The 288,358-nt window shown below is 40.4% G+C and overlaps 1 protein-coding gene, 1 non-coding gene and 1 pseudogene across 2 annotated transcripts; 1 reads left to right on the top strand and 2 right to left on the bottom strand.

Moving 5' to 3' along the window:
* The first annotated feature begins 54,916 nt into the window (after positions 1-54,916).
* Positions 54,917-55,343, top strand: LOC142440662 (large ribosomal subunit protein uL15 pseudogene; annotated as a pseudogene).
* Positions 55,344-58,494: 3,151 nt separating this feature from the next.
* On the bottom strand, positions 58,495-282,662 carry MORC1 (MORC family CW-type zinc finger 1). The gene is made up of 27 exons (XM_075542961.1): positions 282,493-282,662; positions 266,599-266,633; positions 260,528-260,596; positions 257,101-257,191; positions 256,078-256,186; positions 248,405-248,564; positions 246,590-246,695; positions 229,367-229,492; positions 212,026-212,105; positions 211,308-211,381; positions 206,961-207,025; positions 203,875-204,018; positions 196,676-196,830; positions 167,588-167,716; positions 156,039-156,144; positions 142,537-142,675; positions 134,338-134,357; positions 117,935-118,226; positions 95,503-95,683; positions 93,582-93,645; positions 90,881-90,994; positions 86,793-86,939; positions 83,034-83,084; positions 79,266-79,353; positions 77,858-77,911; positions 63,752-63,946; positions 58,495-58,632 (listed from the first exon to the last, which is right to left on the bottom strand). The coding sequence occupies exons 1-27, from the start codon at positions 282,660-282,662 to the stop codon at positions 58,495-58,497; spliced, it is 3,102 nt and encodes a 1,033-aa protein (XP_075399076.1).
* LOC142441830 (U2 spliceosomal RNA) lies at positions 152,024-152,214 on the bottom strand. The gene has a single exon (XR_012783149.1). It is a non-coding gene; the product is annotated as a U2 spliceosomal RNA (small nuclear RNA).
* Positions 282,663-288,358: the final 5,696 nt, after the last annotated feature.

Below are 288,358 nucleotides of genomic sequence, written 5' to 3'. Positions count from 1 at the left end.
CGTTTTCAAAGGTTATTCTGCTATCGATGGGGAGAAAGAAAGTCTCTGTCTGGCACATATTATTCCTTTAATACACTAGCCCTTCCTTTAGGAGTCTGCATTTGCCTCGTGGTCTACTCAATCTTAAACAAAAACCAGGTTTTCTGATTTGTTCCCCCATTTGATTTATGTCTACACATCTTGGAAAGGGAAAGACGGGAAACACTTGCCCCACCTAAACCAAATGCCCACTCCTTCAGCCTACTTTCTATGGAACACCAGCGCTGTGTGAACAGACTCTTTTCTCCATCGAATGTGCTTGGTCCATGGCAGAAAGGACAACTGCTACTTTAAAAGAGCAGCTGGTCATAGCCACGGGCTTCTCGAGAAGGGAGAGTGATCGTGTTAGAGAGCCCATTCTCATCCCGGTTCTGCAGCCAATCATCCTTTTCCTCTTATTTCTTTGTTCGTTTCTTTCTCCAGATTTCAGTCCAAACTTTCAGGATGTCTGCTTTGAATAGAGAGAGAGATTTAGTATAATTGTGGTGAGTTTTTGTTTGTTTCAAGTCCGTTTTGTTTTTTGTCCCAAAGGGTAGAAATCAGTAGGCCCATGAATGTCTTCCATTGTACCTTTCTCTCTTCGAAAGCCAAGAGGCAGCACCCAGGGGAAAACGGAAGCTAAGCCTGGGCAAAACTACATCTACTCGTTAGAATTCCCAAGGGGATAGACCAGGTATAAGGCAATAGCTTGCTTAGAGCCTGGAGAAGTCAGATGAGAACTACAGGGGAAAATTGGAAGGTCAAGGAAGACAAGAAGCAGAGCTTGGATGATGCTCTTGATAATACTTCTACGAATGATAATACACCTATTTTAATGTTTCCATTTGGCTCACCTGCTCATTGGCCAGCTGGCTTCCTGTTAGACTAAACCAATAGGGGCTGCTAGAAGGATCTGCCAGGCTTCTTTCTGCTTCTGTCATGCTCATTTCTAGAATGTCCCTTCTCTGGTTGAGAGAGTTGGCTCCTCCCATCTCCACCGCCAATAGGCCTATACTCAACATCATCATTCTTTCCCCTTCCACAGAAACAGAGCCCCAGTGCCCTTTTCCAAGCTCCTGCGTTCTCATAGCCCCAGCCTGTCTCCTTTGTTTCCCAGCCCAGGGGAGTCAGCTGCCAAATACCAGGACTCTTTCAAGGTTGCTTCAACGTCCCTGTTTACTTTCTCAGTTCTCCAGTGGTTTGGGGGTTTGCTTACACTAAAATTTGGTTCCTTACATTAAAATTGTTCCGATTACAATGACTCGTGTAATTTCTATGTTCCTCGACCCTGACTGATACTGGCTCCTGGTTTATGATGGGGACCCCGCTCTGTTAACATGCACTGACTGCTGACTCCTGTTGTGTGATGGGTCAGATCCTTAATCTCCACGGCTCACTGACATAGCCAGGACCTTCATTTCACTGCCAGGAGCTGAGACCTTTGGAAGTCATGCCATTCTACTAAACCCAAGTTTGCCTGATGACCAAGTCCTTTTCTTTGCACGTCCATTAACTGTTGGCTGTTTTTGTCTATATTGCTGTTTTCTAACACCCCACTTCTCACGTTTTGGGAGAGTGTGGAGTGGCTGAGTGCTGAGTCAGAGGCAAAGAAGAGTACTCTGATGGATGGGCTCTAAGTCCCGGTGAAAGGTGCATCCAGGCTAGGATGCTGAGGTCCCCAAATCAGAAATCTCTAAGGAGGTACGGGCCAAGGATGGGTGTATAAAACCTAGGGTGAACATGGTCCCGTTGGTAGTGAAAATAGCCAGGCCAGAGGAGAAAGCACTGAAACTGGCAATGTTGTAGGTAAAGGTTTAGGTGGGAAATTTCAGCCATACCTGGACAACACCATGAGCAGAAGATAATGCTATTTGCTCACGTCAATATTTCAGTCTCAGAGACCCACAGGGCACGTCTACTTTGTTCTACAGGGCTGCTGTGAGTCTGAATGGACTTGACAGTGGGTTGGACTTTGCTTTTTTGGGTTGAGCAAGAGCAGCTACTGCTTTGAATTTGTTGCCTCTTCCCTACAGAATTTCAGACACACTATAAAAGGTCAGAGCAGAAGAAAAATCAGTCAGCTTCAGCTTTCTCCTAATACCACTGTTTGTAAATGCTTCCCAATGCATCACAGTTTAAGCACACTGCGTCATCTGACAGCAGAAAATTGTGGGTTCCTAACTTGCTGCTACTTTGGCTCTTTGCAGTCATAGTTCCACCTTCATTTACAGGGCTAGGATGTCCCAGGTCTAATGAATGGCTCACTTTAGCAATGGAACAGAGCTCTGTGCCATCGTAGCCAAAATGCCTTCCTTCACCTTTATTTGTGATTATTCTACATAAACATCTTTTATCTTACAATATGTCTACTTTTCCTATGGTTGCCACAAAACAATGCCACAAACTGGGCAGCTTATGAAAAAACAGGGATTTATTTTCTCACAATTCTGGGGTCTGAGATCAGGGCTTCAGTTAGCTTCATTTCTTCTGAGTTTTTGAGAGAAAAATATCCATGCCGTGTCTCTCTCCTGGCTGGCGGCAGCCCCAGGTGCTCCTCAGCATGAATCTGCAGAGTCGCTACCTCCACGTCTCCACCGAGATTGGAGTATGGCCCACCCTTCTCCATTATGACATCATGTTAACTGATAACAAATTTAAAAACCTGCTTCCAGATAATGCCATATTCCCAGGCACTGGGCTGGAACTTCAGCATCACTGTTTGAGGTACAACTTTCAATATATTGCATCATTTTAAAAACGCTCCTGAAAACCTTTTTGAGCATATAATATCTGTACTTCCATGTATATGTTAGACTATACGTTCACGTACGCCTTCTGTCTCCCTTCAATTGTACCTCAGTGATACCTCACTCTCTATTTTCACCATACCTGGAACTGGTGAGAGAAAGGGACAGTCCAACTCTGTAGCTTTTAGGTTGAGGGATTTGAGCCCACATTTAAATATGGAAACATATTTAGGAAGCTTTGAACATAAAGACCGTTCACATCTGCTCCTCGGCCATCACTACGTTTCCAAGAGAAAGTCTTGCATTGACAGACGTACTAATGGGCCTGTGATAGAGAACCCCAAACTTAAAAAAGTTCCAACCCATCAAGAAATCCCATTCAGTATTTCACTTTTTTGCAAAGGATGTAAAAAATGAAATGTCAGAACTCTAATGTCAGGACCGTTTAAAATGTCAAGTGCTTGTTGGTGCATAGCCTGGCTGTCTGCCTCTCTGATCAAGCTTCTAACTGGCATAACAATTACCGATGATGCATCACAGTTTCCTGCACAACTGGACCCAGATTTATAACAAATCAGATGGAAACATTCTCATTGCCCAGCCTGCAGTTTGCTCTGCCTACATCGTTTGGAAGCAGATGGTTATTATTAATTCATGACAATCGGCAAGGTAAAGAATGAGAACACAAGGACAAAGAAAGTTTCTCAAATAGACCCGAGCAGAGTCATTTACAATCTACACCAGCCACAAGAGCAAAAAGGCAGCAGCACATTTACCAAAGGCTTTCTTAAGAGGAATGCAAAATGATGAAGATTCTTCCCAGATAATTCCCTTCTTCTTCGAGATGTTGAGGAATTTATGCAGGCAGGGAAACCTACAGAGAAGCACGATTCTCAACGGATAGATCTGGAAGTGGATTTCTGGGTTTCATCACTTGGCTCTCATCTGTAGAGGGAGCACTAGGGCACAACCAAAGAGCAATAACCCATCTGTCTTGGGTCCAGGTAGAAGTTTCTGCTGGTTATAAGAATAACATTTTTTTCATAAGCCAATATAAATTAAGTGATATGAAATCAGTAGCAGACTTATAAGGACAATTTCATTTTTTTATTGAAAGTCGTATGCGCATCACAACCTGGGGAAGGCATCTCATAACTATTCCATTTTCACCTTTTTTTATTGTCATCAAACATGAATACTTAATTTTTTTAATCTTTTTATTGGGGCTCATAAAGCTCTTATCACAATCTGTACATATATCAATTGAGCAAAGCACCCTTATACATTCGTTGCACTCGTCATTCTCATAATTCACCTTCCACTTGGGTTCCTGGAATCATCTCGGTTTCCCTCCCCCCCCCTTCCCCTCCCTCCCCGATCCCACCTCTGGTCCCTTGATAGTTTATAAATAATTATTATATCTTATCTTACACTCCCCGGCGTCTCCCCTCACCCGCCTCCCCATTGCCCATCTCCCAGAGAGGAGGTTACACATAGATCTCTGAGATCGGTTCTCCCTTTCTACACCCCCTTCCCTCCTGGTGTCGCCACTCCCACCGCTGGTGTTGAGGGGTTTGTAGTCCTAGATTCCCTGTGTTTCCAGATCCCTACTGCACCGCTGTACATCTGGATCCACCATGTCAGAAAGTTTGGAGGAGGCCTATATCCTGGGTCTGGCTATTTCCCATTATGGATTATTCAGTACATTGGAAACCATCTCCAGAAAATCATGATCTTCTTTCTTCATTGACAAATTTTTCTAAAGTCAGTTTTCCTGGAAAATAAACAATTGGCCATAGCCTTTGACGCAATAAGGCCCTGGTATATGCAATATATGCCTTGCATTTTCATTGATATCCTTCTTTTCATATTCTTGGATATCAACCATATTCTTAGATGATCTTTATATGAAAAAAAGCACTTAATGACGGCAGGTGTGTTTGCCAGTGACAGTGGAAATTAAGATGATGAGTGCAATCTTTTACATTTAGTAGAGAATTATGGTTTCCCTAAGGTAAAACAACTGAGGTTCCATTTATATCTCTAAAGCAGTGGTTCTCAAGCTGTGGGTCGTGACCCCTTTAAAGCATGGAACGACTCTTTCACAGGGATCACCTGATTCATAGCAGTCGCAAAATTACAGTGATGAAGTAGCAATGAAAATACTTTCATGGTTGGAGGTCACCACACATGAGGGATTGTATTAAAGGGTCGCAGCATTATGAAGGTTGAGAATCACTTCTCTAAATAGAGCTGGTCATTTGAATTTTAATCTTGATGATATGACCAAGTCATAGGACTGAAGGAAGTAACACATTTCAAGTATCAACAGGAAATAACTACTATTTAGAAGGCTGTTTTCAATATCATTCTTTCTGTAGAAGTAATTCCAGGGACTGGCCAATTTTGTGAGGAAGATTAACATTGCCTTATTTTACATATATTTATTGGTTACTAGCTCTCCACTCAGGAGACCTCTTGGCAAAGTGAATTATGAGTTGGCCTTCAAACCACCAGCTTGGCCGTTTGAAACCACCAGAAGCCCCACAGGAGAATTGGGTCTCTCTAGGTTGCTGTGAGCCAGAATTGACTCAATGGCAGTGAATTTTGTTGTTGGTTGGTTGGTTGGTTGGTTGGCTGGCTGGTTGGTTGGTTGGTTTATGGGCGCTCCTCTCTTTTCTGGGAGTATGATGAGGCTTTCTACTTCTGTAACCAGTTACAGTCTTGGAAATCCACAGGGGCATTTTTTACCCTGCCCTGTAGATGCACAGTGTGTCAGAATTGACTCAATGGCAGTGAATTTTGTTGTTGGTTGGTTGGTTGGTTTGTGGGCTCTCCTCTCTTTTCTGGGAGTGTGATGAGGCTTTCTACTTCTGTAACGAGTTACCGTATTGGAAATCCACAGGGGCAATTTTACGCGGCCCTGTAGACACACAGTGTGTCAGAATTGACTCAATGGCAGTGAATTTTGTTGTTGGTTGGCTGGTTGGTTGGTTAGTTGGTATGTGGGCTCTCCTCTCTTTTCTGGGAGTATGATGAGGCTTTCTACTTCTATAAAGAGTTACAGTCTTGGAAACCCACAGGGGCAATTTTACCCTGCCCTGTAGACACAGTGTGTCAGAAGTGACTCAATGGCAGTGAGTTGCCACCAGCAGTCCCTGTTTGTCATGGTCACCACTACTCTCAAAATGCCATGAGCCAGCGTTTTAGCATTTGCAATGTTTCAAATAAATATATTTTCCTTACTGTTGAATTTGGGGTGGGATGTTTCTCTGCTGATTTAACTCAATTAGATTGTAATCAGAGAGGATCTGATTTCAAACAGATTTTTACCAGATACCAAATGTTACTGGGTTGAAGGTTGGCCAAAGCGAAGTCAAATGTTTTCAGTAACTAGAAAAAGTGTGCTTGAGGCAGACTCTCAGAAGTGACTGATATCAGATATTAGACTGTAACTATTTTTTCTAAAAGTTAAAGATATGAAAAGCAACAAAGCCCACATGACAGAAGCACACCAGCCTGTGTGATCACAATGTGTCAAAGGGATCAGGTATCAGGCATCAAAGAACAAAAAATCAGATCATTGAGAATGTGGAGCAGTGTGGAGTGGAGACCCATAGTCCATCTGTAGGCAACTGGACATCCCCTTACAGAAGGGTCACGGAAGGAGACGAGCCAATCAGGGTGCAGTGTAGCAATCATGACACATACAACTTCCTCTAGTTCTTAAATGCTTCCTCTCTTCCACCAACTATCATGATCCCAATTGTACCTTATAAATCCAGCTAGACCAGAGGATATATACTGGCACAGATAGGAACTGGAAACACAGGGAATCAGGATAGATGATCCCTTCAGGACCAATGGTGAGAGTGGCAATACTGGAAGGGTGGAAGGAAGGTGGATAGAAAGGGGGAACTGATGACAGGGATCTACATATAACCTCCTCCCTGAGTGATGGACAAGAGAAAAGTGGGGGAAGGGAGACGTCAGACAGTGTAAGACATGGCAAAATAATAATAATTTATAAATTATCAATGGTTCATGAGGGAGAGGAGAGTGGGAAGGAAGAGGCAAAAAGGAGGAGCTGATACCAAGGGCTCAAGCAGAAAGCAAATGTTTTGGGAATGATGATGGCAACACATGTACAAATGTGATTGACACAATGGATAGATGTGTGAATTGTGATAAGAATTCTATGGGCCCCAATAAAATGATTTTTTAAAAGATACCATAATAATGATGAAAATTCAAATAGCACCATTCATCACGTATTCATAGGAAACATTTTTTAATACTAAAATACATTATTTACAGGGGAATGTCATTTCTGTTGCTTATATTTTCCTATGTCAAAATGTCTGCAAAACTCCGGCTAACAGCATATTAGGAATATAATCCACTATGTGCTACAGGGGAAGTACATCAAGGAATAAACTAATTATGATGTTTCTGATAGCTGCTTTAAGTTGGCCCCTGACTCCGGGTTCCTCTCTACATGAGGCAACAAAATCCTGCCCAGTCCTGGGCCATCTCCACGGTCAGTTGTGGATCAGATTTTGGGGATCTCGTCGCTGAATTTAGAAATGGATGCTCAAATCATTCTGCCTAGTCTATCTTAATATTGGAGAATCATTGACATCTATTTAGTATCATAACAGCACATAAATTTCCACTAACAAATGAGTGGTCAGTGTACATGAGGGGCAATGCCAAGAATCAAACCCTGGACTTCCACATGGAAAGAAAGGAGTTTTGACTGAAGTACCACTACCGGCAACATGAAGAAATACTTGTTGCTATCAAATGCCCTTCAGTCCAGTCTAAGCCATGGTTACCCCACGTATGCAGAATAGAGCTGCTCCATAGGGCTTTCAAGACATCATGGAATCAATTCACCGGGCCTGTCTGCTAAGAAGTCTCAGGATGAATTCGAAGTGCCAACCGTTCAGTTGTTGTCTGCAAACCAAACAGTTTTCAAGATCTACCAAAGAGAAAAGAGTGATAGAAGAAGAAGAAGAAGGAGGAGGAGGAGGAGGAGGAGGAGAAGGAGGAGGAGGAGGAAGAGGAGAAGAAGGTGGTTTCATGGATGCAACCATGGATGTCCTTGAATCACAAGTGAAATTGAAGCCATTGTCTTACTTATATAGTGTGGCAAGAAGAGAAACACGACAAGTGGGTAGCTTTACCAAACAGACATCACATGAGGTGCAATGCCAAGGAATTAAACCCTCACAATTTAGGAGGCTGGAAGTATGAACTCAGTGCGCCGGCTCTAGGTAAAGCTGTTCTTCGCTGTCTATTATGCTGGGGAAAGGTCTTTGTTTCCTTTTAACATTTGTAGGCCTAGCATCCCCTTGGCCTTGGCGGCAATCTTCTCCCAGCCTCTAAGGCTGTCAGCACAGGGAACTCTGGTCTAAAACACATTCCTTCTTCTCCATTAAAAAAAATTATTTTATTGGGAGCTTGTGCAACTCTTATCACAATCCATACATACATCCACTGTGTCAAGCACATTTGTACATTTGTTGCCATCATCATTCTCAAAACATTTGTTTTCTGCTTGAGCCCTTGTATCAGCTCCTCGTTATTCCCACTACCTCCCCACTTCCCCCTCTCTACTGAAACTTTGGAAATTTAAAAATTATTATTATTTTGTCATATTTTACCCTGTCCGATGTCTCCCTTCACCCACGTTTCTGTTGCCCGTTCCCCAGGGAGGAGGTTATATGTAGAACCTTGTAATTGGTTCCCCCTTTCCACCCTACCTTCCCTCTACCCTCCTGGTATGACCACTCTCACCACTAGTTCTGAAGGGATCATCCATTCAGGATTCCCTGTGTTTCCAGTTCCTATCTGTACCAGTGTACATCCTCTGGTCCAGCCAGATTTTTGCAGCCACCCTTTGTCTGGTACCTTCCTTTCTATCTCTTATAAAATCAAACATGATACAAGCCACAACCAGGAAACAACCCCGTATGTGGATGGCTTTGACAGAAGTAATGGTATTGTCTCCCACCCTAATCCCTGGTGAGCTTATCACATCACACCACTAAGATGATTACATCAGTCCATAACTGCCTAAGGCACTGAGAATGAGGACCACATTGACATGTGAATTTGGAGGGTTTGATTCAATAGATGATAGTCACCAAGTCTATTCTGATCCCATAGGTTAGAGAACAATTACCCAAGCTGGTAAACTTTTGTAGAAGCAGTACTACCACATGTTTTTCTTGTGGAGCAGCTAGTGTGTTAAAATGATCAGATTTCTCAGTTATCAGCCAAGCATTTTCACCACTGTGCCACTAGGACTCCTACAAATGAAATCCCAGCTATCAAATTTCTAGTCCAAAGGGATTAAAAAATGTCTATGGGCTTAGCATGACCCAAAGAGAGGTATGCATGGAGATGGGAGAGCTGAAGTTTGTTTTGACTGCTTAGTTATAAAGGCACAGTGGCTCCATGATCAATGCAGGTGATGAAAGAAGCCACTGGGTGTAGCCAGCACGTCATTTGAAAAGCAATGCAGGATGCTGCCATTTAAAATGGGAAGTGGATGGCATGCTTTATTGTTATTTTTGCACGGTCTTCTAAATATATTTGAATGCCTTTCCCCCCATGTTTCTCAACCATTTACTAAGAAAGCATCTCTTTCATAAATCATCAGCATCTACCTATTGTGACTTAAAACATTGACTATTTCTACCTAAGTTATCTCTTTGAAAAGTTCCTCTCATTTCTCCCTTGGAGCACTTAGATACGTGTCCAAACAAGTTAAACGTTTTCCGAGTCTCCCTAGAAAAGATTGCCAGAAGGTTTCAGTAAAGAGCCAAATCTCATAAGAGATGTCAGAGCTTGGATTCATGGGATTCAGCAAAGCCAGAAATGATTAATGAATTTTTATTATTTTATTTTATATTTGAAGACATTTTAGTTTTTGTAATCCATCATTCAGCAACAGCACTATTTATAGGTTACACATACATGTATATGTATTGTGTTGGTATGGGTACTTTAGAGAAACAAATTCACAGAAACTCATATGTATAAGAGAGAGTTCCATATAAAGGCTAAGTGAACATCAAGAAAACATCCCAACCCAGTGCTTCCTAAGCCCACAAGTCCAAAATTAACCCATATGTCTGACACCAATCCACAAAGTCCTCCTCCATCTCACCAATCACATGCAATGATGCCGACTGCAAGAGGAAAGCCAAGTCAGTGAATGTGTAAGCAGCTCAGTGCTGGTAGGAGTCTCCACACAGGTGCTCCAGCACCCAGGGCTGTATTTAGGTAGGTCCATGCGGCTTCTCCTTGGGGATATCTTCCAGGAAATAAGCCTTGCCAGCTGACGCAGGGAACTGGCTAAGGCAGCTGCACCCTGGTCCGACCATCACAAAGCAAGAGACCTGAGAACTCGAAAGGTGAGGCTTACTGAGCCATTTATCCCTCCACCCTTCAATTAAACCCACATGTGTTTATCAACCAGGTTGGCACAATAAATACTTTAACTCATGTACATATATGTATAGGAGGCCTGAGGGCATAGTATGTTACATGTTGGGTTGCTAACCTCAGGTCAGAAGTTTGAAATCACCTGCTGCTCCTGGAGCGAAAGATGAGGCTTTCAACTCTTGTACAGATCTAAAATCTTGGAGACCGTACTGGTCTGTGCTATAGGATTGAGAGGAGTCAGAGTTGACTTGATAGAAATGAGGATATATGTGTGTGTATCTATATATCTGCGTGTGTTGTTGACCCTGTAGTGTTAGAGGACAGACTAGAATTGTCCCAAAGTGTTTCCTAACTTGAAATCTTTTTTTTCCAAAACATTTTATTAGGGACTCATACAACTCTTATCACAATCCATACATACATCGATTGTGTAAAGCACATCTGTACATTCTTTGCTCTCATCATTTTCAAAGCATTTGCTCCCCACTTAAGCCCTTGGCATCAGGTACTCTTTTTCCCCCTCCATCCCCGCTCCCCCCTCCCTCATGAGCCCTTGATAATTTATAAATCATTATTTTGTCATATCTTGCACTATCTGGCATCTCTCTTCACCTCTTGTTCTGTTGTCCTCCCCCCAGGGAGGAGGTCACATGTAGATCCTTGAAATCAGTTCCCTCTTTCAAACCCACTCTCTCTTTATTCTCCCAGTATCTCCCCTCACACCCCTGGACCTAAAGGGATCATCCGCCCTGGATTCCCTGTGCCTCCAGTGCCTATCTGCACCAGTGTACATCCTCTGTTCAATCTAGACTTGCAAGGTAGAATTCAGATCATGGTAGTGGGGGAGGGGGCGTGGAGGAAGCATTTAGGAACTGGAGGCAAGCTGTATTCTTCATCGGTGCTACATCACACCCTGACTGACTCATCCCTAAACCCCTCTGTGAGGGGATCTCCAGTGGCCGACAAATGGGCTTTGGGTCTCCACTCTGCACTTCCCCTTCATTCACTATGGTCTAAGATTTTTTTTTTGATGATGCCTTATACCTGATCCCTTCGACACCTCGTGATCACACAGGCTGGTGTGCTTCTTCCATGTGGGCTTTGTTTCTTCTGAGCTAGATGGCCGCTTGTTTGCCTTCAAGCCTTTAAGACCCCAGACACTATCTCTTTTGATAGCCAGGCACCATCAGCTTTCTTCGCCACATTTGCTTATGTACCCGTTTGTCCTCAGTGATCGTATCATGGAGGTGTGCACCCAATGATATGATTTTTGTTCTTTGATGCCTGATAACTGATCCCTTTGGCACCTCGTGATCACATAGGGTGGTGTGTTCTTCCATATGTGCTTTGTTGCTTCTGAGCTAGATGGCCACTTGTTTATCTTCAAGACTTTAAGACCCCAGACACTATATCTTTTGATAGCCGGGCACCATCAGCTTTCTTCACCACATTTGCTTGTTCACCTGCTTTTTCTTCAGTGCTTGTGTTGGGAGGGTGAGCATCATAGAATGCCAATTTAATAGAAGAAAGTATTCATGCATTGAGGGAGTGCTTGAGTAGAGGCCCAAGGTCCTTCCGCCACCTTAATACTAAACCTATAAATATAGGCACATAGATCTATTTCCCCATCCTCATATATATTTTCATATGTGCATGTTTTTGTCTAGATCTATAAATGTCCTTTGCCTCCTAGCTCTTTCCTCTATTTCTCTTGACTTGAAAGTTTAATGGGAGAAGATAACCAGACCTACTTTTCTTGGAATCTCTTGATTCAAAAGGCCAATTTCCTCACTTAGCAGCAAGTTTAATCATTGCTTAATCATTACACCACAAGGATGCTGTGGTTTAGCAATGCTGTTGTTGTCAAGTGCTGATGAATTGATTCTCAGCTCAGAGTGAAAGAATGTGAGGAAGTAGAATTTGTCCAGAGTCCTTTGTGCTGTGATCTCTGCTGGAGCAGATCGACACAGCTTTTTTCTCAGTCTCTGGTAGGTTAAAATCACGGACCTTTTGATCAGCAGGGCTGTTTACTGTACTGGGGGAAACAGGCTCACCTTTACTCCGAAACACTCCGAAGTCAGTGTTCTAAGAACTCTGTCGTCAGTCATGTCCAATTTCAGCACTTTTTTTGACCAACTCTGTATGAATATGTTCTCTAATCTTGTGTTTGCAATTTGGTTATCCTGTGAATATTTCTGCATCACCTATCATGCCTATGTATATATTTCAGCACAAAGCCTCCTTATTCACTTCACCCTCCAATAAACTCTCAAAGTTTATTGTGCATGTACATATTAGTAGTTTTACTCTGAAAATACAAGTTTGGTTTTAAAAGAAACCAGCCTGTGTAAAGGAATTTTTTCCTCCAACACTTACAATCTCTGAATTAAAGCTTAATGAGAAATTGTTCAGAAACTAGGAACTAAGCAAAGATGGGGTGTGGAGACTTGAGAGATGAAAGTGAGTAGTCTTGCAAGGCAGAATGGCTACCAAAGTCGAAGATTTTCAATCAGTTTAATACTCATTCAGAAGGTGTCACTAGAGATGTTTAGCAGAGTTTTAAGATACTACAATTTTTTTACTTACATGGGGAAATGTGTCTTCTTCTTCTTCCTATTAATTCCAAGTCTTATCCAGTGTGACCCTCTTGCTTTCCATAAGGGTGCCATCTAAAATATGGGACTTTCTGGTTATTGAGTCAAGAACACATTTTTCTTTCAGTTTTGCCCTCTTTTCTTTTACCCAGAATATCTTCTTGATAGCCACGCTTTTTCATTCCTTTTTTGGTCCTTGTTCTGTCCCTTTTAACTTCGTAGCTTATTAATATGAGCCCCTACGTCTCCCTTGTCCCTGTGCTAGTTGCTCCAAGTTAAAGTTGCTTTGGCACTCCCTGCGCTCGGTTTTCTGAAGAGGATCTATAAATCTTACCAAATGGTGTCAGGAGCTACTCTTAGGCACTGTGTGGAACAATGTAGTTGCTCTTCTTCTGATAGAAAAGACTATAGACCCCAAGCTTGATCATCTCTCCTGACATGTCTCTTGTCCTCTGTGTTCTTATTGTTCAATAATAATGAATGTTTGGCTTCAATTAAAAAAATTTTTGGTTCTTTTTAATCTCAGCTTCCTGGATGTTCTTATTCATAACATTAAAAACATTAAATTATATATTATGTAGTACAAAGACATACAAACAGTACAGAAATGTATAAAACAAGGGAAAGAATTCTCACCTTAAAGATCCCTTTGGCTTTTCAGTCTCATAGATAATTAATTACTGTTAACTGCTCCATGAGGTTTCAGCAGTTGCTTCCTCCAAATGAGGCGGCCTGACCATTCTTCATCTTCTGTTCTTAGTCTGGAAGATCCACTGAAAGCTGGTTACTTTGGATGATGGTGCTGACATTTGAAATATCAGTGGGATAATGTCCAGCATCCCAGCAACCACCACAGTAAGACAAACTGACAGACAAGGAAAAGAGGAAGACTTTCAATTAGATGGATTGTCACCATGGCTACAACAATGAGCTCAAGCATAAGAACGATTGTGAGGATGACACTGGACTGGGCAGGATATAGTTCTGTTGTGTTTAGGGGCACTATGGGTCAGAAGAAACTCAAGAGCACCTGTCAATAACAACTGATCTATGTTCATATTCGGCGATGTCTCCAGTGCATGCTTTGATAGATGTATACACATGATGGACATGGGTTGTGCAGTGGTAAAATTGCCACTGTCCATGCAGGAGACTTGAGTTAACTTTTTGGCCTATGTATCCAGACGGAGACAGACTAGAAAAGACCTGCAGATGAACTTCTGAAAGCCAATGAAAGCTTTATGGATTGTAAGGGTCCAATGCGCAATCAATCAGGGAGATGGCACAAGACTGGGCAGTGGTTTCTCCTGTTGTGTATGAGGTCACTATGAGTAAAGGCCACTCAATGGTGATCAATAGCAAAAACAATGTTTGTGGGCATATACACATGTATATGTTAAAATTAAAATATTATAAAGGCCATTATAACTACAGGTAATATGACATACTGTTCTTGCTTCTTAGTTATGTTTTACTTTGTGTTTAATATGACACCTTGTCAGATACATATTAATTTTACAACTATTCATGGAGTACTTATTGTGGTCAAGATATACCAAAGCACACAAAGCAGAAACACTTTTTCCCTCATAGAGTTTATCTAGCAAGATACATAGATGCACAGCGCTTTCCAATATTGTGTATCTTCTTACCCTAACAAAGTGTATGTCTATCATTCTTTTTCAAATAATTTACAATCACATTAAAATGTTTATATAATTTCCTGAGCTTTTTGTTATATCTTTGTTTGCTACTACAACCTTCTTTATCTTGATTTTAACCTTCATTTGGTGGTCACATATAAGTGGTGTCTTTGCCTTCTACATGTTGCTTCATGTGTACTTGCTGATGAACATCTAAGATTGCATAATTCAGTGTAGATTTCAATTAAATGTAAAGAAAACCAACATCCTCACAACTGGAACAATAAGTAATATTATGACAAATGGAGGGAAGTTTCAAGCTGTTTAAGATTTCATCTTGCTTGGAGTCATGATCAATGCTCATAGAAGCAACAATCAAGAAATCAAAGAGTGCATTGCATTGGGCAATACCTGCTGCACAAGGCTTCTTTAAAGGATTGGAAGGCAAAGAGGTTGCTCTGAGGACTGAGGTACGCCTACCCAAGTCATGGTATTTTCAATCTCCACAAAAGCGTGTTGGGCATTGAATAAGGAAGACTGAAGAAGAATCGATGGATTTGAATTGTGTAGCTGGGTAAAGAATAGTGAAAGTAATACAAAAGAACAAACATCTCTTTTGGAAGTGGTACAGCCAGCGTGCTCCTGCGAGACAAAGATGGCAGGACTTCATCCCAAGTACTTTGGACATGTAAGGAGAGACCAATTCCTAGAGAAAGACATCATGCTTGGTAAATTAAAGGCACCGCAAACAAGCTGAAGACCTTGGATGAAACCGATTGATACTGTGGCTGTGATAATGAACTCAAACATAAGAGCATCTATGGGAGGTTGAGGTGTTCCATTCTATTGTATGTGAGGTCACTGTGAGTTGGAACCAACTCAACAGCACCTGAACAAAAGCAATGATTACCTTGATCTCTTCTCTACCACTCATCTGTCAGTGCGGCATAATGTGGTGGCTTCCATTCTACCAAGATAATGGGAGGTAGGCCTCCATGTTTCAAATAGTAACAGTCACTCATGGTGGACAGATTTCCGTTGAACTTCCAGACTAAGACTGGGAAGAAGTACCTGGCAACCTTTTCCTGAAAATATTGATCAATGAAAACCTTATAAATAGCAGAGGGCATCATGTGATGTAGTCCTATGAGATGAACCCTTCACGCTGGAAAATAATAAAAATGTGACTGCAGAAGACTTGTCTCTTCTCGGTAGTGTCAACATTAATGTGCACACAAAAAGGCTGTTCAAACCTTCCTGTGCTGATGTGTGTGGCACGACTCTAAATGAGAAGAAGCCGTCGCGACCATCTATTAGAACTTAGAATGTGGGCTGTACAACGTATGCATGTAAGAAAAGCAGAGGTTGTTAAGATGAAATTAAACAACCATATGTAGGCCAAGGAGCAGATGTTCAATCAGAACAAGGGGATAATGTTGTTGTGGTTGTTAGCTTCCTACACACGTAGACCCTTGAACAACAGAATGACACACCACCCGGTCCTGTGTTCCCCTCCCAGTAGTTGTGTTTGAGCTCATTGTTGTAGTCAGTGTGCCAATCTGGCTTGTTGAAGGACTTCCTCTTTTGGAAGGAATAATAAATACATGCTTTAAACTAAGACACAGTGTGTCTGAAGGTTGTATCCTTTCACCACGTTTATGCAATTTGTATGCTAAGCAAATAATCAGAAAAGCTAGATTGTGACTAGAAAAAAAAAGAAAGTGTACTGGAGGAAAATACAGTAACAGCCTGACATACACAGGGGTACAATCTGACATGCACAGGGATACAAGCTAACATAAAGAAGGGTACAACTTGACATACACAAGGGTACAACCTGACATACACAGGGGTACAACCTGAAGTAAAGAGGGGTACAACCTGACATGTGCAAGGGGTACAACCTGACATGTGCAGGGGGTACAACCTGACATACACAGGGGTACAGCCTGACATACACATGGGTACAACCTGATATGCACAGGGGTACAACCTGACATAAAGAGGGGTACAACCTGGTATACACGGGTATGACCTGACATGCAGAGGAGTACAACCTGACAAGAGCAAGCATGTCAATCTTCAGTGTGGATTATACCTCAACATAAAGGAAACAAAATCTCAAAATCGGATCAACAAGCAACATCATGGTAAATGGATAAAAGATTGAGTTAAAAGATTTGGTTTACTTCCACAATCAATTATCTTGGAAATAGCAGTCAAGTAATCACACAAAGTATAACACTGCAAACACCTGTTCCAAGAGACGGTTTTAAAGTGTTATAAAGAGGGATATCACCTCAAGAGAAGCCTACTTTTAGCATCCCACTAACATAAGTGGCGGCATCTCATTTGAAGGATTTTAGAAACTAGTTCAAGGAAATACAGGGCACACGGGCTATAATCTATATGGTATCTGGCCCAAGCCTTCCTTGATTTCATGACAACCGTGGTTGATGGTTAGTGGCTTCGGTGCCCTATTTCACTTCTCCAATAACACACTATGTGGTGTGAGCATTCCCCATCCACCTTCATCCGACTCCCTGATCATCTGGTGACCAAGAGAGAGCCTAGGGCCCAGGTCGCCTGCCATATACCCTAGACCACCACCCCACCCACCAAGCCAGCAGCAGAGAGCTCCCACACCCCCAGTCACACCCTCACTTACCAACTTTTCACAACATAACCCCTTACAGTCTGAAACTACAATAATGAGATGGCACCCAGCTCTCACTCCCAACCACTATGAGCAGAGACATCGAAGGAGATCCTGGTTAGAATGGGAAGAAAGTGTACAACAAAACTGAAATTCATAAAAAAAAAGACTAGGCCTACCATATGGATTAAGAATTGGAAAAACACCCACAGCTCTTGCTTTAAGACACCTTTTCAACCTTGACCTTTCCTTTGAGCCAAATAATAGATTGGCCAATAGAATAAGTAATAAGACCCATGAAGGATATGCTACTTAGAATAAAACAGCTATACAAGAGCAAATGGGGAAGTTAGAGGAGGAAGAGACGGTGAGAGGGTGGACACCGGGCAGTCAGGGTGGAAATGGGGAGAGGGCTGAACAGGATTAGCAACTAGTATTATAGAACAATTTATATTGGAATTGTTCAGTGGAAAACAAATTTTCTGTGTACATTTTTTAAAAAAGACACAATATAATGTTAATAAATAAATGGAGTAAATTGTGTTAGTCTGGGGACTTTAGAGAAACAAATCCACAGAAACTGATATACATAAGAGAGAGTTTTAAATAAAGTGTAAGTGCACATCAAGAAAATAGTCCAACCCAGTGCTGCCCAAGCCCACAAGTCCAACATTAGCCCATATGTCCGACACCAATCCACAAAGTCCTCCTCCATCTCACAGATCACACGCAATGATGCCAACTGCAGGGAGAACACCGAATGAGTGAATGTGTAAGCATCTCAGCACTGGCAGGGGTCTCCACATGGTTTCTCCAGCACCCAGGGCTACAACAAGGTAGGTCCATGTGGCTTCTCCTCAGAGACGTCTTGCAGGAAGTGAGCCTTGTCAGCTGAAGCAGGGAACTGGCTAAGGCACCTGCACCCTGGGCCGACCATCACAAAGCAAAAGACCCGAGAACTAGAAAGGCGAGGCTCACCAAGCCATTCATCTCTCCGCCCTTCAATTAGCCCCACATGTGTTTATCGTCCAGGTTGGCACAATAAACTAACTGGCTCATAAATGTTCACCCAAACACAATAAAGTATCACTTTACAAACAAGTGGGGAATGGTGTATGTCATTTTGGCATAATGAGGCTTGGACATTAACTGAATATTGTCTGAAATCTTATTGTATTTAGCATTACGGAATCCCCAAGATAACAAGCAGACAAGTGAGAAAAGGTTTTCGTGGTCATAGTCATAACATCCTGCACTTTATTCCAATGATTTGGATTATGGATACTCTTAAAGGACTCTTGTAGTCACATCTGCTAGTCTTGCTCTGGCTTCTGCCACTGGGACCTCTGGTTCTTTGTGCCCTTTTGTAAAATGGTTAACTGGAAAGAAAGATAATTGTGCTTAGAAAAGTACTAAGTTTCTTTCTCACTCTGCCAGCATCTTTTCATGTAAAAGCTGTCAGGGACCCGGGGAAAATGGTATGTTCTGAGTTCCTAGAGGGAAGACTTAGTCACCACCTCCCTAAGATTATTAACTTAAGTGACCCGGGTTTGACATAGAATTTCACAATAATATGAGAGCGGGGGTGAGAACGAGTCATCTGGGAATTTGAACATAACTATCTTGCTTTAACATGAAGGGAATTTTTGCAAAACTGCCGGTGACATATTTCAATTAGAGGGCATGCCTTCAATATAAGGATTTGGCTATTTCTCTCGCTGCTTCCCAAGCATGACTAATCCAGAATCCAATTATACTCATAACAAACAATGGTAACACATTCTTGGCCTTAGTAAGCTCAGAACTCACAGTTAAAAATATAGGATGATACTCACAGCAATTGTTACACACGTATAGCATAATACTAGAGAAAACTGTTCAGGATCTTTCAGTGTATGGACAGAGCCCTCAAAGACCTAGAGAAATTGGAGATACATGTCCATTATCTCCACATCATAATGTGTGTGACTGTTAGTTCGGTGAAGTCAATTTCACGTCAGAGTGATAGCATGTGACAGAGTAAAAACTGCCCCAAGGCTTTTCTAGTTTGACATCTGTAAGGATGACCTCTCTGTGACCATTTTGTTTTATACTCCAGCAGCTTACATGTTCCTGTGATGCCAGAAGCTATGCCAATGGTGTTTTAACTATGAGCAGGTTCACACTTGGAAAGACATGTATAAGGAGCTTCCGGACAAAGATGGACTAGGAAGAATGACCTGGATACCGTCTTCTAAAGGAGTGGCTAGTTAAAACACTATGAATGCAAGAGGAGCATTGTCCAAAATGGCGCCAGGAGATGAGCCCTGCAGGTAGGATGGCTCTCAAAATACAACTGAGAAAAAGAAGTTCGCTCAATGAAGAGTCAACCTACAGATTGAGATGGAGTAAAGCTTTGGGGAACTTCGTTTGCCGATGAGACATGACCTGAAATGAGAAAGAATCACTGCAAGTACCCGTTAGTAACAAAAACATGAACTATATTAAGTAAGAATCTAGGAAAAGTGGATATCATCAAAAATGAATCTGAACCTTTGAAGGTCAATATCCTCAGTATTGATAAGCAGAAATGACTGTAATTTGCCATTTTATTGGAGCATCATATGACCTATATGCCAGGAATTACAAATTAAAGTGGAATGATGGAAACCTTATTGTCAAAAAGAACATTTCAGGATTTATTCTAAAGTGCAATATGTTGCCAAAAAATAGGATAATATTCACGCACCTACAAGGAAGATGAGTTAATATGCCTATTAGTCAGATTTATGCACCACACACAAATGTCAAAGATGAAGAAACCAAAGATTCATAGCAATTTCTTTAGTTTGAATTTAATCAAACCTGTAATCATGATGCATTGATAATAGCTGGTGAATGGAATGTGAACTGGAAAAGAAGAAATATTACTAGTTGGAAAATATAGCCGATTGAATAAAACAATGCTGGAGAGTGAGTTAGCATTTTGCGAATACAATGACCTATTGATTGGCTGTACCTTTTCTCCACAACATAAATGGTGAGTATACTCGTGGACCTTAATAAATGAAATATACAGGAATGAAACCAATTATACCAGTGGAAAAGGAACATAGAGAAGCTCAATCTCATTGATCAGAACAAGTTCTGGGGCCTGTTTTGGTAAAGACCATCAATTCCTTGTATGCACATTGAAAATGAATCTGAAGAAAATGAGAAAAGAGCCCAAGTACAATCTTGAATATATCTAACCTCAGTTTAGGAACCATCTGAAAAATAGAGTTGACGCATTGAACAGTAATGGCCAAAGATTAGACAAGTTGTGGAATAAAATCAGACAGCAAGAAAGCAAAATTGTATTTTCAAAAGTTACTTAAAATACAATAAAACAACTAAATTAAATATCAAAAAGACTTTGAAACTTGTTTAACAAAGCAAAAGTATTAAGTTAAAGAGAGGAATAGAATTTTTAAAGGGCAATTTGACAAGATGAAGTTATGAAATGTGCAGAGATTAGCTAGAAAACCAATGAGGAAGAGCATACTTAGTGTTTCTCAACTTGAAAAGAACAAAAGGAAAAATCCGAGCCTGGAATGACACTACTTAAAGATTCCATGGGCAAAATATGGAATGATGTGAGAAGTATAAAAAAAAAGATAGAAAGACTACAGTCACGCTTCCCAGGGGAAATGGTCAGTGTTCAACTATTTCAGGAGCATGTGATAAAGAACCAATGGTATTGAAGGAAGAAGTTCAAGCTACCCTGGAAGCATTGTTGAAAACAAAAATCCAGAAATGCCTGAAATTCCAATGGAAATATTTCAACAAACAGATGCAATGCTGGAAGTGCCCACTTTTCTGTGCCAAGGAATTAAGACTTGGCCAACTAACTGGAAGAGAGGTATATTTGTGCCTCTTTATTTCTTTCTTTCTTTTCCTGGGAGTGGGGGTGGGGGCACTCCACGGGAAGGGTCTGGGCTCGTGTGTGGTGCTGTGATCTGCTGGTGGTAGTGGTGTGTGTCTGTGTGTGTGCGTGCGCGCGCACATGCTGAGAATGGTGCATTCGAGACGATTCTTGTGGTCGGCTGGAGGGGATGCAGAGGACCGGGCTGTGTTGTGATGTGTCTATTTGTGGCCATTTCAAAGAAGTTACCATTTCTTTGAAAAATGAAAATCATGTAACACTATCATTAGTATAACACATGAATGCATTTTTTTCTGGTGATAATTAAAAATATGGTTTCATCAGCACTAGAAAAGGGAGTTCTGGAAATCCAATCCAGATTCAGGAGAGAGTTTGGAATGAAGGATACATATGGTAATGACACACGAAATTAAGCTGAAGCAGAGAACACCAGAAAAGATGTTTACCTGGAGCACTGGTGACAGATTATGGGGGGGCGGTTGCTAACCCAAATCAGCAGTTTGAAACTACTGGAGAAAGATGAGACTTCCTACAACCAGAAAGATTACCGTCTTGGAAATCCACAGATGCAATTCTGTCCAGCAGGGTGTCTATGCTTCAGAATTAACTTGATGGCAGTGAGAGAGTTTAAAAGCCATTCACCTCTGGGTCAAATATCAATAACAAATTGTGGATACCACTCTAAGGTACGGTAATTCCAGAACACTTGATTGTACTGAAGTGGAATCTATACACAGATTAAAATGTACTAAGACTTAATTGTCCTCATGGAATCTATGCGTAGACTACATGGTCATTCAAACAACAACAAAACCCAACTACAACAATGGCAGCAAAGCAAAGCAGGGAGGAGGATACTATGTTGCTTAAAATCAGGAAAGGTGTACACTAACGTTGTATCCTTTCATCATCTTTATTCAATCTCTAAACTGAGCATGAATCTAAGAGACTAGACTATATGCAACATGAAAATGAGAGGAAGACTCAGAATTTGTTCTCTTGAGCTTGACTAATTTCACTCAGCATAATGACTGCCAGCTTCCTTCATGTGTTGAGGTATATTTCTTGAATTCACTGCGGTTTTATAGGGATGAATATTCCATTTTTTGTATGTATAATTGTTTCTTTACCCAAACAGCTATTTATGGAAATTTATGTTGTTTTCAGCTTCTTGCTATGGTGAATCGGATTGTGATGGTCACAGTGGTGCAAACATTTGTTCGTGATCTGCTTCTTATTTCCTTTAGGTGTATTCCCAGTAATGGTATTGCTGGCTCATATAGTATTTCAATTGTCATTTGTTTTAGGTATCACCATATCGCCCTCTATACTGGTTGTCTACAAGACAACAAGCAGTGAACAAGAGTTCTAATCCCATCACACCCTCTCCAGAATTTGTTATTCTCAGTTTTTTCCCCCCTAATTTGGCTACAGTTATGGGTGTTTGGTAGGATCTCCTGGTTGTTTTGACTAGCATTTCCTGGATGACTAGTGAACGGGAGCTTTTCCTCGTGTGTTTAAAAGCAATTCAAATGTCATCCTTCATGAGTTGTCTGTTCAGGTTCTTTGCTCACCTTCTCAGGGAATTATTAGGTTTTTATATTTTTTTTTTGGTTACAGTCTTGTAAACTACTGTAGATTTTAGTAATTACTAAATATCCTTTCTTAATCCTTGGACTCTCTTTTTACTCTCTTAATACATCCTTCTATATACACAAGTGCATTATTTTTAATAGGTCCCACTCATCTATTTTGTCTTCCATGGAGTGTGTTTCTTTTGTTATCTCTTTTAGCCTGGGAAGTCTCTGCACTAGAGCACTAAGATTTGTCCCAATTTTCTCATCCATGATATTTATAAGGCATCCAGGCTATTGTGGAGTCAGACAGCCTGACCTATGCCAAGGAACTATATACCACACAAGCCAGGTAAGCATTTTGAGTAGGTAAGTCTTTAAAAATACACTAGGCTAAAGGGCACCTCATGTTGTCAGGGATGACATGGTCAAGGGAGGGGAAAGGGGTGTGTATAACATGAGGCTGACATGTATTCCTGTGATGAGCCCCACCCCACCCCATCCCACACAGGTAGACAGCCCTATTAGAGGGAGGAAGGATACGGATGGGAAGAATAACACAGGAGAGGGGAAACAGAGCAAATATGTCGGGGGGCTCTCAATGGCATATCAGTTGGTAGGAAAAGGAGGGGGTAGGTGGGCACTGACTTCCAGGTTTTGGGGAAAATAACTGAAAATGCTTTTGGGGACACTAGACAGGGAAGACCTTCAGGGGCATACACTGGATGGGCCACATTGACCTGGGCATCCTTTTTGCATCCTGGGGACACAGGTCGGATGCTATGGTGAACTGGGACACTGAATCCTGGATCTTCAAGGCACATAGCATGCTCCTGAGGCTGCACCAATGAGATCTTATGTGGGAACTCCACTAGATGAATTGGACTACACCTCAGCTGCACCTAGAACTTGACCACTTAAGGCAGAAAATATAAGGTGTCTGGGGAAGCAGAAGACAGCTATGCCAATTTTGGAGAGCAGTTGGTAGACGGACAACTAGGTCTTGTTACAACAGTGCCCTATATGTTGTGTCAAGGTAGATATTATTCCAAAAAAATAGTGACAAGCTTTCTGATGTATTTGGTTTTTGTTTATTCATATCAGGGTATATCTCAGAGGTGCTATGGAGCAGGGAATTACCCTTGTGAATTTGTGAAATAAGTTTTTCTGTTTTTCGGTTAATGAAACCTAGGATTGATGAAGCTATAGGGATAGCAAGTAGAACAAAGGGGTCAGGGAGTGGGTGTAAGGGGAAGGAAGTGATGAAAGGGAGATGATGTCGAGGTATCCTGAAAGGAATAGGATGTGTGGAAACTAGTTATGGAAGCAATGGTACAAATCTGCTTGGCAAATGAATGATGCAATGAGAAGACAATTGAGTTAATTCCAAGCAAGAATAAATTGAAAGACCAAACATAGATCCAGGAATAGTTTTGGAGGCTCACAGTAAATCCCAGTTCCATCTTAAGAACAATTAGTTCTTACATCATGGCCCTGCTCAATACTTGCCTCTAGGAAGAGAACACGGAGGAGATGAGTACTATAGCACAAGGTGGTGAAGAAATTAGATGGAGCCCACCTGTCAGATAAAATAGCATTTGGGGTCTTAAAGGCTTATCGCTGAACAAGCAGCCACTCAAGTGAGATGCCAACTAAGTCCACATGGACGAAGCACACCAACATCAGTAACCGAAGGTTTGTAAAGCATGTAATCCAAAATTGAAGGAAAGGATTAGTATCAAGGTCTAAAATCTGAGAAGTTGGCTTTCAGAAGGCTATGGATGACAGTGGGAGCCCAAGCTTCACTGGTGGAACTGTATAGGAACTAAACCTCCAGTGAACTCCCTCCAAGCTTCACTGGTGGAACTTGTACAGGACCTAAACCTCCAGTGAACTCCCTCCAAGCTTCACTGGTGGAACTTGTACAGGAAATAAACCTCCAGTGAACTCCCTCCAAGTTTCACTGGTGGAACTTGTACAGGAAATAAATATCCAGTGAACTCCCTCCAAGCTTCACTGGTGGAACTTGTACAGGACCTAAACCTCCAGTGAACTCCCTCCAAGCTTCACTGGTGGAACTTGTACAGGACCTAAACCTCCAGTGAACTCCCTCCAAGCTTCACTGGTGGAACTTGTACAGGAAATAAACCTCCAGTGAACTCCCTCCAAGCTTCACTGGTGGAACTTGTACAGGACCTAAGCCTCCAGTGAACTCCCTCCAAGCTTCACTGGTGGAATTGCACAGGACCTAAACCTCCAGTGAACTCCCTCTGTCCACCATGGAGGGATAGGTGGAAAGTGGTCACTACACGGAGGACATGAGTGAGTTGAGTATAGAAGGTCAAGGGCAGAAGCCTGACTTGAACAGTTAAAACATGTCAGCAGATTCCCCCTAGAATGCATGCTAGACCTGATCTGGCTTCTAAAATCGAATGTATTGGGGGGTTGTATTTTTGTTGGGTTTTTAGTTGTACATATTAGGTGGTATCTCGGGAGTGTTATGTCATTGGGGGGGTGGTCACCCTCTTGAATTTTTGGTGTATATTTTTTTCATTTTTCACAGTATGAAAACCAGGACTGGTGAACCTATAGAGTCAACAGTGAAACAAAGGTTTTAGGGGAGGGGGATCCAGAAGGTATGTGTGAGTGAGTGAGTGAGAGAGAGAGAGAGAGAGAGAGAGAGAGAGAGAGAGAGAGAGAGAGAGAGAAGGTGTGATGACGTCAAGGGGTCCATATAGAAAAAATGTTTGGAAAATGATTGTGGTAGCAAATGTACAATTCTGCTGAATGTGATTCAAGTATACAATGATTTTATATATGTACTAATTCCAACAATGTACCATATGCAAAGGTGCAATCTTGTTTGCTAAAAGCAAAGAAAACATGAAGCACTTACTAACGAAGATCAAAGAATACAAGTTTCAGTATGAATTATACCTCAACATAAACAAAAATCCTTACAAGTGGAGTAATGAGAATCCTTATTTAAAAAAATACATCTACTGTTACCAAGCAGACTCTGATATAGAGCAACCCTATAGAACAGAGTAGAATTTGCCCACTATGGTATCTTAGGATATAAAACTTAAATGGATGAAGATGACTTTATTTTCCTCCCAAGGAGCAACTGTTGGATTCCAACCATGGATTTTTAAGCTAGCAGTTCAATGCATAACTCACTGTACCATCAGATCTTTTTAAGGCCACGATAAACAGAAATTATTGACATTGCCAATGAGTTCATTCAATGACTGTGGAGCCACAATCATTGTTCATGGAAGTAGCAATCAAGAAATCAAATGACATATTGTACTGGGCAAATCTGTTGCAAAAGACATCTCTAATGTGTTACAAGACAAGTATGTCACTCTGAGACTGAGTGCACCTGACTCAAGCCCTGTTTTTTCCCCCCCTTGAGGGTTAGCAGATGAGTGGTTGTTGTTTTTTTTTTGGGGGGGGGGTTCTGTTTTGTTTTTTTAAACATTTTAGGGGCTCGTCCGACTCTTATCACAAACCATACATACATCAATTGTGTAAAGCACATTTGTACATTCAATGCCCCCAAAACATCTACTCTCCCCCCAAGCCCCTGGCATCAGCTCCTCATTTTTTCCCTTCCCTTCCCTCTCCCCACTCCCTCATGAACCCTTGATAATTTACAAGTTATTATTTTGTCATATCTTGCATTGTCCGACATCTCCCTTCACCATTTCTGTTGTCCATCCCTCAGGGAGGAGGTTGTATGTAGATTCTTATAATCCGTTCCCCCTTTCCACCCTACCCTCCCTCCACCCTCCCAGTATTGCCACTCGTACCACTGGTCCTGAAGGGGTCATCCGCCCTATATTCCCCGTGTTTCCAGTTCCTATGTGTACCAGTGCGTTCTCTGGTCTAGCCAGATTTGTAAGGTAGAATTGGATCATGATAGTGGGGGAGGAGGAAGCATCTAGGAACTAGAGGAAAGTTGTATGTTTCATCATTGCTACGCTGCACCCTGACTGGCTCGTCTCCTCCCTGAGACCCTTCTGTAAGGGGGTGCCCTGATCTTTTCATTAATCTCTTAGAATAGGGAAGGTTTTAGAAGAATTGGTGTATTTTGATTATGGTATTTGTGAAGAATCTTGAAAACATGGTATACTGCAAGAAGAACCAATAAGTACATTTTGAAAAAAGTACAGAGGCAGTTTTACCCTGTCCTATAGGGTAGTTTTAAGTCAACATTGACTCGATGGCCCTGGAAGTGATTGATTCTTTAAGGGAAGGATTGATAATATTTGCAAACATAAAATGATAATTATGTCTCTAAGGTGAACCAGAGACATCTACAAACAATCGATGCATGAATGAATTTTCAAAATGCACTTAATTCTAATCCCTATTGAAGAACAATTAGTTCTTATGATGTGGCCCTGCTTGATGCTCAACCTGCTTGATGAAGCGATCACTGAAGATATAGACATTATGGAAAACTGTGATGAAGAAACTAGATGGTGGTAAGATTTTAGGAATAATAGTTTCTGAGGTCATAAAGGATTCTTTTCAAGCAAGCAGGCATCTAAGTGAGGCAGGCATCAATTAAATCCACATGGCAAAAACACACCAGTTTGTATGATCCAAATCTAAGAGAGGGAATGACATCAGAGTTGAAATTGTGAACACCTGGTTTGCAGAAGGTTGTGGATGACAGTGGAAGTCCAAAATCCATTTTCAGGAGTCACATATGGGTTTAGCCTTCAGTGAATCCCCTCCAATAACAGTCAAGGGATGCAAATAGTCCTGCTATCAGCTATAGAGCCTCAGAAAATTGATTATGGCAGATGTCGTTAGGTCAAAATGTAATACCTTATCATTTGATCTCCCTTAAGACCAATTTTAAAGCTGTTTCAATACTTTAAAAAGTGAAGGGGAAATACACGTGGGAATCCCCTCTGCCTTGCTAACCAGAACACATTGGAAAGCAGATTGTGGCAGATGCTAAGCCTCTGGTGATTTCCCTCTATCCATAATAGAGGAATGGGGAGAAATTGATTACCAAGCAGAGTGCCCTGGAGCGATGAGTATAGAAGGTCCAAATAGTAAACCTGACTTGACCTGTTAAAACCCTGTCAGTTGATCCCCACTTTGATGCATGTTGGGCCTGATCTGGTTGTCACCATTGTGTGTGTTTTTTTGTTTGTTCACTTTGAGGCTTATTTAAGATGTATTTATTTGGTCATTGGGGATGACCCGCTTTAATTTTTGTTGTATGTTTTCTGTTTTTCAGTATATGAAACCCTGGAATGATGAAGCTACAGGGACATCAAGTAGAGTGTTGCTGGGGCGTAGTGTAAGATGGGGTGCGTAACAGGGAGCTGATGTCAAGAAGTTTATGAAGGAAAAGAATGCTTTGGACCTAATTGTGGTGGCAGTTGTTCAATACTGCTGGATGCGATTGAACTATGGAATGATATGATATCTGCTTCAACTCCCAATAAATGGTTTTGAAAAAATAGTGCCCTATCATTTGACCTTCCTTATGATCCATTTAAAAATATATTTTTGATTTCTTTTTGAGTGAAAATTTTATCTGTTTTATTCTGTTATTCTTGTTTTGCTGTGGTTGTTTTGGCTTTTGTTTGTTTTTTTAAATGATTTTCTGCCTATGATACTCAGGATTGGTAAATCTATAGATACAGTGGCTAGATTAACGGTTCTTTGGAGTTGTGGCAGGGGAGCTTGGAGGGAAAGGTAGAAGGGAGCTAATAATGAGTAAAAGATTGAAGAAAGTATTTTCAAATAGATTGTAGTGATAATTGTACAACTCTTCTTGATGTGACTGAAGCTAATGAATTGTAATATATGTGAACTCTATGCCAATAAAAATTTTTGGGCAAACAAGCACAGGTATAATGACTCTTAGAGGCAAGGGTGAGGAGAACCCATCTCGTGGACTTTGGCTGTCTCTGATCAGGTGGGAAAGAACGTAAAGCACAGTTAGTGTTCTTACTGTGCAAGGAAGGAAGCTTATGGTTATCTAGTTTCACAGATTGAATGGGAGTGACATGTTTAAAGTCAACTCTTTTCTGAGCTCCAGCTCTCTGTCATTGGGACTCTCCTGTTATTCTGTAGACATGGATGAATGTGACCTTTCTCAGCTGGTCTCCTAAGACTCCTTTTGTAAATTCCAATTCAGGGTTTCTCAGCAGGAGCACTGATAACATTTGGGGTCAGACAATTCTTTGTTCAAGTGGGTGGATTGTGTGTTATAAACCATAGAGTACATTCAATGGCCTCTATCCACTAAAGCCCACAATTGGGTATGAGATGAGAACCACTGCTCTAGGTCCACCTCCAGCCTTCTTCTCCCAAGGCTTATTCATACCTTCTGTTCACAAGATCGATGATAATCTTCTGCCAGCTTTCTCTCACACGGCGCCTAAATCTGACCAATGGTAAACACCTTGGGACTTCTGATATTTCTATTCATTTATTGACTATCTTATTCTCTGAAATTTGAGTTTAGGACAATAGTAAAATGTCTATCCTACTATTTTCCCCACTTACAGCCGTAATGAACAGCAATGAACACCAAAATGCAAGATGAGCAAAATGCTAAGCTGTTCTGGTTAAAGGTAGGTGTCAATGTAGCTGAACCATGATTTTTAGTGGTTTGACAGTTATGTAGTGATGTTTTTAGACAGTTATGTAATGATGCTCTTTTTTTTTCTGGTCAGTCAGAACCTGAGACTCAAATTTCACAGCACCCTTCTCAGTACCAAATCTTCCCTTACAATTCGCTGAACCAAGCTCAAAGACAGTCCAGACAACTTCCCCATCTCTTCAATGGTCCATCGTCAGTCTTCGAGCACAAGTGCATGAATTTTGTTGACATTTTTGTCCATTCAGGAAGTTGATGCATGTCCAGAATGAGGTTTGTCATCCATCGACATTTCACCTCTTTTGAAATGAGAGAATCACTCATCCACTTGAGTTTTTCCCATAGCGCTGTCCTTTGTAAGCTATGTTCAACATCACAACAGTTTCGGTGGCATTTTTCCTGAGCAGGAAACAAAATTTCAAAGTTGCATGCTGTTCTCTTAAATCGGCCATCACACACACAAAAAAAAGTGAAAATGTTTTTACGAAAAAATTCACTGTGACCAGGGAAAACCATTCCAGGTGACACCACAGGGCACACTAGAGGGAAAAATGCATACTACGAAAGCTCTGTACAGCGTACCCTCTCATATTTATATATATTTCTGAATTTTGATTCTTAAAAAGTTTTTTAAAGTACTAAACTGTATTTTAGTACATTGTTTTTTTTGTGAATGACCTACGTGTGATTCCACTGTATTATTTTCCCCTTAAATTTCACCGTTGTTCTACAAGCTCAGCATGCCAGGAAGGAAGCTGCCCACAGTGTGGGCGCTGTTGCTGCTGCTGCCTCTTAGACAAGGAGATTCAGAAGCCAAATAGCCCCTCCTGGATTTCAGCTCAAGTGTGAAGACTCCTTAACTTGGCCTGTGCACCTCAACATTAAGAACCACAAATTGCGAATTAATGAGTTATATGGTATCTAAAGCTCAATTATGAAGCACCTAGAATTTCTTTCAATTATACAAAGATATTCTCTGGGTTCAATCATAGCCCAGATAATGTTGATTTTTTTTCTTATTGTGGGTTTTGTTTCCCCCCCTCCAAAATTTTTTTTGGTTTTATTTGATGTATCTAAGTTTCTCAATAAAGGGGGAAAAACCCTCCATAAAAAATAATTCCACATTTGTTAATTCTACATTTATTTTCTTCACGTTTGGTCATTCATCAAGATGCTTAATTTTCTCCCTATACTTTCTCTTTATTGCATTGCATTATTAATGAAATTGGTACTATGATTTTCATTTTCAAGTTGGCTCCTCTGTATATAAAAATATGAATTTAGACTAAATTATCTCTAAAACACTCATTGATTCTCTCATTGATTTTGTATTGCAAATGCATAGTAATGCATCCATACTACTTCAGTGTCTTCTACAATCATAGAAGTACAGTGTTCTATAATCATTTGTTTTCCCTCTGCACTCTATTTTATCACATGCCACAATAATAACTACTTCCTACGATACGATCTTTTGGGGGTTTAATAATAACGTGGAGTCCTGATGGTGCAAGGGCTAAGTGACTGGCTGCTAACGAAAAGGTCAGCAGTTTGAAGCCATCAACCTCTCTTTGGAAGATGTGCTAGTCACTTCTATAAAGATTGCCGCCGCTACAACCTGATGAGGCACTAAATGTCTATTGTGTCCCATATGGTCACTATGCATTGGAATCAACTCAGCGGCAATGGGTTTAGTTTGGGGCCAATTAGAAAGGCATTTATTGAAGTTTAAAGAAGGCAACAGTACGAGACAACATAGTTATTCATTAGAAATGCCTTAATTAAGCCTCCAGAAAGATTAGTCCTTAGGACTCTTCATTCTTAGCCCAAGTATCTTTCAATAGAAATCCATCTTATGTGTTAGCTCTGCCCACAGATTTTTTTGCACCAAGTTAGAGAAAAATGATAGCAACGTCATGCTTATTTTGTTTTCATCTCAAAGTTTTGCTTAATTTCTGAACTTTTGAATGGACCACACCAAGAAGGGAAATGTCCACTTGCAGTTGCATACTCAACGTTCTACAGTATCAGTGAAGCTTACACGGTTTAAGCAACAAGTATCCACCAGGCATACGAGGAGCTGTCACCACCTCCACAAGGAGGCATAAGCAGATTAGCCACATAATGTTCTGCAAGCGATGTTTTACTTCCCCACTCACCGTGGAGCTGTGCAGGGGTTCCTTTGCGGCATTAGAACCATTTCCATCATCATTCAGCTTAAGATACCATTTGAATTTTTGCTCCACCTTTCCTCGTACAACCAGATTTATAGCAGCAATAAACTCTAAAACGTCAATAAATCCATCTTGTGGAAAGCAAGGTGAAAGGGAAATAAATATTTAAGAAGAACAATTGTTTTTTATTATTATGTGTGCATGCATCACTCATTGGCAAGACCTTCAGTGCCATGTAATGTAGCCCACATGATTTCAGCATAAAGTTGTTTCCTCTGGTGTGTGCTTATGTATAACATTAATATCATAGCTGAGTCCTTGCTTATGAGCCCCGTGGGTAATTATATTCTTCAGAGCATCTTCAGCTGTTGTCTGCTTCACAGGGAGACAAAATAATACATGTTTAAACCACAAAGCAAAACGCCCATTGACAATGAGTTGATTTCTTTGCATGGCTGCCCATGTTGCAGCGTGGAAACTGCCCCATGGGGTTTTCTTGGCTACAGCCACGTCTTTATGGAAGTAGATAGCAGCATTTTCTTCTATGGCACCACTGACCACCCCACCCGCCCAAATCCAGTGCCACTGAGGTGATTTCGACTCATAGAGACAGTAGAAAGGGGTTCTAAGGTTGTATCTTCTTTCTCCTGAGGAGCAGCTCATGGGTTTGCTATTAACAGTCCAGCTCTTACTAGATGGAGCCACCAGGGCTCCTTATGGTCCCATTATGTGGGTTCAAGCCACCAGTCTTTGTGTTAAAAGCCGAATGGAAACCACTTGTGCTACCTAGGGACCGTCTCAAGATGGTCAAATGTTGTTGTTAAGTGTCACTGAATTGGTTCTAAGCCATAGTTACCCTATGCGCTGGAGATCACTACCCTGTCCTGCATCCACCTCACAAATGCACTGTCAGAGGAAATGTTGTGGTTAGGTACCACAGAGTCAGTTCTGATGCATAATGGCCCTATGTTCAACAGAATGAAATGTCACTCAGTCCTGCACCAAACTGTTTGAACCCTTCAATGCCGTCACTATGTCAATTCTTTTTTTTTGTATCCCTATACTTTATCTAGCATAATGTTTTTCTCAAAGGACTGATCTCTCTTGGTAACATGTCTAAAGTATGAGAGATAAAGTCTCACTATCTGTGCCTCTAGGCACGGATATGTTTCTGGCTGTTCTTCTTCTAAGATAAATTAGTTTGTTACTTTAGTGGTATTTTCAATATTCTTTGCCAGCACCATAATTCTTCAGATGCATCCATTCTTGCTTGATCGTCCTTATTTGAAGGATCAATTTTTAATAGATGTGAAATATATCAAGTTTATGCATTTTGGGTTTTTTTTTCACACCACCCGATTCATTTATTTGATAAGCTAAATTCCAAGACTCCTTTTGTGTACATTATTTTAAGTGAATTAAGATTTTGAGCCTCTTCTTCTATAAATAGTTTGTCCTATTTGCGCATCTTGTTTGAGGGTTACAAACTCAGAGGGTACCCACTCCCCCTGCTTTAAGTTGGCAAAGCATTTCCAGTTCAAGCAAAACAAGTCTATGCCATGCCTACCTTTGGAACCTTGCACAACTAAATGCTATCTTAAAAGGCATGGCCACGACCAAGGAGGTGCATTACCCACTCTGTTTTTCCGCGAGTTAGAATGCTATTGAAAACATATCCGTGCCACACACACACACACACACAAAGTACTGTTAACTGCATTTTCTTTGGAATACTTGGGTCGTCAAGGTGTTTTATAAATCTGGGTTTGACATAGGTTTCCCTCTTACTTAGTGACAAAGGCCTTTATATTTATCAGTATGTAACGCGATGTGTGATTGCCTTGCACCTCAGATTTTGGCATCTTGTTTCTCCAAGTCAATTAAAAACAACAACACCCAAAAAATCATCAGTAGTACTAGGGTTTGATGCAAAATCTGGCTGATGGTTTTTTTTAAAGTGCTTTGTAAAGTAGCCGTAACTTCTCTGATGCTGGACGTCAATGTGCTAATCCTTGTGGCCTTGGCTTCAAAAGGTTTTAGAAGAATTACCGCCATATTTTACGTTCTAAAATACTATTTTATTTTTAAATGACCATTTGACTACATTTGAGTATTAGACTTTTGTTCTGTAACTTGGGCATCTTTACTCCAATGGTAAGTTAAATATTTCTTAGAAGACATAAAACTGCTAACAAGATAAGAATCTATAGGAAGCTTGCCCAATGTAGAATGTAACCGGCCTTCCTTTTTTTCCCATCTGTCTTTTCAATGTTTCCTGACCATTCACTTGATTAATCTCTGCCAGAGCTATACCAGAGGCAAGGGAACTCTGCTATTAGAAATAATAATTGTGTTAAATTTGTGCAGACATTTGAATGTATGCAACACTTTCAGAGAAAAATTAGAAAAATTATGACATTGTTCAGTCTCGGGGGAATGACACAGATGCATGGATATGGTCCATCCAAAACCACTGTCATCAAATGGGTTCCAACTCATAGCAATGCTACAGGTTAGAGTAGACATGCTCCACGTGGTTTCTGAGGCTGTCAATCTCTACAGGAGCGGGCAGCCTCATCTTTCTCCCTTGGAGCTGCTGACAGACTCTAATTAGTGATCTTGCTGTTAGCAGCTAAACCGTTGGGACATCTTCTCATAAAATTATAACCATGGAAACAAAAATTGTCATGATTGCAACTAGAAAATTCCTTTTTTCTATATATAATTTTATTCCAGAAAAACAAACCAAATATCCTAGTTTCAGTAAAAATTCACTAAACTATATTCCCAGATTAAAAAAAATTTCCCTTGACAGCACTAACATTGGAAGGCTTGTCAGTGAACAATTCATGAATCTGAGTAAATAATTCAAGAAGCTGAACTATATGAAGAAGAACAGAGCATAAAGATTGCAGGAAGGCTCATTAATGACCTGTGATATGCAGATGACACAACCTGGCTTGCTGAAATCCAAGAGGACCTGAAACACTCTCTAATGAAGGTCAAAGACTATGGCCTTTAGGGTGGATTGCACAGCAGCATAAAGAAAACAAACTTCATAACCTGACCAATAAGCAACATCATGATAAATGGAGAGGAGATTGGAATTATCAAGGATTGCATTTAACTTGGATCCTCAAGCACACGCAGTCAAGAAATCAAGCAACTTATTATAATGGCTGAATCTGCTGCAAAATATTTCTTTAAAGTGTGAGAAAGCAAAGGGGTCACCTTAAGGCGTGCCTGTGTCAGACCATGGTATTTTCAGGGTATCATATTTGTGTAAAAGCTGGACAATGAATAAGGAAGACTTTGAATCACAAGGTTGATGAAAAATATCGACTATATCACAGGGACTGCCAGAAGAGCGAAGAAATCTGTCTTGTGAAAAGTACATTCAGAGTACACCTTAGAAGAAAGGATGCCAAGATTTCATCTTGCATACTCTGGACAGGTTTTTAGGAGGAATTGGCCCCCTGGTGAAGGATATAATTCTTGGCAAAGTAGAGGGTCAGCAAAAAATAGGAAGACTCACTCTCAGTAAGATGAACTGATGCAGGGCTGCGAAAAACACACTCACACCTAGCATTGATTGTGAGCCTGGCACAGGGCCATGGCAGTGCTTCATTCAGTTATGCAGGAGGTCACTATGAGTCCTAATCGACCCCCCACACCTAACAGAAAGAATGACCAAACCTGAAGACATTTCGGGGTTTTCACTTTTTTTACCTGTGACATTGTTCAATAGCATGCAGTCAGCTATGTTGGGTCATGACCAAAACGTGAATTAATATACTTGCCTGAAAATGGTGTGAAGAAATGTAAACTAGAGAACTAGTATAAACACATTATATGATTGACTGAAAATTGTTGGCGATGTTTAACTTACATTTTAGAAACGAAAAAGAAGGCAGGCAATATGAGGGAAATATATTGTGGTAGTTAGGGATTGGGTCAACTAGACTCTCCCAACTAGCTAGGGGTGGAGTCAAACTTGTCAATCAAGTGGCAGCTTGATGACACCTCCTTTGGAGTGTGGCCTTTTGTATGAGAATGAAGGACTCTGGGAACTGTTTCTTTGCCATTTCTCCTTTCTCCTCACTGAGGCATCAGTAGGAATGTGTCTTCCTCTAGGGGTGACCCTAGGGGGGCATCTGATCCTGAAAGCTGTCAGCATCTGGCTTGAGTTTACTGATCTTGGATACATGAGGCTCTGCAGCAAACTGCCTATCATCTCCCTGCTTCCTGCACTTTCCTCCATCAGTGACTATGTGAGTCTGAAGAGGGACTAGCATCGAACTTAGGGACTTGAGTTGAACTGAACTGGAGTGCCTTCTTGACATATAATTTCTTCTTGTAAAGCTTTTTCTTGTACATAGATGAGTGTCACTGAATTTGTTTCTTTAGACATCCTGCCCAACACATGCATGCATATTAGATGCTTTGGGTATGTTCTTAAAATCTATAATAGAAACATTATTTCCAGGATTTATCAGCTAGCCCCTTTTCATTTATATTAATAGAAAAAATGGCCTCTTATCAAGCATGGACTTCGTGGAACATCCTAAGGAGAGTTTCATCTCTGTGTGATTAAAAATGTGTTGCTTGTTTGGTAAATTGGTTCTATAATGTGATTACAGATCAGACAGTGATATTCTTGCCCATGGCTGCACAAAAGTCAGAGTATAAGACAAAATGCTTCTCATATTTACAAAGCACAATCTTGGTTACTAAAATATTTCTTAGATATCAAGAAGCGCTAACTCTCAGAATGTAGTTAGAATGGACGGTGCCCAGACCACTATGAATTAGGACAAATCTGAGGTGATTTGCGGTAAGGTAAGATAATTGTTCACATTAAATAGTTTTTTTAGAAGCTAACTGCTAAGCACCCAGGACAATAGCAGTGACAGTTTCAGCCATTATGTGCGTTCTTTTACAAGCATCTGTCTCCCCAAACTAATACTGCAATGGATAAAATAAAACCCAGCCTCACCTTAATTCTATACACCTTTCATATAAAGATCTCTGATCCCCAGTAGAAGCCCGAGATGCAGTTTCTTAATGGATGAAAGGGCTAACTCAGATAGGCAAACATTGGCTGAATTGGTGGAAGGCATGTATATAACTATAAAACTTGCTTCAAGGTGATATCTCTTTATTTGGGTTGTAACTAAAACAAGAATCAAAGGAAGTTCATTCTGCATGAGTGCTTTTGAACTCAGAATTCCTTTGGATTTGAGACTTTGGTGGCAGAAACAAACCTAGAATCCAGTTTCGAGACACTTAGACCCTGGTGATTCTAGTGTGGTAGTGATGTTCAAACCTATTTTTTGAATTGGAATCACCTGGCATCTGTAAGAAAAAGAAAATGTATTAGGTTTGTTGGAGGTAGACACTCCCTCTGCCCACTGGTGTTTTTAATAATACCCCCTCCAGAGCTACCACTGTAGAACCATAATAGAGGACCACAGCACACAGATTTTATTAAAATGTATGTGATTTAATTGCTTATATTTAAATCTATGACAGGTAAAGTTGATATGTATTTCACGGTAATTTTGGAGGCTCAAGCATCCAAAAAAAGATGATGGAATGTATGAAAATAAGTTTGTCGATTATGAAGTGCTAAACAAATAGGGAATATTTTAATTATCACTAATAAATGGTTGGTGACACCTTTCATTATGCAAGTACTGATGTCAGTAGCCTTGGTCTTTACCCTGAAAAGCTTACGGCCTAATGGTTTACAATCCAATAAATCACCATTGGCTTCTAGTAAATGCATCTTATAAATAGCAACAGTAATAGCGGTCACCTTGTAGGCCAGAAAGCCCGACATAGTGTTATAGACTACAGGGGACTACTGGGGTTAATGAACAGCAGCTATTAAGACACAAGTTAAAAGCCAGGCTGCCTGCAAAAAAATGGAAGGCCTCTCATACAAAGAGAAGTGAAGGAAACAGCAGAAGGTCACCTCTTTATTTCAGAGTTGGGGCTCCCGTCTATCGGTTCCGGGCTAGACTCAGATGACAGCCAGAACTCGAAGATGACTCCCATTTAAGTAATTTGATTCTCTGATTGTGAGCCATGGCAAAGGGAAGATACTGCTCAGACAGCAAAAGTGAATCTCTAAAGTGCTAGGATAAGTTACAGATGCGAAATAGCAGGAAAGCAATCTCCACACCTGTGGGCAGACCTAGTATTTGCAAATAAAATTAAAGCATGATTAAAAAGTACAGGCAATTGTCGCTGCTATCAACTTGTGGGGGCTCAGGTCAGAGGTATCTGCATTTTACGGTTAATATATTACCCTTTGGTGGGCTGCATTGAACATGTTTTCAAAAGTTTTCTACCTACATGCATTTATGTGAGTTGAATGAGAAGATAGGCAGCATAAAGCCTGTTGTCCGCCTTTGAAGAATGAAGAATTTGAGACAAGGAGAAGTTAAAGGCCTTGCCCGAGATTACACAGAACAAATAGAGTCCAGTCCTCCTGCTTCCTGATGAGGAGCATCTTCCTTTATCCCCATGGTGGACCTTGATGCTTACTGTGTGATTTACCAGGGGGCTGCCTTAAAAACAGTAAGGATTTGGGCATGCTAGAATTGAGATCGGATGTATGAGCAAGCTCATAGGCAAACCACTTTCTGTGCAAATCCTCGGTCCTTCTCCCGTTAACTGAATAAACACCAGTGTGTCGTTGAATTCACATTCCCTTACTCCTGGTTTCTAGAATGTGCTAGAGGCTGCTAGTTTAAATAGAAACCTGAGAGTTTTCCTTGGCTGTATTATTTTAACCTAGTTTTAGAGGCACCCCAGAACTTAAATGACAGCTGCTCTTATGGCTTTGGATGCCAATTCATCTGTGGTTTCAGTGCTAAAGCCACAAGTTCAGAAAAAAAGAATTGTGCTGCTGACATCTATAAGATGTTGGGTGGGGCCAGCACTCAAGGACAAGCTGAACAGTTGGCAGCTGGAACTGCCAAGTGCTTCAGAAGAAGGCCTAGTGGTCTGCTTCTGAAAGCTCGCAGCCTTCAAGCCCCTACAGAGTAGTCCTACTCGGCCCACAAGGGGTCACTGTGAGTTAGTATCACCTCAGTGGCAATTCCAACAACAACATAAGGCCTCTAGTATGAAATTCTTTTTTCTTCGTTCCTTCTGCGACCAGTCACCAGGCTTCTATTGTCCCATTTCTGCCCGTTAGATATGGCCCCATCCCTGCCTTCCTGCATGCATGTCTCGGGCCAATGATTACTCTTAGATCAGTTGGATCCAGTTAAAGAATTTACAAAGTATTTGCATGAAATGCAAATGCTGGGCATAGCCATGAAGGTCATTCATTTGCCTCCACATCTAGCAAGAATGTGAATCAACACTCTAAGGGCCTGAGGGCCGGCTTTCTGCTCTGAGCCCCTCCAGGCAGCACCAGGCTCTGAACACCTTGTCTCAGCTGTGACAGGAAGCAGAGATGGTCCCAAGAACAGGCTTGTTACCCACATGGAACAAAACAATAAGAGGGGGGCACTCAGAGTGTGCTGCTTTCAGTTAGTTACACTCTGTTTTAATGAGGTCAGCTCCCCTCGTCTCCACAGACCCTCTCTTTTCTACCTCACACTTTTGAGATTCGTTCTTCTTGGCAAAGTTAAACTCCTTTGTTAAAGCTGGAGCCCCATGCAAGTTTAAGGTGCGTGTCTTAGAGTCAGGTAGCTTGAGTTTCAGTCCTGTTGGGAAAGTCATTGGTAAGATTGTGCCTCAGTTTTCTCACCTGTTAAATGGCCTTAATAAAAAGAGTACTGACACGCTAATGTTGTTTATGGAAATTCTATGAGATAATCAAAGCAACATGCTGAAAACAGTGACTGTCACAGGATGCTCAATGAATGTTAGTTTTTACTAGCAATAATCCCGGCCATTCACTACTTTTAGTTTTTAAATGTATTTTTATTTAACCATTTTATTGACATATAGTTCACATACCATACAACTCAATGTTTTAAATATATTAAAAATCATTGTGAAATCATCACAATCAATTGTAGGTAATTTTCTTCATTCTTATATCTATTATTATTATTAGCTCCCCATTTCCCTATACTCTCCCCTGTCAAAATCTTAAGGAGATATTAATCTATTTCTCCCTCTACGAATTTACCTATCCTAGATTCCATATGAAAAAATAATATATTTTTAAAACTTAACAAAAGAATTAAACAGCAAACCTCAATAATTAAACAGAAAACCTCAATATCAGAAAGTAATAAAAACAAGAACAATTTACAAATGAATCAAAAAGGAAAAGAGAGAGCAACACATTGCATTTTGACCTAACTATAGCTGCATTCCCCAAGGTCTGAAGTTCTAAACCACCAGCTGCTCCCCTGGAGAAAGATGGGGCTTTCTACTCCGGTAAAGAGTTTACTCTCAGAAAGTCACAGGTACAGTTCTACCCTGTGCTATGGGGTTGCTATGAGTCGGCATTGACTCAATGGCAGTGAATGAGTGTATCTTCAGTAATCTGCTTTCCAATGAGCTCTCAAGACAAGACTATTCACCTCCCTGGTCCATGGTTCGGCTTTCACTGTCATTCAAAGCCTTCTGCAAACTTGTCTTCAGAATTTAAGCTCTAATAAAATTCCCTCTTCTAGTTTTGAATTGTATTATTTGCCATCCTGAGATCACATGGCCGGTGTGCTCCTTTCATGTGGACTTAGCTGGTACCTCACTCAGACATGGTTCCTTTTCATAGCCAGGCACCGTCAGCTTTCTTTACACTGTGATGTAACGCTTATTACTCCTCTTCAGCGATCACTCACTGAGGGAAAATATCATAATCAGGGCCATATCATAAGAAAAAAATGTTCTTAGATTAAGGCTCATAGTTAGATGTGAGCTCTAAATCCATTCAGATGTCAAGTATCTCTATCTATCTTTGGTCCACATTATCAATTTCTTGACAAACAAAATACGTAACCTGCAGGGGGCATTTGATAATTCTAATAATACTATCATGAACTTGGCAATTGCTCAGAATTTAAAACAGTGGTTTGTGTCTTTTAAGATCCCAGATATCTCAGCTCTCCAGGAAATTTCCTAATAACTTGACTATTTAGGGTTCTTTGCATCTTTTGACCCTAGTAAATGTTCCTTGTATTCCATAATCTTGCCAAAACTAGTTATTTTCACTGCTTTGTATTGTTGTTATTTAATGTGACCTAAATTTTCACTTTGATTGCATTTTAACTACTCGGGGCTCACCGAGATTTTTATAATTACCCATATCCATATCCACCCAGGCCTAAAGTTTGAGTACGAGCTGGCTTCAACTAACACTCTCCTGTCCTTCCATCCAAACCAGTCTGTCTAAGAGGTTGAGGGATTCATAACATGACTAGGACAGGGTTGGGAAGCAGTCCTATAATACCAGTGCCCCAATTGGGAACTCGAGGCTAAAAAGTTAACACAATGCATTACTTTCTCTTGATGTTTGATCAATCATTTATTATCTTTTATTTAAAGTATGTATTCCTCTTCAGCATTAAAGTGCAAACACCTTTGAGGACAGGAACCAGTTCTTTTCATCTTTGTAAACTACTGTGGTGCTCTGGATCCAGATGCTCAATAAATATTTGTAAATGCTGTAGGATAATTAATATGGTGCATTCAGGATGTGACTTTACACCTGGTAATCCCTTTTATCTTTCAGCCCTCCCACATTCAGCAATGACATTCACTGGCTGAGAGATAAGTCATTGGAACAAAACAGCAGGAATCAAGAGTACATTCTTAGCTCTTGAATTTGGATTGTTTAAGCCATTTAGGTCTCCGAGCATAAAATTTATGCCATCAATAGAAAGTTTTGAAGAATACATAATTAGAGGCAGTTTCGCCCGTTTCCTCCGGCTACTCTCAAACGAGTTAAAGTTCCCATTGGTGGGAAGTTGTGAAATAGAGGAAGAGGAAGAGAATTGGCAGATTTAAGGATTTAGGGAAATGCTTTGTGAGGGACAACAATCATTTGAAGGTGGACAGTAGAAGTGACAGGTGTATGCAAAGAAACGCTTCATTTCTCCAGTAGAAACTGAACTCTCCCGACAACTATAGGAAAGTCTTTTTTGGGAATATCTGGCTAGATAAGTGTGAGCGAGACTAGGACCCAGCAAACCGGAGCCATAGTGAGAATGTAATTTAGCTAAGAGAGAGTCCTCCACACAGCTCAACTGAGGGGAGGCTGAGTGGGCCAGAATAAGAGAGCGCATGTGAACAGATGTCCTCCCAACCCCATTAATAGTTCAATGTCCCAACTTATGCAATTCTGGAAAGAGAAGGCAGAATTCCCACTGAGAGGATGGTCCTCTCAGTTGTTGGGCTCCATGGTCAGCCGTGTGGCAATCGAGCCCCACTCAGGGTTCTATAGGGGCCCATTCGCAGCTTTGAAAGCCATTAGAAGCTGTGAAGGCCACAATCCAAATGTAAGTGCTGGCCTGGGAGCAAGAGTATGAAACTCAGGGTGTGGGTGTGGAGTGGAGGTGATCTGTTCCCTGCTAGAGGCACTGCAGATGGTTGGGGCAAAGACTCCAGCCACATCTGTCAGTTTACCATAAAGCTTCAATTCCACAGTTCTGAGCACAGGAGGTGAGAGAGAGCTGGGCAGAGCAGGTAAAGGACATGAAGAAGAATGCTGGTCTCGGAGGAGAGATCAACCAGTGGGAGATGGGATGGACCAGGCCATTTGAGGTGTCAAATCATGGCTGCAAGAGCCTCCGCTGAGTGGCTGGCAAGCTTGGGGAGCAGCATCTAGGGAACAGGAGGATGACCAGGTGTAATAACTTCGATGGGTCTGCTGCAACATCGACAGCACTTGCTGGATCAGTCCCTGCACTAGGCCATGGTCCCAGGATACTGCAATAGGTGCAGGAGAGGAGGTGGAAGCTAGCTCTCATTTCATGGAAGCACTCTGAGATCTTTGGGGTATAAACAAAAGCCTCCGATTCCCTAATAGATCCCCAAATTTTCCCAATCACCGATCTCCACAGAGTTCCCAGTGCCAGTTGCCTACCTGCTCGCCATCTTCCCAGAAGTCTGTTTTATTAATTTTATTAACCCCAAGTGCAAACATTTTATTTGGAGAAAGGTCTGTATGAAGAGAAATAAAGGAGTCAGAAGAGGATAAGTGAGGTGTAAGGTCAAGATGCAAATCTGGCCCAGATGACGAGACAGGGAAAGAATGGTGGATGAAGCACCTAGATTTTCTTACACTCTAAGGAAGGTATAGTAGTGTGGCCAGAGAATTCTTGAGCTAATATGGCTGGAAAAGAATCAACTATCTTTTAAGAACTGGTCTGTTTTAATATTTCTGCTATACTCAGTCACTGGTGGGCAGATGAGTGTGTTAGTCTGTGTCGAATAGAGAAACTAATTCACAGACACTCATATAGGTGGAAGAAAGAGCTATATATAAAGAATAAATGTACATTAAGAAAATATCCCAGCCCAGTCCAGATCAAGTCCATAAGCACGATATTAGCCCATATGTTGAATACCAATCTATAAAGTTCTCTTCAGACTCACAAAACACATGCAATGATGCCAAATTCAGGAAGATCACATGCCAGTGGTGGAAAGTCTTATGGATCCAGTGACATTCTAAGAAGCTCAGTGCTGGCAGGGTCTCCACATAGTTCTTTCAACTTAGGTCGCTAGCCTAGCTCTATGTCTCTTGTCAGCTGCAATATCTCCCAGTGAGTGAGCAAAGAGAGAGAATGTCTCCTGACTCCAAGGAGGAATACCAGAGCTCCCAGAATCCCCAGGAGAAGGCAATGCCCACCCAGAAGCCTCATTGGCTATGACCTGATTGACAACCTAGATTCCACCCCTTCATTCTTAATCATCTCAAATTGACATGATTATAAAACTGCCACAATGAGCCTAGACTGAGCATGGATTCAGCGCCGCCATAGTGAAGATTTATAAAGGGAAGAAGGTTGGCCCTAGTCAATTATGTCTGCCTTCATCCTAAGTCTAAGTTGTGCATCACTATAGCCATTATTGCAATAAGAGTAGTTTTATTATATTATGATGATTGATATGACTGTGTTCCTCTGTGAAATATATCTAGAACTGTATCAGACACACTACATGCCCATAGAAAGCATTCACTGTTGTTATTGAGTGCCAATACAACAGATGTGAGATTAAGCAGTGGAATTGCTTTCAGTTTTGTGATATAAACTTCAGTTCTATTTTTATTTTAAGTGCTGTTTGAGCAGCCATTGAAAACACCGTGTAACATAGTTATATTCTAAAACACATGGAGTTCCCATAAGTGAGAAGCAAGTAGATGATGATTGGTTTGGTAATAGACTTGGTTAACTTGAACACAAGTCAAAGCTAGGTTGGAAATGGCAGGTTAAAAAGAAGTTGAAAGATTACTAGTATTTTAAAAATCATAAAGCTCTGCAATGCGAGTTTGACAGCAGGGAAAGAGACAGGAAAATAATAAAAAGTACACACCACTACAAAAACACATATTTCTAGGGTTCTTAACATTAGAAAGTTGCTACTTCCATAGGCTGCCTCCTGGTATTGCATAATACATTACAACTGATGTTCATAGTTATAATTCTAATATATAAAGAACATTGTATACTGGTATTTTGAGGAGGCAGAAAATTAGGAAATGCATTTTAAAACATTTTTACCCAGGATAGTTAAAAGAAAGTTGCAATGGGGCCCTACAGAAATATTATTTCTTCAGAGGTTCATGCAGCTGGTCGTTTTATTGATATAGCTAGTTAAATATTTGAATAGTTTTGTTTCATTATTCTGTGCTTAATTGAATACCAATCTTTAGTATTATTGTTAATAAGCCATCCTTACTCTTCTCATCTTATATTGAGATCACCACACATGGCATGAGGCTAGTCATTCACTTGCTTTCTAAATAAATATTAAGTAACAGTTACACATTGGGCTACTAACTACAAGGTCAGTAGTTTGAAACCACCAGCTGCTCGACAGGAGAAAGACAGAGCTTTCTACTTCCATGAAGAACTACAGTCTCAGAAACACACGGGGGTAGTTCTGTCCTGTCTTTTAGGGTCATTGTGAGTTGGAATTGACTCAATGGGAGTGCGTTTGATTTTGGTATTTGAATGAAGCTCTAGGTATTTAAGTGAAGCTCTTAAAGATGGGCCTGGCCATTCCCACCACTGATATTGAGAGAGATGTCACACTAATGGCATCGACCCAAGATGCCTCTTTGGACATTGTCTGCTCATGTTTCTTCATTCGGCAGATCCTTATTTCCACCCCCAATGCCCTTTCACACATTCCCCTTGTTGCATATGAGCCAATGATAAACACAATGAGATCGCCAACAGTGGGCTGAAAAACAGAATCATTGGCTTAAAATATGACATCCATACATTTGGAGACTGAAAACAGAAAATGGTGATAGCTCATCTTCTAACCTCTCAGGAGTGTTGCCAACATTCTGGTGAAAGCAGTCACTTTCCATCCTGAAATTGAGATGCCATAAGAAGGCTTTGTGGGACCATAGGGACATGAAACATGAGACACAGACTGGCTGAACAATGGAGTAAAGGGGTGTAGAATAGAACAAATACTAAGAAATACACACAAAAAATAAGAGACAACATGCCAATAGTTTCTTACACACTTCACGATGAAGGAAAACTGCAGAATTTGCCTCCGTTCCCCATTGATTTGTGGGCTCCTCGGAGGCAGAACTCTCTTTGTTTATATCTAAACTAAGTAAAATCCATGAGTAGAACGATATTGCCATGATACCTAGGCATTGTTGCTAACAACTAACAAATGAGATCAACATCCTACCAAAAATGTGTTCTCTACGTTGCTAAGAAGGTTAAAATATCTGTCAAGTTTTTCCCGTTTCTGGATGTTACCTCCCTTTAAGGCAACTGTTCTTTTGGCTCTGGAATAGGGCTTATAGGGCAGTGCTAAGTTACATATACCTTAATGGACATCCAGTTATTGAGTTTTTTTGTTCAATCTTCTCTTTCCCTTTTGTATAGTCTGCCAAAGTCTGCTACTTTTCTTTCAGTAGAGTTTGCACTTCTGATCAGAGTTTGCACATTTTGAAACATCCAAAGCACAGATTAAATAAGTTCTAGACACTAGGGAATATCAGGCAGAACTTGAGCATGACATTTCAGGTATCTTTTCTAAAGTTTTTCTATACTCTATATTTTCTCAAGTAATGAAATTCAATGTACTTCAGATCCTCAGAAATAAGTAAATTCAAGACAATAGTTAAGTCACAATCTTTAGAAACCAACATTTACCTGAATTTAAAGCTGTACATTCTTTGCTTTTCCTCAATCTAAACTGGTCAGATATAAAGGAAAAAAGTATTATGAATAATTTTTAATTTTAAGATGAATTTAACAGACATCATGTTGACTAATTTGTAGTGATTCTACCTGGCACTTTAGCTCCAATCATAATTTAAAAAGAAGACTCCTATGATTTGCTTTTACAGAAAATATCATCAATTCATTAAATACTAAAAAAAATTCATTAAATACTTTGAAAACGGTCTTTGTAAATCAATCTGCACATATTAGATTTAATTAAATTATAGCATTAGACTTCAATGCTGAAATTTAATTTGGTTTTAAAACAAGTTCCTACATGCAGAATATTTTCAAAAGCCGAGGCTCGTTCCCAATTATTGCCATGCTGTTTGTGCTGAATGTGTTTAATGACTCACTTATCAACAGACTGTAGGTCCTCTGAAGATCTTCCAATTCAGTAGCATGCACACATTTACCACCGGCTATTTTATAAAGGGGGAAATGCTGAGCCACAGTTTTACCTTGTTCGTGTCAAAAGTGTTATAAACTTGATCAACATGTTGGTTGGCCTTTTGATTCAGATCTTACAAATTAAAGTGTCCTGATTCGTGCAATGACTGGATATTCCATGATGAATTTTCTATACACCACATAGGGCTCTTTTGCAGGATTTCAGTTGGAGTACCAGCTCTAGACTCGGTATTCCCCATCGTAATTCACACTCTACAGCTTTTCTGCCAGGTGTTTTCACTCTTCACTAAGACTAGAGGCCAATCTGTGCCCAGAGAAAGTCATAATATACATCTTATAGCCATAGGCTGAATAAGAACAAAAAGCCAGTAAGACAAATTCACATGTTCAGTTTTTTAGTATGCTGGCTGTCCTGTGATTATTGTCATCCAAAGATACACTTTACTGTGAAGAGTTCAGGTAATATTTGAGAGAAGGTAATCTTTGGCATATTATTAGCAGTAACATGCCTACATAATTAAGTGGTGCCTTAGGGTCTAATGAAAGGAAATTTGATTTGTGATCAGAAATCTGCATTTCTGAACACTGTTTCAGTACTCACTAGCTATGTAGAACCATTGCTTGTAGTTTCAAGGATCAGTTTTCTGCAAAATGGTATGAGTTAACTGCCTTTTTTATACCTAGATATTGTGAAAATAATTTGGATAATGAATATTTTTAAAAAGTAAAGTCCTAGAATTATACATTGTGAATTTTGATAAAAATGGATTCTAGGTATAAGAAAGGAAAATGGTTAGAGACAATTAGCTAATTAGTGATAAGAACAGTTGTAGATGTTCTAGGACGTTAAGTGTGGTCTGATTATGGAGGAAAATATTACACTGTGTCTTCTGGGTTTCTTTTCTCTTTTTACTTTTTCCTCTCTCTACTGTTCATCTTTCTCCTATCTCTCAAATCTGTATGTATCCATACATGCCCTCTGCCTGTTAGCTCACTTTCTTTCTGAGATTTATTTTGTTTTAGCCAACTGCCACCCCCACTCCCACCCCCAACCAATGCCAAACAGATCCAAGAACTGAGTTATAGGGTCTAAGAACTGCAACCATGGTCTAGTAGTTGTACATGCATTTTCCAGTGTTGTCCTTAAGCCATATTTCTTTCAACTATGTCTAGGACCAAATGATTCTAGGTGAAAGTATAGTGATTTTATTAATTTAAAATCTAGCTCTCTTCTCTTTCTTTCTTACCCCATGTGGGCTTTGTCTATAAATCTGAACTCTTCTTTAGTCCTTACTAAGCACCTGTTTTATCTATCTCTCTAGTTACTTATAATTTTACCATCACATATCATAAAATTCAATGGTTTAGCCCATTAAAAATTACACAACTACCAATCATAGAATATTTTTATAATATTCTAGATCAAATTTAGAATCAATTTTAGAATATTTTCTTCATTATTGTACTCATTATCTCTACATTCCTCCCATCCCCAATCTCCCTTGTCATTCCCTAAGAAATTATTAATCCAGTTATTGTCCCTATATATCAACCTATTCTGGAATTCATATAAAGAAAAACATGGAGGAAAGCCTCAATTGAAAAGAAAGCAAAAAATAATAACAACCAGAGAAAATTTTAAATGGGTAAAAAAGTAAAGGAAGAGGTCAGGAAAGAGAGTGGAACACATCCTGGCCCACCAAGCACAAAGGATGACATTCCCGATCAGAGCATAGAGGTAGGGCTCGCCCCACCATAAGACACAGCATCCCTCACTGACCCATAGTGCTATGGGGGACAACAATAGAGACACACTGAGAGAATAGAGCCCCGTCTGACCTTACCATGCCGGGGTGAAATGCTAAGGGCATGCAAGAGAGCAGCAAGGAGGGCAAAGCAACGATTCCCCAGGGAATACCAAAAATAGACTTGTGACACCCCATCAGATTCGTCAAGATAAACACTTGTGAAGGTGACTAAACAGACCTGGAACTCTTTATAGTCTTTTCTGTTGTTGGTTTTCTTTCTCTGCCTTGTTTTTGTGTTTATTGTTGTCTCTGCATGCCTATCTGGATAAGATAGTTGGGATCAACAATCCAGAGGAGGAAACAACAGGACTGGTGGTTCCAGGGGGGACACAGGAGAGAGGGAGGTGGGGGAAAGGAAGTGGGGTTCAACCAACCCAGACACAAGGGAACAACAAGTGATCTAAAATCGATAGGGAGGAGGGTATAGGATGCCTGGTGAAGCTTGATCAAGGACAATGTAGCCGAGAGGAATTACTGAAACTTGAAAGAAGGCAGAACATGATAGTGGGACAAGAGGAAAGTAAAAGGAAATAGAGGAAAGAACTAGGAGGCAAAGGACATTTATAGAGGTCTAAATACAGGAATCTACATATGTAAATATATTTAAATGTAATGATAGGGAAATAGATATATGTTAAGTATTAGGTAGCAATGGGCACTGGGCCGATTCCTCAATACAAGACCACTTTTTTCTAATACCTTGGCATTCTGTGATACTCACCTTCCTGAAATGATCCCTAATGACAAAATGGGTGTATAAGTAATTGTCTTGAAGAAATCTGATGGTGTCCAGCTATTGAAAGATATAGCATCTAGGGTCTTAAAGGCTTGAAGATTAACAAGCAGCCATCTGGTTAAGAAGCAACAAAGTCCACATGGAGGAAGCACACTCACCTGTGTGATCATTAGGTGTTGATGGGATCAGGTACCAGGCATCAAAGACCCAGAACAAAAAATCATATCAAGGAGAATGAGGGGGAGTGCACAGTGGAGACCCAAAGTTCATCTGTAGACAATTGGACATTCCCTTACAGAAGGGACGCGTAGAAAAGACAAGCCAGTCAGGGTGCATGTTAGCACCAATGAAATATATCTTTCCTCTAGTTCTTTAATGTTTTTTCCCACAATACCCCCCGACTACCATGACCCCAAATCTACATTACAAATCCGGCTAGACAAGAGCATGTATAGGGGCACAGATAAGAGTTGGGAACACAGGGAATCCATAAAAGATGAACCCCTCAGGACCAATACTGAGAGTAGTGATGCCAGGAGGGTAAGGGTAAGGTGGGGGGAGAAAGGGGAAATTGATCACAAGGATCTATATATAACCCCATCGCTGGGAGAACAAAAGAAAAGTGGGTGAAGACAGACATCAGTGTAAGACATAAAAAATGTATAAATTTTCAAGGGTTCATGAGGGAGGTAGGGTGAGGGAGGAAGGGGAAAATGACTAGCTGATACCAAGGGCTTAAGTAGAAAGAAAATGTTTTGAAAATGATGATGTCAACATATGTACAAATGTGCTTGACACAATGGATGGATGTATGGATTGTGATAAGAGCTGTATGAGCCCACAATAAAATGATAAAAAATGAAAAACACTTTAATAAAATAGGTCAAAAGAGGAGAGTACATGATAAAGTGTTAGTTTTTAATTGAATTGACTTTTGCAACAACCCACTTTTCACTGCACTCTGCACGATAACAGGCTATTTACATCTATCGCCTATGGTCAGAGGGGTTTCACTGGAGGCTTAATTCTTGTGCGGACCTGCAAATGAATTTAGGGCTTCCACTGTCATTTAGAATGTTCTGCAAACTGAGCGTCTTACTTTAGTTTTGTTGTTGGATTTTGTTGTTGTTTGTATGTTTTTATTTATATGAAATTTGGTATAGGTAAAGCTATGGAAACTGACTGTATTGATTTCTTATGGCAGGAAGGCTGGGCTAATTGAGGAGCTAACCACAGTGAGTATAAGAAAGCAGAAAATGTTCAAAATTACTTGTGGTTATGATTGTACAATTCTTTTTAATATGATTGAGGACATTATTGAATTGAATGATATATGAATTATATATAAAAATACTGTTAAAAATAAAAATAGTAAACCCCCACCCAAACAACGATAAAACAAAATACAGAAAAAGAAAGCAGAATGCAAGAATACGCTCTTCTATTAAATTGGCATTCTATGACGCTCACCTTCCCAAAACAAAGCGGGTGAATAAGCAAATGTGGTGAAGAAAACCGATGTGGCCGGCTATAAAAAGATATAGCATCTGGGGTCTTAAAAGATTGAAGATAACCAAGCGACCATCTAGCTTAGAAACAACAAGGCCCACATGGAAGAACACACCAGCCTGTGTTATCAGGCATTAAAGAACAAAAAGTCATATCATTGGGTGCACACCTCCATGATACGATCGCTGAGGACAAATGGGTGCATAAGTAAATGTGGCAAAGAAAGCTGATTGTGCCCGGCTATCAAAAGGTATAGCATCTGAGCTCTTAAAAGGCTTGAAGGTAAACAAGCGGCCATCTAACTCAGAAGCAACAAAGCCCACATGGAAGAAGCACACCAGCCTGTGCAATCACGAGGTGTCGAAGGGATCAGGTATAAGGCATCAGCAGAACAAAAAAGTCTTACGTAGTGAATGGGGGTGGGGGGGATGCAGAGTGGAGACCCAAAGCCCATTTGTCGGCCACTGGAGATCCCATTGTGGAGAGGTCTAGGGGAGGAGACCAGCGAGTCAAGGTGCGATGTAGCACTGATGAAAGATACAACTTTCCTCTAGCTCCTAAATGTTTCCCCACCCCCACTATCATGATCTGAATTCTACCTTGCAAGTCTGGATAGAGCAGAGGATGTACACTGATACAGATAAGAACTGGAAACTCAAAGAATCCAGGCCAGATGATACCTTCAGGATTAGCGGTGTGAGTGGCAATACTCAGAGGGTAGAGGGAGAATGGGTTGGAAAGAGGGAACCGATTACAAGGATCTACATGTGACCTCCTCCCTGGGGGATGGACAACAGAAAAGGGGGTGAAGGAAGACATTGGGCAGGGTAAGATATGACCAAATAATAACTTATAAATTGTCAAGGGCTCATGGGGAGGGAGGGGAAAATGATGCCAAGGCAAATGTTTTGAGAATGAGGAGGGCAATGAATGTACAGATGTGCTTTACACAATTGATGTATGGATTGTGATGAGTTGTATGAGCCCCTAATAAAACAATTAAAACAAAAAAGAAATAGAAAATAATAAAAACTGTCACAAGTTTAAAATGGGTAAAAAGGGAGAACAAATGCTAAACTCATAAACTTTACTACATCTGCAGTTCCTGATTTTCAACCATCAGTATTCTCCTGTTCTGGAAAGGTGTGCGTCCGGGTTGCATCCTCTCACTGTACTCATTCAATCTGTATGCTGAGCGGGTTACATGAAGAATGTGGCATCAGTATTGAAGGGAGGCTGATCAATATTGAAGGCTTATCAGTATTGAAGGGAGGCTGTATGCAGATGGCAGAACCTTGCTTGCTGAAACTATGAAGGACTTAGAACTCTTGTTTATGAAGATCAAGGGTTGCAGCCTTCAGTATGGGTTACAAATCAATGTGAATAAGACCACAATCCTCACACTGGAACAATAGGTAACATCATGATAAATGGAGAAAAGGTTGAAATTGTCAAGGCTTGTGACTTGCTTGGATCCCCAATCCATGCTCATGGAAGCAAAACTGTGCATTGTATTTGGCACAACAGCTGCACAAGACATCTATAGTATTGAAAAGCCAGGAGGCTACTTTAAAGAATAAAGTTGCCTCTGACACAAGTCATGGTTTTTTCAATCGTCTCCTATGTATGTGAAAGCTGGACATTGAATAAAGAGGACCGATGAAGAATTCATGCGTTTGAGTTGTTGTGCTGGCAAAGAGTATTGAAAGCACCATGAACTATCAAAAGAAATCTATCTTTGAAGAAGTAAGGACTTAGTGCTCCTTAGAAGCAAGGATGGTAAAGCGTGGTCTTCCATGATTTGGACATGTTGTCAGTATGAATGGAGAAGGGCATCATGCCTGGCAAAATAGAGGGGCAGGAAAACAGAGCGAGGCCCTCAAGGAGATGGACTGAAACAGTGCCTGCAACAATGGGAGCAAGCATGACGATAATTGTGAGCACAGTGCAAGACCATGCAGTGTTTCACTCTTTTGTTCACAGGGTTGCTGTGGGTAGGAATTGACTTGATGGGACCTAACAACAACAATTTCATAAAATATTGACTGTGGATCAAAGTAAAACGAAATCCTTGATGATTTTTATCTTTCCTGCCTATCGGTCAGAATGGACTCGATGGGACCTATGATAACAGCATCTACATCATCCACTTCCCAGGGCACTCGGTTTGATAGCGAGACTATTCAAATGCCTGGTCAATGGTCAGAGGGGATGCTCCTGAGGCTTAATCCACATGGCGGTCCTGCAAGTGGATTTTGGGTTTCACTGCCTTCCATACCCTCTGCAAACCTAGTGCTCCGAATTTAAGCTCTAATAGAGTCCCTGCTCTGGTCTTAGATTTTATTACTTATCATCTTTGTATCACCACACTAGTGTGCATCTCCTATGTGGACTCACCTGATGCCTTGCTTAGATGGCTGCCTGCTTAAAGGCAAACCTTTAAGACCTTATACATTATTCTTTCTGATAGCCAGGCAGCATCTGATTTCTTCAACATTGTTTTCAATAGCACCCATATTGTCAGTGATATTTTCATGCAGACAAATATCGAGTAAGATCACAGCATAATAATTAATTATTCTTAGGTTATGGCTACGAGCAATGCAAGGTCAAATTTCATTCCTATACCTATGGTTGTATATATATATATATATATATATATATATATATATATATATCCCCAGTGCACTTCGGAAACATCATTATCATTTTATTGGGGAACAGTATACATTATCTCCATGGGTTATATGGTAATTGTAGTGACAGTATCATTAATTTAGTCAATTATATTGAATTTAATATACTGTCAAGAAGGGAATGTATACATGTATAGGACAGTTTTTTAGATTAAAATACATGGATTGCTGACTTGTACAGATTAAGTTATCTATTTATAAAAACATGGTTGGAGATTGGCCAAACTTTCAATAATGCCAATTCACTAGGGCAGAACTATGCCTGCTGGATTAAGATGTCACAAAAAAGCAAAGAAAGTAGAAAATAGCAAATAATTGTTAAATCGTCATTTATTGAGTGCCCTCAAAGCAAGAGATTTGAAGCAATGTCCAGTGACTTTCAAATCCATTACCTTTGAATAGTGATCTCCTCACAGTAGTGCATTTCAGCCTGAAGTTCAAGGGAAAGCTTTAGTTCCCTTAATGTGCTATAAGTATGTTTAAGGTAAAGTCAAGTTGTCTTGATAGGGTTTCCAAATTGGATTCTTCTAAGGGCTCTGAAGGATGGTGTGTACCTTGAAAGGACAAAGCCTTAAGTCCCAGTTCTCTATAGCTTAAGGTCTGGGTTATCAATGGCTGGACAGAAACATGGTCATTAGTGCCTGATTAGGAACATAGTGCCAATGTATCCTCCCCTTGCGAGTTCATATAAGTAATGTTCAGTGCTTTTCCCAATGCAAATTGCCCCACCCAGTTTACTCAGAAAAGAAATAATCTCTTCTGAAATACACATGGCTCCTTAATTTCCATTGAGGTACACTAAGCACCCATGTAGGATTGTCTGTTGATTTGGGTTGAATATGGAACAATGTTATAAAGAAGAAACTGATGAGTCTTCTCCCTCTCCCAGCACGATGAGAAGCTGATTCCAGCTGAGGCTAACTACTACGGAGAGGTTTTGAAGATGCTGAATACTTGTTTTAACCCCTTGATTCCTAAGGAGCTAGAGCCACTGGAACTTAGGTGAACTTCCTTGATGGGAAGTGACAGTATTTATGGCGAACAAAATTAATTATATTTCTAACATGAGTGTTTTTCAGTAGAAATTTGTTACATAATTAAATGATAAATGTCCACTGCTTTCAGTCCACTTTGACTCACGGTGGCTCTACAGAGGTTTTCTGAGACTGTAACTCTTTAGAGGAGCATGTGGTCTTATCTTTCTCCTGCAGAGGAGCTGGTGGGTTGAAACCACCGATCTCGCAAGAACAGCAGCTCAATGCCTAACCCCCAGTGTCACCAAGGCACCTGAGGGAAATGGTAGAAATCATTTGAGTAGATGAGATCTCTTATGCAGAGGTGAAAGTGTGAGGGCTCAGCACTGCGGAATATTCTTTTGAGAAAATATGTAGGGTATCCTATTAGAATCTTCTCTGGGGTGGTCTTGCTTCAAACTCTTTCTAAATTGTCTGCCAGAGATTATTCAGAGGCACTGACTTATTAACATCAATATTCATTAATAACCAACTTCTAGATTGAAGAAAGAATGCACTCGGATGATGGCAACGAATACGAATGAAAATTGTCCAGGGTGTTAGAAAATCCCCGTGTGAGGACAACATTGGGTAGATCAGGTGTATAAAAATAAGTGATTCAGAAACTGTCTTCACATAAAATGTTTTTTCTAATCTACATAATTATTACTTGCTGCTGAAAAAGAAAATTATAAAACTATTGGAAATATTAAGATAATTCTTATATTTGATACACTATTGAAGTTTTAAAAATAAGGAACCTGATGGCTATCATAAATCATTAACCAATCTTAAAAATGTGAAAGTCTTCATTTATCATATATCATTAATTGTAATAAATACGTGTACCATCTTTATTTGAAGAAAACTTTAAAATACTGGAGGACACAAAAGAAAATGCACAGATGAAAATGTAGCTCTTTTGTCTCAGCAGCCGACATGCCCTCCAGACTGAGGAAGACCCGCAAACTTAGGGGCCACGTGAGCCACGGCCATGGCCGCATTGGGAAGCACAGGAAGCACCCAGGAGGCCGGGGTAATGCTGGTGGCTTGCATCATCACAGGATCGACTTCGACAAATACCATCCAGGTTACTTTGGAAAAGTCAGTATGTGACATTACCAGTTGAAGAGGATCCAGAACTTCTGCCCAACTGTGAACCTTGATAAATTGTGGACCTTGGTCAGTGAGCAGACCAGGGTAAATGCTGCCAAAAATAAGACTGGAGCTACTCCCATCATGGATGGGCTACTACAAAGTTCTGGGGAAGGGTAAGCTTCCAAAGCAACCTGTTATCGTGAAAGTCAAATTCTTCAGCAGAAGAGCTGAGGAGAAGATTAAGGGTGTTGGGGGGCCTGTGTCCTGATGGCTTGAAGCTACGTGGAGGTTTAATTAAAAGTTAAAAATGGCAACAACAACAAAAAGAAAATGTATGTCTTGGTCTTGGAAAGACTTCCTATCAAACTGTATCAATTCTGGATGGGAGATTGCTCCCCCGTTTGCCCCCCACCCCACAAATGTGATCGCCTTCTCCAAGACAGATATGCCTTCCTTCTGCCATCCTGTCTTGAATGTCCAGTAGGATCTGTTTATCACACTTATAAGAGTACCTGTCGATTTGGCGTGATCCCAGCACAGTGTTGTGCAGCAGCAACTGAATGGCTCTCTCCTCACATCCTGAAAATTGACCTCAGCCGAGGTGCAGTCTGTGTGTCTAGTGTTTCAGGTGCACAGGTAGAGGGATGATCTATATAAGTCATGGATTCTCTACCTTGCTGTTTGGGAGACAGGATGAGTGGAGTACATGCCCTCAGGGCAGAAGGCTATCTTTTTATTATTATTATAGCAGTGTACTCATAGAATATCTGTCCTTTTGTGATTGACTGGTTTCATTTAGCATAATTGTTTCTAGTGCCTTTTATATCATGAAGTGATTCATGGCTTCTAATTTTCATGGATGGATAGTATTCCATTATGTCTATATACACCAGAATTTCCTTATTATTTTACTGATGGGAATTTCGATTGTTTCCAGGTTTTTGCTGTTGTAGATTGTGATGCTATAGACATAGGGGAGCACATGTCAGCTCATGTTTTTTCTCTTGCTTTCTTGGGGCATATGCCCAACAGGAGTAGTGCTGGGTCATCTGGTACTTCTATTACCTGTTGTATCAGATAGCCCTAGATAGCTTTCGACAACAATTGTCTATGTTTGCAATCCAAGCAGCCACAAAGAGGTGTCAACTAAGCCCACTCAGAAGAAGCACACCAGCCTCAGTGATCCCAGGATTATAAATAATAAAATCCAAATCTGGAGGGAATGGTATTAGAGCTTAAGTTGTGACACATGGTTTGCAGAAGGCTCTGGGATCCCCAAATCCATGCATAGGGTCCAACCAGGGATCCTCTAATGAACCCCCTCTGACCACAGACCAGGGGGATGACTAGCTTTGCTATCATGTGAAATACAGTGGGTTTTGTTGTGTTTTCTGCGTATAAAATCCAGATTAGGTCAAACTGTAGAGACGGTGACTACATTGATGGTTTTTTGGGGGGACATGATAGGAGAAAAGAAATTGGGCAAAAATGGGAGCTGATAACTCTGAGTACAAGAAAGGAGAAAATGTTCTAAAATTGATTGTACAACTCTTTTTAATAAGATTGTACTACTGTATTGTATGTTATGTGAGTTATATGCCAATGACACTGTTTTTAAAGTATCAGCTTCTTCTGTTAATCTATATTGTTATTAAAAACTCAATAAAATACGAATAAAATTGGGGGGGCAGCAGGGACTTGGGAAGGTTGATCTTAAGATTGAATGAGCATTAAATTTATTAGGATAAACAGAAAAATATTGATCTATAAAGTTATTAGTCAACCTTATAAAAATGAGCCTATCATAAAAAGAATGGAAATAATTAAACAAGGTATTTTCTTTATAAAAATGAAAATAAGAATTTAACATATAATAAAGGTGGCAATATAGATAAGTAGAAAAACTTAGTTAATTGACGATGCCATGACCATGCATAGGAATGATAACTAATATGTACTAACTTGGCTGGCCTAGGATGCCCAGTTTCTTGGCAAGTGCTCTTAGATAATGTACTGGCCCTTCCTTTGTGGTACAGTGAGAGTAGCAAATCAATCGAAAGAAGTTTCTTTGGTATTGACTCCAATATGTATGACTTTGGTGCTGTGACTCACCTCCAATATGTAAATAGATGTTCTGGTAAAGCTTTCTCTTTATTTATTGATTCTCCCTCCTCCCCTCTGGTTTTTCAGAAGCCTCCAGTCCACCTCCTGACCTATACATTGTGGATTCACCAGCCTCCTTCCACCTGCCCCCACTGCAGCTCTCGGCCCTAGCTCATCTCCTCATTCCTGCCTGGATTTTACCATCATCCTGCTGTCTGTCACCTTGTACCTTCCATGGTTAAACTGAAAAAAAAAATCACAGACGAGTTGGAGAAAGGATCCTGTGCCCAGTTAGCTACCATCCTTCCCATGAGCAGTCACCCTCAGGGCCTCCGGAATATGGTTCTGGGTGGAGTCCAGGCACTTCAGGCTTAGCTGGAGATCCATGTGAGACTGACATTGCCAAGGGGAACAGGTGATAATTTTACAAAGTTGTCTTAAATGTAAAATGCTATATAATTAGATAGTTGGATAGTAAGGAATGGTATATATTGACAAATATGTTTTTATATACACTGATTATTTTTAGATGAATTCACAAGTAACAATTAAAACGGTGCATTCTGTCAAGAATGATGTGCAAAAGACAAAGATAGAATGAAAACTTTTCACCATATCCTATTTTATATGTTCTGACCTTTGTACTGTGTGCATATATATACATACATAAAATTAAAATGATACAATTCTTCAAACAAACACTGAGTGATTTATTGTTTTTTGGTCAAAAGTTGCAGATACTTCTAAACAAAACAGTTATCAAGAACATTGTGAAAACAAAATTCCTTATACAGACAGTATATAAAGATGTATATATACACTTACACAGACACATGATGTCTAAGAGGCTTCTTCTTTTACTGTAACTAAACAATAAAACTATCATATAGCCTTATCTTGAACGGTTCTTTGGGGATTTATATTTTGAAAAATGGCATAATTTCTAGATATTGTTTCCAAATATTTTGAGAGAAAATGATTCAACAATCCCTTGCATATTAATTTTTATGACCACTATTTTCACTATTTTACAATCTTTTAAGTAAAGAAAAAATTGAAACATAAATAAAATTTTACTTTTTGTTGGTATCTCGCATGAGAATTACAGAATCACAGAGTTTCAGAGAAAACAAAAGAGAATATAAGATTATGAAGTAAGTTATGATCTGTCACAATTTTTTAAACATTAACTTTTCTTAGTGTTAAATAGGACAACCTTTATAATAACAGTAACAAAGAGAGATGTTTTGGAAAATTCTCTTATTAACATTTTCTAGTAGGAAATGTCTTTTGAGTTTTAATTTTGAGAAGCACTTTTATTTTTTCCCAAAAGGGAAATTATGCCCTGACTCTATAATCACTTTATTTAAAGGATTTTGAAAAGGGAGATTATCTTCTTTAAGCAAAGCTTCTAAATAACTGTCAATGTGTTCTGGATCAGCTGACGGATCACCCTGGAAAAGAGAAATAAGAATTATGGGAGGGGAAGATGCTACAGGCTGACTCCTGAAATCCAAGAAGCCTCTGAAAGGGCTTCCTGGTGATTTATGTAGCAACAAAATCCACTTTGCATTTGAATAATGCTTTTAACCTTTCAAAATGTTTTTGCATTTAATCTCATTTCATGGTCACACTTCATGCTTCTGTCCTTTTTCCCCCTCTAGTAGAGGTTAGTCCAACTATTTTTTGTTTTTCCTTCTCTGTTTTATAATATTTATTAGATTCCCAAACCACCCCCAACCCCACCAAAAAAAAAGTCTTAATCTTTTTAATTACAGGTTCGCATCTCCTTTTTAAAAACTAAGAATCTTTAGTTTTATTTACAAAAATAGAAATATAGGCCAAATTTGACTTCTCTGTGTCTCCTCTTTCCACATAAGCATTGTGGTAATAACTTCTTTTATAAGAAGCAATAAACTAGTCTCTAGAAGATGGAAATTTTAAAAAGTTTCAAAAGCCCAACTCTTGTAAAATGATAGTCTGCTCCACGTGTCTCCCACAACTCCCTTGAGGATCTTCCCTGAGGGCTCTGGGTTCTGGGAGTCTCTACAGAGCTCATGAAAGGTCGAAGAAACGTTGCATGCCGTGGGGAGTGCAGTTCAGTCCAAAGTCCAAAAGTCCAGCAGGGGTAGTCCAGATGCTAAAGACAGTGGATGTACCCACTCACCTCCCGGCCCTTGCCAATGATGAGACCACACCTCTTGCTTCTCAGTGAACTCGTTTTCTATGCAGCAGGTTGGCCCTGCAGAAATGCTCTTCACAGTTATTCACAGGTGACTCCTACCTGTACTTTCCCTTACCTTCTTACCAGTCCCATGAAGGGAAAGGTCATTTAGAGGACATTCTATGGTGCAATCAAATTTAACCCCAAAGAATTAATCTATTCTCCCCCCACCCCACTTGACTATACCTTATTTATACACACATGACCTGGGGCCTCTGGAAAGATGTTTTCCGTGGGCACTGGCCTCCTACTACTCTTAATCAGCCAGGCTTTTCCCCAGGCTACTCCAAAACCGTTTTCTTTCTCCTCTCAGCTGTAGCATCTAATTCCTCACAGGCACTGTGAGCAACGGTCACTAAAATCACCATTAAGCAAACAGCGTGATCCAATGAACAGCCTCTCCTAAGGTCAGAACTCGATCGTCTCATCATAGTCCTGTTTGTTAGAAGACCATGCCCTCCAAAAATGGAACCATGGCCACAGGCATATGAAATCCCGAATGACTATATATTACACATTACCTAAGGGATTATGGCTCGACGTACCATGTTAACTGAGTATAACTCCAGTATCTTTTCCCCCAACCCTTGAATTGCTGCTTCTTTCCCGACCTACTCCCCCCTAGCTCCCTACTGGAGTAATTCAACTCCTTTCTTGGGCTTGTTAATTCATGGGTGGGATAGATAGGCTTCCTTTTTACTAGACTTTCTCCTAATACTTCAAGTTAATTCCTTCTCCAGCTTCTTCGAATGCCAGTCCCACCCCATCTGCCTTTGGTGCACCTCATTCTGCTTTTCTGTCCTGTTCCACTACAGTTGCTCAAGCAATGAGGGATGTAAACCAGAGACCTTCTAAGCTAAGGATGAGAGTAAATGTGATTGGGTGGGATTCTTTGAGTACTTCTCCAGTGACACGAGGTAAATATACCAAAACCTTTCATCTCCATACCAAACTTGTGAATAAGTAAATTATACTAGCAAAATTACCCTGACTTATCTGGGAAAGCCCGGGTGTTTTGCACAGAAGGAACAGCAAACTCTGATTTCACTTTTCCTCCAGGCATTTATAGATCTGCTACAGAGAAAGCCCATCATATTTACCATCGTAAATTGATGCACAATATTTCATTTCTATGACAAATAATTTTTTGTCTTCTTGATATTTCTTAATAGTGAAGGAACCACCATCAGTGAAATGGACCAAGTGCCAGGTTTCACAGTAGATCATTTATACACAAAACCATCTGACACCCTTTGCAGTCACAGAACCCCAAAGAGCTCCATTCACCTAGCATTCAAGGAGTTCTACTCTGAGAGCAACTGTACACAGCAAGGATTGGCTCAAATACTATTGTTGATGGAAGCATAAATGAAACTACCATGATTGGAAAACTCTTAGCACTAACCATCTTTTAAACATTTTCATACATGTAAGATCTTAATTATTGCCTAGCCTATTGATGGGGTGTGGGACTTCCCTTTTTACTATATCCTCAAATTAAGCACCAAAAAAGTAAAAAGGAGGATAGAAATTATGCCCTTCATTTTTCACACAATGTAAAAAAAATCCCAGATAAATCCAAAAGACATTAAAGAAGTGATAGTCTTTGCAGGGGCAGTACATTATTTAATGTGTCTTTTCTAGCTCAAATCTCCAATTCTATTAAATTACCTTTTCCTGCTTGGGTCTGGTTAAAGCAGTGGTTCTGAATCTTCCTAATGCTGTGACCCTTTAATACAGCTTCTCATGTTGTGGTGACCCCAGATGTGGGCATATCTGCATGTGGGCGGACCTGCCTGGAGACTAGTAGAGGAGCCATGTCTCAGTACATAAAATCATCGTAAATATGGTCTTAGGTGACCCCTGTGAAAGGGTCGTTCGACTCCCAAGGGGTCTTGACCCCCAGGTTGAGAACCGCTTGATTAGAGGGTAGAGGAATACTGATAGGATTCACTTGTACTTTTGAACAGGATTCCCTGGAATGCCACCCTGCTTGGTATAAAGGGGGTCTTCTGAGAAGCAGGAGAAAGGGTGTCCTTAGCAATAAAAGTCAGGAGTGGAGGATATCCTTTGGACCCGAGGTCCCTGCATAATGGACCTCTTGGGCCCAGAAGACAGCTGTGAGGAGGAGCAGCAGTACCATGAGCCAAAGCATGGAACAGATGTTGGGAAGTGATGGAGTTTTGAATCCAGGGAGAAAATGAACAGTGTGTCATTGTTCAGGAAACTGGCTTTTGGAGTGGCATGCCTCTGGGCACTTAATTGGGGAGTTGAGCTTGCTGGCCCATGGGAGTGGAGCCTGTTCCTTTAGCCTGAGGTTTACTGGAATTGGGTGCCTCTGGCCACTTATTTCAGGGAGCTAGGTTTGCTGACCCACAGAGCTTGAGCTGTATGCTTTCAGGTTGAGGCTTCCAGTGGAGTGTTATGTCCTTTTGAGTGGTTATCAGCAGACCTAAAAGAATTTTGTAACATGTTCTGATAATTCAACCCTGATCATTTCTCACTGGCATTGCAAATTGGTGACTTCCTTAATTAATTCTTCAACCATGAATTTTGTCTCTTGAGTCCCGTGTAGTCATTGAAATGGATTTCAGAACCCAGGGAAGTAAAAGAGAGATCATTAATTAAAACAGCACAGTCTTCTACCTAGAATTAATGTTTGCAGCCAGGACTGATGAAACCCAGGTAGCCTGGCTCTGAAGTCCGCACTCCTCATTCAGGATTGGGATAGATAATGTACAGTGAGGTGCCTTGACTCTCACCCCTAAAAGGAATGGCAATCCTCCAGGTAAGGATTTCTATAGGGAACTCACTTCTGGTTCTTTTCGCTTTCATGGCTAGGAAGGAACCTACCTGGAAGAGTAAACCATAATCTAGATCGCAGGGCCTATTTCTCTGCTCAAAATGCCACATCCTCTGACTTTGACTTCTAATTTTATTTCTAGTGTGCACAGAAAGACATCTGAAACTTGGTTATACTCACTCACTCGGCTCATTCACGTACTCACTCACTCACTCTTTCACCCTCTCATCCCAAACATAAACCCAAACCACACTCACTAACATCAAGTTGATGCCAGCTCACAGAGAGTCTATAGTACAGGGTAAAACTGTCCCTGTGGGTTTCTGATACCATAACTCAGTGGGTCTCAACCTGTGGGTCGTACATGGCCCCTTTGGGGGGTGGAATGACCCTTTCACAGGGGTCACCCAATTTGTAACAGTAGCAAAATTACAGCTATGAAGTAGCAATGAAAATACTTTTATGAACTGGGGGTCGCCCTGAGGTAAAAAATATAGAGAGTTACAGGTCCGATGCTTACTAATTCAAGATTCCTGGTTCGATTCCAAGAACGCATGTAGTACCTGAGGCACTCACAAAATAGAAAGAGGCAATGGAGAGGTCAAATACATTTATCTGAAAGTGACATTAATTGCTTGTATCAACATGTTTCTGGGATGATGGGGCTTTTCTTGAAGAAATATATCAATATTTAAATGATTTAAATATTGATGTGATAAAGAAATGTGGATGCGATAAGAAGTCTTTTAATATGGCTGTTTCCAGGCTTCGCTTGCCATTTGGACCCACTCTGCCCGCTTCGGCTCCTCCGTATTAAAGGGTTGCAGCACTAGGAAGGTGGGAACCACTGCTGTAATGCATCATCGGTATAGAAAGCTCTGTTTTTCTCCCTCAGAGTGGTTTCGAATTGCTGACCTTGTGGTTAACAGCCCAATGAGTAGCCACTGCACCAAGATTCCTCACTCACTCAAAGGTGTTTTAAAAAGTTCATGGGAAAATGGAATTTTCCATGAGATTATTGAAGACCTTTCATTTTATCTACCTATTATTTTTGCCACATTCCAGCTAACACTTCTAAGTGCTATAGTAGAAGGCAGGCTATTTCTCATGAGTTCAGTATATTATAAACTAATTTTTTGTATTGACGTATACCAACAAAACTGGGAATCAAACACATTTACAGTGTTTTTCCAGCCTCTACAACCTCTCTTCTAAGATTAAAATGGTCTGTTTTTGTTTATGTATTAGTATAAAAAAATAAAAGGCATTATTATTTGTAAAAAAAATTTTAAACATATTTCTGCTAGAAAGCAATTGAAGAGATTATTTTTACAATGGATATAGAACAACAAAAACTCCCAATTTTAAGGGAAAATACTATTTTTAGGATGCTCTTTTACATAGTTTCGAGGTTCATTTTATTATTTTAAGCAGTGAGCATAAGTTGCACTCAGTGACTTGTCCAAGGTCAATAATGAGAGTTAGGACTAGAAGCTACTTGATGCTTTCTCTATCCCGACTATTCAAACGCACCTGCATTACTCACCAGGTGAAGTTTCTGTAGCAAAGCTGCCAGCTTTACACGAAGGTTCATCAGCTTGTCTTCTGTGAGTTTTCTTTTCTCTTCACATTGTCTCAGAGAGACTTCATCAATCGCTTCCCTTCTGACTGCATCAGAGATAATGGACTGCATTTTGCTCTTTAGTTTTTTCTCATATTGAACCATAAACACATTTTGGATCTGAGGACATTTTGAAAAGCAGTTTTAGTGAATTTCTAGACTATTATTTTCCACACCTAATACACAAAGTAATGTCATTTCCCAATTCTACGTGTACATCCCAAGTGTCACCTCTGTGTAGAAATGTTACAGACAGTATATATTGATGCCCTAAGGAAATTACAACCTAATTGAGATGGGACAGGAGAAAAACATGCAATAGTCTAGTAACTCTGAGGAGGTTTTGATGGAAAAATGTAATGAAATTAAGGAATTTTCCACAATGTTTGAAGTCCTCCCTGTATAATAAGGGAGACAAAGACCAAGGCCGATTGGAGACCTTTCCTTTGGAATGAAGAAAAGTAATCTAGTAAGTGTTGGATTTGTTCTCCCACTAGTGACGTCAGATGAGTCCAAGCACAAAGCAGCAGTTGCTTGTGACCTGCTTTCAAAAGCACCAACTAGCCACGGATAAGGACTGGCTTTGGGAGGCGCGGGCAGATAGTGTCACTTATCACCCAAGCCTGAAGCAGTTGGAAGGACGCACAGACACTACAGTGAGAGTGATTCCCTTTCCCGTTACCTCTTCCAGTTCCCTGTCTGATGTAAAGATTACAGAGAGTTACATGTACGATGCTTGCTAATTCAAGATTCCTGGTTCGATTCCAAGAACTCATGCAGTACCTGAGGCACTCACAAAATAGAAAGAGGCAATGGAGAGGTCAAATGCATTTATCTGAAGGTGACATTAATTGCTTGTATCAACATGTTTCTGGGATCATGGGATTTTTCTGAAAAATATATCACTGTGGCAAACGTTTAAATATGGATGTGAAAAAGAAATGTTGATGTGATAAGGAGATGTCTTTTAATAGCTGAGTTTCCAAGCCTTGCTTGCCAATTTGGACCCAGTCCTTCCATACATTGCCCACATCATCTTGAGGCATGTATTAACCTTATCTATTTCTCTTCTTTCTACGAAATCCATTAAATAAGCAAATCGATCATATACATAATAAGTGCTCTTTGCTCTTTAATAAATACAACGTATATGGCAAACTCAAAGCATTGAACCTAATTATAGGTAAACAAAGATACACCCGGCTACTTCAAAAAGTTCATGGAAATTTTAGATGAAAAGTTAATGGAATTTTCCCACCAACACTTGGAAGCCCCCTTGTATAAAGCTATGGTTTTTGTCTTCAGACAGTTCTAGTCTTTAGGAGGAGAAAGTGCCAGGTGCGCAATATTACATGTTGCTGTAGAAAGTTCTATGTGTACCTATGAAAGGCACAGAGGCAATGAGAACTGAGAGAAGGGTGTATATTCTCCACAAAAACAAAGAGACTTATTGCCTTGAGGTAATGTAGTTGACTTGAATTTATTTATTCTTTCAGTGCTCATTTAATAGGAATCTTTGAGGTTGGGGCACAAAGAACATTCCATATTGCCCAACATTGATCCTATATCTAAAATTAATTGAATCTGTTAAAGGTCAGCTAATTAGAAAGCTTGTAGATTGACTTGTAAAGGTCTTTTTAAAATTATATATTTAGAATCTTTTAAAATTTTTTACTGAGAAATGGGTTGGGGTTCATAATGCAAATCAATTTCTCATCCAACGAGCCGCACACATTTTGTTCCACGCCATTTCTTTTCATCTCCGGATGGTAGCATCACTTATCCTACTTGCTCCTCTTCCCAATTTCGATTCCTCCTTCTTTGCTAGACCTTTGTACTTGGACAAATATTGCCCCTTCTGATCTAAAATTATCCTAAGTGCGTGCCCCTCCCGAGTACTATGCTTCATCTTATAGGCTTGTCTATTATTTGGATTAAACCTAAGCCATGGGGGTAAATTCACTCCTATACCACCGATTGTTTAATAGTACATGTCATTATGGTTTTTATCCATCGTTATGTAACATATCATTTTTTATTTACGCATTTGTTTTCTGTCTCCCACTCTACAATGTAAACTCTATGAGAGTGAGGAGCTGGCCTTGCTTACTATTGCATTTCCAGGGCTCAACACACAGCACAAATAGTGGGGTGGTGATGGTGTTGTTTAGATGCCATCGAGTTGGTTCTGGCTCATAGCGACCCTGTGTACAACAGAAATAAACACCACCCAAGCCTGCACCCCCTCACAATTGTTACTGTGTTTGAGGCCGCTGTTGCAGCCACTGTGTCCCTTCTTCTTGTCAAGGGCCTTCCTCTACTTTACTGAGCATGATGTCCTTCTCCAGGATCTGCTGGTCTCTCCTGATATTATGTCCATAGTACAGGAGACAGAGCTTCCCCATCTTTGCCTCGAAGGAGCCTTCTGGCTATACTTCTTCCAGGAGAGATTCCTTTGTTCTTTTGGCAGCCCATCGTCGCCCTCATTCAATGTCCAACTTTCACAGGCATATAAGTCAGTGGAAAATACCATAGCTTGAGTTCTCAAAGTTACTCCTGTGCCTTTCAACACCTTAAAGAGGTCCTGGGCGGCAGATTAACCCAGTGCAGTGCATCTTTTGAGCCCTTGACTGCTGTTTCCATGAGCGCTGATTGTGGATCCAAGAAAGAAATATCCTTGACAACGTCAACCTCTATCCCATTTATTATGGTGTTCTCTATTGGTCCTGCTGTTAGGATTTTGAAGGCTAAAATTTTGTGAGGATTTTGAAAGCTCGACTGAAAGCTACGATCTTTGATATTCAAGTGCCTCAAGTCCTCCTTACTGTCAGCAAGCAATTTGTATCTTATGAATGTCTTATGCTGATTGTTAATAAGCCTTCCTCCAGTCCTGATGCCACATTCTTGTTCACATAATTCATTTTCTCCGGCGATTTGCTCCGCATGCAGATGGAAGAAGTATAGTGAGAGGACACAACCTCGATGCAACCCGTTCTTGATTTTAAACCATGAAGAATGCCCTTTTTCTATTCTCACAATTACCTCTTGAATTATGTACAGGTTCCTGTGAGCACAATGACGTGCTCTGAAATTCCCAATTTTCCCAAGGCTATCCAGAGTTGGTCTAGATTCACTCAATTTGAATGCCTCGGCATAGCCAAGTATCCCAGGAAAACATTTCTCTGGTATTCTCTGCATTCAGCCAAGATCAATCTGACATCAGCAAGGATATCTCTTGGTACGCATGCTCTTCTGAATCCATCCTGAACATCTGGCAATTCCCTGGCAATGAACTGTTGCTTGTGCGGCAGTATGATCTTCAGCAAAATTTATATTGGCGTGGGAGATCAATGTTATTGTGAGGGGCTACCACAGCCAACTGTTCTGATCAGTAGAAAGATCATGGTAGAATGGTAAAAAAAAAAAATGCGAAACAAAACTAAAATTCTTTTCAAAGCCTATACTCGGTGATTCAATCAAAACTAGAGAACTTCTGATACTATTGTCCTGATATACTCTCTGAACTCTGAACCAGTGCTCTCCTCTGAGCAAAGTTATCAGATTGTCACATAAAATAAAGATCTCCTGTGAATACAGTGATCCATTAAACACTCATTTGTATGTGACCAGAGATCAGTGATGATTCAGAAGCAAAGAAGAGAAGGGGACAGGGGACCTAAAGTACAGGAAATGGGAAAATCAGAACAAAATTAAAGAAAAGGTTGACACACTGTGGAAAATGTAATGAATTCTGCCAAACAATACAGATAGAAATAATGAAATGGAAATCCAATGTCCTAATTTTGTGTGTAAAGGTTCATGAAAACATAATAAGATGTTATTAAAGATAAATCTCTAGATATCTCATCCCCCAAATACTTACAAATAAATAAAAAAATAAAACTTTAAATAAGTATAAATGTTAAAAAAATCATTTGGAAAAAAAGTGGTATTGCTCAGCATTAAGGAGTGAATCCTACGGATATCATGTGGAGTGCAAAATCCAGTCATAAATGGGACATGCCTTGTTCAATTTATGTAGCATTCTTGAAATGACAAAATTATAGAAATGGGAAACATATTAGTGTGCCAGGAGCTGGACGTGAGGAAATGAGATTTCTTGTAGGAGCTTGCCTGGATGTGTCCTTGATAAAGGTCCCTGTACTAGGGAGAGTACCAGGGGTCGAGAAGTCACGAGTCATGCCCTCTCAATCTTGATCTGACCGCTTTGGTAAGAAGGCTCTAGAGCAATTTTCTAAGCCCTTCTGTATCACATAATGTGTGTGTCTCCATCATGGGCCTGTTTCTGCTCCGGAAGCCCCATCTGTGATTGTGATGTATTGATCTGCGTCCAACCATGAATTTCCATGTGTTGCAGCCTTTATTTAACTAGCATCCTGACTGAAACCACGGAAGCCATTTTGACCTTGCATTGCTAATGGCATCCCTCATTGAAATGATGTATCTGTGTCTTTGTGTTTTTATCCCTTTTAGAGCTTAATAAATGTTCTCCTATAGGAGACTGGGGTTTCTTTCTACCCTAAAACAGATGGCTCCGACCATAAAGGAGTAGTAACACAGAAGAGGTCCTTTTCGTGATGGGAGTTTTGTTTTTGACATTTGTTGCCATCATCATTCTCAACACATTTGCTTTCTACTTGAGCCCTTGGTATCTGCTCCTCATTTTCTGGCCCTCCCTTTACCACTCACCCTCCCTTATGAACCCTTGATAATTTATAAATTATCATTTTTCAATGTCTTACACTGTCTGATGTCTCCCTTCACCTACTTTTCTGTTGTCTGTCCCCCAGGGAGGGAGTTGTATGTTGATCATTGTGATTGGTTCTCCCTTTCTTCACCAACCTTTCCCTTACTCTCCTGTTATAGCTATTCTCATTATTGGTCCTTAGGGGTGTATCTGTCCTGGGTTCCCTGTGTTTCAAGCTCTCATATGTACCAGTGTACAACCTCCAGTCTATATTAATCAGATCTGTAAGGTAGAATTGGTATCATAATAGTTAGGGGGACGAAGCATTAAGAACTACAGAAAAACTGTATGTTTCATAGGTGCTATACTGCACCAACTGGCTCATCTCCTCCCTGTGACCCTCTGTAAAGGGATGTCCAGTTGCCTAGAGATGGGCTTTTTAGGGTCTCAACTCTGCTGTCCCCCTCATTCACGATATGACTTTTTTGTTCTTTGATGCCTGATACTTGATCCTACCAACACCTCATGATCACCCAGGCTGGTGTGCTTCTTCCATGTGGGCTTTGTTGCTTCTCAGCTAGATGGCTGCTTGTTTATCTTCAAGACTTTAAGGTCTCAGATGCTATATCTTTTGATAGCCGGACCACCATCAGCTTTCTTCACCACATTTGCTTATGCACCTGCTTTGCCTTCTGTGATCATGTCGGGAAGGTGAGCATCGTGGAGTGCCAGTTTAATAGAACGAGTTCTTGCATTCAGGGAGTACTTGAGTAGAGGTCCAACGTTCATCTTCTACCTTAATACTAAACCTATAAATATATGCACATAGATCTATTTCCCCATCATTATATATAAATATATTTACATATGTACATGCCTGTATTTAGACCTCTATAAATGCATGATGGGAGTTCTGTATCTGATTTCAGTGAATGTGAACATTGAAAAAACTTACACTTGTATGTTTCATCATTGCATGTTTCACACAAGTATAAATTTATGCAATGTTCACATTCCTCTAATTCTTAAATGCTTCCTCCCCTCACCCCCACTATCATGATCCCAATTCTACCTTAAAAATCCAGCTAGACCAGAGGATGTACACTGGTACAGATAGGAACCGGAAACACATGGAATCCAGGACAGATGATCCCTTCAGGACCAGTAGTGAGAGTGGTGATACCAGAGAGTAGAGGGAAGGTGGGGTAGAAAGGGGGAACCGATTATAAGGATCTACATATAACCTCCTCCCTGGGGGCCAGAACAGGGAAGTGGGTGAGTGGAGTCATAGGACAGTGTAAGACATGACAAAATAATAATAATTTATAAATTATCAAGGGTTCATGAGGGTAGGGATAGTGGGGAGGGAGGGGAAAAATAAGGAGCTGATACCAAGGGCTTAAGTAGAAAGCAAATGTTTTGAGAATGATTGAGGCAACAAATGTACAAATATGCTTGACATACAATGGATGTATGGATTGTGATAAGAATTGTATGATCCCCTAATAAAATGATTACAAAAATAGAAAAAGAAGATGTAAACAAAATAGATGGGAAGTAACTATCAACTATGTACCGACATAGTTGATATGGGAGCTTGTATCTTGTTTGGTGAAGACCCTAATTTGAACTCCTGGTCTACAGGTCTGTGAAAGAACATATTTCCGCTTAAAAGCACTGTGGTAGTTACATAATTGCATGTCACTTTGATAAATAGGCGTAAGGGTGGATTTAGCCTGTCAATCAGGTCATAGCCTGGTGATGCCTCCTTGTGGGCATTGCCTTCTCATGAGGATTCTGGGAACTTCTTATCTTTTTCCCTGGAAACGCCCCCCCTCCCCCCCACACACTCTTGCTGCTTCGCCTTCCTATTAACAAGCCACATGGAGCCATGCTGATGCTGGCCAGAGCCCTGGAGATGTGTTCACTGCCATTGGATCCACAAGAGTTTGCACCCACCAGCCTGTCATCTTCCTGCATTCTGCATCATCCCATGTGACTGCGTGAGTCTGAAGAGTGATTTTATCGCCTATTATCAGACTTATGGTCTAATATAGGACTTATGAACTTGATCTGGGCTGGGCTGGGATGTTTTCTTAGTGTACAATTACTCTTTGATATAAATTCTTCCTTATACATAAAAATTATACTTTTGATAAAATATAAAACGATTTGTATATTTTATCAATTTCTATTTGACACTGTACTATAATTATATGAGACATAAGTATGGGGGGAATTGGGTGAGTAGGACAGGAAACCTCTTTGTAATAGTTGTGCAACCTTTGGTGAATACAAAAGAAAAAGTTTAGGGAAAAAGCCAACGTCCCTACATCGTTACATTAAGAACCTTTACACAGCTCTTTGCATTTAAAGGCAAAGTCAGTCTCTCAAAGTTCACTATTCTGTAACCAACAAACTGAACTCTCTTTGAACGTTGTCTGTCAGTTTCCTGATTCCTCCTTTTACTTTTCTTAGGGTAACAGCTTTAGGAGGTTTCTATAAAAAGTCGCAATTTTGGCAGCTTTCAAAACTCAATGAAAAAGGCCTTCTGCTTGTATTAACATTGTAATTAAGGCGAATAGAGAACTGTAACAAGATGAGAGGCTTGGTTCTGCTGGTTAAATCCACTATTGTAGAGGTATTTGCGGCTGATCCAAAATAGAATTCTTCCCAAACTCCATTAGTGCAGAATGCAATTCAAATTTGAAAGCGGATATTCAACTGGGATTTTAATTTTCTGCCTTGAATTCCAAGTCTATGACTTCCAGGCTTTGGAATTCTAGGAACTTATTTTTTTAAGTATAGAGGGGGAGGGAGAGGAAGGGGGCAAGAACATCTGTGGACTCTGTGAAAGATACACAGAGGTTTGCCTGTGCATATTTATAAGGGCAGGTCTAGAGTAGAAACAATTATCTTTGATTCAATGTGCTTATCCAGCTCTAGATGCACTCTAAGGTATTGTCTTAGCATATAAAATTTAATATTTGATCAGAGTATTCCTAACCTCAAAATGTTTATAATCTAATGAGAGAAAATGAAATATAAGAAAAGAGTAAAATACAAAGAAGAAAATTTAATAAATGCTAAAACACAGCTGTAATATTTTCCTAGAACACATATAGATGAAGACTAACCTCACATCGAGAGACTGAGAAATGTTTTGTGTAGAAGATCGCATTGACCAGGCTCCTAATAGCATGGACAATATTTCCAGAGATCAGCTTGGATTAGGACATAAATAAAAGCATTCTAAGGGACAGCATGGGCAAACATCGAGAGGCGGGCCAATCAAGGCAGGCTAGAAATGCGTGGCGAGGCTCATTTTGGCTGACCAAATGCCTTGTGAGAAGAAAGAAGGTCAGACAGTAGTTGAGGTCCTCAAGGCCACTAAGGTTTTCATGAAACATTTTGATTTTGTCGTTATCAAAAAGCAGATTTCAAGATCAATCTTGAAGCACAGTGCTGTCTGTAACACAATATTAACACAAGCATACAAAGTCAGCTAATACAACTATTATTCAAATTTAAGTAAACACTGATCACTGAAGCCAGGGAAGATAAAGTCAAATAATACAACCAAATTCTTAGATCTGAAATCGATCAAACATGTAAGCACAGTGCATTGATAATTATTGATGATAGGGATGTGGACCTTGGAGACAAAGAGGATAGAACGGTAGTTACAAAATACGATCTTGGTGTTAGAAACAACGTTGGAGATCACATGATAGAATTTTGTTAAGGTCAATGACTGCTTTAGAGTAAACACCTTTTTACAACAACAGAAATGATGATAATACACGTGGACTTCTCCAGATGAGATACACAGAAATTAAGTCGACGACATGTGTAAGAAGAGACGCTCAATAGCAGCAGCTCAAACCAGACCAGTGGCTGACTGTGGAACAGACCATCAATCACTCACATTCCAGTTTAGGCTGCAGTTGAAGACAATAAGAGCCAGCCCCAAAGAGCCAAATACGACCTTGAGCATATCCCACCAGAACTTCTAGAGCATCTCAAGAACAGACGCGATGCATTAAACACTAACAGTAGAAGACCTACTGAGCTGTGACATGACAACAAAAACATCGGACATGAAAAGAGCAAAAAATAAAATAAAAAGATAGGAAGAAAAAAGTCAAAGTTGATGTCAGAAGAGACTCTGAAAGTTGTCATTCAATGTAGAGCAGCTAAAGCAAATGGAAGAAAGGACGAAATCCAAGAGCTGAACAGAAAATTCCAAAAGACAAAATATATTATCACAATGAAACGTGCCTTTGCACCTACAGTTAGAAACCTAAAAATTAACATTTTCAGAATATCTCAAGCTTAAATAACTGAAGAGAAACATTAAGCCTTGTTTTGTACTATTGAAGAATTCTATGGGGAAAATAATAAAAAATGCAGGAAGCATTTTAAAAAGGAAGAAATATGTAGAGTCACTATACCAAAAAGAACTGGTGACACCCACCCATTTGCAGAGGCAGCATATGATCGAGAACTAATGGTGCTGAAGGAAGACGTCGGAGCTGCACTGAATGCATTAACACAAGCAGCAATCCCGAAATGGATGGAATACCAGTATTTGACATGTTGATGACGCACTGGGAGCACTCACTCGTCTGCGCAAAATTATCTGGTCAACTGCCTGGAGGAGTCATAATTGCACCTATTCCCCAAAAAAGGTGACCCACAGAATATGGAAATCGATAAACAATATTTTATTTTATTTTGGGGGGGGTATGGCTAGGGTTAGGTTTGGTTGTAGGGTTAGGCTTAGGTTTGATGATAGGTTTAGGGTGAAGGTTAACTTGTGGTTAGGTTTTGGTTAGATTTAAGGTGTCTTTGAGGGATAGGATGAGGGTGAACTGCAGTGTGTTAGTCTGGGTATTTTAGAGAAACAAACCCACAGAAACTCATGTACAGGGAAGCTCCTGGATATAAAGACTCCAGGGTTGAGGTCCAGGCAGTATGGCAGCGGCCAGACCAAATCCAGGGGTACACATGCTAGCCAATTAAAAAGGAGGGGACTAGGGAGGAAAGGGGGGAGAAACAATATTTTAAATATCACCTGCAAATTAAAGTTTTGCTGAATATCATTCAGCAATGGTTACAGGAGTACATAGACAAGGAGCTTCCAGAAATCCAAGTCCATTGCATATGAGGGCTTGAAACAAGTTGCTGACGGCAGATGGCTCTTGGCTCAAAGCAGAGAACACCAAAAAGATGTTTCCTTGTGTTTTCTTGCCTATACAAAAGCATTTGCCTGTGTGGACTAAAACTAACAATGGATAGCCTTGAGAAGAATGGAAATTTCAGAACACTTCATTGTGCTCATGTGGAAACTGTACATACCACAAGAACTAGTCATTCAAACAGAGCAAGGTAATAGTGCGCAGATTCAAATAAAGAAAAATGTGCGTCCAGCTTGTATCTTCTCACCACACTTGTTAAATCTGTATGTCAAGAAGATAATTCAAAGAACTAAGTACATGAAGAAGAAAATGGGATTAGGAAGTCTTATTAACAATTTGTGATATGCAGATGATGAAGCCTTGCTTCCTGAAAGTTAGAACTTTAAGCCTTCGATGAAGATCAAGAACTACAGCCTTCGGTCTGGACTGCAGCTCAGTGTAAATAAAACCAAAATTCTCACGAGAGGACCAAGAGGTAACCTCGTGATAGATGGAGAAAAGGTTGAAGTTGGTATGGATTTAATCTTGCCTGAATCCACAATCAATGCGTACAGCAGCAGCAGCAGTTAAGAAACCAACGATACACTGCGTTAGGCAAATCTGCTAAGACCTCTTTAAAGTGTTGAAAAGGGCAGACGTCACTTTGAGAACTAAGGCGTGCTTCACCCAAACCACAGTATTTTCAATCCCCTCATCTAAAAGTTGGGCATTACATAAGGCAGAAAAAGAATTGATGCATTGGGACTATGGTGCTGGCGAAGAAAGTTCAAGTACCCTGCACTGCCCAAAGAGCCTACACGTCTGTCTGGGAAGAAGCAGAGTACGAGTAGTGGTCCTTAGAGGCAAGTAGGGTGAGACTGGTCTCCTGTACTTGAATTTGGCCGGCGAGATCATTCCTGGAGAAGGATAGTGTGCTTGGGAAAGCAGAGGGGCAGCGGAAAGAAGACTTCTGCTTGCCATCCTTGTGGACCACGCTTCTTTCAAGACAGCTCGGGCTGTCCTTTTAGCAGCCCATGATACTCTCCTTATTCTTTGCCAGCACCACAATTCAAATGCATGGTTTCTTCTTCAGCCTTCTTAGTCCGTGGACAGCTGTCATATGTCTACGAGGCAAATGAAAATACCCTGGCTTGGGTCAAGCACGTGGAAAGCGGCATCATGTTTAATTTGGGAGGGCTATCCACAATGGTCATATAGCACAGAGAGTATGAACAGTGACACTGCATTGTTCATGTCAAGGTGTTGAATGGAAGAATATTTTGTTGTATATGTTTTTGCAACAATTGAAAAAAATAATTGCATGAATAACAAGGAGTACAAGGAAGAAGAGAATGTTCTCACATTGATCATGACAATGATTGAACAAGTCTTCCTGATATGATTGAACTACTGAATTGTATGATATATGGATATAGTGCCAATTAAATTGCTTAAGAAGAGAAAACAGCATCATGGTTAAAGCATCATTAAAGGACCTATATAGAGACGCATGGCAATCTAACACTTTGCGAATTTCTAAGTTTTATTACTTAAGCATTTAGACCAAGCTTCCCTAACAGAGAAAGAACTCGAGGGATATCCAGAAACCCTTACTAGTAGTTCTTCAGGCTGGTTGTCCCAGGTTCTTGGTTGGGATTATTCCTGGCAGGGAAGTAAGTCAACCTTGAGTAGATCCCACCAACCACACATAAAACATATCTCACACACAAAGATTTCACTGTACAGAAGTCTGTATGAGTGATATGAAAGAAAACGGTGTACCAAGGGTTTTGGAGTGAGAAAATTCTGGGTTTATATCCTGAATCCCCCGCTCCCATGAAGCACGTCATTGGCCCACAACCTCTCTGAATCTCTTACTTCATTACTGAAGCAGAGTTAGTGATGCTGTACTCTAAAATTACTGTGAGGGTAAAGTGTGCACAGCTCGAATTGTTCTTGTACAATGGGAGTTTCACATGAATCGATGGAAATAATATTAGTGCTTGAAAAAAGGTCAAACACTTTGAAAGTAAATTTCCTTTTCATTGCCATTAATGAATGTTGACAAGTGATTTATCAAGCTGAAACCATTCAATTATTACTGCTCCAACTAAATACTATTTAGAAGTAACTAAATTCACTTTTCAATTGAAATTGCGATAAACTAAAAAATGCAACCTCGTTTCATTTCCAGTTGCCCCTCACAGTTCAAGAGGCATGTGGTTTGAGACAGCAGAAGAAAACATATCAGTGACTGTTGTTAAATTCAAGTACATCCTTAAAATGGAATACTGTGATGCAGCCTTTGTAAGGACCTGTATGAAGTTCTGATCTTGATTTTAAGTTTGGCCAGCGATTTGCCTTTGGGAAATTTACCCTTCTATTTAAATCATAAGACCAAGATACTGAAACACTCTCTGGAACTTAGTCAGGAGTACAGCCCCAGAGAGTGCTAGTCACTTCCTACTTCTTATAGATCCATATGCTGTCATGGCAGTTTTCCAGCAGATGGTGGAAGCTTCTTGAAGAAGGTTCTAGCATCTATGGCAGTGATGGAGTTGGCACAGATTTTGGAAAACACAAGTTAAGTGTTTATGTAGAGTCTCAGTCAGGAGGGGGACAAGTGAGGCTTTCTAATCCTGTAAAGAATTACAGTCTTAGAAAGTCACAACAGCAGTTCTAACCTGTTCCAAAGGGCTGCTGTCAATTTGAATGGACTGAAAGGCAATACGTTTGAGTGTCTCAATATTGATCCTAGTATCAGGAAAAGTTGTGAGGTTCGGAGCTTTATAATGAGCTTGGAAACTTCGAGTCGCCATCCAGACTCCAACGTTAATTGACATAGTTCACATCTTGGAGCCTTAGTTCCTGTAAGTATAAAATGAGGATGCTGGCAATATACAACATTTTGAGATATTTCCTCAGCAGAATTGAAGGATATTATAAGCTCTTCTTTTTTTTTCAGGAAATTTTCAGGAACTAAGTACACAGTATAGCTCAAAGACTGTAAAGAAAAAAATTCTATCATTTTTCTTTAGATATAGAGTATGAAAATTGTATAAAATATACTAAAATATGAATTAGAGTAATCTTGGATTGGTTTGTGTGATAGGTAGGTTTATTGTGCCAACCTAGCCAATAAACACATGTAGGATTAATAAGGTTGCAGTTTGATTGAAGGGAAAAGAGATAAAAGGCTCAGCAAGCCTTTATGTCTCTTGCTCTCTGATGATTGGACCAGTGTGTGACTGCCTTAACTAGTTCTGTGCCTCAACTTGCAAGCTACAATACCTGTGGGACACCCAACCTGTGGATTGTGTTGCTGTATTTTGAGGTTCCTTCAAGACCTGCTTCTCCACACTGCTGGTACGTACATCACTTGAGCTGGGGACTGTCGGACCATGTCATCTGGCTGACTGTTGGTGACCTACCCTGCTGTTTGCTGCCTCTGGCTGGACTGCCTGCATTGCTGTACAGAAGACTCAGCTGTTTGCTTCCTTGATTTGCACCCAGCAGCCCTCGTGAGTTGAAGAACTGCCAATGTATTAACTGTCTCATGGAAGTGAGTTGAACCGAGCCCACTGCTCTGTGGACTAATTAGCTATTTATTTCTTCGTGTTTTTGTTTCTCTAGAGAACCCTATCTAACAGAGTTTGGGACTATAGATGGATTATTTTGAATTCCTTTTATTTTCTTGTATTGTGGATTATTTATCCTAATGATTATTTTCATAATAAAAAAAGTCAGAAACAAGGCTATTGATAACATCAGCATACAAAAGTAATCCAACGATATTAAAATCCCTGAAATAATTTATAACTGAATCTACAAATGATTTTTGCTTTAGGCTAGTATCAGCATTTCAGTGACTGTAACTCTCAAAAGACTCAGAATACCATGTTTCTGGTTCAAAATAGAGCCTTTTCCCAAGTGTTTCACATGCTTTGTGTTATACACATTTTGCATTTGAAAATTCAGAATGATGTTGTTTTTGGCACTTGATATTACATGCTAGTCTAAGTCTTGATAAATGCTTGCAAATTTGATTCCTTTCCAGTTCTAACAGTTGGAAATGTACACTCTTTCTCCTTTGGAACACAGGATCATTTAAAATATAAATGACTACTCTGAAAGGAAGCTTACCTGGTTGAAACACATTTTCAGCTTTGTGTTTGTCTGCTCTGGGCATTGCTCCAACTGTTTTTGTAAATGATAATAGAACAAGATGTTAACTTTTAGAGAATAGACTGCCCATAACGGAGTTATAAATTCAAGTACATGGTATTGAAAAAGTCTAGAACTGGTCAATCTTAATACAGGGGGTCTTTGAAGCCACAGCCTAATTAAATCAATTAACTAAATTATACCTCCCATCATTCCAAAAAAGGATGAAGGCAGCTTAATAAATAAAACATTGCTAATGCAATTCTAAGGATTCCAAAATCAAGATAAAGAAAAATTAAAAGGAATTATATGAAACACTTAAGGGATCTGCCAAGAATGCGTTCGGATCTGACTTTCTGGAAGGGCAATGCCAGGTTATGGAAATAGTTTCTTTTAGAAAAATTAATGCAAGACTGGTACCAAGAGTCCCTGGCATACAGATTAATGTTTGAGGCCATAGATGGCACAGGTCACCTGAAAAAAGCCTTTTATAGAGAGAAGAAAGTGGTCCAGGAATGAGCCCTTAGCCCAGACGACATTTAAAAACCAAAGAGACGGGGGAGTTGGCAACACAGAAAATGAAAAAAGGTACAAGCAAGGAAACACCAGGATGAGGAGAGCGTGTTATCATAGAAACCAGATGAAGAAAATGCTTCAAGAAGGGAGAAGTGGGCAGCTGGTTGAAAGTTTCAGAGGTCAGAGAAGATAAGTAGTGATTCTTGCATTTGTCAGCATTAAGATGACTAGTGATACTGACAAGAACAGTCCTGGTTAACTGTTACCAATGATGATTAAGTAGCAAATGAAAGATTTCTCCCCAGATCTGACTGAGGTACCTAACATCTCTGATTCATTATTTGAAGATCTTTTCACTGAAAGTCTTCCCAGGTTCATCCATCATTCCCTCAGATAACAACCAGCATACCAGGGACCAAGGAATCCACCAAGCCTGGCAGGGGGGTCTTCCTCACTGATAGTAAAAGTGACACTTGGTCACGTGCCTGCACACTTCACTCAGCAAGCCTCTGCTGTGGCCTTCACACCCACTCCTCTTCCCAGCTCCTCATAAAAGATGACTGAAGAAGTGTTTCTAAGGAACCTAATATCTATTTTTGATAAAGGGAGATAAGTCGGGGCCTATGTACTATTTCTTTTGATCTTTGCAGCTTATTTTTGTCAGTCCCTACTACCTTCTCCAGCCATATTTAACCCTTGGCGTAAACGGTATCGAATGCAGCTTCAATGCTGAGTTGACATAGAGCTCTCCGTTGTCATTCACTTCAGCCAGTCTAGGTCCTTTTAAAGGTATGCTTTACATTTTTGCTTCACTGAAGAGTCAATTCATACTCCCCTGCCAGTGTCCCAGAGTCTACACTGGTCAACTCACCTCAGAACTTGTTACAGGTTCCTCCACAAAAATGCAGTCAAATTCTGGTGGTAGCTGATATTCAGGGAAGAAATACTGCAGAAGCTTCCTAGGAATACAAGCAGAGCAGAATTAGGGCAATAGAGCTCTCGCCTGCTAGAAGCGGTTCCACTCCTGAGTGTCAAGCATCCTGGCAAAGATGAGCATCCGTGTTTCTTCCATACTCGATTTTTACCACAGGCATCCAAGTGGGCTTCAGAAAGCAGAGATCGGCAAGGAAAGAGGGTACGACTAAGAAAGAGCACCCGGATGGATCCTCCCGGGTGCAAGACTATTCTGTACCTTAACGATACCAAGGCGGACATCTTGAACGTAATACTATTTTTCAAATAGAAACAATCGGGAGAAATTGAGTACAGGATGAGGAGTGTTATTTCTTGGAATTATTGTGAATCTGAAACCATCTCAAAATTACAGTTTTTTCAAAAGGAAATAAGCATCCAAGCATGGACTCCCAGTGCTCAGAAATCTGTAATCATGCAGTCCAGCAAAGTCATCTTGCTACCACTTGCTCGTTTTTTGCCCTCCACACAGATCTTGCCCATGGAAAAATTGCTGGGGTAAGACTTGGGCTAACTATGGGATGTCTCATTTTCTTAGGAAAACCAAAGCTGTTAAAATGCCAGAGAAATTCCTCTTACTGGGACCTCTGGAGAACTGGAGAATCTGGTGGCATCCATTTCTCTGAGGTGCTTAACTCTGCCCAAAGGCAGCAGTACCCCACCTGCTCTAGGGCGACAGCTGCCTCTAGGGTGAATCGCCTGGACTGCATATTTCATTTTTGTGAGAATCTGAAATGTAGGTATGTGTCGCCACCATGCCTTAAATGTGTATTGAGTGTTTTTATGTTGAAGCTTTCCGTGAGCCCCATGCATGACCTCATAGGGATTTACAAAACAAGGTCATGTGGCATACCAAAGGTAAAATAGCTAATTCTCATACAACTTACATTTACATTCTTAGCATTTCACTGTTATTTTTTATATAAATATTCATTGAAATTTTCAAAGCGATTCAAATAAAACACTTAAGAATCCTCAACACTGTACAAATATCACACACACACACATTCTTTTCACTGCATACACACAGTATCTCAGAACTACTTCCGTGGTTGAAAAGAAGATGAGTAAGATTGGGACCAGGTGAAAAGGTGCACATAAGAGAAGCAGCATCACATGGCCAAAGAAGGAAAGCCACACCAGGAGTCCCCAGGGATGGAGGGCTGCTGTCCATCTGCGGTTAGTGTGTTGAGGGACAAGGGCTGTAAGGACTTTTACTTGAGCCACTCCTGTTTCTTCCCTAAACAAATTCCCTTTCCATCATGCCGGGGTTCAAGTAGTTCCTGAAGGCTGGTCCTTTTCATGGCGGACACACATTCAGGTGTATTTAGATGACTAGAGCGTATTAGCAATCTCTAAATAATCTACTCTTAAATAACATTCTTGCCGTCAATTGGGAAACACCAGCAAGGAAGCAGGCTATCAGAACACCGAGCAATGTAGGTTAGGAGGGTAATAAAAACGTAGTCCCATGGTGCCTAGAGAAGAGGAGGCCAAAAGGAAGCAGGCGCTAGCCAGCATCATGGACATGGGGAAACGCAGGGAATACTCCAAGCACCACATGTGGAGGGCTTATCTTCCTTTGACAATGAGTCCCCTGGGTCAAATTCAACTGCCCTTTATAAAGTGTTGTGTTATAAACATCCTAATCACACACACACACACACACACACACACACACACACACACATAAACCTCAAGAAAACCCTTCGAGTGAGGATTCTTTCCTGTCTAAACTTCTCGGGTTTGGGGATTAGTAAACACCCCTCCTACACACTCCACCCTTCCTTGGCATTCACTCCCCACTCTCAGGCCTAATCAGCTTCCCTGCAGCTTCCTCCTTTGTCTTTCTGTCTGCAGGATCCTGTGTTTAGTCTTCTCTTCTCTCCTTACAATTGCTTTGACCCAGTTTCTCCCTCCAGAATTCTGTATCACACACTGCCTAACATGGAAGGCAAATGACTCAGCTTCTTTCATTTTCCAAATACAAACAAGCAGGCCTTCTTCACCAACAAAATGAATTCAGGGAAACTGCTGAAGATATGCAATGTCAAAAAATAAGGGTCTGACTATAGATGTTTAAGAACTTTAAAAAATGTATTAACTTATTCCGTTGAGTCCTTGGCTTCAATGACACCCTTCAGGGATGTCTTCCTTTGTTCTGTCTCCTCTCTTAAATTGTGGAGTTCTTTAAGGATAGACATAAGGGTACTCTCTAAGCTATGAAGGTTCTTTAAAGTAGACAGGCAAGGATGCATTCAGAGCAAAACCATAGGAATAAGCCAGTGTTCATTCACTACAATCCACTCTAGTGGGTCTTGTACAGTCTGAGGAGACTACTGACCCGGTGTGACTCCCACTTCAAGTGTACTCTCATTCCACCTAGAAACAGCCTTTCATTTGGCATATACATTCACACTTCCACCCCCACCCCTCCACCAGCATGCTTGATAGCGAAGTTAAGATGGTATCTTTGTTTAAGATTTTCTCTCTTCTCAAGAATTCAAATATCAAACCCCCTACACATCTTCCTGGAGGTTCTGTGGTGGCTCCACTGTAGAATGTTCACCTTCCATGCAGGAGACCATGTGGGATTCTTGGCCAATGCACTGAAAAAAAAATGTCTAGTGGAGGTGTGTGTGTCGCTGTGATGCTGAACAGGTGTGAGCAGAGCTTCCAGGCTACGATGGACTAGGAATAAAGGCTTGGTGATCTACCTCTAAAAATCCACTAATGAAAATCCCAGGGAGCACAACATTCCAATCCATCGCGATGCGGAGGACTGAGCGGCATTTTGTTCTGTTTTGTGTGGGGTCGCCATGAGTCAGAGACGTGAGTCAATGACAGCTAGCCACAACAAACATCGTTGGCCCTTGACTATGATTCACCTCTGAGTTGAATTTCTATAGAATCGATGTCCAACTCTGAAAGTTTGGATTGGCAGCGTGTAAGGTTCAACTAGACTAGCTGGAAACTAAACAAACACTGTTGAATAAATAAAGGATAAGTTTCAGCTAAGTGCAAAAAGTTCATTTTAATGCTGGCGTCCCATTTCTTTCTCTGGAGAGTAATTTTTAACTGAGAAAAATCTTCCTCTTACTTGGATTCACTCCATTGCTTCTCAAAAAGGCTTGAGTACACAGAACTATCTAGGCACGCAGCTGTTCTTTTAAATAACAACTGCATTAGTTAGCTCAGGAGGGGCTGCAGGGAAGAGTAAGTCCTTGCTTGAGGTAAACTGAAACTCACTGCTTCAACCTAGTGAGAAAGACTAAGATGAAATCGTAATGTGATGACCCTGTTAAAAATCAGAATCAGATGATGTTTTCTGAAACAACTCAACTAATTTAAGTCAGTGGCCATTTTCTGTTTCATCAGCAAGTGATGACAATGCAGGGGGGGGGGGGGAATGTGACTTTCTTTTTAACTCTTTATTTGCTGGTAACATCCTCTTATATATTTATTTACCTAAGATGACCAAAATGACATCATTACATCTATGTAGTTGAAATAAACGTCGTCTTCTGTATTATGACATGTACATATATAAGAATAAACTTGACACAAATGACATTATAGCTAAGTGATTAAGAGCTTCAACTGCGACTGTCTAGATTCATCCCCATTTGATCACTGAGGGTTATGAGATACTAGGTCAACTACTTACCTGCTATGTGCTTCAGTTTTCTCACCTGCTAAATGGTGATACTGAAAGTATCTATTTATAGAGTTTTTATAAGGTTGATGTGAATTAATACATGTAAATCCCCTAGCGTTGGTGTCCGGGCCATAGCATAAATAGCTATTATTATAATTATTACAGTGTATTTAAAATGTGACACTTCAAAATGTGATCATCTACAGAAGGGCAATATTTTATATCCAGCTTTAGACTATCTCTAACAAAACTCAATCTCACCCTGTTATTTGAAAGTATATCAGGCAACATCACTCAGTACTTTTTACACGAAGCCTTTCAATTTACTTAATATATTCTTTGAACTTCTACTAGTATATATTATACATGGTATGGAGAGTTTCATCTATTTTAAAAGAATTTATTGTAATTAAGGATTAAAGTAATTCAAGTAAAATCTAGAGAAAAGTAAGACGACAAGCATATGCTAATCTAAGCACAAGCGGGATGAACACTGACCGTAAAAATTACTATCTTCCAAAATTGATTATGGTAATGATTGTACAACTCTTCTGGATATGATTGAGCTATTGGATTGTATAATCTGTGGATATGTCCCAATAAAACTGTTGAAAAAAAGAAAAAGGAAAGAAAGTAATCCCCTGTTTTTAAAAAATCGGTTCAGTTGGCTTTAATTAAACAGAACGGGCAAAACTTACCACGGCGTGGCAATGTGAACGGGACAAAGATACGTGACCTGACTGGAGAGAGCACTCCGCACATTTGAAAGATACGGAATCTCCTCCTCCCCGTGCAATGCCCAAGGTCAAGGTGATGAGTGATTCTGCGCACAAAGGACATTGTCCTCTCCACGTTACACAAAGAAGACACACTCCCCGTACCTTCGGTCCAGTTAATAACAGGACTAACATATGAAACAGACAGAATAGTGCCATCTAGGAAGGTAACACGGTAAAGAAACATCTGTTTTCACTGGTGAAATATGAGACAGCGCACGGTACATTGCTAAGGGCAGAAGAGAAAATTGGTCAAATGAAAATCTCATTTGGTTCCAGCTAGAACTTCCCATTCTCTTTTTTTCTTTTTAAAAATAAAATAATCACCCCCAGAAAATTCAGGTGGTACAGAAAAGAGCTACTATTTTATCAACACATTTGGATTTCGGAGTGCTCAGTTGATAACAGGGTGGTGATCTTAAGAAGTAAAAATGCTACATGATTATCAGAAAGAAGGTTTGTGGGCAATTTTAATCTTTTTTGACGCCCCATTATAGGAATGGACACACTTTAAGGTCTTAGGACACCCAATCATGTGATCCCTTTCTTGATCACATATAACTCATTAAATGAATAGAAATGTGCTTAGATGCAGAACAAAACAAACAACACACACACACACTCATTGCCTAACTCATAGCAACCCTAAAGAACAGGGTAGACTACCCCTGTAGATTGCCAACACTGTAACTCTTTACTGAGTAGAAAGCTTCATTTTTCTCCCATGGAGTAGATAGTGGTTTTGAACTGCTGACCTTTCGCTTAGTAGCCCAACAGGTAACTCACTGCATCATCAGGCCTCCCACAACAACAACCAAACAAAAATAAGGAAAAGGTAAATTTGTTGTTGTTGCTGCTTTTACTCAAGAAACTACTAAATCTTTTAAAGGCACTCAGACAAGTCTCTCTAGGTCTCCTCAGTGTTCAATAAGGAAATGCTTAAAGTGGGCTTGTCCTCTGCAGTTGTCGATCCGATTGCAGATGCAACTTTCAACATGCGACTTAGTTCCTCTGAATTCCACTGACCTTGACCAGAAAGCAAAGACAAAGTCTCCTGTTTGAGGGAGTGAGGAGATAATGGACAAACCACTCATGGGAGAAGACTCACCTGTAATTAAGAGTGAAAAGTTATAGGTCTTCCTGTGAAGAAGCAGCTGGTGGATTTGCACGGTCATCTCGGTGACTAGCAATTTCATGCTCACCCAGCAGTGCCACCGGCATTTCCTCGTAAGTGGACCTCAGACCTTAGTGGTGATAACCACACATTTTAACGGTGATTTGCACATTTATTATGGATGCTACAGGTACCACTTAACCAGTTGCTAGAGGTGACTTCAACTCATGGTAACGTCATATGTGTTCCGAGTAGCACTGGGCTTCACAGGCTTTTCAAATGTTTTTGCTTTTTGGTTTGTTTTTTCTTCAGAAGTAGATCACTAGGCCTTTATTCTGAAGTGCTTCCGGTGGATGTGAACTAACAATCCTTTAGTTATTTATTGGCTGAATGTGTTACACATTTGTACCACTCGGGGATGTTATATAGAAACGCAGGTATTCATAACTTGCTATATATTTCCATGCTTGAGTGATTTGCCATAATCACTAAGCTTTACACACCAGGATTCAAATTTAGGTCTATCCTACTTCAAAGCTAAGGAAATTAAATACTATGGCTGGAAAAACATGAACAGATAGGAGACTAGGGAGAGAATCTCTAGTCTTCTGAAATATTCATTTAGATAGCTGAACAACTGGTCATTGTCCAATCCCATCTGCACGGCACTGTCCTGCTTCTGCCCCATTCCCAGGACAGAGTAGACCGGGTAACCTAAGCCCCACGGCACGGTTGGTGGGCAGAAGTTGGTGGTCCGGTGGTCTTCGTTTCTCAATCTATGGCTTGTCTCTGTATCCTTAGTATCATTAGTAAAAATAGGTTAGCATGCAAAGTCCACGGTGGATGCACCTGCCTACAACCAGAACACTTTCTCCAGGGGATGGACAGGTGGCGATCTCAGATCTAGGTGCAAGCTCCATGACTCAGGAAGCATAGCCCCCCGGCCCTGGATGCTGCCACATAGCCTTCTGTAACTCTCAAGGCTGCTGCAGCATTGTGCTCACAGTCTCATTTCACAAACTGGACTACGCATAACCTGAGGCCTGCGTAGAGGCCCCTCTTCACCATGGCCGGTCCTCTTTCTTCTGTTCTGCTTTTTCTCTCTTTGTCAGTGATCTTCTTCACGCATATGTGTCCCCTGCCATCCCCAAGGAAAACACTCTGCTTGCTAGGCCATGCTCTATGCTCTCTTTGCTGCTGAGCCTCACCCCACCCTGGCCCCTCACGGTCTCCAAAATCATAATACAAACTTCCTCTGCTAATCGGTGATGTTACTGTTTTACTCTTTCATAGGACACCTATTCCAGCAAGCTCCACTTTAAATTGATTTCACAGACCTGGTCACAAAGCTCTCGGTTACATTGATTCTGTTTGGAAATGCCTTGAATCTTGGATTTTGTCTCCTTCCTGTTTTCTCTCCTTTGAGAACTCAGCCCGAGACATCTAAATTCCTAAAATAACCACATCCACAAAGGTTAATCTTCCACACTGAACAAAACAGTAAAATTTCATTACTCTCAATAAATTTAGTATCTAAAACTACAAAAAGCCTTTAAAAAAGGTCATACAAATACCATGAGAGTTTTTGTGTGACAAAAAAAGAAAAAAAAACAAGAATTCTTTATTACATTCAGGAGAGGACTAACATCCATTATATTGCTGGGCCTTTTAGCAATAGACTATTAGCAACTGTAGTTCTATTTCAAGGGACATTTAACCCATGATAATATCTAAACAGTGTCATTAGAAGAGAAATCTTAAAATCATTCTATTGAATTTTCTAAATAACATTACCACTCAATTTGGGGGAAGTGCCCTAAGTTGTCACTGCTTAGAAAGTTCAACAAAGCATGTGGAAATATGTTAGTAAAGCTTTACCTTAAGTTAGACATCAATTTTCTCTTTGTTTCTTGGAAAGGTGTATTTGGGAAAGACTCCGTCAGAGAAGAAGAAACGTTGTGATCGCCATGTTCAGAAACCCCAGCTTTGCGTTCAGACATTGCCTTCAAATCTTCCATCATCCCACTGAGCCAAAAACAACAACAACAACAACACACAAGCAGAGATTTAAAGTTCCAAAGTGGGAATCACCTTCGATACCAATAAATCTGCTTATCCCAGAAAAATCTTATTTCAAGATTTCTAGGTAACCAAAATCAAATCGAATTGATGATCATTTATGGTGATCGATGGGAACCATGTATCGCTCGTCTCTTATTTGCCAAGGAGGCTTTCAAATAAAAGCTCTCCACTGACTTGGGAGACAGACAGAAGGGTATTCTAGGTGAAGCGTAATCATCACGGAGCACAGATCATGGCAGGCTGTCCAAAGGAGGTGGGTGGAGGGAGCAAGGCGGTGTAGCAGGGTCTGGTGGCCATGGGGAGACAACTGGAGGTTATCTACGCAGACCAAACACTGCCATCAGAAAGTTTTGAGAATGACAGTGAGGTAGTCACAGACACACTTTAAAAGGCTAACAGGCACCTATGAAATCAAATTGGCAGCAATAACCCAAAAGACTAAAAAAGAACCATAAGGTTCATGGGGGAGGTAAAACTCAGAAAAAGAAGGTAAAAAATCATTGTAACATTCAGAGAATGTCACTGAATTGTGACTGCAGTTACAACTGAACTGGTAGATGTGCTGCAATGTATTTTCTCAATAACAGCAACAAAATAAATGATTTTTTAGAATCCCTAAACAATTCTGCAGGAATCTCTTGACACTGCCTGGTAAGCATTGGACGACGAACCACAATCTTGATATTCTCCTGCTCTTCGGGGGAACGAAGAGGCCGTCTGCTCCTCTAATGACTTATGAAGCCTGGGAGGAAGCCTCTCGCTATGGAGCCTTACCAGGAGTTGCTGGGAATTAGAACGGGTTCGATGGCAGTGGGTTTGGGGAAGCACACATGCTTCCAAAGGCCCATGCGCATCCCAGAGATCCTGTCCCCTACCTTGAATAAAGGCCTCCCTTAGATCCACGTGCTGTGTAAAGTAGAAATTTAAATATACCTTGGTCACACACACACACACGGATGACTGCCTACAAAAATAATTCACAGCATAACAGCAAAAACTAGTATCATCTAAGGGTACCCAAAATGGTCAGGATTGTGAAAGTCTAGGGCTGGGGACAATATGGGGGGTGAAGTTGGGTAGATGGGGAGAGGTCAGATTACAAGAGCTTTGTCCAGTAATAGGAGGTTTTTGTAATCCTTTCATATTAAGGTCACGATGTTTACACAACACAGGCATTTTAAAAATTGGATAATAGTTGATTTAAGAGGGCATATATTTTTACTGTTAAGAGCTCTTTGGTACTAATTAGATTGTCTAGCTTGGGCTGAGATTTTTAAAAAAAGGTTAAATGCATTTTATAATCTAATGCCTAATTGTCTATTAAAGAATACTTGCACAATGTCTGAATGCTTGTTAATTTTATCCTCCGTGCTAAAATTTTATTGAAGAAGTTAAAAACTCTTTTTTGCCATTTTAGGAATGCCAGGAATTTATGCTGGGATTAGAAGTTAGGGATAAAGTGAAAATACACCGGAGCGTAAGTCTTCTCTGAAATGGTCTCTTTTATCAAATAATCATAGTGCCTACCTCAGAGATTTGTGCTAAGGATGAAGCAGAATATACGGAGAATTTAACTCCTTCTGTAGTATTAGAAAGTGCTCAGTTTAAAAACATAAAGTTGTCTCATCATCAAGTAGACTCCACTCATGGGGAGCTCTTGCGTGCCGCAGTGAAAGTATGCTCTATAGGTTTTCAAAGTCTGCACTGTAAGAAGTGTTATCTCCAAGTTTTCCTCTGAAGTGACTCTGGGGAGACTTGAACCTCTACTCTTTGGTAGATTGTGCTGCCCATTTGCACCACCGAGGGGATGCAGTCAGCAAATGGTATCTAATTATTGTTACTGTTGATGGTTACTATCATGATCATCTTTATTATAAGCCATGAGTACAGAACTTAATGACATCCTTCCATTCATATTGCTCTAGCTCAATTGTACTTTAATGTTTGTAATAGTTGGAGGAAATTTGGTGGAAAAATGCATTCTCTTTCAATTCCATTTTCTCAAGAACTTTTAGAAACCCCTTTGTGTTTACAATTCAGCAGTGATTTGGAAAATAAAAAAAACACAAACTTAGAAAACACCCAAAATAAAGTCTAAAATAATCCACGCAGATGTTTTAAATTAAATGTTGAATGAATTTTAAATTCTGCATCAAGTTTTAATAAATACCTGTAGGTGAAATCACTGACCATGAGAAAGCCTTGGAGAAAAGGTGGGAGAGAGATAGCATAATTCATTCAACCAACGAATATTGTTTAATGCATAATCAGCCATGTGTCATTCTAGACACTAGAGTTACAGAGGAAAGAAAGGCACAATTCCCATTATCCTAAAGTGCATTACCTTCTCGTGAAGAAACAAACAAAAAGAGAAAATAAGAAAGTTATAATGTAAAATGGCAGAAGAAATAAATGAATAAAGATGCCTTCAGATAGTATTGCGTGCTCTGAAAAACAATAAAAGGATAATTTGATACTGTGACTTTTAAAAAATGGAACGGACTACTCTAGATGAACTGGTTAGAGTAGACATCTCTGAGGTTACATATAAGAAGAAAATAAGGCTGCACCTGTCCTCACCTAGTTATTAAGCAATAGGAAGACAGAATTGTTCAAGTAGACACCACCTGACTGCCACTGTATCATAGGGACTTCGCATAGCAGTGGACAAATAAGTACTGAAGCTGAAAAAATTGGAATGCAACCTGATCGTTTCCACCATGATTCTGTGAGCGTGTAAGTAGAGACCAATCAGGACTATAAAGAACAGAATATATGGATCGATATTTGGAGAATAAAAGTGTATTAGAGGGTGGGGCGAGGGCAGAGGGCATTCACCCAAAGGAAGTATTGTGGGCAAAGGAATGGAAGTATGGGAGAAAACAGAATTATAAGCACGCTGGAGTCTCTCGAAAGCACAATGGGGCTGATAAGAGAAGGGGGCAAACTATCAGGTGGATTTATGCCAGGCTGTGGAGGTGTAACTTGCCTTAAAAGTAATGAAAAGCTTTCGATTAGACATTTATGAAATCCAATAGATATTTTTAATTTGAGTCAAAGAGTAAAGTGATCAGATTTGGATGTCAGAGTGAATTCTTCGATAGCAAACGCAGTCAAACAAAAGCTATTCTCATTTTTCTCGGTTCTCAATCACTGTTCTCCTGTGCGAAGAGCACAGAACCTGTATTCATTCAAACTGGTTCTAAGTTACTACCACTCATGCATCCTTTTGTTTTAATGTGGTGGCTTCCATGTTGCTGTAACACTGGGAGTTAAGGCACCCGTATTTTAAATACCAGGAGGGTCACTCAGAGGGAACGGGTTTCGATGGAAAGGGCACTTTCTCAAAGTAGAGTTGAAGTTGATATGTAGAAGCAAAGCTTTTGGACTGTCGTTTACTGAGGGGGCTCGATGGTAAATGAGAAGAGCGACTACACACATTCATGAAGAACAGGAACATGGAATGTACTAAATTTGAAAACTAGAAGTCATCCACGGTGAGGTGGTGTTCTGAAAAGATCAATATCCTAGTCATTAATGAGTTGAAATGGATTCCTATTCGTAATTCAAGCTCACTGCCTTGGTTGGGTCCTACTGACATGGATGCTACAGGCCAGAGTAGACCTGCCTCTCGGAGTCTATGAGACTGTAAATCCTTGGGGGGAGGAGAAAGCCTCTTTTTACTGTGATTTCAAACAGCTAGCCTTGCAGTAGCAGTTCAACACTAAGCAGATTGTAACTTGCCTTAAAAGTAAAGAAAGACCAGGAATCACTTTCTGCGTAGAAGAGTGAAGTCGTCAGAACTGAGTGTTAGGAGTGATTGTTTGGAGAGCAAAGGGAGTAAAATAAAGCTCTTCTTTTAGCTCTACCACCTGGGCTCTTACGCAGTCATATTGACCATTTCTATTAGGATAATTCTGCGGTCCACGGTACTAGAAACGACAAATTCAAGAGAAACAGCACTACGTTCAGTCAAAAAGAAGACATCAATATATCTCCTGCAGTACAATGCCGTAATTGATAGGATAGCATCCACTTGCCCACGGGGAAGAACAGTTGGTGCAACGATTACTTCAATTTACATACCATTATGTAAATTTACATACCATCCACTAAAGCCAGTGATGAAGAAGAATTCTACCAACTTCAGTGTTAATATACTCAGCTAGCTAATCAGGTACACTGATCATTACTGTTAATTGAAAAAGAAAAAATGGAAACAAAGAGTAATTGGAAAATATAGCCTTGATGATATCGAAACAAAGCTGGGAATGATATGATAGAATTCTGCAAGAAAAAACAACATCTTTGTAAACATCTTTATTAGCAACATAAATGATGACTATACAAGTGGATCTTCTGAGTTGGAACTCACAAGAATCAAATTTACTAGACCTGTGGAAAGAGACTATGGAGAAGCCCAATATCATCCATCAAAATAAGGCCAGGGGCTAACAATGGGACAGACCATCGTCTGCCAGTACATAAGTTCAGAATAAAGCTGACGAAAATGAAAAACAAGCCCATGAGGCCCAAAACACAAGCTTCGGGTATATCCCCTCTGAATTTACAGAGTAGTTCAACAACAGATTTGACCCACTGCACACTGATGATCAAAGACCAGACGAGTTGTGGGATAACATCAAGGCCATCATACACAAAGAAAGCAAAAAATCGTTAAAAATGGGGAAGAAAGAAAATACCGAAGAGGATGTCAGAAGAGTGTCTTGAGACTTGCTCTTGAATGTATATTACTTCAAGGAACTTGAAGAAATGATGAAGGAAAGATGGAGACAGAGAATCCCAAGAGGTGATTCAAGACAAGAAAGTAAAGCATAACGATGACATGTGAAGAGCCTTGGAGTTAGACAGCTGAGAGGGAAGGAAACAGCATATCCCAAGCTGAAATAACTGAAGGGAGTTATGTCTCGCGTTCCAATTTGGAAAAAGTCTATGGCAAAATATTGCATGATGCAGAGAGTATCAAAAGAAGTTGTACAGAACAGACTGTCATCACAACAAAAATAACTGATTAGCATTCCCTCATTTCAAGAGGTAACATATAATCAAGGACTTATGGGAGTGAAAGAAGAAGTCCAAGCTGCACTGAACATATAGTGAAGAGCAAGGCTCCAGGAATTGACAGGATATAAATGGAGATGGTTCAACAAGTTGATGTAGGGCTGCAAAGTACTCAAATAGTCCATGCCAAGGAATTCTAACTACAGCTACCGGCCAACTGGCTAGAAGAAATCCATACATATGCCCATTCCAACAAAAGGCAGACATTATCAACCAATCTCATTTAAATCATATGCAAGTAAATGTTGAAGATAATTAAAATGATTATAGCAGTACATTAACAGCGACCTGCCAGAAATTCCTACTGGATTCAAAAGAGGACCTAAAACAAGGAATAACAATGCTGATCTGAGACAGGTCTTGGATGAAAGCAGAGAATACAAGAAAGGTGTTTACTTGTATTTTATTAACTATGCAAAGGCATTTGACTGTGTGGATAATACCCAACGATGGATCACATTGTAATGAATGGGCGTACCAAAATATTGCATTGTATTCATGGGGAATCTGTACATAGACCCAGAGTCTTGTATGCACAGGTAAACTTGGCAGTGAATTAGAAAATACTGGAGGAGGATTGATGCTTTCCAATTCTGGTGTTGGTTAAAAATACTGAGAAGTACCACGGGCTTCCAGAGGAACAAACAGATGTCCTGAGGAAGGATGACTCAGAGTGCTCCTTCGAAACGAGGGTGGCAAGATATACTTTGACCGTGTTATCAGTAGAGATCAGTGCCTGGGAACGGACATCATGCTTGATCAAAGAGAGAGGCAGCAATGAAGAGGAGGCCCCTCTGTGAGATGGAATGACGCAGTGGCTGAACCAGGTGCTGCAGCGAAACAAGTGTGCAGCTAGGTCCGGGCTGGACCGGGCTTCATTCTGCTGTGTATCGGGGTTCTAGGAGTTCAGCTTGGCTGGAGGGCATGCGGCAACAGCCGCGGCAAGTGTCTTAAAAAGAGCCAAGGTAATTGGGCTGCAGAGTTTGATTTTTCATATTTCTATTGGAGAGCCGAGACAGTCCAGTGATTTTATTTTAAACACGGTGAAAGTCAAGAAAACTCTACCATTCAGCGATTCTTATAATTACATAAATGTAGACAAGGAGGTAATGAATCACAGAGAAAAGTCAGCTTATGATTTGATATTCATACTTTGTAACTGTGACATTTTCCGTTCTTTGTCTACAATACAGTAAGTTAAATTACTTGCACGCTTTGAGCAAGAAGTTGAACCATTTCATTTCTCCATTTCATTCTCCCCCAATCCTTACAAGGGAAATGAAAACATTGGTGGGGGGGAGGGGGGAAGAATAGTGCATTCTGTTCTTGTCTGTGTTCTTAGTAGAACTTGGTCTCATTCTTTGTTTTTAATTGGTCCCATTCTTAATTGCATTTGTTTGTTACAATTACTACTTTCTTTTTTCTTGTATTTAAACATTGATGATTATTTTTCAAGAGTGTAATTGCACTCACTTGGAATTTTTGTAATTGCAGAACACTGACCTTTTTGAATCAGGCAATGAAGAGCTTCTCTTTATTCTTGGAACACTGCACAGCTCCGGATTTGCTTCAAAAGAGCACAAACAAAGTGAAGACAATGGTGTTTTGATGACCAGAATTGACCTGAACCAAAAACAGTGCTAGCAATTCACTAACTGCATATCTATCGTTTAGGGCTGTATGCAAACACCCATTTGTAAAGTTACACTAATGTAGTCTTAAAGTAGTTTATCAACATCTTTATGGAAAATGTAGTAGTCTGTCTTCTCTCTCAGTGAACCTTAGACTTTTTGGTCCAGAGAGGTTAGTGATTTGTTTAAACTCACACAGAGAAGCAGGAATATCTTTGTGCACCATTGAGTGAATGTCTTGTTGGTACAATAGAAGCAATGAACCTAGGTGTCTTTCTTCCAGCTCTCTCTAACTCTTTGTGATAGGCAGTTCCATCAAAATAACTTTTACCAACAAGTTTAGGTCTTGGAGGCCATCTGGAACAGCTTAACAATGAGGACGGTTTTAGATCATGAGTTACCTGACACCTCTACCAAAAAAAGAACAAAAGTCGCTGTCCTCAAATCAATGCCAACCTGTAGAACAGGGCCATACTGCCCCTGTGAGTTTCTGAGGCTGTAACTCTTTTCTTGTGACATACAGATGTTGACTGTAACTCTTTACATAAGTAGAAAGCCCCTAGTTCCCCCCCACTCAGTGAAGCAGCTGGTGTTTTCAAACTGCTGGCCTTGTAGTCAGCAGTCTAACGCGTAACCACGACACCATCAGTGCTCCTTTTCCTGACACCTTTCGGAAAATACAGAAAACAACAAAAATAGACGGAGAGAGCCCCCCCCCCCCCGCCTCTCAGCAGGCGTCCTTTGTTTTCCTCATTGACACACACACAAAATACCTTTGCTAGCAGAATTGTCAACCAATCCGCAATTAACACCATCTGACAACATTTCACAATGTGTTCCTGTCAAATCCAGGATGAATGCTTCAAATTAAATGATTAATTTTTTAGGGCCAAAATTGTACAAATTAGTTTTCCAGTATCACTTGAAAATCCAACAGGACCAAACTTGAAGGCACGACAGTATGAGTTTGAAACATTTATAAGCGATCGACTTCAAAATTAAGAAATCTTCCCTAGAAAAGGCAAACCTGATTACAGAACTGCAAACTAGCTTAATTAAGATGAAAAAGAAAAAGCGTTATTTCTTAGAGGTCTTACTAAAGGGCCTAAATAAATAGAACGTTATGAATGAACAGCTGATGGGGTTACCTAAACAGCGAAGCAGGAAGGAAGATTGCAACCACCAGCCAGCCTGCAGAGGTACACAGACCGGTAAGAAAGGGCTTGTGGTTGATGGTGCCAACAGGCGCTGAGACGGAGACTTGCTAGAGAGACCTGGTGTTATTAAACCGCCACTTAATATTTTAAATAAGTCTGATCTTTTCAGTAAGTTAAGTCTCTCACCTGAGATAAGTTAGATCCCATGGAGATAAATTCGTAGAATGGCACTTAGTTATCTCAGAGAAAACATGAGCTGCTGGAAAGGGACTAAGCGATTGAAAGTAGGGCAATGCCGTCATAATTATCCAAAGAGATACTGAAAAGCATAGTCCAGCCCTCGGCAACACTGGAAGTGGAATGTAGCCTAAGGAAGCCATGACTCAACTACTAGGAATCTCAGGCTTGGTGGTGGAGGTGAAGGCAGTTTTCTGGAAGAAGGACTTTTCTGTCCCTTCAAAATGCTTGAGGTTTTCAACCCAATCCACTCTTTTTCCAATTCAACGATACATTGAATTTTTAAAGATCCTTCCTATTGACAAACTTCAGATTTACAGCTCAGGGCTGTCACCTGAGCCTTACTGAGGACTGCTCAAGCAAACAGCAAATACAAGTACAACAAGTTTTGCTTTTTACCTTTGGTCACAAGAGGAACTTCCTTTTCTTCTTGTTTGAAGGAGATGTCGGTGTCTCTTTTATCTAAAGCCTGAGAAACAAGATTGTTATTTAAAGCTGCACACAAGCATAGGGCGTACTTCAGTGCCTGGGTCACCTGAGCAAGATCATTCAGGTAGTAGCCTTTGCGCACATGCAAGGACTGGAGGGAGAGCGTTGTAAAGGCGAGTCATAGAACACTGTGTATAGCACGCATTTCCAGAATGATAGTCGCTTTAGTTAACATATTTGCTTCGACAATTTTTCAAGATCTTGACCATTGTACCAGGATGATTAAACTTTTTATCTTACACAGATGCAGCAGTCTCACCAATAACGGAGTCGAGTATTTGCTTCACCAGGAGACCATCAAGTCTCGGCTGTTCTGAGGAGTTTGTGGCAGAGCCCCATTCCAATGCGGTGAAACTCTGGTGGGATGTTGAGTCCTGAATCTCAGGTGCTGAAGCATGGCGGGTAAGCATATGGGGATGAGGCGCTGCACTGTGGGAGGGGCCTATTGGAGCACAGGGCACCTTAATTTCTGATATTATCCTAGCGAAGCAGATGCAAAGGCACTTCAGAGCTACATTTTCTTCAGTGTTGCATCAGTGGTTGTTGGCATGCAGTGTGTGGGGATATTTGTGTACGTTCAGATGCAGGAGCTGGGAGGGGAGTGTCCCATTCAGAAACCATGGCTGTTATTGGTTGGGGAATCCTTTGGTAGCCAGTTTATTCGACTCACACACCGGAAGGGACATTTTGGGCATGGGCTTCTTCAAATCTAAGATTGTGTGTGTGTGCGCGTGTGTGCGTGTGCACACACCTCAGAAAAACAGACCCCCCTGTAAATCTGAGAGAAGGTGGGGAAACAGCAGTGAAAATTTAAAAACGAAGAAGACTCTTGAACTGAAGACCCCGTGATGTAGCTGAGATATTTCCACACGCCACACATCCCCTTGCTCTGTGTTTTCTGACGCTTGTCCACTCTGAATGCATCCTTCACCTTTCAAGTCCCTCCAATGTGCTGTGGAGAGGATGGCAATGCTCCCTTTTCTCCTCTCCAGGAAACGAGGGCCTACTTTTACATGGCATTCTGTAAACAGTGCTCTCTCGGGAGCCAGGTTAAATGGACAAGTGTGTAGCCTAGCAACGAAAGAATTGTAGCTTCCCCTCACTACTATTCTCTATTTGACCCAAATCAAGAGAAATGAAAGCCTTGTGAATTGAAAATAAAAAACAATCTATTTTAAGTTCATTTTTAGAGAGCCTGGTGATGCTGTGGGTTAAGTTCAAACCCACCACCTGCTCTGCTGGAGAAAGACGAGGCTGTCTGTCCCCATAAAGACTCACAGACTGAGAAGCCTTAAATAACAGTTCTGGCCAATTGACCCATATGTTCAGTAAGTCATATCGGCTTGATAGCAGACTATGCTACTTTTGCCTACTTCAAGATATTTTTATCTGGTTATTGTTATTAATTAGGAGCTAATACATATTTTATATGATTCCATAGTTCAATCACATAAAGCAGAATTGTACAATTACTACCACAATCAATTTCAAAGCATCCTTTTTCTTCCTGGACTCCTTGACATTGTCTCTCTTTTATCCACCCCACTGCACTGTACCCCCCCCCCCACACACACACACCTGAAACCCTTATTCTACTTGCTGTCCCTAAAGATTCATCCATCCTATGTTTCATATACTGAAAACATAACTTCATGAGGGTGACCTCCAATGACATACCACCTCTAAGACACACCCTAATCTGAACATACAAAAATACAGAAAACCTTGAAAACCAGATCATGTCCAGCGTGCATCAGAGCGGGGATCAAATGACAAACTTTTAAAAATCACTTTATTGGGGTTCATACATCTCATCACAATCCACACATACATCAATTGTGCAAAGCACACTTATACATTTGTTGTCCTCATCATTCTCAAAACTCTTGCTTTCCGTTGGGCTCCTGGAATCGGCTCCTCATTTTTCTTCACCCACCCTCCCTGCCAGCTCCCCCCCATCCATGAACCATTGATAATTTATAAATTAGTATTTTATCATATCTTACACTGCCTGGCGTCTCCCTTCACCCACTTTTCTGTTGCCCATCCCCCAGGGAGGAGGTTATATGTAGATCCTTGTAATAAGTTCCCCCTTTCTACCCCACCTTCCTTCTTCCCTCCTGGTATTGGCACTATCAACACCGGCCCTGAGGGGTTCATCTGTCCTGGATTCCCTGTGTCTCTGGTTCCCATCTGCACCGCTGTGCATCCTCTGGTCTAACCAGGTTTGCAAGGTAGAATTGGGATCGTGATAGTAGTGGAAGCATTCAAGAACTAGAGGAAGGTTGTGAGTTTCATCAATGCTACAGTGCACCCTGAGTGACTCATCTCCTCCCCACTACCCCTCTGAAAGGGGTGTCCAGTTGTCTACAGATGGGCATTGGGTCCCCATCACACACTCTCCTTTCACGATGATATGATTTCCCCCACTTTCGTGCTTGACAGCTGGTCCCCTCTACCGTTCATGATCACACATGTTGGTGTGCTGCTTCCATGTGGGCTTTGTTACTTCTGGGTTAGATGGGCACTTGTATCTCTCAGTAGTGGCACCATCAGCCTTCTTCACCACACTTGATTATGCACACATTCGTCTTCAGCATTTATACGAGGAAAGTGATCACACAATGATGGTTTTTGTTCTTTGGTGTCTGCTACCTGATCCCTTCAACACCTCGTGATCACACAGGCTTGTATACTTCTTCCCTGTGGGTTTTGTTGCTTCTGAGATAGATGGCCGCTTTACCTTCAAGCCTTTAAGACCCCAGATGTTATATCTTTTGATAGCCGGGCACCATCAGTTTTCTTCACCACATTTGCTTATACACACGTTTGTCTTCAGCGATCATGTCAGGGAGGTGGTGCATCATGGAATGACAGTTTAGCTGAGCAAAGTGCTCTTGTATTAAGGGAATGCACATGAGGAGGCCCAGTGTCCACCTGCTACCCTACTACTAAACCTATAAATATATGCACATAGGTCTGTTTCCCCCATAATCATAAGTATATTTACATATGTACATGTCTGTAGTAGGCCTCTATGTATGCTCTTTGCCTCCTACTCCTTTCCTCAATTTCCTTATGCTTTCCTCCTGTCCCACTACCATGTTCAGCCTTCATTCTGATTTCAGTAATTCCAGGGATAAAGGAACAATGAGTGGTTCAAAACCAGTGCCAGGGAGAGGATGGGAGGACTGGTAGAGAGTGACCAAGGGCAAGGTAACTGAGAGGAATTACTGAAACCAGAATGAAGACAACTTTTTAACTGTTCAAGTCAGGTTTATATCACTTTGGTCTTCTATACATGTCTCTGCAATGCACTCTGTTTAGTAATTATTTTCCTCCCATCCCTCAATTATGGATAAAGAGTGATCATCAGAGGTTTATTTCCCACGTAGTTCCCACACATGTATCTTGGGCGCCCACTTGTCATCCATTGCCTTCTGCAAACTGCATTCTCACAGTTCAGGCTCTGGTACTAATCCCTCCTTCAACTCTGGATTATGTGAGTTGCAATCCTGTGGTGACTCAGGATAGTGTGCTTCTTCCATATAGACTTGGTTGACATCTCCCTAAAAGAGCTACTTGTTTGGAGACAAGATTTTCAGATCTCAGATGCTATGTTATCTGAGAACCAGGCACCATCGAATTTCTTTGCCACATTTTGCTATAGCACCCGTATCTTCTGTGTTCCCTTCCGGAGGGAAAGATCATTTTATGTGTATACTGTAAATAAGTGTATGCTCCAGGTAGCCATCAAAATGCAACTTTTCATTTTGTCAAAATATTGAAAGTAACTTTAGAATGAGTGTGAAGCAGAACGGTTTTCAATGGCTAATTTTAAGAAGTAGATCATCAGGCCTTGCTAGTGAAGCGCCCCGGGCGAATTCAACTCTCCAAACTCTCAGGAAGCAGCCAAGCACTGCGACCAGCCACACGGTGAGGACTCCCAAAGAGGAGTGATTTAATATCTGTAGTTATGGCCACTTTGCTTAAACCACGGTGATCCTTCCCAGGACGCCTTATTTTCCTTGGAAATGAATCTTATGATGAAAATCAGAGAAGATGCAAGTGCCAAGAGGGACACAAATGACAGCAGTCTTAGCAGGGGGCTTTAGCGGTTTGTGTGAGTACTATAGCGTCACGAAAGTCATGTTGCCTTTTATTCTTCAGCTCTCTTTAAACTCCCCCTGGTTGGGGGATATTTCCACTAGGATCCAATATGCTACCCTCCAAATGCAAAACTATTGCTTTTACAAAGGTTTACCATCTCACTGCAGGGAGAGTCCCTTTGCTTTCTTTCCTTTAATTGGAAGCCTAGACATAACTTAAGGAAAACAACTCGCAGCTTTCACAGGCATCCTTTGAAGGAACCTAGTGTGAATATTGGAATTCAGGGGCTTCTTTCTAGAACAAGGTAGTCGTAGCTGTGAGGGTCTGACATTTTTCATGCCGAGACCAGAAGAGACACACTTGTCCTTTCGGTGATGCTATTTGCGCACTTTTGATGCTGTTTACGAAGCTCCGCTACACACATTCATTTATTCCATTACAGAAAAATTCTTCAGTCGCTTAGGGTAAACTGGGTTTCACACTCTGCACATTGGGGATATCTATTTCCTACAGTCTCCCCTAAGTCAGGGAACAGATAACACCTCCCCCACAGTAAATGAGATTATAGTTAAGTCCTAACATGAACCTTAAGACACCTTAATTAAAATTATGTTAACGATGAGCAGGATGGGATTTGTCAGTTCTCCAGGGGATGCCATGGATCAGTATAATACCACACAGTTAATTTTGCAAAGTATCTATTTAAGAGGATAAATAAATCATAACTCAGTAAGAGGAGATGAGATTATAGCATCGGCAGCTGAGCAACACCTCTCTAATCCAATCATTAAGTCAATGGAGGAACTGGATAATCCAACCGTATCTGATTTCCTTCCTTCTAGTCCATTGCCACTCCACCCCCACCCCAAGCACATACCACTATCTGGTAGCTGTTGTGGCTGCCAGGTGAATAAATGTCTTCCTGCAAAATTCAGCGGCCCTTTCCGGTACCTTTCTGGCAGAGTTCACATGACAAACTAGGACCCTCTCTTTCGTCTCCGAATGTCATCAAAGATGGTTGTGTTCCTATTGCGGGTGAACAGTACAAAGTCCTTGTCTTTATAGAGCACATGTTTAGCGTGTGTGAAAGGGTTCAAGAGGTTGAATAAATTAACATATGAATGTATAAGGTAAATGTATAACGTAAATTCTGTCAAAGAAATAACACACGTGAGAGGGGCAGACGCTACTACATAATGTGACCTCATCGTCTCCTGCTCTGGCCCGATAGCCTGCCTTCCTCCTCTCTACCCACTTTCCCGCAGAACATACTCCTCGCACAAAACTTTTGCTTACTGTTTCTCTACAGGGCATGTTCCCCAGGAATTTTCTAGTTTTCCTTTACACATCACTTCCGAGGAGTCTTTTCAGCTACTCCATGTAGAATTCCAATTCACTCCCGACTGGACGCAGCCAACATGGCCCCCATCCCTGCTTCATCTGCCTCCTGCTTCATCTGCCTCCTGCTTCATCTGCCTCCTTAGTACTTGACTTGTTGTGGTGGTTCAATCATTCAAAATATTGTACGTAGTTCTCTTGTTTGTTGACTGACTCCTCTCCTGGAATGAAAGTACCATAAAGGGCAAAACAGACTGTCTGCTTCCCCCCCCCCCTTAACGATGCCAACGTCTGGGGTACTATCTGATACTCAGGGAGGCGTTGGGCTGCTATAACCTGAATGTCAGCAGTTTGAACCAATGAGCAGTATTTTGGGGGCAGAGACGAGGCTGTCTGCTTCCATAGAAACGCATCGCCTTGGGAGCCTCACGAGGCGGTTCTCTTCTGCCCTATAAGGTCGCTATGGTTTGGAATCCACTTGGTGGCAGTGGGTTTGGATTGTTTGGTTTATACTCTCAGAATGAATAAAAGCAAACAAACACACACAAATCAGGAACATGTGTGTTCTTCTGTGTTACCTTTCTACTAGGCAGTTGAAATAAGAAAGACAGTTTTCAAAGATGTGAATCAGACACAATCAGGGCGTTGGCGATGCAGGAAGGTCTGAGTGGCTAGATCCCAGTGCGAGGAAGCGTAAGGTGCGTGGGGTAAAATCTCACAGGAGACAGGCACAGGTCATCAAGAGTCTTGGAGTTACATCCAGAATACTGAGGTCTGAGCAGAAGACTGACATGATATGACATACAGACTAAACACAACATTCTGATTTTTAGATGTACCACGAGTACACCCAAATTATCCTAATGAACCATTTGGATAACTTAGAGGGTGCTTCTATAGCACTAAGGAGTCCTAGTGGCCCTGTGGGTTAGGCACTGATCTCCTAACCTCAAGGTGCACAGTTCAAAACCAGCAGCCACTCCACAGGAGGAAGATGAGGCTGTCAGCACCGGTAAAGATTTGCAGTTTCAGAACCCCTATAGAGGATCACTGTGAGTCGAAATAGATTCATTGGCAGTGGGTTTGATTTGAGAGGCTAAAGCACCAGTGAGCCACCACTTGCTTGAAAGTTTCCCTTTCTTTCATGATACTGAAGAACTTGTGCAGAACGGTGGAACATGATCACACATAATGCCAGAAGACGAGCCCTTCAGGCCAAAATATAACTGAAGAAGGGCTGACTTCTCAAAATAGAGTTGGACAGAGTGATGCAGATGTGGTGAAACTTTGGAGACCTTCCACTGAGGATGGGCACAACTCAAAAGGTGAAACACCTGGAAAGACCTATTAATAATCAGAAAGTGGAATGAGCATAGTTTGAATCTAGGAAAATTGGAAGGTGTCAAAATGAGAAAGAAGACATAAAGATTGATATCCTAGAAATTATTGAGCTGACATGGACTGATATTAGCCATTCTGCATCAGAAAAGCATATGAGTTACTATGTTGCAAATGATACATTCAAGGGGGGTGGCGTCAGGTTCATCATCAAAAAGAATGTTTCAAGATCTCTCTTGAAGTACAGGACTGTCTATGAGAGGATAATAGCTATTGAACTAACTATATATAATATATATGACAGTCTTGTTAATACAATTATTATTCTAATTTTTCCACCAACCACTAAAGCTAGTGATGAAGAAATTAGAAGAATTCTACTAATGTCCTTGGTCTGAAATTGATCAAACATGCATTCTAGATACATTGATAATTATTGGCAATTTGAATGCAAAAATTGGAAAGAGTAAAAAACAGTAGTTGGAAAATATAGTCATGGTGACAGAAATGAAGGTGACAATCCCACGATAAAATGTTAAAAGACCAACCAAATATTCAGTACAAATACCTTATTTCAATAAGGTATTCAGTACAAATACCTAATGTCAATCTATAATAGTAGATTATGCCAGATGGAATACACAGGACTCAAAGTGACTATATCTCTGGGGAGAGGCGATGGAAAAGCCCAATATCAACAGCCAGAAACAAGGGCCAGGGCAGAGTGTGTGACAGATCATCAATTACTCATATGCAAGTTCATGTTGCGGATGAAGAAAATGAAAAGGAGTCCGCGAGAGCCAAAATACAACCTTGACTATATCCTACCAAAATTTCGAAAGCATCTCAAAAATAGACTTGGATCATTGAGCACAAATGACAGAAGACTTAATGAGCTGCGGAATGACATCAAGCACATCAGACATGAAGGAAACAAAATCCAGGGCAGATAACCCCTTCAGGACCAGTGGTGAGATTGGCGATGCCTGGAGGGTGGAGGGAATGTGGGGAGGAAAGGAGGAACCGAATACGAGAATCTATGTACAGCCTCCTCCCTGGGGGGTGACAACAAAGGAGTGGGTGAGGGGAGACGTCAGACAGTGTAAGATATGACAAAATAATAATAATTTATGAATTATGAAGGGGGCTTAGGAAGGAGGGGAGAGCGGGGAGGGAGGGGAAAATGAGGAGCTGATATTAAGGGCTCAAGTAGAAAGCAAATGTTTTGAGAATGATGATGGCAACAGATGTACAAATGTGCTTGACACAATGGATGGATGGATGGATGGATTGTGATAAGAATTGCACGAGCCCCGAATAAAATGATTTTCTTTAAAAAGAAGTAAAATCTCCTGGAAAATAAAAAAGAAGAAAAGCAAAGATCTAAGTGGATGTCAGAAGAGGCTGGAGCTTGCTCTTCAGTGTAGAGCAGTGAAGCAAAGAGGAGAAAATGATAAAGTAAGAGTCCTGGACAGAACATCTCCAAGTGCAAGTCAAGAAGCCAAAGTAAACCACGTCTTGTAGCCACAACCCACTACCCCACCAGGACGCCTTCACGGTGAATGTGCTCAGCGTTTGTCTGCGAATCCAAGGGTTAGATGCAAGTACCACAGAGTGAGAAATGCACCTCTGTAAAGAAAGGCGGAAGTCGCCCTGCCATGGAAAGAGCCGGATCCTGTAGGCTGAGCATGCATGGGTTTCAGCTACAGAAAGGCCTGGAAGGATTTGGAAAAGTTAAAGGAGACCAAGAGATGTTTGTTTTTATTAAGTAATTTCATCGAAACAGTAACCAAACCTCAGCTGCTAATGCTTTCTTAAAACGTGAGCTTCACCCCTGATGTGCTGATTTGCCGATTCGTCTGATTCAGTACATAATTTGAATCACCACATACATCATTTGTTAACAATGGTTTAGTTCCTTTGGCAGTCCCACAAAACCTAAAAGAGACACTTTCTGAGTATTTATGAAGTAGCATTTTTAGGAGAGAGCTCTTGAAAAATGGTAAAGCAGAAAACCACACACACACACACACACACACACACACACACACAAAGACATTCCTAGCCATCTTTCTCTACCCCCAGAAGGGGTCACAATCCTATGTTAGGTACCGGAGGCTTCATTTTTTTTATCATAAACACCAGAGGCTCCATCTCCAGACTCTTAAAAATGCATCTGTCAGTGGCGATCTGGCCATCAAGTGTTTTAAATTGCCTCCAGATTGGAAAAGTGCAATGACCATCTGTCAATCCATTTTGAGACTGCTTTCACGCCCAAGCGACAACAACAACAAAAGCAACGAATGACCCCAGAGGACAAAAGGACCAAAGTCAAGCAACTAAGAAGGGCAGTATGGTTCCTGGTTATTAAACCGGCAGGTCTAATCTACCTACATTGACAACCACAATATAGATATTCTCGGCTGCCTGAATCTGCATTAACTGAAAAAAAGATTACAATGAAACGGAGAAGCGGTCGATGTAAGATATGAAAACAATAATAATTTATAATTTATCAAGGGGATCATGAGGGTGGGAGGTGGATAAACAGAGGAGCTGATACCAAGGGCTCAAACGGAAAGTAAATGTTTAGAACATATGCTTGATACAAGTGATGTGTGGATTGCTATAAGAGCTGTAAGAGGCCCCAATAAAATGATCTTATTAAAACTGTGGGAAAATACAAATACGTACAAAGAAGCAAATGGGGCTACAAATTAGTTAGAAATTTTAGACAAGTTTGGTGTGGTGTCTGTGCTCCACTAGGAAGAAGAAAAACACAGAGATGTCAGAACTTTGTTCACTCTGGCTTGAGTCTCAGCAAATGAATGATTCCCTGGAAACTTGCCTAACTTAATGCTGGCACTAGTAAGTTGATTGTCCTGCTGTTCTTGAATTTCACAGCTTACTTCAGCTAGATCATTTGGTTAATCACTCACCTCTGGGGGCCTGGCTCTCTAATTTCCTCAGTTGCCTTGAGGAACAGATCTTACAGGATAGCCAACCTGTGGAGCTGCCTCTTGCATCTTCTCTGATGACCTAACAGAATGATAGGAAGCTTCATTGCACTTTTCACTACTGCTAGTCAACAGAGTGTAGTGACAACTGATCAGATAGCAGGAGTTTTGAGGGCACTGATAAACTGATAACAAATGTACCCCCAGGCCTGAGGTGGTATGGTGCTCAATAAGCAAACTCACTTGAGCACATAGTGCATAACGCTGTGCACTGGTATATGATTCTGACTCATAGAAACCCTCTGTAAGATTTCCGAGGCTGGCCATGTATTAATAGAAAAGGCTAAACCCAACAGACACACCCATGTATACATACTAGCATGTCGTCATCATAAAGTTTTACAGCACCAGATATGAGGATAGCCCCAGCTTTCTCCACCGAGCGGCTGGTAGATTTGAACTACAGCACAGGCCTGTGGTTCACAGTTCAGTGTTTACTGGCAGCACTGCCAAGGAGTTCTTAATTGGCCCTATATAAATCCTTAATTGCAAGAGTACCACAGGGTGCCTCTCCACTAGCAGACGAATTGTAATCTTCACAGACACGGAATCTCCGGATAGATGCAGGCACCTGGCACATTGATAAGAGGTGCTACAAAATAATTCTATTTACTCTCCATCAGGGGTTGATCCTGGCCGAGGAAATGGTCTCTCTATTCCAGGAGTCAGGAATTAATTAATGGAAATGCTAAGAAGATAATGCTGATGACTGTTAGGTGTCTAGGTTGATTGGAAAAAGAAGAACCGGAGGTAAAGCGGTGAAGAATTCATTGTATAAATCATATATTGCATGACTAAGGATTGGATGGTTGTGAAGAAGAAAAGTTAACTTAATATAGGCACAGATTAGTATGGATTGATTTTTTTTCCCCATTCAAGACAGCTGGAGAGTGCTCATCTACTGAACTTTGAAAACCTGTTTCAGCCAAAGTAGTTATTCAAGGCAATAAATATTTGTATCTCTGAGTAAAGTGCCTTGTTGTATTCTTTTGTATCAATAGGTTGTAGAAGACATGACATCGAGATAGAAGGTAAAATAGCATTCTATAGCGAGAGGTAGTTAAGTGTGTGGGAGCTGAAATTGAGCAGCTAGGGTTCAAGATGTGTACATCCTGAGAGCGCGGCCCTGATCTAGTATTATTTTCTTTTTGGTAAGATGGGCATAAAAACATCATTTCCTAGGTTATTAAAAGGACTCGATAACATAACACCTGGGAAGTGTAGGATCTGAATTTTAACATGGCCATCTAGAGAGAGGAGAGGCTAACACACTCACCACACACACATGTGTATCCGAACATAGTAACATCTCACAGGATCAGATGTAATACATTTGGATCACTCAAGCCCTCCTAACTCCCAGGAACCCTAAAGGACAGAGTACCACTGTCCCCTGGAGTTCCCAAGGTTGTAAATCTAGGAAGCACAATGTCTCCTTGTTCTCCCACAGAACAGCTGGTGATTTGAACTATCAAATCCTTTCAGGTAAAGTCCACATGAAGAAGCACACTGGCCTGTGTGATCAAGAGGTGGCGATGGGAAGAGAGATCAGTAATTCAAAGACAAGCAACCAAATTGGTATGAAGGGGCATGGACAAAATGGAGACCCAAGGACCTCCTGTGAGATAACAGGACAATCTTTCACAAAGGGGCCACACAGAAGGGATGATATATATATTCAGGGTGCAGCATAGCACTGCTTGTTGAAACACATAACTACCTTCTAGTTCTTTAATATTTCCTCTCCTTATATTATGGTCTTAGTTTTACCTCATTAATCCTGTTAGACATGCATATGTTCATGTGTATAATTAAGATCGTTCCATGCATGAAAACCAAAATAGATAAACCCTTCAGAAACAGTAACAAGAGTAATGATTCCATGACGGTACAGAAAGAGGGAGGGGACTGATAGCATTGAGGACTCTGTAACCCCGCTCGAGGGGAACGGATAACTGAGTGGCAGGTGAACAGATATTTTGGATAAATGCAAGCTACGGGAGGGGGGAAGGAATAACAACACGAATACTATGTAATATGATAACAAGGGTTCTTGTGGGGGAGGGCGAGGACAAAGGGGAGCTAATACCCAAGAGTGCAAGAAGAAAGTGTTTTGAAAATTATGGTGGCCAAAAAAAAAAAAAAGGAAATGATGGTGGCAACAATTGTACATGCTTGATCTAATTGAACTATGGATTATTTTCATATCTGTGGCGTTCCCAAGAAGATGGGGAAAACACCCACTTTAGGTTAGCAGCCAAGCTGTACCACCAAGAGTCATTTGGGATCATGCTAGCTACCCTAACTTGGTGGCTATAACTACCACTGCGCTAGGCAGCCTGTGACAAATAATGAAAGGCACTTGCTGCAGTGAAAGACAGCGTACTCTCAGATCAGAGGGAGGGAACTGAGGGGATTCCGTAAAGGATTAAGCTTTCATTTTTTAAAAAAACTCATTCTTTTCAAGACAGGTTTTTTATATATCTGGAAAATCCCTATAGCTCACACTGAATTTCTGTTGGAAATGTCCACAACTCCAAATGGAATGCAGCGTCTTACAGCGTGGGCTATGAAAATGGATGCTTTATAGTGGACAAAAAGCAGAACATAAATCAATGTTAAAAGGGAAAATTCCAGGGACATGAATAAGCGTATGATCTGATGCCATGAGAGCTAAGGACATTGAAGCCGATGCCACATTATTGAGGAGCCTGTGAAACATACACATTGTGTACAACAAAGAGACAGACATGCAAAATGACTAAAAAAAATTACCTCACTGGGAAAAGAAGAAGAATGTGGCTGTAAAAATAATTTCAATAGATTGTAGACCTTACGGAAAAAGCATTGGGAGAGAGGACAGAGGCTGCAGGTGTTTGGAAAAGAAACCAAACTGAACAATGAACCACAGCTGTTTTGTAGAATGAATAAGTATATGAGTGAAACAGTCATCAATCGAAAGATTTAAAATAAATATGAACATAATATCAAGTATGAATATTATCTAATCAATACTATTTGAGATTTACTATAAATATGAAACATAATCAATACTATTTTCAGTTCACTTGAACCTTTGCAATTGGCAAAAGAGGAGTCAGAGTGAAATCTCTTCCAAAGTGCGAAAAAGAAGAAAATAAAGCACTCTGACATGGATATATATATATATGTATATACATATACATGTATATTTAAAAGGCAGGCTAATAGACATTGTTAATGTAGCAAAGGAAAGGAAAAGCCAAACAGAATGTTTCTCTCCCCCCCCCCATAAATGCAACTGGAGTTGATTTCTATTCATAGTGCCTTTATAAAGGGTTTCCTACATTGGCTGTGAATCCTTATGGCAATAGACAGCCTCGCCTTTCTCCCTCAGAGTAGCTGGTTGGTTTGAACCACTGACCTAGCAGTTAGCAGTCATATGCTTGCCTGACACCACCACCAGAGCTCCTTGTGAAGGGAAAAATCTAGACTAGGGCACAGACAGACACAGAGCAGGGTGCCCCCGCCAGTGCCTACCTAGTGCTATAGTTGTGTTGTTGACATCATGTATGCCGTGCACTGTGGGGAGGTGGAGGCAGCCATCTGGCTGGGTACAGTGTAAATATTCGGGCACTAGCTTTCCCAGCCGTTGTCAGATTGCAATCGGGTCTGCCATGCAAACTGGCACAGAAGGGGGAGAATACGTAGTTTAAGTCAATACATGTTTTCCAGTGAGGCTGAGGCAATATATCTTTTAAATGGCTAAACTGCCATTATGACTTTATTATACAACTGTCTCGTGAGATTGAACAATGGAAAAGCATTTCTGGGGGTTCAACTTCCCTTAGTGTGCTGGCATATACGTCTGAGTCCATTACACCTGAAAATAAGGCCCCGGGCTCTAGAAATCCACCAAAATAATACATACTACCTTGCTGAATGGTGGAGGGGCCTGTACAGTAACGAATCGGCTGTCCTTAAGTGCCAAATTCCCGCGCCATTGTTTACCTGTTTTCCTTCTTTAAATGTGACAGGTACAGGACCAGACTGATCCCACATACACACTATTTAGAAAATAACTGGGAAGATGCACAGAGGTGAAGAAAAAAATTTTAAAGAAAAATTATGAGTTTAAGAAATGACAAACTGTCAGAAGTAATTACTGAATTATCACATTATTAAAGTATTGCCCGAATTCCTCAAGTATAACCAAAAATAATGTGCATCTCTGAGCAACGCATTTGTATCCAACTTAATAAGACACCATGAGTTTGAAAGCAAGTAGGCTGTGTCTTTGTCTTACAGAGAGATAAAAACATCTTTACAAGCATGTACACAAATAATGCTGGAATTTGAGAAACAGTACATAAAAGCAACAACCATTACAGAAATACCATACCTGATTTATGAAAAAGCAATAGCTAAAAGGCCTACACAAAGCTCAGAGTGGTGACAGCAATGGCTACAGGAAAGACGTGCAAAGACTTTGAAGAGTTTGCAAAGTAAAGGTGACTAGTAGCATTCACAGTCATACCTCTCTCACACGTCTTTGAAGTGGTAAACAGTGTTGTCATTTACGACATTGGGTGCAATTTTGCCTTTCTTTCTGGAGTTTAATTAAATGTTGGCCCTTTTCCTTTTGAAAATAGGATTCCCTTTCTTCGTGGCCTGGGTGGTAGTTCTGTTTTCGTTCAAGGCTGTCAAATCTATTCTAGCTCACGGAGACCCCATTTCACAGAGTAGAAGTACCCCCACAGGGTTCTGGGGCTGAAATTCTTATGGAAGCAGCTTACCGTCTTTCTCCTGTGAAGCTGCTGGCTGGGTTTGAGTGGCCAACCTTTGGGGTTCCAACGGAACACAGTTCTGAAGGGAGGTGGGGAGACCCCAAATTTCACCATATTCTGTAGATACTTATTAAGCCTTTTCAAGACAAAGGCAAGCTGAAAGCAATCACCATAAATGAAGGGACATCATCAGCATGCAACCAACATGGAGTCTCTGAGTCACAGCCATTGGGGCCCGTTCTACATGGCAGGATACAGAGGAAATCAACACAAAATCACGATGGGTCAAGCCATCACTGCTGCAGGTGGGATCACAGAAACCAGAAAAGACCCTTGACGAGGATACTGGTACCAATGCTCACTTGAAAAACTCAACAGACTTGCTTCTGGGATTGGGTCGAGGTTGGGGTGCAACTCATGGCCACGTGACTCTGAGTTATAGTCACCAAGGTCCCAACTTTTAGCTAACCTGCAGTCACTGCTCATGCATCCTATGGACACACCCAAGCAAGTCCCCGGTTGTCCACGTAATCCTGAGGGCAAAACGGCCCTTCTCTGAGATGTTCCGGGGATTGTACTCTATTTTCAAACATATCCTCTTCCGAAAGGCAAAGCTGCCCTTTCATAAACTTGCCCAAGACTTATGTAAGTATTCACCACATTGTTGGCTTCTTGGTCAGACGGAGCCTATGTCATGATTCAAGGCAGAGTTTGGGTACCAGGAAAAAGAAGACGGCCCTGGACAGTGTGGATTTTCACAGTGGACAGTGTGGATTTTCACAGTGGCTGCACCAACGCTCTCAAACATAACACGCTTGTGAGGCTGGAGCAGGGCCAGGCAGGGTTTCATTCTGTTGTACGCAGGATCACTATGAGTCGGACGGCGCATCACTACAGAAAACCGTCAACCACAGTCTTTCACAAACCAAGTGCTTTAGAATTGAAGCTTTAATTCAGCGCTTCATCATGACAACATCAGGACTCCTTACTGTTAATATCAAGGCTTCCTACCTCCATTTAAGAATGACTGCTAGATATTTTCAGTTTGTCTTCACATGCCTTCTTAAAAATATAGTTATAATTTATGAATTAAATTAAATGATAACTGAAAAGAAGGGACACAGGAGGAGGACAATTTTTTCCCTTGAGACTACTCTGAAAATAACAAGAGAAGCATGTACAGCTTAGATAATTTTCAGACAGTAACATCTCATGTATGGATGCTTAACATGGACAATAAACTATCTCTACGGTTATAGAAAACTGAATTTTGAATTATAAATTCAAATGAATAGTTCTTAGGTGATTATCCATTACACTTGAGTTAAACGTTGTCTTATTCATCTTTGAAGCCCTGGTACCTGGCATTCCCATACCTTGACTCCATTTCCAAAGAATCAGCAAGGGGTTTTCTGAGTCTTCTCTGTACAAATGAAAATAACTCAACCACTTAGCTTAGCGCTTTACCACCCTGATAATGAGTATGAAAAACCTGATTGACAAAGTAGGAGGCATAAGCTCTAGGTTCAACCCTACCAGTTGGTATAGCCTTGGGCAAATAATTTAATTTTCTGAGTCATATTTCTTTATCTAAGAACTGGGTTATTCAGTTACTTTTGGCACTAATTCCAGTGACATATCCCATCTAATCTTTGTGAATGTGAATAAATCTCAAGGTGTCATTTAGATAATAAAGTTTATCTCACCAGGATTATATCCGGATTCTTATTGTTGGTTTCAACTTCTATCAATGCTGTACAGTCCTGCATAGGATTTTGACTATATTTTCTTTTCATTTCCAAAGAAGAGGCCTACAGCAAAATATTAACAGCAACAACGACAAAAATGGAAATATTAGTAACAACTGCAGGGTTACAATCTAACAACTTCTTTCCTTCATTTGTTAAGCTTTAATAACAGCAAACTTCTGTGGGGTATACAGAGAAAAGTCAGTTTCTGACCATTGCTCTTTGGAAGTGTACGGTGAAGACAAGCATACATGAAAGTTAAATAACAACGCACCATCATATAAAAGATCATAAGGCAAATTAAAAGTCAAATGAATTCTAGAAATAAGGAGGCTAGACAGTGAACTAAAGGGCCAGCAGCATTTCCCAAAGGTTCTGAAAGAATTACTGTTTATTTACCAAATCAGTCGTGTCTCTTATGTATGTCTCGTTTGTTTTGGACATGCTATTAGAAGAGTCTAGTATGTGAAGAAGGATCTCATGCATCGTAAAAGAGAGGGCCCACAAAATCGAGGAGGAGCCTCACCATGAGAACCCGCACAGGGGCTGCAACAGTAGACTCAAACACAACCATAACTGCGTGGATCGTGCAGGACTAAGAAGCACTGTTTCGCTCTGTTGAACATGGGGCTATTTTGAGTCATACATGACTCAATAGCACTTAACAGCCAAAACCATAAATGTATGTGTACAGCATTATTAAAACATACGTAGATGTGGTTTGAAGGGGAAAAAATCTACATAACTTTCAAAATAGGTATGGCAGCCTCTTAGGATGGAGCTACTAACCAATGGATATTCAGTCTATCTAGGATTACTTAATGTGACTACTACAGTCATTGTCATTTTTGACATTGAAAGGTAGGTTTCATAATTGAAACAACTGGAATATAAAATTTAAGTGGCAGGGAATGGTATCGCTTAATCGGGATGACCAGCTTCGGCAGACAAGAACTGTACCTTATTCCTCAGTGAATCCCTAGCACCCAGCCCCAAGCAATTGCTTTCATATGTTTGTTGGCTGAAATGCATCAATAAAGACAATCGTCAAAAATTCAAATGAATGAAAAGTTTGCATATGTGGGAAATAACAGATCTATTTTAACAGGTGTGGCATGTTCAGGATATGGTCTACAATTTTGTTTCAGAATTAAAAAGTGGAACCGTTTAGAAAGGCAGGGCGTAATCATGACAATTATCTAGAATAATAGTTCATTAATTATCTTCATTAGTAGAAATGAACACTAGTGCCTGTAACCTAAGCCTTAGTTAATTCCTGAGCCATTACCATCAAGTCTATGAGATTTATTTCGAGCATATCTGCCTTCCTAATTTTATGCTGCTTAACCTAATATTAATACTAATTGCATTTTCTGCACCTCTTCTTTTCATGGTGTTAATACGTGATGTTGTGATTACTAGTCAGAATGTTGGAAAATGACCGCACTAATCCTCAGGCAACCAAAAACCACTTCAACTACTGTGGAAGATCTGATTAAATTAATTTTAAGTGCTTATAAGAAGGTTCTTGTGAGCTATCCTCCTCGCATGTAAATTGCCTTAAGTATGGTGTCTTTTCTCGTGTGAGGTCATTGTATCTTATCAAGAATTAACCTAGAACCTGTCTCTATTTCCTCTCCTTTCTAATCACACCATTGTAGAATGACTGACAATAAAACATTCTTACTGAGATCATCCCTCTTACCCCTAACTCACTAAGTGAAATAATAGACATTTTTTTAAAGGACTTGTTTGGCCTCCAGTTCCTTCACACACACCTGTGTCCTCCCTATCCTCTCAACCTAAGCCCAAACCCACTGCCATCAAAATTGATTCTGACTTGGTGACCTGACCTAGGGTTTCTGAAGCGGTACATCTTTGTGAGAGCAGACAGCCTCGTCTTTCACTTGCAGAGCTACTGGTGGGTTTGAACCTTGGACCTTACGACAGGTGGTTCAACACTTATCCCATTTCACTACTAGGTTTCCTCTCATCACTGGCCGTGTTGTTGTTGTGAGGTGCCATTGGGTCAGTCCTGACTCAGAGTGACCCTATGTACAACAGAACAACACATTCCCCAGGCCCTGCCGGTCCTCACAATTGCTTTTATGTCTGAGCCCGTTGTTGTAGCCACTGTGTCAGTCCATCTTGCCCAGAGCCTCCTTGGTGCTGCCCTCCCCTTTATCAAGTGTGATGCAGCTATCCAGAGACTGGTCTCTCCTGATGCGTCCAAAGTACATGAGATGATGTCTCTCCATCCTTGCCTTTAGGGAGCTTTCTTTGTCTTCCAAGACACATCTGATTGTTCTTTTGGCAGTCCATAGCACTTTCAAGATTTTGCCAATACCATGGTTCAAGTGCATTCAATTTTGCTTCGGTCTTCCTTATTCTATGCCCAACTTTGCATATGAGGCTATTGGAGATACATGGCTTGGGTACGATGCACCTCAATCCCCAAAATAACAAGCTTGCCTCTCAATACTTCAAAGAGGTCTTTTACAGCAGATTTACTTACCATAGTGTGTTAGCTGACCATAAGATGCTAGAATTCCTAAGTTTCTAACTAGTCATTTTTTTCTTACCCCTCAACCTCATTCACATCCATGGTCTTAATTATCTAGATGTGCTATAACAGAAATTCTAAAAATGGAGAGCTCTAAGTAACAGAATCTTATTTGCTCACAAGCCAGGAGACCAGAAATCTGAATTCAGGGAGACTATGAACTGGAAGTAACCCAATGACAGTGCGTTTGAGTTTAGCCATAGCAGAAGGCTTTCCATTTCAAGTTGAATGTTTCATGGGTGCTACACTGCACCCTGACTTGCTCAGCAATTCCTGTGACCCTTCTGTAAAGAGATGTCCAATTGTCTACAAATGGGCTTTGGGTCTCCACTCTGCACTCCCCCTCATTCACAATGATATAATTTATTGTTCTGGGTGTTTGATGCTGATAACCGGATCCCATCGACACCTCATGATCACACAGGCTGGTGTGCTACTTCCTTGTGGACTTTGTTGCTTCTCAGCTAGATGGCCGCTTGTTTGCCTTTTATACCCCAAACTCTGTATCTTTTGATGTAGCCGGGCACCATCAGCTTTCTTCACCTTATGTGCTATATTCTAGCTTGTATTTATCTCTCTATATCAAAAGATATTGACCTGAGAATACTTGGCACTAAATCGGCCTCTATCCATTGTTGAGTAGAATTATAACTCCAGGCCTAGAGCTAAGGGTTTGCAACACGTATTATGAGAGAAGAGTGTGGTGCAATCCGTAACACCCACCTATATTAAAGTGCCTCACAAGTTTGTCTCCAATCTAGACCTTGTTTCTGACATTGAGAATCACAAGGGTGACCTTTTGCTCAACATATGCACTTGTAAATCTCAAACTACTTAAAGCGAACTCATGCTCCTTTCCACGAACCTCGTCACCTTCTAGGATCCCCAGTTTTATTGAACCATCCAACCTAGTGCAAGGACCTCAAATTCCATTCTTGTCATTTCCTTCTGTTTCATTCTCTAACTCCAATAGATCACCAAGACCAGCTAGTGCTACAACTTTAAAGCAAACATAAGAAAAATCAAGTCTCTCCGTCTCCACCATCACTCTAGTCTACACTCCAATCTTTCTTGAGGATACCAGTATAATATCGTCCTTACTGATCTGCCCACATCCCCTCCACTCGCCACTGTCCTTTCTTCAATACACACCCACTGTGGTCTGTTCTAGAGAATCTGATCACACCACTTCCTGGATGAAGTCCGTTGATGGTTTCCTATCGCTTTCAGGACAAATACAAACTCCCATATCAGGGGCTGTACACGTTGCACAGGTCACTACACACCTCACACCTGGGTCCATCACACTGCAGTATTGCAGCTGGCTTGTCTTGATCAGGTGCAATACTCTGCCTTCACCAAATGTCTTTCTGGCAAATGCGGTTTGCATTTGTTCAAAAATGGTCATGCTTTTGCCATTACCAACTAGAATGTGCAGAAGGTCAGTAGTCGCTTTTTCAGGGGAAACCTGCCTCTCCCCTCAGATAACCCTCTATTAAAAGTGCTCACGATCTATCTTTCATAACAGCTGCCACACTAGCAGGTTACATTTGGTATTAGGTGATTGTCTGTCTCCCTCAGTAGACTAGCAGTTCATTTAGAAACAGGGACATTATGTGGCTCTGCTCCCCACTGAATTCCTGTAGCTAGAATTCTGAATTATACATTGTTAATTAGTGCTTATCATATATATAGATATTAGATGTGGCACTAAGTGCATTGCATCTCTACAGCTTTGTCTAAAATGTGTCGTCTTAACATGTGGGAACACTCTGAACTTCCTGATCACTTGTATGTTTTTAAACATGCGGCATCCCCACAAAATAAACCAACTCACTGCATAGCTTGAACCTGCACCACTGTTAAGCTTTTCCGGAAATCAGGATGAAAAAGGAACATGTTACTTTTTATATTACAAACATGTAGTGCTTTGAACCAGCCAAATGTTGGATAAGTATCTGTTGAATACATGAATGTACACATTCAAACATGATATGATATTCAAAGTAACTGAAAAATTAAAATTCTGTAATAGTGGCAGACAGAGTCAGCTTGGTTCATATAGATTCAATGGATGAATTAGGATCGATACTTTAGAATTATTAGGAGCTGGATTTCAAATAAGAAGCCCTGGCGGCATAGTGGTTAAAAACGTGACTGCTAATAGCTTGAACCCCCAGCCATTCCGCAGAAGAAAGACGTGGTAGTCTGCTGTGCACAGAGTGGCACGTGGGAAACCCTGTCGAACAGGTCTACTCTGCCTCCCATGGCCTCTGTAAGCTGGAATGCACTCGAAAGTAGTGAGTGGGGTCAGTTCATTTGGATTTCAAATATTTTAACAGGATGTGCGACCCAACAAATAGAATGAGCAAAAAGAGAGATTTATGCGGCAAAAACTTCTCCATCACTACATATTTTCAACAAGAGTCTGGGCACCGTTTTCCAAAATATTCCCAAAGGAAAGTGTGTGATATTTTTGTAATGTGATCATTGTTTGGAACAACTTCTTTTGGAAGAACCATTCCGAAAACAGCTCCCTATGACTGTATGTGTGTGTGTTTGTGTGTGTGTATGAGAGAGAGAGAGAGAGAGAGAGAGAGAGAGAGAGAGAGAGAGAGAGAGAGAGAGAGAGAGAGAGAGAAACTCTAAAGGTATTTTTGACCAAATTAGTATTGCTTTCAGAACCTAGGACAATTCATTTGAGTATTTTCCATAGTAGATTGAAGTCATCACTTAAGGGTGAGTTAATTTTTAGAAATAATAAAAAGGTATTAGAAGTCCAACATGATGCAAAAGTTGATAAACTAGGCAATCGTTTTTCAACTTAAAAAAGCAGTTAGTGAAATGATTTCTGTGTTCCCTGGATATTGGCCCTGAGATATGGTAAATGCTCCCTCAATGGTAGGGATCCTTATTATTCTAAGGAAAGTTAAATATGAAGATTCATTCTCATAAGTGAATTCAACAAGAGTATAATAAAGCAATGAATGTATAGCAATTTTAACAGAAACAAACCTTTTAGATACATGAAATTTCTATGTTAAAATATGCCATTTGCCATGACTTTAACTACAAGAGTAACAACATGTCTACACTTTGGCTAAGCATCTTTCCTGTAAGGCACTGAACAAGAAAACATAAAGATTACAGGTATACTATATATGAATCTCTCTCTTTCAAAATCACATTTAAGATACTTTTTCCAACCAGGCATGCTTCAAGAGGGCCTCAGATGGCCTGCACTTTCCACACTCCCTTCTGAACTCTAGCATTTCTCTCAAATAGAGACCACCACAAGGAAAGAAAGAAAGAAATGAGGATGCTGTCCAGGAAATGCAGGCTCCACTGTGTACTATGTCATCAGGGGCTTTAAAAGATGTGAAAATGAATCCATCCCTTTACCAAAAGGTCTCTGCAGGACAAGTGAATTATTACACATGTTGTGATGAAAACAAAAAACACCTGGGATCTCTTAGCTCCTTTGACATTTTCTGACGGGACTGCTGGATCTCTCCAATGTGGACGTTTCACTTGCTTCTGCATAGTCTTCCTCATAATTTTCGTCTCTGAAACGAACTCTATATCAGAGTCATGCCCGTCTGTGTGTTCTTTCCAGCCTGTGTGGCTGATGGAAGGATCAAGGGATGGAAGAGGTGCACGATTCAAGTCATCATCTGAAGGCCTGCTTCTTTTTGTTTGGGTGTTTTCCTTAAAGAGTAAATAACAAAGTGTTACGTTTTCAGCAGTCAGTTTACTTGTAATTACACTTTCCATAAAACGTATGCGACTAGTGACATTTTTATTATGGATGGAAATTTTAAAAGCAGACAGAAAAGGGGTGCGAGTCCACATATACCATTGAAAGTGTGTTTCAAGAATTTGATTCAGGAATGGCTGCAGAGCTGGGCTAAGTCAAGGACGCTTCTGATAATGAGGATGTGCAAGACCTCAAATTGAGAGCATATTTCACACCGGGACTTCTTCTCTCACCGAAGTTCACTTGAGTTTGGCTCACTGGTGTGTATTAGACTTTCCCGCTCCCTCTCTCCACGCCAAAGCCTGCGTCTTAACTCCTTGTTGGTTGTTACTTTTAAAATGATGGGTATATTTACTAAAAGAAGTGAAATACTTGTGCCTTTTGGTCAAAGCCTACATATACATGTGTTTTAAATACTAGGTCAGTCTCTATATTTGAAATCTCAAAGGTGTTTCCTATAAAAAAGTAAAATCGACTATTAGAAAGAGAGGTGTCCAGAAGGTTGGATGACACAAAGCACAGCATTATGCACAAGACAACGACCATACAGGGAACCTTCCCCCTCTGAACAATGCTGAGGGAAAAATTACATTGTTGGCCTCCGATTTTCTTTCAAGTAAACCTGCATCTATTTATACAGTTTTAAGCATGTTAATTTGCTTATTTCTTTATATGCCAATTGCATTCCTGTTGGGGGAACTTTAGAACAGGCCATTTATATTCTATTTCTAAGGACAAATTTTAGACAGGTGGTTTTGACTCATTCCCACTACTGAAAGAATCTCTGTCCTGAGCTCATTTTCAGAATGGTAATTTGCTATAAAACTGATAGAACCCATACCTGGCTGAACAATCAGCTCTGTAGAGACCACGGGTATAACTTAAGCAAATTACTGTGCAATGAGGGCATTGGATTAAAAGGTAAGAAGAGTTACAATTTATTATCAGGCTCCTGGGTCCCTGCTCCCTTGAGCAGAACTTGTAAACAGAAATATAAACTAAGGAAATGGGTAAACTCTGGCAACAAGTGTTTCAATGTTTAATATAATTGGGCAAAAATGCCGAAGGTATATAGTAAGTGATGCAAACATATCAACAATCTAAAGCAGATGACTCCTTTACCAAGGGTGCAGACCTGGTGGGTGCTGGACTTGGGCTCTGATCGCTTGCCTTGAAGATGCCCGTGAATGCTGGCCCTGGACTACCGTATACATACTATTTTAATGCCTTCCTTTCTTAATGAAGATACATATTAATCTGACAGGCCTGGATCTGCCATATCAATGAATATTATTAAAGGTTTTGCCGTTTCACCAACTCTCGTTGTTTGGGTAAATATTGTCTGGTCACTTAAGAGTTTAATCTGTACAAGTCAATAATCCATGTATTTCAATATTTTATCAATTGTGTTTTACAATCTATACCATTGACTACATTAATAACACTGTCAATAGGATTACCTTATGCCCCAGGGAAATGATTGATAATATTCTCTAACATAAAATGACAGTTATGTCTCTAAAGTGAAGCAGAGACATATATAAACCATACATATATGAATGGATCTTGGGCTTGAAGTAATTCTCATCCAAGCCTAAGAGCAATTAATACTTATGACATGACTCTGCTTGACTGTTGCCCTCATGAAGGAAATATGGACGATATGGGTGCTACAGGAGAGTGTGGTAAAAAAAAACAACAAACATTAGGTGATGCTTTCCGATAGAATAGTGTCTGGGTCTTATAGACTTGTCTTCAAACAAGCGGCCATCTAAGTGAGGCACCAACTAGGTACACATGGAAGAAGCACGCCAGCCTGTGTGATCCAAGGATTGTAAATTATATCATCTAAATCCGTAGAAGAGAATGGTGTCAGCGCTGAAATTGTGAACACCTGGTTTGCAGAAGGCTATGGATGGAAGTGGAAGCCCAGGTTCATGCGCAGGGTCAATGCACAGGTTAAGGTACCAGTGAATTCCCTCAGACCGTCGTGGAGGGATGTGAACAGCCTTGTTATCAGGCACAGTACTGTAGAGACGATTATAGTAGATATAATTAGGTTAAAAGTGTAACATCTTATTAGATCACATTATTGACTCATTTAAAATTGTTTCTTTTTTTTTAAGTGAAGGATAAATGCATGTGGATTAGGCTTCTGGTCAATCCCCTCTGGTCGTCAACCAGAGTTGTGAATAACCTTACTATCGTGGAGACTGCATTGGAAAGTGGACTATCACAGACGCCATTAGATTAAAAGTTAACACCTCATCATTTGATCTCCCTTCTGAACAATCTTAAAGATGTTTTAGTTTTTGATATCTTCTGTTTTCTTTTCAATAAGGTTTTACTCGGTGATCGGGTTAGCTTTTTTATTTCTTTGTTAGTGTGCGCTTTTCACTATATGAAATCTAGGATGGGTGAATTTAGAGTCAGTAACTGGATTAGCGGTTTCTTGGCAGTATGTTAGGTGAGACTGGGGACAAGTGGGGAGCTGATAAGAAGGGAGTAAAATTAAGAAGAACATGTCTTACAATTGACTGTGGTGATGATTGTACAACTCTTCTTGATATGACTGAACTGTTGACTTGTATAAAAAGTGGAGTATGTCCCAATAAAACTGTTTAAAAAGTAACAGATACTCACTGTTTACTAAAGGTTCACCTACAAAACTCGAAATTGTAAAGAGTGGTTCATAAATTGTATGTGTGATTAGTATAACTGAAAAACTCTAAAGGTTCAAAAATATTTCCATCTAAATTTCTAGTCAATGCAGCCAAGGATAGCGGGGGAATAAAATGAAATATGAGAGGTAGACTTAACTTGGAGAGCATATTTCTAGACAAATATATATCCATAGACTCATACACTCATATTTTCTCTCTCTCAGTCTGTCTCCCTAGGATTGAAAAAATGGACGGATAGATGTGTGTGCATATTCTTTAATAGGTACTTACCTATACATTTACTTCAAATTATGGCAACCCTACGTACATCGGAATGAAACACGATCTGGCCCTGCAGCATCCCCCTGACGGTCAGCATGTTTGAATTCATTGCGGCAACTCCTGTGGCACCCTATCTTTCTAAGGAAGTGGTGTCTTTTTGTTTCCCTACAGGCGCACACACAGAATGAGTAATACTAAAAGCACTGGGAAAATACATGACGATGTTTAAAATGATCATCATATCTAGAAATCGATAATGCGCAGTTTTAAATTTCTTATGTCTAATTTCCCCTAAGTTTTCACTAAGAAATAGGCACAAAGGGCTTTTTTAAAGTTCATGGAAGAAGTGGAATTAAAATATGACATTTTCCCACAATCTGTTTGAAGCCTCCTCGTAGTACACTATTCAGAAAAAATAAATGAAGTCCGTCTTTTAAAAACCGATTAGTACTTTGCTTTCTCAAACTCATGAAGGAAGAGGGCGTAGAACATGATCAATTTATTCTTCTGTTGACAGCGACACAATGGCTCCATCACACTTTAACGACTGACCTTAGGTGCCGAAGCTTGGAAGATGGCAGCAGGCTCTGAAATCCTACTCGGTGGTATACATCGAAGCTTTAATGGAAAAAAATATAATCAAGCGCAAGCAGTAACCCAACATTCTTCCTTTCCTAAAAACAGTATACTCTTACAAGCAATTGGTCAAGAAGCCCACTTTAAGGTTAGCTATGCTTCAAAGAGGTTCTGATAGTCAGTGATTAGACAGTAGCAAGAGAAAATAATCCCCTCAATTATAGATTAAATGTCTTGTGAGCATCATCGGAGCGTCACTGCGCCTGCTTCTCACCCTCTGTAGCCCTCTTGAAACAATTTCTTCCTCACCTGGAAGTCCCACGGTGTGGGTCAAACATGGCCTGCGGCAGCTGCACTCACTAAAACTCTGGGCCTGAGCTTCTCTGGAACCTGAAGGTGGACCGGCCCTTTCTGGGTTAGGAAGGGGAAGAGGTGTTCTCCTTGAACATCTTCCAGTTACGAACTTTTAAACTAGATATGTTGATGATTCAAACTTGGGGTTCTCGCATGGGAACACAGTAGGTATGTTTGGGCCCACTGTTTGTGTAGCCACTGTGTCACTTAAAGAACTCCCCGTTTTGCTCACCTTTGTACTTTACCAAACAGGATGTCCTTCTCTGAGAATTAGTCTTCCCTGATACCCTGCCTCAAGCAAGCCAGAAAAACCTTTGCTGCCCTTACTTCTAAGGTACCTCTGGCTATACTTCGTCCAATATTTATTCGTTAATTCTTCTGGAAGTCCATTTTTATTCAGTGTTCTTCACGAACTATCCTAGAAAGAAAGTGTGCACCTGAATGATGGTGCCCACGAAGACTATTCTCTCTACCAGGCACTCCCGGAAGACCGGACAAATCCATCTTGGAAAAAATAATGACAGAATGCTTCTTAGAAAGGAGAACGGTGAGACTACGTCTCGTATCTATTTACATTTTTTATTACAAGATCACTTTATCAGGGGACTCTTACAACTCATAAAAATCCATACATCAATTGTATCAGGCAGCAAATGTTGCCGTCAATCTTTTCTAGACATTTGCTTTCTGTTGAGCCCTTGGTATCAGCTCCTCTTTTTACCCTCCCTCCCCTACTACCCTCGTGACCCCTGAATAAATGATCAATAATTATTATTTTCGTATCTTACACCAACCGCTGCCTCCCTCCCCCCCCCCCCGAGGTTTCTGTTGTTTGTCCTTTACAACATTTTTGTTGCTAGCGTCGAGATAATTGTTTTGCTCCATATTTTTATTGTAATGCATTTTGACCTGAGCTACTAATCACACCTCCAAAGAGTGTGAGTACATAAAAATTAATATATTCCTCAACTGTTCTTCTTTCATTTTATGTTGTGTTTCTAAAAACGAACTTCAGACATTTTACAAAATAGGTAACAAAGGAGAAAAATCAATAAAATAAGCCGGTTTTTAACAGAAAAAAGACAAAAGCAATAATAGTGGTTAATTAAAACATTTTAGAATAGTAACGGGCACTGTGGCTAATTCCAGTAATAGGAGAGAGGTAAAAAAATTTCACTAAAAGAAGGCTGCAGTAAATATGGAGAGATGCGTGTAACGAACTACACTGAACTACTTAGTTTTATACCCCAAAAGTTTTACTACCAACAATAGGTCATAATTTCACTCTTTTTGCATTAAAGGTACACTACAACCCTGAGAAGGAATCAATGGTGGTTCAAATGGTTAAAGGACTAGGAAGTTGACCAAAAGGTTGGTGGTTTGAGTTTACCCAGGGATGACTCAAAGGAAGGCCTGGATGTCTACTTCGGAGTGATCAGCTATGAACGCCCAATACAATGCAAATTCAAATTCACTCAGAAAAACACAGAGCTGACATGAAATAGAATCAATTCTACAGAAACCAATCATATCGATCCTTTAAGATTGGAGGACTCCATTTCCCTTTCCCGCAATCCCACACACACACACCCTCCAAGAGTCCTCAACTTCCCATTATGTTTTCCGATTTTCCCCTTCAGGATGTAACTCTAAGAGCTCCATCAACTGGAAGCAGTTTACACTGATCTTTTCATCTGTTAAAGACACTCCATCTTTACTTACACTTTACAAGTCTTCTAATTCCCTCGGCATTATTATCGATGCTTTTCATCTCCGTTGGAACTTCTAAGTCAATTTCTCCTTTTTCTCTGAATTTATCACATTCTGCTCTGCAATGATCTGTTGAATGTGGCTCTCCTAGCCATAGTTTTTGCTACGTCCACCCATTGAACTTTCCTCATGGGACTGAGTAAAAGAAGGTGGGGGAAGGCGTCGATAGGATGAGGAGTTGTGACTGTTCTTCTACAGGGCACCAAACAAGCCGTCTCAGAAGGAGTTAAGGGGAAATCTCTTTACCAGCAAGAAAAAAACACCCAGAGTGGAGCTTGTCCTTTGGACCCTGAGATTTCTGCACATTCAATCTCCTTGATCCAGAAGACAGCTGTGACACCAGAGGAGCAATAGAGAGGGACAGAATAGTAGCAGCAAAAAACAATATCTGGAGGCTACGACAGAATGGAGTACTTCCCAGCCCACACAGTAAGTAAAACAGAGTGGCTTTGAGCCATAGGTTGACTTGTGGAGTGGAGTGTTTCAGAAATGTAATAGGGCAGCTAGGTTTGCTGACACAAAGAATGCTGAGTGCCTTTCTGTAAAGGTTTATGGAAGCATGCTGCCCCCTTTGGGCATGTATTGGCAGCCCTAAAAGAGCTTTACAGCCTTTTTGGAACAGGGTAGAGGCCAGGCCAAGAGGCTGGAGGTCACAGAGTGACCTTCCTGCAGGCACAGTAGAGATAGTCCCGAGTGAACATCTGTATCCCAAGCATTTCTCATCTGAATTCAATCTACTAACTTTCCTAATAAACCCAATAATCATAATTATCATTTGTGAGTTCTGTTTGTCCACTGAAAAGAATTATCATACCCACTGAGGAAGTTAGTTTATTGTGCCAACCTGGCTGATAAACACATGTGGGGTTAATTGAAGGGCGGAGGGATAAATGGCTCAGTGAACCTCATCTTTCTAGTCCTTGGGTCTCTTGCTTTGTGATGGTCAGACCAGGGTGCAGCTGCGTTAGCCAGTTCCCTGCCTTAACTGGCAAGGCTCACTTCCTGTAAGACATCCCTGAAGAGAAGCCACATGGACCTACCCCGATGTAGCCCAGGGTGCTGGAGCACCTGTGTGGAGACCCCTGCCAGCGCTGAGATGCTTACACATTCACTGACTCGATTTTCCTCCAGCAGTCGGCATCATTGCGTGTGATTTGTGAGATGGAGGAGGACTTTGTGGATTGGTGTCGGACATATGGGCTAATGTTGGACTTGTGGGCTTGGGCAGCACTGGGTTGGGATGTTTTCTTGATGCACACTTAACCTTTATATAAAACTCTCTCTTATACGTGAGTTTCTGTGGATTTGTTTCTCTAAAGTATCCAAACTAACACACCCATCAAAGAAGTTTACTGCCTGGGAGGAGTGATCAGTGTCAGAAGGGGTAAGAAAGGTGGGAGGTTGGGGTATGACTGACTTTTGCCTCATAGGAGTCAGCCCAGGCGATGCTGATGTCTCTCTTCACCTCTCAGCTCAGATGCCACTCTCCATTTTTTGTTTTTGTTTTTCAATCTCCACTTGACATCTCTTTCTTCCTACTTCTGTGTGAAAACGTGAGGGGGCTTCAAACAGCTCAAGAGAAAACTGTTTTAATTCCATTTTCCTGTGGACTTTTTATAGGCCCTGCACATAGGTCATCTCTTTAGCTATGCTCTGCCACATCCATCCCAACAATACTCCGCTTTGGCTCAACCAGATCATTGATTATTTTTCTTTCTGCCTCGAAATTTCTGAATGCTAACATTTACCTAACTATTGAGTCTCTGTCACTGGTTTTTTAAGTGTTACTTGTATCCTTTTCTAGACAATCCTTATATGTGACCCTAACTCAAACGCATTGCCGTAGAGTTGATGCCAACTCATAATGACCCTTTAGGACAGGGTAGAACTGCCCCTGTGGGCTTCTGAGTCTGTAACTCTTGCAGAGACTTGAAAGCCCATCGTTGTCCCCAGCAGAGCTGCTGACCTTGTGAATGGTAGCCAATGCGTAACCACTGTGGCACCAGGGCTCCTTATATTTGTCCCTAGTTAGCTTATTCCCCTACTCCCTCAAAGGCTGCCCCAAATCTTCCTTAGAGCCACTGTCCAAAGCTGCCACTGTCAGCACGTGGTTCTATGTCCTCATTAGAGACCTGTAATCAAAATTGAGGTTATTAGGCATGTGTGTGAAGTGCCCATAATTTTTCTCACAATCTCAGAGGGAAAATGCCTCTCTTCTTGCTTTAAATGAAACCTTCCACTTGCAGCCTTGCCTTTCTCTCCTGTCCTCCCTGCCTTCCTAGCATCTGTCTGCACCAGCAGGCCCCATCGCTCCCTGTGTTAGGTTTCTCCAATTCCATGGGTCCCTTTCTCCTAATCCAGAATCATCACAAAATCTCTGCCCACCCTAAATGTTCCTTGATTCTAGCTAATCTTCTAGCTCCAACTCCATCTTTCTCCAGCTCCTGAAGACACCTCTGACAAGTGGCTTATGAGACATGGGTTGGACTTATTTCCTTCTCACCTTCCCCCTCCCCCAGTGACCTTTCTGTCTGAAATGTATTTTGCTGAGGCTATCCATGACCTCTCGGTTATAAAACTCAATGTACTTAGAACGATGCCGGCATCGTCACAGGTTCAGAGGAGACATTTACATGCTCAATTTAATAACACAACAAATGTGGTGGGGAAATGACTAAGGCAACACACAAAAATAAAATGACAAAAAACCATATGGGGTGTTAGAAGGTTTCTAAAGCAACAGGACAAAAAGCAAAATATTTTCACTTTACCTTAAGTAACTCTTTATGTAAAAAGAGATACACACCTGACTAGTGTACTAACATTTATTTTCACGTGTTCAGTGTGCAAAATAAACTTGAACAGAAAGAAAAAAATTCTAGTTTTTCCAAATTTTTCTCTCCTAAATTTATTAGAAATAGAGATGTCTACTAATAGAAACTACTTTATCTACTAATAATTAAATAATATCTTTATCAACTAATATATAAAGCTAAATCATTTTACTTTGGGGGGTAGCCTATATCTTAAAGTACATATTTTATATAGTGCACATATATTTACTATATGTAAAACACATAACATAGAATTATATATCATATATATTATGCATGATATATATAACACACACATATATAATTCCATACACTTTTAAAATTTAAGTTTGACTTCAGTTTTCTGTAAAGAGTACAGCAAAGAAAACCCAGGAGGGCAGTTCGACTCTGTCCTATGGGGTGTTATGAGTCAAGGTTGACCACACAACACTTTACAAAACTGACAACAAACCATAGTGTTAAGGGAGCCAAGAGTAGATTTCTACAGTTAAAATCACACTTCTTCATCTTGCTAGCACTCTCCTTGTTAAGTTGGTTCTTTGCACCACAACTGTTTTCATCTTGAAAAGCAGGACTCACACCGAGACAAAACACTAAGGGTGTGCAACCGCAACAGAACAGCAAGGGGGGCAGAGCAAGGAAGTCCTGAGGGAACACCAAAAATAGACTTTGGGGCCATGGCTTGGCACCCCATCAGACTCAACCAGAAAACACTCCTAAAGGTCAACAAATAGACCTTCAACTATTTACAGGCTTTTCTTTTTTGTGTGATTGGTTTGCTTTTGTTTTTGTTGTTTTGTTTCCTTTAATTGCTTTGTTTGCTCTGTCTATTTTGTGTGCATATGATTACCTCTGCAGATCTATCTAGACAAGATAGGCGGGATAAACAATCTGGAGGAGAAAACAATGGGACTGGTTCCAAGGAGCATGCGAGATGGGAAGGTGGGGGCAATGAAGTGGTATTAAGAAACCCAGGGACAAGGAAACAAGTGATCCAAAATCAGTGGCAAGGAGGATGTAAGAGACCTGGTAGGGCTTGATCAAAGGCAATGTAACCGAGAAGAATTACTGAAACCCAAATGAAGGCTGAGCATGATAGTGGGACAGGTGGAAAGTAAAAGGAAATAGAGGAAAGAACTAGGAGGCAAAGAGGTCTAAATAAAGGCATGCACATATGTAAATATATTTATAAATGATAATGGGGAAATAGATCTATGTGCATATATTTATAGGTTTAGTACTACGACAGCAGATGGACATTGGGCCTCCACTCAAGTCCTCCCTCAATGCAAGAACACTTTGTTCTATTAAACTGGCATTCCATGATGCTCACCTTCCTGACACAACCACTGAAGACAAAGCAGGTACCTAAGCAAATGTGGTGAAGAAAGTTGATGGTGCCCAGCTATCAAAATATATAGCATCTGGGGTATTAAAGGCTTAAAGATAAACAAGCGGGCATCTAGCTGAGAAGCAACAAAGCCTACATGAAAGAAGCACATCAGCCTGTATGATCATAAGGTGTCAAAGGGATCAGGCATCAAAGAACAAAAAATCATATCATTGTGAGTGTGGAGTGGGGACTCAAAGCCCATTTGAAGACAACTGGACATCCACATACAGAAGGGTCACAGGGAGGAGACGAGCCAGTCAGGGTGCAGTATAGCACCAATGAAACATGCACCTTTCCTCTAGTTCCTTAATGCTTCCTCCTCCCTCACTATCATGGCCTCAATTCTACCTTATAAATCCAGCTGGACCAGACCATGTACACAGGTACAGACAAGAAATGGAAACACAGGGAATCCAGGATAGATGAACCCGTCAGGACCAGTGGGGAGAATGGTGATACCGGGAAGGTGGGGGAAGGTGGGTAGAAAGGGGGAACTGGTCACAAGGATCTACATATAACCCTCTTCCCTGTGGTACAGAAAAGAGAAAAATGGGTGAAGGTAGACGGACAGTGTAAAACAGGGTAAAATAATAGTAATTTATAAATTATCAAGGGTTTATGAGCGAAGGAGGGGTGGGGATGGAGGGGAAAACTGAGGGGCTGATACCAGTGGCTCAAGTAGAAAGCAAATGTTTTGAGAATGATGATGGCAACAAATGTACACATATGCTTGACACAATGGATGGATGGATTGTGATAAAGAGTTGTATGAGCCCCCAATAAAATGATTAAACACACACACACAATGAGAAGAGCAGGACTCATAACCAAGCATGTGTCACAGAACTGCCATGAGGATTACATGAGCCAGTACATTAAAGGAGCAGCCACACAGTCTAAGTGCAATTACCATTTGTTTGTAATCCAGACAGACAACTACAGTAATTGCTCAGAGTGGGGTCAGAATTAAACAGAAGTGATACATGGTTACAAAGGTCTTGGAGAAGAGCATTGAGAGGAGAGGACAAATGGACATATGAAAAAGATGTAATCTCCCGCCACAGAAAAATAGAAACAAAAACCTGTGATAATCAGAACGGTAGCATATGCAGCAACAGAGCCACGTTCATCGAAGAAGCTAAGGAGCTGAAGCCTCTCTCTTACACAGACTTCTCCCAAAGGCCTGGCCTTAACTTCATTCTCACTTCTAACCTTGCAGATTTCCTTAAAGCAGTTCCTAAAATTGGATAAATTATACTTTCCCTATTCAAAATTTCAAAGAATCTTTCTTTTAAAGTGTCAGAGAAGAATAAGACAAAGGCCTTGTCTTTTAGAATAGGGAAGGGTGATTGTAGGTTAGTGTGAAGGAAAGATTATGGATGGATGTCTGTCAGTTGTCTAGGAATAAATTAGACCCTTCACGCAGGTGACCTCACATCCTTTCTGATAAGACAGATCATGTTTCAAGTGACAATAAGTGAAGGAGTAACACAGTTAGAACTTATTTGGGTAAAGCATGTCTGGAAAAGTACCCAAGATAGATAGATAGATAGATTAGATAGATAGATAGATAGATAGATAGATAGATAGATAGATAGATAGATAGATTAGATAGATAGATGATAGATTAGATAGATAGATAGATAGATAGATAGATAGATAGATAGATAGATAGATAGATAGCGATAAAAATATATATCAAGAAAAAGATACTAACCGTTGTAAAAGCTAGCAAGTTCAAGTCCAGAAATGTTTCAAGGCTACAGGTCAGATGTTAAGTTGGAGGTTTGTCGTGGCTCAGTAACTGTGAGAGCTAATGAAGTCAAGACCACCAAAAAAGTATCAGGCTGGTGGATGCAGAGGCAAAAGCATCCAAGGTCAGCAGGTCATGCAAGGGGCAGAAGTGAATGAATCTAAGGATGGCAGGTCAGATGCCAGGCCGCTGGTGATTCTCAGGCTCATCAGGTTTATGAGCCAGATGCAGGATCCAGTCTCAGCAAACAAATCAAGCAAGATTTCCCACAGTGTCCACTTATATTAGAAGCAGACCACAACCCCGAGAGTACTTCCTTTCATCGGATTACATCAGGACTAGGAACTGAATAAGTTATTATATCCCACCACAATCTTTTTTACAGCTGACTGGCAGCTTATAGATCCTATTAAGGAGATGATTATATGGTACGATATCTCATCATGGTCTTAAATGCCAAACTACGGAAAATCCTGACCTGGCCAAAGTGACACAAAACAACTGTCATAAGAAGGAATATGATTCAAGCCAAGAACCTGATTCGGAGGGAAACATTTAACAAGGCTGAATGAGACATGTGTTTGAATTCAACGTCACAAAGTTCCCTAGACAGAATTCAAAGTGTGAAGTCGGGTCCAGAGTGCGAGGTGAGATCAGGTCAAACAAGTTTAGAAATGGCATTTGAGCACCGAGAGGACTTAGCTTTGCGAGTGTTCCTTTCGTGGGGCACAATGAGTTGCTGACTTAGGGAAGAAGCCAAACACCCATAACTCCATGAGGATAAGCAGGTCCCAGGTAGCTCCAGGCCAGCTGGCAGCCTGCCTGCGAGAGGTCCTGATGAGTGTGTACACGAATGAAGAGCAGGGCATGCAAATAGTTCAAGTGCTTAAGGAGTTTCTATAGGTCACAGATCAAATAGGGAGATGTGCATTAAGACCCAAATGAATATGCCCTCCAGTTAAAATCATTCTTGGCAACATGCCCGACCTTCTACTACTGCTCTGTGCGTGTGTCTGCTGGTGCGAACAGAGATGGCTGAGGGGCATGTGAAGAAAAGGGTACCGCGTGGCAAGACAGCCTCCCGACTTCAAAGCGACTACTGTCTTTCTCAAAAGAAGATTGCTTTCTTTCAGGGTTCTAAAAACTTCTGGCTTTGAGCAGTGAGGCTGGGTCACTTCCATGTATACCCGTAGCAGAAGACAACAGATGCCGCTCTTCAATCCAAAATGCCAGGGCAGAAGATGGTGATTCGGGGAGGCTTAATATGGGGATCCCCTGCAACAAAGTATGTTCCACTGCCTGGCTGTTTTGACTCCCCTGTACCACTGAAACACTACATCTTGTTCCATTAAACCAAGAACCCGGCTTTGCCAGGGTGGTACCATTCCTCAAGAAAGGAGGAGTGAAAAAGAAAATTGTTGATCTTGTTCATTGCTAATGACTGACTGAGTGACTTAATGTTTAACAGGGGGAAAAATCTTTCTGTCCCTGCACAATCTTCCAATGGAGAGTATTTTTCAATCTTGTTAATTTCTAATGACTGACTGAGTAACCTTACATATAACAGGGGGAAAAATCTTTCTGTCCCTGCACAATCTTCCAATGGAGAGTATTTTTCAATCTGTAGTGGTTATGAGATGGTACGCGAGCCGCAAGGCCAGTGGTTCAAAACCACCAGCTTCTCTATGGGAGAAAGATGGGGCTTTCTACTCCCATAAAGAATAAGTCTAGGAAACACACTGGGGCAGTTTTACCCTGTCTTAAAGGGGCACGGTGAGCTGGCATTGACTAGATGGCAGTGAGTAGATTTTGAGATTCTTCCCACCTGCACGACTCATCTGCCAGTACTACATCAGACAATATTCCGTTGTGGTCCAGAGGGTGGTCACTGCAGGTGCTGTTCAGAAGTAGATCAGTCGGCCCCGCCTTGATCCTACAGCTCCACTGAAATCTGCCTACTGTGGCTCACCCTGATGGCATTCAGAGTGCAAACGGCATGGCTTCCAGTGTCATGCCAACACAGAAGCCACCATTCTACAACCAACTGGCAGATGACTGGTAGAAGAAAATAATGTGGAGAGGCAAATTCAAGCTAAAGGTAGAGCATCTTCGGTTAAACATATGCCCAACCCCGAGCCAGGTGTTGGGGTGTGAAGCACACGGAAGCGAAAGAACACACTAGTCCTGCCTTCAAGGGACTTCTAAATGAGCCCATTTCAAGCAATTCCTCTAACCTCTACTCTGGTACGCTGCAAACATGGGCCCCACAAGCGTGACTATATGATTCATTGTCCCATCTGGAGAAGCAATGCATCACCATAGAGAGCTGGGGTCTGTGTGGCAAGAGTAATAAAATAGAATATTCCAACTGCCGTAAATATAGCAGCCTCTTGTTAGACAAAGACCCTTGGGTGTCATATATCGTAGATCATGGCAGTGTATGTGGAAGTCTGAAAAGTACTCTTGATGAATCAATGTATTTTCTAAGGCATCTGTCTCTGTAGTCATACAGATTGGAAATCCCAGCATCCCACACAATAATGGCACATTAGAAAGATTAAATTCTAAGTGGGAAAATGCAGTCTCATTCTTCATGACAAAGTTGTACTCAGATATGCAGTTTCAATTTGGAAAATGCGGCCAAAAGTTCAGCAAGCCTTCTTTTGCTCCGCTTTTCCCGCTGAAACAACCAATGTGGGAATTTGCCAGGGTATATTATTTCCTTTCTTTCCTTTTTGCATTCGCATAAACACTGCAAAAGAGGAGGAAGCTATTGATAGAGTTTCCTTTCAACAGCCGTGGAATTTTACAAAGACTATTCATTTGATGCTGAGTCTAAACTGGACAAATGGGATCCGAGAGCAGTCACTGTACTGCCATCAAATACAGCGCTTAATTTTGACCAAATGCAAGTGCATTTTGATCTTCAATAGTATGTGCAGAACATGATAAATTGAGTTAATCTAGATTCCACCAGTGCAATCCAATAAAAAGTATTTTTGGAGGGGGTCCCTTTTTTGTGGCTAATTTTGCATAAGTCCAATTATTCCTTCCACTATTCATTGTTTAGTGAATGGCAGGTATGTGAAAAGGACAAAACTATGAATAATATTGTGTTCCTTCTTTGAAAAAGCTTATTACAGTAGATTAAATAGGATTGATCCCCAAATTCCTATCTGACTGAATTGTCAGGATGTAACCTTATTTGAAAAGAAGGTCTTTACTAAATGAAGTTAGCTCTAACTCGTCCAGATGAAATGATCCCGAATGAACAGTGAATCCAAATCCAGTGATATAAGAAAAACACACCAACGAGAAGGCTTTATGAAGAAGGTAGCTAGGGTTGGAGTTCTGCTCCTGTGAACTAAGGAATAACTGGGACCACCAGAAGCTGCAAGAGGCAAAGAGTGATTTTTCCCTAAAGCCTGTAGAGGGAACAGACTCCACCAACACATTGGTAAGTGGTTCTAAGTTCCAGAACTGTGACAGAATAAATTTCTGTTGTTTTAAGCCACCAAGGATGTAGTATTTTGTCATCACAACTGTAGGAAATGAGCATATAGCCTTGACATAGGAGCCAGGTGAGTCATGCAAATAACCATAATAACAGGCATGGAAGTCAAGTATGCTCTAAGGAAACATGCGCATTAAGGACAATGGGAGTTGGAAGGAAGGAGACTTTTTTATGGCTAGGAATGTGAGACAAGCTTTCATACAGGAATTTCATCTTGAAGGATTTGGGGAACAGCAAATACCGCATCAGACAGAACACAGGAATAAAGGCATTCTCAGCAGCGGGGAGCAGAGAGCGCGAGGCAGCACAGTGGAAACGCTGATGAATGTGAGGCACTAATGCCATGGCAGGAACCAGAGCCCAGTGCTGGAGTCTAGACTGTAGGCTCCTCCACTTACATTAGTCAGGAGAGACCGAGTCGTGACACGTTAAACAAATCGACTGATTAGGTATATATACTACTCATTAGCGCTACATATATGCAAAGCAAAAAGAAGCCCTCACTGTCACTGAGTCAATTATGACTCACGGCAACCCTACAGCACAGAGGAGAGCTGCTGCCCTGGCTTTCCGAAGCTACACGTTTTACAGGAGCAGAGAGCCTCAGCTTTCTCCCAAGGAGTGTCTGGTGGTTTCAAACTGCCAACCTTGCAGTTAACAGCCCAACTCATAACACACTAGACCACTAAAGTTCCTTAAGAAAATATAAGATAGACTTAATTCCGAACATAAAGAGAAACTCTAAAGTACAACATTGTCAGTGAGTGATAGAAAAATAGCCAGCATCCTACAAGGAAGGCTAGTTAACTGTTTAGTCTATTATTCAAATTTATGCACCAATCACTAACGCCAACTATTTGGAAATTAAACATTTTTAGAAGCTTCTGCAATAGGGAAGGAGTCAGTGATGGTGTCAGGTAAGTATTAGACTACTAACTTTGAGGTCAGCAGTTCAAACCCACCAGCCACTCACTGGGAGAAAGTTGAGGCTATCTGTTCCTATAAAGAGACACAGCCTCAGAAATCCTGTGCAGGGTGGGTCCCTGTAAACTGGAATTGACTGATGGCAGCGGTGTGGGGTCTGAAATCTGAAATTGACTTGATCAAACATCCAATTAAGATGCACTGATATGTATCGAGGATTGGGATGCAAAAGTTAGAAATGAAGAAGAGAAATCAGTTGTTGGAAAACATAGCCTTGGTGATAATTTTTTTTTAAGAAGCCAAACTTGACCAATGGTTACCATGGTGAAGGAGGAAGAGTTTTCCCCTAAGGGGCATTGAGTTTATGTTAACGGCGGTGGAATAATTTGGAAAAGGATATCAATAATGGTTGTACGACATGAAAAGTATAATCAAAGGTACTGTGAATTCTACATCAGAAGTTGTTTAAATAGAGAGTGTTTTGTTGTGTTTATTTTTGTGACAATTTTAAAAGTAATTACATGGATAACCGTTAGTACAAGGAAGATGAAAATATTCCCGAATGAACTGTGGTTATGATTGTACAACTCTTCTCGGAGTGATTGAATTGCTCAATTGTATGACATATGGCTGATGTGCCAATATGACTTCAAAAAGAGAAATTAATTTTTAAATATCAAACTATAACTATACAGATGGACCTTGCTGGATATAATATTCAGGAATTAAATATCTGTGTCGATATCAATATCAATGTCAATATCATCAGTCAGAATATAAAAAATATGTTTTGTCTGTCTTGAGGTGTACCTGTTTTTTATTAATGACATAAAGGTGCTCAACTGTGTGCATCATAGTAAGTTGTGGACAATGTGGTGAAGAACAGGAATTCTGGAACACTGAATTTACTCGGATGCACAATCAATATTCACAGAAACAGCACTCAAAAAATCAAATGGCAGATTGAATTGGGCAAATCCAGTATAAATGATTTCCTGAATGCATTACCAAGCAAAGAAGTCACTTCAAGGACTAAGGTGTGCCTGACCCAAATTGTGGTCTTTTCAGTGGCCTCATAGGCATGTGAAAGAATAATAAAGAATAAAGAAGATCAGAGGAGAACAAATACCTTTGAATTATGTTAGTGGCGAATAACATTGGATGCTACATGGACAGCCAGCAGAGTGGACACCGAGGCACTAGAAGTACAGTCGCAATGGTACTTAGGTGTGAAGTCGGTAAAGCTTCATCTCTCATACTTCAGGCATGTGGGGAGGCAGGGCCAGGCCCTGGAGAAGGATGTTTGGTCAAATGGGATCCGCCCCCCTCAAAAGGGCAGATGCTGAAGGAGATGGACTGACACTGCTTACAGCAAGGAGTTTAAATGTGGCAACAACTGTGAGGCGGGCTTAGAACCGGGCACTGATTCATTCCGTTGTAGACAGGGTCTTTATGAGTTAGAATCCGCCCATTGACATTTAACAACACAACTGAACTACAGTCTGTGTGCATGATACAGCACAACTCAACTTTCATATAGCAGACAGCAGAAATTGAATTGCTGACACAGATAAAAGGATGGAATATCAAATAGAAAGGTCTCATAAAGAGGGGGGGGATCAATTTCATGAATTTACTTGAATGTTCAAAGTTATTGTCTGCCTTTACTGGAAAAAAATTATTCAGATTAATATATACATGAAAAGTTGAACAATCTAGAGACCTTATGCAAATGACAACGCTTCACAATTTGGCCAGAAGGTGGCACTTGTCACAAGGTGTAGAAATTAGAAGTCATGAGGGAAACAGAAACAAGAAGCTGGGCACAGATTACTCACATATCCATTTAAAAGAAAAGGTAGCGCAGATTCTTGAAACACACTTTATATAAAAGGGTCTTGGCTTGATGGCACCGCTTATCAATGACACGGGGGTGTGGAAGAGAAGGGCAAAACATTTACTCTATAAAATTCATAAAAGGGGGCAGATCATGAATTAGGGCTTTGCTGTTAGCTTTACTGAATTTAGGTACTTCCATTAACAGCCGTGCTTTGCAATTTATCAGTCTGCTGCCTTTGTAAATAGTCTTGTGTTCTTTTTGTCTGAATTAATCCTACGGGAGGGAGAGCAAAATGAGGCTGGAATTAGGCAGAAAGGGAACAAATTCCAATTTCACCACTTCAAGATGCACGATGTGACTTGATCCAAGTTATTTAACGTCTTAGAAAATGGTTTCTCTCTTTTGTTTAAATAGATGTATGTAGCTAGAATCTTTAAACAGCACATGATTTGTGGACAAGAGCTGAACTTGTCTTTCGTCAGAATTGTCTCTGACTCACGGGGAGTTGGCTCTTACTGGGCCATCTGCATTGGCTGCTCCCACAAGTTCACTTTGGCCATTTCTTATACACCTCATGGATGTAGGCTTGGGGGGTCAATGCGATCCAGATACAGTATGGACCTCGAATCGTTGTCTCCCTCTAACTGCAGCCAGGAAGAGAGTAATTCACACCGATTGTTGGATAGTTTAATTTCTGACATCAGGGATCAATTATCACCTAAATACCATTTTTAAACATTTCGGGGATTATTTCTGTGAAAAGGAAATTTGATGTAACATTTCTCATTTTTTAATATCCAACAATTATAATACTATACAAAGAAGAACAGTTGTGAAAAGACAAAGAAGCTAAACCAGCATTTGGGTGGATTTTTTTTTAATCCATAAGATTAGCATGGAATTTAAAAGGTTGCTTACATGAAAGCGCAAGTCTTCACTTCTGTTGTTTTCTCACTTAGGATGCCCTGGCCTTTCCCTCTAAATATCCTAAAGCAGTGGTTCTCAACCTTCCTAATGCCTTGAACCTTTCATACAGGTCCTCATGTTGTGGTGACCCTCCAACCATAAAATTATTTTCATTGCAACTTCATAACTGAAATTTTGCTACTGTTATGAATTGGTGATCCCTGTGAAAGGTCATTCAATTTCCAAAGGGTCACAACCCATAGATTGAAAACCGCCTAAATAGACATCAAAGCTCAAGGTAAGTCTTGTTGCCTCTAGGAGTCGAGTACAAGGGCACGTATATGCTCCATGGCCCCTCCTCACTCACTGCCATCGAGGTGACTCCAGCTCAGAGTTGGTTACCACAGGAGGAGGGAACATAAAATGGTAGTAACTGACACCAAGTGTTTTAGGGAATACAGGGGTGAGGGATGGGAAGGAGGGATGGAAAGGGGGTTTGGTGAGTAAATAACTAGGTGAGAGAGGGGAGTGTGGAGTGAGCACTGGAACTGATCGTGACTGCGCAACTCATTTCAAAGGTGGTTGAACCATGTAGGGAGGGAGGGCTCTAAGATAGATGTGGTGGTGATTGCACAATATCCCTTGATATGATTGAATGATCATACTATTAAATTATATGATATGTAAATTATGTGCCAATAAAACTGTTGGAAAAAATGTACTAAATGAATAAATTTTTAAAATTTTAATTGGTTGCTTGTGGTTGATTGAAACTCGACCATGGAATCCATTAAGGACCCTGAGTACTGACATGTATGTTGAAGAGGCTAGATGTGTTTGCCCAAAGGGAACGGGAGGATAGTGAGAATTCTTGTATCTTTTGAACTGCTAGATAGAATGCTGTACCCACTACTCACTACCATTGATTCTGTTTCAACACAGAGCAGTCCTACAACACAGAGTAGAATTTCTCTGAGAAGGTAAATCTTATGGAAGTGGTCAGGTTCACCTTTCTCCTGAGGAGAAGCTGGTGGTTTCGAACTGCTGACCAATACATAACCACCACACCCCGAGGGTTCCTATGCTCACTGTCTACACACTGTTGGATGTCATTGTTTTCATTTGTAATGAATTCAATCTATAAACCTGGTTTAATATTTTTTTACAAAAAATTCAACTACCAAGAAAGAAAGAACACATGGTTCAATTCTGTTATTCCATCAACTTCATCAAAATCTGCAACTCAGTGATGAATAAAACATTCTGCCTTCAGACGACAACAAGTTACTTAAAGTTTCATGATTGGCATAACTAATGACGAAGGATCAATCTGATCTCTATACCTACTGCCGTTGAATCTATTAGGACAGTAGTTCTCAACCTCCCTGATGCCTAGACCCTTTAATACAGTTTCTCATGTTGTGGTGACCCCCCAACCATAACATTATTTTCATTGCTACTTCTTAACTGTCATGTTGCTACTGTTATGAATTAGGCGACTCCTCTGAAAGGGTCGTTTTACCCCCCAAAGGGGTCGCGACCCACAGGTTGAGAATCACTGTCTTAGACTTATGGTGATCCTATAGGGCAGAGTAAAATTATTTCATAATATTTCTGAAAGTATAACTCTTTATGGGAGCAGACTGCCTCATCTTTCTACCATGGAACGTGTAGTGGGTTTGAACTGCTGGCTGCACAGTTAGCAGTCCAATACTTAACCCACTTCACCATCAAGGCTCTTTTCCTTCCACAGGATAGAAAGCACAATTCATATCAGTGGGGGCCCACCTCCCTGATACGATCAATGAAGACAAATGTGTGCATAAGCAAATGTGGTGAAGAAAGCTGACGGTGCCCGGCTATCAAAAGATATAGCGTCTGGGGTCTTAAAAGCTCGAAGATAAACAAGTGGCCATTTAGCTCAGAAGCAACAAAGTCACATGGAAGAAACACACCAGCCTGTGTGACCACGAGCTGTTGAAGGGATCAGGTATCAAGCATCAAGGAACAAAAAAGCATATCATTGAAAATGTGGGTGAGTGCAGAGTGGAAACTCAAAGCCCAATGGTAGCCAACCGGACACCCCATACTGAAGGGTTGTGGGGAGGAGATGAACCAGTCAGGGTGTAGGGTAGCAACAATAAAACATATAACTTTCCTCTAGTTCTTAAATGCTTCCTCCCCCCCGCTATCATGATCCCAATTCTACCTTACAAATCTGGCTAGACCAGAGGATGTACATTGGTACAGATAGCAACTGGAAACACAGGGAATCCAGAACAAACGACTCCTTCAGGACCTGTGGTGAGAGTGGCGATGCCTGGAGGGTGGAGAGAAGGTGGGGTAGAAAGGAGGAACTGATTACAAGAATCTATGTATAGCCTCCTCCCTGGGGGAGGGACAGCAGAGAAGAAGGCATGGGGGAGACGTCGGACAGTGTAACATATGGCATAACAATAATTTATGAATGATGAAGGATTCATGAGGTGGGGGGGAGTGAGGAGGGAGGGGGAAAATGAGCAGCAGATATTAAGGGCTCAAGGAGAAAGCAAATGTTTTGAGAATGATGCTGGCAACAAATGTATATATGTCTTGGCACAATGGATGTATGTATGGATTATGAAAAGAATTGTATGAGCCCCCAATAAAATGATTGAAAAAAGCATAATTCGTAAAAGGAAATGTAGGATGTGCCATATGCCTGCCTAGAGTGGTAAAAAGTGGCACCAAAGGAAACTTAACCAAATTTAAATATTCCAAATATTCTAATTGTTCATTAAAATAACCACTGGCTGGGATTTTTAGTTAAATTGCTTTTAATTTTGAACTCTGTTATTAAACCTCTCATATGCCCAACACTGGACCAGGCTCTAGGAATTGTGGGAAACAAACCTGCTTTGGGGGTGGGGACTGCCTAGGACAATGGTATTTCCAAAGGTGCTGTTAGTACCTTCCCGAGAGAGACCCCAAGACTCCAAGCTAAAAGGGAAGGGTAGGTTGATTCGATGGGGCTTCCGGAGACGGTAGGCACCCGAGCAAGGTGGAGAGAGGTGAAAATGGGAAACCGGGGTGGAGGAAAAAGTCTACTTGCTCGGAGTCCAAAATATATGTAATAGTAACAAGCTAAGGCTAGGGGTCTTAACTCCTGCTGCTCAAGACAATTTGCTAATTTGAATAAGGACTTAATTTCCTGACATCTACAGCGGCATTGGCACACTCAGACCTATGCTGCCGACCTCCCTGCGTGCTACTCAATGAGGCTGACAGCCTACATAATTTAAAAATGATGAATTTCTGTATAAGATCCACAAAGTAAACATACAGAAATGATTAGTAACGAAATTAGAACAATAATTTCCAAAGCTGCTTTTTTTTCCCACTTGAAATTGTCATGGTTACCTTTGCTTATTGATAGTAATGCTTGACTGCTTGGATTTTCTTAAAATTAAATATGAGTTGAGATTATGTCTGAATAGGCTCACGTTTTTTTTTCTTTTTTCTTTAAAAAATCATTTTATTGGGGCTCATACAATTCTTATCACAATCCATACACACATCAATTGAGTAAAGCACCCTTATACATCCCTTACCCTCGTCCTTCTCAAAATTTGCCTTCCACTTGGGTTCCTGGAATCTGCTCATTTTCCTTTTTTTCCCTCCCTCTCCCTCCCCCTTCTCCCCTGAACCCTTAATAGTTTATAAATTATTATTTTATCTTATCTTACACTGCCCGACGTCTCCCCTCACCCATCTTCCTGTTGCCCGTCCCCCAGAGAGGAGGTTACACGTAGATCCCCGAGATCGGTTCTCCCTTTCTACGCCCCCTTCCCTCCCGGTGTCGCCACTCTGACCGCTGGTCCTGAGGGGTTCATCCGTCCTAGATTCCCTGTGCCTCCAGATCCCTACTGCACCGCTGTACATCCTCTGGTCTAACCAGGTCCGCAAGGCAGAATTGGGATCATGATAATTGGGGGGGAGGAAGTGTTCAAGAACTAGAGGAAGGTTTTGAGTTTCATTGTTGCTACACTGAACCCTTTGTGGCCCATCTCCTCCTCACTACCCCTCTGGAAGGGGTGTTCAGCTGTCTACAGATGGGCATTGGGTCCCCATGACACATTCCCCTAGGCTCACGTTTTTTAAAAGAACAACTTTTTAACTGAAAAAGTCTGCTGTTAGAGAAAAAGACTCATGAAATAGAAAGAGTGTAAACTTTGCAGTCATGCAGATCTGATTTCCAATCTGGGCCATGTGACCTGGAACAGACTGGCTGGTCTCCACAGAGCTACAGGCTCATCTGTAGAATCAAAATACATTTCCCTGAGCCACCCAGTTAGGTCTGTGTAGATATGAAGGAGCTTCAAACTCTTTATGGAAAAGAGATGAACTTGAGAGATAATGGGATTTCCCAAGAAACTTCTGAAGCCCCTTCTTATATTTGCATTCAGGACCAGCCTGAGTGGAAAAGTCCCACCTTCGCCACTTAATGCACAGTAAGGATCTACAGAAGTCCAATCCCTGCCTAGAAATGGATCCTGTCTTCAGCTTCACCCAGCTCCTTCCTCATGACCCAAGTGGTATCCTCTTTGACACTAGCCACCCAGGGCCGCACTGGATCGCACAAGTTCAAAGGACATCCCATGCAGTGCATCTCTCTGCCTCTAGCTACCTGGTGTTAGACATAGTTCTTCCATGTGCAAAAGAGGCTAACTTCATGCTAATTCACGCTAATAGGCTAATGAACACTAACGGCATGCTTCGAGAGCTCCATCTGATATTCAATCATCTGCCTTGTTGGCCACACATTTGGGGCTGACTTCCCATTAAATCCTCTGAGTGCTGCACCCAAGCTGGAGAGTCCACCCACACCCTCACCTTCTGGCCTCCTAACACTTATGACCCATGTGCGGTTGAGTAACTCACTGGATTCCTCAGGGAATCCACAAAGCGTGTATTCACACACACTTACTTTACATAACCAGAAAGGACACAGAGCAAAGCCAGGCAGGTTTCCCAGTTTGAAGCTCCCTGTCCCTAGGCTGAGTACAACCTCCTCCAGTGGAATTGATGTCTTTCAACAACCAAAAGGTCCATGGCCTTTTTTGGCCTCCTTACAGCATGTGTGGTTCATTGAAGCATACTCCTTCATCTTCCAGAAGTTGGATGAACAGGTAGTCTTTGTGGCCTGGCTAGTCCCTAATCATTTGCACAAATCCTCCAGTGAAATCAGACAGCGTTAGAAAACAAAGTTACCTTACCCAAGAAATCCCAAGGATTATTTCTCAGAACCAAAGAAAAACTGTCAGCTTACTGTAGTTGCTACACAGCTACAGTACTTTATTAAAAATAAGATAAAATATCTGCTTCCACCTTTGTATCCATGGAGCACCTGTCCTCACCTCTAGTGTTGAGGTCAAGAATATTTAAAGCAGGTAAGCCATATGTAGTCCACAGTTCAAGAGTTGGGTTAAAGTTTGGAAAAAATATTAGTAACAACTCACCTGTGGCTGTTGTTCTGTCGGTTTGTTCTGGTACTTATGGACCAACTGCCTAAGGTGCTTCTCTTTTTCAGTTTTTGAGGGCAATGCTGTGCTCATGGTGCCCAGGGGGATGGAAGGTAGCCTTTCCTTCTGATGACAACTTCACAATCAAAACATGGAAGATGCAATGTGTCAGGAAGAAATATAAAATGATTTAGTGTCTGCAAGAGATGATTAACTTCTATAAGGAGTTACTTGTTGGGTGTTATGTACAAAAGGGAAGCACAATGGAAGAGCACGCCAGCGATGACTTCAGGTGGTGCCTGGCCTCAGATCTCCAGTGCATATGGACAAGAGTTTAATGGAAAATAAAACTTGTAGGATAGCATTTATTTATGAGGCTAAAACAGTATTAGTTATTTCATTAATGTTTCATTTAGACTTTATTATCATGAAACTTGGTTGGGTTTTGGCAAATATATGATTTCTAGATAATTGATACTTCATTAAGTGTTAAATATTCTTCCCCCCCCAAAATGGAATAGAAATCTATATTGTTGTTGGGAATTCGATCAACAATCCACTTAACTGCAATTCCCAAATGGTGATGTTCCAGAGTACTAACCAAAAGGCAGTTCATATCTGCCCTGCAGTGTCCTGGAAGAACAAAAACAAAAACCACACTCACTGACATCGAGGTGATGGTCACTGACATTGACCCTGTGAGTTCTACAGGGGCCACGGTAGAACTGCCCTTGTGGGTTTCCAAGATGGTAGCTCTTTATGGGTTACAGTCTTTCTCCCTCAGAGAGGCTGGTGGTTTCAAACTACTGACCTTTGGGATCACAGCCCAACTTGTAACCAGGTCTCCGAGGCAGATCAGAAGGAAGACCTGGTCATTTCTTTACAGAAGATCACAGCCTAGGAAACCCTATGGAGTACAGTTGTCAGCACATGTAGGGTTGCCATGAGAAACCTGTATGTCTCTCTCAAATAAATAAAATAATTCTGTTTCTAAAGCAGTACAAACTGACCGCATGAATCCTTTGCTTGATGACTCGGGATCATTGTGAAAATGGGTGACTATCATGCCTGGGGGTACGACTGGTGATGGCCATACAGGTCCTTCATCAAAAAGGCCAGTGACCAAGATGGCTACATCTTTTCCAAGCTTCTTTCAGCTCCTAATGTATCTGTAGCAGTTTCTCTACTTCTCGCCTCAATTATATGCTGTTTCTTATCACCAGTGGGTGAATGACGGTATGAAAATACAAATAAACACTCAATAGTCTATGTATAAAGGGCTTCCTTCCCTGGTTACAAAAAAGAAGTAATGAATTTCATGACATGGTTCAGGTCACCCCAACCCGTTTTTGTCCCCTTTGTACTTTTGGTCTCATGGCTACAGTCTGGGGAGCAGAGTTAGCCAAACTGTTGGAAAGCTGAAATGTATCATTCACCTTGGTCTGGAAGGTTGACATGAATATGAAATATGCATATCTTTAGTTCAGGGCATGTCTGAGACTGCAAGTTCGTGGGACAAAATGTTGACGTCAGATCTTAGAGCATGCTGTAAGACAGTGGTTTTTAACCTTCTGAATGCCGTGGCCCTTCCCCAACCATAAAATTATTTCGTTGCTACTTCATAACTGTCATTTTGCTACTGTTATGAATCGGGCGACCCCTGTGAAAGGATTGTCTGACACCCCCAAAGGGGTCGCGGACCCATGGGTTGAGAACCGCTGCTCTAGGATGACATCATCACCAACAGTGGCTGTCAACTTGACCTTGACTCCTGGTGACCCCATGGGTGCTAGAACAGAACTGTGTTCCACGGGGTTTTTCAAGAGATCATATTTTAGAAACATTTCTACGGGCTTTTGTCCAAGGTGCTTCTAGGTGGGTTTCAAACCCCCAATCTTCCAGAGAGCATCTGGACACTTACCACTCTCATTGCACTCACACTGCCACTATCAAGAGACTCTGCTTTAGGATAAGACGTTCCACTTGGACACCATAAAGAACAGGGACAGATTTCTTGGAAAATAAATGTGTTGTATTCAGAGAGAGGGGGTTAAGAATTGAGAAGGCTTTATCTCATCTGAAACAGAGAGGGAATGTTGAAGCAGATCAAACCCACTATTTCTCTGATTTTTCAGAGCTAAGAATATATTTTTCTTGCTCTTAACCCACAAAGAAGAGTAAATAACTACAATACAATTCAATTACTACTGTGGAAAATACTTATTTCTACCCAAACATGCTTTTTGCTATTGTTGTTATTTTTCAAAGAAAGATTCCAGATAAACAAATTCAGAGCACAACTACTACAGAGACAAGTCAACCACAGGGTTCACTTGAAGACGTCATGGGTGGCGCCTGCATAGGTTTGTTTCATTTTAGAAAAAAAAATTGAGGCACTTAGGTTTTTATTAAGGGAAGAGAAACTCAAGGATTTTTATTAACAATAAATCCATTCAATTGTCTTCATTTAAGAGTTTGGGAAGTGCACTGCATTTTAATATGTAAAAATGTAGCCTTTTAAAAAAATCCTTTGCAAACTCCAGACATTTCTGGTTCAGTAAAATGATAAGGTATCATTTTATATTATTTGACACATAGGTGAATGCACAACATTAAAGTAATGGAAACATGCTGAGATGTATTTCTTAGGTGGTGGTGGTTAAGTGCCCTCCAGTATGTTCTAACCTACAGTGGCAACATCAAAACGTTGCCTGCTTTGTTCCTGTCCCTATAATTATTTCTATATTTGCGTCCATTGTTGGAGCCACCTTGTCAGTTCATCTCCCGAGACTCTACCTCTTTGTCACTGTCCTTCTGCTCTATCAAGTCTGATATGCTCTTCCAGGGACTGATCTCTCCTCATAAGACGCCCTAAGGACACGAGACCAAGCCTCACCGTCATTGCTCCTAAGGAGTAGTCTGGCTGTACATCTTCCGAAATAGATTCATTTATTTTTTTAACGGTCTTTTAATGATACTTCAATATCTTTTGCCAGCACCATATTCCAAATTTCCATAATATTAGCGATTGAATGTGGTGAATGTACCACAGACTGCCGGGAGGAGACATATGCATCTGTCTTGAAAAACATATGACCAGAGTGCTCCTTAGAAGCAAGGATGGAAAGACTTTGTCTTTCATCTTTTAGACATATTGTCAGGAGAAACCAGTCCCTGGAAAAGGACAGAGGAACAGATTACAAGGATATATATATAATATATACATACATATATACATACACATATATATACACACACATATATATATAACCTCCTCCCTAGGGGACGGACAGTGGAGAAGTGGGTGAAGGGAGATGTCGGATGGTGTAAGATATGACAACATAATAATAATTTATAAAGTATCAAGGGTTCATGGGGGAGGGGGAGCAGAGAGGGAGGGGGGAAATGAGGAGCTGATACCAAGGGCTCAAGTAGAAGGCAAATGTTTGAGGATGATGAGGGAAACAAATGTACAAAAGTGCTTGACACAATGGATGAATGTATGGATGATGATAAGAGTTGTACGAGGCCCCAATAAAATAATTTAAAAAGTGGGGCATAGGGGAAAAGCTACTATATACATACATTCCTGAGGTGAGGTCCAGGTATTCTGTCACGGGCCAAACCCAATCCAGGGATACATATAGCAGCCAACTAAATAGGAGGGGGAAAGAAAGAGGGCGAAAAAAGGCATGGGGGGGGGGAGCAGGAAACTAACCCACCCAAGGGGAGGGTATTGTTTATATCTCCACAGGAGAGAAAGAGAGAGATCTGACTTCAACCTGATGTGCCAAGACTTGAATACAACATACCGGCATGTACCAGGGAACCAATAGAGAGGTTTGTGGTGCCAGCCCCAATCCCGACTATGTGGACACCCCACCCTCCCAGAAGAATACACCTCAGAGGACAGCACTGAAGCTACAGCTTTGGGAAAGGAGCACATCTGATTAGAGCGCACAGGAGAAGCAAAGAGGGATGGAGAGGGAGGGGAACACATCCTGGCCCAGCAAGCCCTGAGAATGACATTCCTGCTCAGAGCAGGCAATGTACAGAGGACCATAGGGCCAGCCCCACCATGAGACATGACATCCCTCACTGAACCGTAGCACTACGGGGGACAACACTGGAGACACAGTGCCTAATCTGACCCCATCACACAGGAGTGAAACACTAAGGGAATGCAACGGAGGAGTGAGGGGAGCAGTGATGAAATCCTGGGGAATACTAAAAATAGACTTGGGAGACAGAGTGTGGCACCCCATCAGACTCGACTGGAAAACACACTTAAAGGACAAAAAAACAGACCTTAAACTATTTATAGGCTTTTCCACTTTTGTCAGTGGCTTTTTGTTGTTGTTATTTTGGGTTTTTTTAGTTGTTATTATTTTATTGGTTTTGACTTCTTTTGTTGTTTTGCTTAGCTTTGCCTGGTGTTTGCACTTATTAATGTCTCTGCATATCTATCTAGATAAGACACGCAGGATGAACAATTTGGAGATGAAAAGAACAGGACCAGTGGTTCTGGGGGTACAGGAGAAGGGGAGGTGGGGGCAAGGAAGGGGTGGGGGGAACCAACTCCGAGACAAGAAAACAAGTTAGCTAAAATCAATGGAGAGAAGGGCATAGGATGCCTAGTGGGGTTTAATCAAGGGCAATGTAGCAGCGGGGAATTACTAAACCCAAATGAAGTCCAAACATGATGGTGGGACAAGAGGAAAGTAAAAGAAATAGAGGAAAGAGCTAAGAGGCAAAGGACATTTATGGAGTTCTAAATACAGGCTATGTAAATATATTTTTATATAACGAGAGGGGAATATATATATATATATATATAATTGTTTGCAGATGGACATTGGGCCTCGACGCAAATACTCCCTCAACACAAGAACACTTTATTCTAATAATCCGGTATTCTGAGATAGTCACCTTCCCAACAATTGCTGGAGACAAAATGGGTGCATAAGCAAATGTGGTGAAGAAAGCTGATGGTGCCTGACTATCAAAGATATAGCATCTGGGGTCTAAAGGCTTGAAGATAAGCAAGTGGCCATCTAGCTGAGAAGCAACAAAGCCCACATGGAAGAAACACACCAGCCTGTGTGATCAGGAGGTGTCAATGGGATCAGGTATCAGGCATCTAAGACCCAGAACAAAATCATACCCAATGTGAATAAGGGGGGAGGGGGCATGAAGTGTGGACCCAATGCCCATCTGTAGACAATTGGACATCCCCTCACAGAAGGGTCACAAGGAAGAGATGAGCCAGTCAGGGTGCAGTATAGAACTGATGAAACACACAACTTTCCTCTAATTCTTTAATGCTTCTCCCCCGCCCCCCACTGTCATGACCTCAATTCTACTTACATATAGGATTAGATCAGAACATGCACACTGTTACAGATAAGGGCGGGAAACACAGGGAATCCAGGATAGATAAACCCCTCAGGGTCAATAATGAGAATAGAGATACCAGGAGGATAAGGGGAAGGTAGGAGGAGAAAAGAGGAATTGATCACAAGGATCAACATATAGTCCCCTCCCAGGAGGACGGACTACGGAAAAGTGGGTGAAGGGCGAGATAGGATGATGCAAGATATGAAAATAATAATCTGTAACTTATCAAGGGTTTATGAAGGAGGGAAGGCGGAAGAGGGAGGGAGGAAATGAGAGCTGATATCAAGAGCTCAAGTAGAAAGAAAATGCTTTGAAAAAATCATGGCAGCATTCATGCAAATGTGCTTGTATGGATTGTGATAGGATTGTGATAAGAGATGTAAGAGCCCCAAATAAAAGTATTAAACTAAAAAAAAAAAGAAAACATAGCTTGGGTCAGGTACACCTTATCCTCAAAGTGATATTCTTGCTCTTCAACATTTTTAAGACATCTTGAGCAACTAGTCCAAGGACTACTCTTATTCAACAATATATCCCAAATATGTGAAATGAAAACTTGCCACCCTCACTTCTAAGGCACATTCTGTTTGTACATATTCCAAGAGAGATATGCCCATTCTTCTGGCAGTCCATGGTATATGTGATTTATTTATTTTTGCAAACATCATTATGGAAAAGCATCAATTCATCTTTACTAGAATTCACTGTCCAGCTTTCACATATATATATGAGGTGACTGGAGATACTATGGCTTGGGGTAAGTTCATGTTAGTCCCTAGAGTGACATTTTTGCTTTTTAACACTTTAAAGAGGTCTTTTGCTTGCAATATATTATTTGATTTTTTGACTACTGCTTCCAGGGGTGAGCATGGGTTCCATTGGCAACTTCACTTATTTCTACACTTATGATGGTGTTGCTTTTGGGGACCAGCTTTCTTAAATAATTCATTATCACGCTGTTCTGTTCAGACACTGTCTTTTGAGCTGTGGATGAGTCCTGCATGAGCACAATAAAGTGTTCTGGAGTCCTAGTCCTTTGCAATGTTCTGCCCAATTGGTTATTATCCTTACAGTTGACTTCCTTTGCATAGTCAAGAGAGTGTTAGCCTTTGATAGGATGCTCTGCTTTCAGCCAAGATACACCTAACATCAGCAGTGATATCCCTCTTCTGCATTCTCCTTTACTTTTCCACTCATGAACTTGTTTGAATTTTTCTCCACTTCAACTTAAACTTGCATAGGAGCTACTGATGATCTGTTCCACAGTTGGTTCCTAGCCTGATACTGATCGACTAGTCGTGATACTGATCAACTCCATATTTCTTTCCACAAATGTAGTCACTTTGATTCTTGTGCATTCTATAATTGCAATTTACATGATTAAAAATGTCTTTGCATTAATAACTCCATTGTCTTGTAAAATTCTATCATGTGGTCTCCAGCTTATGTTTTTATTACCAGGGCCATATTGTCCAACCACTGATCATTTTCCTTTATTTCCAACTTTCACATTCCAATCACCAGTAATTATCAATGCATCTTGATTTTGTGTTTGTCAAATATAAGATAACAGAAGCCGGGGGAAATCTTCAATTTCTTCATCGTTGGCATTAGTGGATACAAATTCAAGCAATAGTCATATTAACTGGGAGAAAGTTCTCAGAATGATGGTTAAATTTCTATGTGTGAGGAGGCTAGTACTGTTTCCTGAATCTCGTTACATAGACATTGTTCATTCAAACGTTGCTTAGTGGGACAAATTCTGTTTAGTGGGATCAGTACAACAAAGGCAGTTTTCATTCCATCGTGCTGTCCCTTTGCTGATGAAATGGTACCTACTGGAGAACGACATTTTCCTTCTCGTGATTTCAACTTACTACTTCCATATGATTTTATCCAAATTCAATATGTGTGCCAGTTCTGCATCGCGATTATCTATATCAAAGCATATTTTGAAGATATGCACTGCCTACTCTCACCATGTTAAATCAGAGGACTGATCAAAATCATCAAATCAATTTCCCTTCTGCTGGAGCTTATCCACATGAGAGTCAATCATGCCCAGTGAAGGAGATACCAACGAGCTATTGATAAACACCCTTATAATCAAGTGTTTCTTTATATCTCACCCAAATCTCTTGCTGCCATCTGCTTATTTCTCCCCATATTCTTTTCAGTAAAAATAAAATACAGATGGCCAGTAGTATGGTAGTATATTTAAAGAACCAAGGACTTAAGCAAATTATAAATATCAGAAGAGTTTGCATTTTAGGCTTTGAAACTCCATCAATTTCCTGTCACCAAGGCTAAAATTATCTTGTCTCTCATCACGAGTGGCCTCATTTTGATATGTAAAAGAAATAGAGCAAGGCAGCTTTGAAACTAATTTCACAATGCCCTGGGATGGCATCGTCACCTTTCCGCCAGCAGGGAATGAAAGCAGGTCAGTTTGAGGGAAATGGTAAGTTGAGGAAAAGGGAGGCTGTCATGGTCTGTATGCCAGGTCTCAGTCTGAAAATGCAAAAGACTAATCTATAAAATCCTCAGTATATAATTATCCCTGTGGACAGTGCCCTACATTCTGGGTGGTCATAATTAAAGGGGCCCTGTAATCAGGAGATTTCAGTAGATTGCCTTTAGATGAGACCCAGCTAGACCTAGAGAAGCTACGTCAAGGGGTTATTATAACTCCACATATAGAGAAAAAAATGAAATTAAAAAGGTCTTATCCTTTGCCCAAGGTTTCATACCTACTGGAGCCAGGAGTCACAGGCAGGCAGTCTGGTGCAGTTTGAACCCTAAACATCATCCTCCACACCGTCTGACATGGTTCTAGCTTGTACCCAGTGATCAATAGTAATGGCTATTTTTAATATTGAAACTGCACCTACACTCTGTTTCTGTTTGCATGGTATTTCTTTTTTCCCCTTGTTTCACTCCTTTGTTTTTTAATGACTGTTAGATATATTCACCAGAAGATAGGTAGCAGCATAGTAATGTAACATGTCCAAAGCGGAGTTCATTGTCCTTCCCACTCAGCCCCCTTTCTCCCAGTCCTGAAAATCTGTAGAATGCATTTCTTGCTATTGTAGCCACCCAAACATTTACATTGAAGCATGTTGATCCCCCGCTTGACTCCTAATTTAATCAAAAATTTCTAATATATAATCTTTCCTCTTCCATTTCCAAGGCCTTCTTCGGATCCTTGCTATCTTTCAGCTGTACAATGACCACATTTTCTCTTTCAGTCATCTGCCCACATTCCCTTCTACCTTTCCTAGTTCCCAAGATTATGTTCTTTATTTTTTTAATAATTTTATTGGGGACTCATACATACATTGTGTCAAGAACATATGTACATTTGTTGCAATCATTATTCTCAAAACATTTGCCTTCTACTTGAGCCCTTAATATCTGCTGCTCATTTCCCCCCATCCCTCCCCACTGCCCACCTCATGAATCCTTCATCATTCATAAATTACTATTATTTTGTCATATATTACACTGTCCGACATCTCCCCCCACCTTTTTCTCTGCTGTCCATCCCCCCATGGAGGAGGCTATATGTAGATTCTTGTAATCAGTTCCCCCTTTCTACCCCACCTTCTCCCCTCCCTCCAGGCATCGCCACTCTCACCACTGGTCCTGAAGGAGTCATCTGTCCTGGATTCCCTGTGTTTCCAGTTGCTATCTGTACCTATGTACATCCTCTGGTTTAGCCAGATTTGTAAGGTAGAATTGGGATTATGATGGGGGTGGGTGGAGGAAGCATTTAAGAACTAGAGGAAAGTTTTATGTTTCATCGTTGCTACCCTGCACCCTGACTGGTTCATCTCCTCCCCACAACCTTTCAGTAAGGGGTGTCTGGTTGGCTACCAATGGGCTTTGAGTCTACACTCTGCACTCACCACATTTTCAAAGATATGCTTTTTTGTTCCTTGATGCTTGATACTTGATCCCTTCGACATCTCGTGGTCACATAGGCTGGTGTGTTTATTCCATGTGGGCTTTGTTGCTTCTGAACTAGATGGTCACTTGTTTATCTTTGAGCTTTTAAGACCCCAGACACTATATCTTTTTTTTTTTTTTTTGGTGCACTGTTCCTGGAAGTACTGCAATACCAGGTCGATGCATGGAGTGGACGGAGCAAGCTCCTATTCCATCTCCTAATTCCAAAAATCCATTTAATATATTGTCCTCGGATAGAGGACATATCAGATATTAAACTGATAAGAACAGATACTACACTTGATCTTAGCCAAAAGGCCGAGAAGCGATGACACTATATCTTTTGATAGCTGGGCACCATTAGCTTTCTTCACCACATTTGCTTATGCACACGTTTGTCTTCAGTGATCGTATCAGGAAGGTGGGCACCCACTGATATGATTTTTAGTTCTTTGATGTCTGATAACTGGTCCCTTCTACACCTCATGGTCAGCCAAGCTGGTGTGCTTCTTCCATGTGGGCTTTGATGCTTCTCAGCTAGATGGCCTCCTGTTTATCTTCAAGCCTTTAAGACCCCAGACGTTATATCTTTTGATAGGCAGGCACCGTCAGCTTTCTTCACCACATTTGCTTATGCACACATTTTTCTTCAGCAATCGTGTCAGGAAGGTGTGCATCCTGGAATGCCAATTTAATGGAACAAAGTGTTCTTGCATTGAGTAAAGTGCTTGAGTGGAGGGCCAATGTCCATTTGCAAGGTATTTCTATTCCAAATCCAAAACCCACTGACACTGAGTTGATTTCAACTCAGAGAAACTCTAGAAGGATATAGTGGGACTGCTCCTTCAGGTTTCTGAGATGATAAATCTTTACAGGAGCACACAGCCTCATCGTTCTCCCACAGAGTGGTTGGTGTGCTTGAACTGCTATCCCTGCAACTAGCAAACTGAGGCTTAAACCAATGCATCACCAGAACTCCTCATTTTAATTCCAAGTTAGGTCATAATCCGTTTAGGAGTACATAGGTCTCAGCTCATGGTTTCATAAGCAAGTTTCTTGAACCCTTTGAGGCCCTAAGTCTCTTGTCTCTATAATGAAAATGCCCAGCTGGAAGGATGTCTTTTCCTCGTGTTCTATGGAGTCCTAGGCGATTTGCAGAAAGTAGAGAACAGAGGGAGGGAGTGCACACCTCTGATGCCCAGATTTCCAGCCACCACTTCAACCAGGACATTTCCGCCTTGCTCGGTTTTGTTTATTCAAGTTTTGAGAGAAATTTTATTTAAAAACAACAATAAAAACAAAAGGAATCAAGTGGGAAGGAGTTTGAAAACATCGCTGAACCATGTAAACTCTCCGCACCCTTCAACCTCTGATATGTTTCTTCAGTCTCTAAAGATAATCAACCCTGCGCCTCAGTAGAAGAGGTTTCAGCAGCCATTTCTTTTTTTCCTTTTTGTAATTTAAATCATTTTACTGGGGTCTCTTGCTGATATTATAACAATCCATAATCAATTATATCAAGCAAACTTGTACATATGTTGCCATCATCATTTTCAAAACACTTTCAACTTGAACTCTTATGATCAGCTCCTCTTTGCCCCTCTGTCCCCTACTCTCCCACCCTCATGAACCCTTGATAAATCATATATATATTCATATCTTACACTGTCTGCTGTATCCCTTCACCCATGTTTCTGCTGTCCATCCCCCTCAGGGGCGAGAGTGTAGTGGTTTATACATCCATCGTGGCTCTTGTTTCCCCCCTTTTCCTCTCTGTCCCCCACCCACTTCCTACCCACATGATGCCACTATTCCCATTACACTCTGAGGGGGTTATCTGTCCTGGTTTCCATGTGTCGGAAGCTCTTAACTGTACCAATGTACATATTCCAATCTAGCATGGTTTGTGAGGTAGAACTGAAGCCATGATGCGGTGGGGATGGGGGGACATTAAAGAACCAGAGAAATGCTGTGTTTCGTTGGTGATAAACTGCACACTGGATCAAACGTCCCTTCTGTGTGACCCTTCTATGAGGGGATGTCCAATTGTCTATAGCTGGGCTTTGGGTCTCCACTCTGACCCCTCTCGTTCCCATTAATATAATTGTTTGGTTTGGTCTTCTGATATTTGATCCTGTGGATACCTTGTGATCACCTGGTGTGCTTCTCCCATGTGGGTATATCTGCTTCCCTGTTAGATGACTGCTTTTTAACTTCCAGCCTTTATGACCTTATGACCCCAGGTGCTATATCATTTAACATCCAGGCACCATTAGCTTTCTTCACCACATTTGCTTATGCAACCATTTTGGCTTAAGTGATCAAGGCAGGAAGCTGAATATCACACAATGCCAGGTTATTCAAAACTAAGGGTTTTGTGTTGAGGGGAAACTTATGTAGAGGCCCAAAGTCTGTCTGATACCTTAATACTTTTAACATATAAATATGTGTACACAGACCAATACCCCTATCTTTATATATTAATACATTTATATATGTACATGCTTATCTTTATACCTCTCTATATAGCTTTTGCCTCTAAGTTCTTTCCTCTATTTACTTTTACTTTCCTTCTGCCCCACTATCATGTTCTCCCTTCGATGGGCTCTCAGCAATTCCTCTTGGTTACATTACAACTGATCCAACCCCACTACGCCTTCTACACCCTCCTCACCATTGATCCCTTTGTGTTCCCTTGTCCCTGAGTTTGTTGGCCTCCCGTTCCCTTCCCCTGTCTCCTCCTCTCCCATGCCCCCCCCCCCCCGCTGGAACCTTCCATTCTGTTGCTTTCTCCTTGGGGTTGTTTATCCTGCCTATCTTATATAGATAGATATATTAAAATGTAAATTAAAATAATAATAATAATGGGGAGGGAGACTATAAATAGTTTCAGGTCTGTCAGCTGACTTTTATGAATGTCTTCTAACTGGGTCTGATGAGGTGCCCAGTACGGCCCCTCGTGTCAGAAGTCTCTCTTTGGGATTTCCCAGGGACTTTGGACCTTGCTCCATTTGCAGTTCTGCTGTGCTCCCTCTTATGGTTTGGCCTGCTTTGTGGGGAGGGTGTGTGTGTCAGACAGGACACATTTCCCGCACTGTGTCTCCAGTGTTGTCCCTGTAGCACTGTGAGCCAGCAAGGGGACCTTGTTTCTCATGTTGGGGCTAGCCCTAAAGTCCTCTTCTGTGCATGGGCTGCTGCTCCAAGCAGGGATGTCCTCCTCAAGGGTTGGTGGACCAGGATGAATGAAGTTCTCACGTTCATTCGTGTCTGTCTGTCTCTCTCCTTCCCTCTTAGTTTGCTCCCATGTGGTCAGGACAGAGCAGCCACTCTCCCCAGCCTCTATCTCCAGTGCTGTCCTTTATAGTGCATTCTTCTAGGGAGCGCATCAATATAACTCGGACTGGGGCCGGCCCCACAGTCCTCTCCGATAATGGGCTTCAGCAGCAATTTCTTAATGTATTCTTAACCACCAGCCCCTCTTTATCTTGCTGCTTTTTCCAGGACTAGATAAAAATAACCAAACAGGAGTTATTACCCTAACGTCTATATCAGCAATATTGATCCACCTATCCAGGTTGAAATGCCCTAAAGGAATCCAGGGGGCTGCAGGGGGTCGAGGGGGGGTGTTCTGCTTGACTCAGGGATGCCTTTGTTAAAGCATGTATTAAATCTTTTGCCCCCAGGGAAAGCATATTAGTTCAAAAGGGCTTGAAACAATGTTGACATCTATCAATATTTAATTGGTCTTTTTCCTGTTTTAGACCTGTACTTCTTCCTCCAAGAGCACAAAACAATGAAATCAATATATGACTTAAATGGGAAGACCACATGGTCTAACAGTGTAATGTCTCTGGGAACACTCTCGGTGCGACACTCCTGTACAGTAAGGACATATGAGTGTGTGTAAAAATGAACTGAAGTCACAACTCTTAGACACCAGGTTGTGACAGTACAGAGTTTTTATATCCCAATGTCTACAAATACACCAAGACTACTTTTATCTTGTTGGAATAAAACACACTCATGAAGTCTCTTTCTTCACGTGGCAAGAGCCTAGAAAGTATTTGAAGAGATGGCAGCACCTAAGCTAAAATCTATTTATAGCTGATATTTTCTAGCGGACAAAGGATTTTAGAAAACTCTGTTAAATCTACCTGTTTTCCAGGGGGTTGGGATTATTAGCACAAATCCAAATGTCAAGGAAATCCTTTTCCTGGTAATTAGCAGAGGAAGGTAAGACTCTCCATTTGAGGCAAAGATCTGTAAATTAAAAAAAATGACACATGAAAGAGACCACAGTCCGGAAGGAATCTATCATATTAACATATTAGCTTGCATATACTCCCAGTGTAAGGCGAGCTCTGGATCCACACAAGCGAAGCTTCACTCACATACCATTATAATTAATGATGCAACTATCGCTGTGAGCTCCTTAAAATAAATAAGAGTAGTAGCAATAACTACTACCATTGGAGTTTATGTCCCCTTTAGTTGGTTTCTGCTACTTTTAGGCCAAAAAATAAAAGCCCTTTAACTAATAAATCTCTCACTACCTTTTCTAAGCCACATTAAGATCTTCGATGACTTGAATCTAACATTTTCTCTAAATCTAGTTTACATCTGCTGAGAGCACCACTTTTTGTTTCTAACCACAAAAGTAAAAAGTAAAATCAAGGTATCTGAACTATTTATCCCTTTCCTGTTCTGTGCTGTTTCCTCATTGTATCCTACTCTCTAGCTTACAGTTTCTGAATGATTTGTCCTCTTGCTTCTAGGACTTGGACTTGCCTTAGGAGTAGAGCAGGTTGCTTTCTCCAGACTGTACTTAATTATTTCTCACCCAGACATAGTTTCATCCAAGAGTGAATACAATGGGGTTGACATGGGGCTTGAGAATCTGAACTGGAGACTCCATCAGCTTTGACTTTGAATCTTAGCTCCATCACTTAAATTTTCTATACTCTAGGGCAAATTACTTAATGTATCTACGTTTCAGAATCCTCCACTGCCACTGAGTCGATTCTGACTCATAGTTACCCTGTATAATATAGGGTATAATATAGTATAATTGTATAATATAATAGTTTATACTATTGTAAATATTCATGGAACCAGACAACCTCATTCTTGTCCTATGGAGTGACTGCTGAGTTTGAACGACTTGATCTTGCAGTTTCAGCATCTAACGCACATCACCAATTATTTGTAAAACAGGGATTAATAATAGCGCTTAGGAATAAATCCCTAGGTGATGAAGATGGTTAGCATGCTCAGCTGCTATGAGAAATCCTGGGCTAGGATCCACACAGACATGTCTCAGGACACAAGCCTAGTGATCTAGTTCTGAAAAATCAACCATGGAAAACCTCACAGCGTACAATTCCACATGATACACAGGAGGGCAATAGAAGTCAGACCAAGTCCCTGGCAACTGCTTACCATAACCTCAAAGAATTTCTTTAAGGATTAAATGACAAATTAATATTAATGATGATGATGATGACAAACCAACAGGGAAAGGCAGTACTTTTAGCACTTAGTAAATTTTACACTTATTCATGAATTTTATTTAGTACAAAATTATAGCTACCTACAAGTACTGGTCTTATATTATGAAAGAAGAAACAGAGGCTAAGAAAGTATAGCAATTTTTCCAATTCATAAAGCCCTCAGGTACTTGTGATTGGATTATAATATCAAAAACACAGAGGAATTGCTAGCATTCCCCTCCCCCCCGGTATACTTTGTATCAATCTGTTGACTTTTCGTTCTTACTAGATTGAAAGTCCTTTAAGGACAGGCTTATGTTCTAAACCTTTATTCTCCAAAATTTAATGAAAAAGATGGGTATTTACATATCAGATCATCAATTTTTCCATCAACGCTTAAATAAATGATCAAACCTCCCAATGGCTTGTCCTGTTTCCTCTGGGTCCCCACTTTCCCTCTTATCTTCCTCTTGTTGTGTATTATCTACAGCAGCCTCCAGTTAACACCAGTCTACCCTCTAACCTACTGCTTCCCCTTTCCTCTCTTCCAATCGCACCTCTGGTAATATCAAAGCCTGTTTCTTGGGGGTATGGAAACTATTTCTTGATTGATTTGTAATTATAACAGTGACATACAATCTTTGCCCTTTTGTTTCTGACTAACTTGACTCAGCATCATGCCCTCTACTCCCTTCATAGCATGAGGTGCTTCACTACTCCATCATTATTCTTTAATGTTGCATAACATTTGGTTGTGTGTGTCTACCGACGTTTATTTATCCATCCTTGCACCAATAAGCATTTAGGTTATTCCCGTCTTCTTGATTTTATGAATAGGGCTGAAATGAATATGGACATCCATATATCTACCTTTGTTGCTTTCTTTGTTTCTCTAGGATATTTACTAAGTATCGCTATTCCTGGGTCATATGGTAATTCTATTCCAAACTTTTTGAGAGTTCTATGGTGATAAACAGTGGTAGTACTTTTTTTTACAGTCCCACCAGTGGTGTATGATGGCTCTAATCTCTACACAATCCTTGCAGCATTTGTCCTCTTCTGCTCTTTTGAACTTCCCTATCAGTTGTGGGGAGCGGCAGGACCTCAGGGTTATTTTGATTTGCAACTCTCAGCGTTCTGGAGATTGAAAGCATTCCTGCATCTATTTTTTGGTTGCCTGGAAGACTTCAGCGAACGTTCTGTCATGCCTCTGCCTATTTTTAGATTGGAAAATTTATATTTTTCTTGTTCAGATATTAATGTTTTCTATAGTGTGTAGGATCCAATATGTCATTACTAGTTTGTTTTTTCCAACCTTGTGGGTTTTCCTTTAGTCTATAGATGAAATATTTTATCATAGGTGAAATAATTTGATGAACATGTTTCTTGTTATTAGGAGATCCCAGTCATCTATTTGCCATCTTCTCTGTGTGTGTACTTTTTGCTATGGTTAATAGTGTGTTTGCCGCAAGTGTCAGGGTGCCTAAATTTGTGTCTATTTTCCATTAATGATTTTTATAGTTCTAGGTTTTACATTTATGTCTTCAATATGCCTTGAGCTTATGTTGTATGTGATTGCTGTGAGGCACTAAGTTCCGACGCATGGAGACCCTATGTAGAACAGAGCAAACACTGGCCATTCGTGCATAATCTCCACCGTTATTCTTCCACGTGAGCCCACAGATACAGCCATGGTGCTACTCCCTTTCATTGAGGGCCTTCCTCTATTTCATTGCCCCTCTACTTTACCAAGCATGAGCTCCTTCTCCAGAACTGGCCTCTCCTGATTACATGCCACAGAGGCTCACTGTCCTTGCCTTTAAGGAACATTCTGGCTGTATTTCTTCCAGGGAAGATTTGATTGTTCTTTTGGCAGATAATGGTACTTTAAATATTCTTTGCCACCAACTTAATTCAATGCTTCCATTCTTCTTTGGTCTATGTTATTCAATGTCCAACTTTCACATGCATATGAGGCAATTGAAAATACCATACTTTGGGTCAGGTACACCTTAGTTCTCAAAGTAACTATTCATACTTTCGAGAAGTCTTGTGCAGTAGTATTACTCAATGAAATGGTCTCTCAGTGTGTGTTCTCTTAATTGCAGCTTCTATGAGCATTGATTGTGGATCCAAGTAGATAATATCCTTGAAAACTCAATCTTTTCTCCATTAATCAAGATGTTACCTATTGAACCAGTTGTGATGGTTTTGGTCTTCTTTACATTTACAATCCTTTACCTTCATCATCAAGTGCTTCAATACCACCCCAATTTCCATAAGCAAGGCTCTATCAGCTGCATGCCACAGGTTGTTAATAAGTCTTCCTCTTTGATCAAGGGCAATGTAACCAGGAGAAATTACTCAAACCCGAATGAAGGCTGAACATAATAGTGGGACAAGAGGAAAATAGAGGAAAGAGCTAGGGGGCAAAGGGCATTTAAAGAGGTCTAAATACAGGCATGTACATATGTAAATATATTTTTATATGATGATAGGGAAATAGATCTATGTACACATATTTACATGTTAAATATCAAGGTAGCAGATGGACATAGGGCCTCTACTCAAGTACTCCCTGAATGCAGGAACGCTTTGTTTTAATAACTTGGCATTTCATGATGCTCACCTTCCTGATACGATCACTGAAGACAAAGCGGGTACATAGTCAATGTAGTGGCATGAAGCAGGGGACCAGTAGAGAGGTCTGAGGGGCTGGCTGCAATTCCAACTACGTGGACAGATGCCTTTCCCCCCAGAAGAACTTACTTCAGAGGACAGCCCTGGAGCTACAGCTCAGGGAGAGGGACATGTCTGATCAGAGCACACAAGAGCAAATGAAGGGGAAGAGAGAATGGAGCACATCCTAACCCACCAAGCCTTGAGGACAATATCCCGACTCAGAGCAGTCAATGCACAGAGAGGACCATAAGGCCGGCCCCACTAAGAGACACAACATCCTTCACTGACCCATAGCCCTACAGGGACAACATTGGAGACACAGTGTGGGAATTGCACCTGATCTGACCCCACAACACTGAGGCAAAACCTAAGGGCATACAACAGAACAGCAAGGGGATCAGAGCAAGGAAGTGCCCAGGGAATACCAAATATAGACTTCAGGGCCAGGGTGTGACACCCCATCAGACTCCACCGGAAAACACTCCTAAAGGTGAACAAACAGTCCTTGAACTATTTATGGGCTTTTCTTTTCTTTTGTTGCTTTGTTTTGCTCATCTTGTTCTGGTGCATATTATTTTCTCTGCAGGTCTATCTAGATAAGATAGGCAGGATAAACAATCCTGAGGAGAAAACAGTGGGATCGATGGTTCCAAGGGGACATGAGATAGGGGGAGGTGGGAGAAAGGAAGTGGTGTTAACAAGCCCAGGGACAAGGGAATAATAAGTGATCCAAATTCAATGGCGAGGAAGGTGTGAGAGGTATGATAGGGCTTGATCGAGGCAATGTAACTGAGAGGAATTACTGAAATCCAAATGAAGGCTGAGCATGATAGTGGGACCAGAGAAAAGTAAAAATGAATAGAGGAAAGAACTAGGAGGCAAAGGGCATTTATAGAGGTCTAAATAAAGGCATGTACAAAAGTAAATATATTTTATATCATGACGGGGAAATAGATCAATATGCATATGTTTATAGGTTTAGTATTAAGGTAGCAGATGGACATTGGGCCTCCACTCAAGTACTAACTCAATGCAAGAACACTTTGTTCTATTAAACTGGCTTTCCACGATGCTCACCTTCCCGACACGATTGATGAACAAAGCAGGTGCCTAAGCAAATGTGGTGAAGAAAGCTGATGGTACCTGGCTATCAAAAGATATAGCATCTGGTGTTCTAAAGGCTTGAAGGTAAGCAAGCAGTCATCTAGCTCAGAAGCAACAAAGCCCACATGGAAGAAGCACACCAGGCTGTGTGATCACGACGTGTCAATGGGATCAGGTATCAGGCATCAAAGTACACAAAATCATATCATTTGTGAATGAGGGGGAGTGTAGAGTGGGGAACCAAAGCCCATCTGTAGGCAACTGGACATCCCCTTACAGAAGGGTCGCAAGGAGGAGACGAGCCAGTCGGGATGCAGTGTAGCAATGATGAAACACACAATTTTCTTCAAGGTCTTAAATGCTACACACACACACACACACACACACACACTATTATGATCCCAATTCTACCTTACAAATCTGGCTAGACCAGAGGATGTACACTAGTGCAAATAGGAACTGGAAACACAGGGAATCCAGGACAGATGAACCCTTCAGAACCAGTGGTGAGAGTGGTGATACTGGGAGGGAAGGTGGGTTATAAAGGGGAAACCAATTACAAGGTTCTACAAATAACCCCCTCCCTGGGGGACAGACAAGAGAAAGGTGGGTGAGGGAGGTGTCCGACAGTGGAAGACATGACAAAATAATAATTTATAAATTATCAAGTGTTCATAGGGGGGAAGGGTGAAAAACGAGGAGCTGATACCAAGGGCTTAAGTAGAAAGCAAATGTTTTGAGAATGATGATGGCAACAAATGTACAAATACGCTTGATACAATGGATGGATGAATGAATTAATTATGATAAGAGTTGTATGAGTCCCCAATAAAATGATTTTTTTAAAAGGGTGCATAGCAAATGTGGTGAAGAAAGCTGATGGTACCTGGCTATCAAAAGATATAGTATCTGGGGTCTTGAAAACTTGAAGACAAACAAGTTGTCATCTAGCTGAGAAGTAACAAGTCCACATAGAAGTAGAACAGCAGCCTGTGTGATCATGAGGTGTCGATGGGATCAGGTATCAGGCATCAAAGAACAAAAATTAATTTCCGTGTGAATGAGGGGGAGTGCAGAGTGGCCACCCAAAGCCCATCTGTAGACATTTGGACACCCTCTTACAGAAGGGTCACAAGGAAGAGACAAGCCAGTCAGGAAGCAGTATACCACCAATGAAACATGCAACTTTCCTCTAGTTCTTCAATGCTTCTTCCTCCCCTACTACCATGGCCCCAATTCTACCTTATAAATCCAGCTGGACCAGAGCATGTACATGAGTACAGACAAGAGCTGAAAACCCAGGGAATCCAGGACAGATAAACCCCTCAGGACCAATAATGAGAGTAGATACCAGGAGGGTGGAGGGTAGGTGAGGGAGAAAGGGGAAACCAATCACAATGATCTACATATAGCCCCCTCCCTGGTGGATGGACAACAGAAAAGTGGGTGAAGGGAGACCTTGGTTGGTGTAAGACTTAAAAAATAATAATAATAATTTATAAATTATCAAGGGTTTGGGAGGGAGGAAGGGATGGAGGGAGGGAGGGAGTAAAATGAGCAGCTGATACTGGGGGCTCAAGTGGAAAGAAAATGTTTTGAAAATTATGATGGCAACAGATGTCAAAATGTGCTTGACACAATGGATGGATGTATGGATTGTTTAAAGAGCCATTGAGCTGATGCTCAGTTCTTCATATAATCCAGCTCCTTTGATTATTTATTCTCCATACAGATTGAATTATTGTGAAAAAGCACAACCCGGACACACACTTTACCTGATTTTATGCCATGCTTTGCTCTGTTTGCACAACTGTTCATGTACAAGTTCCACAGGAGCACAATGAATTGTCCTGAAATTCCCATTCTCCTAAAAGGTTCTTATGATCCACACAGTTAAACGCTGTGCCATAGTCAATAAAACACAAGTAAATATCTTTCTATTATTCTCTGCTTTCCATCCAAAATGTGTTATCAGTCTCTATATCCCGTGTTCCATGTTCTCTTCTGAATCTGGCCTGAACCTCTGGCGGCTCCCTGCAACCATTATTAGATGATATTCAACCATTATTGGATGGTATTAATGGCACTGTTCTATAATTTGAGCAGTCTGTTTTGTCACCTTTCTTTGGAAGGGGTACAAATAAGATTTCTTCCAGTCAGCCAGCCAAGTCTCTGTCTTCAAAATTCCCTGGGAGTGCTTCCAATGCTTCATCAGCTTATTAAAACATTTCAATTGATATTCCATTAGTTCCTGGAGCCTTGTTTCTGGCGAATCCTTTCAGTGCAGCTTGGACCTCCTACTTCAGTACCATGGCTTCCTGCTTACACACTACCTCCTGAAATGGTGGAATGTCATTTAATTCTTATTGCTCAGCGACTGTATAATCTTTCCAACCTCTTTTGCTACTTCCTGCATCATTCAATATTTTACCCAGAGAATCTTTTAATGTTGCAACTTGAGGCTTAAATTTTTTCTTGAGTTATTTCAATTTAAGATACGCCTAGTGTGTTAGGCAGGGTTCTCTAGAGAAACAAAACCAGGATACTATGATTTTATATATATATATATATATATATATATATATATATATATATATATATATATATATATATATATATATATATATATAAAACAGCAAGAAGGGTTATAACCACTAATTGGTCCACACAGCAGTACAGAGGGCTAGGTTCAACTCACTTTTGTGGAATGGCTAATATACTGGAAGTCCTTAGACTCATGTAGGCAGCTGGGACCAAGGTCAAGGTAGTAGTCCTCCCTCAGGAAGGCAGGCTGGGTCTGCCCACAGGCAGCAAAAAGCAGGGTGAGTCAGCAACAGTCAGGAGCTTAGAAAAGCAGGCCAGGATGGGATCTCAAACTCAAGCAATGCAATGTGACAGGATCCACCACTCTGCAGCTCAAGCAATGTACACACCAGCAGTGTGGCAAAGCAAGTCTCGAAAGACCCTCGGGCTCTAGTGACACAATCCATGGCCCATGAGTTGGCTGGGTCCACAGGTGGTGTAGCACACAGGTTGAGGCACAGCATGCTGATCTGAACACCAGAAAGCAAGAGAGGGGTGGGGCTGGACCTTGCAGAGCCATTTATCTCTTTGTCCTCTAATCAAACGGTGACCTGACTGATCCCACATGTTCCTATTGGCCAGGATGGACAGTACACCTAACGATCACATCTAGTATTCTCTTCCTTTTTGAAGTTCTAACTCAAAGTCTTGGTGTATTTCATTACAATACTTTACTTTGTTTTCTGGAGATGCCCTTTTAAAAATGTTATCCATAATTTCTTCCTTTTGCCTTAGCTACTCTAAAATTAAGGGCATGCTTCACAGTCTCTTCTGACATCATTTTGATCTTTTCTTGCTTTCCTGTATTTTTGATGCCCATTTGCTGTCTTGATGATTACCTGTTGTCTCAGTTCATGACGTCTTCCACCTAGTGCCCACTGTATCAGATCTGTTCTTGTTAAGTTCTCAGCAGTCATTGGTGAAATTTGGCTCTGACAGAGTTGTTTTAATTTTCTCCAGCTTAGCCTGAACAATCTGAGCAATTGTTGGTCAGCTGCCCTGTCATCTCATGGCCTGTTTTGAGATACTAACCTTAAGTTTCTCCAGCACCCCTTCCCACAGGTGAAGTCAATTTGATTTCTTTGCATTCCATAAGGAGAAGCCCATGTGGAGCCACCATTTGTGTTGTTGAAAAAATGAACTGCTATGGCAAGTTGCTTTTCTTGAAAAATTCTACCATGTGATCTCCAATTCCATTTGTATCACCAAGACTATATTTTCCAACTACGGTTCCTTCCTTTGTTTCTAATTTTTGCATTGCAAATAATGAACACTGCATCTTGATTACAGGCTGGATCAATTTCAGACTAAAGATGGTGATAGAATTACTCAATTTTCCCAGCACTAGCTTTAATGATTGTTGCATAGAATTGAATGATAGTTTTATTGATTAGATGTTTCCGGAATTCAGATAGATATAGTACTAGCACAGGAAACATTGCACTTCAAGATAGAGTTTGAAATGTCCTGTTTGGCATTGAATGCAATGCCATTCCTCTTGAATGTGTCATTCCCAACATAGTAAGTCATATGATTTTCTGATTCAAAATAGCCAACACCCATCCATTTCAGCTCACCAATACTAGGATATCAATCTTCATGCATTCCATTTTGGACAACTTCCAATTTTCCTAGATTAATACTCCATATATTCCAAGTTCCAATTATTAGATAATTTTTGCAGCTGTTTCATTTCATTTTGAACCGTGTTCAGGAGCAAATGAAACTCCTAAGGCTTTATTTCCGCAGGCTTTACTCCATTCACTTCATCATGGTTGATTTTGCTTTGAGAAGGCAGCTCTTCCTTATTCATATTCATTAGGCCTTTAGTATCTCACAATATTTCAATGTTGTAATTAAGGTTCTTGGTGCCTAATTTCTGAACCATGAACAGCTGATTCCTTCTTCACAGTTTGTTCTTGTTCTGGAAGTTGCACTGAAACGTGTTCACTTTGAGTGACCCAGTTGGCATTTGAAATACCAGAATCATAGCTTCCAGCAACACAGCACTATATGAGCCAACACACACTGACACACAGTGGTAGCTGTTTTATATATGGGTCTTGATTCATTATTCTGCAAATGGAAATCCAATTTTTTTCTGCTTCATTTATTGACATGACTCACTCTTCCCCATTTCATGTGTTTTGGTCCTTGGTCAAAAATGTGTTGTAAGCAGAAGAACTTATTTATAGATTCTGTGTTCCAGATCATTGGTCTACCCATCTATCATTATACCAGTACCAGAATGCTTCGACCAGAATGCTTTGACCAGAATTGCTGTGTAGTAGGTTTTGAGATCAGGAAGTGAGAGGTCTCCTGTTTCGTTCTGCTTCTTTAGAAATTCCTTGCCCATCCTGGGTCTTTTTCCTTTCTATATAAAGTTGGCAATTTGTTTTCCATCTCTTTAAAGAATGATGCTGAGATCTGGATCAGAATTATGATTTTACAGATAACTTTGGGTATCATTAACATTTTCACAATGTTAAGTTTTCTTATTCATGAATATTGTATATTCTTCCATTTAGGTAGGTCTCTTTTGGTTTCTGGTAATAGCATTTTAATTTTCTTTGTATAAGCCTTTTGTTTCCCTGGTTAGGTAAATTCGTAAGTATTACATTTTGGTGGTGATTTTAAATATTATTTTCTTGATTTCATTTTAAGAGCTCTCTTCATTAAAATACTGTAATCCAATTAATTTTTGTGTCTTGATCTTATATCCCACCATGTTGCTAAAACTTTCCATTAGCTTTAATAATTTTACTGTTGATTCTTTGGGCTTTTCCATATATAGAATCATACCATCTGTTTGCTATAATTAATATCAATTAAAAGGTTGTGTACACTGTCATTAAGTCACTCAGTTATATTTTCTAAATATCAGTATGTTTCTCTAAAATCTCACTACTGTGCCTTAAATCAGACATTCACAATTTCTCACCTGGATCCTAAATTACAATGGTAGTCTCCTGGGAGAGATATGTACCTTCCTTTTGCTCCAGTCCTCTCCCAAATAATCCTCCACTGGGCTACAAAATATTTCTGGCCATATCAGGGATTTTTTTGAACCATTCCAGGTCCAACATTGGCCCATCAGGAGTATGTGAATAGTCTCATAACATTTTATGGACTGCAGGGTACTCTTTTTTCTACTTGCTTTTATGACTTCTCCTTTGGGCAATAAAAGGGGTTGTACTTCAATTCTTTAAAAACTTGATGTAGAAAATGTATCAGTGTGTTCAATAGTTTCATGTTAAGCACCACATTGCTTGTGAAAGTAAAAATTACTTATCTTGGCATTCAAAGACCTGCATATTTTTGTCAAGTATAATTTTTATTATTTATTTATTATTACTCACCCATCCACTAGCCAATTACTATGTACGTGTATGTAACACAATAGTAGATGTGAAAACAAAAATAAATGAATTTATATTATTTCGCCACAATAATTTTATATATATTTATCCATGTTTCAAACTTGATGTCTTAGCATTCCATGCAGAAAATTCTTTAAGCTACATGCCTATTAAAATTATTTTAAAATAAAATACAAAAGTTACCTCTATCTTAAAGCCTTCTTTTGAAACCTCAAATTACTTTCTATCCATTTTACATCATTTACCCTGATTTCCTCTATTTCAATTACTTTTATACTTATATTACCTTTGCCCCCAAATTGTAACCACTTTGAGACCAAGAAAAATGCCTTATTCATCTGTGCATGCCACTCTCTGACGCCACTCACACCCCCAACTGTCTCAATGTACTTAGCAAAGTGCTTTTAACACTCACATACTTAAGAATTCACTAAAGTATTAATTAAACTGGAATTCATCACTAACCACATTGGATAATTAATGGGATTGCCATGGCTTGTCTTCTTTGATACCGAACAAAGTCCAAAGATTTCTCCACATCCTTGTCATTTTGATATTCAAGGTCATTCCAAAATAATGATAGATTCCTATTGCCTAAAGAAACAAAGAAAGCAAACAGGAATAATAAAAATAATAAGATCAACAAAATCAAAACAATCAGATAAAGTTTTATTATGAATACTTGAGTGGACTTCCGGGAAGATGGTGACAGAGTAACACATACCAGAGGGCCTCTGCAGAATTCAGCCCAGGAGAATTGCTTAGAGGGAAATTCAGAGCTGCTGGAATGCATGAGGCACATCATAAAGAATCCACTGCTGACCTCCAGACCACTCCCCTTAGCCTAGGGCATTTACACCTGTGCCACACCCAGCTAGGTGAGCTCTAGCCCAAAGCTGGGAAGAATCCTGCTGCTTCCACCAGGGGATACTCTGCCAACCTCTTATTGGGGAATTCCTGCCAGTGTGCCTGGGGACCTAAGGCAGCTCGGCCAACACTCGCCAACATTCCAAGCTGCTGCAGGAACTTCTGCCCAACCTCTGAAAAACCAAAGCAGGCAACCCACCAGCCTTCTGGGGCACTCCCCTGAGAGGGAAGCCACAGGAGGATAAAATGGTAGGTTAATTCCATAGTGAAATTAGCTGTAGGCAGTTCAAAGAAGCATTCCTACAAGTCTCCCAGAGAAAGCCAGTGCTCTTCGACTCCCTGGAAATATCACCTGGCTCCTCTAAAACAATGCAACGCAAACAGCCATCAGACCCAACGACTTCAACGAAAAAACAGGAGAAATAAGAGACAATGGGAGAAGATGTCCTGAACATAACGACATGCACAGAAGAACCAGACAATGAGCTGCCACAGAAAGAAATTTTCTGGATGCTGCTTGGAGTCATACAGGATATGAAGGAAACAACACAGAAAGATGATGAAATGATAGAGGAGATGAAGGCCATACACCAAAGGGAAATACAGGAACTTAGGGAGGAGATAACATAACCAGTAGCAGAAACATGGACCTCGAGAATTGACTGGAGGAAGCAGAGGACTGCATTAGTAACTTAGTGGACAGCCAAGCAGACTGTAACAAATACGAACAAAAATCTAATAAGATCATCAGAGAAGCTGAAGAAAACCTAAGAGCTATGTCTGATGCTATGAAGCAGAACAACATTAGAATTATTGGCTTACTGGAGGAAGACACAACAAAGAAATCACCTGCAACAGTAGTGAGAGAATTCTTAGAGGAAAACTTCCCCTGTTTAATGAATGAAAATCAGACACTTACTTTACTGAAGTGGACTAAAACCAATTTACAATATCTTTGATGTATGCATGTATAGTAAGTATGCAAAATATATTTTAAATAAAATCAAGCACAATAACAGTTACTTAAAAAATATGCTTTGTGAGACAGATGGTGAGGTAAACGTCTTCCAGGACAAGGAAATACACAAAGAACATGCCGTAAGACACCCACCCCTGTAGAAAATCCTTGCCAACTTACTATGGTGAGAAGACCAACATCCACCAAGCACAAGCAGGAGATCAATGCACCAAAAAGAATTACCAAGATAACATTGTCTTAGAGGGAAAAGAAGGCAAGAATGAAGCCCACAAACACAGCACAGATATGAGGGGAGATAGGAAAACACCCAATTCAAAAGGTACAAGATGACAGTAATGAATTCAGAGATGGTGGCAATAACTCTGAATGTCAACAGCCTCAAACAACCCATTAAAAGACAATGGTTAGTAGACTAGTTCAGAAAACATGTATGCAATTTATTGCATGCAAGAGACACATCTTAAGCTCACAGACAAAATTAGACTAAGAATAAAAAGCTAGCAGAAAATATACCAGGAAAATGACAACATGAAAAAGAAATGGTTGCAAACCCAACTTCTGGAAAAATTGACCTCAAGGTGAAAATCATAACAAGAAACAAGGATGGGCCCTATATAATGTTCAAAGGATCATTAGACCAGGAACCAGTGAGCATAGTAAATACATATGCACTTAACGAGAGACCCACAAAAATCATCAAACAAACTTTGAAAAGATGAAAAATGAAATCACAGACTCAGCCATCATAATAGGTGACCTAAATACACTGCTAGCAGAGAAAGATAGATCACTGGAAAAGCTCAGCAAAGAAGCTAAATTGGTAAACACTACAATTAGGTGACTGAAAAGGACAGATATTTAAAGAGATATCCATCCAAATGAAAAAAAACCACATTCTTTTTAAGTGCACTTGGCTTAATTTTGAAAATAGACCACGTGCTGTGAAACAAGTCAAGCCTGAGTAAAATCAAACACAAAGACAACACTCAGACACCATTCTCAGACCACCGTGCCATAAAGTTGGAGAGTAATAAAAGGCTGACCAGAAAAAGAAGGGTAAACAATTAGAGGATGAATAAAGGTCTTCTGGAACATGAATGGGTAGTGGCCCAGATTACCGAGGAAATTAGGAAGTTTCTAGAAACTTAAGAGAATGAGAATACTATGTAAGAAAACCTATGGGATGTAGCAAAAGCAGTTATCAGAGGAAGCTTGATAGCAATACATGCATATATGAAAAAGGAAGAGAGACTTAAGACTGATATGCTATCACAAATCCTGCAACAATAAAAACAGAGTCAAAAGAACAACCCCTCCAATAGCAAAAGAAAAGACATAATAAAAATCAGGGCAGAGTGAAATGAATTAGAAGACAAGAGAATAATGCAAAAAAATCAATGCAGCAAAAAGCTGGTTCTTTGAAAGGATCAACAGAATCAACAGACCACTGACAAAACTAACCAAGGAAAGGAAAGGGCAAACAGCAATAGCCAGGATGAGGGATAACATGGGAGAACACAATGGACACCAATGAGGTTAGAAGGATAACAGCAAAGTACTATGAAAGTCTGTATTCTAATGAATTCAACCACGTGGAAGACATGCACAAATACTTGGAAGAACAATCCCTCCCTAGGTTATCCCAGATAGACATCAAGAACCTCAACGGGCCCATCGCAAAACAAGAAACTGGTATGGTTATCAAAAATAATCATCAAAACATGACGCCCTTCACTGACCCATTACCTGCGGGGACAGCACCGGAGACACAGTGTGGGAACCGCACCCAACCTGATCCCACCACACCGAGGCAAAGCACTGGGGAGTGCAGCGGAACAGCAAGGGAATGGAGCGGCAAGGTCCCCAGGGAATGCTGAAGGTGGCTTTGGGGCCAGGGCGTGGTGCCCCAACAGACTGGACTGGAAAACACTCCTAAGGGCCAGCAAACGATCCCTGAACTAACTACAAGCTTTTCTTTCTTGTTGTGTTTTGTATTGTTCTTTGTCAGTGATTTGTTGGTGGTGGTGGTGGTGTTTTGTTGTGTATTGTTGCTTGGTTTTGCTCTGTCTTGTTTTTTGCATGTTATTATCTCTGCAGGTCTGTCTAAATAAGATAGGATGGATGAACTATCTGGATGAGAAAACAACGGGACCAACAGTTCCGGGGGGACATGGGATAGGGGAAGGTGGGGGAGGAGGAAGGAAGTGGTGTTAATAAACCCAGGGACAAGGGTAAAACAAGTGATCCAAATTGGTGGTGAGGTGGGTATGGGAGGCCTGGTAGGGCATGATCAAGGGTAATGTAACCAACAGGAATTGCTGAAACCCAGGTGGAGACTGAGCATGATAGTGGGACAGGAGGAAAGTCAAGGAAAATAGAGGAAAGAGCTGGGAGACAAAGGGCACTTATAGAGGTCAAGATAAAGACATGTACATATGCAAATATATTTATATATGAGGAAGGGGAAATAGATCTATGTACCTATATTTATAGGCTTAGTATTAAGGTAGCAGAAGGACATTGGTCCTCCACTCAAGTACTCCCTCAATACAAGAATACTTTTTTCTATTAAATTGGCATTCTATGATGCTCACCTTCCCGACACAACCACTGAAGATAAAGCGGGTGAATAAGCAAATGTGGTGAAGAAAGCTGATGGTGCCAGGCTGTCAAAAGGTATAGCGTCTGGGGTCTTAATGGCTTGAATGCAAACAAGCAGCCATCTAGCTCAGAACAACAAAACCCACATGGAGGAAGCGCACCAGCCTGTGTGATCATGAGATTTTGAAGGGATCAGGCATAAGGCATCATCAGAACAAAAAAACCTTACCATGGTGAATGAGGTGGGTAGTGTAGAGTGGAGACCCAAAGCCCATTTGTCAGCCACTGGATATCCCCTTGCAGAGGGGTCTAGAGAAGGATATGAGTCAGGGTGCGATGTAGCAACGATGAAAAATACAACTTTCCTCTAGTTCCTAAATGCTTCCTCCTCCTCCTCCCCGCACCCACCCACCCACTATAATGATCCGAATTCTCCCTTGCAAGTCTGGCTAGACCAGGGGATGTACACTGGTACACTGAGGAACCGGAAACACTGGGAATCCAGGGAAGATGATTCCTTCAGAAACAGTGGTGTGAGCAGCGATACTGGGAGGGTAGAGGGAGAGTGGGTTGGAAAGAGGGAACCGATTATAAGGATCTACATATGACCTCCTCCCTGGGGGACGGACAACAGAAAAGTGGGTGAAGGCCGATGTTGGACAGGGCAAGATATGACAAAATAATAATTTATAAATTATCAAGGGCTCATGAGGGAGGGGGGAGCGGGAAGGAAGGGGGAAAAAAAAGGACTTGATGCCAAGGGCGTAAGTGGAGAGCAAATGTTTTGAGAATGATGAGGGCAATGAATGTACAGATGTGCTTTACACAATTGATTATGTATGAATTTTGATGAGTTGTATGAGCCCCTAATAAAATGATTTTTTTAAAAAAAGCTCCCAGACCATAGCTTCACAGGATAATTCTATTAAGCATTCAGGGAAGAGCTGACACTGATCCTCCATACATTATTCCAGAATGTAGTAAAAATCAGCAAACTCCCAAACTCATTCTATGAAGCCAGTATAACTTTGATTCACCAACAGGACATGATCCCACAGGAATAGAGAACTATAGACTGTTATCTCTAATAAACATAGGTGGAAAATTCCTTAACAAAATATTGGCCAATAGAATATAAAAGTATATAAAACATATCATCTCTCGTGTTCAGTTTGGATTTATTCATTCATTCATGTTCAGTTTGGATGCAGGGATGGTTTAACATATGAATGTCCATCAATTTTATTTACCACAGGGATAATAAAAAGTATAAGAATTGCAAGAAAATATTGATAGATGCAGAAAAAGCATTTGACAACACCCAAAACCCACTCCTAATTAAGACATTTAAGAAGATAAGAATGGAAGGAAAATTCCTCAAGTTAATACAAGCTTTCTATGAAAAGTCAACAGCCTACATCATAGTCAATGGAGAAAAAAATGAAAACAATGCCACTGAAAGGGAGAACCAGATAAGGATACCCCTTGTTCTCACTTCTATTCAACATCATACCGAGGTGCTAGCTAACTACATAAGGAAACCAAAAGACATTAGATGTATCCATCTGGGAGAGTAGGAGCTGAAACTATCACTATTTGTAGATGACATAATTCTATACATTGAAAATCCCAAAAGCTCCATAAAAAGAGTACTGGCAGTGATAGAGGAATATGGAAGAGTGGCAGGATGCAAGATCAACATCGGTTTGCTACATACTTTGGACAAGACCATCAAATAGGAGATCAAGAAGGCAGTGCCCTTCACAATAAGCCAAGAACAAACTAAAACATATGGGGATATATTTTACCAAAAAAATCATTTATATAAGGTAAACTATAGGACCATACTACAGGAAAGCAAAAGCAACCTCCACAACTTGAAGAATATTAAATGCTTATGGATCGGAAGACTTGATATAGCAAAAATGGCAATCTTACCCAAGGCACTGTATGAGCTTAACGCTATCCCAATTCAAATACCAACAACCTTCTTTACAAAATTTGGAAAACTGACCACCAATTTCATATGGAGAGGGAAGAAGCCGAGAATTCCTCAGGAAGAAGGATAAAATCAGAAGAACAGGAAAGCCCAGAAATAAAACTCAACATATAGACAACTGATCTTTGACAAAGGCTCCAAAAGCAGCAAATGGGAGGCGGATGCCCTCTTTAACAAATGGTGCTGGAAACAATGGATGTCCACATGTAGAAAAATGAAACAAGATCCTAACCTCACCCATGGACAAGCAAAAACTCAAGGTGGATCACAGACCTAGAAGTTAAACCCCAAACAATCAGGACAAACCTAAGAACCTTGGCTCAGGGATTGCCTAGGCTAACTACAATAGAGAATGGTACACACACGTGAACCTGAAATTGACAAGTGGGATATACTAATGATAAAACACCTTTGTTCATTTAAAGCCTTCACCAAGAGAGTAACAAGAGAGCCCACAGACTGGGAGAGGATTTTTAGCAATGACACAACAGACAAAGGGACACCACAGACATGAAGTGATCACATGATTGTCTCATGGGAAGAATTGGAAGGAATTATGCTAATTTGTCAAGGAGTTATGAGGGTGGGAGGGGGAAAGGAGGGAAAAAAGAGCTGATACAAAGGGCTCCAACAGAAAGTAAATGTTTAGAAAATTGTGATGGCAACACATGTACAAATATGCTTGATACAATTGATATATGGATTGTTATAAGAGCTGCAAGAGGCCCCAGTAAAATAATATTTTTAATATATATAAGCATATATGCATGCTTTTATGATTCTAATAAAACTCATTAACATTTAAAAACAGTCTTTGGAAAAATTCATAAGAGTGACTCTACTGATTAAACTGAAAGGTCATCCTTGAAATACTGATAGGAAGAATTTTAAAAAACAAAAGTCGTTTTTATAACCTTTGTTTTAATCTCTGGTTCCTCTTTTTCCAGTCTTTATTATTTATGTCTTATGTTTTCTTAATCTCCCTAGTCTATAGCACTTATATGAGGACTATTAAGGTATTTACCCTTTGATGGAGCAATTGTATAGGTAGGAATTTCCCCTATAGACATACAAACTTATGGCCACATATGAAGGTACTTCAAAATGTTTATGGAAAAACTATCCTCTTTTAATCCTATTTTCATGCACGTTTTGAAGTCCACTTAAATATTACAGAGCATTTTGAATAGCAACAATTTTAAAACTTTATAAATAAGAAACTAGTCATTCTAAACAATGAAAAAATAAGAATCAAAATAGAGCTGATGATCTAGATAATACATTTTTAATTAAAAATAAAATAAACAATATCCTTGAGTGCATTTTTATAATTTATAAAAAACAGATCCATATATAATTGCATTGGGCATAGTTTTCTTTCCTTGAAGTGATATAAATAAAATATTAATAGTAGATGACATTGGAAATGTGGCAAATATGAATCAAAACTGACTTGGTGAAAATTAATAATAATAACTTTGCCGAAGGGATTAGATGCTGGGAGGAAGGAAGTGGAAAATACTTCTACTTTTCACCTTTCTGAACACCCTGAACATCTTTTCATGTTCATGGGGCAAATTTTAAAAACCAAATTCATTTTATTATTTGATTCAACATTCATGTCACATGTTTCATTTAATCACCAATAATTATACATGAATCTCGATTGCATACTTGACAAGTTTCACACTATGAAAGTTACAAGAAATATTCAATTTCTTCATCATTCACTTTAGTGATTGGACCACTAAATAACAGTTGTATTTACCAGACTTCCTTGTAGATGTATGGGTAATATTCTAGCACAAATAGAATTATACTTGAAATGCTATTTTTAATGTTGAATGCATTCCTTTTGAACACGCTATTCCCAGAATAATAAGTCATATGAAATTCTAATTCAAAATGGCAATACTAACCCATTTCAGCTCATTAATAATGTTGAGCTTAGGGAACTTCAGGGTGGAGCAGCTAAAGTAAATGGGAGAAATGAAGTAAAAGAGTTGAAAAGAAATTTTCAAATGGCAGCTTGAGAAGACCAATTAAAGTATTATAATAAAAAGTGCAAAGACTTGGAGTTAGGAAACCCAAATGGAAGAGCCTTCTTAGCACATTTCAAGCTGAAAGAATTTAAGAAAAATTCAACCCTCTAGTTAGAATTTTGAAGGGCTATATGGGCAAAATTCTATTGAAAAAGACATCTGCCAAAAAGGTCAACATGCTTGGCAGGACAGAATGCAACCAAAATGTGGAAGACCTTCAATGAGATGGCTTGCCATCAGGACTGCAGCAACGGTTTCAAACATGGCGCCAACTGTGAAGATGGACCAGATGCTTCATTCTGTTACACAAAGGTTGCTTTAAGTCAGAAGCAACTGGATGGCTCTTAACAACAAGAGCAAAATATGGAACGATGCAGGAAGCTTCAAAGAAGATGGAAGGAAAACACAGAGTCACTGTACCAAAAATAATTGATCAGTAATCAACCATGTCAACAGGTTGCAGGTATCAAGAGCACGTATTATCGAAGGAAGAAATCCAGCCACACTGAAGGCATTGGTGCCGAGAATTGGCAGCACACTAATCAAAAAGTTTCAGCATGCTGATGCAGCCCTACAAGTACCCATTTGTCTACACCAAGAAATTTGGAAGACCGGTATTGGTAGAAACTGGAAGAGATCCGTAATTATGGCAATCCCAAAAAAAGATATCCTATCAAACTGAGGATATGATCCAATGATGTCAAGATCACTTGCAGGGAAAAAATGAATAATTCAAAAGCATTTACAATAGTACATGAACAAGAGCTGCCAGAAATTCAAGCCATATTCAGAAGAAGTTGTGGAATGAGGAACATCAATGTTGATATCAAATGGATTCTGACTCAAAGCTCAGAATACCAGAAAGAGGTTTACTTGTGTTATTGACTATAGAAAGCATTCATCTGTGTGAATCATAACAAACTAAGGATACCAATCCGAAAATGGGAATTCCTGAATACTTCATTGCACTTATGTGAAAACTGTACAAAGAACAACAGGCAGTCTTATGAACAAAACAAGGGGATTCAGAAAATTTTAAAATGAAGAAAGGTGCATGTCACAATTGTATACTTTAGCCACACTTATGGCATCTGTATTCTGAGCAAATAAGCCAAGAAACTGGACTATAGGCAAAACAAGGCAGCCATCAGGAATGGAGGAAGGGTTACTAACAACCTTACTTGTTAAAACCAAGTAAGACATGCATGACATGCATGAATAAGTGCTGACTTATTCATGAATATAAAGGCTGTAGCCTCATGAAGAATTGCAGTTCAGTGTAAAAACACAAACGCACACACACATGAATCCTCACAACTGAGCCAATAATAGGCTAAAAAGATTGGCATCAAAATTTTCATTTTACTTGCATCATAGAGGCAGCTGCCAAGAAATCAAACAACAATTTGCAATGATCAAATCTTCTGTCCAACAGATCTTTCCAGGGTGGAAGAGCTAGGTTGTCACTTTGCAGATTACATTATTGTAACCCACACTGCAGTCTGCCGAAAGAACACATCAATCTATCTTGGAAGAAGTACAGCCTGGACGCTCCATAGAAACAAGGATGGGGAGATTTTGCCTCAAGTATTTTTGACGTGTTATCAGGAGAGAACAATCCCTGGAAAACATCATGCAATGTAAAATACAGAGACAAACAGAGAGCCCTCAAGGGGATGGATTGATTCGGTGGGTTATAATTGGTCTCAAACACATCACTAACTGTGGGAGTGGTTCAGGATCAGGCAGTGTCTTGTATCATTTCACTGAAGGTCACTATGAATTGGAACCTACTTGATAAACCTCACAACAACAATGTACGCAGACGGAAGTTGGACAATAAATAAGGAAGACAAAAGAAGAATGGATACCTTCGAATTATGGTGTTAGCAAAGAATATTACAAGTACCATGGAATGCCAGACGAATCAACTAATCGGTCCTGGAGTAAATACAATCAGAATACTCTTAAGAAATGAAGGTGACGAGACTCTGATCCTTGTACTTTGGGCATGTTATTTAGGAGGAGCCAGGCTCTAGATAAGTCCATCCTCCTTGGTAAAGTCGACTTCTAGTGAGAAAGATGAAACCCCTCAACAAGATGGTCACAGCGGTTGCAATAAGGTCATCAAATACAGGAAGGATGACGAGATTCATTCTGTTGTCGATAGTGTTGCTATGTGTCCAAACGGATTCAACTGCACCTAGCATCAATGACAGTGACTTAATGTGGACGATTCAGAAGAGTTCCGTAAGAATACAAAATTCAGAAAGGGTTTCCCTGGACTTCAGGCCATGGAAATAAAAGACGGCATCTTTAAAAGAACATATGACGAGGTAATCCAAGCAAAACACAAACAGACTTCAGGTTTACTAGCCTGTGTATTAAATTTAGGGTCAGCAGTCTACGGGCTTTTAAGACCAGCAGAGGAGGAACTCTGAGATAATAAGACTTTTCCTTAGCCTGCATCTGCCCTCAAAAAATCTCTCATCGCCTGCCTTGTCCTTTCATAATATCTGTTTATTTTCCTTCTGCTTCCTTGGCTTTCCTCAGCTTAAAAGTCCGTTTTCAGATCTTTGCTGGACACCAAGTTTTGACTCATTTCAAACCCCACTTTTCCTTGTAAACCAGATCCTGATGTTCTTATTGATATCTCAACGGTCCTCTTGAAGCCTTGAGTCTCTCATGTCCACATTAACTGCCCTGCCCTTTGTAGGTCAAGACACAACTATTATAAAAAAATAATTACATGGATTTAAATGCTGGCTCTGGTACCCATTAGTTGAATAATTTTGGGAAGTGACTTAATCTTCTTAAATGTAAATTGAGTGATCTGGTAATTTCTTACAGGTTATCATAATAATTAAATGTGACTATGCATTCACACTTAAAATAAATACAAGCTGTGTTTATAAACTATAATATGAAATATAGAAATTTAAGTTGCTGTTGTATTGTATTTGTCCTCTCTCTAAAATGTTATTCCCCCTAAGAAGACCGCACCTTTTTCAGGGAGAATCTTTTGTGCTTAATACGTTGAGTGTCCTTAACACCTAGCTGGGTATTCCGTGCTCCACAACTCTTCAAAATAATGTTGCTGCTCCTTATAAAACACCTCATTAGTGTTTAGTCTTGATTTAGTAAACTAAGGTTAGACAATATTTTTCCTGAAAGCACTAACTGAAACATAAACATAAGCTAAAACATAGCTTATACAAAATAGTTCACTGGCAGGACATCTCCACCTTGACTTGTACCACACACGTTTTATTAGTGGTTAAAGGGCTCGGTGGTGAGAAACGTAAACAAACCGGCCCTCCAAGTCCAGGGATCTCCACCCTCCCTTTTCTGCAACGCCAACATTCTTATGACACGCATTTGGGGTTTTTTATACTCACTTCCCCCTTTGTAATGATCCCCTGTGGGTACAGAAGGAGAAGGGGGGAGTCAGGGAAAAGAGAAACTGATAGCAATGATAACTCTATAACCCCACTTGAGAGGAACACACAACAGAAGAGCAAGGAAGAAATCCACTGGATGGTGGTCAATACTAGGTGAAGCGGAGCAGGGAGGAATAATAATAATAATAATATTTAATATCATAACAAGAGTTCCAGGGTGGAGGGGGGTGGAGGGTGGGGATAAAGGAGAGCCGATATGAGAGAGTGCGAGAAGAAAGAAAATGTTTTGAAAATGATGGTGGCAACAATTCTACAATCATGCTTGATCTAACTGAGCTATGGATTGCTTTAATATCTGTAGACCTCCCAATAAAAAGGAAAAATATATAAATTTTAAAAAAGAAAGTGACCATGGTCTTGTTTCCAGTAGCAGACGCACAGTACTCAATGCTTTATTATGGGAGCAAATAAAACTGAAGATAGCTCAAAGGAAGGATGAGGGAAAATTCACTAGTCCAAACTTCTGAATATCAGACCTGATAGAAGATATTTCAACACAGAATTTAATATACAATAAGGGCAAAGAAATCCCTGGGGATTTTCATTTGGGGGATTAAAAATGGTTGTGTTCAAGGCTAGCTGCTCCGGTAAAGATTTATAGTCTCAAAAACATACAGGGGTCACTGTGAATCGAAATCCACTCAGTGGCGGTGGGTGAGAACTACGTCTTAGACCACAACTATTTCTCTTCAGATAGAAGCTTGCTCCAAATGCAAATGGCATTTGTGTTTATGGCATGATTTTAAAAGTACAACAAATTATCCTAAAGAGCAGCTAGATACATCAACAAACTGCTAAGACCAATGCCAAAGCTGGAGAGAGTGTGGGAGGGCAAGCACGTCATCTGTTTTAATGTTCTATTCGTTTTCAGTCTATAGAGAGCGTACAGCTACCCTGAGAGACGTCTCCGCCCCTCCCAAGCTCATTCGTCCAAAATTTATAGTAATAAGTAATATTGAAAGGTGCTCACCTACTGACATTTCCCCAGATCCTTTGGCAGAAAACCAGATGCTGGGAGTTCGCATTTATAAAATTGTTGTATAACCTAGGCTAGCAGGAAGCTACAATTAATAACAATAATAGTCCATTATTACAGACTGGCCTTCATTAGTAAAGTGGACCTGTTTGGTAAAGAGTTTTAATAACTCATGCTTGTATTAATGGAGCTTAATAATGTTTTATGAATTAGAAGCAAGGATAACATTTCAAAACTTAAAATAAATTTTTTAAAAACTCATGAATATTTCAACTTACCTCTGAAAAGAGATGGACTGACCTTCAAGGTCAGCAGTTCAAACCAACCAGTTGCTCTGAGAGAGAAAGATGAGACTAATGAGCTCCTGTACATAGTTACAGACTCAGGAACCCTATATAGAGTAGCTATGCGTCAGAAATGGGCTTAAAATATGTTTTCAAAAACCCAGTGCCATTGAGTTAAATTCAACTCATAATCATCTATGTTGGGTTTCTGAGACAGTAAATCTTTACCAAAATAGATAGCGTCCTCTTTATTCTGGAGCAACTAGTGGATTTGAATTGCTGACTTTGTTTTTAAAAGCCCAGTGCTCTTTCACAGTGCCACCACGAATTCTTAAGCTGTTTATTGAATTCTTTAAGCGGAAGATTCTTAGTGCTTAAATTAGTCCAAGTAGGTTTTCTGTAGGCTCTTAAAACTAAAAATATAATGGCAATACCTGACTAAAAATGTGCCAAAAACCATTACCGAAAAGAGCAGTTCATACAGATTTTTGCCTTTTTAAAATAGAAAAAAATGCAACAACTTCCTAAATGCCAGCTTCGTATCTGTTCATAGAATGTGTGATGACATCCAGAGACTCAAGTAGCTGGGGGAGAAGCAATAAAGTTCCGCAATAAAATAGGAAGGCACAACTTTGGTGGTTTCCCTCAGACCCCTCCTCCCCCCCAGTAAAACAAAACAAAAACCTGAAAACAGTTAATGAAATGAAAGCAGCAGGAAAATCATGCAAATAGAGCTATATAAGTCGGGTCCCTCTCTTCAAGAAGTTCTGCATCTAAACAAATTATTAAATTCTATATTCGAAGACATTCTGAGATATGTGACCTATCCATTCTCAATGGGCCATTAACCCACTTCCGGCTCCATTTGATCCTGTTCTATTTGTCATTATCCCTCTCTTCTTAGTGAATGAAATAACCAGACTTCAGCGCCCTATTAAACTGATTACAGGTGCAATCCTGATCATCTGTATCCTTAATTCATGCGCTGGATTCAAGTTGGCAATTTTTCCAATTGATAGACTGACCCTACTCAGTTGGTAAGAATGCCAGGTACGCTCTTGAGAAGCCACCAGCAGCGTGTCAGGAACCAGAAGGATGGTTGGGAGAGCCCATTAATCATGTGGGAGGAGACAGACCTCGTGTAAAAGAGGTCAACTTGGTTCCCTCTTTGTTCGTCACTTTCTGAAGTTCTCTAGTTGAAGTGAAACAAGGCAAATGTCTTCAGTGTGGTGACATTGCCACAGTCCTGCTTCCCTTTCTTCTTCCTCTTGGGTACGGCAGAGCGGTAGAGCCAAAACTCACATTGAGGAAAACAGACCATGACAGAAACGGGCACCACTTGCTGTGATAGCATTGTCATTCATTCCACTCTCAGAGAGTAGGTCCCACTGCAAAATTCCAAGTCTGCAGAGTTCATTTAACTTACTCTAAGAATCAACACTGTGATCTCAACAGGCAATAAAACACCATTTTCTCCAGTTTCTGTGAGTGGCTATCAACCTTCCTTCAGGATGAGGACTTCTTCAAGACACAAGTTATAACCACTTCCCTCCTAAACCTGAGGATCATAGGGCCAAAAAGACCGACTAAATAATGGCCTTACATTTCATTGCCTACTACCTTCAGACATTGGAAAAACTATAGCATGTGTGTGTGTGTGACATAATTCCATCTCTACATCATTACCTATGGCGGAAGCACAGATATTAGTCGGGAATCTCCAGTAAACTAGTAAGATGGAATAGAGAATTTATTTATTAAGAGATTCGTTTCAAGCAATTGCTTTATGTGATTGTGGAGCTAACAGATCTGATATGTGCAGAGCAGGCTGTCAGACTCTAGAGTCTCAAACAGAAGAGCTGCTGTCCTGAGACAGAATCACTTCTTCTGGAATCCTTGATCTTACTCTTCGGTCTTTCAATTGAGTTAATGAGACTCATACACAACACATTGTAGATGCTCATCCTATCTATAAATTACCTTCAGAGTGAAACCTAGGTAAACCTTTGGGAGTACAACTGGGTCATATAGTCTAGTTACTTTGAACCCAGGAGGGGTTCAAAGATAGAATTCTTGTCTTGCTTTAGGAAGATGTGAGTTTAATTCCTGGCCCGTGCATCACATGTGAACCCACAACCCATCTATCAGTGATATTTTTTGTACCCGTGATGCTGAACAGATTCCAGCAGAGCTTCCATACTAACATGGACTAAGAAGAATGGCCTGACAATATACTTCAAAAAGCCAATCAATTAAAATCCTGTGGATCACAATGGTCTGATCCCCCAGTGATCATGGAAATAGTTCAGGATTGTGCAACATTTTGTTCACTTATACAAGAGGTCACCATGTGTTAGGGGCCAACTTCACAGCAGCCAATGATAATAAAACAATACAGCCTAGACAACTTGTCACACAAACTGTGTGTCATATTTAATGAAGCATCATATGAGGGTTCAAAGATATCTACCCATAATTCTATGGACAACTATGGCTTCTTGGCATCCATTTGGAAACCACATAATTCTGTGTTATAGGTTCAAGAGGAAAGAGTTGTTTGTTGCTAGTTGCTATTGAGTTGGCTTCTATTTTTGTTGACCTCATTGATAACAGAATGAAAAATTATCTAGTCCTACACTGCCTTGGAGAAAATTAGTATGTTTGTGTCCATTGCTATGACTGTTGTATCCACTCACTGAGAGTTTCCCCACATTATTTTTGGCTCCTCATTTAACCAAACATGAGCTTGCCATATTTACTTCTAAGATTGATATATTTGTTTTTCTGGAAGTCCATGGTATGATCAATATTGTTTGTTAACATTACAGTGTTTAAAAAATCAATTCTTCTTTAAATAAAATAAATCCCTCTGCCTTCCTACTTCGTTGTCCAGCTGTTGCATGAATATCAATTGAATGAAAAGTGCCTTACACATCAAAATGACAGTTTTATTTTTTTTAAGTTTGATGAGGTCTTATACTGCTGGTTTGCCCAATGTAAATGTTGTTTGATGTTTTAACTCCCAGAAGCATTGATTATTGATCCACTGAAATCATTGACAGCTTCAATTTTTCTCCATTTATTATAATATAGGTCCAGCTGTGAGAATTTGTATTCACTTCACTTTCTGGTACTGAGGGCTATAGTCTTTGACTTTCACTAGTGGCCTCGTGTGCTAGTTCCATAACCTGGTGTCAATTTGGGACTTGAGAGGATTAAGAGTGAAGGCATAGAGTCTAGTCTGTCAATCATATCATAGCCAACGAGGCCTCTCTGTGGGCATGGCCTTCCCCGAGAATTCTGGGAACTCCTGAATTTTCCTTCTTGGAGGTGGAGACACACTCTCTCTCCTCACTCCCTGAGAGACCGCTCTACTGACAAGACACATGGTGCTGTACCCTGGGAGCGTGAGAAACCACATGGACCTACCCTGATGGAACCAGACCTCTGGAGCCGGGGAAGCCACGTGGAGACCCCTGCCAGCACAGAGATGCTTGTTTACAACACCACTGGACCCAGAAGACTTCCACCCCACTGGCCTGTGATCCTGCATCTGGCATCATTGCATTTGTCATTGAATTCATGAGTCTGAAGAGGACTTAATAGATTGGTATTGGACATATGGGCTAATATCGGATTTATGGACTTGGACTGGGCTGGGTTGGGATGCTTTCTTAATGTACAATTACCCTTTATATAAAACTCTGTCTTATACACTTTTGAGTCTCTGTGGATTTGTTTTTCTAGTCTACCTGGACTAGCACACCTCTCTATGATAATGTTCAAAAGTAACAACAAAAGAGTTAGGCTTCTTCTGATTCTTTCCCGCCTCAAAAAATAAGTCCTAGTTATTTTACTTTCTCTTTTTAGGTTACATTTTAAGTTTACAATCATTGCTTTTTCTTTGTGAGAAACTACAGTTTCTCTGTTTCCCTCTAAAATGTAGAAAGAATAACCAGACATAGTTACTTAAAATACATTTACACAGCAGCCTAGATTATCATGGGTAATAGTTTAGAAAATACGCCTGACTCTCCAATACACAGGTTAACAACAGCATCAAAAATCCACTGCCAGTGAGTTCATTATCAATAGCTAGGGTTTCCAAGGCCATAAATCCCCCCCCCCCAGACCACAAATCTTTATGAGAGAAAATAGCTTCAACCTTCTCATTTGGAACTGCTGGTGGATTTGAACACCCAACCTTGGAGTTAGCTGTCCTATGCGTAACCAACAGTACCACCAGGAATCATTTTATCAAAGTACAGGGCAACGTGGGACAAAGATGAGGCTTTCTCCTCCTGTAAAGAGCTACAATCTCAGAAACCTACAAGAGTAGTTCTGTCCAGTCCCATAGCGTCGCTATGAGTTGGAATTTACCTGATAGCAGTGAGTTTGCGTTATGAGGCAGAGTAAAGCTTCTCCATGCGGTTTCCAAGATTATAACCTTCAGAAACAAACGGCCTCATCTTTCTCTAATTCAATAGCTCAAAACTCATTACCATCGGGCCAATTGCAACTTATAGTTGTAGAACAGAAATATCTGCCTTTGCGGGTTTCCATGGATGCAAATATTTATGGAAGCAGAAAATCTTCTTTTTCTCCTGAGGAGTAGCTGGTGGGTTGGAAACACCAACCTTGTGGTTAGGGGCTCAATGTATAACTAACCAAAGCTCCTGCTAGGTTCAAACTGCTGACCTTTTGAGTACAAGCCCAGTGCTTACCCAAAGCATCACTGAGACTCATAGTACCTAGGTTAGATACTTTTTTCCCAGTGTTCTCCTTAAGTACTTTTCTCAAACCTACACAAAACCAGATGACTGAGTTTTCATTAGTGAATGTCCATGGATTAGTCTTTGATTTTGATAATTAATAAAATTTAAATATTTAAAAGCTTTAAATAGTTTAATTTTTATTGCATCGCTTTAAATTCAGAGTTAATAAATATAACGGACTCTTAATTAACAACCGTAAACATATTCACTTCCTGGGACTGTCATAATAAAATACTACAAAATAGGTGCCTGTGCAAGAGGAATTTATTGTTTCATAATTTTGAAGACTGGATTCGTAAGCGGCAGCCATGTGGATTCCTTCTGAGCCTCTGAGGGGAAATCTGTTCTATTACCACTCTCCTAGGCTTTTTAATATTTTATTTGCAACATGGCTGAGGTCCTCTGAGATATTTTAGCAAGAAATTTCATTGTACATGTAAAAAATGTCATTATCATGATAATAATACAAGTGCAATCAGGAAGAAAAGGAAGCAGGAGTACTGTCTATAGCGATAACTTCAATTACCAAGAGAAAGCAATCAAAATGAACAAAATCTAAGAATGTCATTTGTAAAACCGAAGTAAATCCAATGAACCATCCTTTATTAGAACCTGGCATGAACAGAATGATTTTGAATAGAATGAAAAATATGTGTACACACACACATATATATGCATCTACTGTAGTTAAATACATTTGGACATAAACTAATATGTGTATATATGCATGTAAATATGTACCTACATACTAATATACATGTATATGTAGGTATGTGTGTGTGTGTGCCTGTGAGAGTTAGTCCTCGATGGGACCATCTTGTTTTATCAGGTTTTGAGAGTTTTCCACATATCCCAGGATGTAATCATCATTTTTTGCCCTCTCTCAATGTAGTGGGAAATCCTGGGGTTTCCCTTCTCTGACAGGATTATGTCTTATCTAGGTTCTGGATTTTTGGGGTTTTAATATGTATGTGTACATACATATTCGTGTGTGTGTGTGTGTGTTCGTTGTGTGCCACACACACCCTGGGGGCACTATGGGCTAGGAGTTGGGCTGCTAAGTACAAGGTTGGTGGTTCAAACCCACCATTTATATGTGTATATATATGTGTGTGTGTGTATATATATATATATATACATACACATATACATACACATACACAGAGAGTGTGGATGTGTGTGGATGTGTATTCCTGGACAGCACACACTATCAGATACTGAAGTTAATCCAAAGGTTTACTGTTTGAGTGTATTTGATATTTATCTACCATCCATCTATCTCCCTATCTGTCTAATATCAAATTAGTTGCCATAAAGTTGATTCCCATCCATGGCAACACCATGTGTATCAGAGTAGAACTATGCTCTATATGGCTTCCCAACAATCGTATAGATATTAATGATATTGCGGAAGTATTGGTAAATATATAGGTATGCTGTGTGTTGTGCTTTGGTTTGCACACCAAGTTCTTCTAGAAACATATGATAAAATACTTATTGATACACTTATATTGTTGCTATTAAGTGCCCGTGAGTCAGTGCTGACTCATAGCAATCCTAGATGCTGAAAGTTGTCTGTTTCTGCACTATCTTCACTATTGTTGTGTGAGTCCAGGTTGCAGGTACTGTGTCCAATCCATCTCACTTTGCGTTTTCCTCTTTCTTTTAAATTTTTGCCAACCAGCTATTTTACGGAGCAGTCCTTTTCCAGGAACTTGCGGGGTTGCTAATTGCGAAGTCAGCAATTCGAATGCACTCACCGTTCCGCAGAAGAACAATGAGAATGTCTCGCCCTGCAGATTTACCATTTCAGAAACTCGAAGGGGCACTTCTACTCTGCCCTAGACTCGGTGGCAGCAAGTTCCGCTTTGGATTGGTCCCTCCTGATAACCTATCCAAAGAAAGCGAGGTGAAGCCTCAATATCCAAGCTTCGAAGGAACATTCTGGGTGTACCTATTCGAAGACAGAGTTTTTTGTTTGTCCGGCAGTTCATGGCATACTCAATAACACTGTAATTCACATGCATACATTCTTCTCCAATCAACACTACCCAGCCTTTAGGTGCAAGTAAATGTGACTGAACATATCATGGCTTGGATCAGGCGTATCTTAGTCCTCAAAGGGACATCTTAGTCAACACTTTAATTAACTCTTTTGCAAAGGATTTGCCTGATCAAGATGTCATTTGATCTCTTCACTGCTGTTTCCATGAGTGTTAATTGTAGATCCAAGTAAAATGAAATCATCTCTCATCTTCCAACTTTTCTCCCTTTATCATGATGATCGTTATTGGTCCAATTGTGGGGATTTTTGTTTGGTTTCGGTTGAGTTGTAATACACACTATAATCTTTGAACTTCATCAAGATCAGTAAGCGCTTCAAATGTTCTTGGCTTTCAGCAAGTAAGGTTGTGTCATCTACATGTTACAGATTGTTAATCCGTCTTCCTCCAATCCTGATGCCTCCTTTTTCATATAGCTCAACTTCTTAGATTATTTGCTCAACATACAGATTGAATAATGGGGAAAACATACAACCCCAGTGCACACCTTTCCTCAGTTTAAATCCTTCTCTGTCCCCTAGTTCTGTTGAAGCAACTGCCTCTTGGTCTACGCACAGGTTCTGCATGAGCACAACGAAGTGTTCTCGAATCCCTCTTCTTCAAAATAGTTCCCACAGTTCGCTGCGGTTTACACAATTCACTCCTTTTATGCGGCCAAGAAAGCACAGGGGAACATCTTTCGGTTATTCTTTCCATGTCCTTTTCTGCATCTAGCTTGGATTTCTGACACCTCCTGTCAGTGAACTGCTGCAACTCTCTTTGAAATATCTTTGGCAAAAATTTACTTTCAAGTGAAGCTAATGGTATCATTTAATATTTTTTGCAATCCTGTTGGACCACTTTTCTTTGGAATGGATGCAAATCTGACTCTTCTAGTCAGTAAGCCAGTAGTTGTCTCCAAAGTTTGTGAAGTAGCTTTGGCATTGCTGTGTCAATTTATTGAAAAATCTCAATTAGTATTCTGTCAATTCCTGGGGTTAGTTTTCCACCAATGTCTTCAAGGCAACTTGGACAACTTCTTTCAATACCATAGGCTACATTTTGAAGTGGTTGAACCTTGACCAGTTCTTTGGGGACATTCTATGTATACCTTTTATTTTCTTTACATGCTTCCTACATTGTTCAAGATTTTCCCTGTAGAATCCTTCAATAGGTCAACTCAAGGCATGCATTTTTTATCAGCTGTTTCAGCTTGAGAGATTCTAAGAAGGTTCTTCGCTTTATTTTCTAAATCCAGGCCACTCCACATTTCATTATAAAGCTTTACTTTGTCTTCTAAGCTGCCCTTTGAAATGTTCTGTGCAGCTCTTTCACTTCATCATTTTTCCCATTTGCTTTAGCTAGCCTACGTTCAAGAGCAAGTTTCAGGGTCTCTTCTGATACAGTCTTTGATGTTGTATTTCTTCCCTGTCTTTTTAATTACCTTTTGCTCTCTTTATAATGTTTTTGCTGTCATTCACATTTTATCTGGTCTTTGTTCATTAGTCTTTCCTGTATCAGATCTGTTCTTTAGGTAGACTCTAAACTCAGGTAGAATCGATTCACGGTCGTATTGGCTCTCATGGACTCATTCAGCTTGCAACTTCGATCTGTACTTCTAAGTAAATCAATGGATGCTCTAGTCCACAAATGGGCTCTGGTCTTGTTTTGACTAATAAGACTCTCAGTCATCTCTTTCCATATGGTCTATTGATTCCTGTGTATTCCATCTGGTGAAGTCCATGTGTGTAGTCATCTTTTATGCAATCGAAAAAAAGGTATTTGCAATGAATAGGTCATTGATCTCTTATTCGGGTATATGTTATCCTACTACAGACAGCACTGTATTTCAAGTAGATCTTGAAATGTTGTTTTTCACAATAAATGTGACATCATTCCCCTTGAATTTGTTATTCCTAGCACACTATACTATATGGCATCTGGTTCAAGATAAGCAATGTCAATACATTTCAGCTAAGTCTAGAATATGCATCTTTATTTATTCCATTTCATTTTTCCAACGGTTTTATTGGCATATAATTCACATATCACACAATTCAATAGTTCGATCACATCAAGAAGATTTGTTAAATCATCATCACAATCAAGTTGAGAACGTCTTCTTGTTCTAATCATTTTTGTTCCCCATTTCCCTCCACCCTCCCAGGTTTTACCCCCGAGGAACAATTAATGGAGCTACTGTCTCTACAGGTTTACCTGTCTTGGAGATGAATATTTAGGAAAGGTATATATTGTATAGATTTTGTATAGTATTAAGCAACAAATAAAAATAACAAAGTAAAACAGGTATAAACCTCAAATTTATTAATAAATACACTTGGGTTGAGTGACTTGATGTGCTCACTGAGAGTTTATCTACAATTCCTCTGTCAGTCTGCCCTACTGTGTTATCTTACATGTTGCCGTGATACTGGAAGTTTTGCCAGTGGTATTTCAAATACTGGTAAGGTCACTTAAGGTGAACAGGGTTCAGTGGAGCTACTAGATTAAGAATGACTTGGTGATCTACTTGTAAAAAAAACTGGTCCATGAACCTTTATAAATAGACCATTTATATCGTGATGGAACAGGAGCCCCTCCAGGTGGAAAGTCCTTGAACTACAACTGGAAAAGAACTGTCTCCTCAAATAAAGCCAACATGAACGACATGGATTGTTTTCAGGACCTTTGTTTGCTGATGTGACAATATTCAAAATGAGAATGATCCATGGCAAACACACGTTTATCATCAGGATGTGAATGTGGGTCAGAAAATGGGAAGTTATTAAAAATGACATGCAATATTTGAAGATTGCTATCCAAGACAGTGGTGAGCTGCAATAGACTGGTATGGTCTATTGTAAACTAGGGAAGCCTGTGATTTACTGTGCTCAAAGGGACAAATTCAATGGGGTGGCATTAGACTTACAGGCACAAAGAGTGACCTAGGATGAACCTGAAGTGCAACATTGTCAGTAAAAGGATGCAATCGAGATGTCTAGAAGGAAGACCAATTACTGTGATTATTATACAAATTTACACACCAACTACGAATACCAAGATCAAGAAATGGAAGAAGCTTTTACCAACGTCTGCAGTCTGAAATTGATCAAACTTACAATCGAGAAGTAATGATAAGTAGTAGTAATTGGAATGCAAGCACGGGAAACAAAGAAAAAAGACCACAGAAAATATGTCCTCGGTGACAGAAACAACATCAGAAATCACCTGACAGAATTTTTCATGACTAGCAGCGTATTCATTGCTAATATTTTTTCCAATACTATAAACTTTGCTGGCTGAAAGTAAAGAGGATTTTAGACACTTATGAACGAAGAACAAGACTACAGCCTCCAGTATGAATTGCACCTCAATGTAAAGAAAACAAAAATCCTCACAACTGAACCAATAAACAGTATCATGATGAGTGGAGAAAAGATTTAAATTGCCAAAGATTTCATATTACTAGAATTACAATTGATTGCAATCAACATCCATGGAAACAGTAGTCAAGCGATCAAATAGTTTGCTTTAGGCAAATATATATTCAAAGACCACATTAAAGTGCTGAACAGCAAAGGTATCATTTGAGGACTAAAATGTGCCTCTCCCAACCAATCGTATTTTCAACTGCTTTAACTTTGTGCAAAAGGTGAACGATGAATAAGGAAGAGAAAAGGATAATTTATTACCTGGAATTATGGTGTGGTGAAAAACATTGACTATATATAGCAAGTATTACCAGAAGAAAGAACTAATATGACTTAGAAGTAGAGCTAGCATGGTTCTCTGAAGTAAGAATGGCAGGACTTCGGAGTGTTATGTACTTTGAACATATTTTTTAGGAAGAAGCAGTCTCTGAAGAAGGACAACGTGCTTGGAAGTGCAGAGTCAGGGAAAAAAAAGAAACCCTCAACTAGCTGGATTAACACAGTAGCTACAACAATGGGCCCCAATACAGCAACAATTGTGAAGATGGTACAGAACAGGGCAATTTTTTATTGGGTTATGCATAAGGTCACTCTGAGTCGAAACCGTTATGACCACACCTAACAATAACGTAAGTATACTAATGGCCTGCATCAATACAATTATATCTTTTTAAAAGAGAGACGATGACCCTATTTCTTTAAAGGTTGTTCACATTCCATCTGTCATATTTTGCCTTTCAGTAACAAAGTTCCAAAGTGATAAATTATATAGCAAATGAAGGATAACAACAGAGCTTGCAAAAGTTCATCTGGATAAAACAAGATAGAAAAGATACATATCCCTTTCTTGAAATATTTGGAGAACTGTCATTTGGAAGAGGCTTACGCTTATCCTACCTGACCCCAAAGGTGTAAGATCCCATTGGCCTGGCTAGCTACTCCTCGTCCTTCAGAATAATCACTTCTCTGGGGTGTCCCCTGACCTCTGGATTGTGAATTCTAGGCCAATTACTTAGCACTCAACTTTTCCAATTCTGTTTCTAAATGAATTGTTTGCCATTTTTTGTCCCCGCTGCACTATACATTCCTAGACAGGGTAAAATAGACCATGCTCTGTTAGTTCATGCTATAACCCTTGAAGCTAAAACAGCTAGTGGATCTTAAAAGAAGGAGAGAAAAGCACACTTGAATTCAATGTGCAATTTTTAGTAGAGCCCTTCAGAGATTTGTGGGCTACCTAGGAAGTAGTCATTTTTCTTTTATGGGAGGCTCTCAGTCAGATTCAAACTGTCTGGGAGTGTAGTGGGAGTATTAGTGTGAGAATACGAGGTGGAGCTAAGGATTGCTCTTTTAAAAATGTGTTCTGTAAATCCTAATCCATAAACCTGGATGGAATGTTACTTAGAAATAATTTGTCTACTGTTAGTGAGTTCACAGAGTGAGTAGAATCCGATTAGGCACGGAAGCAAGAACACACTAGAGGAAAAAGGCTGACACCATTGGGAGGGTACCAAGGACCTGAGGAGCAGACACTGAAATGAGACCAGGGTCTTCCTCCAGAACTTTAAAAGATGGAAAGGCTCTCCTCCTGCCAATGTTCTGATAGGACTTCCTGCCTCTGAAACGGTTAGAAAATAAATTTCTGTTCTGTATATACAACTAATTAGTAGTATTTATATTACAGCAGCCTCAGTTAAGTTAGAAGATGTACAGCCAGAATGCTCCTGAGAAGCAAGGATCGTGGGACTTTGTCTCGTGTACTTTGGACATGTGATCAGACGAGACCAGTCCCTGGAAAGGATGTCATCCTTGGTCAAAGAAGGGCAGGGAAAAAGAGAAGGCCCTCCAGGACATGGATGACAGAGTGGCTTCAACAATGGCCTCAAGCAGGGGAGTGACTGTGAAGATGGTGCAAGATGTGGTGAAGTTTCATCAGAACCGATTTGATGCCACCTCACAAAACAACAACAACAACAACAAATCACTAAGACAAGTAAAGACTGCAATAGAGGACTGACGGTTTCTTTTCCAACGTGCCGACCTATGATCTGAATTCTGAATTATGCTTATTACACCAGAGGCTTTATTAAAATTCTGACTCATTTTGGAAATGGTTGGTAATACATTTCTACATCATTGTTTCTTTTCAAACACAAATTTCATTTGGTGTTTCTTCTAATCTTTCTATCTTCTCTCCCTTTTCCAGAATGCTGATTATTATTATTTCCATTTTGCTGTAGGATACATAAAGCGTCAAAAAAAACACAGTAGCAGACGGTAAGGTGAGGTCAGACTGAGAGATGAGAAACATATTTCTTAGCATCTTACCATCACCTGTGCCAAAAGTAAATGCAGATGTGATAAATGACACAAAGTCATTACCTCTCCATTTCCCTTTCTGCTGATTCGATTTTTACAAGAGTCCAGTTTTCCATGGAAACAGATCAGATTTACAGCAAATACAAAGATTGCATCTTTTATTTATAAGGCAAAAAAATCTACCCAAATACTTTTTGTTAAAATTGGTTTCCCTGTAGCACTGCCTTTCAGAGTATTATCCAAGTATTACATAACTTTTGCTTTTCCTTTGGGAACTAATGAGCAAAGACCTTGAGGGGTCATCCTCCAAGAACAGTCTCTGGACTTCCAATTGTGACTCGATTACTTGATTCGGTTTAATAACGAGGTTTTAGGAGGAAGCTGTGAAGTGTGTGAACGTGCTTGCTATCCTGCCTCTACTTCAAGGGGAATATCTTTTGTGAGAATACCTTCTATCCTCAGATCAACTTATAAAAATTAGCAAAATAATGTTAGGGATCAGCCATAACCAAAATGCAGATATATTTAGCATCCTAACACACTCATTGCAAAAGTTTTCCAAAAATTAACACCCATTGAGAAACGTTCGCAGAGATTAAGTAGGTAGTGCAGGAATCTGCAGTGACAACGGGTTTGCGACAAGCTGGAAGGTAAAACCTAGATCGGAGAGTGAAGTTGGGAGGGTGCCTGCCCATTTGGTATCCATTCCATGGGTGCTTGGAGGGAACACCCCCAGAGGGCTGGGCTCACTAGGATTCTTCTGAGTAAATATAAGCCTGATTGGAGGGTTTTTGAGCACTCATCGTGCTGTAGGAGTCTTAGCGGTATAGTGGTTATGCTTTGGGCTGGGATCCAAAAGGTCAGCAGTTCAAGGCCACCAGTTGCTCTACAGGAGAAAGGGGACATTTTCTACTCCTTTCTACAGTCTCAACAACTCACCAGGGCAGTTCTACCCTATCCTATAGGATAAATACAGGTCACTATGAGTCAGTGTGGGGTTGTTAACCACAAGTTCTTCAGATCAAACCCACCAGCCACTCCGTGGGAGAAAGATCACATTGTCTGCTCTAAATATAAGAAAGTCTAATGAACAGCTCTTCTGAGTGGCGCACTGGGGTCCAAGGAAACTGATGCTCAACTGCTAACCCAAAGGTCTTTGGTTTGAACTCACCAATCTCTCTGTGGGAGAAAGATTTGACTCAGGGATCATAGCATTGAGGTCCCATGGAGTCTTTCTAGGGTCACTAGGAGTCAAAAAAGACCAGAGTGCATGGATAACGCGATAATCAATGCTATCAAGTGCTAACCAGGAGGTTGATAGGAAGAAAATTGGGCAATCTATATCTGGAATATTAGCCCTTGAAAACTTTATGAAGTACAGTTCTATTTTTTTTACTTTGCATGTATGATTTTGCCATGACTTAAAAATGTATTCAGTGGTAACTCCCTCCACCACCCCTCGCGTCCCCATTTCGATGGAGAAGGTATTCCTAGGTGATGTAGTTAACGTGCTCAGCCACCAACCAAAAAGTTGGCAGCTCAGTCTACTTAAAGTGTTGGACTTGGAAGGAACCTTGGAAGATCTAGAAATCTACTTCTGAAAAATGGATCACAATTCCTTTTTGACACACATTAATGTTTCCGCAAGTCAGAATCAACTTAATAGCTGAGAGTTTTTTAAGACAGGTAATGTCTATGACCTTAATTAAATGCTGGTAGGGCTTTGTTTTGTTTAGCTTTTTTCCCCATAAAGATGAGGAAAGGATGGAAAAAAGGTATAAGAAGAATGAGAGTTAAACAATTTTCAAATGCTTTGTTTTGCACTTTCATGGTAAAATTTAAATATTAGAGAATAGATCTTTAATGTTTACTTAATTATGCAGGACATCATGCTGGGCTAATTAGAGGGTTTCTACTTAAAAAGAAGATTCTCAATGTGATAGATTCACATAGTGGCTACAAGGGGCTTAACTGTAGTAATCATGAGGATAGAGTAGGATCAAGCAGTGCTGTCTTCTGTTGTACACAGTATTGTTGTGAGTTGGAATCAACTCTACTGCACCTAATAATAATAATAAGTATATTCCAGAGAAGCTATAGTTAAAGCAGTCAGCTGCTAACTGGAAGGGTGGCTGTTCAAACCCACCAGGCACTCCATAGGAGAAAGATTTACAGCCTTGGAAGGCCAATAGGGTGGTTCTACTCTTTCCCATAGAGTCATTACAAGTCAGAATTCACCCAAGGGCAATGAATCTTTGCAAAATATATATAATTCCTGGTGGTACAGTGCTTAAGCCTACAGCTACTACCTCCAGGGGTGGTTCTACTCACAAGGCATATTTGTTTTGTTCTCTTTGGGATGCACAGTCCTATGCTTTCTATAGCTTCAAGCAAATTCAGCCAGAACATCTAGTCATTCCTGTTGAACTCCCAACATATCCCTAAGATAATCGTAGTGCTTATGGAAAAAAGTGCTAGTAAGCCTACACTAAGCAAAAATTATAAGGAAGTACCTACTCTTTAGAACAGTGATTTCCAAAATTGTGTTTACCAATCCCAGGAGGATCTTACTTAAATGCAGATTCCAATTCAATACGTTTGGGATGAAGCGTATCTAACGAGCTCTCAGCTAGTGTTGATACCACCACACTGACTAGGTGTCAGACAACAACATGATCATTTACCGTTGACGGGAACTCTGGTCTTTCAACCTTATCCTCACACCCCTCTATCCCAAGGACCCGCGTTCTTCTCTCTTTCACACGTGTGAGAAAAATTTAGGTTCAAAAATTTAAAAGAAAACAAAGCATTCTACAATTATGACATCTATTTGAACTACAATAAAATCTTTTAAATTATCTTCAAAGTTAAAAGCACAATTTTGTATGCATGCAGTGTAATTCGTGTGTGTCAAAAAGCATGTCTCTATCCTTGAGACAAGCTTTTAAAATGGGAGTTAATTTACATGTAAATCATGGTGAAAATGCACAGTGGCATATTTCTTTCCGTCAATGAATACTCACACCTGGGTAACTGACAATCAATGTGGGTAATGGATGCACAGAAGCACCTCACCATATTCTGCAGTTACTTGCTGAGGACGAATAAGTCATATTTTCCAGAGACCTGGTTTAGACGCTTAAGTTTCCAAACACATGTATTTTACCTATTTTCATTGATTTTTTAAAGAATTTATCTAACAAAGATACCTTATATACTCATGTAGAAGCCGAGTTTTTCAGCACATTTTTTATGCTGTTTTTGTGGTAAAATTAGGTGTCTTGGCTGATAGTCGGGTCGGCTTATACTCAAGTATATATAGTATGTTTGGCAGAACAAAACTACATTTAATCCATCTGAAATTATTGAGGGTTAATGATGATTCTGTGCTATGACATAACCCTGCTAAGGGACTACTGTGACCCAGATGGGATTGTACACTCACTCATAGACAGGAGTCTCCAAGTTGCTTAAGGTTTCTTGGTCAGTGCAGAGAAGTGTTTTCCCCCTTCTCTCCCTATCCCCTCACACCACTCTCCGGTGACCCTTCCCTCACAATTTCCAATCTGCTGCTTGAATGTTATCCTAATATTTCCCCCAATATTTTAGGAGAATCACTGAAACAAGTTCACTTCTCCTGCACTTTAGATGAAGGCGCTTGCTTTGGGGGCTGTGAGCCACTAGCGCACCTGAATGAAGGTTATAAGCCCAGTTTAGGTACGTCACCTGGGGAGATCCCTTTTGAAACGCTGCTTGATATGACCACTGCATACTCACTGAAACCAGTGTCCTTACAGTACTGGACCAAGTACTGTCCCATGACTTTCCGTAGATGATTGTATTCTTGGACATTGAGAAATTCCTGTTTGTTATGAGATGGTTCCATAATCTCCAAGGGTATATTAACAATTCCAACCATTCCTGCACCAAGTCTGGGGAATTAAATGCATGCATCATTAATTTTGTGAAATTCAGCTAAGAAAATAATAAAAGACAATTATGTTCTGATCATTTAAAATCAAATTCCCGAACATGAGCTCATTCATTGGGTCTAGGCCCATGTCAAACAAGATACAGGTAAATGCAACTTTATTTTATTGCATAAATGTATGGTCCTCCTAGGTAAGTTTGGTCTCATTATGTATAATTAAAAAATCATTACTGAATTGACGTGAGTCTTTCTTGATACCTACCACCTTCGGTTAGAGGAGGCCTTCCGATATTAAGTATCAGTAACAACAATTTGTTATAATAAAAAAACAGGATCCTTTTAATGACACTGATTTGAGTTATTTTCTTTGTCTTCATTTCATATGAAAACTTGGATTTGTGACCATTGCCCAGTTCCACAGGATGCTCCTGAATTCCACAAGGCAGCCAAAAGACAGCATTGCCCCAGAGGGTAATGAGTACCCATATTTGACCATTTGGTAATATGTAGAGATATAGATATATGCTTTCTTGTTTTTAGGGGTTTAGGGTGGTATTTTCCATTGCCTCAGATGCATGTAAAAGTTGGACATTAAATAAAGAAGACTGAAAAGTCACTGTGTCTGAATTGTGGTTCTGGAGAAAACTGTTGAACATACCATGAGCTGCTAAAGGGACAAACGATCTGTCTTGGAAGAAGTACGGCCAGAGTGCTCCTTAGAGGTCAGGATGGCGAGACGTCATCTTTCATACTTCGGACATATTATCAGGAGAGACCAGACACTGGGTGGGGGGAGGGGGGAGGATTCATGCTTGGCAAAGTGAAGGGGAATTGGAAACTAGGAAGACCTTCACGGAGATGGACTGGCACCATGGCCGAGCTCAGGCATGGGAGCCATAGTGAGGATGGCAAAGGACCAGGCAGGGTTCGGTTCTCTTGCACTCAGGATTGCAGTGGATTGGAGCCTGAACCATGGGGGCTAACAGCATGATGGGCACAGGGTGGCTGGCACTTGTAATTGCTGTATATATATTATAACATAATATGCTTTGGTTTTAAAATGTTTTTAAAATATTTCGTAGTTGTTGGGGACTCCTCATTGTCCCTGACATTGCACACAAAGCAACCCTGCCTCGCTTGTGGCAGTTGGTTGCCTCTCCTATGGGTGCTCAGCACTTTCCCCTCTCACCCTCCCTTCATTTGATGTGTCTGTCATTCTTTAAGGCGACGTTGGTCAACAAGAAGCCTGACTTAGCTTCCTCCAGTCCACTTAAGCTGTCTCTCCTAGTGTCCTTTTCACAACCGATGCTCGCCTCTAATGACAGCATCCATTTATTACAACCGAGCCTCGGATCCTGTTCTAGAAACTGGAGGTACAGCGATGAGCAACCAAGACTGGGTGTCCCTGCTTACAAAATTCCTCTTCCATTTGAGGGTGATAAATGGTGCTGGGAGTCAGCCAGTTCAAACCGGCTTGGCAGAATAGATAACAAATTTTTCCCCAATAGTTTTATTGCCTTTAAAGTCTCATATCATAGCACTCAATCGTTCAGTCACAATCAAGAAGAACTGTACAATCATTACTACAATCAGTTTGAGAATATTTTAGACACCTAATTTTTGGTTGAGTTCTGCGAACCAGTTGTTCAAACGGCACTGATTATGAGTGTTCTCTCTAAGGTGGCTGGGCCGCCGCCGGAAGTGAAAATCACAAGTTTACAGTCCGTACTCTTTTTTAACATTCGTCTAAGCAACAGGGTATTCTACGCACCAGTGGCAATGTTCATTCCTTTCAGAGGTATAAAAATTTAAGACAGAACTAAGCTTGTAATATTCATTTATTCGTTCATAAAACTCGTTATACTTCTGATGAAATACTACATTGCTATCCTATTGTGTTTGTGTGTCAGTGCACAAACATGTAATGGAAAGAGGAAAAGTGACAGACTACCAGAGAGTGACACACTGTCATTCATTTCGGCTTTGTGTTCTGCCCCAAATCCCCACCAAATATTATGAGTGAATTATGCAATTCCTGAACGTTTTCAAAGAGCTTAAGATATTCACAAAATTATTGCTGCAAGTTCAGCAGAAGGGAAATGGATTTTTCAAAAATGAACATAATATATTCAAAGGAGAAAAGTCTCTCGTTTCTAATATAGCAAACACGATGACTATTGTCTAATTGGCCTACCTCCTAAGGAATGGGACTCTACTCCTACAGTGAAGAGATGGTTAAAGATGAATCACACCGCTGATGATCAGATAAAACCAAAGAATATTCTAAGGGAGGACTTCAATCAAGAAGCAATATGGAACTATCTTAAATAACAGTTTTGTTGTCAGGTATTATTTAATAGTGTTTTCATTTATGTTTTAAAACCCTTCTATCTAGTTTTCTGTACCTTTTTATACTTATTTATACTTATAAATAATAATTATTTAAGTATTAACTGTTTAAAAATAACTGCCTTTTGGTATATTATTTTTTTATACTCAAAACGGTCATTAAGTCACTGAGCCTCTTGTTAAATTTTTTGATTCCCATCGATAGTGACAGGCATGAGGCTAGCAAACAGATGCGTGGACATGGTCACTTCAGGGAGTGAAAAGTAAGCAACATGAAGTAGATGCTGTAATCCCTGAAAGAATTTTGAATGGGGTGAGGGAAGGGGTCAATTTTATCTAGATAGTCTAAAAAGATTTCCTCTGGAAGGGACTTAAGAGCTGACTGCTGGGTAAAATGCTAGGGTCAAAGGTGAGAGCTTCGGAGACCAGAGGCAATGTCAAGTGCCAAGGCATAAAGATGGAAATGAGCTTAAAGATTCCAGGGAAGAAGGGATTAGGGCTAAAGGAGAGCTGGGCCCGAGGAGGTTGTACAGAGCACGGCAGAGGCCAGAGCACAGGAAAACCATAGCAAATAGTTTGAATCTAAATGTAATAGGATTTTAAGCAGAGGCATTCCCACTGGGGACTTAAAAGATCATTCTTGGTGCTATCAAATAATTTTTAAACTGATACCTAACTGTCCCTTCCACTGGGTGATATATGCCTAAGCAAATGGCACCAGATCTTTATCATATTGTCTAGAGTGCTTTGGTACCATTCCTGTCACATGATACTCTGAAACAGTGATGTCACCAAGGGACATAGGGGGTCCCCGCTGCACCAGGTGGCACTGTCAGAAGAACCTTTCATAAAAACTTATAGTTAATTAAAATAGGCCTAGAATTACTAACAACAGAGACATTTTTCACAATCTAATTGATATGTAGCAATGTATCTCTCAGACTAAAACTCGGCTAACGTCCTTTTTGAGCTTTCTAACGTGGTCGTGGGTTCTGGAGAAGGCGAATTTCAGGGTCGGTTGTTCCAACCCACCGGCCTCCCTGGGAGAAAGATGAAGCTGTTTTCTCGCAAGGATGTACAGCCTCAGAGATTCGGGGAGCAGTTACCCTTCTTCATGTGGGCCACGGTCAGTCGGAATGGACTTGATGGCCGTGGGGTTTTGAGTGCAATGTGCTCTAGTCAGAGCTATCCCCACCAGCCAATTGACAGTGATGCTTGGAATCAATCACATCGCTTACTGTTCACACATTGCAGATACACACTGCTGCTTTTAGTGGTGTGGGTGTGTTGACAGTCACTCATTTTGTCCAAATGTCTGGGTTTTTAACCCCCATATTGTGATGATTCCTATTCTTGAAGCTTTACCAATAGCTCTTTGGAGAATGAAGTAGTAATTAACAAAAAAAGAAAGAAAAATCAAAAGAGACTTCTACTTAGTTGCTAATAATGTTGCAACCAATAATGTGCTTCAGTATGGACTTTATAAACCCGCTGGTTGGTAGTAGTCATATAATCCAACAAATATTTCGCTTGAGCAATTTGTGATTATATTTACTACATATCAATCTCTAAGATTTATACCAAACATTACAAGGATTCTGTATGATCCACTACAGGAAGAATTCCATGGGGGTCAGGGATGGTACCATGTATTCTGTATGGTCTCATGGGGGCCGGGGCTGATATCTTATGGGGACCAGGGGTGGTCCCATGGGTGTTGGGAGTGATATCATGTATTCTGTATGTTCCCATAGCGGTCAGGGGTGATATCATGTATTCTGTATAGTCCCATGGAGGTTGGGGGTGATATCATGTATTCTGTATGGTCCCATGGGGGTCAGGGGTGATATCATGTATTCTGTATGGTCCCATGGGGGTCAGGGGTGATATCATGTATTCTGTATAGTCCCATGAATGTTGGAGGTGATATCATGTATTCTGTATGGTCCCATGGGGGTCAGGGGCGATATCATGTATTCTGTATAGTCCCATGAGTGTTGGAGGTGATATCATGTATTCTGTATGGTCCCATGGGGGTCAGGGGTGATATCATGTATTCTGTATAGTCCCATGAGTGTTGGAGGTGATATCATGTATTCTGTATGGTCCCATGGGGGTTAGGGGTGATATCATGTATTCTGTATGGTCCCATGGGGGTCAGGGGTGATATCATGTATTCTGTATGGTCCCATGGGAGTCGAGAGTGATATCATGTATTCTGTATGGTCCCATGGGGGTCAGGGGTGATATCATGTATTCTGTATGGTCCCATGGGGGTCAGGGGTGATATCATGTATTCTGTATGGTCCCATGGGGGTCAGGGGTGATATCATGTATTCTGTATGGTCCCATGGGGGTCAGGGGTGATATCATGTATTCTGTATAGTCCCATGAGTGTTGGAGGTGATATCATGTATTCTGTATGGTCCCATGGGGGTCAGGGGTGATATCATGTATTCTGTATAGTCCCATGAGTGTTGGAGGTGATATCATGTATTCTGTATGGTCCCATGGGGGTTAGGGGTGATATCATGTATTCTGTATAGTCCCATGGGGGTCGGGGGTGGGGTGATATCATGTATTCTGTATAATCCCATGAGTGTTGGAGGTGATATCATGTATTCTGTATGGTCCCATGGGGGTCGGGAGTGATATCATGTATTTTGTATAGTCCCATGGGGGTCAGAGGTGATATCATGTATTCTGTATGGTCCCATGGGGGTCAGGGGTGATATCATGTATTCTGTATAGTCCCATGAGTGTTGGAGGTGATATCATGTATTCTGTATGGTCCCATGGGGGTTAGGGGTGATATCATGTATTCTGTATAGTCCCATGGGGGTCGGGGGTGGGGTGATATCATGTATTCTGTATAATCCCATGAGTGTTGGAGGTGATATCATGTATTCTGTATGGTCCCATGGGGGTCGGGAGTGATATCATGTATTCTGTATGGTCCCATGGGGGTCAGGGGTGATATCATGTATTCTGTATGGTCCCATGGGGGTCAGGGGTGATATCATGTATTCTGTATGGTCCCATGGGGGTCAGGGGTGATATCATGTATTCTGTATGGTCCCATGGGGGTCAGGGGTGATATCATGTATTCTGTATAGTCCCATGAGTGTTGGAGGTGATATCATGTATTCTGTATGGTCCCATGGGGGTCAGGGGTGATATCATGTATTCTGTATAGTCCCATGAGTGTTGGAGGTGATATCATGTATTCTGTATGGTCCCATGGGGGTTAGGGGTGATATCATGTATTCTGTATAGTCCCATGGGGGTCGGGGGTGGGGTGATATCATGTATTCTGTATAATCCCATGAGTGTTGGAGGTGATATCATGTATTCTGTATGGTCCCATGGGGGTCGGGAGTGATATCATGTATTTTGTATAGTCCCATGGGGGTCAGAGGTGATATCATGTATTCTGTATGGTCCCATGGGGGTCGGGGGTGATATCATGTATTCTGTATGGTCCCATGGGGGTCGGGGGTGATATCATGTATTCTGTATGGTCCCATGGGGGTCGGGGGTGATATCATGTATTCTGTATGGTCCCATGGGGGTCAGGGTGATATCATGTATTCTGTATAATCCCATGAGTGTTGGAGGTGATATCATGTATTCTGTATGGTCCCATGGGGGTCGGGAGTGATATCATGTATTCTGTATGGTCCCATGGGGGTCGGGGGTGATATCATGTATTCTGTATGGTCCCATGTATTCTGTATAGTCCCATGAGTGTTGGAGGTGATATCATGTATTCTGTATGGTCCCATGGGGGTCAGGGGTGATATCATGTATTCTGTATGGTCCCATGGAGGTCAGGGTGATATCATGTATTCTGTATAGTCCCATGAGTGTTGGAGGTGATATCATGCATTCTGTATGGTCCCATGGGGGCCGGGAGTGATATCATGTATTTTGTATAGTCCCATGGGAGTTGGGGTGATATCATGAGTTAGGACACTGGGTGACTCCAACCATAGTGATGTCACTTTTCAAAATAAACACTTGCTAAATAAACAAATGAGTGAGCTGCTAATTCCTTGAAAATGAGGAACCAAAATGTGAAGTGTCCCCCCAAGTCCTTTTACTGGTCACGATTAGTTTGTCTGCCTCATTGTGCTTTTCTGTAGCCTCTCTTCCAGACCATAGAATTCATGAAAGCCACCGGAGAAGCACCAAAATGTATCTGACTCGATAGTCCAAATAGATCGGAAGGTGTTAGTCATATATGCTTGCGCAGCACTAACAAGAGCTCATGTTAGCAGGGTACTAACGGAGATAGTACCAACAGAGGTACTCCACAAGACTATACATCTATATCCACTGCCGCCCACCCCTCCCCCCACCGCCACCAACATAACATCTCTTTACTATGCTAGGATTCTTTTAAAAATGGCAAAATACTAAAAATTTGAACCCAAATCAACAGCACCAGACGTGGGTCAAGCATCAAGTTTCTCAGGAAATACACTAACGACATTTCCATTTCCAAGTCTTCCTTTTCCCTAAACCGTGGGCATTAGAAATGACGCAGGTGAATGCCTGTGCGTTGGCAGGAAGGCGGAGCAGAGACTATGCCATGCGTTTCCACTACAGTTAATTGCTCATTAAGCTCCACACTCAGAATCTTACTGCCACCGCTCTCATCCTGCCTGTGCATTGAAAACAAACGCATACTTACAGAGACTTGAGTTTCAGCTGGGGGCCCACTTTCTCGTGCATTTTGATCAAGCGGCTATTGCTGTATATGAACATTCCAACTTGGCTTCGATTTTCTATGCTCACTCCATAGACCAAGGGAAGGGTTTTTGCTCTTTTTAATTCTCTAGAGGAACAGTTAGAAAAGGTACAGAAAAAAAGATTTTATTCAATAACACAATGAAGTTATAAAATGGCTAATAAACTTAGAAGGTAAACATTAAAATGATGATCTATAAAATACGTGTGGATTTTGAGAAAAAACAAAACTGGAGAGGTACACACAGTATCTTTATTTAGCCAAACAGCCTTCATAATCGTGCTGGATAATAAATCTATCAGCAAAACACACACATTCACTGATTTAAAAACAAGACTGCTGTTTTGTAACCAATGGTGGTAGAATTGGTACAATTATGTTTGATGTAATTGATTTATGGACTGTCAAAATATCTGTAAGAGTTCCCAATAAAACAGGAAAAAATAAATAAAAATGAGATTGCTTATTCAAATTCACAAGAAAATTCGGTAAGGTTAAGTGATTCCATATGCAAAATGCAGTGTTTTTGAGAGATGGTGATTTGAATATTTTAACATTTACGTTACATTCTAAAGTTTCAAAGTGTTCTTGAGACTTCATGTGTTCTACAGAATGTTCAGAACCTACCCCAACTATATATTTTTCTTTAGGTTTCTAATTTTTCTAAAATAAATGTCAATAAAAGTTAACAAAGCAAGCTGGGGACGGCAACAGATAGGAGTCCCAGTTTTTCTGACTCTGTCCTGCTGTACTAGTTTTGGTGTGACTTTCTGATTAAACGTACAGAAATAGAAATTGGGGAAGAGTAGAATCTGTTGGAAACAACCAAAGGGACAAGAGATTGCTGGGGCTTAAAACGTGCCTGTATTTACGAACCGGAAAGACAGAGCCAGCTTCAAATGCTCGCTTATCATCTGGTGGCTACGGATCAGCCAACTAAAGCTTCTCAATCTGCTCTACAAAATGGCAATCACACCTACTTACAGATGTGAGGAGGAGGAGATCTGGCAGCTTAGTCGTTATGCATTGGACCACTAACCGCAAGGTCATCAGTTTGAAGCCACCAGCTGCTCCAAGGGAACCCGATAAAGCTTCCTACTCTGTAAACAAACCCGGGGAGAGGGGGTGGAAGGGGGTGGTGGAGGTTCTACCCTAACAGGGTCGCTATGGCTCAGTAATAGTGAGTTTGGTTTTCGTTACCTATTTGGGGAAGGGTCCCTGGTAGACACACATAGCAAAGCACTGGACTATTGATTGAAACGTTTGCAATTCAAACCTACTCGGAGTCACTTCAAAAGACTGGCTTGTCCAAATACTCCCAAAGGGCTACAGCTTTGAAAAGCCTGGAGATGAATTTCACCCTGTAGCTTGGGGCCACCTTGTCAGAACTAACCTACAGCAATGAATAACAGACAACTTGGGATGCTGTGAGGAATCAAAGAAACATTTAGCCTAGGGCGGCCCGGGTGCCTAACCCGTTTATGTCTTTCCCTAACCAAGAAGAGCACCATGTATAATTCTTCCACTCGTCCTAGAGTTGCCTCTCCCCCCAATTTGACTTTTGTTTTGTTTTGTTTTGTTTTGACTATGTGCTAGTCCAATTGACATGATACAATGAATGGACTGATTAAATACATCGATTATTAAGACAAAAAAGATACAAACTCATTGCCATCCAGTTGATGCTGACCCGCAATGACCCAATAGGACAGGGAGAATGGCCCCTGTAAGCTTTTAAGACTGCAACTCTCTACAGGAATAGAAAGCCCCATCCTTCTCCCACAGAGCCACTGGTGGTTTTGAACTCTTGATCTTGCAGGTAGCAGCCCAGCTCAGAACCACTAAGCCACCAGGCCTCCTCTGTTATTCAAAGACGTTGATAAATTTCTATCAGTCCTTCTGATAGATATGATAAAATATATCAGACTTTTGCAGGAAGTTACTGATTATATGTTAAGATATTATGTATTTATTAAATACAGCACAACAAAGGTTAAGTATAGGAGTCAAATGTTTCCTTAAAAGGCTCTACTAAATTATTGGATGCCAGCCCCTCCAAAACCCACTGAATGTAAACAAGTTTCCAGGCTACAGTGCTAATGGATATAATATAATCATTCTGCAATATTAAATAGATGCTATCTCTAAATTTAAAAAGGAAGAAAAATAAATCATGTTTTAAAAAACAGTTTATGTCCACTCTCATGATTAGTGATAAAATATAGGTTGGTCATTTTCAATACATATCATTATGATTGCAAACAAGTCCTCAGAAACATTGGTCTTTTTGAAGATTTAGGGAAGACTTTATGCTTATAATAAAAATTAATAGGATACTTATTTATGAGTATTCTGATAAATGCATAAACAACATCTCAAATTTTAGTTTTCAAGGCATGTTATAGTTATATGGGATTGCAAAGTTCAGAAAAATACTGAAATCTAATCATGCGTCCCTATGTAATAGTTTCTCAAAGTTATCACATCGTTTATAGGAACAGCTGTGGTCAGTTTCAGGGTAACTTGTTTAACATCTGGGTTGGAGAGCAAGCTAATGTACAGATGCAACTACCTGACTCTGTTGGCTTACTACTTCTATTTTGTGAACTAGATTTCAGGGCTAAGATCTTTGCTTTAAATGTTAAGTTACTAAAACAAATAAATAAACATTAGGTTATGAGAAGAGAGAGGACACTGGGACCAGTGGTCCAGAGGTTTGAAGTGGAAAAGGAGATGACAGAAAAGTGCAGCTGTCTGCTGATCCTTTGGGCAGGTCACCCACCACCTGCAGGTGTTCATCCAGGCCAGCCAGATGCAGATCGAATTGTGCACCATAGACTCAGAAGTTTTTATTCAGTACTTGCCCCTGACTCTGTTAGTTGAGGAATTTCGACCACAGCCCTCCTAATATTATAAGACGTTGCAAGCTATGAAAGAGAACTTGTCAAAATCACGACGAAATCTGCCGATTTAGAAGTCAGCATTTGTTTTAGTCTAACAAGGTCTTTGCAAACAGAACTCTGTCTTACCTCTGTTTCTCTTTAAGGATTCTGTGCTTTGCTCCCACATCTTCTACTGCTTGTCGTAATGCTTTCTGGAGAAGTACATTTGGCGGGGAGAGAACACGATTTCATTAAATTAAAGAAAGTCAAACTGACATTTATTATCCTATATCCAAATGTTTCCAGGGCAACGGGGAAAGGCCAAGTAGACTAACAAGATTATCCTCAGAATGTGCCCAATAAATATCTGATAAATCATTATTGTTCCAATATTTAAAAGGATGAGTAAGAGGATTTTCACATATTCAGATGCACACTGCGTATTATTGAGAGAGAACCTCTAACTCCCCGCGATGGCACAATGTCTTTGACACAAAACTTAGTGAAAATACAAAGAAGGCATTCAGTGTACCAGGTTCTGGTTTTGTCTCTGCGAATAGAAAATTCCAAATTATGCCATCTCTATGGCTATTATTTGAGAAAAAAGGTAATTAAAAATTGTTAAATTTTAAAATGTTCTCTTTTAATACCAAGTTCTCAATATCTTTAAGGTTCTTCAAATTTCCATTGACAGGATATTCTAGAATTTCTCCCATTTAGTTAATTCCACTTAATATTAATCACTAACTGTTTGTGTTTTACCAGATTTTATAATTGAAGACATCAAGCCATTCACTACCTTATCTCCAGTATAGTCCCACTAGTCAGGGAGTGCGGATAAAATTCCTCTTCTTATTATTACAAATAAGAAAAGAGACTTGCTGTACTCTAACTGGTGTGAAAAATCAACTTTTTTTTTTTGATTGAAGAGTATTTCATGTAAAAGAAAACGGGCAGTGAGTGGCAAGTTTCACACTTCAAATGCAACCACTCAACTGCCAGGAGGAACTTAAGAGGTTAAAAACCGAGGTCATTCAGACTTCCTCTCTTCCACAAAGCAAGCTTCTCAGAATTTCAAGTCTGGGATCTTAGAAGACACGGCAAATAGCATGAGAGAGGTATCAGGTGAGTCAAGAAGGAAACCAGGCCCTGACCCAGTAAAGAACCTAGTTCTCTGGTCCCCGAAATACATAAAGCCAAGAAAATTGATTTCTTAGAAACCTTTAAAAAATCAATAACAATAACCTAGTGTTTTGCCTTTATCTTAAGAAAAGAAAAAATTCTGAGAAGAGCCACTGATAAATCTAGCTCTGAGGTCAGCATGAACTATGCTTACTTTTCATCACCCACTCCTGATTTAAAATTGCCTGAAAGAATTTCAAACTGCCCAGAGGTGCAGTTCTACCCTATCCTAGAGAGACAGTCTGAGTCAGAATCGACTCAATGGCAGCAAGTATAGTATAGTACAGTGTAGTGTAGTGTAGTGTAGTGTAGTATAGTACAGTGTAGTGTAGTGTAGTGTAGTGTAGTACAGTACAGTGTAGTGTAGTGTAGTATAGTACAGTGTAGTGTAGTATAGTACAGTGTAGTGTAGTGTAGTGTAGTATAGTACAGTGTAGTGTAGTGTAGTGTAGTGTAGTGTAGTATAGTACAGTGTAGTATAGTGTAGTGTAGTGTAGTGTAGTATAGTACAGTGTAGTGTAGTGTAGTGTAGTATAGTACAGTGTAGTGTAGTGTAGTGTAGTGTAGTGTAGTATAGTACAGTGTAGTGTAGTGTAGTGTAGTGTAGTGTAGTATAGTACAGTGTAGTGTAGTGTAGTACAGTACAGTGTAGTGTAGTGTAGTGTAGTATAGTACAGTGTAGTGTAGTGTAGTGTAGTGTAGTATAGTACAGTGTAGTGTAGTGTAGTGTAGTGTAGTGTAGTATAGTACAGTGTAGTGTAGTGTAGTGTAGTGTAGTGTAGTGTAGTATAGTACAGTGTAGTGTAGTGTAGTGTAGTATAGTACAGTGTAGTGTAGTGTAGTGTAGTGTAGTATAGTACAGTGTAGTGTAGTGTAGTGTAGTGTAGTATAGTACAGTGTAGTGTAGTGTAGTGTAGTGTAGTGTAGTGTAGTATAGTACAGTGTAGTGTAGTGTAGTGTAGTATAGTACAGTGTAGTGTAGTGTAGTGTAGTGTAGTGTAGTGTAGTGTAGTATAGTACAGTGTAGTGTAGTGTAGTGTAGTGTAGTATAGTACAGTGTAGTGTAGTGTAGTGTAGTGTAGTGTAGTATAGTACAGTGTAGTGTAGTGTAGTGTAGTGTAGTATAGTACAGTGTAGTGTAGTGTAGTGTAGTGTAGTATAGTACAGTGTAGTGTAGTGTAGTGTAGTGTAGTATAGTACAGTGTAGTGTAGTGTAGTGTAGTGTAGTATAGTACAGTGTAGTGTAGTGTAGTGTAGTATAGTACAGTGTAGTGTAGTGTAGTGTAGTGTAGTGTAGTATAGTACAGTGTAGTGTAGTGTAGTGTAGTGTAGTATAGTACAGTGTAGTGTAGTGTAGTGTAGTATAGTACAGTGTAGTGTAGTGTAGTGTAGTATAGTACAATGTAGTGTAGTGTAGTGTAGTGTAGTATAGTACAGTGTAGTGTAGTGTAGTGTAGTGTAGTATAGTACAGTGTAGTGTAGTGTAGTGTAGTATAGTACAGTGTAGTGTAGTGTAGTGTAGTGTAGTATAGTACAGTGTAGTGTAGTATAGTACAGTGTAGTGTAGTGTAGTGTAGTGTAGTATAGTACAGTGTAGTGTAGTGTAGTGTAGTGTAGTGTAGTATAGTACAGTGTAGTGTAGTGTAGTGTAGTATAGTACAGTGTAGTGTAGTGTAGTGTAGTATAGTACAGTGTAGTGTAGTGTAGTGTAGTGTAGTATAGTACAGTGTAGTGTAGTGTAGTGTAGTGTAGTGTAGTATAGTACAGTGTAGTGTAGTGTAGTGTAGTGTAGTATAGTACAGTGTAGTGTAGTGTAGTGTAGTGTAGTATAGTACAGTGTAGTGTAGTGTAGTGTAGTATAGTACAGTGTAGTGTAGTGTAGTGTAGTGTAGTATAGTACAGTGTAGTGTAGTGTAGTGTAGTGTAGTATAGTACAGTGTAGTGTAGTGTAGTGTAGTATAGTACAGTGTAGTGTAGTGTAGTGTAGTGTAGTGTAGTACAGTGTAGTGTAGTGTAGTGTAGTGTAGTGTAGTACAGTGTAGTGTAGTGTAGTGTAGTGTAGTATAGTACAGTGTAGTGTAGTGTAGTGTAGTGTAGTATAGTACAGTGTAGTGTAGTGTAGTGTAGTGTAGTATAGTACAGTGTAGTGTAGTGTAGTGTAGTGTAGTATAGTACAGTGTAGTGTAGTATAGTACAGTGTAGTGTAGTGTAGTATAGTACAGTGTAGTGTAGTGTAGTGTAGTGTAGTATATCATAGCATCGTGTTGTGCTCATTACCTTTCGATATGAGAACTCTTTACCAGATACCTAGAAGCCCTGATGATGGAGCAGTTACACACTGGGCTGTGATCTGCATGGCTAGCAGTTGTTAACAACCAGCAGCTCCACGGGAGAAGGACTGGGCTTTCCACTCCCATAAAGAGTTCCAGTCTCAGAAAGACAAGGGTCACTAGGGCCAACATTGGCTCAACGGCAGGGAGAGTTGTTCACTAGACACAGAAATTTCCCTTGAAAATTTTAGGGCAAGTCATGGAAAGGATTCATATATTTGGTCTGCAGTAGAGGATGAAAGAAAGGGGATGTAGTTGTAGACCATGTTCATATTTATTTCTTTTATGCAAACAGATAAATGCATTGCTTAATGATCCACCTTGGTAGGAAGTTTTGTACCAGATTTTTGGTAAAAGTTCCTAAATTTAATACAGTAAAATTCTTTCTCTTTTTGTAGCAATGCATTGTGATCATTCAGAAAAGCTGTTTGCAACCTCTCTTTATCAAGGCCATATTGCAAGGATTACGCTGAATGTTTATAAACTGTGTAGAGGAACTCACAGGAGAGAGCTTTGTAAGCTGGAAGCATTGTTATTCATATTCACAATCGTAGCATCTAATTCCTCGCACTGAAAGGATTGCTTATCAGCCCTTACCTTGCTTCCCCATTTAGTTGAGTCTCTGGGGAGCTATAATTTGAACAGATGTTTTCAAAGAGATTTGATCGTTCCGTTTTTCCCCTGGTCTGATTATTCTCTCATCTTTTCATATGACTTTTCTTTTCCTCTCAAGCAAATCAGTCATGATGCTCATCTTGACTGTTCCAGTCTCATATCATGTTTTCTTTGTCTTTGCCCTGTTTCCACCTTCTCCCCATTGGCTTCATGTCTTCCCTTTCTCTGCGCTCATCTGTTTTGTTTAGCTATACCTAAGTCAACCTGCCCTTCTGAGCTCATCTGTGGTTAAAGGTTTGGGAAGTCCCAACTATGCACAGGAAAAAGCCACTGGTAATATTTTCCATTTTTAAAGCCTACGTTATACCTCGGCAGGAGAAGATGAAGACATTCTGTCGGATGTGTTGGCTTTGATTTTTGCTTCTTTCAACATGAGTTCAGCTGGAAGTAGAGACAAGGTAGAGATGGCATCAAAATTCTCTAAAACAATTTTAAATGAGTAGTTTCTGTGGACACCTCCATAACCGGGGCAAATGGCATACAAACCATATGATCAGAAAATCCTACGCTTCTTTCATAGAATTCTAAGTTTAGGTGGTTATGCTAAGTTTCTGTTAAGCATGACAATGTGTAGGTTAAATAGGTCCATGCAAATCCAAAAATCATGTGTGGATTTTTGGATGAATGTGTTATCTGTGACATGTGGTAAAAGTGATAGTACTCCTGGGTCAGGATCGTTGGTCCCTGTCCTGTGGGTGGATATGTACAACATCCCCTCCTAAAATGGAAGCAACTCGGGTGTCTAAAATGACGAACTCATCAACATAACAACCAGGGTTTCTAATTAATATTCCTCTAATTTGGAGTATGTTCTGTATCATAACAACAGTAACAAATGGCATCACAATGAAGCAAAACTAGAGATGTAAAGAATGTGTTATGAAATTCTTTCAAGACAGTCACTCTTTCTGATGAATTACGGTAGTTCTACAATGCTTAGAGCAGTACGTGACTCAAGAAAAGTGCTCGGTTAATATTTACAGAAAGAGTATACATTGAAAAGGTGAAGAATGGCAGCCACATACCAAATTTTACAGCTTCTTCGGCTTTTTTAACTTCGTTTCTAAATGTTCCTCTAAAAGAAGATGTAACATATAAGTACTTCCTGGAAAGAAAAAAAGAAAGAGGTATATAATCAAGTTGTGCTATTTGTCTAAAGCATACAATATGAGAATAATCTCTAAAAGACTGCATGTTGTAAAGTCACTGCGGTCGAGGCCATTCGAACACATAGGCCAAATGAATGCCCCAGAGGATGTCCAACGGTGTAGTTTTAGCAGAAACAAAGTGTCACATTTTCTCCCCTCTAGATTTGAACCACAAACCTTACAGGGAGTAGCTGGGTGCTGTAATCAAGGCACCAGCAGGGCCAACCTACAAACACCAGGGATATGCAATGATTAAAGAAAAAATAATCAGATAAGTCATAACCACTGGTGAACACCACAATTTATTTAGTTTTCTTTAACAATTTTATTGGCAAGTCATCCATATGTCATGCAATTCATAATTCAGTCATATTAGGAAGAGTTCGAAAAGAAAATTGCCTACATTTTCTTCTTCCTTATACTCATTGTTATTCATGTCATTTTTTTATTGGTGGCAAAAACATACACAACTAAACATTTTCCAATTCCACGACTTCTACATGTATAACTCAGTGCCAGGGATTATACTCTTTGAGTTGTATAATCATTATTGACATCAGTTTCCAAATTATTTCACATAAACTCAATGCTTCCTAAGCAACAACTCTTTTTCCTTCACCCCTGGCAACCACTGGTCAAGGTTGGGGTTTTGTTGTTGCTGTTTTAGTCGCTGTCTTGGTATAGTATTCACATAGCATATGTTCCCATATTTAACTTGCTTTTAAAGAGCGTTTTACCTGCATCATCACTATCAGTTCTAATGCAGTGCTCCCTCTCCCCTCTTGCCGTCATCGTTTGCTCCCCTGCCCCCTCTCCCCCTCCCAGCCCCATGTCCCTGATAGACCACTGCATCTGATCTTCTCTTTATGCTGCCATTCCTTCTCAACTGCACACTTAAAAAAAAACATTTTATTAGGGGCTCATACAACTCTTATCACAATCCATACATATACATACATCAATTGTATAAAGCACATCCGTACATTCTTTGTGAACAGCACACTTTTAAATGAGAAACTCCTTGCCTTTTAACACTTGGTGATTTTGTTCTTTAATGAAACATTAGGAAAGAAAAAAGAAAACCTATGGTCAGCCAAATGTTCATTGATCATTTATCAAATAGGAAAACTGTATTTTAAAAAGAATATTTTCTATGCAATTTGATGCATTATCGAAGCTTCTCATTCAGATGCACAACTTCACTTGTTTCAGCATTGACTGCATGAATTGCTTCTCCCAAACAATTATCTCTAAGTGGAACATCCAGAAACACAGAATATCAAGTATATTATCTAAAGGACTAAAAAAAAAACACAGCTTCCACTATATTGTTTGAGAAATCTGTTTTCAAGGTCCATTGATTCAGTGGGATCAAGAAGCTCTAGAATATAAATCTCTCCCACCATTCCAAAAAAACCAGAGAGCAAAGGCTATGCAAGAAAAGTTATGGAGGAGCAGACGTTCCCCAAATGCAGCTGAATGGTCAAAACAAACAAACAATACTGTTGCTAGCCATGGCTAATTTGGAACCAAAGGGGAATTTTTAGACTCTATTGGCTTATTGATAAATTGGTCTTTGTATTTTAGAGGGGATGTTCATGGGATGGAGTGCTGGTGGTTTAACAGTTGTACTGTGGACTGCCATCTGCATAGCCATCAGTTCAAAACCACCAGCAGCTCCACAAGCAAGAGACTGGACTTTCCACTCCTGTAGAAAGTTACAGGCTCAGAAACCCACAGGGGATCATTATGAGCCAGCATTGACTCCATGGAGTGAGTTTGGGGTTTGGGGGGAACAACATTAATGGAATGTATACTTTCTGATCCAGAAATTTACTTCCGAAAATTGTTCTAGAAATAATTGCAGATGAGCATAAATATACACATCCACGATTGCCCAAGTATGCTCGGTTCAGCACTGTTTGTAAACATGACAGCACTAAGAATCTTAGATGTACCTCAGTAAGGGTCCGGTTAAATAAATCATGGAGAATCACATATTCAACTTGACAAGGATAGATCTCTAATGCATAATTATACCAGAAAACAGGAAGTTGAATAATTTAATACTTTTTTAGAAAAAAGAGCGCATGCGTATGTGTGTGTGTGGATGTGCAGAAAACCAACTGGAATGGTACTTACTTATTAAACTCCTAACAGAAGGTTCCCTTGAGGAGATTATGGGTTGCTAGAACACAGAGTGACTGACAAGTAGTACAGGGAATTCATAGTTATTTGATTTTTTCCCCAGATTAACTCTGAACTGTTTAAATTTTTATTAATTTTACTATTATAAAAGCAAAATAGAACTCTCCCTCAAGAGAAATAAAAATATGAAGAAGCTCTGAATATTTTTATGGTTTTATGCTCAGAACCATGGAGTGCAGAATAATATAAGCATTTACTGTGACTGCTTTAATTAAAAATAAATAAATAAACTTACATTAGACACGTAATATTGACATGCATAGAAGTTTTCCTAAACTATTTTGGCTAATCTCAAACATAATGTTTTTAAATTTTTAGATTGAGAAAACAAGACGACAAGAAAATTAGAGTTCTGATATGTTTCATGCAGGCAAACATTTCCAGGATTATAAATAATAACCACATTGTAATATTCAAAATCAAATTATTTTATTGCTTTGAATCAACTTGCCTAAGGTTATTCCACTGTAAAATAATTATAAGGAGCCCACGTGGCACAATGGATAAGCCTGCCAATGCTAGCCAAAAGGTCTGTAGCTTAAATGTACCAATTGTTCTGCAGAAGAAAGATGTGGCTAGGTAAACCTTTAAAATCCCAGGTGATAACCATGGGATCCTATAGAATCATTCTGAGATTCTACAGGATCACTCAGAGTAAGAATTAACTCGGCGACATACAACAATAAAAAATTGTCATAATTCTTAATTATTATTATCAACAGGTAATGAGGCAAGATCAGCAATTTTCTTTCTTGTATGAATGCCGACAGCTAGACCTGCTTAATAAACAAGACTCTCAGTTTGTCCAGAATGAAGTGAAAAGAACTCTGTTCACCACAATTCCTAATCTCCAGACCTCTGCTTCTACTGCCACTCCCAAGTTTTTGCTCAGTGTCCTGCCATTCCCAAGTTTTTACTCAGAGATGAAATGTAGAAAGCTTGCAAAGAACATTGTTGGGGATCATAGCACAATATGAATCATATAATTTATTTCACTGAATTGGAGATGTGTAAAAATGTTGAACTAACAAATGTCTATTTATACCTGAGTTAGTTAGTTTATTGTGCCAACCTGGCAGATAAGCACATGTGGGGTTAATTGAAGGGCGGAGGGATAAATGGCTCTGCGAGCCTCGCCTTTCTAGTTCTCGGGTATTTTGCTTTCTGATGGTCAGACCAGGGTGCAACTGCCTTAGCCAGTTCCCTGCATCAGCTGGCAAGGCTCACTTCCTGCAAGACATCCCTGAGGAGAAGCCACATGGACCTACCCTGATGCAGCCCTGGGTGCTGGAGCAGCTATGTGGAGACCCCAGACAGCACTGAGATGCTAACACGTTCACTGATTCGCCTTTCCTCCTGCAGTCGGCATCATTGCCTCTGTTTTGTGAGATGGAGGAGGACTTTGTGGATTTATGTTGGACATATGGGCTAATGGGTTAATGTTGGACTTGTGGGCTTGGGCAGCACTGGGTCAGGATGTTTTCTTGATGCGCACTTAACCTTTATATAAAACTCTCGCTTATACATGAGTTGCTGTGAATTTGTTTCTCTAAAGTACCCAGACTAACACAATAACATTATAATAAAAAGTTCATGGCCCCTCACCTCCTCACTACTGTATACTCATTCCATGGACAAGTCCTATTTTCTTAACATATGTGCAATCAGCACACATCACTTGGCCAATACCATCCGAACTAAAGCCATTATCATTCATCACCTAGAGTACACTCAGGGTATCCTCCCTAGTCTTCTTTCCTCCACTCTATCCCATAAATCAACTGCAATCAGCAGCCATAACAAAGCAATACCGTTCCTCTGCTCAGACGTCAGCACCTCAGCTTTCTGGGCTGCTCAGGGTCTTACATGATGTGGTCCATCTCCTTGTCCTTTCAATCATTGTTCTAGTTACACTTCAACATTCTGTTCTTACCCTTGCCCACAATGTCCTCTCTTCTTGGAGTTACAGGCTAATGAAAATTTTGCACGACTCATTGTTGCATCGTCCACTCTGTGACCCAGCCTCTAATGCTTCTTCTCTTCCGGTTCCCATGCCTTTTGTCTTTCTCCTCTACACTATATCCACTTTTCTGAACAAAGGATGATGGCAGAAATGATGGTGTGTGACTTTTGAGATCAGGTCCTAAAAGATTGCAGTGTCTACTGGCAGAAGTCAACCTCTACACCGTGAAAATATGCAAACAGTCCTACGTAGTAGCTCCTGTAAAGAGGGGCTAACGTGCCAACCATGTGAGGAGCCACCTTGGAAGTGGGCCCTTGAGCTCAAAGCTTCCATAGGCCCAGTCAATATATCTCAGCAACTTCCCAAAGCACCGGTAGCCAAAACCATAAGGCAGAGCTGTTCTAAAGTTACTAGCCAACAGAAACTCCAAGACGCATTAAATAGTTACAACTATGTGAATGCACTGTCCTTTGGGGTGATTTGTTATACAGAAATAGATTCATTGATACATTCAGCCTCTCAATTTATTCAGAGGTCTGATCAAAAGCTGCTTGCCTGAATCAAAATGATGATGAGATATCAATGATATGACATTGAAGCAAAATTCAAAAATATCAAGAGGGCATGGAGAGACAGTAACTCTTATACACTACTAATGGGTCTGAAAACAAGGGACAACAGTTATGGAAAGGCACATGGTGCTATCTCAAAAAACTAGAAACAGAAATACCATTTGACCCAGAAATCTCTTTTTCGGGTATATACCCCAAAGAAGTAAGAGCCAGAGTACAAACAGATACACACTCATCCATGTTCATCACCACACTGATTACAATTGGTGCTAATATGAATAAAGGGGGAGACAGTAAGTACCCCATAAGGCAAAGAAAGGAAACCAAAGGGGAATGGTGGTGGAGCAGAACAAGTTACTGGGGGATTTGATAAATCATGTAACAGAAAATAGAAAGCAAGATTGATGATATGAAATGCAAGCACTCACCTGATCCATTACAAAAATTTTCTTAAAAAATAATTTCAGAGATTATCAAGAAAAAAGTTGCTTATAAGAAATGCCTTCCGGAAGGACCTTGGGCCTCTACTCAAACACTCCCTCAATGCATGAATACCTTCTTCTATTAAATTGGAACTCTATGATGCTCACTCTCCCGACACAACGGCTGGAGCCAAAGTGGGTGAACAAGTAAATGTGGTGAAGAAAGCTGATGGTGCCCGGCTATCAAAAGAGATAGTGACTGGGGTCTTAAAGGCTTGAAGATAAACAAGCGGCCATCTAGCTCAGAAGCAACAAAGTCCACATGGAAGAACACACCAGCCTGAGTGAGCGAGTGGTCCCAAAGGGATCAGTTACCAGGCATCAAAGAACAAAAAATCATATCATTGACTGCACACCTCCATGATAGGATCGCTGAAGACAAATGGGTGCATAAGCAAATGTGGTGAAGAAAGCTGATGGTGCCCGGCTATCAAAAGAGATAGTGTCTGGGGTCTTAAAGGCTTGAAGGTGAACAAGCGGCCATCTAGCTCAGAAGCAAATAAGCCCACATGGAAGAAGCACACCGGCCAGTGCGATCACGAGGTGCCCAAGGGACCAGGTACAAGGCATCATGCAAAAAAAAAAAAGATATAAGTGTGTGTATGTATGTGTATATATGTGTATATGTATATATGTATGTATATATATGTATATATATCATATTAAATGAAGGGGGAAGTGCAGAGTGGAGACCCAAGGCCCAAGTGTCGACCAATGGAGATCCCCTCATAGAGGGGTTTAGGAGAGGAGATGGGTTAATTAGGGTGTGAGGTAGTATCGATGAAGAACACAGCTTTCCCCCGGATCCTGGATGCTTCCTCCCCCCAGCTACCATGATCGAATTCTACCTTGCAGGGCTGGATAGGACAGAGGCTGTACACTGGTGCATATGAGGGTTGGAGGTACAGGGAATCCAGGGTGGATGATACCTTCAGGACCAAGGGTGTGAGGGACGATGCTGGGAGAGTGGAGGGTGAGTGGGTTGGAAAGGGGGAACTGATTACAAGGATCCACATGTGACCTCTTCCCTGGGAGAGGGACAGCAGAGAAGGGGGGAAGGGAGACTCCGGATAGGGCAAGATATGACAAAACAACGATGCATAAATTACCAAGGGCATATGAGGGAGGGGGGAATGGGGAGGGAGGAGGGGAAAAAAAAGAGGACCTGATGCAAGGGGCTTAAGTGGAGAGCAAATGCCTTGAGAATGATTGGGGCAGAGAATGTATGGATGTGCTTTATACAATTGATGTATGTATATGTATGGATTGTGGGAAGAGTTGTATGAGTCCCTAATAAAATGTAAAAGAAGAAAAGAGAAAAAAATGATTAGGGCAAAGACTGTACAGATGTGCTTTATACAATTGATGTATGTATATATATGAACTGTGAAAAGAATTGTATGAGCCCCAATAAATTGTTAAAATTAATTTAAAAAAATAAATAAATAAAATAAAAAAAAATAAGAAATCTTTTCATGACAACTCACTTGTGGGTTTGAAGTGTGCTTTAAATGGTGAGATCACAGTAAGTAATTTAGCTGAAGTGTAATAATTGGGTTCCGAGAGTTATGGTTGATACATTTCATTGAAAACAGCATCCTGAGGTTTCCTCAAATTAAAGATGAAATCTAAATAAAACCTTAAATAACCCAAAAAAAAATGCCTTCCTTGATTTCTTATCTAAATTATCCACCCATCTGCCCCTAATACTCTATACCCAACCACACTGTTTGTTTTTGTGGTTGTTTTTTTTCATAGTACCTAGAATTAACTGCTATTGTTTTATCTATTTTTATTTTCTAATTGTCTTTCCAGCCATTGGAATAGAAGCTCCACGAGGACAGGAATGTTTTGTGATTGTTGCCAGTGTGGACTTCCTAAAACCTAAAATTCTGTCTTTTATGTAATGTTCATTCTATTCACTTATCACTCACTTGTATAATAACAAGTATGGTTTGTTTACAGGTATGCCAAGAACTGTTCTGCATGGTGCTATGCTCAAAATAAGACAGTTTTATTTAATCATCACAACAAACTTACAAGGCAGGGAAACCCCCAGTTCAAGTGGAGAAGAGTAAAGCTCAAATAACTGCCAAATATCCACAACTACTAAGTGACAAAACCTACATTCAAATCTAGATTTGATTGATTTCAATTCTGCTTTCAAACACTAGTCTGGATTAAAAGATGAAATAATTTAAACATACAAACCATCAGGTCACAGTTTACAGAAGGAAAAAGAGCCACGGTGGCAGTTTACAACGGAGCCACCTTTAAAAATAGATTGTTTATCTGGATGAGTGAGAAGCACGGGGGCAAGAGCATTTTAAAACATAAAGTGACTGTCCAGAAGTGTGGTGTTGCAGAGAGTTGAAAGCCAGTGGTGCCTTTGTATAACTTTAAGAAGGCTCGTGCCATTTCTGGGAAAGCAGTATCACACCAATGCCCGTGTACTTGGGCTCTTTACAATAATACAGGGCTTCAGGGAAGCAATATTGATGAAGAGCAGAGTTTACGAAATTAATAGTTTGGGCTCCATCAGCCCTAAGAGAGCTTTCCTAAATGATCACTTTATTCCATTCCTAATATGCAGGTATACATACATAGAGCCTATAGACACCTGACATTTATTATTACTCTACTAAAGCTAAAGAATTCAAAGTCAAAGTAAATAATGTTTCTTTCCCAAGATCAAGTCATATACTCAGACATAACTTGTCTGTAAATATATAAATAATACTTAAGATATAAATAATTTAAAATCTTGAAGTTGAAATTGAAATAAATTTTAGAAATTTCCCTAGCTGAAATACTTTGCAAAGTCATAAGTCCCTCTACACTCTAGAATCTTCCAAGACAGAACTAGGAGACTTTTCCAATGCTAGAGTGCATGAATAACTATAAATACTTCATTAATTCCAAAACATGTGCATAGGCTTCTCTGAGATGCTATATGTTCGGTTATGGGTATATGCAGAAAATAACTTGTATTCTGGATGCAATGAATTTATCAAGAATCGAAATCCAAACAAAGAATCTTATTTAGATAACCAAACACCTCTAAAGTGGAGTGTCCCTTGTATTAGTTAGGTACTTTAGAGAAACAAATCCACAGCAACTCTTGTATAAGAGAGAGTTTTATATAAAGGTTAGGTGCGCATCAAGAAAACATCCTAACCCAGTGCTGCCCAAGCCCACAAGTCCAAGATTAACCCTTTAACCCATATGTCCAACACCAATCGACAAAGTCCTCCTGCATCTCACAAAAGAGATGCAATGATGCCAACTGCAAGAGGAAAGCCAAGTCAGTGAATTTTTAAGCATCTCAGCGCTGGCTGGGGGTCTGCACATGGCTGTTCCAGCACCCAGGGCTGCATCGGGGTAGGTCCATGTGGCTTCTCCTTATGGATGTCTTGCAGGAAGTGAGCCTTGCCAGCTGAAGCAGGGAGGCTTTATCCCTCCGCCCTTCAATTAATCCGACATGTGCTTATCAGCCATGTTGGCACAATAAACTAACTAACTCATCCTGAATTCTGTCCCACTAGGACACTTCATCATTTGAATGGGTCATTTAAAGACTTCCAATGGCAACAAAAACCATTCTGAGCTCAGATGGCTTCACAGTGAATTCTACCAAATGCTCAGCTGAGGAAAGATGCCAACTCCAATCCAACTATTCAAGTGTAGGAGAAAGAATAGAATACTCCTGAGTTAATTTTACGAAGTGAGCATAACATAGATGAGCACAGATGTAAAACAACAAAATTTTAGCAAATATAATCTGACATATTAAAAATTCAATGCAGCCAAGTGGAACTGAAGCCAGGCTAAACATTAAGTTACCATAATCCATTACCTAAATAAAACCAAAAAAGAATGACATGATCATACCAGTTGATGCAGAAAAGTCATTTGACAAAATCCATCACTTATTCCTGATAAAAGCATTCAAAGAAATTTGAACAGAAGGTAAATTCCTCATCATAAGAGAGGATACACATACAAAGCCAATGACCAGCGTTAGTGTCAATAGAGAAAAACTGAAAATAGCCCCCATTTTACAGGTATCAGACAAGACTCCTGTTCATTACTGTGTTAGAGGATTTAGCTAGAGCTATAACACAAAACCCTACCTACAACCAAGGTATCCAAATGGTCCCAAAGTAAGTAATACTAGTTGCATATGATCCATAGTAGAGGCAAACTCATGAATAATGCCAGAGAAATCTCACGGAATAGGCAAAAACTGCAATGAGAAGTCCAGTACATTAATAATAAGATATTGGAATTGGAAAACACTTAGAAAGAGCAAAGCAGTAGAATGGGAGGACAGATTGCTTTACTTGAAGATAAATATCTTGAGAGGAATCTATGAGAAGAACTGAAAAAAAAAGAGCAAAACAATTTGAAGACAGTCTATGAATTACATAGAGCATAACTCATGTATCACTGTTATTCAAAAACAGGAGGGACAAAAAATCGAGAGAGAATAGAGCCCAAAATTTTCTGGAAAAATCTTCACTAGAAACTTAGAACAGGATAAACTATCCATTCATGAAGCTGACAGAAGACCAAACAGGAAGGAAGGGGCAAAAAAAATCACCACAACAAGTCATAATCAAGCTTTCCAGTACCAAGGACAAGGAAATTATTCTGGCAGTAGATGAGGAAAAAGAGAAAAGTTAGGTATGAAAGAGAACCAATAAGAATGAGCTCAGATCTTTCATGAGAAACCATGGAAGCAAAAATGTAAGGGAATGATGCATACAAATATTGAAAGAAAATACTGCCAACTAATACCCTTTTAATCTGTAAAAATACTCCTCAAATATAAGGGAGAAATAAAGATACTTGCATATAAATAGAAATTGGTTTGTAAAACAATGACAAAACTTAAAAAAAAACATGAAGAGGAGTTTGTTGTACAGAAAGTCAACAACACTGACTGTCATATACCTCAGATCAACACACACGACAACACCCCTAAGGACCAAGCCACTTAAAGGAGCACTAAAGGTAAACACAATTACAAGACTGAAAATAGGAAGCCAAAGGCATAATTTCTCAATAAGACAATTATAGAGTAATCGAAGGCATAGCACAGATTAAAAAAATACTCGCTTGGAGAGAAAGTCAGGTAGATTACAAGAGAGAACAGATTGTCTCGTATCTGATATAAAAAATTAACAAAGTAACCTCAACGAAAATTTTAAAAGGATAAGCATAAAAACTGCATAAACGGTAAAATGACAGAAAAAAAATTACAACAAAACCTGCAAACCAAAGGAACTCAGCACTGAAAATTAAAATGAACAAGAAACAAATTACTGCCTCCCCCTAAAAAAACCAACATAGCAATGAATAATAATGACATTGAATTATTAATACTGACATTGAATGTAAATGGGTTGAATGCCCCAGGCAAGAGACAGGGAGTACCAAATAGATTAATAAACAGGATCCTTTAAGACGCTACATAGAAGAATCATAGCTTAAATACAAAGCCAAACAGACCGAAAATCAACAGTTGGGAGAAAATATATCAAGCAAGTGGCAATTAGAAACAAAAAGAGCAGCAAGACTACTATCAGATGAAAGAGACTTCACGACAGAAACCACACGACAGACAAAGAAAGACATGACGTAATGATGAAAGGAACCACTGAAGGAGACAATATAACCATAATAGACATGTATGCATCTAATGAAAGACTTCAAGATATATTAAGAAATCTCTTACAGAATTGAAGAGAAAACTAAACAATTCTATAATGATGGTAGGTGACGTCGCTACACCACTCTCAAGGAAGAACAGAACACCTGGAAAGAAACTCAATAAAGACACAGAAGAATTAGACAACTCAATTAACCCAGACATTCGCAGAACAGTCCACTCATCAGTAGCACAATATGGATTCTTTTCCAGCACGCATGGAACATTCTTCAGAACAGACCACCCGTTAGGCCACAAAGCAAGCTTTAGTATATTTTAAACCAATGAGATATTACAGACCATTTTCTCAGATCACAAAGGTGTCAAAATAGAAATCCACAAGGCAAAGGTCAAGGTGATAAGATTGAGTACATGCAAAGTGAACAAAAACTTGCTTTAAAAATATAAGGGTACTCATTTGATCTTCCTTATGATCCATTTAAGCTTGCTCTAGCTTTTAATATTTTCTGGTTTTTATTGAGGTTTTTAACGGTTTCACTTTGTTGTTCTGGTTAGTTTTTGTTGTTTTCATGTGTTTTGTATGTGAGCTCCAGGATAAGTAAATCTACAGAGACAGTAACTGGAATAATGGTCCTTGGGGGATGGCAGTGGAGGCTGGGGGAAATTGGGAGCTAATAGTGATGCGTAAGAGACCGACGACAATATTCTAGAACTGATTGTGGTGACGACTGTACAATTGGATTGTACAATATATGACTCATATGCCAATAAAACTGCTGGGAAAATAAAATACTAGGTAATCGATGGGTTAAGGAATGCAATTTTTTAATTTCTTGGAAGATTTGTGAACAAGAGTTACAGCAAACCAAAGGAATTGGGGCAGAGCAAAGGCAATTCTGGGAAATTTATCGCAATAAATACACCCATTCAAAAAATTAGAAAGAAGAAAAAGCAACAGCCTAACTCAACAGCTTCAATCATTAGAACTAACTGCAAAATAAATCCTCAGGCATAAAAAGAAAATTTAAATATTAGAGCAGAAATAGTCATCGGAAAACAAAAATAATAGAAAATCAGCAAGCATTTGATTGTCTTTAGGAATTCACATAATGAGATCACTGGCAAATTTAACAAAGGAAAAGAAGATGAAAATATCATGAATAAGAAATGAAATGGATGACTTCAAAACTGAAGCAACAGAGATAAAAGGACAACAATACATGAATATGTGGGGCTCCACTCCAGCAAATCTGAACACCTAGAAGGAATGGACGAACTCCTAGGAACACACCCCCTTCCGAAATTAACACAGATTACTGTGGAAAATCTCAACAGACCCACAAACCTCCACTTTTCATGTAAATAGTGTCCATTCTCTTGAGAGTTTAATCTGTACAAACCAATGATTCACACATTGCCGTCTGAAGCCAGCCAGACATGTGTAATTCCCTTTTCTCATTACTGTTTTAAACTCTCTACAAATGGCTAAGTAGTGACACGATCAGCAGAATTACTTTGTACCCCAGGGGAATGATTTATAATGTTCTCTATCATAAAATGATAACAATATCTGAAGTGAAACAGAGACATATATAGATAAAGGAAAGGATTCTGGAAATCCAGAATAGGTAAACCCGTAGAGATAGTAACTGGACTAATAATTAACTAGGGGTCTGGCAGGGTGCATAATTAACTAGGGGTCTGGCAGGGGAGGCTGGGTGGGGAATGGGGAGCTAACAGCAGAGAGTACAAGAAGAAAATGTTCTGATATTAATTGTGGTGGTGACTGCAAAATTCTTCTCAATATGGCTGAGTAATTAAATTCAATTATATGTGAAGTATACCATAATAAAACTATTAAAATAAAAGAAAACCTCAACAGACTTCTTATAAAAGAAGTAAAGTTGGGTTATCAAATAAACTCCCAAGAACAAAATAATAATTCCTGGACCAGATGGTTCACCAGGGAATTCTACCAAGCATTCAGAGAAGAGTGCACTCCAATTCTACTCAAACTATTTCAGAGTATCAAAAAAATGGCAAAGCCTCAAACTGATTTTATGAAGTGAGTTTAACCCTGATACCAAAACTAGGCAAAGGCATGGCCAGAAAAGAAAATTGCAGATCAATATCACTTATGAACATAGAAGCAAAACTTTTCTAGAAAACCCTAGTCAATAGAACACAACAACAACAAAATCAACATGTATGCAAGGGTAGATAAACATTAGTACAACAATTGATATAATCCACCATACAAACAAAACAAAGGATAAGATCTACATGATTGTATCAATGAATGTAGAAAAGCATTTGACAAAATCTAACACCCATTCCTGACAAAGCAGTGAAAAATTAGAATAGAAGGGAAATTCCTCAACACAATAAAGTCCATCTAAACAACTCCAACAGCCAACATCTTGCTGCACTGTGAGATATTGGGAATGTTATATTTGCAAATAGAAAGCAGAGAGGGGTGCCCTTTATAAACACTCTTATTCAATACTGTGCTGGAAGTCTTAGCTAGAATTATTATACAATAAAAAGAAACCAAAGATACACAAATTGACAAAGAGGAATCAAACTCTCTAGTCAAAGATGATATGATTCTATATGTGGAAAAGCCCAAACGACCAACAAGAATATTTTTGGAAGTAGTTGAAAAATTTGGCAATGTGGCAAATTCCAAGATCAATATACAAAAATCACTCAGATTCCTATGTACTAATGAAGAAAGCTCTGAAAAGGAGATTAAGAAAACAGTATCATTTTCCAAAGCCACGCAAATGATAAAATACTTGGGATTTAACCTAACTAGGGAATTAAAAGCATTGGACAAAGAAAACTACAAAATACCATTTCAATAAACAATTGAGACCTATGTAAATAAAAGAATGTCCCATGCCCATGGATAGGAATATGCAACATTTTGAAAATGTCAATATTACCCAAACAGACCATAAATATAATGTAATTCAATGTCGTTCTTTAAAGAAATTTTAAAAACTAATTACCAACTTTATATGGAGAAGAAAGAGACTCAGGAAAAGCAAAGAACTACTTAAGATTTTCATCTGCAGTAGAATGAAACAGGATCCATAACTCACCTCAAAATTAATGCAAGATTGATGAAAGATCTAAAGGTAAACCCTACAACTATAAAGAACATCAATGACAAAATAGAAAATTTAAGGTCTTAACATATGGCATAATTGCAACTACATGCCTTTTAGAATTTGAGAATATCCATCAAGAATTATGTATAAAGTGTTCATAATGTCTTTATTTTCACCCCCAAAACAGCCAATAAAATACCAGTTAGAGAGAAACAGAAAAAAAGAGCTTAATGGTCAGATAGAAGATAATATATTTCCCAAGACTGGGGAACTTAGTCACTTGTCAGCTCTAGAAATAACTTACCCCTTCGCTCAATTTGAAACCAAATAATAGGCCTATGCGGTAGTTTATTGTGCCAACCTGGTTGAAAAATACACATGGGGTTAATTGAAAGGCGGAGGGATAAAGGGCTCAATGAGCCTTGCCTTTCAAGTTCTCGGGTCTCTTGCTTTCTGATGGTTGCACCAGGGTGCAGCTGCATTAGCCAGTTCCCTGCTTTAGCTGGCAAGGCTCACCTCCTGCAAGACATTCCTGAGTAGAAGCCATATGAACCTACCCCAATGCAGCTCTGGGTGCTGAAGCAGCCATGTGGAAACCCCAGTCAGTTCTGAGATGCTTATACATTCACTGACTCCGTTTTCTTACTGCCGTTGGCATCACTGTGTGTGTTTTGTGAGATGGAGGAGGACTTTGTGGATTGGTGTTGGACATATGGGTTAATGGGTTAATGTTGGACTTGTGGGCTTGGGCAGCACTGGGTTGGGATGGTTTCTTGATGTGCTCTTAACCTTTGTATAAAACTCTCTCTTATATATGAGTTTCTATGGATTTGTTTTTCTAAAGTACCCAGACTATACAGCCTATAATGAGAATAATAACAATAAGATACTCACATCTTAGAATAATCAATAAATTTATACCAAAAGGTCAGTATTTACCCAGTAACAAAGTTCAGAGGCTTTAGAAAGGGAGAGAATTGGAAACAGTATCAGGGAGGATGTGAGACAAGGTTACACTGTGAAAACTGTAAGAAATGAGATGAAACAGAATGTGTATGGATTGTTCAGTGCAAAACTGATGTATTCTGTAAAACTTCCAGCCAATTCACAATTAAAAGATGAAAATCTATATATAATAAAGTAAAAATACACGTGAGGAAGCTTCAAAAATTTGTGGGAAAATTCCATTACTTTTTCATGCCATTTTTATGTCTATATGGAAATATCCAATATCAGACTTAGCAGAGCTTTTCAGAACTCCAAATGAAACTTATTGGCAATCAATCCTTCTTCAATTCATTTTTGGTAATAAAACATCTACTTACATTACACTTATTTCCTGATATTTTATATATGTGTGTGTGTGTAAACATACACACACATATCAACCACTTAATTACATCAATTTATAATTATAATACATACATGTTTCAAAAAGTTCATGGAAAAGTTATATAATATTTTATGTCTATTTCCAACAAACTTTCAGAAGCCCCTTCATATATACATGTGAATATGACTTTGACAGGTGCAGGAAGTAAAGCATACACTAGAATAGGCAACAATTATTAACTGGTATAAGTAATTTAGGTGGATAGAATTCAGTGTATTATAATTCCTCAGAAAAATAAAGAAAAATAATATTTTCTATTGGCTTAAACCATTTTTTACTCAAAATCACTAAAGGAGGAGCAATTTAATTTGAAAAGATGAGTTTTATTGATTGATCAAAAAAACTCTCAGTACTTCCAAAAAGAATGAGAGTCAATCAATGAAAAGAAAAAGTACTACTTTGATATTCAGTGGAGAATAAATAGACAGATGTATAGAGAAATTCTTAGACTTGGTCTACATTATTTTCATCAGATGATCTCTAACATAATAGGAAATAAAAAGTAAAGCTTTTGAGCAGTCCACTGGTGTGCAGTTAGTGTGTAAGATACAGAGACCTATAATTTTTAGCAGTGATTTCCTTATCAGTGAGGGTAAAGACAGAAACAACATTTTCATGAAAATAAGATAAAATAACAAATGTAGGCCTATTATCAAAGGGTAGTGCTACCTGAGAAAGAGCATGGGATTTATAGTGATAAAGAATTTTGAGCTGGAAGATTCACAGTTTTTGTCTATTTCTGACATTCACTTATGTCTACATGGTGAAAATAAAATCTAACTAAAGAATTCCTGTGAAAATGAAATCATGTGAACTGTACATATGTAGACACTGTAACACTTTCAAAGTTTTTCATGGTAGGTATTGTTACTCAAAACTGAAACTAATCTTATCTTTTTTTATATTCTTTACCTATCACAATCTCAGAAGCACCAAAGACTTGGATAAAAGTTTGGTAAATAAATGAATGATCACTTAGAAACCACAAAATAAATTATTGCTCTGATTGCATACTTATTTGGGCCAGACAGGTTTTATAATATGCAGCTATAATCTTTAAAAGTTTGTACTGTAAAATAAAATAAAATAGACATAAATTAGATAAGTGTTTTAAAAATGTTTCATCTTGCATATAATGCTCATGCACATATAGGTATGGGCATCTTTGTCCTGTCCCCTCCCATGGGGAATTGGTTTCCTGAGCCCTATTCCCCTTGATATAAAATGAGGTCGTATCTGCATATACCTTGGTATATCCTCTTATATAATCTAAATCATTTCTGAATTAGTTATGATATTTAATACAGTGTAGACACTGTCAAATAGCACTTTATCTTCAGTCTTAGCCTTTGAGGACTTGCTTTGTCCACGAAATTGTGTTTTGTTTTGTTTTTTACTCTTGCAAATATTTTTCACTCAGGAGTTGGTTGAATCCCCAGGTGCAGAACCCAGGGGCACGGAGGGTCCATTAACATATGGTTCGGCAGTCCAAATATGTTATGGAAGTGGAGGATCAAAGTGAAGTGGAACCTCTCACAATCAAAACACCTGAGAGTCATTGAGGTGGAAGCCAAATTCCTATTTTGAATTATTATCCAACTTTGAGTCTTCACTAAAATGTGTTGCTATGTCGACAAAATACTAATCGCTTTCTACTTTTTAGTACACCTTCCTAAATGTGGTTTGTGACTTGTTTATATTCTAAGAATCTGACTATAAAAATCAATGTCCTTGTGTTGAAATTTTGGGAAGTGTATAGGAGGTTATTATTACAAACTCTGTGAAGACAACTGCTGGAAGACAAAATTACCTGGGTCTGTAGAGGCAATGATAGAGGTGTTTTGTTCTAACTCTTTTGGCTTGAATGAATATTCTCATCCGAGGGTCAAAATACAGAATAGATGTGTAGGCTCTGAATGACCATTTTTCTGGAAAACTAGAATAGAAAATATCAAAGGTTATGATATAAAGGGAGCCAGAAGATCATTTATTTGAAAAGAAATAAATCAGATGGTCAAGTTATAAAGTTGATTACTAGAAGCTTCTGAAATTTCTCCTCTAAAATTAACATTTTGGAGGTTATTGATATTACAAATGCCAGCAAACCACGCAGCGCTCATATATTTTTTAAGTCTACACAAATAATTTACATTTTTTTGTTAAGACTGAACTTTCGTTGTCATTCTAAGTAGACTCACACCAGCAATAGAAAACATACTTTCCATTAAAGTTGTTGACTAAGCAGGACAAAACCAAATCAAACAAGCAAAACAACCCCTCTGTTCAAACATAACAAAAAGATTATAAATCTACAATAAAACATGTTTCCATTAAGTTTTTCATAGTATAAAAACACAATTTTAGCATATTTCTATAATTATAACCTAGAAATATAAAACTTTACCTCATAAGATCTATAAGTATTAAAAGAGATATTAATGCCCAAGTGAGGGGACAATACTGATGACTGGTGATAAATGAAAAGAGAAAGAGAAATAAAACATGAGAAGGCAATAAAATGGGAACAGAAAAATAACAAATAGATGCCAAAGGAAACTACCATTTTGAAAGTGCATGTTTTTAGGCAATCACTGCTACTGTATATTAATCACTCCAAGGACATTCGATGTTAAAGTCCACTTGGGAACTGAAAATCCTTTCTAATTAGTAAAGAAATATAGATTAAAAAAATAAGGTCAACCATGCTTCAAAAGTGGTGCTTTTATTCTCCTGGTCTCAGAAAAGACTCTGAGGTTTTAGGAAGCAGTCAGCAGTAGACCCATGAGTTTTATTCTATCTCAGATCAGAGTGAGACAAAGATCATTGGAAGGAATTATAAGGTCTGTCCCAGGAAGACGCCTCAGCCAGGATATGCCACTGTCGGTTATTCATTCAAAAAGGACAAGGCTCCGGTGGATTTACAAGAATGAAGAAGATGTGCACACGAAATCCCAGGATTTCTTGGTGAATTAAAAATTCCTTCAGGCAAACTCTGAAACTTATTAATAGAGTCAGACATTTCCTTACTTGTTTAAAAGAAAACTCTTTTAAAGTAAGCCTTCACTATAGAGTTTCCCCAATATAAATTCTATAAAGGTATCTAATTCCTTGTTATTCTTCCATAAATAGCGGTGCTTTCTTAATATAACAGGAGAGGTTGTCTGCTCTAGGGCATGGTGCTGAAATAATGTGATAAGCCTTTAGCATACCACAATCAAGTGAATCCTCATCTTTTTTATGATGATGATTATTATTTTAAATAACCTTGAGGTGCTATAACAATTCTGAGAATGTTGCTCTTCAAAACTTTTCTGGATCTCCAGACTTGAAATTGCTTTTGGAGATGGCAATTTTCCTTTGGACGCTCCACAATGATGAGGACCACTCTCATTGGAAGGTCGGCATCAATGGTTTCAAATGCGATTTTGAGAGTTTGAGAAAGGCGGTGAGGTATCAAACTGGATCAAACAAGTTTGGGTCAGAAAGCCAGTTACAGATGCAAGATAAAGACACTAATACTATCCTTTAGGATTTCACTTTATTTACTCAGTGAACATTTATAGTTTATTACTCATAGCTCGGGACTCCCCTATGTTCACAAATCATGTCTCTGTCCAGAGAGTCGCTAAAAATTCTCACGTGTCTCAGTATATATATGGCTAAGGTTGATTACAATAATGTTATAAATACAGATGAGGGGTTTAAAAGTTCATGGAAATGGTATTTAAAAGCAATAGAATTTTTCTAGGAATTTTCAAAGCCCCTTCATATGAGTATAGAAGAGTAATGAAGAAAAATCTGAATAAATCCATGTGGAGGCTTCCTTAAGTTCTAAGGAGATAGACCTTATCTGATTAGGTCTTTCTAATGAGGACTCACAGAGTGCACTATTATTCTAGCTACAAAAATTCAGCAACATGTGCATAACATTTTTGTCCAGTCAAGCCCTTGAGGTACTCAACATTCAAGGATTTTGTGGGGGACTGGTCATGCAGGCACCTATGATATACCAACGCTCCTGAATTCCAGAAGAGAAGCCAGATTTCTGAATCATATTATTGACACCATCAAGGCAGAGTGAATCACAATTTTCCCTTGGGTAAGGTTTTATGTTAGTGTAGGAAATTGAATGCCGGGAAAGTTTCCAGATGTGAGACAAGGACCGGCAATGATTATCTTCTAAGTAATCTTTTCTAAAGACTGAAGACTGCTATTTATTTGTGACGAATGACAGTACCTCATACATGAGGACTGTGAAAAGTTCATAGAAAAAATTATCTTTTTCTTATATTTTTCCATGAAAATTTTGAAGGCTTGTCCTATGTTAGTGTGACATTCGTAGTAGAATAATACAAAGTGGGCTAAATAGAAACTGTATTTAAAATGGCTCCCCAACATAAAGTTAAAACTTCTTTGGATGATGCACGAGATCCTCCATGATCTGGATGGCATAAGAACTAATCCTTTTTAGATTTGGGGCTAGAATTAAGAGTGATCCCCAAATCCTTTCATGTATCTATGGTTTATATACGTCTCTAGCTCACCTTAGAGCCAGCCTTGTAATTTTATCTTACAGAACATTAGCAGTCACCCCCTCGGGCATCAGGTAATTCTATTGATAATGTCCTTAATTTAGCCAATGGTATAGAATTTCAAATCCTGTTTAGAGAAGGCAAACATACAAGTATAGGCCAGCTACAACTCACAACACATGCACTGCTGACTTGTACTGATTAAACTCTTAAATTACTGGACACTATTTATGCAAACACTGAAAGTTGGTGCTAGAACCAAACGCTCAGTAATATTCATTGACAGTGACATATCCACACCTACCAGATTAATACAAGTCATAATAAAGCCAGGAGGACATTGGAATGGTAATTACATGGCAGTCCCAAGCCAGAATTCCATGAGCACCCTCAAGGCAAGGGATCAGCGCCAAAGTCCTATGAGCACCTGTTCTACACTCTTGGGATAATAAACATCTGCCTCTTCTCACACTATAGAGTCTCAGCCTTAAGTCCAACGGCTGTGGGTAAGTTTGAGTTAAAGCCCAGTTAACTTGGCGTGTTTTCCAAATCAAGTCCTTCTGGTGTGGCCTATGAAGAATTTTGTGTGCCTTAAGAGAGAAGAATCTACGGTCCCAGTAGTAGTCTATAGCGCAGGATCTGAGTCACCAAGGTCTAGATAGAAAGTAGGTCAAAAGTGTCCACTTAGGAACATAGTACCAGGAATATCCTCCTTGCAAGTTATATATGTATTGTTAGTAGCTTTTTATCCTGATGGGAGGTTGCTCCTTCCTGTTTTCCTAACAAGAGACATGTAATCACCTTCTCCAAAACATACATGCTGCCTTCCACTATCTTGACTTGAATTTCCAGTAAGGTTTGCTTATCACTCTGGTAGGGGTGTCTGTTGATTTGGGGTGACCTTAGCACACTTTTGTATGACAGCAACTGAATGGTCATCTCCCACTCTCCCCATAGTATGAATTTTTAAGCAATCCAGGTGATGAACTGACAAGTTTGAGCACCCCTGCCCAATATGTACTCGAAGTACCCAGGTAGTATATGAAGCAAGTTGCCAAAAATGGTAGCAGAACAGTCTCTCACAAATATTTGGCCATTAAACACCAAAGAATGTACCCTCTGCATTTATCTACTATGGATACAAAGAAAGACTTCTATCTGGACCAACAAGCAAGCTATTCTTGTAAGTATTCTGGTTCAGAAAACAGCTCTGAACTTCAGGCACTGAACTAGATTTCTTCTAGAATGTCTCATAGTGCCATACATTTATTCATGAAAGTGTTATATAAAAACATTGCTAAATGTTTTGAGAATGATGATGGCAACATATGTACAAACGTGGCTGACACAATTGATATACGGATTGTTATAAGAGCTGTAAGAGCCCCCAATAAAATGGTTTATTAAAATAAAAATTTTTAAACTCCTTTATAAATCTAATACTGAAGTCACTGAATTTTTTTCTGAAGTTTAAATCAATACAGTCTGTATTATCTGGAATATAAAAGAACAATATAAAAAGTTTGACTAGTTTAAATGATTAATTTTGAAGGAGCTTACCAAACTTGATCTTAGAGTAGATTATACCAAAGGGAAATGCCAACACAAAAAGGTAATTTAAAAGTAAAGTTATAGGCTGCATAAAGCAATAAACATATTTCTGTAATAACCATTGTGGCAAACAGAACATTATATCAATTTGAAGATGTAACTTTTCATGTGTTCGCAGGCAGCTCAGTTAAGCCATAAACCAGAGTCATTATGGAACGCCTCACAATGCCTGGCAATTTAGAAACACGCTGGCAATGTGGCACCTAATTTTAAAACATTACTTAGCACAAAACTTCAATTCTATTACTCTGTATTATATCATAACTCCCAGAGCTGATTTCTACATGACCTGAGCTAAGTGCATGCCAGGGATACAATGGCCACTTCCTGTACCTGACTTTAAAACTAGAGTCAGGAAAAGTTCTACTCTGTTCTATTGGGTCATTATGAGTTAGAACCAAGAGTGGGTGTTAGTTTGTGTGCCTTCTTCAGGAGCCGTGATGGCAAGTGGATTAAGTGCTCGGCTGTTAACCGGAAGGTCCATGTTCTAACTCATCAGTCATTTTGCATAGGTAAAATGACATAAAGACTCCAGTTTTAGAAACTCTATTGGGCAAGTCTACTCTGTCCTATAGGGTGCTTAGGAGTCAGAATTGACATGATGAAAATGGATTTGGCTTTGCTACTTTGGGCGGAGCCTTCTACAGTGCCTGAATAGCACAACTTATTGCTCGGCCGCTAACCAAAAGTCTATAGAGTTTGCGTCCAGGAAGGATGCCTTAGGGGGAAAAAATCTGGTGACATAGTATTGATAACTCCGTCATGCAAATGGTATGGTGCACAGGTGTACTTCTACTCACACTGTGTCACCCTGAGTGGAAATCAACTAAAGGCAACCTCCATTTACTTCTTACAACGTTGTTTTTGTGTGGCATTTACAATGTTAAGACAGTAAACCACCGAAGGAACATAAAGGAAGACCGGAACGAGCAAATGACCAATAATTGTCCAGGTGAAATACACATGTGATCCAGAACATCAAAAATGGAACAAGAAAAAATGTAGGAGTCATCATGCCTTCACAGTTTGGCACTCAAAAAAATGCTTCCAATATAAAGAATTTTTCAAAATCTCCCAAACTCCTTTCATATAAAGATGGACCCCCAATGACCTTCAGATACAGAGAACAATGGAATCCACCATTGAGAGAGCCAGAAACTTTCAGTGGAAGTTCTCATTGCCATATCCTGAAAAAATAACCTAGATATTGGCATGAAATTAGGGTTTTCACACTTTTGTTCATTTATTGCTTGCTATGTACCAGGCACGGAGTTGGTTTCCAGAATGGTAGTGTTAGTGTGAGAAAGATGGAAAGACGTATTATGGGGACCAGGGACAGGAGGGCTAAGGTAGTGACAAGAGTCATTGCATTAAATGTTGCTAATGAGGATGGAAATCTTAGCAACAGAAATGGGCGACGAATGTATGGAATGCTATAAGAACTATTAAAATCCCCCCCCCAATAAAATGATTTAAAAATAAAAATAAATTAGTAATGAATATACACTAGGAATGATTAATGTCATGCACTTTATCTAAATACACATTTGAAAGACGTTGAATTGTTAAATGTTGTGCTCTTCGCATTTATATAGCTCAGGGACAGTAAGTAAGCTGAGGATCGAAACTTCCCCTTATTTATGCTTTCTCAGACCGATTAGAGACAGTAAGCAGACTGGAAATGAAAAAGATTTTTTTCCCTTCAAACTGAAGTCCATCTACAGATAAATTAACTCATAAACAAACTCTACTAAGCCCCACAACTCCACTCCCTTGAGCAAGAAACGGATACGTTCCCTAGGAGATGTTTCTTTAAGGAGCGAGTGGTTGATAGAGCCCCCTAGAAAAGATACACTTCAGAAACAGGTGACCAGCACCTGACTGCAGGTGTGTATAGGAGACATGACCTTGTCCCCCAACCACCCCAGAATGATGGGAATTCATGTCAAGGAGATAAAATTGACTGGAACTATGTCATCTTATGCTACCCAGATACACTTCCACAGTGAAAAGCGCTATCCAAGTTTGCATATAATAAAATCCAAAACTGGAGGGGCACATTATAGGAGAGCTTAAATTCTGAACAACCATTTTGTAGAAGGCTATTGATGACAGTTAAAGTCCCAAATTCACTTGCACATTCCCCATGTGGATACAGCCTCCAGGGAATGCCACCTGACTATTGACCAGTTACGTGAATAGTCTATTGGACAGAGTACAGTGGAAAGTGGATGACTGCAGATGAAGTTAGGTTAACATTCAACATCTTATCATTTGTTCTCCCTTTTGATTAACTTTGTGTGTTCTAATTTTTATCATTTTCTGCTTTCTTTTCAATTAAGGTTTTTCTACGTGTTATTTTGTTACTGTTGTTGGGTTTGCTTGTATTTTTGTTTTCTGTTTGGTGTGATTTTCTTTATAAGAAATTGAGGACAGGGAGTCCAGATGGTGTCCAGGTAGAATCACCCGCCCGGTGCTCTTGTTGTTTGACCAGAAATTTAAGAGGCAAGGAAGCCAATACTAGGACACTGGGTGCTAAAATTAGATTCAGTGTACTAGGGTCTTGTCCAGACCTCCCCCTGCACAATTTGTACCCACAAAGTGAGTCAAGAACTCACTGAAACACTCGTAAGTTCACAGCATCTGCCCACAGCTCCAATAACCTGTTGCCTGGTCCAACAGGAAGGCATTCCATATCTGTTCCTGCACCCCAAAACAGAGTCCCACACCAAGAAGTAATTTCCCAGCTGCTGTCTAAAGGTGATCATATTCCCAAGGTCTCAGAGAGCCTGCAAGAACTAGCCACAAGACTTCACACCAGAATTTCCCTCTCTGCTATCTACCCTGTTCCTGCAGTCGAGAGCTTTGCAGCTCCCCCTTCCAGCCAGGAATAGAGTTACTACATCAGCCACCCCTTTGCCCACTCCCCAGACCCATGCCTGCCAGTGTGGGTAATGTTAGATAAGTAGACACTAATTTTCAGCAATTACAGAACCGCTGGGATATTTACCTTTGAGAGAACGCAGTTCCCCACAGCATGACCTGTGGAGCGGGGCTGTACAGAGCCAGGATTGACATAGGAGTGCAGCCAGGGGAGATTTCAGATCCAGCTGGCCCCAAACCGACTCTGCTAAGCTGGTCCCCTTTCCCTGGGGGAAAGACCTTATAACAGTGCACCCTTCAAGCCCATCATAAATGAGCGGGTGGGTGGGGGTAAAAAATGCTTTCTATTCCAGGCTGTTCCTTTGTGTAACTTTGAATTCAAGTCTCCAGAACTCTGTCCGTTATCACAGATTTAACATACCAAGACAGCCAAAACTAATTCCCAGAGCACAGTCTAGGATTTTAACACAACAAAATAGAAAAGCCGACACGTTCTGATAGCCACAAGCCAAGCCAAAAACTGAGTCTACCAGTTAGTGGCTCCACAGAAAATCTTAATTTAATTTTATTTTTTAAGAACACTTTACTGGGGGCTCTTACAACTCTTATTACAATCCATACATCAGTTGTATCAGGCATATTTGTACATATGTTTCCATCACTCTTTTCTAGACAATTACTTTCTTTGCAACCCTTGGTATCAGCCTCTCTTTCCCCCCTTCCTCCCCCCTCCTCCACTCTCGTGAACCCTTAATGGATTAGAAAAAAAAATTTATATGCCATACCAACTACTGTCTCCCTTTCCTGATGGTTTCTGCTGTTCTTCCCCCTGGAGGGGTGCGTGTGGTTGTTTGTCAATCATTATGATAATTTTCTCCTTCCTGCCCCCTCCCCACGACTCCACCCCGTTTTCCCTACCCTTCTGGTACGGCTACTCCCATTCCTGCTCCTGGATTGCATGTGCTGTGAGCTCTTATCTATAACAGTGTATGTACTCCAGACTAGTCTGAAGGAAGAGGCATCACTGGGATCATGATAGTGGGGGTGAGGAAGCCTCAAGGAACCAGAGGAATATTGTATGTTTCATCCGTGATTCACTGTGCCCTGGTTGACTCATCCCTTCCCTAACCCCTCTATGGTGGGGTGTTCCATTGTGTACAGATGGTCTTTGGGTGTCTGCTCCAACCCCCCTTATTCTCTCAATGATTTTGTTTGTTTGCTTGCTTGTTAAGGGTCTTCTACTGCCTGTTACCCAGTCCTGATGACAACTCAGGATCACACAGGCTGGTGTGCTTATTCCACGTGGGCTTGTTGTTTCTCAGCTGGATGGCCACTTATTTCACTTCAAGCTTTTAAGACCCCAGATGTGACTTCTTTCAATAGCCAGACAGCATCTTCAACACATTTGCTTATGCACTCATTTTGTCTTCAGCGATTGTACCAGGAGGGAGGGCATCACAGAATGCCGGTTTATTAGGAAAAATCCATTCTTTTATTAAGGACGGGTATGAGTAGGGGCTCGAAGTCCATCCACTACCTCAGTGTACTCCCCTATTAATATATGTCCATAGGTCAATATCTCTATTTTTATGGATTAATATGTTTACATAGAGACACACCTATGCTTATACCTCTTTCCGTAGCTTTGCTTCCTAGATTATTCCTCTGCTTTCTTTTACCTTCCTTCTACCCCACCCTCACGCTTGCCCTAATTCTGCCTCATAGTACTTCCTCTCAGCTAGATTGCTGTTGCTTCAACAGCCCCAGGATCTCTATATCTTCTTTCTTGTTGATTTTAATTGCTTAGTTGTTCCCATCTATGTTGTTGTTTACTCACCACACTCTTCCCCTTTCCCCTTCTCGTCCCAAGTCCCTCTGGGACCATTGGACCCGTTGCTTTCTCCTCAAGCTTGCTTTTCATGCCCATCTTATGTAAGTAACCATACTAACAATGGTACAGACCACACAAATAGAAAACAAATTATTCAAAAAAGGAAGAAGAAAAAAAGGAGAAGAAACATACATAAGTCCAGGTCTGTCCGCTGACTTTTATGACTATCTCCCCACTGGTCCTGGGGGAATTCTGGTAGCCACCCCCCCTAGTATATTTTGGGGGGCTCTTTTGAAGGTTTGTGGCTTTCCTTTGTTCCAGTTGCTGATTTGTTGTGTTCCACTCTTGGATTGCCCTGCTGTGGGTGGTTCAGACCGCACTATCTCCCCACCGTGTGTCCCCAGTACTGTCCTCTGTCACAGTATGCTCCAGTAAGGGGACAACAAGTCATGAACTGTTGTCCGCCCTACAATCCTCACAGAAAATCTTTAAAAGGCTGCAAATTGTGACGAGACAGTCCAGACCAGCCCATACTGCAGGTCCGTCCCAACCCTCCACAGTGACATACCCCCCTCCCTAGAAATATGCGCTAAAGAAGAAAACACTAAACCTATAGGTTGGGGACAGGGGCCAGCCTGCCACACCCGCATGGGAACAACCCAGTAAGGAACAAAGATAGAGTGAGGCTCTGGCCTCATGTTGATACACAGCCCTTAAGATGATGCCCCTGCACAGAGATGTTAAGGCACAGAGAGAACTGTAGGGACAACAGCAGCTTGAGAAAGGATGTTGCCTTGCTGGAGTATACTGCGATAGAGGACAAATGGCAGGGAGTGAGTCAAGTCTGAGACCCCCAAAGCAGGGTGAATCCAGAATGAGCATAACAGATCAGCAATGGGAGCAAACCAAAGCCACAAAGGCCCTGCGGAGCCCTGAAAGTAGACTTCAGACTAGGATGGGCTGTTCCTGGAAACCCCCAAGACCGGTGAAGAGATAGTCATAAAGGTCATTGGACAGACCTGTAACTATGGGTGCTTTGGGGGTGGGTTTTGGTGTTTTGGGGTGTTTTTGGCTACTTATTTATTTTTCCCTTTTTATTCAATTTTGTGTCTTCTTTTTGTTTTGCCTCCCTATATAAGATAGGCATGGGAAGAAAGCCTAAGGAGAAAACAATGGGACCGAGAGTTCTGGAGGGACTTGGGGGAGGAGGAAACAGGGGAACGGAGCAGAGATCAAACACCACCATTGACAGGGAAACAACTAGGGAATTAAAAGTAACAACAAGGAGGATGCAGAGATCATTGGGGGTGTTGGAGCAACAGCAATCTACCTGAGAGGAATTACTGAGAGTCAGAAGAAGGAAGAGTGTGATGGTGGGGCAGGAAGATAGTAAAAGGAAACAGAGGAAAGATCTAGGAAACAAAGCTATAGATAGCAGTATAAATATAGGTATGTACATACTTAAATACATTAATTCATAAAAATAGAAGTATTTGTCTATGTACATATTTTATATGGCAATAAATTAAAGTAGTGGATGGACTTGGGCCTTGTCTCAAGCCCTCCCTTAATGCAAGAACACTTTTTTCTAACAACCTGATCTTCTGTGATGCTCACCCTCCCCACAAGATCACTGAAGACAAAATGAGTGCATATGCAAATGTAGTGAAGAAAGCTGATGGTGCCCAGCTATCAAAAGATATAGTGTCTGGAGTCTTAAAGCTTGAAGTTAAACAAGCAGCCATCTAGCAGAGAAGCAACAAACCCACATGCAAGAAGCATAGTAGCCTGTGAGAACATGAGGTTTCAAAGGGATCAGGTAACAGGGACCAGAAGACCACAAACAAACAAAAAACACTGTTGAGAAAGAGGGGGCTGCCTCAAAGACCCAAAACCTATCTGTAGACAATGGGGCATCCCATCACAGAAGCCTCATAAGGAAGAGATGAGTCAACCAGGGTACAGTATAGCACTGATGAAACACACAATACTCCTCTGATTCTTTGACGTTTCCTCACCCCCCACTATCATGAACCCAGTCTTGCCTTTCACTTCAGGCTAGACTGGAGCATGTACACCTGTACAGATAAGACCCCATGATACACAGAACCCAGGTCACATAAACCCCTTAGGAACAGAAATGAGTCACAAAACCAAGAGGTAGGGAGAAGGCAGGGAGAGGAGGGAAGGGAATCACAATGACCGACACATAACCACACTACTCCATGGGATGAGGAGCAACAGAAACCATGGGGAAAAGAGACAGCGGTAGGTGTTAAGATATGAAAGTAATAGTTTACAATTTATCAAGTGGTTACAAGGGTGACAAGTTTGGGAGGGAGGATAAAAAGATGAACTGATACCAGTATTCCAAAAGAAAGTAAATATTTAAAAAGTAGTGATGGCAACATATGTGCAAACATGCTTGATTGAATTGATGTATGAATTATTATAAGAGCTGTAAGAGCCCCCAATAAAATTATCATTTAAAAATTACAATAATTAAATTTACAAATTGAAATTACTATTTTTACTATTCAAAAAAAGAAGTTCAGGATGGATAAAACAATAGAAACCACTGAATTAATAATTTGTTAGGATTCTGGCAGTAGAGGCTGTGGAAAAGTAGGAAATTAACAATAATGCATACAAAAATAAATTTTCTCAAATTTATTGTGGTAATTATTGCAAAACTCTTTTTCATGTGTTTAAATCAGTGAATTGTGTGCTTTTTGAATTACATGTCAATAAAATTGTTAAACTTTTTAAAAAGTAAAAGGCCTAAGACCACATCCATGCCAAAATCTAGCCCAGCCTCTAATGAATATGCATAACTTCCCTAAATATTTGATGAATATGTATGTATCATTTCTTTGTTCTCTACTTTCCTCTAAAAATTTCCTCATCACCCATCTTGAAGAGTCATTTTTTTTAAATGAGAGAAATTCTCACTGCATCCTTTTAAGCAAAAGATAATTACATATAGCACAGCAGGGAATGTTTTGGGGAAATAGGGGCTCACAACAATGCATGCAAAAATAAAAAGTTCTGAAATTAATTGTGGTAACTATTGTGCAAAGTTTCTAATATGATTAAAGTATTACATTGCGTGGTGTGTGAAGTATAAGTCAATAAAAGTATATTATTTTTTGGCAGGGAGGAGGGTTTTATTCTCGTTTTCGTTGACGTGGGCTCGGAAGGGGCAGAAAAGCGCGCTTTTCAGTGGCTCAGTGTAAACAAAAGTATAAACAAAGTCCCACACATCAGTTATTTCACATTAACAGCAGGTTTACAAAAAAAAAAAAAGTTAGTGCTGTGCTGGAATGCCCTGATGGCCCAGTGGTGACAACGTTCAGCTTCGACCTCCAAGGCCAGCCATTTGGACCCCGGCAGCCAGTCGCTCCCAGCTCCCACAGAACGACAGCCTTGAAGTCCCTCCAACAGGGTCGCTCCGAGTCAGAAGCGACTCAGCACTGGGCTTGCAGCTGGCATGGACTGCAAGATACGCATTTATTTCCATTCAATAACAACCAACCTAGCACCTTCAAAATAAATACCCATAAGCTCTTTGTAAGCACAAAAGTGTTTCAACAGGGGTGGGGTGAGGGCCCTGTTCACGGACAATGTAAAATAGCAGCACGTTCTAAGCCGAGATGAGACATGTTCCGCACACGCCCGCCTGTCACCCTGCCTGGAACTCTCGACCTCACACTGCCACAGGAGAGCCCTGCCTCTCTGGCTCACAGGAACTCCGCGGAGTCTCTTCAAGACCCCAAACCTTCACCGTCCCTAGGCCCCGAGCTAGACAAACATGTTTAGAACAAAGGAGACCAGTGTTTGAACCAGGGTGGAGAGCTTTCTCAGTGGGGTTAGTTAGCTGGCCACATTTCCAGTTGAATGCCCACAGAACGGTGGCCTGGGCTGCCCAGACGCCATCAAGCCGGCTCTGCAGCCAGTGCATTCAGGTCTGCTAAGTGGGGGCAGAACATCTGTGGTTCATGTCCCGTTGGGCAGAAATGAGCTCTTACCCCACTGGGACACAATGGTGCCTAAGCAGGGCGCTCTCACGGGTTCCGTCCCCTTTGGCACACGTTGGTCGCCAGTCCTTCCCGGTGCATCTGACAGATGCACCAGTTTGGTGGTTTCTTGCAGGCACTCCACCTGGATACTGGCACTCCCAGTCTTCTTAACAAGTCGAACCAGATACATAAAAAAAGTCAAGCATGGACGAGCAGACCGGGCAGTTACTGGCGTTACAATGTGTGTGTGGGGGGGGGGGCGCCCGGGGGGCAATCATTGCTAGTACATTTTCTGTTTGGTCTTTCTCTGAGCCATAAGTTTACCAACCGTCCAGACCATCGGTCCTTTCCGAGTGGGGACGTTCTGAGCCCTGCTCGTCCGCCAGCCAGCCTGGGACCGTCATCCTGTTTCCAAGTCCTCGGAAGAGTGCCCGCCCGTTCCCGGTCACCGCCGCCGAATGGGCTTGTAGACACAAAATCCCACAAGGACCATGATGGCCAGCAGGATGCTGAACACGGTGCCCATCAACACCAGGTTCTGCCCGCGCAGCAGGATGTACAGCTGGCCCCGCCAGGAGGATGCTCCAGCGGAGCCCCAGCCGGAGCCAGGGCCACGGCCCACAAGGAGCGCCGCATCCTCCTGCTGCGGCCCAGCCCACCGCCGCAGGAACCGCACGCCAAAAGTATTTTTTAAAGACTGGTTAATAGATCAAATAAGAAATGAAATTGAAAAATTCCTTGAAACTAATGCGAGCAATAATCCAAAATACCTAAACTTTTAGGACTCAGAAAAAGCAGCTATCAGAGGGCAGTTTACAGCATTCAACCCACACATAAAAAGGAGAAATCCAAATCAACACTTTAACACAACACCCCCAATAACTAGTACAAGGTATGTTAGGCCTGGTTGCCTAGAGAAACAAATCCAGTGACACTCATGTATGTATAAGAAAGAACTTGATATCAAGAAGTAACTATATATGAATAAAGCAATCCAGCCCAGTCTGACTCAAGTTCATAAGTCTGAAATTAGTCCATAAATCCCCCCTGCAGACTCACATAGGCACATGCCAGTCATGCAGACAGGTGACTGAGAAACAGGGAGATAACACGCTAGTGATTGCAGACCAATGGTCGGAGGGCACATAGCGTGACGCTGCAGTATTGAACAACAATGTCCAAAGGCCTGATAAGCTGTGGGATGACATCAATAACATCACCCATGAAGAGCGCAAAAGACCATTAAAAAGACAAGAAAGAAACATAAGATCAAAATGTATGTCAGAACAGACTCTGAAACTTGCTCTTAATCAGAGTAGTAGGGAAAGAGAAGAAATGATGAACTCAAAGAGCTGAACAGCACCTGTCAAAGGGCACCTTGAGAAGACAATGTCAAATATAATAAAATGTATGAAGACCTAGAGGTAGAAAACCTAAAAGAAAGAACGCACTGGGCATATCTTAAACTGAGAGAACTCAAGAGAAAATTCAAGCCTATTTAGATTGTATGGGCAAAATATGGAATGGTGAAGGATGCATCAAAAGAAGGTGGAAAGATTATACAGGGTCAATGCACCAAGAAGAACTTGTCAACATTCCACCATTTCAGGAACTGGCGTCTGAGCAAGAACCAATGGTACTAATGGAAGAAGTACAAATTGCCCTGAAAGCATTAGCCAAAGACAAGACTCCGGGAATGTATGGAATTCCCATTGAGATATTCCAACAAGCTGATAAAACGCTGGAAGCACTACACTCGTTTATGCCAGGGAATTTGGAAGATAGCTACCTGGTCAACGTACTGGAAGAGGTCCATATTTGCCCATTTCGAAGAAAAGTTACCCAACAGAATGCACAAGTTATACAACAATATCATTGACAGTGCATGGAAGCAAAATTATGCTGAACACCATCCAACAATGGTTGTTGCAACAGCTTATTAACGGAACTGCCAGAGGTTCAGGTCAGATTCAGAAGAGTATGGAGAAAAAGGGCTAGTCTTTATGCCATATGGATCTTGGCTCAAAGCAGAGAATACCAAAAAAAAAAAAAAGATGTTTACTTGTGTTTTATTGACTGTGCCAAGGCATTCGACTGTGTGGATCCCAGCACCACTATGGACAGCCTTGAGAAGAATGGGAATTCCAGAACACCTCATCGTGCCGATTCGGAACTTGTACACGGATCGAGAGGCAGTGTGCAAACAGAACAAGGGACTTCTGCCTGGCTTAAAATCAGAAAAGATGTGTGTTGGGATTGTAACCTCTCATCGTACTTGTTCAATCTGTATGGTAAGCAATCATCTGAGAAGCTGGATTGTATGAAGACTTCAGCATTGAATTTTTGGAGGAAAGCTTATTAACAACCTGGGATATTCAAATGACACAACCCTGCTTGCTGAAAATGAGAGGGATTTGAAACATTTGCTGATGAAGATCAAGGATTTCAGCTTTCAGTGTGGATTGCAACTCAATGTAAAGAAGACAAAATCCTCACAACTGGACCAATAGGTAGCATCATCATGATGAATGGAGAAAACATTCAAGTTGTCAAGGATTTCATCTCACTTGGATACACAATCATTGCTTATGGAAGTAAAAGTCAAGAGACTAAACGACGTGTTGCATTAGTTAAATCTGCTGCACAAGACCTCTTTAGCGTGTTAAAAATCAAGGATGCTACTTGGAGGACTGAGATGCACCTGACCCAAGCCGTGGCATTTTCAATCGCCTTATATGCAGCTGAAAGTTGGGCATTGCATAAAGAACACCAAAGAAGAATGGGTGGTTTTGACTTGTGCTGCTGGTGAAGAATGCTTAAGGTAGCGTGGACTGCCAAAAGGACAGACAAGTCTGTCTTGTAAGAAATACCGTGAGAGTGGTCCATAAAGGCAACGATTGAGAGACGTCCTCGTACATCATTTGGACATGCGGTCAGGAGATGGTCCCTGGAGAAGGACATTATGTGTGGTGAGGTAGAGGGGTAGAGAGAAGAGGAAGAGCCTCAAGGAGATGGATGGACACAGTGGCCGCCACAGTGGCTTCAAGCATTAGGACAATTGTGAAGTTGGCTCTGGACCAGAGAGTATTTGGTTCTGTTGGCACTGGATCAGAGAGTATTTGGTTCTGTTGGTTCTGGACCAGAGAGTATTTGGTTAGCTACTATGGGTTGCTAATGACTTGATGACACCAAACAGCAACAACAAGAAGGATGCTTGGTGATACGTTGGGTTAGGGACTGGACTGAAACTGCAAGGTTGGTAGTTCAGCGCCACTAACCTCTTCACAGGAGAATGATGGGGCTATCTACTCCTGTAAAGATTTATAGCCTTGGAAACTCTGTACAGACTTGTTCTAAGTCAGAATTAACTCAATGGCAATGAGTCTGGTTTGGGCTTTAATAGTAGCCAAGAGGAATAAATATGTTAGTTATTTATAGTTTACAAATATACACTTCATAAAGAGCCCTGGTATAACTACGGATAGACACTTGGCTAACCAAAAAGTCAGAGGTTTAAATCTGCCAACAGCTCATGAGAAAAAAAAGAAAACCTGACATTTTTCTCTCAGAAAGATTTCAGCCTAGGACACCTATGTCATATAGATCTGCTTTGTCATATAGAATCGTTATGACTTGGAATCAACTCAGTTTCACACAACAATGCAGTTGATATGGCCATTGTAGTCGAATAATGAAGGCAAATAAAAATTAAGTTGTCATTTGGTTACCTTCATTTTATGCTTCACACTATACTCGTGTCTATTTTTAATGCCCTATAATGATTAACATATTCTGTGAGATTTTTTTCCAGTTTTAATGTATATAAGATGGAAGGTATAGCATTAGAGAATTTCATGTCTGTTTCAGTGGTTCCCAAACACGTCGGCACTTTTGAAATACATGAGCGGCATTGGAGAACTATTACTACAAAGCTTGATCCTTGGAGATTCTGATTCCCTAAGTCTAGAATGAAGTCCAGGATTCTGTACTTCTTAGGCGTCCCAGGTCACCCTACGTTTGGGCACCACTAGCCTAATTTGTAATTTGGTAAAATGAAATATCGCATTACGAGGCTCACTGGTCTCAGACCTGGGCTTCTAACTCCAGCTTCCTGCCATTGTAGAGAAATAATGCTATCAAGCACACACATTACTTACTCATCGGTAGCTCCAGCTACCCGAATATCTTCCTGGTCAGTTTTAACATCCAGCTCTGTTTCTCCATTAAGAAGAAGTTTCACATTGTAAATAACCAGCAATGTACCTAGTAAGAAAAAAGATATTTGACTTGCCATTATCTTAAGTAAATAAATGTTAGTCTTGTCCTAGCATCTTATTTATGACATTGAGTGGGCCAAATTTCTCTTTGTATGCCAATAAAAGACATGTTTTAATAAGTCCTAAGACATACATGCCTTATAGAAAATTCTACTCCCTGCCGAACAGTGTGGCATATGCACAGCATGGAGATTTCTATTCCTGCTCAATTTATTATAAGTCTTTCAAAATGGATTCTTCATATTTGGCATTCTATTTATAATTTGCATTGTGAAAACTGTTAGATTATTGACCAAATGTATATTATGATTAAAGCTCTCATTGAGGGAACTGAAATCAATGTATGTACAAAGAAATATGAGTTTAAAACTTTGTACAAATACTGAGTACTGATTCTAGACTCTATGTCTAGGGTTGACAATCATTTATTATATGATTATTTAAGAAAATATTTTAAGCTTGGCAGGCCAAACAGATGCTAACACAACTGCTGTCATCTCGGTTGTATGATGAAAACAGTCTTAGAAAATACACAAATGAATGAGTATGGCCTTGAGCCTTTAAAACTTTACTTTAAAAATAGGTGGCGGTCAAATTCAATCCACAAGTCATAGTTCATTGACCCCCAACTCTAAAGAATTAATCATGTAAAGTTCACTTTCTTTAGTAAAATTGGCTATGATATTGAAGACAAACAGGATTGTCCAAAAATGAAAAATAAGTGCCTACATTTTTGCTTTAAAAAAATTGTCCTTTAGGTTAGGGTGTTTTCTCGAGAAACAAAACTAGTGGCACTCATATTTGAACAAGAAATAACTTTGTATCAGAGATAAATTCCTATCACAGAAGCAGTCCAGCCCAGGCCAACGGGTCTGGTGTTGGCTAGACGATCATCGAGACTACTGCAGCTGACAACCAGTGCAGCAGGAAGGCCAAGGGGGAAGCTGTGAAATCATCGGCTGCTGGGCTCAGAGTTGGGTAGATCTGATGGTGGCAATAATAAGGTAGGGTTCTGAAAATTCCCAGGGTGGGCAGGTAACATGAGTCACCAGCTCCAGAACCAGACACGGGATACACACAAACAGCAAGAAAGAAAGATCAGTTGTCTACTAGGTCTCATTAAAATAGGCCAGGCCCTGAAAAAGATGTCACAAAGCTGTGCTCAAATGGATAAATAGGACTCTCCCCTCATCTTCTTACAGGTATGGCAAGTTGACACAAAATCTAACCATCACTCTCCACCTTTGTCAAGTTGGCTCTTGTACATAACTCTTTTTTATTATTAAAAATAATAAAATTTGGTGATGGTGGAAAGATGGTTGATTTGGGAAGAATGTTTACAAAGTTTTTGCTAACCCTTCCACAGGGACCTGGATTCACTACCTTATAAGTCACTTACCCTGTTTTAAATCTGGAATCACCTAGTACCAGTTACAGCAACAACTATCTCCTAACGTTATTTACGGCGCAGCTCTGTGGAGTCCTTGCTGTCCTGGTCTGTATCACCCTCCTCCTCTGTACTTTAGATAATTCATGAACTGATTCTTTCATGACAAAACTCATCAGAATAAATGACTGACCCCCAGGTGAGAACTCCTAGGAGATTAGAAGCGCAAAACCATTCAACCATGTTTACAGGACCCTGCATAACACTGCACATTGCTTCCATCACAGTTTCCATTTTGATGATCTTACCGCAATTTCCATAGATCATGTCAAATTGCTGCATCAATTCAGCCTCTGTTTTAAATGGGGAGTATTTATAAATCACAGCTAATTCCGTTGAGAATTTTATGGGATCACTGGTTACATATTTTCTGGTTCTTGTTAACCATGAAGGTATTGGAACCACAACCTGAAAACAGAAAATAAAAAGGAATAACACCCATCTGTTATGAAATGCACAAAATGAATCCTCTCTTTTTGTCTGATCCTAATGGATACACTCTCAGACAGCCAAATTAAAAAACACAAAGTGAAATTCATTTCCCTCTTTGTTCCAGATTTACAAGATAACTCAATAGGTTTAGGCCAGGCTTTATTTATCAAGATTTATTGTGAGGTATGGGAATATATAAAATCCACTTCAGACTCCTCTTGAGAGATGGGTATGTTGGAAAGGGAAACAACAGGAACAATAGTTTAGAAATTAAAAAAGCAGATGACTTGGCTGATCAAAAAAAAATCAAACACCAATACCAAAGATGAGAACCAGGCTGATGTACGATTCAAAGCCTCTAAAAGACACAACGATTAATTAAAAAAATAGCTTTGGTGGAAAAATAGAGTTAATACCAACTCATAGTAGCCCTTCCAACAAAGAAGACTTTACCTCGTGTTTCAAAAGGGGCCACATCTTTCTTCCAGGAAGCAGTTGGCTAGTCTGAATGGCCACAGTTTTAGTTGTCAGCTCAGAACTTAACCATTGCTCACCCCCGGGCTCTTATAGGTAAGGAAGGAAGAGACTAGAATAGGTATCTGGAGTCCTGTCTGGCTCCAACTCTTTCCACACCCACAAGTACTGGTTACTTACTCTCAGGAAGAATGGAACAAAGCATCTCTGACTGAGAAGAAAACATGCACTGTTGTGAGCCTGTGCTAACATTAGAGAGATGGAGTCAACCATAATGACATGGACGGAACAAACTTTAGGACTTTTATTTGTTGATGGGACACAATTCAAAATGAGAATAAACAGTTGCAAACATCTATTAATAATTGGAATGTGGAAGGCATAAAGTATGAATATAGGAAAATTGGAAGCCAGCAAAAATGAAATGGAACACATACAGGTTGATACACTAGGCATTAATGAGTTGAAATGAACAAGTATTTTCCATTTTAAATCAGATAATCATATTATTTACTATGTCATGAATGATAAACTTAAAAGTAAAGGAATAACATTCTTCATAAAAAAGAACATTATAGGATCTATCTGACAGTACAATGCTATATGTGATGTGATACTATCTATATGCATACAAGGAAATCCAGTTAATACAACTATTATGCAAGTTTATGCACAAACTTCTAAAACTAGTGTGAAGAAAGTATTTTACTAACTTCTTCAATCTGAAATTGATCAAATATGAAAGTGCCTAGATAATTATTGGCATTTGGAATGCAATAGTTGAAAGGAAAAAAAGAAGAATATTTGGGAAATATTGCTTTGGTGATAGAAATAAAACTGAAAAACCACATGATTTTTTTGCAAGACAGAAATGTTCTTCATTACAAAATCGTTTTTTACTACATGAATGGCAATGGTACACATGGACTTCCTCAGTTGGAATAATACGCAGGGATCAAGTTTAATCTAGCTGTGGGAAGAGATGGGGAACCTCAATATCTTCAGCTAAAATAGGGGCAGGAGCTGATGGTGGAATAGACCGTCAATTGTACGTTCATATGTAAGTTCAAGGTTGATGTTGAAGAAAACTAAAACAAATCCAGGGAAGCCAAGCTATCCCACCTGAATTTCAAGTACAGACTTGACACCAGGAACACTGATTTCAGACGGCCTGATGAGCTTTAGAGTGGCATCAAGAATATCATATATGAAGAAAGGAAAAGGTCATTAAAAAGAGAGGAAACAGAAAAATTCGAAGTAGATGTTAGAAGAGGTGCTGAACTTTTCTCTTGATCATAGATAAGCAAAATCAAATGGAAGGAATGGTGAAGTGAAAAAGCTCAACCGAAAATCTCAACGTACAATTTGAGAAGAAAATGTATTACAATGAAATGCAAAGATCGGGAGCTAGAAGACTAAAAAGGAAGCACACATTCTGCAAATATTATGCTGAAAGAACTGAAGAAAATTCAAGCCTTGATTTGCAATGATAATTCTGTAGGCAAAATATTGAATGGTGCAAGAACCATCAAATAAAGATGCAGGAGTCACATGGAGTCACTGTAGACATTGAACCATTTCAAGAGGTAGCCCATGGTCAAAAAAGCTCAGGCTGCTGGAGAAAAACAAGCCTCCAGGAATTCACAGACCATCAGCTGAAATGTTTCAACAAGCCAAGGAAACGACCTGGCCAACTGACTGAAAGAGTTTCATTATTTGGGTCTACACCAAAGTAAGGTGGCCCAAAAGTGCTTCAAGAATTCAGAAATCATCCAACAATATCATTAATCTCCCATGCAAGTAAAGTTTTGCTGAAGATCATTCAACAACAGAAGCAGCAGTACATTGACAGGGAGCTTCCAGAAATTCAATCTGGATTCAGAAGAGGATGTAGAAGGAGGGACATCATTCCTGATGTTGGGCACATCTTGGCTCAAAGCAAAGATCCAAGAAGATGTTTATTCATATTTACTGGCTATGCAAAGGCATTCAACTGTATAGATCCTAACAAATTCTGAATAGCATTGATAAAAAGGAATCCCAGAACACTTCACTGTGCGCATGCAGGACTTGTACCTAGACTGCGAGGCAATCCTTTGAATACAACAGGAAACACTGAGCGGCTTAAAATCAGGAAACGTGAATAAGGGTTACACTCTCTCACCATACTTATTTACTTGAATGCTGAGGAGATAATCTAAGAAGTTGGACTCTCCAAAGGATAAGACATCATGAATGGTGGAAGTTCTCATCAATAAGCATTGATATGCAGATGACCCAACGTTGCTTTCTAAAAGTGAGGAAGACTTAAAGCACTTGCTGAAGAACAAGGATTATAGCCTCTAATATGCATTGCAACTCAGTGTAAAGGAAACAAAAATGATCACAACTAGACCAATAGTATGATCCTGATGACCAGAATAAAGACTGAAGTTGTCAAGGATTTCCTCTCACTTGGCTGTACAATCAGTGCCCATGGAAGCAGCAATCAAGGAAATAAATGATATACTTATTGGGCAAATTTGCTGCACAAGACCTCTTTAGAATTTTGAAGATCAAGGTGTCACTTTGAGGACTGAGGTACCCCTGGCCCAGCTAGTAATATTTTCTCACGTGTATTTAAAGTTAAACATGGAATAAAGAAGACTGAAAAGAAATGATGCCTTTGAATGGTGGTGCTGGTGAAGAATGCTGAAAGTGCCCTGGACTGCAGAAAGAACAAACGAATCTGTCTTGGAAGAGCAGAGTGCTCCTTAGATAGTAAGACTCCACCGTATGTGCTTTGGCCATATTACCAGCAGAGGCCAGCCCCTTGGAAATGGCCTTGGTAACGTCGAAGGGCAGCAAAAAAGAGGACGAGCCTTAAGGAGATGGATTGACACAGAGGCTGTAGCAATGGATGCAAACAAGAAACAATTGTGAGGATGATGCAGGGTGGGACAATGTTCTGTGATGCCGTGCCCAGGGCTGCTATTAGTTGTTGTTAGGACAAGAAATTCCATTGGATACTGAGGGCCCCAGCCTCATTTGGCTTCCAAAGACTGACAACCTGATTTCAGATGGAAACCAGAGAAAATATTGCATCTGTGAGAAAAGGATTAGGTGTCCTTCAAAAAAAGAATGAATTGAGTTAACAAAATAAAACTTACAAATGTCTTTAAATTAGGAATTTGATTATGGAAACAATTTCTTTAAAGGGTTGAATGAAAAAAAAATGTAGGCAGTCTCCCAAGGAAGAAAATTTAAAATAAAGAAAATAAAAAAGATAAGAAAAAGAACTAATTCAATAAGCCTAGTGCTAAAGAGTAGGTGTTACGTAATCCAAAATGCTGTGCATCAAATCATGTCGGCCCCCGCCCCCGCCAAAAAAAATTGTTTAATTCCTAAACCCCGGTACCTGTGAAGAAATGAAGGATGTGCATTCCAAACCGAAAGGATTAAAAAATACCCAAGCGTATGGGTTGAAATAGACCACCACAAAGACACAACATTAAAATCAGAAATCTAAGGGTAAAGTAACATCCATTGACTTTCAAAATGAGAGGGAAAATAGGAGAGGATCAAAAACAAGATTTTGTAATTAAAATGGCTTTAAATTTCTCATTATCTTCACTGTAAACTAGAGATACTGGAGGGATGCCATCGAAATCCTGAAGGGAAATTAATTACCCAGAAATAATATCATGCTACACCAACATTCAGTGTAAGGGTGGAAGAAAAAAGATTTTTATTCATATGAGGTTTCAAATGTTTTAGTTCCCATGCACCCTTGTTCATTTCAAGCAGCTATTGGAGAATCTGCACCACAAATGTGAGAAAACAGAAAAAGAAGATATGGGATTTAGGTTAGGACCTGAGATCTAACACAAGACCAAGGTGCTGAGAATGTGGGAGGTGTGGAGGGCCAATCCCAGGATGAGAGCTGAGCGTAGACATTGAGCAGAGTACAAACTGCAGAACAAAAGGGGCACAGTAACAGCAGTGTTCTTCAGGTAGATGAAATCGACAGGAAAAGAGACTGAAACTAAGGTTAATAAAGTGACTAAACATAAATATCAAAGCAAATATTTGGTGGCAGGGACACCAACAAACCAAACTCGCTGCTATTAAGTCAATGCTGACTCACAGTGACCTTACAGGACAGGGCAGCCCTGCCTCCGTGAGTTTCCCAGGCAGTAACTTCTCGGAGGTAGAAAGCCCCATCTTTTCCCCAAGGAGCAGCTGGTGGTTTCTAACCGCCATTGCCACTAGCAGCCCAAAGGGTAACCGCTCTATCACCAGGACTCCTTCGTGCTGCTGAGAAGGAGGTGAAAAAACGAAGCAGACAACTATTAACTTCAAGCAAAATAAAAATTCAAAAAAAAGGAACCTTTATTTGCAATACGGTAGGCTGACAAATTATTAATAATGTAGTCTTGTATTGTAAGTAAGGAAGATCAGTATAAGCAGAAGTATAATAAGACTCTTTTTTGGGTGGGGGAATTTAAGGATTTGTGTAGGTGATGACAGTAGGGGTGGAAAAGATAGTGTGGTGGTTAGCACATGAAGTCAGAGTCAAATAAAAAACAATAGAGGAATTGTACTTAGAAGTAAGTCATATTAAAAGAATAATCGAATTTTTTTAAAGAAGTTGCCTCTTCAAAGAAGTAGAAGACATAAAAGGATTATTGCTTTTCATTTCAAACAAAAAATGGAACTATTCCATCCTAGGAAAAGTATAACCTAAGCATTATCTTGACTTCCTTTTATACACACAAAACCAAGACCCCAAAAAAATGAATCCTACTGCCGTGAAGTTGATTCCGGCTCACAGTAACATTCCATCGGATTTCTGAGACTGCCAATGGTTACGGGAACAGACAGCCTCATCTTTCTCCCTTGGAGTGCTGATAGGTTTTGTACTCCCAGCCTCGGGAGGACCAGCCCTTACCTATACAGAGTGTAATATAAATTCTTCAAGTGTCACTTCCATTAAGCCCAGGCTGAAGCTTTGCCATTCTGTATCACCCACAGATGGCCCTCTTTGACCACCCCCACCCTACGATTCCTCAGTGGACATGTAGAGCCCCTCACAGGGGTCTCCACATCTCTACAATGACCCTGCCCACCACCAACTCCTTTCTAGAACCCAGCCTGGATGCTTGCCTTTTCCACAGACCAGGTTTTATTGTTTCGAATTGTATTTTTTGTTAAACCTGAAGCAGACCACTCAAGGTTCTCTAATCTCTCCATTCATGTCACTTTTTTGACATGGGACTGCTGTGGCCCATACTCGCAGGTCATTGTTCCTTTTAAACACCCCTGGTTTCTTATTTACTCAATTCCTAGGTATCAGTTTTATTTTGTCTTACAAGGCTGGAAACTCTTTGATGGTAATATAATCACTGTTCTGCTTCTTTTCTACCTTTTATAGAGCTTATCCTTATGTTGGGCATATTGTAATACTCAGTACATATTGGTTGAGTTGAATAGCTGACAAAAAAGTAATGAAACACAGGTATTTAAAATGAATGAAACACATTCTAGATCATCAAAGATAAATGGTATTATAGCCGCTAAGTTTGCTATAAGTCAGAATCAACTCAATGACAATGATTTTTATTTTAAGGAGATACCTAGAGTTATACTTTGAAGTCCATTTTAAATTCACTTTCATTAAATTGTCTTTGAATTCAGTATTCTGTTCAGTTAAACATTATAAACCATTTATGGCACAGTGGTGGTGAGGTTCTGCAGACTTTTTTTTTTCCCAAAAGAAGCATCAAACTCGAAACCTAAACTCACTGCCATCAGGTCAATTCAGACTTGTGCTCTAACTGCTACTGTCAATTTTGACTTCCAGCAACCTATAGGGCAAAGCTGAACTTCCCCTGTGCCTTTCTGAAACAATGAATCTGTATGGGAGCAGAAAGACTCATCTTTCTCCCAATGAATGGCTGGCAAGCTTCAACACCTAGTCTTATGGTTCATGGCTCCAAGGTGTAACCCACCATGGCTCTTGAATCAGACTCATAGTGTTCCAAGATTGAGTTTCTAAGATTGGACATGTATGGGAGCAGAGAGATTCATCTTTCTTCTTTGGAGTGATTAATGGGTTTGAACTGCTGACCTTGTGGTTAATACACCAACACCTAATCCCGAGCACCACTGGGGTCCTGCATTGCACTAAAAGAACCTTAAGGTAATTAGTTTATTGTGCCAACATCGCTGATAAAAACATGTGGGGTTAATTAAAGGGTGGAGGGACAAATGGCTCCAGCGAGCCTTGCCTTTCCTGTCTCTTGCTCTTTAATCACTGAACCAGTGTGCAGCTGCCTTGCTTGTCCTGTGACTCAATTTGCAAGCTACACTACCTGTGGGCCACCTAACCCATGGACTGTATCACTGTAACTTGAGGTTCCTTCAAGACCTGCTTCGCTACAACTTTGGAATTTACATCTCTTGAGCTGGGGACTGACGGTCCTTGTCATCCAGCTGACTGTTGGTGGCCTGCTTGCTGTTTGCTGCCTGTGCCCAGATAGCCTGAATTGCTCTACAGAGGACTACTCAGCAGCCCTCAAGACTTGAGGGACTGCCAGTGTCTCACAACTGTCTCATGTGCACTGAGCCATTTGTACTGCTTTATAATTTAATTAACTGTTTATTTTTTGTTATATATCTGTATATATATATATATATATATATATATATATATATATATAATCATTAGCATTCTGGTTTTGTTTCTCTAGTGAACCCTGTCTAACACAAACCTCTTATCCTTGAAGAATTGGGCATCTTGATATTGAAAATATATTTCTGATAACTACTTAGAACTTTTTTTTTAATCACACCTTAATGAAGGGTCAATAAGACAGGCCTTCTGCCACCCCACATTTCTCATCACCTTCTCTCTATTTTCCAAACATATTCTAAATTGCTAAATATAAATAACTTAGAACATACTTTACAACCTGCGCTATAAATTTCCAACACCATCATCACTATGGAACGGAAAGAAAACATCAAATCTCACCTCACTAAGACCTTCTCTTTCACAGAATGTCTGAGAAAAAAACACACAGGTCATTGTTTCTCCCTTCTTTGTAAAAAGAATAAAGTCCTTTCCAATTCTCATGGATCCACTGTGAAAGGAAGGAAATAACAGCTTACACATCTCAGACACTAAAAAGAAGAAACAGGTGAGCATGGTGTCACTGTTCTGCTGACCCACTACCGATGGGGCACTCATTTTTGTTTTGTTTTGTTTTTCAAAGTGGTCAGGACGGATTTCAACCGATATACCCAAGCACTTGCTTGAGACAAAACTGCTAGAATATATTGCTGTCTCAAATAAACAAACACACTTGCTGTCATCGAGCCAATTCGGAAGTAATAGTGACCCCATAGAACAAGGTGGAAGGACCCAAGAAAGGAATCATCATCTGACTTTGGCAAGACTCTTGTGGATAATAATCTCATATCCTGAACCCCTAATTAACTCAAAAAAATTACTGCTGTTGAGTTAACCTACTCTGGAAAGGATTGACAGGCTTAAAAACCCACAGGTGTAGTTGTGCTCCATCCTACAGGGTTCAATAGAGTCCGACCTCTTATTGAAGCACACACAAATGGACTGTGGCCAGTTAGCCTGTCGGCTAATATGTGCTTAGAGGAGTAGTGAGACATGAAGTAGTTCTAAAGTCCGTGGACATTACTTGGAACATTTCTGAAAGGAGACTTCGTTTAGTGTATGTATGTAAGCATTTTCAGTTAAACTAAAGATAGAGGCGAGTTATGGGCATGATGCTTCCAACAAGATCCCTATGCTTACAACCAACCCCCTTGGGTATTTAGCTATAATGCTATTTACATCAGGATGATATTTTATTTTTTAAATCATTTTATTGGAAGCTCACACAGCTCTTATCACAATCCACACATGGATGACAGTCTTTTCTGAGATTTACATATCTGGATCATTCTAGATGAAATAAACTTTAACTAAATATAGTTTTCTATATCAATAATATGTGCCTTAAGGAGAAAACTGGCTTACCTTTTAAGACCATTACCATATTGTCCAATGAACCTGAAGGCAGATGACCGTTTTTTGGATGTTCCAAAATAAATTATTTCTGAAGCTTCCTCTACAAGCAACAAAAAATGTTTAAGATGGTCAGAAATGATGAGCCATTTCAGGGAAAGCAGTTGACACCCCATCTTACCTGGTTGGGTTTACTCACATGGGGTTCACACTGAAAATCTAAAGCAACAATGCCCACATGGAAGGACACCAACATGTACGATCATGAGGTGTCAATGGGAAAAAGTATCAGAAGTTCATAAAACAAGCAACCAAATCAATGTGAAGGGGCGTGGGTGTAGTGGAGACCCAAAACTCACCTGAAAGATAATTGGACAGTCCCTCTCAGAAGGCCTACCCATAAGGGATGATAAATCCAGGGTGAGGCATAGCACCGATAAAACACTTAACTATCCTCTATTTCAGTGGTTTTCAACCTTCCTAATGTCTTGACCCTTTCATACAGTTCCTCATGTGGTGACCCCCAACCATAAAATTATTTTCATTGCTACTTCATAACTGTCATTTTGCTACTGTTATGAATTGGGTGATCTTTGTGAAAGGCTCGTTCGACCCCAAAGGGGTCACGACCCACAGGTTGAGAACCCGCTGTTCTAGTTCTGTAGTATTTCTTCCCCTTACTATTAGGGTTTTTAAATTTGCTTTACCTCGTTAATCATGATAGACTTGTATATGTTCATTTGTATAATTAAGATAATTTGATACATGAAAGCCAAAATAGATAACCCTTCAGAAACAGTCACAGGAGTAAATGGTTCCATAAGAGTATGGGAAGACGGGGGAGGGGGGAGAGGGAGAGGGGATAGGGTTGCTGAGAGCACTGATGACTGTGTAACCCCACTTGAGGGGAATGAACAACAGAATTGTTTGTGAATGGAGCGACTGGATGGTGTAAGATATAGCAAAACGGTAGGGAGTCCTGGGGAGAGGGTAGGGTAGGAGCCGATATTAAGAAGTTCAAGAAGAAAGAAAAATGTTTTGAAATGATTGTGGTAACAACTGTACAATACTGCTTAATGTGATTGAACTATGGAATGTTATATCAGTAAGAGCTCCCAATTAAATGGTTAAAAAAAAGAAAAGAAATTATGAGTCACTGATCCTGGTTGGAGCTCCATTTGTCAGGCCCTCACACAGATCTCAAGACCTTAGGAAAAATTCACACATTTTTGTCAGCCATGAAATAAGGACTGTGGTCAAGCAATCTCTGATTAAGATCGTAGCAGCGTTCTATTTTGGAGGAGGTAATAAAATTCCATAATTAGATAAATCACATTTAGAGTTCTGAACCTTAATTTCCTCGCTCCAAAAGGAACCTATTAGTGCTTACATTTTAAACCACCTGAAGATCAATTAGATGAATTAAATAAGATGATTTATTTGTGAACCTCTGAACACAAGACTTGGCATTTGGCTGCTGTGATGAGATGCCATCAAGTTGGTTTCAACTCATAGTGGCCCAGAACAGCAAAAGGAGACACCGCCTGCTACTATACCATCCTCACAATATCCCTATGCCTGAGTATCATGTCTTCAGCCAAGCTGACACATGTCCTCAGGGCCATTACAAAGTATGTATTCAGGCACGCCAAAGGGAACATCCGTATATGTTATTTGATAACAGCTAATAAATAAGAGCTAATATGGAAATTATTTGCAACTTATCAGTAACTTTCCTGTGGATATTAGTTTATCTAGGTCATCCATGAGAGATTAAGGACTGACTGGCTCCTGATCTGCTACTGTGTAGGGAAGAAAGCTTAGTTTCAGACTTTCAAGTTATTTTTCTGATCTCTCCAGAAGACTCTGGAATTCTATAAGGAATCCGCTAGATTTCCAATATATGTCATTTCAGAAACAAGAGCCATTTTCTGAGAGAAAGGAGAAAAGACATACATGGATGTCACAGTTGGCATGCAAGAATACATATTTCAGAATGGCCCTGCGGACCCTGTGTCAGGTTGGCTGAAGACGTGAGGCTTTTTAGCGGCTCTTGAAGTGGGAAGCATAAGGCTGCCGGACAGCCTGTTTGTCTGCAGCGTACTGGATATTCAAGCATACTTTTGCGAGAAGTTGCTTCGTTAGGTGGCCTCCACTCTTCTGTCTGCTGTTCAACTGTAGTGGTTTGCATATGGGTTTGTTATGATGTTGGTATGTGAAATACCATTGGTATTTGAAATACCAGCAGGGTTACCCATACTGGACGGGAGCTCAGTGGAGCTTCCAAGCTAAGACAGAGCAGGCAATCTTGGCTGAAAATTGGCCAGCGAGTACTGGTGGGTCTGTCAAACTGGGCCACCATGATGGAAAGTGATATGGTGCCTGCTAAAGCAACTGGGAATAGACATAACCCAAAATCATTATAGTAGGGAATAATATTTCAACTCCAGAGCAAGTAGGTACGGTGCACTCTTATGTGCTTGCAAAGACAATACATGCAATATATTGGAAAATGCTATATTCCCTGGGCTGGGGGGGCCAAAGGTTAACATACGCAGTTGTCAATCAAAAGGCTGGAGGTGTACGTCCACACCCAGGTGCCTCGGAAGAAAGGCCTGGTAATCAACTTCTGAGAAATCAGCCCCTGAACCCCCTATGGAGCACAATCCTACTCTGATATACACTGGGCTTCCACGAGGCAGTTAGAAGACAATGGCTATAAAGTATCGGGGTGGGGCAGAGAGCTGGCAAAAGGTTAGAGGTTTATAGTCAGCCAATGGAATCTTGGAAGGGAGTCCTGGCAATGTGTTTCTGAAATCCTAGCCATGGAAAATCTTGGAGCACAATTCTGCCCTAATATGCACAGGGTCTCCAAGAATCGGAGTTCACGCCAAGGTAACGGGTTTCGTTTTTATTGTGGATTAATTCATTGTGACGGGAACATTCAACTGAAGGAGGTGGATCTGTGAACATGAGGATAATATACACCAACTGCTAAAATACAAGGAAGTAGCCTCTACCCCAAGGTTAAGCAGAAAATTAAAAACAGCCTAAGGCACTGGAAACTGCCTCAGGCTCTGGAAACCACTATCTGACAAGAGGCTAAAAACAATCTCAGAATCCCTTCAGTTTTTAGTTGTTGTGCATTCAGTCCCAAATGTTTTGTTGTTTTTTTAATAAGCAACCACTATCTCTAGTCTTTCACTTTTCTGACAGTATTTGTTTAAACACACAGTTTGTCTTTCTTTAGAGGATTACACAGAACATGCTCCATCAGCTAGAATAATAGACCTCAGACCTCCACACTAAGTCCAAGATTTATATCCTCCGATGGCTCCACGCCTGTTTTGCATAAATGGCTTAGTTTATTTTTATTTATATTTTGCACTTTCAGACTGTTTCCTTTACATCCAGTGAGGTATCTAGATAATTAACTTACCTGGGCTCATGCCACATCCATCATCCAGGAAGCACAACATGAATCCTCCCTGCAGTTTTTCATTATCCACTGTAAGAGAAAGCAGTTATTACTAATAAATATGGGGCTTAATTTGTTCGTCAGAAAGTCATGCTGCTCACGTAATTATTCCTCCTCCTCAAAGGCAGGCACAGAGCGACAGGGCTGTGGAACAGTGATGGCACTCGGAATGTTGTCTTGGCAGCAGGTTCATACACACACACACACACACACACAAACACACCTGCAGGTGAAAATACTCATGCAACCAAGAAAAGGCTTTGCATCACACAAAACCTCTGCACATTAGTAATGACTGCAAGCAGCATGATACGCCCCGCTCTGCAAGGGGACTAGCCCTTTCCATTCCAGGCATTTCTTCCTTAGGGGAGAGAGGAATGATAGGTGGTGAAGTGAGTCCAGGCCCTCTTGATCGAATGAATCTAGCTGTATGTCTTTCCACGAACGCACTCATTCTTTAAGAAATCCAGGCCGCTCTTACTAAATCTACCACACTTCTTTCTAGAAAGCTCAATTTCTTCCCAGAAGAACTATTTTTTAATGTTGCTTCGGGGGAGCAAATATTTGCCTCTTGAAGATCTATTTGATCATTGAAAATATCCATGTTATGTGGAATCAGTTTTGATGATTAAAAGATACTGTTAAGCTATATGATTTTCTTTTTTAAAATAAGGTATTTTGTAAACAAATGAGACTAATTTTAATGTACAATTCATAAACAGGCTCACAAATTAATCACAGCATTTAGATATATGACTTCTAGGAAACTTACCTTTTAAGACATAACAGCTTTATTGGGGTATGATTGTACACAATAAACTGCACACATTTAAAGGGCTAATAGGCTCAATTTTGACACGTGCATACCCAATGACATCACAATCAAGGTAGTAAACGTAAGCATCACACTAGATGTTTGCTGATGCCCCCATGAACTCCTTCCTGCCCCTTCCCACAAGCAACCACTGACTTGCTTTCTGTCTCTAGAGATCAGTTTCCAGCACATCGTTTAAATAAAGAATAAAAACAAACACCAAACTGGCTGCCACTGAGTAGAAGCCAAGAACTTAAGTGGAGTTCAAATGTTTTGAGAATGATGAGGGCAATGAATGTAAAGATGTGCTTTACACAACTGATGTATGGATTGTGATGAGTTGTATGAGTCCTTGATAAAACAATCAATCAATCAATCAATATGAATATGTACAGAACCAATAGCTTCTTGTTTTGATAAGTCATTTGATAATGGTTGCTATTATTTTGTTGTAGTATTTTGTGACTTACCCTCTTATATAATCTAATTTTTAACTCCTAAATATAGATTGCTGACTAGATATCGTCATCACTTCAAAATTTGACTGTTATTTCATTTCTTCAGAATTATGGAGTATTCATTGTTGTTTTGATTTGTATCTCACAGGAGGCTAATGATTGTGAGCATTTTTTCATGTGTTTGTTAGCCATTTGAGTGTCATTTTTCGTAAACTATCCATTATGTCTTTTGAAAAAATTTAATTGGATTATTTTTCTTATTGGTATGACAGAATTCTATAGATTTTAGTAATTAGCCCTTTATCTGTTGTGTCAGTGCTAAAGATTTTTTTCCTAATCTGTGAACTCTCGTTTTATTCTTTTGATTAAGTTCTTTTTATGTAAATGAGTGTTTTGTTTAATAGGTCCCAGGCATCTATTTGTCTTCCACTGTGTGTATTTCCTTTACTGTACTTGGTAGTATGTGCATGACTGGCAACAGGGCCCTTGAACTTGTACCAATCTTCTCACTGATGTTCCTTATAGCTCTGGGTTTACCTCTCTAATATAGTTTATTGAGTTCATTTTTGGGCACAGGGAAAGGTATGGGTCCTGTTTCATTTTTTTTTTTAAGCAAAAGGGAAGAAATTTATTGGAGCCCATATGGGAAACCCTAGGGGGGCCCAGCATACCCTACTGTGTAGGCATGCCCAGCAAAGAGCCATACCATTCACTGTACCCCCATGTCCCAGAGGGACTCCCCTTGAGCCAAGCCCCAAAGCCCCAGGACTGGCTGGGGGTGGGGACACCTGTTTCATTCTTTTGCAGAAGGAGATCCAATTTTTTTTCTAGTACTATTTGTCGAAGGGATATCCCTTTCCTATGTAATGTTTTTGATTCTTTGTTGAAAATCAGTTGCCTCTAGGTGAATGCATTTATTTTGGGGATTTCCATTCTGTTCCATTGGTCTATGGATGGGTCATGTACTAGTACCAGACTGTTTGGACTACTGTCGCTGTGTATTGGGTTTTGAGATGGGTGGTACGAGGCCTCCTACTTTATCTTTTATTGTCTTCTTCATCCCAGGTCTCCTTTCTCTCCCTATGAAGTTGGTCATTCATTTTCCATACCTTCAAAGACTGAAGTTGGGATGTGGATAGTAATTAAATTGTATTTGTAGATTGTTTTAGGTAGTATTGACTTTTACACAATAGTCTTTCTATCCATGAACACGGATGGGGTAGTCTTCTAAATTTGTAGGTCTTCTCATGGTTTCTTGGAATAATGTTCTGTAGTTTTCTTTGTACAGGTCTTTTGTTCCCTTGGTTAGATTTATTGCCAGTCTCATTATTTGTACAAATACTGTCCAGTCATTTAAAAAATGTACGAGTCAACAATTCATGTATTGCGATCACGAGGTGCCAAAGGGATCAGTTATAAGGCATCATCCCAAAAAAATACCATAGGGAATAAAGGGGGAAGTGCAGAGTGGAGACCCAAAGCCCATTTGTCGGCCAAGGGAGATCCCCTCACAGAGGGGTCTAGGGGAGGCGATGAGTCAGTCAGTGTGCAATGTAGCACCGATGAAGAATACAGCTTTCCCCCAGATCCTAAATGCTTCCTCCCCCGCACCCAAGTACCATGATCTGAATTCTACCTTGCAGGACTGGATAGAGCAGAGGTTGTACACTGGTGTGTATGGGAGATGGAGGCACAGGGAATCCAGGGTGGATGATACCTTCAGGACCAGGGGTGTGAGGCGTGATGCTGGAAGAGTGGAGGGTGAGTGGGTTGGAAAGGGGGAACCGATTACAAGGATCTGCAAGTGACCTCCTCCCTGGGGGGTGGACAACAGAGAAGGGGGTAAAGGGAGACGCCGGATAGGGCAAAGATATGACAAAATAATAATCTATAAATTATCAAGGGCTCATGAGGGAGGGGGGAGCAGGGAGGGAGGGGAAAAAAAGAGGACCTGATGCAAAAGGCTTAAGTGGAGAGCAAATGCTTTGAGAATGATCAGGGCAAGGAATGTACAGACGTGCTTTATACAATTGATGTATGTATATGTCTGGATTATGATAAGAGTTGTATGAGCCCCTAATAAAATGTTTTTTTAAAAAAAAGCTACCCATACATGTGTAATTTCCTTTTCTCAACATTGTTTTAAATTCTATAACATTGGCTAAATTAAATGTTACTATATATTGAAATACATTATATACCATAGGAATGATTTATAATGTCCCTTTATTGTAATATAATAATAATGTCTCCAAAATGAGCCAGGAACACATATCATCCATAGAATGGATTTTGAGCTCACACTTAATCACAGCCCTAATCTAAGAAAAATTAGATCTATGACAAGACCCTACTAAATACCTGCCCTTGTGAAGAAATCACTGAAGACATGGGTGTTATAGCAAAGTGTGGTGAAGAACTCAGATGCCTGGCTATCAGAAAGAACAGCGTCTGGGGTCTTAAAGACTTGTCTTCAAACAAGCAGCCATCTAAGTGTAGTGCCAACTAAATGCACAAAGAAGAAGCACCTAAGCCAGTGTGATCCACAGATTGTAAATAATAAAATCCAAATCCAGAAGAGAGAATTGTATTAGAGTTTAAATTCTGAGCACCTGGTTTGCAGAAGGCAATGAATATAAGAGGTTAGCTGCTTAAGCTTACCTGGCAGTGCCACTGACAAATATAACACCCATGACTCTTCCCAAATGACTTTAAGGACATGTAAGAAATATTGGAGAGCAAGTTTATGCGCCTCTATAAATAATTTGAAACTAGCTGGTGCTTAAATTAATTATCCAATATGGTAATCAGATAGATGACTCCTCAGAGACAATAACTGGGATAAGGGTTCCCTGAGACGGTGAGAAGTGAGCAGGATGGGGGGAGGAGAAGAGAGGGGAGAAGGAAGGAGGGAGAAAAAGGGGGAGAAAGGGGGGAAAAGGAGAGGGGAGTTGACAGCATTGATGATTGTATAGCCCCACCCGAAGGAAAGGGATATATTGGAATGAGTAAGATATGTCAATTATTACTCAAATATTATTCAAAAAATAAAAGTCTTGGAAACCCAAAGGGGCAATTTCTTCTCTGTTCTATAGGATTACTGAGCAGAATTTTTTTTAATTATGCATCGCCAAACCAATTTTACTTAGTGATGCATAAGACTGACTGTTTTATAAAAAATATATATTTTATAGGAAATCGAGTTCTCAAAATAGATTTTAGAGCTGTATTATTAGTCATTTCAATGAAAAAAATAAAACAAGACTAGGTGGTTTATGCATTCATTTCTTCACAAAAACATTAGTAAGCATGGACTCTGATCAAATGCTTTATTCAATCTTCAGTCCTCTATCCACCACCTAGAATAGTTGTTTGACTCACCCTTGGTAGGCAGTGAATAAATTGTTATTGAATAAATGATTGTCAGAAATATTCTACCTTTCAAACATATTCTACCTTCTTTCTTTGTGTCATAGTAATTTCTCAGATGAGACTTTTCTTCCTATACTTCTTGACAAAAACCACATCCATATTCCAAGTCTGAGCTCCTTAATGTGAAGCATGCCAGCTGCCATGATTTTAGTTTCCTCTATATTCTGAGTCTCTTCAAGATGCTCATATACTCTATATAGGTGGGTACATAAGAAAGGAATTTTCTTCTTCTAGTACTGTCATTTTCTCCAACATGAATGGAGTTTAATTAGTACTACTTTTCTCTCTCCCTATTAACATTCTTCCCCTCTTCTTCTGTGGAAGATTAATTGGGGAAGAATCAACTGGAAAGGTTACTTCAGATCCACTTACCTTGACTCTGAGTTTGAAAGCAAGTTCATTTGGCCCTCATGCTGAACTACATATTAACTTAGCACTTAAGAGTAATGAAAGTTGGTGTTTTATTTACTTTCTCAAACTTTCCAGAGATGTCACTGACTATGTTTCTTCAGCTATCTTGAGTTGATGGCTGAAGCATTATCAGCATCCTTATAGTTCAGAATGTTAAGCATGGAGGCACTTCACTGAACAGAATTGCTTCGTTAATGAAGATAGAGATTTGCACTCTGGACCACATCCTCTCACGTGTAACCAATAGACAATACGCTGGAGCTTCAAAAAGTTCATGGAATTTATTCTCGCTTAAGTCCCTTTGTCCACATTTTTTAAAGATCCTCCTCATATATAAGGGAGAACTGGGAGAATTGGAGTCGGGAGCAGTGCCAGCCCCACAGACCTTCTCTGTACCAAGAATCACTAAAGAACTCTTTCACAGGACCCAGTATTAGAATCTAATGAGATTAGCTAATTAGCACAATAAATACTTGGTGGCTAGAAATAATGTCAAGGAGGGAGAATATCGGTTTGGATTTTCTAAACCTCGAACAGTAACAGTGTGCACTGATGCGTTTTAAAACTGTGATGTGCCGGGAATGATGCTTGCTTAATTGTGAATAACAATGAAGTTAAGACATTTTTTAATAAAATATTTCCCATGCAGACAAACTGCTCCAAATCATTCTCATGCTTTCACAAAACCCTGGAAGACCTAATTACATAAATGGGTCCTTTAGCAATGGAAAGATTTGATTCTTCAAAGCATAATTTTTCTCATACTGACTCCCCATAGGGTTATGATGGTCACAAAGCACTTAGATTACATTAAAAAATCTTTAAAATGTGTTTTGATTTCAAAAAATACAATAAAAGTAAAATAACTACAGGGTTCTCCATTAAAAATAAAAAAGAAAGAAAGCAAATCAGCTCACCTGAAAATACATCAAGTCTTGCAGCCCCTGCATCTCTGGAAATAATAGGAAAGTATCATTTCTTTAATATGAAATTATGCTTCAAAAAGCTTACATTAATCCAAATATCTTATGTGAGGTATAATCTGGTGTCAGGTATCAAACAATAGAGTCATTCACTTGAATTGCTTTAAAAACAATTACTTAAATGTTTCACTATGCATTTATATGCCAAGACCTATGATCACTCATAATTTTTGAAAGTTACAAAGTATGGAATTCATAAATCTAAAAGATGAAATTTAGTGACAGTTATACAAAAAGCTCAGCAAAATGGATAGGAATAATAATCATTTGTATAACACCTAGAAGTCATAGGTTTTCAACATATATTTTATTTTAAGGTGAAGGAAAAGTAAATTATGAAGTAATATGCATAGGCTAAGATGTACTTGATCCAAGGCATGATATTTTCAATTACCTTATATGTATATAAAAGCTGGACAATGACTAGAGAAGACCAAAGAAAAATTGATGCATTCGGATTGTGTCTTTAGTGAAGAATATTGGATCTACCAGGACCTACCAGAAGTCTTGGGAAAGTACAGCCAGAATGTTCCTTCGACACAAGTATAGTGAGACTTCATCTCACATACTTTGAACATGTTGTTAGTAAGGAATCAGTCCCTGGAGAAGGGCATCATGCTTGGAAGGGGATCATGCTTGGTCAGCAGAAAGAACAAGACCCTCAATGACATGAACTGACATAAAGGTAGCAACAATGGGTTCACACAGGGTAACAATTGTGAGGGTAACTAGGATCAGGCAGCATTGCAGACTATTAGACGTGGTGTTGCTACCAGTCAATGGCCCCTTATAGCAACAGTTCACATCCCAGTGTGAAGCTTCTTGTTTGCTATTGCTTTAGCTCATTCAATTTGCTTCTCTGTCACAAATGAGAGAGACACAAGTGCTGAGATACAGTTGACAACAAATTGGCAGGAGATTCTGATCTTTTTACTGAGATTCCTGACCTAGCAGCTGCATCCTTCTTCCTGTGCGGACTATGTTTCCAGCAGAAATGATACCCAGACCAAACACAAAACCAATCAGGTGCCATGTTCCATTTAGCTAAATAACTGACCCTCTCCAAAGGCCCCAGATCAAATACACTAACAATTGGACCATATGTGGTTGAAGAAGTTTCCTTAGACATCAAGACTTTTGTCAAGAAACCCAATGAGATGGGGGCAGGAAACAATATAGCTAGGCAGTCTGAATTTGAATTCTTGCTCTGAAAAATATGATGTGGCCTTGGTCCTCATACAATACATCCACCTCTATCTCTGAGGAGTCTAGAACTGAAATGATGATAATCCCTACCTCGATGCATTATTGTAAAGAGTAATGAATTAGTCACAAAGTGTGTAGAACAGATTAAGAAAATAACAACTATTAGCTCTTTTATCTTAATAAACAATTCAATTTGATAAAATCGTCAATGAACATACAAAGCAAAAGGTGAATTCTTAAGACATGAAACCCCAAACTCATGGCCATGGAGACATTCTCGACTTAGAGATCTCATTGGGCCAGGGCAGAGCTGTAATAAGCTCTTTTTTGTTTATTCTTTTTTTATTAAATATTTGTAATGGGGCTCTTACATCTTATCGTAATCCATACATTCATCCATTGTGTCAAGCACATTTGTACACATGCTGCCATCATTTCCAAAGTATTTTCTTTCTACTTGAGCCTTTGATATCAGCTCTCATTTTCCCTCCTCCCTCCCCCACTCAACCTTCTTATTGAACCCTTGATAAGTTAAAGATTGTTATTTTCATATCTTACATTGTCCTCTGTTGTCCTCTGTTGTCCTTCACCCACTTTTCTGTTGTTTGTCCCCCTGGGAGAGGGTTATATGTTGATCCTTGTGATCGATTCCCCTTATTCTCCCACCACCTTCCCCTTAACCTCTCTATTCTATTCTCATTGTTGGTCCTGAGGGGTTTATCTCTCCTGGATTCCCTGTGTTTCATCAGGTTCTTATCTGTAGCAGTGTGCGTGTTCTGGTCTAATCCGGCTTGTAATGTAGAGCTGAGATCATGATAGTGGGGGGTAGGAAGCATTAAAGAACTAGAGGAAAGTTGTGTGTTTCATCGGTGCTATATTATACCCTGACTGGCTCATCTCTTCCTTGTGACCCTTTTGTGAGGAGATGTCCAATTGTCTACAGATGGGGTTTGGGTCTCCACTACACACACACATACACCACCATTCATATTGGGTATGATTTTGTTCTGGATCTTAGATGCCTGAGACCTGATCCCATTGACACCTCATGATCACACAGCCAGGCGTGATTCTTCTATGTTGGCTTTTTTGCTTCTCAGCTAAAAGGCTGCTGGTTTATCTTCAAGCCTTTAAGACCCCAGACACTATATCTTTTAATAGCTGGGCACCATCAGCTTTCTTCACTACATTTGCTTATGTGATTGTGTCAGGAAGCTGAGCATCACAGGATGCCGGATTATTAGAACAAAGTCTTCTTATGTTGAGGGAGCACACGAGTTGAAGCCCAGTGTCCATCTGCAAACTTAATTCTTAACATATAGATATAAGTACATAGCTCTATTCCCTCTTGTTATATATAATTATATTTACATATGCACATACCTGTATTTAGACCTCTATAAACGTCCTTTGCCTCTTGGTTCTTTCCTCTGTTTCCTTTTACTTTTCTCTTTTCCTACCATCATGTTTGGCCTTTATTTGAGTTTAGTAATTCCTTGCTGCTACATTGCCCTTGATTAAGCCCCATTAGGCATCCTATGCCCTGCTCTCTATTAATTTTAGTTCACTTCTTCCGTTGTCCCTGGGTTTGTTCCCAACCCAACTCTTCCTTTCTCCCACCTCCCCTTCTCCCACCTCCCCTTCTCCCACCTCCCCTTCTGCCACCTCCCCTTCTCCCACCTCCCCTTCTCCCACCTCCCCTTCTGTCACCTCCCCTTCTCCCACCTCCCCTTCTCCCACCTCCCCTTCTCCCACCTCCCCTTCTCCCACCTCCCCTTCTCCCACCTCCCCTTCTCCCACCTCCCCTTCTCCCACCTCCCCTTCTCCCACCTCCCCTTCTCCCACCTCCCCTTCTCCCACCTCCCCTTCTCCCACCTCCCCTTCTCCCACCTCCCCTTCTCCCACCTCCCCTTCTCCCACCTCCCCTTCTCCCACCTCCCCTTCTCCCACCTCCCCTTCTCCCACCTCCCCTTCTCCCACCTCCCCTTCTCCCACCTCCCCTTCTCCCACCTCCCCTTCTCCCACCTCCCCTTCTCCCACCTCCCCTTCTGCCACCTCCCCTTCTCCCACCTCCCCTTCTCCCACCTCCCCTTCTCCCACCTCCCCTTCTCCCACCTCCCCTTCTCCCACCTCCCCTTCTCCCACCTCCCCTTCTCCCACCTCCCCTTCTCCCACCTCCCCTTCTCCCACCTCCCCTTCTCCCACCTCCCCTTCTGCCACCTCCACTTCTCCCACCTCCCCTTCTCCCACCTCCCCTTCTCCCACCTCCCCTTCTCCCACCTCCCCTTCTCCCACATCCCCTTCTCCCACCTCCCCTTCTCCCACCTCCCCTTCTCCCACCTCCCCTTCTCCCACCTCCCCTTCTCCCACCTCCCCTTCTCCCACCTCCCCTTCTCCCACCTCCCCTTCTCCCACCTCCCCTTCTCCCACCTCCCCTTCTCCCACCTCCCCTTCTCCCACCTCCCCTTCTCCCACCTCCCCTTCTCCCACATCCCCCCAGAACCACTGGTCCTGTTCTTTTTGTCTCCAAATTGTTTATCCCACCTCTCTTATCTAGGTAGAGAGGCAGAGACATTACTAAGCACACACACACAGAAACAGGCAAAGCCAAACAAAACAATAAAGGAAGTTAAAACCAACAAAAAGAAAGCCACTGACAAAAATGGAGAGGCCTATAAATAGTTCAAGGTCTGTTTGTTGGCCTTTAGGAGTGTTTCCAGTCGAGTTTGATGGGGTGCCACACTCTGTCTCCAAAGCCTATTTTTGGTATTTCCCGGGGATTTCATCACTTTGCTCCCCTTGCTGCTCTGTTGCATGCCCTTAGTGTTTCACCCTGCGTGTTGGGGTCAGATTGGGCACAGTTTCTGCACTGTGTCTCCAGTGTTGTCCCCTGTAGCACTATGGTTCAATGAGGGATGTCGTGTCTCGTGGTGGGGTCAACCCTATGGTCCTCTCTGTGCCTTGTCTGCTCTGGGCAGGAATATCATCCTCTGGGCTTCATGGGCCAGGATGTCTTCCCCTCACTCTCCATCCCTTTTTGTTTCTCCTGTAGAGCTGTACCTTTTTACGGGACTTGAAAGCATCTTCTTCCTTCATTAGAGCTACTGGTGTTTTCAAACTGCTGACTTTGTGGTTCACAGTGCAACAAATAACCACTATGCTACCGGGCTCTTCTCCTCATTTATTACATGTTGTACATATGTAATCACGTATTAACATGCACTCTGTCTTGTACACTGCATCTGTCTCAAGGCACAGTGAACATTTATAGCTCACAAGAATCATACAGATGAGTGTCTATGATTACAAGATTATCAATACAAAACAGAAACCTAATTGCCCTGTAATCCAAATACAAATGGACTACTCTTTTCTTTTTTTCCTATAATCCACTTATTTTTCAGGAAATTAGGCCGCAAAGAAATTTCCAGGTGGGGGAAAAAAATAACATTTTCATTTTTATCACGCAAGTTGATAAAAATGTTATAACATTCCATCGGTAATCGTTGCCTCGCAGAGAAGTCTTACCTTGCATTGTCAAGTAATTCAGCAAGCGCTCCAAAAAGGAAACTGTGAGTGGTGCTGATGAAGAAATCAAAGGAAAATAAAAGGTTAAACTAGCTCTGTAATCAGTGTAAAAGGTTCCAAACACGTGCCAACAAATGGTCTTCAGTCCCAGACAGATAATCAATTAGGGAGTTATTCCAGAAACAACTTCCTCAGCACGGTCATGACTCTGATGTAGATATTTTCCATTACAGAACCAGGAGTGAGTGCACGTTTGCTAAAATACCAGGCCATGCCTCATAAAGCAAAGACTTTAAAGACCTTACTGTACTAAGAGCAAATTTCAACCTTGAAAATTGCTTTGTAGGCCTCTATTGAAGTGTTCACAGAGAAATATTCATTAAAATTGCATTATTAAGGCCGAATCATTGCTAAGGAATATTGATCAGATTTCTGGTCATAAGGCTCTCTCTGGGAACATAGCACCTAGCATGGGGCCATTGTTTGCCCCACGAATCTGTATTATTCATGGATTTTTCCCACTCATGGTTAAAAGTCTGTTCCTTAAATAATCTCACTGATAATGGGCCACCGCTTTCCCCCACACCCTCTAACGTCAGATCCTGGGTAACTGAGTGCACTCCGCAGCCTTCATGATGATTCACAACACGACTGGAAGGTTTAATGTCCGGCTACCTTCTTGATTAATTCCGGATGTGGCTATCTCAACAACTTAACAAAGAAAAGATTCAGTAAATGATCTCCTTTCATATTTAATAAGCAGAAGTAACAGTACAAAGACAGGCCCTTTTGCTAAAAGTATCTTGTCTATACAAGAAACTGGATGGTCTGCAAGGTCACAGAGACTACAAATACCTAAAAGCACAGAACAACATGCTGATTCATATTTACAAAATTCATGCATATACCTATTTCCTGAGACTTAAAACTTTAAACACAGATCCTGATCAGAGGTCTCAAGTCAGGTAAGTTTGAAAGTTTATAATTAGAAAGAGGAAGGAAGCAAGGGAGAGGGAGAGAGAGCTGTACTAAAATAGTACTACTAACGAATGGGACCACTTCCTCTAGAGAAAGCCAGTACATAAAAACTAACATGTTGTGAAAGATAAACATAGGTGATCTAGTTAACAAATGCTGTGATTTAAACCGTAAGTCTTTCTAGTAAATTTACAACTCATGATTGCATAAACAAAAACCTGATATCAAACAATTTTTAGAAAATAGCAATTGCAATATTCTGGTAAAATTACCCACGAGAGTTTCTGTACTACCATATGTTTGCCTTGATAACGACAGGTTCTTTGTCCTCGTGGAGCTCATAGTAACAGTAGTGGTGAGTTACTGAGTCAATTCTGACTCATAGAGAACTCAAATGTGCAGAGCAGAACTGCCCCCACGAGATCTCTGAGACCTTTCAGAAGCACGGCTTCAGGCATTTCTTCAAGGGGTCTCCAGATCTGTCTGAATCAATAAGCTTTTTGGCTACTGGTCTATCTGTCCAGGGCCTTCCTAGAGCTAGTATATTTGCCATATCAAACTAGTGGGGCTTATGGAAAGTAGAGTAAACAAATACTTAAAGATGATACTGAATTGAAGATGTTATGAGAAAAGACTGAGAGGAAAGTGTAACTCGTGAGAACAGGAAGGTAGGATGGTGAGAGAAAACCTCTCTTGGTAGACATGCTTTCAATTGAGCCTGGATGATGAGAAGGATTCGAACCAGAGACGTACGTGAGACCGGTCCGGCATGGCACTTGAAAGGGGCACCACTGAAGTGTTTCTGGGAACTATCCGACATTCCACTATGAACTGTAGTTGCATTATTGAGGCCAAATCATTGCTAAGGCATATTGATCATGAACATTTCCATCTCAGTCTCATAGGTTTCTTGGGAAGTTGCTCTCCCAGCTGTAGAGCACACTACTGCCTAGAACACATCTCGGTGAATCTGAAGTAATGGATCTCACCACGCCAATCCCACCTACCACCAAAGTTCCCTTGGGACAAATATGTCCCACATAATTGTAGCAAAATCCCTATTACTTAAAAAAAAAAAAAAACCAACTTTTTTTCTTGATCTCAGCATTACTGAAAACAATACAAAAAAACTGTTTACAACAGGCTAAAACAAAGATTTTTGTATTTGAGGGACTAGATAGGTCAAGGCAGAATATGAGTTTGCTCTACTGAGAGTAGAAATGGAAGACATTGAAAATTTTTAAATGTGAAAGACCAATAGCCAACGGGGTAGTTAACGGAAAAAAGACAAAAACAATGCCACTGAAAAAGGGGATCAGACAAGAATGTCCCTTGTCCACAATCCTATTTAGCATCATACTGAAGGTCCTAGCTAACAACATAAGACAAAGGAAAGATTATAAAGGTATTCATCTGGGGAAGGAAGAGGTGAAATTATCGTTATTTGCAGACTATGTAATTCTATCTATCAAAGATCCCTTAAACTCCACAAGAGAAGTGTTGGAAGCAATAGAGGAACATGGCAGAGTGGCAGGATACAAAATCAACAAACAGAAGTTTATTGGACTGCTCTACACATCAGACAAGATCACAGAAGAGATTATTTAAAAGGTAGTACCCTTTACAATAGCCAAGCACAAATTGAAATACCTGACTAAAAAAAATGAAAGATTTGTATGAGGAAAATTACAAAACACTACTACAAGAAAAGGGGTGAAGGGAGATGCCGAATAGGACAAGATATGACAAAATAATAATTTATAAATTATCAAGGACTCATGAGGGAGGGGAGAGCGGGGAGGGAGGGGAAAAAGAGTACTTGATGCAAAGGGCTTAAATGGAGAGTAAATGCTTTGAAAATGATTAGGGCAAAGAATGTACAGATGTGCTTTATACAATGTATGGATTGTGATAAGAGTTGTATGAATCCCTAATAAAATGTTTTAAAAAAAAAGAAATCAAGAGTGACCTCAACAAATGGAAGAATATCCCATGCTCATGGATTGGCAGACTGAATATAGTAAAGATGCCAGTTCTGCCCAAGGCACTATATAAGTTCAATGCTATCCCTATACAAATACCACCATCCGTCTTCAAAGAACTGGAAAAACAGATCACCAACTTCATATGGAGGAGGAAGAGGCCCAGAATTAGCAGCGAACTACTCAAGATGAAGGAGAAAGTGGGAGGGCTTGCTCTACCTGACTTTAGCACGTACTCTATGGCCACAGTAGTCAAAACAGTGGGGTACTGGCATAATGACAGATATTCAGACCAATGGAAAAGAGCTGAAGACCCAGAAATAAAAACATCAGCATACAGGCAACTAATCTTTGATAAGGGCCCAAAAAATATTAAATGGGAAGCAGATGCCATCTTCAATAAATGGTACTGGAAAAAATCGATATCTACCTACAGAAAAATGAAGCAAGATCCTTATTTCACTCCATGGTGGATCACAGACCTTGAGATAAAAACCCAAACAATTAGGGTCATTAATGAGGTAATTGGGACAAATCTGAGAACCTTGACACAGGGAACACATAGGCTATCACAGTTAGGGAAGGACACAAATACAGAGGAGGCACAAATAGACAAGTGGAATATACTGAAGATAAGACACCTGTGTAGATCGAAAGAATTCACCAAGAAAGTAATAAAGTCCACCGACTGGGCAAACATCTTTAGCAAATACACATCAGACAAAGGCCTTATTACTAAAATCTACAATACTTTGCAAGCTTACAATAACAGAAAAACTAATTGCCCACTGAGGAGGTGGGCAAAGGATCTGAACATAAGTTTCACAGGGGCAGAAATCCGAATGACCAATAAACATATGAGAAAATGTTCCCAATCCTTAGCCATAAGAGAAATGCAAATCGAAACAACTATGAGATACCACCTAACACCTCAAAGATAGCCCAATTCAAAAAATCAGAAAGCAACAAGTGTTAGAGGAGCTGTGGTGAGATAGGAACTGTCATCCACAGCTGGTGGACCTGTAGGTATGTACAGCCACTTTGGAAATCGATTTGGTGATTTCTAAAACAGATGGAAATTAAGCTACCATAAGACCCAGCAATCCCCCTACTGGGCATATATACAGAAGAGGCAAGAAACAAACCACGGTGAGACATCTGTGCCCCAATGTTCATCGCGGCACAGTTCACAATCGCAAGGAGTTGGACACAACCCAAATTTCCATCAACGGATGAATGGATTAAAAATCTGTAGTACATATATACAATGGAGTACTGTGCATCACTAAAAAGCAGTGATGAATGCATGAAGCATATCACTGCATGGGAAGAACTGGAGGAAATTATGCTAAGTGAAGTAAGCCAAGCACAAAAGGACAAATATAATATGAGTCCCCTGAGGTAAGTATATATATATATAAAGAAAGAAAAGTAAATTCAAAAGGGGCACAGAGAAAAAGCTACTGTATACAAGTGCTCCAGGGGTGAGGCCCAGGTACTATGGCAGGAGCCAAACCAAATCCAGGGGTACATATGGTAACCAAGTGAAAAGGGGGCGGGGAGAGAGGAAAAGGGAAAGAAAGAAAAAAAAAATGTGTGGTGGGGGAATAGGGCACTGACCCACCCAACGGGAGAGTACTGTTTGTGTCTCCACAGGGAAGGAGGGACCAGATATAAAGCCAGTGCCAGACGAATGCAGTGTGCCAGCAAGGAGTGGGGAGCCAGTGGAGGGGCCTGAGGAGTAAGCCCCCATACTAGCTACGTGGACAACTGTCCCTCACCTCAGAAGACTTTAGAGGACGGCACTGAAGCTGCAGCTAGGGGAGAGGGGCATGTCTGAGCAGAGCACATGGGAGCAAATGAATGGGGAGGAAGAGAGAGTGGAGCACATCGTGGACCACCAGGCCTGGAGGATGATATCCCCACTCTGAACAGCCAATGCATAGAGTGGACCATATGGTTGATTCCACTATGAGACACGCCATCCCTTGCTGGCCCAGGGCCCTAAGGGGGACAACACTGTAGACTCAGGGCCAGGACTGGCCCAGACTGACCCTGTGACACTGAGGCAAATCACTAAAGGCGTGCGGCAGAGCAACCTTGGGAACCCCCGAGGGAGTATAAAGTACAGACTCGGGCCAGAGCATGGTACCCCATCGGACCTGACTGAAGGACACACCTAGAGAACAAAAATCAGACCTTGATCGATTTACAAGTCTTTCTTTCTTTTAAATATTTTTTCTTTAATTAATTTATTCTTCTATGGGTTATTGGTTTTCTGATTTGCTGTCATCACTGTGTTCTCATTTATTGCCCATCTTTCTATGGGTTGATTTTTGGTGCATATTAGTGTCTCTACAGATCTATCTAGATAAGATAGACTGGATGAATAGTCTGGAGGAGAAAACAATGGGATCAATGGTTCCGGGGGGGACACGGGAGAGGGGGAGGCGGGGTTAAGGAGGTGGTCCTGACCAACCCAGGGATGGGGAGCAACAAGTGATCCAAAATCAGTGGCAAGGAGGGTGTGAGAGGCCTGGTAGGGATTCAGCAAGGGCAATGTAACCGAGAGAAATTACTGAAACCCAAATTAAGGCTGAGCATGAGAGTGGGAAAAGAGGAAAGTAAAAGGAAACAAAAGAAAGAACTAGGTGACTAAGGGTATTTATAGAGGTCTAAAGACTGGAATGTACATATGTAAATATATTTATATAAGAGTGTGGGGAAACAGATCTACATGCATATATTTATAGGTTTAGTATTAAGGCAGCAGATGGACATTGGGCCTCCACTCAAGTACTTACTTAATGCAATAACACGTTCTATTAAATTGCCATTTCAGGATGCACACCTTCCCTTCACAATTGCTGAAGAAAAATGTGTGCATAAGCAAATGTGGTGAAGAAAGCTGATGGTGTCCGGGTATCAAAAGATATAGTGTCTGGGGTCTTAAAGGCTTGAAGATAAACAAATGGTCATATAGCTCAGAAGCAACTAAGCCCACAAGGAAGAAGCACACCAGCCTGTGTGACCACGAGCTGTCAAAGGGATCAAGTTTCAAGCATCAAAGAACAAAAAAAATCATATCATTGTAAATGTGGGTGAGTGCAGAGTGGAGACTCAAAGCCCATTGGTAGGCAACTGGACATCCCGTAACTGAAGGGTTGTGAGGAGTAGATGAGCCAGTCAGGGTGCAGGGTACAACGATGAAACATATAATTTTCCTCTAGTTCTTAAAGGCTTCCTCGACTCCACTATCATGATCCTAATTCTACCTTATTTATCTGGCTAGACCAGAGGATCAACATTGGTGCAGGTAGCAACTGGAAACACAGGGAATCCAGGACAGATGACTCCTCCAGAATCATTGATGAGAGTGGCGATGCCTGGAGGGTGAAGGGAATGTGGGGTGGAAAGGGGGACCGATTACAAGAATCTATGTACAGCCTCCTCCCTGGGGGATGGACAGCAGAGAAGAGGGCAGGGAGAAACATCGGACAGTGTAACATATGACAAAATAGTAATAATTTATGAATTATGAAGGGTTCATGAGGGAGGGAGGACAGGGGAGAGGGGGATAAGCAGGCAATATTAAGGGCTCAAGTAGAAGGCAAATGTTTTGAGAATGATGATGGCAACAAATGTACATATGTGCTTGACACAATGCATGTATGTATGGATTGTGATAAGAATTGTATTAGCCACCAATAAAATGATTTTAAAAGAAAGAAAATTTTACAATGCTTTAAATTCATCATAGGCAAATGTTCAGCCTAAGCGAAGAAAGTGCAGCTTTATTGTTCATGTGGTGTTATAATGTGCTAATGAATTGGCAAATGTGATTTGTCTTTTAGAACTGATAAAGTGGGTATCAGATGTTTATATAGGAGCACTTGCCATGGTATTGCTTTCCACAGAGATGTCACTGCCTTGATGAGTCAAGGTGAAAACTTTGCAGGGAGAGCAGCAGGTGCAAAGACTCCAAAACATGAAAGGACATGCACACTGCTACAGATAGGAGCCCACAACACAGGGAATCCAGGGGAGAGAAAACCCCTCAGGGTCAGTAATGAGAACAGAGGTACCAGGAGGATAAGGGGAAGGTGAGAGTGGGGAGGGGGAATGATCACAAGGACCAACATATAACCCCCTCCCAGGGGGGCAAACGGCAGGAAAGTGGGTGAAGGGCGACAGAGGACAGTGTAAGATATGAAAATAGCAATCTACAACATATCAAGTGTTCAGGAGGGAGGGAAGGTGGGGGAGGGAGGGGGAAATGAGGAGCTGATATCAAGGGCTCAAGTAGAGAGAAAATGCTTTGAAAATGGTGGCAGCATACGTGCAAATGTGCTTGACACATGGAGGAACATATGGATTGTGATGAGATGTATGAGCCTCCAATAAAAGCATTTAAGAAAGAAGAAAGAAAGAAAGAAAGAAAGAAAGAAAGAAAGAAAGAAAGAAAGAAAGAAAGAAAGAAAGAGAGAGAGAGAGAAATTGGACTGCTGAGGGTTCAAGTGGAAAGAAAATATTTTGGAAATGATGATGGCAACATATGTACAAATGTGCTTGATGCAACTGATGTATGGACTGTGATAAGAGTTGTAAGAGTCCCCAATAAAATGATTTTAAAAAAACAAAGACTCTAAATCAGAAAGCTAAGGAAACCAGTGTTCTCAATATGGCAAAATGAGGCAAAGGAACAAGATGAATCCGATTAGGTAAGGGAAACTGTAGTGAGTAGTCAGTAAACATAAGTAAGCCAGTGCTTACCTTGCTTCCTGGGTACTCTGTCCCTGTCAACAACTACAAATTTAAAAGAAGGCGTTCATTCTGTGGTAAGGTTCTGTGAGGTTTGGAAGGAGAGAGATACTCAACATACCTGAGAGCAAAATCTTTGATGTGATGGAAAAAAAGATGAAATTGATCAGTACAGTTTAATAAGTAAGCATAACTAAGCCATCCTTACCTTGCTTCTTGGTTAATCCAACAAGAGGTAAGGCGAGGGACAGGTCTTGCAGGGCTGCCTACTCCGCTGCAAGGAGCGTATACTGCTCCACATGCCACAGAAGACAAGGACAACGTTCTGGCAATAGTGGACTGTCTGATCTATTGTTCAAGTCCATCAGCCAGCTTCAGGAAAATGGACCACGAAAGTCTAAGAATGGGAAGAGAAGAACCGAATGCAGAGGCCATGGGGAAGGGTCCAGAACAGAGACGGTGGTGGTGGGGAAGATGAAGAGAAGCGGGTGGATCGGAGGCATCAAGGTAACATGAAAAGGACAATGATGGCTTGATGGGGATGGGGTTGGGGATGGGGATGGGGATGGGGATGGGGATGGGGATGGGGTTGGGGATGGGGATGGGGTTGGGGATGGGGATGGGGTTGGGGATGGGGATGGGGATGGGGATGGGGTTGGAGATGGGGATGGGGTTGGGGATGGGGTTGGGGATGGGGATGGGGTTGGGGATGGGGATGGGGACGGGAGCAAAGAAATAAATGAAATGTCACTCTTATGATGGTAGTCCCATCTTCTTGCTAGTTCATGCGCTGTAACTTTTGTTGAATGACCTAAGCACCAATCACAGATAAAGCGGGGAAAGGGGATTCTCCAGACTGGCCCAGGGAGGGCATAGAAATAGTGGCAGAAACTCTCCCCGGTCCTTTCGGCACAGGCTTACGGTTTTTATAAAATTATTCAAACTACTATTTGTTTTTAGTTACTTGTATTGGACAATTTATTCCTCTTTACAGCTTGAGATATGTCATGGTGATAAATAGGATAAAAAATCAAATATCTCCTGAGGGTTATCAGGAAAAATCACTCTATTTGTCTGAAGACCTGGCCTCTCCTGGATTTCCAGAAACTTTCATTTCTGGGGATTCAAATCTGGTATATCCCTTACACACATTAGTGCCTTTAGTAAATTCAACCTACTAAAAAGTCCCCCAAACACTGAGACATCAGATTTATAGGACACTCACTTCTTTATTTTCTTGATGGCTGTGGGAGGAAAGACCCAACATAATTAAGAACATCATTCATGAAGAAAGAAAAAGTCATTAAAAATAAAGGGAACAGAGAAACATTAAAGTGATGTCAGGAGAGACTCTGAAATGTGTTCTTAATCTTCGAGTAGCCAAAGCAAATGGAAGAAAGAATGAAGTCAAGAAGCTGAATAGAAAATTTCTAAAGGCAGCTCAAGAAGACAAAGCCAAATATTATAAAGAAATATGCAAGGATTTAGAAAACCAAAAGGGAATAGTACACTCAGCATTTCTGAAACTGAAAAAAAAACTTGAGAAAATAACTCAAACTACCAGTTGCAATCTTGAAAGATTCTATGGGCAAAATACTGAATGATTTCTGTACCACTGTACACAAATGTCCACATTCCACCATTTCAGTAAGAGTATACGATCCAGAACCAATAGTGCTGAAGGAAGAAGTACAAATTGTACTGAATGTACTAGCCAAAAACACAGTTACAAGATTTGATGGAATGCCAATTGAAATGTTTCAACAAGTTGTTGAAGCTTTGAAAGCACTTATTTATCTATGCCAGGGAATTTAGAAGACAGCTACTTAACAACTTACTGGAAGAGATTGCTATTTGTACCCATTCCAAAGGAAGTTGACCCAACAGAACGCTCAAATTATAGAACAATATCATTGATATCACACATAAGTAAAATTTTACTGAAGATCATCCCACAGCAGTTGTAGCAACACATTGACAGCGAACGGCCAGAAGCTCAGGCTGGATTCAGAAGAGAACATCAAACAAAAGATATCATTCCTGATGTCAGATGGATCTTGACTCAAAGAGGAGAATGAGGTTTGCTTGTGTTTCAATGACTGCGCAAAGGCATTCAGTTGTATGGACCACATTAAACCGCAGATAACCTTTTGAAAGATAGGAATTCCAGAACACTTCACAGTGCTCATTCAGAACTCGCCCATGGGTCAAGAGGCAGTTGTGTAAACAGAACAAGGCCATAGAGCATGGTTTAAAATCAGGAATGGTGTGCATCCGATTTGTATTCTCTCTCCATATTTGTTCAATCTGTATGCTACACAAATCATCAGAGAAACTGGATTATGTAGGGAAGAATGTGGCATCAGGATTGGAGGAAGGCTTATTAACAACCTGAGATATGCAGATGGTACAGCCTTGCTGGCTGACATTGAGGAGGAATTGAAGCACATGCTGATGACGATCCAGGTTTGCAGTTTTCCATATGGATTAAGGCTCAAGTTAGGAAGACCAACACCCTCACAACTGAACATGGAGAAAGCCTCACATCATGACAAATGGGAAGGACAGCAAAAAAGTGGAATGCCTTCGACAAAATGCCTTGACACAGTAACTAGCTCAATGGGCTCCGGCATAGGGAGAATTGTGAGGATGGCACAGGACAGGGCAGTTATGTGTTCTGTTGTGTGTTTGGGGGGGGGGGGTGCTATGCGTCAGAGCCAACTCCATGGCACAATATTCTATTCCTTTGCTGAGTTGAAAATGGGAGGCAAAATAGACACCTTTGTTACCTGCCTTTGTCATCTATTTGAAACAATATCTAATGAGTAGAGATGTCCAAGAGCTTGGCGTGGAGGAGAAAAAATGGGACCAGCATAACATTAAAATGTGAGAGTCCTAATCCTCAGAAAGGTCACATCTTTGTTAAGCCTCAGGAGACCACATAAACGAATCAATAAATGCCAATTATTCTGTCTGAAAGCAAATTTAATCTTTAAATTGTCAGTGCATTGGAAGATAAATGGTTGTTTTCTAGGTTGGTAGCATGAGGCTTCTGTTGACCTAGAATGAAATTGTTTTGCTAAATAACAAATTGGGTCCATTCCATCCCTTGGTGTTTTCAAACTGAAGACTGTCAGAATGGTGTGGTCTGGCCCAGAACATATGCATCTCTGTGACTTGTCACTGTTTGAAGAAAGAGATTCAAATCAACGTATTCTTTACCAATGTTAAAATCTGGTCACCTTAATGTATTGGGGTCTGGCGGGGGCTCTATAATTCAGCAGTCCCCAACTCATTATTGTTCAATTCGATATTTGACCAGGATATGGCTCTGTTGATACCTTCCCCTGCTCAGACCCAACGTGGTACTCACGAGTTGGCATGGATGAAATCTAAGTGCAGCTGGGCCCGCCGCAGCAAGGCATATTTGTCACCCATATCTTCGAAAGCGCCCAGCGCAGCACAACAGCGACCTGCCCCTGAAGGTTGCTCGCCTACGCCCACGCCCTCGATCCCGGGTGCCACGCCCACGCCCCGTCGCATGTGCCACGCCCACGCACGCACTCACGCACGGACTCCGCGTTCCGTGAGCACGTGCTCCCCCTGGCGGTTACGTCAACAAATTTTTGGACTGGAATACGCAGAGGTTGTAATACGCAGAGGTCGTGGTTAAAATCTTGGTTGTACGGCCTTTAAATAATCCCCAGCAAGAAAGATTACAACCTTCTAGACTCTATAGGGCGTTATTCCATCCCCATGGGATAGCTATGTGTTACTTCACATAGCTTCAGACCATAAGTTTGGGTTGGGTTTGGGTTGGGTTGGTAGCTTCAGACCATAAGTTTGGGTTGAGTTTGGGTTGCGTTGGGTTGGGTTGAGTTTAGGGCCCACATCTTGAGGAGATGCCTCTGAGCTAGACTCCTCTTTCTTTTTTCCTTTCCTTTCTTTTTTGTTTAAATATTTTATTGGAAGCTCTTACAGATATCATAACATCCCATAGTTCAATCATATCAAGCAGTGTTATACAATTACTATAACCAAAATCAGTTTCAAAACATTTTCTTTCTTCTTGAACTCCTTGATTTCAGCTCTCCTTTATCCTCTCCTTCCCTACCCCTTTCCCCTCCCCCAGACCTCTGATTATTATTATTATCATTATTATTATTACTATTATTATTTTACCACATCTTACATCATCTGATATATCTATTTTCATATAATTCTGTTGTTTGTTCCCCTTGAGTGGGGTTATATAGTCATCAATGCAATCAGCTCCCTTTGCCCCCACCCCCTCACTTCCCATTCCCCTCATCTGTCAGTTTGTCATTCTGTGGAGGTTTGTCTGTTGCTATGCTGGAAGCTATGCTGACAGTAAATACCCATAGGGTTACTAATGGCTAACATATTTTCAGCAGAGCTCCCAGACTAAGGCTAGGAGAAGAAACTGGTGACTAGCTACTCAAAAACTATGGCTCACAGCAGAATATTTTCTGCTATCGTACTGAAAGGTGCACTTCCTAGGTTGGAAGACACTCAGAAAACAATGGTCATAACAATGTCCAGCAATAATTGTGAAGATGCAGTCAACAGTGCTTCATCCTTTTATGTAGGGGGTGTGTGATAGGTTTATTGTGCCAATGAGGCACAGTAACAGGTGGGTGGAGTTTAGTCAGGTCACAGTTTGGTTGCAGGTGGCCGAGATAAATACTTTCTGCAGCTGTCATCCAGTCTCTCTTCCTCCCTGGTGATTGGACCAGTGCGCTGCTGCTTGCACGAGTTCTCTGCCTCAACCATGTGCTGCATTACCTGTAGGCTGAGTCACTCCATGGATCGTGTAGCTAGAGCTTGAGGCTCCTTTGAGACCTGCTGCACCACACAATTGGTGCATATATCACTTGATTTCTAGATCCCATCAGGGCCTGCTTCGCTAAGCTCCTGAATTACTGACAGTTGCTGCCCCACCCTGCTGTCAGCAACCTACAGGGTGACTCTGACTATCTTGCCTGAGGAAAGACTGAGCTTTCTGCTTACTTGACTTTGGACTTGACAGCCCACGTGACAAGAAGGGCCTTCAGTTTATTAACTGTTCCGTGAAAGTGGGTTGAACTGAGCCCTTTGTACTGCTATGTGGACAAATTAGCCATTATAATTCTTCTCGCTGTGTAAACCTATGTGCATATATAATGTATATACATATATAATATATGAAACCTATATACATACATATATATAAATAATCATAAGTGTCCTGGTTTTGTTTCCCTAGAGAACGCTGCCTAACACAGGGTCACATATGATGGAATACACAGCCACTGGTGAGAAGTATTGAAAAGCCGGTGTGATTTAAGAGCACTCAGAGATTTACCTGTTCAAGGCAGGAGTGTGGGTCCATTGCAGAAAGAACTGGTGCTACATGGATGTTTTATTTTATATCATCACACAGACAACGAGGCTGTCACAAGTGGGAGGGAAAGTCAACTTTGGGGCAGTCATTCTGCTTCAAAAGAGAAGGGTTAATCAGAGACTACATTTATAGGAATCAGGGGAGGAAAGGAACATTTGAATGGGAACCCAAAGGAGCATGATGCTCTACTTTAATGTGAAAGCTAGAAATAAGCATAAACATTTTAAGTAGTTTCTCTGATTGCATTTTTACAACGGCTGATGTGGTGGTGTTTTCACAGCAAAATTCTCTTGACTAAGCAACTTGAGTTATCATTCCAATTTTTCCTTCCCTAGAACTTCACAATATGATATTTTATTTTCATTTTATGGAGTGAGGGGAGCTTGATGAACCTCTTCTGGGTTTATTTTACATTCTCAATTTCCAGCTGCTATCTCAAAGCAATTTACGATTGGGAGGGTGCTAGAGCCATCAGCTTGGAATTAGTGAGGGCTGTAATATCTAATATCTACCAGAGGAGAGGGTGTGAGTATCACAGAAAGTCTCCTGACAAGGGGAGCAGAGTCTTCCTACAAGTGGTCATCCCCAAAGCACTAGACGGTCTTTGTTGACCTGGATAGCAGGCATAGAGGAGGCTCTGCTAGGTGATGGGATTTGTGGCACAATATCTACTAAGTCTTTTTTCATTTGAATCCTATTCCCTTCATCTATTCTGATTCCTCTCAGGTAAAACTTGCTCCTCTTCAAGGTGTACATTTGGAAACTCCTGCTCCAACCACCTCCTTCAAGATTATTATAGCACCGATTCACAGGAAAAATACTAGAGGAATGAGAGAAAGGGGGGCTTTAAAATGAGAACTGCATCTGCGCATCTTAGAGTTGAGCCTGATATTAAGGGAGTCAGTTTAGAGCAAGTGATTCCTCACATCTTCCTAACTCAACATTTCACAGTTGCAATGTCGTTCATGTCCTAGTTGACAAATGATAGTGTGAAATTTTTAAACTGCACTCTCTTTTATTTAAATAACAGTGTGTGAACATTTCATCACACAAGCACATTTAAACTCAAGAAAAAACTTTATAAACATAAAAAATTGATGTTTATGCCTATTGGCTATTAATAATGTTAAGCCATTTCCTAAGAACTATAATTAAGAGGTGATGTTAGCATACAATCAACAGATAATATTGAAAGTATCTAATGATCCTCAATTGATAATAATAAACTATCTCTGGAAGCAGTTCATTTTCTTATTCATACAGTACTAAAGATAAATATGTTTTCTTCTTCCAAATGTGTCTAACTTCTACCATATTAGACAATGGCCAGAGTTTTATTACATCAAACATCAATTATCCATTTAGCTGGCCTATTTTTTTTAATTCCAGATACACATACATCTCTTTGGATTGTGGAAAAATATGAGGTCTAGACCTTGTCTGGAGAAGACTTATGATCTTAGTTTACTTCAAAAATAGGGCAGTTACTTGGGATTTCAAACCCACTAGCCACTCCCAACTAGTTTCTTTCCACTTTAAAAACTAAAATAGTATATTCGTGGACTCCTCCGCTGCAAGAAGTGACCATCTGGCTGAGCCATTATAAATAAATATAAGCAGAAGTAGAGAGTAGGTTTTAGGAAGGATTCTGCTCTCCTGATACAATGTTGGCAAAAATGGTTCTTTATTGTTTCTATCATGTCTACCTTGAATTGTGGACACGGTACTGGGATCTTTGTATATAATTTACATTCCTGAGGGAAAACCAGGAGAAGCTTCTTTCTGTCCAGGAGGATGTGTAACTTAGAGTCCTACTTGGTTTACCCAAAATTGTCCCAAATGTCTTTGAATTACTAAACCAAGGGCAGTAGTCATTCCGCTCCAGACTTCTTGTTATGAAACAAAAGTCATCTTACTAGTAAATTGGTTTTTGTAACTGAGTTTTGTTTTACTTGTATCCAGAAATATTCTTGGGAGAGAGATGCAGCTCCGAATGTCAGAAACCATCAAAGGCATTGCGTTGGTTAGGAATTCTATCAACTAGACACTCCATGCTAAGGGTAGGCGTGAAGCCCAAGCTGTCCATCAGTTGTGTATAAGAGAGTGTGAGCACGGCCAATTTCTCTTTGCCCTTCACCTTTTGCTGGAGGAGGATCCTGTCTGGTTCGTGGATTTCCTGTTGTGTCTTCTGCTGATCCTAGGAACGACCAGGGGACTACCGACAGTGGATCCATCTGGCTGGACTCAGGTTTATTTCCCTCTGCATCCTCCAGACTGTGGCCCCTGCTGCTTCATCGTCCTTCTTTCTGATCATCAGCTTCCACAGCTACGTGTGTCAGCAGAGGCCTGATGTGAAGCAGACTAGATTTTCCGACTGCTACAATGGTGTAAGCCAATTCTAAATATAAATCTCTTTATATATACAAACCTATGTCAGCATCACTAGTTTTGCTTCTCTAGAGAACCTCACCTCACACTGGTATACTTTCTTTCCATCACTGGGCAACAGTAGAAGAACAATTTATATTCAATTTGATTTACACGTCTTTCTTCTCAGAGGTGGTAAATGTGATTCAGCACTGAGAACCGGTAACACCCCAATCTGGAAGGGCTGTCACAATTGAAAAATAGAGGAAATGACGATCCATATGTGTTGAATGCATAATAGTCAAAGACATTGGGCTAAAGCATAGGAAAACATTGGCCAGATGAGGAACAGGAAGCACAGAAGGGAGGGCTGAGCAGCAGAGTGAATTTCATGTTCAGTGTGCTAGAGTGTCACCACTCTGTCTTGTGTGTGGCTGTGAGGCAGGAAGCAATGTCGTACAGTGCATGACAGTTTCCTTATTCTTCTTTTAGGGACACGTACTCTTCCATTGTGTGGAGGTACCAAGTTTATTTATTCATTCTTCTACTGATGGGCAGTGTAGTTGTTTCCATCATCTTGCTCTTGTGACAAACCTAGGAGCACATGCATGTGCTTTTGTCTCACGTCTTATTTCTGAGCATCTACTGAGTAGAGCGACTACTAGGTCACACGGTATTCTGTTCCCACTGCTTTGACTCTCCAAGACAGCAGTACCTCTCCTGTGGTGTCCACAGCTGTAAATCTTGACGGGAGCAGCAAGTCCCATCTTTCTCTACCAAGCGCCAGACCACATTCCACACTGGTTGTATTGGTTTACACTCCCACCACTCTCTGAGCTGTGAAGAATCTTGGCAAGTAAAAGAAAGAAACAACATGAAGTTGATGTCTGAATAACGTATTGATCTGTGGGTGACAGGCAATAAGGCGGAGAGGCCAAAGTAAAGATGAGGGTGAAAGGGATCATAAAGAAAATATAAAATAACTTGGAAGTGGGCATTTCCAAAAGAAATGGACAAACAATAGTAAGCCCATGGGAGAAATGTAAGTGTGAGTAGCTCTGCTCATATAAGGAGCCAGTTCTACCCTGTCCTGTAGGTTGCTATGAGTTTGCATCGATGGCAGTGGGTTTGGTTTGAAAGCCAAAAGGAAGCAGAAAATCACAAGGCAAGGTCATTCCATGCTTTGTCACAAAATGACTAGTTTGAAAAGTAGAAGAGAATGAACTGTTTATGTCCAGACTAAGATTTAGTATTAAACATCATATTCAAATAGAAAGGGGTTGCCAAGGAGGTTTGAATAAACTCATGGTGTATCTGTCACCAATAGAATTGCCCATTTGTCATCAATGGAGTTGTGTGGGTACTCGTTAACATACAATTTTGCGTTATGGAGTTCCTGGAAACGGGTGAAGCCTGGTCAATGTACTGGAAACGAGCGAGGCACACATGCACACAGAAGAGGGCTTCA

This window comes from Tenrec ecaudatus, chromosome 2 (genome assembly GCF_050624435.1).
Source record: "Tenrec ecaudatus isolate mTenEca1 chromosome 2, mTenEca1.hap1, whole genome shotgun sequence".
NCBI lineage: Eukaryota > Metazoa > Chordata > Mammalia > Afrosoricida > Tenrecidae > Tenrec > Tenrec ecaudatus.
This window is presented reverse-complemented; position numbering and strand designations above follow the sequence as displayed.

Bases quoted from the DNA above. Each gene is read 5' to 3' on its own strand.
- MORC1 (XM_075542961.1), bottom strand. From the start codon at position 282,662: ATGCGACGGGGCGTGGGCGTGGCACCCGGGATCGAGGGCGTGGGCGTA. The intron at 207,026-211,307 runs GTATAACGTAGG...GTACTTCTCCAG, and splicing joins CTTCATCTTCTCCTGCCGAG to AAAGCATTACGACAAGCAGT. The intron at 134,358-142,536 runs GTGAGTTGTTAC...AGGAACAGATAG, and splicing joins CGACAGAACAACAGCCACAG to CCTCAACTTTCTCCCAGTGA.